This window comes from Periplaneta americana, chromosome 3 (assembly GCF_040183065.1).
Source record: "Periplaneta americana isolate PAMFEO1 chromosome 3, P.americana_PAMFEO1_priV1, whole genome shotgun sequence".
NCBI lineage: Eukaryota > Metazoa > Arthropoda > Insecta > Blattodea > Blattidae > Periplaneta > Periplaneta americana.
This window is the reverse complement of record NC_091119.1, coordinates 138,074,257-138,316,687: the sequence shown is the minus strand read 5'-3', so window position 1 is coordinate 138,316,687 and position 242,431 is coordinate 138,074,257. Positions and strand designations below refer to the sequence as shown.

The 242,431-nt window shown below is 35.4% G+C and overlaps 2 protein-coding genes and 1 long non-coding RNA gene across 4 annotated transcripts; all 3 read left to right on the top strand.

The window, feature by feature from the left end:
* The first annotated feature begins 6,761 nt into the window (after positions 1-6,761).
* Positions 6,762-105,192, top strand: LOC138697143 (uncharacterized). Its single transcript, XR_011331538.1, has 3 exons — positions 6,762-6,915; positions 94,249-94,371; positions 104,820-105,192. It is a non-coding gene; the product is annotated as an uncharacterized lncRNA (long non-coding RNA).
* Positions 105,193-111,273: 6,081 nt separating this feature from the next.
* Positions 111,274-215,358, top strand: LOC138696558 (sortilin-related receptor-like). Of its 2 annotated transcripts, XM_069821659.1 has the most exons (32): positions 111,274-111,575; positions 127,763-128,017; positions 133,738-133,893; positions 140,880-141,134; positions 142,221-142,477; positions 143,947-144,157; positions 147,511-147,696; positions 150,262-150,535; positions 155,171-155,363; positions 156,151-156,354; positions 158,325-158,502; positions 160,427-160,662; positions 162,243-162,468; positions 163,872-164,024; positions 166,408-166,606; positions 170,651-170,884; positions 174,610-174,756; positions 175,979-176,112; positions 176,379-176,528; positions 179,865-180,063; positions 185,588-185,800; positions 186,960-187,117; positions 188,361-188,649; positions 192,126-192,340; positions 192,806-193,043; positions 195,193-195,450; positions 195,924-196,183; positions 197,777-198,054; positions 200,310-200,506; positions 202,067-202,267; positions 203,960-203,974; positions 215,162-215,358. In XM_069821659.1, exons 1-32 carry the CDS (start codon positions 111,315-111,317, stop codon positions 215,221-215,223), a joined length of 6,492 nt encoding a protein of 2,163 aa, XP_069677760.1. In that variant the 5' UTR covers positions 111,274-111,314; the 3' UTR covers positions 215,224-215,358. The 2 variants fall into 2 exon arrangements, with proteins under 2 accessions (XP_069677760.1, XP_069677761.1); XM_069821660.1 differs by lacking the exon at positions 203,960-203,974.
* Positions 215,359-218,589: 3,231 nt separating this feature from the next.
* Gnmt (Glycine N-methyltransferase) lies at positions 218,590-235,896 on the top strand. The gene is made up of 7 exons (XM_069821658.1): positions 218,590-219,370; positions 224,294-224,504; positions 226,499-226,626; positions 227,400-227,535; positions 230,211-230,331; positions 231,901-232,049; positions 235,587-235,896. The coding sequence occupies exons 2-7, from the start codon at positions 224,299-224,301 to the stop codon at positions 235,750-235,752; spliced, it is 906 nt and encodes a 301-aa protein (XP_069677759.1). The 5' UTR covers positions 218,590-219,370; positions 224,294-224,298; the 3' UTR covers positions 235,753-235,896.
* The last annotated feature ends 6,535 nt before the right edge of the window (positions 235,897-242,431 follow it).

Below are 242,431 nucleotides of genomic sequence, written 5' to 3'. Positions count from 1 at the left end.
CTACGCAGCGTGGGTTTCGACTGCAGTTTGATAGACGTGCACCTAATCGGAATACCTTGGTATTGTGGGTACGTTAATCATGTCCGATGAAGCACGCTTCCACCTCAGTGGATATGTTAACAAGCAGAATTACCGATATTGGTCTCCCAACAATCCTCAGGATTTGCATGAATGCCCAGTGAAAAGGTGACAGTCTGATGCGGAATTTGTTCGGATGGCATTATTGGGCCTTATTTCTTTGAGGATAAGGAAGCAGCAACAGTTGGTTACTAAACTCCGAGCGTTACATTAACATACTGGAAACGCTTCTTTCGAATTTCGTCCGTGGTCATCGTCAGTGGTGGTTCCAGCAAGATGGAGCAACAACTCACACAGCTAGGATCTCTTAGAAGATTGTCATGCAAACGAAGAGCGACAGCATGTCGCCGAGTTGACCGCCTGGGACTACGACGCACTGCTTCCCGAACCCATTCCACATTTGCAGGTGTACGAGCCGAACGAGGACGTCCTGGTGGCTTGGTAGCCTTTATTCACCCCTCTTTACGCCATTTTGGTATCCACAATACCAAGGCATTGCGAATGGGTGCATCAAACTGAAGTCGAAACCCACTCTGTTTTGATAAACAACTCTACCGCAGCAATGCTGTGTTCATTAAATCAACATTCCATCTCAACTGAACTCCAAAACGTACACAACATAAGGACACTCACTACAGCAGCGACATTCAGCGGGTATGATTTATATTGCATTGCAAAAACCGTCATGCGTTTTTGACGTACTCCGTACATTCAGTAGTTGCCCAAAATAGTTTTTCCATCTGTTCAAAATTGAATGAGAATCTGCAAGCAAGTCATCATTCTCATCTTTGACCACTTTTACCGTTGGCTAATATCCATTCTTAAATTCCTTTATGCCTTTATATAAATCTCTAATATTTTTATTCTTACTGTTTGTTTCTACCTCATTGAGTTTTTCCTTCAAGTAATCTCTCTTTTTTATTCCTAAGTGTACGACTTGCTCCCCGTCTTTCATTGAAATAAATATCTTTATTCACCTCAAGTGGATCCTGTAAGAATTTCAGTAATATCAGAAAAGTTATTATTTAAAATATATTACTCAGATTAAGAATAATATTTCTGGTTTTATTAGCACTTTTTATGTATTACTCGACCAAGGCGAGTGGAGCCGCGGGCGTAATGTGAACTACCGCGGTGCGGTATTACGAACGCAGGAGCAGTAGCGCCACGGCTCCGGGCTGCAGGACTCCACTGGACTTGGTCGAGTAATAAATCATTTCTAAGCCCTATTTCAGAATTAAATGGGAAAGACTATCTTGGGAGAGGGATATCTCCTGGAATCATCTCCACCTGGGCCAGATTTCAGGTCCTTCTATCTTAAATTTTATTAATTAAACACTGATGACATCCGCAAATAATCAAATATATAAGTACAATATAACTTACATGAGAAAATAGATGACAAAAATGGAGAGAGGATCTATCTCGAATGAACAATGGACGAATACCAGTAGTGGTTTAACAGTACTAACCCAAATGTAAAAGAGATGTCGGGCGTCGTAAGAAGTGGTGGAGCTGAATAAATGTGAAGATGGAACAGGCAACAAAGCTTAAATCATGAAGTGAAGAAGAAGATCCATGGTTCGATTCCGGCATGGACAATGGAAGAGATTTATCTTCCGTCCACGGAACTAGATGTTTGTCCCTTGGCATGTGCCATCTGTGTTGTCTCACTTTCAGCGTGACTCATTGTTGTGCTGACCACCGAACAGAGAGGCCCACAATGCGAGAAGGTAAAGTACTAAACGAAGAAAGAAGAAAGATTAATACCTATTATGGTAATTCTTAGTCATTCTCGGTTGGTGTAAGTAAATATGAACCAATTCCATCAATAGTTTAGGAAGCATCGCTGTACGTACACAGAGACAGACAGACGGCATGTCCAAAGCCACGTTCGGTGTCAGGGGTGTTCAAAAAGTCTATACCGTAAAAATCTAGAATTTGATTATTTACTGTTTCCCCAATACTTTCTATATTATGTATGAGAAAGTAAAATATTTTTGTCAGCGCGGTCGCAGTTCGCCCAAGATTTCTTGGAAGATGTGACGTGTCCCAGCACACTTCAGGCCAGACAACAGTCCATCTGCTTCTCCCACATTACGTCACGGCCAGCCTACGTTAAGAAGAGCGGGTCAGAGGTTACCATTAGCAAATACTTTAAGTTAATAAATCAAGGACAAAGCCAGTCTACCAACTACTTTCATGGGTTGCGCTCCTCGTTATGCTGGTAGTGTCTCTCTTGTGCTCTATTGGTATATTATACAGTAAGCATATATAGGGTCATTGTCATCATTACATATAGTGTGTTGGTCGGAATACCAGATGGAAAAAAAAAACCTTTTTAGAGGCCGAGACATAGATGGGAGGATAATATTAAAATGGATTTGAGGGAGGTAGGTTGTTCTGTATGATTGTAAATCTTGGACTCTCACTTTGAAAGAGGAACAGAGGTTTAGGGTGTTCGAAATAAGGTGCTTAAGAAAATATTTAGGGCAAAGAGAGATGAAGTTACAGAGAAATGGAGAAAGTTACACAACGCAGAACTGCACGCATTGTATTCTTCACCTAACACAATTAGGAACATTAAATCCAGACGTTTGAGATTGGCAGAGCATGTACGTAGCACGTATGGGGGAATCTATAGTCCCGTCGCTCTAATTTCCGGCAGTCAATCGCTTTGCAAGTCGGCTACTTAAACGTGTGCGTCTTGTGATTCGCTGAGGAAGACGTTATTCATTTCTTAAGGCTCGATAAATACTTAATATAATCGCCCGCCATTTTGGCTCTTTCGTTGGCGTTCACAGAAAGCACACGAAGACGTTATTTGCCGCTCAATTATTTGCTGAATTACAGTGCGTTTGATTTATTATCATAGGAGCTACAACATGATAATTTTTAACGGTGTGGCAAATAGATTCCTCGTATGGTAGCTCGGCAACGAAAGAACAAAAATGGCGAACGATACTAACTACCTACCTAGACTTTATAGAGCCTTCACTTCCTAAGACGTAAGCAAAGAGGAGGCGTCACGCCGGGAATAACAGCGTCGCGACTATAGAAATGCATATACGTAGAGTGTTAGTTGAAAGACCTTTGGGGAGGCGGAGACGTAGATGGGAGGGTAATATTAAAATTAATTTGAGGGAAGTGGGATATGATGCTAGGAACTGGATTAGTCTTGCTCAGGGGAGAGACCTATGGCGGGCTTATGTGAGAGCCGCAATGAACCTCCGGATTTCTTAAGAGCCGGGTGGTAACCAAACATGAGCTCCAATCGTCCACTGCCTTAGAACAAGAAAATAATACACGAATAATATAAAAAAACAATAATTTATAATTATAAACTTTGTAACTCCCAAACTAAAATAATTTACCCATACATATACAAATAATATACAAAGTATACATTATGATTCTGGCCTCATTATAACAAAAATAACAATGAACATTTTCATTTTATCAAAAGAAATACTCTTTTTATGTCCAGAAAAAAAAATATTTGTACTCTGAAAATATTCGTTCGTCACAAGACGTTACTGGAGCAAATCTGAAATATGATACAGTATATCTTACTATCATCAGGTGAACAACTACTTGTGAATGTAATAGTGTATCTCGTATGTGGGACTTAATATTAAACCCATAATTGTTTTCAAGAAAATATTTCATTTCTATTGTAATAACAGCTAGGAAGTTTGTATCGTAATTCTGATGTTGAACTTGGACTGTAACGCAATTGAATGCTTAGCAGCACGAGACGTCAACATTTAACGAAGAATAATCCGGAAAAAATAAACATGTTACACTCCTGTTTGTATAATTATTTAATAATAGATGAGTTTACTTTTTTGGAATCATGCACAATACGTATTAACATTACGTACATAATACAATAATAACAGAATAGCTCACTTTGTTCAGAACCTAAAGTATTAATATAAATTAACAATATTCTTCATAATATTCACGACTCTACACAGTTCCACAGAATGCCACTATGCGTTGTTTATGTGAACAAAGTGTATATCGTATGTAGCGAGCGGGAGCAGGGCGAGGCGCGGGTGACATCTACTATATACTTCTCGCTGTACTCAATTAAAATCTACTGTTTTGGTACAAACTTCCTACTTATATACATAATAAACCCAGAACCTAAAGTCTGTATCAGTACGGAGACCCGTACTACCCCAAGACTTCATTCCAGCTTTTTTTTTATTGTAAATGTTAGATGACATGACGAGAAATGGAGTGTGTAGATGGATTGAAAGAGTTCAACGGAAGTATCCTGAAAAAAAATCCTATAAAATGTCTGCTTTGTACACTATAAATTCTATCACGACGTAGCCGGGGATCTAACCAGAGCGCGCTAGCGCTAAGCTGTAGGCACGGCTTGAATTTGGTTAATTGTGCGTATGATGTTCAATGAAATTTGATCATTCATGTACTGGGTGTTCATTTCAAAGTGTGTCATGACGTCACTGTTGATGAGTCAGCGATTTGAAGCGAGTTTCAGCTTTTGTGTCAGAGAAGTTGCCTATTAATCAAGGCGTTCAATCTGAACTTGAGAACGTGTACGGTATAACTTGAACGTCGTAACAACAGATGGCGGTCTGTACGGTCTGTGTGCTAGCATAACCTCTTTCGAACTGTGTTTTGCGCGGCCAAGTCGTACGCAGGGTATTTGTTATCATCGGTTGCGCACGGCAACATTCCACAATACAAATCAAATGCTTCGTGTCCATGTTGACCGTCGAAGTTAATGTCAACAAATATGTAAGTAATCGTCTTAACCCTCTCCCCATATCCCGACAGTAAGAAAAAACTCACCTCAGTAAATGTTTCAAAACAGTTCACATTCCTGCCACTACCGGCGTTACCGTACGTATCGGTAAGTACTCTTCTGAATGAACGCCGTACTCGCTAGGCAACTCCTCTGGCAGATAAGTAATACATCTCTGCGGAAGTGTAGGAAGATTGAATTTTCTAGGCTCATCGACTAGCCACGTGACGGCATACAGCGAGCCGTGACACACTTTCAACTGAACACCCAGTATTACTTGTGATACGAATTCATTTCATATTGTGTACAGGTCCGCGCGTTGTCACCCCTGCAGTGGCTGAATGGTCAGACCTCCGGCATGTCACGCAGGCGGCCCGGGTTCGAGTCCCGGTCAGGTCTGGGATTTTTCGTTGAAAAGTCCATAGTGACACTTGTGGCGGACAAGGTTGCAGTTGGGGGTTTTTCTCGAGGTTCTCCCGTTTTCCCTATATTAGACATCTACATTATTCTGTCACAATTTCTCCATTTCATTACCATTCCATAGCATTCCCCGATCGCCGGCTGGCGACGTACGGAGGGGGTGGCCTAGGAACAAGGGGGTTGCCTGCTCGAAACCTTGGTACTCAGCGAACCTTAGTGTAGTCAGCCGGTGTGGATTTGGGAATGTGCCTAGCTTGAAGGTCAGCGCAATAGATCGTAACAGGACGCAGTGCTGGGCCATAGTGCCCGCCTCCCGTAAATTCCACTCCATTCCAAACACTTAGGCTAAATGAACATTGATTAGATTAAGATTAACTTTCAACTACATCTTGTGCAATGTAATTGGAATTTAAAAATTACAAGACATTCAATTATAAAATATGTCAAAAGTTGTAAAAAATAAAGAAAAGAGTATAATTATTATTGGGGATATTTTCATTTGGGAAAGAGTATAGAATATTTGGACCTCTAGAAGTGTATCGTATAATCAGAGGCAGGTAGGCTATTTATGGAGATTAAATTCATCATTTGTGTTTTTTTAATATTGGTGTCGACGGAGATTGTTGGAGATTGATTTGTACTCCTGGCGGAGATTAATGGAAATTTTGGAAAATACGACTGTTTTGGAATTGTATTAACTCAGTATGAATATTACTTTCCAAATAATTAACATTAAAGTTTCGTTGGATTCTGGTAAAGGTGCGATATGGCCAAAAGACAAAATATTTTGTTCGATTAAACATGCATTTAACACATATTCATTAAAAACGAAAAAACTTGCAGTCCTCAAATTAACACTTTCAAATTATATTAGTGAAATGTTGAATTCTCCGTATTTTGAGTTCACTAACGTAATCAGAACACCTGGAATACCATGTAATGTAGCCTACTCGGATATATAACAAATTAAAGTGAAACAAATCTGAAAAAAAAAAAAAAAAAAACTCAGAATATGAAATTCGCTATAAAACGACGCAATAGTAATAATTCGCGAATGTGTTCATATTTCGCTATTAGAATTCTATTTTGCGATTTTTTTATCTACATATTATCAATCAGAATCATTTAATTCGTAAAGATTAGTAAAAATGTATTGTTTATCTATTATGTCGTGATTTTCGCAATCTCCATAAATACCTCGCCCTGCGTATAATACTCTTAAAAAGACGATATCTGGTAACCCTATATATTTATAGTAGTTAAAAAGTGGACTTTTACAGGACATTTTATGCCATGATATTCGATATCTTGATAGTCGATATTTTATCAATGTTTCTAAGCAATATGAATTTGCGTCAAGAAAACGCGACTTTCAGGTTTCACGACGGGAAAAATAATGGTATTCACCAAGATATCAAATTTTGCTAAGAGAACGCACCCCTAGATGCAGGCCAGCTACGTCTGATTTAGTCAGTGTGTGTACCCAGTGCAGACCGCGTGTCGACTACCAAAAGAGGCAGTGCGTGTATTGTTTGTGGAAACTTTTAAATTAGTAGGCTCTATGAAGTTTCTAAGAAGATGTGACTTCTTGGCTGAAGAAGCGTATAAGAAGCAGCATGCAGTCTACTTAAAATGAGGTAACAAATAACTTAATACATAATCGCATGTCATTAGGCTAATATACAGTACAACAAGAAAACTGTACATAGACTATGCTGGAGATTTCTACAGTTTCTAAAAGTGAAAACGAAGTTATAGGTCAGTTGTTAGATAAAATGAAATATTGTTTAAATACGAGCAATGTTGTTTTCTTAATGAAGGCGAAACCATAATATTTTTATGTGTTCTCAAAATTAGCAACTTTTATGATGTGCAAGCTCAGCTCTCGGAGATAAACGTTTCGGATTCTCTCAAGTTTTTCAATTAACTCCCCACCATTCATATTATGTACTTTATTTTCATGAGGTATTAAATGATATGAATGAAAGTACAGTGGAAGCTCTTAAGTTCGACAGAAATAAAGTTCGACATCCTATAGTTCGACTGCTTACGTAGGAGAATTAGACACGCCCCTATACAGGCACTAAGAAATGGGTTTGCCATTTGAATGGGAATTGATTCTGTCTTGTAGTGATACTTTTGTTAAAGGAAAACAGAATATTTTATTGATTAGGATATCCATATTGATTACTGATTTTAAATTAATGAACTCTTATTTTTCCATTTGAGAATTGTGCAGTTTGTGAGACGGAAACTGTCGAAACCCACTGTGGTACTAGAAGCGCATAAACAAGTCTCGGGGCGGGCAAGAAAAGCAAGTACAGTACTGTATTCGTTGATGGATAACCAATAAGAATTTATATTCATTTCATTTGCCACACCCACTACCCTTAGTGGACAGAAATTTCAATTTTGTTCTGTGGAACTTAGGAGAGTCCACTGTATCTGTTTTTTCCGTGGCTGATGATAAAACCAATGAATAACTACAAGTTTAAATTAAATTATAGTTGTGATTGAAAACAAAAACACACATATAGTAGAATGCCAATGCTTGTATATCTTTAATGACTTTTCTTTTCTGAACATAGTATCACTAGCAGGTAATCACTGCTATTTTTAAGCCTTTATATATATTAAATTTCAAATATGTGCATACAACATGACCTAAAATTGGTTATATAACATTTATAGACTCAACTAAAGTGTGGTTATCATATTATAAGATTAATTTTTAATTTTTATTATGTTATTTATTGTAAGATAAAATGACTTAGAACCACTCTAGTATTCACATATAATTTTATAATGTTTTTGTACATGTTCAATTTTATAGTATGCACAAATGTTCTCACTGTACATCATATGTGTTCAGTGTGCCATTTATTGTGTTCTTCACATGAAGATGACTTTTTAAATAAGTCGAAAATATTTGTGGAAATAAAATTTTGTAATGCAATAAGACAGAAAATTAATTCTGTATTAATATAGATTGGTAAGTTGTAGACTGAAACTACACAAGCATACTTTAATATAAATTTCAACTTATCTGAAATTAACTCTCAAAATGACTTTCAAATTTACAAGTTTAAAGTTTTGGATAACCTTTACACTGTAGTCTATGTACAGCATACAGTAGCTGGAATAAGAGTGGAGGTCGTCCGAGGGTTCGTTTTGCTTGAGTACAGGTACTGCTGCTCGAGTTTGCCCAAGATGTAATAATAATAATAATAATAATAATAATAAAAGACTTCGTGGAATTGCCACGAGAATCGCAAGGTTTACTGCGTACGCTGTATAGACTGCATGAGAAGGGGGCGTGCAACGGATGGAGTATGCCTCTGATGTAAACACTGAGCAGTATACTGCGGTTACAATAAAACCTGTATCCTACATTCCAGAAATATAATGAATGATCATTGAAGTAGGAAACATCTAAACATGTAAATACACTATTATTTTATAGTGAGATATATTAATTCTTAAATGTAAAATACATCATCCTTGAATATTGCATTGCAGTTAAGAGTTACGTACATTTTGAGCGACTGCAAAGTGAACCTCCTCCGAGGTCACTTAAACAGTTTTTATATTGGGAAAATGTACGTTCATCAACACACGATGTAATAGGTGCATATTTTACAAAAAATGGTTTGTTCTTTAACACTAAAATACTTTGTACCAAACTCCTCTATAAACACACGCAATTATGAAGTATTATATCGCGGCATGTGTGATGTTAAGCTTTGACTATTCCAACCACAGTAAAGCAAAAACAAGTGCTTACATAGGTATACATTAGCTGTAGATGCTCCATCTATTTTGGCCAGTCACAACTCTTAACATGAACTGCTCCTACTACGAGACCGGGAGGTCACTCGCCTCCTCTATACTACCGTACATCTGCAACCTGATTGCATGCTGCATGTGGCAATTCAACGAAGTCTAATAATAATAATAATAATAATAATAATAATAATAATAATAATAATAATATTAATAATAATAATAATAATAATAATAATCTTTATTGTCCTGAGTGAAAAACTTCACTAAAGACATTGTGAGTGTTACAATCTTACAATATATTTCATGGATATACAAAACATAAAATTGAATTGTTAAAATAATACAAATATTTATCGAATTATATAATATAAAGTTAAAAGTACTATATTTACTGGGTGAAAGACAGTATCAAGTACAATTGTCATATGTTAACAATGTCGTTTCCGATACTGAATGTGTCCACACCTGTGGACTAACGGTCAGCGCGTCTGGCCGCGAAACCAGGTGGCCCGGGTTCGAATCCCGGTCGGGGCAAGTTACCTGGTTGAGGGTTTTTCCCTCAACCCAATACGGGCAAATGCTGGGTAACTTTCGGTGCTGGACCCCGGACTCATTTCACCGACATTATCACCTTTATTTCATTCAGACGCTAAATAACCTAGATGTTGATATAGCGTCGTAAAATAACCCATTAAATAAATAAATACTGAATGTACTATACTGTTATAATGTACGAGTCACCACTGAGTAGTAGCAAAGAGGGTTTGAGACATTATAGCAAACGAGGTGACTGTGCTAGGCTGGTTTGCTGCGATTACTGCAGAACGGCTAAAAGTATAAAAATGCCTACCACTGCTCTATTCAATGCTGTTGTATTGTCACTTCTCTTGCGACAGCTTGCATCCAGTGCTCTACCACTCTCGCGGATACAATGTCAAGCAGTGTATAGGCCTCTTCAACATGTAGATATTTATACTTGAGTTCGGAATACCTGGAAATTGATATCCCTGGTTAAAATGGCATTAGATAAGGCATCGACGGAAGTAATAGTAGGCAATTAAATTACAAAATGCATTCACGATAAGCTGCGGAGTAAGACAGGGTGATATTTTATCTACTACTCTTTCTTAATTTAGTATTACATAAAATAACTAGTAAAATAGAAGTTACTGGAACAATTGCATGCAAATCCAGGCAAGTTTATGGGTTTGCTGATGATACGAGGCGCGTCCATAAAGTAACTTTCCCACTCGTCCCACAGCTAGCAAACCATATGTTGCGCGAAGCCACTGCGTGTACAGACCGATTATTTAGTCCTGACAGCTCGTCGACGCGAAACAGGGAAATCAATAGGAGAAGTGGGGAGAGTTCCGGAGTAGAGATAAGGGCGAGCGGTCGGTAAAGGAATGCAGTACAGCTTAATTGTACTGGAAACATACTGCTCTACCGCACGCATGACATCCGATCGCTTCGAAGGCAAGCGAGTGAATAACCCATACACCCCTTGGCGTAACTAAATGGACTCGCCTGACCTAGGCGCACATCTCCGGCGACTGTCAGGACTAAATAATCGTACTGTACGTGATAGAGTAATGTCCTGGCATGGCGCATGCGCTAACGGAACTTCCCGAGTGCTCTCAGTAGCTTCGTTGCATTGGTTGAAGATGGACGCTCCTATTCCAGTTCCCGCCGCGTGTGAAGTGCGATCAATTATAAAGTTTTTGAATGCACAGGGCATAGCGCCAATTGAAATTTATCGTCAGCTGTGCCAGGTCTATGGGCCTAACGTCATGAGCAAGCAGATGTTGCGTTGCTCCACAAGGTCGTCTGTGATGGTGGTTGGCCTCCCATTGTGCTCCTCGTCATGCACATTTTGGCGTCCACGCACAATCGGCTTGCTTATGACGTTAGGCCCATAGACCTGGCACAGCTGACGATAAATTTCAATTGGCGCTATGCTCTGTGCATTCAAAAACTTTATCACTGATCGCACTTCACACACGGCGGGAGCTGGAATAGGAGCGTCCATCTTCAACCACTGAAACGAAGCTACTGAGAGCACTGAGCACTCGGGAAGTTCCGCTAGCGCATGCGCCATACCAGGACATTGCTCTAGCACAGGGCTGGGCAGTAAGAGCGGATTCTACTCTCGCACGGGGAGCCATACGATTTCTCTTCATCCCCTTTCTTCCCCGCCGAACACCGCGCAGCGTTGATTCCGTGACTGATGAATATTAAGCATCCCAGTATAGAGTCTAGATGCGCTCCCGATGCCCAGTCCTGCTCTAGCACGTACACGCAGTCGCTTCGCGCAACATATGGTTTGCTAGCTGTGGGACGAGTGGGAAAGTTACTTTATGGACGCGCCTCGTATTGTGACAGTAGGACGTAGCATCTCCAATTTAAAAGAGATGTATAGGATTTTAGATAATGAAGGAAAACAGATTGGCTTAAAAATAAACGAAGAAAAAATAAAATATATGAGACTGGATAAACAGAGAAATGAAAGACTAGTAAATTTTGAAATGGAGAGTTATAATTTCGAAAGCGTTAAAGAATTCACATACCTTGGGTCGTTTATCAATAATGAAAATAAAATTGAGAATGAAATACATAAAAGAATAATGTAAGGAAATAGAACTTATTTCTCGTTCTCACACATGTTCATATCAAGGATGCTGCCTAAATGAACAAAACTTAGACCTGATTTATGGTCCAGTATACAATAAAAGAGACTGGAGAAAAATAATGAATAAAGAGATTGATCATCTATTGGAAGGCGAGAATATAGTGAGCTTTATTAAATCTATTATGCTGAGATGGTTAGGACATGTAGTGAGAATAGACGAGGGAAGGCTAATGAACGCAAGAATGGAGGGAGAAGGAAGGAGAGGAAGACCGAAGAGGAGGATGGACGACGTATTGCGAGACGTGACAGAGTGAAGTGGAGAGCTGTTGTGAGAGAAGCCAAGAACCACTTTGGACTGTAGTGCTATGATGATGATGAGTAATAATAATAATAATAATAATAATTATTATTATTATTATTATTATTAGTATTATTATTATTATTATTATTATACTACAATGAACTCTCCAAGAGTCGTCATGACGACTGCTACTAACAAGTCTGTTTATTGTACATTTTGTTTTTACAGTATCTTCAAGGTAGGAAGAATCTGTTACGACAATTCTGCGTATGAATGCCCTTCATTCTAATTTCGTCACGTGCGTTTTGACGGCCATCCCCCGGTTTGTTTTCCTTTGGCAAGAGTTCAAAAATTTTCGAGGCCGAAGTTTGGGATTTCCTTGCCTCATTGCCAGGCGAGAAGATTCTTTGTTGAGGCAGACAACCCACACTGAACTCTCTTAACAATTGAATAATTAATTTTCATTCACCTTCTTCGTGGGTGAGCGGACATCACTACAAAGCTGAGAAGCATTCTGTCAGCCGCAGAACAGAACTGTATGGCTCCATTTCAATCAAGGCATGACTATTGTTTTCATAGATTACACTGAACAACAAGAATTTTGCTATGACTTAAAATAATGTGTCCCTTATAGTTTGGGGTGCTCTTAATCCTAAAATGCACCTCTGTTCTTCACACGCAAGGGTTTTTAAAATACTATGATTTCACTCTCCCAGGAAACATCTGGCGCGGGTTGGGGGTTGTAAACCAAAACAAAATCTAATGCATTTTATGCGTTTAGGACTTATTTCCGGTTTCTTATGGTTGTTGGCATGTTCTTTTGTACTGCTAATAAATGAACATATATTGTTATCTTCTATTCAGTAATGTCATACAGTTCATAGTGAAGTCTACGCAATGAACAAACAAGGATGTGATTTTCAGTATTTAAAAGAAAAGTTTACGAGTTTGAGTGAAGGCAAATTAAAAGAGGGCATTTTCATGGGTCCACAAATTCGCAAAGTTATGGCTTACTCTTTGTTTGAGGAAAAACTTTCCGTTAGACTACAGACAAAATGGCATGGCGCGCTTTCAAAGATATTTGCTCAAATTTGCTTAGAAATTCTAGAGCAAACAACTACATCGAACTTGTGGAAACCATGTTAAGTGTATATGAGAAAATGCGGTGTATTATGTCTCTCAAAATACAATTTTTACATTCTCATTTGGATTTCTTTCCTCCTAACCTTGGAGCAGTAAGCGACAAGCATGGGGAAAGATTTCATCAAGAAATATCTGAAATGGAAAGGCGATATAAAGGAAGATCATCATCCAGCATGCTTGCAGACTATTGTTGGTTCCTTGTAAAAGACAGTCCGGGTCTAGTTATAAACGGAAGAAATCCAGAAAACCCTTTTAAATAGTAAGTTCAAATTCCAAGTTTTTCTTCTCATTACACACATTAAATATTTTTATTGTTGTTGCGTTTTTTTTGGGGGGGGTTTGAACTACGTAACATTAGTTTTGCATCCAGTACACATTTTTCCAGTGTTATGAGGCATTTTCAATTCCTAATCTATTGTAATTTTATCAGTAGCTGTGAAAATAAAAAAAAATAAGTTTTTTTCATAAAAAATTTTTTCACTTTCCCCGGAAAATGATACGTGATGGGACAATTTGGATTTTCAATTCAGATTTAGGGCACACATATTAGTAATATTCACCTATTTTTATTTCGGAGCAAGCCAAAAAGTAAAAATTTGTTGTTAAGTGATTATTATTAGGCCATACCAAAGTGCAAGAAGATTCGATCGGACCAAAGGAAAACTAGACCTACTTCGATAGGCGAGCATTTTATGAAAGAGGAGTTAAACACACTAGTCTTCACGTTGCTTATGTTAACTGGATTTGAATTAAATAGATTGATATCCTCGAGTTCACTTGGACTGAAGGAATTTCGCCAACGATTCATGCATTGCTGGTTACTCAGCTGAAAGAATGTGACCTTGACTGTGGGTGTTGATTGTTATAAACATCACTCAGATAAGGATTATTACTCATGCATTAGTAGGAGTATTCGTATGAAAATTAAGCGACACTTTATTATTTTAATTAACTAACTACTAATAATTTAAATTTAAATTATGAAAACTCATTATGAATGTGCTGGATTTACTTTCGTGTATGTTAACATATATGTATACCCTCATGCACATAAATGGCCGGGAAATGTAAACAGATCACTTGCGCTCCCAGCCTACTGTTTGAGACAGAACACACCCGCGGTTATGCTCATAAGTAAACAATAAAGACCTAGTGGCGGACAGTAGGAAAGGGATTAGTCTGCGTATTACCTCTTCAAAGACTAACTCCTTTCTTACTGTCCGCCACTGGGTCTGCCGTGTTTATAATCCGGATCAGCTTTACCTTAAGGGTGAAATCTAACCATTTCCCCCCTATTACTACATATTATTATAGTGATTTTCTAGATGTCAGGTTGAATTTTCTTTTACCAACCTCGTTTCGAATTTCGAGGGTACTGAAAAATACAACTGGCAGTTATTTTCTAACTGTTATGTTGGCAGCAATAATTTTGGTTTTCAATAAAGGAAACTGATGAAATGGAAGTATAAGTAAGCTTGTGAAATTTGAACGTAATTAATAATGAATCAGTAATATAGGTATTAACAGGGGCGGCTTTCGAAGAGGAGCTGCAGAGCTGCAGCACCCCCAGACATGTGTGGCTCTTGTCTTTTTTAAAAAATTCGCTCTCAATGACATGCACGCAATCGTTAGTGAAGTCACTTCCTCCCCTGGTGCTGCCAGAGCGAAACCAGAGACAAGGACTATAGGGTGAAGCCACTTCCTCCCCTGGAGCTGCCAGTCTCGTCTCGGATGCTTTGCGCGTTAGTTTTACCCCTCCTCCCTGCTGCCCCTTGCCGCGAATCCAGAGTTTCCAGGCGCTGCAAAATTTGCAGCAGTTTGTCAGTAGCGCGCAGTTTTAAATACATTTTCTTTAATGTTGTGAGTATAACAAGTGCAACAATGTTTAATTCTGTACAATATTTACAGTCTATTCAGTTCAGTACCTTAACAATTCAGGAGAAATGTGAAATTAAGTGCCCATCAGTTGAATCTCATAATGGAAAGAGCCGCTAAACAAAATACAAAGACTCGCATATTTTTTGCTAATTTATCCAGTATCCCTGCTTTCTTCTCTCGATCTCCACACAGTCTGTATTAGATTAATGTGTTTTAAAGACAATTCCATCAGCTGGGGTAACAAGATGGATTTAAAATAAGAACAGTAAATGTTGTTCATGAGAAGAAGGAGGCATTGCTACTGTTGTCACGCCAGGAGAAGGCGGCTGAAGTACTTAGACGGGGCGGAGGGGAAACAGTCGCGCATGCGCACCGCGCTGTTCACTGCAATATTCCTGTTTCACAAACATCTACTGCACGTGTCTATGAGTCTTTGCGACTTTGTGAAAATAATAGTGGGATTTTTACTGTAGTGTTTATTAGTTTGAGCAAGACAATTGTTTTCAGTGTACCACAAATCTTGTATTGCTTTAGTTATCCTTTGCTTTTCGTGTTAATAGTGTTGATAATAATATAGTTAATAGAATGTATGTTATTGTATACTGTTATTTAGTTTTATAACAGTTTTTTGTTTATTGTAAATATGTCGACAAAGAGGAAACAAGGATTGACAATCTATAGCGAAGAAAGGAATATTATTAGAAGTGCAAAATAATTCTGTGATGAAGAAAAAGAACAACAGTGCCTTTGCATTCCTCTTACGAAACCTACAGCAAAGGTAGGAAAGTACTCTAATCTATCCACAAGAACAATACAGCGTATAAGGAATGAAATGAAAGACTGCACAGAAGAAAGTGCGTTGTCGACACCTGAGGGAGAAAAAAATGTAAACGTCTAGAGTACCGAAACGCAAATGTAGATGACTTCGACGGGAGATTGACAAAAAAGATATAATTGAGAATTTTTATTTGAAAAAGAAAGAGGGCCATCGGCGTAGCTGAGGAGGTAGCGCGTTTGCCTGCTGATCTGCAGTTGTGCTCGGGAGTGAGTTCGATTCCCGTTTGCGTTGGCTACCTGGTTTTGTTTTTTCCGAGGTTTTCCCAAGCGGTAGGCGAATGTCAGGTAATCTATGACGAATCCTTGGTTTCATTTCGCCAAATACCATCTCGCCATCATCAATTCAATCGACACTGAAGAAGCTAGTAGTTATTACAGTGTCGTTAAATGACAAGTAAAAAAATAGTACCAAGCTGCAACAAACGTCTACCCTTTTACAAGAGAAAATTGATTTGAAATGAAAGACAGCATTAAGACGAATGCTGAAGAAAAAGGATTTCAGGTGGAAGAAGTGTGCAGCAAAAAAAAAAAAAAAAAAAAAAATTAGGAAAACACTGTAAATTAGAATACGCGAAGATATCTACAGCAAATAAGAAAGCTTAGGAAAGTGGAAAAACCGATTTTGTATCTGGACGAAATGCGGATAGATAGGCCTACCAATTTAACGTTTCCCAAGTGCTGGCAGGATAAAAATGTTACGGGAGTTTTGACTACCATAAATGTGTCCAGAACACTCATTGTTGTCCTTCAGGATGGGGGCGGTGGGGCTAATGTCTTTGTTGAGAGATTCGAATTAATATATACGGCTGGAACATAAACAGACGATATCATGGACAGAGCATACTCCAGAAATTTTGAAAACTGTGATAATGATAGTCATAGCGACAGCACCGAAGATGCGGAATCTTTTATGTCTGACTCCGTTCCCGTGTAGCCAAGTAAGTGGACGAAGTTTTCAGGTCAGAGCGTAGCGTAAAGTTCCCCCGTCCCGCCTATCTACTCCCCGCGCCAACTCGTAGCGCGAAGACAGTAGAATGTTTTCAAATCATAATGGACTCTGAAACATCTAACATCACAATAAATGAGGCAAGCGCCCTTGTGCATACTCTTGGATATCCTGAATTCAATTTCTGGCTGTTATTTTTTTCATTTATTGATGTACCGGTATAGTGTGTGTGTGTGTGTGTGTGTGTGTGTGTGTGTGTGTGTGTATATATATATATATATATATATATATATATATATATATATATTATACAACCCACTACAACATCGCCAGTTAGATATTCCTAAGGTTCAAATCTGCATATAAAAAATTAAATTATGGTTTATTTAACGACACTCGCAACAGCAGGGGTTATATCAGCGTCGCCGGTGTGCCGGAATTTTTCCGCAGGATTCTTTTAAATGCCAGTAAATCTCTCTCATTTAAACACAACTTACAAGATAAGGCGCATGGAACTAATCTTTAAATAAAGTAAGTTGCTTGGTTTAGTTTTGTATGCAGCCCCCCTTAATTCAATACCCACGAGCCGCCACTGGGTATTAATATTAATATCAATGCAAGGCATGTAGCACGTATGGGCGAATCCAGAAATGCACATAGAGTGTTAGTTGGGAGACCGGAGGGAAAAAGACCTTTAGGGAGGCCGAGACGTAGATGGGAGGATAATATTAAAATGGATTTGAGGGAGATGGGGTGTGATGATAGAGAACTGGATTAATCTTGCACAGGGTATGGACCGATGGCGGGCTTATGTGAGGGCGGCAATGAACCTTCGGTTTCCTTAAAAGCCATTTGTAAGTAAGTAAGTATAATATAATTCAGTTGTGTTGCATTGTGATTTCAATATTCAACACAGATAAATGTAATTAAGTAAGATATAACTTATAGATCTACTTGGTATGAAACATGCACGTGGCTAATGGACAGATTTCTATTAAAATGTCCAAGAGAGGTAGCGTCTTAGGAGTATGTATGTATTTTAACTTAAAATGCGTACGTACAATTTTTAAGTAGGATATACATTTCAAAGTGGTATTCTGTTTTTGGAATTCGTCCTAATCATTTCACGTGATCAAACAAAATACATTTTTAGGCTAGTCTGGTGAATAGCAAACTGTTTAGTCAAAGCAATGAATTTCATGTCAGACAAAACACATTTTAGTATTAGATCATACTAATCTACTAATTACCAACATAATGTGCGAGAGATCCAGGAGAGAAATATAGGCTACTCTTTCACAAATTATTGAACTATTTAGAAAACACCTCCCAACATAAAGATGAGATGTGGTAAATAAGCAAGTCATTGTTATTGTTAATATAATAATACGCCTAAAGTATACACCAAAACAAACAGTACTGAAATTGTCGCTCATTTGCTGTCCACGTTTCCCTAGCAACGAAGTATTTATTCATTATATAAAATAGTTTGACATATTGCGAAAACAGTGTTGTGTTGATTTCTGCAATTAATGGTTCTCACAACAGACGAGAAGGTGTCTATTGTCGAGCATTATTTCAGGTCATACGGAGTACTGAAATTACAAACCTAAGTTAGACTACTATGAAAATCAACGTAAGTCATTATAACATGCAAGGCGACATAAAACTGATTCCATACAATGGAACTTCTCGAAGATAGCTAACATTGTTGTGTTATTTGGTACAAAATTGTTAAATCGCTCCTAGTACTGCTCTTTAACATGGTTCAAGCTCGGCCCATTCTGACGCCTCACTCCGTATGACCGGAATTAATGCTCGGCGATAAACACCTTCTTCTCTGCTGTGAGAATCATAATTGTAGAAATCAACACAACGCTGAATTCACAGTATGTCAAACTACTGTATACAATAAATAAATACTTCGTTGCTAGGGAAACGTGGACAGCAGATGAGCCATAATTTCAGTACTGTTTGTTTTGGAGCATACCGTAATAATAATAATAATAATAATAATAATAATAATAATAATAATAATAATAGACAAATTTCTCAATTCCGATGGGAAATATGTTGAAAAACAGCTCAACAATTGCTGTATTTGTTTCAATAAATATTTCTATAAAATTGTGTTTCATTTCTGTATACGGCCCCAGGCAAACTTACTTTCTGGATGGCCCTCATAATTGCGCTCGAGTGGCCAACATTTGTACAAGCACTTGTTTTGACATTATTAACATAGTGAAAGAAAAAAAAATTAACTTTTTATCTGCCTCCATGTGAATGTTTGCTTGTTAGCATTTACAGTGTGTGGCATCCGCTGCACGCAAACTTGCGACACTGTACGTAGGTGTGTGTTATGTACTGCCTCATAGTCGTAACAGATGTACATATCAGCCATAACCCCAGAGGTTACGCATAATATTCTGGACAGATTGTGAGCTTGTAAGATTACGATTCGCCACGGACGTAGCTCAGGAGGTAGCGCGTTTGTCTGCTGATTCGGAGTTGCGTTCGGGCGTGGGTTCGATTCCAGCTTGGGCTGATTACCTGGTTGGGGTTTTCCGAGGTTTTCCAAAACTGTAAGGCGAATGTTAGGTAAACTATGGCGAATCCTCGGTCTCATCTCGCCAAATACCATCTCACTATCACTAATACCATCGACGCTAAATAACCCAGTAATTGATACAGTGTCATTAAATAACCAAATAAAGAATATTCAGGTTGAAATAAACAACACTTTCTTGGTACAAGACCTTCTTTGAGCAGAATGCAGTAACCTGCGCTTTTTTAAATAGCACCATGTCTAGCTTTATCTTGACAGCCTCATCTTGTGTAAAAACTGTGTTCCCTAAGGGAATCTACTGTGTTGAATCTTTCGTACACTACTTTTAAAACAAAACAAAAACACAACACAAACACAAGAACACAAGAAATACATCACACTAACATACGAAAACAAAAACACACACAAAATCGCATCCTCATTCAGAAAACAGAAATACAACATAGCATACAGAACAGAAAAAATAGTACAAAGACATCTCAACACACAAACAACACAAACAAATAAATACAACCACACAGGCGTATACAAACTCACATGCAATAGTTGCGACAGTTTCTACATTGGACAGACAGGCAGATCATTCCAAACTCGATACAAAGAACACATTAAAGCAATAACCAGAGGACACAATACATCTACATGTGCCGAACACATAACTAATGCTAACCACACATACAATAACATAAATACACACATGCAAATCCTACACATACAACCCAAAAACCAAAAACTCAACACACTAGAACAATATGAAATATATAGACACACTAAAACACACCCTGATCAAATTATCAACACACAGATCAATTTCAGAACACACACACTATTTGACACCACATTTCAACACTTTTCAACAATCGAACGCACCCACAAAACAGGCAGCGAAGTTTGAGATGACGCCGAGATCTAGTAGGCTCTGAGGATGGTGTGAAGAAGCACCAAAATTGCTGCAAGCCGAACATGCTTACACAATTAACACGAGTAAGATCGCCATTTAATCAATTATTTATTTGGAAATATTTTGCAAAAGGAGTCACAAACGAACGCACTCACACAAACTGCACAAAAAATACAACGAAATCACGCATTTGACACTTGAACTGCGGCGCGCCAACAGGGAATAAGTTAATAACAGAGATAAGGCTGGTCAGTAGGGAGTGTTAGTCAAGTAGGTAGGGATATTTGGGAATCATTTTGCTGTGCAATAGTTCAGTGTCCTCAATTCTGGGGCAAAAGTAGGGAGCGGTTGTTTTTATTTTTCCACAGCTATCCTTCATATACAAGGAATTTCTAGTCATCGAGTATAGTTAATAAAAAATGTTGTGTGCTGGCAACAAAACAATCAAAATATACAAAATTGGGGGCTTATGCAACAGAATCCTGAAAATATGCCATAATATATACACAATGGTTTATTATATGCAGGAACGCCTCAAATATACAAAAATATGCACTATTAACATTCCATATTTGTCATCACAGACATCCCAAAGTTCTATAAAAATGTTATTGCGCGACTTTCGACTGGCAACTGAAAAATATGCATTTGAGTATGAACCTTGGTCCTAGTTGTTACTTTCATAGTACCTTAAAACATTTCCATAGTTACTACTTTGATGGTATCTTAAAAAAAAAATTCCATGCATTTTATATTTTCAGTATTGCAAGATATTTCCATATTCATTATTTTTACAATATTGTAAAAGATTTCCTTAGTTTTCATTTTTCTAGTATCGCAGAACGTCTAAATGGTTTTTATTTTTCCAGTATCTGAATATATTTTCATGGTTATTAATTGATAGTATATTAAAACATTTACATGGATTTTATTTTTGTAGTATTGCAAGACATTTCCATGGTAATTGCTTTTATAGTATCGTAAAACATTGTCATGGTTTTTATTTATCTAGTATCCCAAGACATTTCCATGGTTATTGCTTTGGTAGTACAGTATCTTAAAACATTTCCATGGTTTTTATATTTTTGTTATGACAAAATATTTCCATGGGTATTTTTTTATAATATCGTAAAACATATCCATGATTTTTATTTATCTAGTATCGCAAGACATTTCTATGGTTATTGCTTTGGTAGTATACCAGAACATTTCCATGGTTTTTACATTTTGTTATGACAAGACCTTTCCATGGTTATGACATTTTATATCATAAAACATTTCCACGGTTTTTACTTGTCTAGTATCGTAAGACATTTCCATGGTTATTGCTTTGGTTATATCTTAAAACATATCCATGGTTTTCACATTTCTGTTAACAAGACATTTCCATGGTTATTACTTTCATAGAATCGTAAAACATTTCCAAAGTTTTCATTATTCTAGTATAGGTGGTTTTCATTTTTATAGAATCGCAAGACATTTCCTTGATTATTAATTTTAGGCCTACAGTACCTTAAAACATTTCCATGGTTTTTATTTTTCTAATACAGCAAGACGTCTGCATGTTCATTACTTTTATAGTATCGTAAAATATTTCAATGGTTATTATTATTTTTCTCATATTGTAAGACATTTCCATAGTTATTACTTTTATAATAACGTAAAACATTTCCATTGTTTTTATTTATCTAGTATCGCTAGACATGTCCATGGTTATCGTTTTGGTAGTATCTTGAAACATTTCCATGGTTTTCATATTTCTGTTATGACAATACATTTCCATGGTTATTACTTTTTATAATATCTTAAACAATTTCCATTATTTTTATTTATCTAGTATCGCAAGATTCGTGATGCACTTGAGGAGCTACGATAGGTAGCGAAAATTCGGTTTCGCAAACCAGCTATAACAGCTGGGGCGGGGGATCATCTTACTAACCACACGATACCTCCATTCTGGTTGGATGATCGTCCACCACTGCTTCGGCATGTGGACGTGGGGCAGCAGCCGGCTGGTCGGTCTTGGCCCTTCATGTGCTGTAGCGCCACGAATTTACTTTTTAGTATCGCAAGATATCTCCATGGTTTGATGATGGTTTGCCAGTAGCTGGATATTTTTTTGATTTAACTCAAACCTTCTTCTGCAAAAACTAAGGTTTTATGATTTTAGTTATAATAGTATCAAACTTCTTTCTTCATATGTGATAAATAGACACCAAAGTGCGTTTGTAAATGGTTATTTATTAAAATTTAAATTATTGAAGCATGGTGTTCCTCAGGGTTCGGTACTAGGTCCTGTGTTATTCTTCATATACTGTATATTAATGACATGCCTGCCTGTATTCGGGATGAACTTTTACGAAACTCTTGAAACGTATAACAAGAAAATATGAGTAACCTTCATTACACATTTTTAGTGTAAATTATCATATTGTCCAGTTACAGTTTTATTATTATGTAAACTTATGACAATTGATCGTGCGAGTGAAATTAAGTCGATTCCTTTATCACCCGATCGGTTTAATTACACAATCTTATATCAGTTCTGGGTGACTTGGATGACTGTAACTGGTACGCAAGTCCTCAGATTTTGTCATTCAATCACAACCTCTCTTCAGACCTATATAAATATTGACAAGCGTACAGCTGGAGCAGCACCATCGCGTCTCGTCGCCTTCACGTGGTGAATGCCAGTCTGCCACGAGTCCACGTGCAGCTTATTAGTCTTGAAGTGTCGTCCCGCTGCGCTGGTTGAACAGGCCTGTGTGAAGCGAAGAGCTGAGTCTTAAAGGAGAACGCAAATAGCTGACATGAGGTTCAGATAAAATAAGAAACTAATGCATTACAAAGTCTATTTCTCTGGCTCAAGCAGAAGCGTTTCCAACTGTAAATCCAGAGGTCGTAAGTTTGATTCCTTGCAAGAGAAGCAGAGATTATATCCTGCAATAGGAATATTTAGGGTTACCATGAGAAGAAATTCTATAGGAGTACATGGAATCTAAAATAAGAGGACATTGCTGAAAAAAGGACATTTTAAAAATTGGTATGAACAAAATTAAGTAAAGATAAAAACAATGGCTCACCTTAGTTTTCTCACTAGTTGCTGGATCAGTATTACATCTGTACCCTACTTATCGGTGGAACACACTTTGTGCACAAGAGCCTGGAGAGACAAACATATCTTGTAACAAATAACTATGGAACTGTTCACAGGACATGGCCTTGAAATTATATTTCACTATGATGATACCTCTGACTGTCTCCGTTAGCATGCGATTTCGTTCTTTTGTCAATTGAGCAGATATTAGGGAAAGTATTCTCTCAACACTTCCATTGTGACTTGGGATAAATAAATAGAATTGACATATTTTAGAGAGTTCGGAGAAAGTTTCAGTGCTCGCAGAACTATTGGAATTGAAGAATTTGCACCATTGTTTATCTAAACTTAAATCTTTGTCCAAATTAACTTGATTGGCATATCTTTGTACACTGCTGAATGAAGTTGATAAAATAGCTTACAATCATGAATAGTGACGTTTTTAGAGTGTAATAATTCAATGCATGTCAATAGGTCGTCATATTTTGTGTTTTTTATGTGTTCCAGCTTCAACCATTGAAAGGAGTTAAATTCTTTCAAAGGTTTCACCATTTATTTAGATATTCTATGCATAATATCGCACCTTATTCAATATTCATATTAATTCTAGTTGAAATGCGAAATGCCGGATATTTCAAATTAAAAAAGAAATGTCTGCCGGACAGGATAAAATGATTAAAAAAGAGGATATGTCCTCCTTTTGCCGGACGGATGTTACCCTAGGAATATTAGTCTAGACTTCGATGTTGAGGCACATAAACTCTGAAGTTCTGTGCACACAGGATAAAGCAGCTGGCGAGGTAGTCCTCTCCCATCATACACACACCGCATGAGTTAGAGATTTCGCAGTATAAGTCGAACAATACGTTATTAAATAAACTTTTATCTGAAGGACAACTTAAATACTGCTTTATGTTGTCCAAAATGCAATGTATTATCGTTTCTCAGGTGTAGAAACGTAACATTTTCATATGGAGTTTTAGAGAACAATACTGTATTATTATTATTATTATTATTATTATTATTATTATTATTATTATTATTATCACATTACGAAGAAAGAAAAAAATACATTTAAAATGAAAATAACCCCTATATTTTAGGCTATTTAATAAGGATTATATTGTATTCAGTAAGAAGTCAAAATCAAAGTTTTGTAGGTTAACTTGATAATAAAATACAGTAAACTGAAAATCAAATTAATTTTAATAAAGTATCGCCAAATCACATGATATTTACTCATATTTAAAATAGATCAGTCAAATATAATATATTAATTAACACTAATTTCAATTACGTAGTGTAAATATCTCTTTAATTTTTGAGTTCACACTTATTTCTTAATAATTTATAGTCTGTATAAACTTATTTCAAATTTCAAAATCATGTTATAAATTTTTAGTCCACAATTAAGGCGGGAATTTTTTTTTCCAGTAGGTGTGATGCATTTTTCCTCTTATTGTAAGGTTTTACTTTATTTTATTATGGAACAAAGTTAACAATGTAGGCCTATATTTAAATATTTGTTTCAAATGTATGTCGATATCGACATCGCAATGACTTCACGTCGTCCCAAATGTTCCAGCTTCAGTACTGGTAGTTACGAAACCTTCTACGTCAACCTGTAGACCTACAGCACAGTGGATAGAAGACGGAAAAAGTAAACAAGTACAGCTCATGCATTTTATCAAGACACTCGCGATGTACAGTACGGGAACAACGTTTCTGTCGAGGGGGTAGGAGTAGAAGGGAAGTTCGGGCGTGTGTCTACCGAGTTCAAGGCAAAAACTAACCCATTCCCCTATAATTCGTAAGTAGACTCATCCGATGTCGTGCGCAGCTCTGTAGGAAGTCTGGAGGGGAGTGTCTGGACATAATGCATGAGCTGTACTAGTCTGTTCCCCCCACCTTCACCTCCGCTATCGTTAACCTGTATCGCCCCTACTGGGACCTCAACTTAAGTCTAAATATTACATTCCGTACCAGTATTGCCAATCAGCGTATTCCGAATCTCACCGGACCGGTGGACAACACTGACATCATGCTGCAGCGGAATAGGAACAAAACTGCTGGAAGGATCGGTGGCTGTCATGGCGACTGTGTAAGTGGTTATCTGTGCTAAGCTAGCAAAATTTTGCGAAATTTCCATACTGCCATCTCGTTCAAAGAAAAGAGATCATAAACAACTTATTTCTTGAACCGGTAGTAATAACTTGTCCGTTGACATGTTCGCTCATAAGCCATTAACATATTGTTTTTACGTTGTGCTCATTACAAACAATACAGCAGAAATAAAGCAGAACACACCGCCATGACACAACAGTGCACGATGTCATTCGTCTGCTAATTCCCGCCCTATACAAGAACCAATCAGATTCACTGATGGCGGCTGATGCAGACTGCCACCACCTCTGCAAGCTGATGGCACCGGTGCGACACCGGTGGAGCATCAATGACGTCATCGGTGGAATTCGGAACACCGTGATGCCATCGGATTGCTCACCGGTGAGATTCGGAATACGCTCAACTGGACGGAAATTCCGTCAAAACTGACGGAATTTCAGCGTAGCGGACGGGAAAAGAATGGCTTTGGCGGTAGACGGATTTTCTGGCGGAATTTACGATTTACATCGTCTTTTGACTTTTTTATCTGCTGTCATTTTAATTGTTTAATTTTTGGGGGATTTTACTTTTTCTTTGAACAGACCTGCCTGTGCCGGACCATGTCAAAGAATCCCCTGTTTCAGATTTCCTCGTAATCAAGTCAAAGATTGACGAATTATTATTTTAATCAAGATTGGTCAGTAAATTGTGTTAAAATTTGCTTTTTATTTCTATTTTGTATATATTGAATGGATCTTTGTGTTTTGACGGATTCTGACTGATCTCCAGGTATTAGACTGACGGGAATATAATTTAGATGTTGGCAACACTGTTCTGTACATCTTTTGTCTTCAGTTGTCTTTAACAGTGGTCTTACGTCATGCTGACAACATGGCGAGGAATTCCCGTTGCTTGTGAATGTAATTCAGCAAATGTTTGCAGCGAGTCAAAACAAGTAACGTCATGCAATGTTCGAACATGAGATACGAGAGACGAAACCAAGATACTACAAACTTTTCCTCATCAATGATTTGCATACTTAATGCATAGTCTACTGTGTTATTCATTCGCCAATTGAAATTAAATGATGTAGACCACCGATATCTTCTTTTTCTATTGCATGCTGTGCTTCAATTTCGTTCCAGCAACAGCACGTGTTCAAACTTTACCTCTCCTGCTACCCGTCTCTTACCTGCAGTCTTATGCTAGACGTGATAGAGAAGTACAAATTTAGTTCAGTGCATCACTCACCTCATGATAAAAGTAAAGAGCATTGAAGTCATCACAATATCAATAACTTTAAATAAAAGTTTGTTTACCCAACAAAATTAATTTTTCAGGAATTTGGCGTATCAAATCTAGAACAAATTTATAAACAAAAATTGCTGATTTACTTCCATAAAAACCACAATAAATTTAAATTTGATCCTCATGAATACCAGACGAGACAAAACTACAGTTTCTTTCTAAATACTCCCAAATGCCACACAACTGCTGGATTAAAACACAGCAGAAATTTTGGACCCAAAATATATAATACATTAATTAGAGCTTACCCTGAGCTAAGTACACTTAACACACACAGATTTAAGAAACAAATCAGATTAATTATTTAATTGTTTAAGCTAATTGAGTTAAAAATTGATACTCTAATATTCATGTACTTTCGTATTTTCTATTTGTATATAGACCCTATTATTACATGCTGTATGTATTTTACCATTTATTAATGTGATTGTGCTCAATGAACTCTCTTAATTGTGTGATATGTTTTGTATAACTGATGTGAACTGCGCCCGACCACGAGCTTCTGCTCTTTCGGGGTGCAATGCCTAATGTAGCTCAAGTGTATAGTATTATTATTATTATTATTATTATTATTATTATTATTATTATTATTATAGAAATAATATCATGTTAGGCAGTACGTATAGTTGTAAACAGTTACTTCATTCATGAAACTTAACAAAAGGAATCGACTGACCGATAATGATTTATATCGACCTGGGTAGCATAGTTGGTATAGCGCTGATCTTCTGTGCTTGAGGTTGCGGGTTCGATCCCGGCTCAGGCCGATGGCATTTAACCCCTTACCGCATTCTGGGACAGATATGACACATACCGGTTTCATATTCATATAATTTATAATATAAGCATATAATATTTCAAACTGCATACTGGGACAGATATGGGACACGGTCAAGAATTGGATTTGACTATATGTGACATCAGTTGAGAAAAAAAGAACTACTTAAGTTATTTGAATATTAAACCGGTGTGTGCAAGACTGTCCCATGCGGTAAGGGGTTAAGTGTGCTTAAATGCTACAGACTAATGTCAGTAGATATACTGGCTTGTAAAAGAACTCCTGCGGGACAAAATTCCAGCACATCGGCGACGCTGATGTAACTCGGCAGTTTGCGAGCGTCGTTGATAAACCATAATTAAAAAGAAAATAATAATTTATGTTCAGTTTTAAGGATTGCAACTGCTAACGTAATATTACCTGATGTAGAAAATGTTACATCTAAAAATAAACGTCAAACGTCTGCAGCAGGCCCTTCAAATGAGAAAAATGAACTCTTGTAATTTAAGATGTGTTTTAACAAATTTACAAAAATAAATACGGACGGCAGGATAGACCTTCAAAATACGGACATATCCTGGTAAATACGGACATCTGGTAATCCAAAATCCTAGTCGCCTGGACAGGCAGCGGCGTGTTGCAGCAGGAATTGCATGCATTACCACACGCGCACTTGCAGTGCTGTGTGGAGGGGCGCTCACAATTGCTTCTCCCACGTCCCTACTTCCCACCCAATAAAGCGTGCTGTGCTGGATGAGCAATGCTCCGTCTGGCCTCCATATGACAAGTACTCAGAACTCGAGCTGCGCGTCAACTTGCTGTCTTTGTTGTTGGACGTAAATGTTTATTGTGGTCAGAATCTGCTGTCTCTTAGAAATTTCAGGATTTTCAAAGAAGTAAGCGCTTTCAGCTTCCCTTACATGCTGTCATGTACAGTAATGGCAAAAAAAAAAAAAACCGGACCGACCCTTGTAGCTGATTTCAGAGCCTTGTTCACTCCAGAGCACGATAGACTAGTAACTAAGACTTTTGTGGTTCGAATCCTGCCTGGGAAGGAAACTTTTTTTTGTTCCTTATTTAAATTTGTATGTATGTATGTATGTATGTATGTATGTATGTATGTATGTATGTATGTATTTATTTATTTATTTATTTATTTACACTGCAAGTGGGCAAGCACCCGGTGGCAGTGGTATACACAAATTTATTCCCAATACTTTTCGATTGCTGGTAAAATTCATGTTCTGGGAATAATAAGTTAATTAAGTAGTAAAATATTGCTGCAATCGAAAAGTATTGGGAATAAATTTGAATAACGAACAAAAAAAAGTTTCCTTACCAGGCAGGATTCCAACCACGAAAGTCTTGGTCACCAGTCTATCGTGCTCTGAGTGAACAAGGCTCTGAAATAAGCTACAAGGGTCGGTCCGGTTTTTTTTGCCACTACTGTACATTATGCTATTTTTCCATTGTTATTACGAGTATACGAAATATAAGTATTAGGCTTTTGCACTAAAAAAACGAGATTTTTACGGAAATGTTCGTTTTTAGCATTCCTGATACCGAAACATTGACTTTGGACATGTACTTTTTCTTTCTAGAGCTGTTGCTCGTAATAACTGACCGAATTTTGTTCATATTTAGTAACTATGGGTGCTATTCATAGACATTTCGCTAGTACGCGCTAAAAGCGTGCTAAATTAGCCCCGGCTATCGACTGGTTACTTGTACAGGATTCATATCATATCATATCGCTAACACTGGTTTATGAATACGAAAAACGTTAGTTCGCTGATCATCCACGGGAAGCCCGCGCTAAGAGTGTCTCTGAATATGGCCCTATGAATTTATTTTAGTAGGTTATTTTACGACGTTTTATCAACATCTTAGGTTATTTAGTGTCTGAATGAGATGGTGATAATGCCGATGAAATGAGTCCGGGGTCCAGCACCGAAAGTTATCCAGCATTTGCTCATATTGGATTGAGGGGAAAACCCTGGAAAAACCTCAACCAGGTAACTTGCCCCAACCGGGAATCGAACCCGGGTCACCTGGTTTCGCGGCCAGACGCGCTAACCGTTACTCCACAGGTGTAGACGTAACTATGAATCATCAAATATAATTTTTAGTGAAATATGAGTCCATAATTATTTGAAATTCAATATACATACTGCGGTGCACTTGCAAGAAACGTTTAATGATTTCCTTCTTGATATTTTACTTAGGCCTATCTAGAACAGGGGTGACAAAGTGCGGTCCTCCGATATGTTCAATCTGACCCGAGGAAGAAGTAACTTTTAAATTGATTGTTTAAAAATATAACTACTGTCAGTGACGTAGTTCATCTGCCCAGGAAGGATTGCGGAGTTAAGGTAGTAGTTTCGCATTAGTAGTGGATGAAGTGGATGGAGAGAAATAAATACAATGTAGCATGCATTATAAAAACATTGATTTACCAATTCCGCTCCACGTTACTACGGCGTACACTACACAGGAAAGTTATATTCCTACGTCTTAACTTTGAATATATATTTACAGCAGCAATTCTATTAAGCAAACGTTCACCTTCGTCTTCCAAGTACAAATGAAGAGAGATAAATGTTTTTTGGAGAAAATAGAAAGAGGATTAAGCAGAGGGTATTCACACCAAAAATACCGTTAGCTAGCCGCTTGCACCAAAGTTAGCCTCACACCCCTCTAAACAACACCCCTAACTTCCCCAATGTTCAGGGCAGATGAGCTGTGTCATCGACAGTACCTATATGCGAATATTAGAAAGAAATTGTCAAGAGGCAAAGTTAGCGGTAAATTAAGGACAATTATGTCCTCTGTGGTGGTTGAGTGGTCAGACCTTCACTTGTCACGCAGGCGGTCCGGGTTCGAGTCCTTGTCAAACCTGGGATTTTTCATTGAAAAATTTATAGTGACACTTGTGGCGGACAAGGTCGCAATTGGGATTTTTCTCGAGGTTCTCCCGTTTCCTATATTAGGCATCTAGGCCAACATCATTCCGTCAACATTTCTCCATTCCGTTATCATTCCATAACATCCCCCGAACGCGGGCTGGCGACGCAAGAAGAGGGCTGGCCTAGGGACGAGAGAGAGTTGCCTGCTCGAAACCTGGGTACGCAACGAACTTTAGTGTAGTCAACCAGTATGGGTTTGGGAATCGCCTAGCTTGAGATTTAGTGCAATAGATCTTAAAAGGTTGCAATGCTGGGTCGTAGTGCCCCGCTCCCGAAATTCCATTCCATTTCAAGGACAAATTTCACTCTTTGTTTGAAAAGAATAACACTGTGAAATGGTTGACCCTGGCTTTATCCTTGCAGTATTGCTTGTATTGCAATGCTACTCGCAGGTCGGTGGTTGAGTTCCGTTATGGTTTCACCTTGACACCCCTCCACTTGAACCATTCCATCACAGTGAAATAATTACACTATGTGATTGGTATTTGAATGATGGCATTATGAAGTCACCCACTTCTCTGTTGTTACATACCGCTTCTCTATTGCCAAACCTAAATCACGTGTAAGATATAACAGCATTTCACACTCATATAGCGACATCTCTTTGACTTCCTATAGGCCGCATACATGGGCAGAATTTTCGGTTACGTGAGGCACTCGATTTGAAATAGTTTGTTTACTAGGAGAGGAGACTGCAGAGTAGGATGGGAAATATAAACTGCTGTGACCTGCGTCACCTTATCATAATTGCTAAGGCGGTCAGTGGCGAATTTTTAGGAAAGCGCTTGGTTAACATGAGAGACTCGAAAACTTTTATTCAATTTGGCAAATTAATTCGGCAGCTTTAATCATAAACCTCTTTACTGTTTCTCCATAGCTCAATTGATTTAAATCACAGGCGAGAAATGCGTAACTAGCCAATAATATTCCATCACGTTGTCTACGTTTATTTTCTTGAATATTCTGGCGTTTCTCAAGATTACTTAATAGATTTGCACGTTCTCGACCTAAAATAATTTCAGAAAATCATATTTCGTTTTCTATGCACATTTGATATTTTTTTTATAAATTTCTTTTGGAAATAATATGTACAAACAACATTTAATTCCTCGTACCTCTTAATGCAGCGTGTTTAAGGTATAATGTTGTATTTAGTATACTTATGCAAATGTTAAGATCATAAATTTTCTTCGGAATAGTACGAAAAATAACATTTAATTTGTCTTACCTTCTAATTCAGCATGTTCTTTATGACATAAGGAGTAATGTTGTTATATATTAAATTTATTAATGCCTAATAGGATTTTCGAGCATAACATACATCGTATTCTAAACAGCAAAAAAAAAAAACTCTTCCTCCCATTTCTCATGAAATAATCGTTTTCTAACGCGTACACACTGCTTTGATAATGCCATTATGCCACCACTGATATTGCTTATGAAACTGATATAGAACCTGCCCACGCCTAGGAGCTACGTGAGGGAGCGATAAGCTCTGTGAAGGTCAGTGAGGCGCAAATTCTCAAGTGAGGCACGATGCCCATCTCTGCTATAGGGTATAGGCAATCCACCATCACTGGACTAGCGCCTTTTATATGACAACAGACTTGCTATTGTAGGGCTACGTTTAGTAGCTACTTCCGAGAGCGGAGAAGTGGGGCTAGGGGAAGCTAACCTCGCGCGCGACCTATGCATGCGATATGCCGACCTGAGATAACATTCCGTATCATCCGTTCAAAAACATTACCGCTCCATAGTCTGTACAGATCTTTTATTATCTAAATCTCTGCCTCTGTGCAACGTCACAGTTTGTGTTTAGAGGGAAGAGAGCAATAGCAAAATGTTGGAATGTCTTGCAATATCTTCATTTTCATTTCTTTTTTTAATCTTTTGATGGCTATTATCAGTTATTTTCTAGCTATTGATTTAATAGTAATAATAATAATAATAATAATAATAATAATAATAATAATAATAATAATAATAATAATATAGAGAAACCAATTGAATATTACGTGCTAGTGTAGTAATGAAGTGAGTTATTAAACTCCAAGAACTGAAATCAGCCTTTAATCATCGTCATGAAGAGAAAGGTGACCTAAATAAATGTAAGCAAGCCAGCTATCTAGTGACGAACGAAATAGCTCGTTCCAACGAAGGAGAGTTTTATAATTTGTCCAATGAAAGTTGTTAATTAATTATGAAAAACTTCGCATTTCTCGACTGAATATCCAGAATAGAATTCAGGAAATTTTTGATTGTGTTCATTGAGGAATATTGAAAAGAAAAAACAAGAAAATTTGTAAATATTTTTTATTGGTTCTTGATGACAGTAGTAACATTACTGATACAGCAAAGCTTGCTATTTTTATTCGCGGGGTTGATGAAGAAATCAATGTTAGTGCACGAACCACCACTGGTTGTATACTGTATTTTATTTCATGGAGTGCAGTTTCATAGAAAGAACTTTGCCGACAGACCTTCTACTGCCCCCTACTAATTGGTTGTCACAAATACATGTCTTTCTTAGTGTGACGGAAATCTTGTCTTCTCCTGTCAGTAACCAATCACAACCAAAGGAGCCACCGAACTGCACTCCTTGAAATAAAATAGAGTATAGTTCTCATGCCATGTACCTCTCCCCACTCTCCTTACTACTTAGACTGTCTCTCGCGTGTAATCACTGCCGTTCGAGTTTTGGTCACCGCGGCCCTACGACCCTAACTGGCATGAGCCAATAGCACGCTTAAATGCCATCGATCTGGGCCGGAATCGAACCCGCAACTTCGAGCACAGAAGACCAGCACTCTACCAACTGCGCCACCCAGGCCGACTTGTTCTTCCTTATCTCGCCCTTCTTTCTCTGTGATGTAGGCCAGGCTCGGAGATATGTTGCGTCCACTGTACGGAACTCGTTGGTCGCTAGGTTAACAAGGCGCAAGGTCAACGTCCAAGTCAATATAAGATAAACGCGAGAATAGAATCTTACTTCTTGTTTTCAAAGTACAGAGGCATAGCGTGATTCATAAGACAGACATAAAAAAAAAGTGGGATGATGCTGAGAAAAAATTTATAGCTCTTAAACATGAACAGACGTACTATCGACTGGCTTCCTACTTCAACAGCTGACTGAGGATGACGAACTGCTCAGTCTGTGCTATTTTCATCGGGGAATGCCGTGTTTGTTGACGTCATTCAACCCTTTCTTATAATGCGATGTATGGAATAAACGCATCACCACCTGCGAACGGATAGGCACAGCTGTAGTTCAGAAATCTGAGAGCTTCATAGTACTTAATAGGAAGGCTAGGATCTCTATGTGACAAAAATCACCGTGGATATTCGTGTAGCTATTTGCAGTTGTTTCCCCAATATAATTATACAGGGTGAATCAAAAGTCTGGAACCATATAAATATCTTCCATATGCTTGATTTTCGATTACTATAGGTGTTACTAGTATTTGTAAGACAAATGCTCTACAGCAGCAGTGGCGAAAATGAGATCGTGCGCCGAGGCACTGTGTAACCTGCAACGTGCATAGCATCTGGGGAGGGAGGCGGTCACCCGAAGGGGAAGTGAAGCAACTTAGTAACGGATTTTCGTTTTCCTTACGTCAAGCACTTAAATATAATTTTATACAGTACAAGGCTACAAACTAATGTTTAATACGTGTAACGAAGAAAGAAATTAATAAGAAAACGTAGGACACATTATCACAACCTAAAATTAACTGTCTTCAGAATGTCTCTGCGACAGAGTTTCAAAATCAGGAATTATGTCACTTACTTCCAGTCGTAGTTGATCACGGAGGTATTTGTCTGTCAGTCGTGGTCTAAATTTGGTTTTTACTATTTTCATTGTTGAAAATAATTTTTCACAAACGTAAGTTGTAGCGAAGATGGCTTCAATAGAGCAAGCGAAAGAACGAAGCTTCGGATATTTATTTTTTGGCAAAGATTTGAAAAGTTCAATATTTGTCAAGTCCTTACATCTAGCTTTCATTTAACATCACATTGTAAATCTATGAGTTTAAATTGAAGATCTAACCGCATTATTCGTACAGCTGCTGAAAAAGGATCGATGCACAGAGATAATAATAATAATAATAATAATAATAATAATAATAATAATAATAGTAATCACACTTAACCTTTTAATGTTTCATCAGTGACATGTAGTATAATGCCGTTTTACGGTATACAACCGTTTTCCTCGTAATATTTGTGAACAAATCATACACTTAATATTCTCATCATATTGGCAGCAAAAAAATGCATCCTCCCGTCCTACTTGAAACTTTCGTTTTTGTAGAGGTACATGTTTTCTAGAGAGACATTGCGACGATACACCACTCGCAGAGAGACATATACAATTGGAACGGAGTTTGACTGCAATGAGTGAGAGGCTGGGGGTTGTGGGCGGTAGGAAGCAAGAGAAATGCATAGCTATCATTGCGAGCCACAATGTACTCGCGAGTTACATTTTCGCTACGGCTGCTCTACAGTGACAAATTCGATTCTAGCCCTCAGCTATCTCAAAAGCTGCCATTTTGGATGCAACTTTGAAATTTTAAATGGAAAGGGGCATGTAGGTACTCAAAATCATATGAAATTTTGTGAGAAAAAACAATGGTGCAATCTGTTTTGAGATATCTCTAATCTTTTTCAAGTTATTTAAAGGTAACTGTTATAATAACACAAACATTAGTTACTGCATCTACAGATATTTTATAACGTGGTACGGTACTAAGGAGGCTTTGGAAAAGTTATTTTTATGCAATTCTAGTACTTAACTTTTCCTGCTTTACTGTTTGATTAACTGTGGTTAGCCCTCTTTATAGTCCTCTTGATCTGTAGGTAACATTCTTTTGGATTGTGAATATCAATTTGTTCCTTCATACTAGTAACTATATACAAAAAATCTCCGCATTATCTTGTGCGTAGCTGTTCTGGACAATTATCTATTTTTAGTAATTAACTAGAACGTTACAATTAAATAAACATTTTAACTTGGGGACTTGAATTCTTTCTAACTATAAATTGATAATACGAAAGTGGACTAACTATTATGTAGCACGGAGTGAAGCAAATGTGTTTCTTCCTATAAATTCGTCACAAACATAATCTAATCTAACTTTTCAGCACATCAGCACTATCTTTATATGACACCTGACTCTCGGTAGGAGAGGTGAATAAAGTGCACACCAACAATGCATCTTTACTTATTGAAATTTTACTTCTTGTAATTTACTGATTTCAATAAACAACCATCACATAACATGTTCTTGTTTAGTCAACTGTCCGAAGACAAGTTTGTACCTCATAAATGACACCAGTAAGGTGTCACTCATGAGGTAACTAAGCCAGGAAAGAATGGAAAAAGAAATGATGCTATTCTAGCATTAGCATATAAAAAACTGTTATAGATTTACAATACCGTATGCAATGTTATGATGTAGTAGACATGAGTACTAGATATGACGTAATATATTCATGGTTGCTAAGTAATCGCTTTTAAGATAATGTTATTTTGAAACTTTTTCTTACGGGTACGCTGTTCAGTATAAAATGGTGTTATGAAGGCGGTGATGACGTCATGGAATACTAGTCGCTAGGTAACCTTTTCTGGCACCAGTGCCAGAATTAGGCCAAATTGTGCACGATTTGTAGCGTCATAATCGCGTTTCAATGCTAGGATTGCATAAACTGTATTGTAGCTCGGAAAATTACTATTTCTCACTAAATTTTCTGGCTCTCCTCTAATAAATTTCTAGAGAGCAGGGAGTACCACTGCTGTCTAGAGGCCACGTCGCATTGCCTGGTAACAGCTGTAGCAATAGAAATTGCTGGTAAGTGGTGTGTAAATATGCTTGCTAAGCTACCCGTTATCTATTTGGCTTGATAAGCGGTCTTATTGTGTTCAGATCAATGAACCACCAGCCGCATGCTTGCTTGTTTGTTCCGTGCCTTGAGGGAGAGAATGTGAAAAGAAACATTTCTATGCAACTTTATTTCTGTCTCATATCCGTAACTACTCGTGCAGTGTATTCGATGAAGTCAGGTCATATTTCCGGTGGTAGAGGAATTTACCTCCGGGAAATATTAATCCCTCTTCCGAAGTTAATTGTAATGGATTAATATCACGCATATAAAGAAAAGAAAAAGAAATACATTTATTGCCAGTAATAGTAATCTTTAGTAAAAGAGAGTAAAATTAGATTTTATCCCCAAGTGGAAATTTTAGCGCTCGAGGTGAAGTCGAGGGTGAAAATACCCACGATCGTATAAAATCTGTCTACTCTCGTGTGCTATACAATAATTTATCCATTACTGCTATCTAAATTTAATTTCGAATTGTAGGCCTTTTCTTTGTAATGTTTTTGTAAAGAAGTTGTAAATCAGCGGTGCCCACACGAGACCTGTGAGTGAATTTCCCCGTAGTTTCACCCCTCCCACCGCATTAGCCAACTGTAGTGACCGGAAGAGCAGTAGAGATGAGCTTAAACGATATTTTCAAGTATCTGTGACAACTGTGACTGTGACAATTAAATATCTGTGACTTTTATCGGTGATTTTGTCACACCGATATTTTATATAGATACGTAAGCACAATATGCATTAATTACACCGATATTTTGTCACACCGATACAAATTAGCAGGAAATGTTGAAGAGCAGTGAAATATGAATACGATTTCTCTATACACACCACTCATCAGTGATTTATATGGGAAAATCCAACAAAGAAATTATATACATGTACCATTAACAAATAAATACTTAGCCTATCTAACCTGAACAGTAACATATCAAAAGTTAACCTCATGTACCAAGAGGTTATTATTATTATTATTATTATTATTATTATTATTATTATTATTATTATTATTATTATTATAGATATTGAACCAGTTGATCATTTTTAAATGTAGTTGGGTATGGAGAAATTGAGGTTATGTGATTATCCCAATCGTTTTAAAAATTGATCCTTTTTATTGTATATAATATAATGGATAAATTATTTTAAGTCGTGCATTAAAATTATAATATTGAGCCATAGAATAAAAATTAATGAAACATAAGTACAGTGAAACTTGTGTAATTCGAATGTTTTTAATTCGAATTATTCTTTATTTCGAAGTTTTCCTTTGTCCCCTTGAATTTCCTATGGAAACAGTGCATAAATATCGTCTTTTATTCGAACATAATTTTGTTTAATTCGAAGAAAAAAAATCCAGAATGGACATGAGTTTTACAGTGAACTGTGGCAAAGGCGGAACGAGCAAGTACTGTAACAAATTGATCTGACCATAGGGGTTGGAGGCTGGAACCGGGAATGCATTGTATCTCCTTTTCGGAGAAAGTGGTCCCAGTGCGGGTTGACAACCCTTGGAGTGTCATTCACCTCGAAAGTACAGTTACCGTACTCAGTTAAAACGGTCACTGTGCATTGCTTTTCACAAACTCCGAAACCCCGATCTTTCACTTCCGAGAGCTAAGAAGATTCATTGAGGGACACCAAAATGTGCATGGTTCTCTGTTTGATGCATTAAATAAACTGGAGGACTTTACAGTAACCCAGCAAATCAATAAAAAGAAACAGACTAAAATCACATCCTACTTAACAAAGGCCTAGTAAGGTATGTTTTTTTTTAACTACTGTATGTGTTATGCATAAATGTTTACTAATTACTGTACCGTACTGTATTTATGTAATAGGCCTATCATTATACAGCACTATATTTTCTTGTATTATAATACCCTGTTGTCTTGAAATGTCAAGTAATACATAGTACATACAGTACACCTGTAGTTTGCCTTCTGCAGTACCATTTTTTAATTCGAATTTTTTCTTATGCCCTTCAGATTCGAATTACACAAGTTTCACTGTATTAGGAAAATATTGGAAAATAATTACAAAACAAGACAGTTGTTCAGACAGGATTTTACACAAGATAAAGTACTGGTAACCAATGGTGTTATTATTTAAATCGTGTAATAACTACATCATTTATAATAAGATGGAGAAACTACCGCCCGTTTGCTGTTATTGTATCATGCGCACGCGCAAACCTACGACGTAGAGGAGAAAATATCAGTCACACAGCACTGAATACGGAGCAGATTTCGATAGCGATATTTTGTCACAGATATTTCGCGTCATCAGTCATAGGTTTATCTGTGACAAAAAAAAATACCTGTGACAAAATATCGGTTTGTGAAATATCGGCCATCTCTAAAGAGCAGTAACGGACGAAAATGATGACAATGTCGCCTTTAGCATCAAGACGTAACATGTTGAATACTTCTGTATTCTAGATTGCGCCTGTATTAAGCGTCTTAATTGCAATAAACATTTATCATGTGTCTCCCGTAATAACGTTCAAGGCATTTCAATAAATACCACCTTAATGACTATGATAAACATATCTCTCATGTAGGCTACGTAAACAGCAACGCAAAACTTTAAATTGTTAGTGTATGCGTTATGAGTTAATCACATTTTAATTTAATTTAATCATTTCCAAGTCTGATCTAACCATCCTTGGTTCTCCTGTTTTCTTGGAAGGAGTGGAAACTATTGCTGAACAGAAATTATTGGCTTTGAAAACTCTATTTGATCGTCTATTGTCTCTTAATCGTCATATATCATATTTTCTTCTTAAAAACTGTTCAGTATTCCTAAAGTCGCCTATTTCATGAGGACAACTCCATCGTGGCTATTTTCATTATTCCTCCAACAATCAGACGATATGATGCGAAAATGTTTAGAAACAATTCTCAATACTACACTTGAGAACAGAAGTTGGACACAAGCTTGTCTTCCTATCAGACTTGGAGGTCTCGGTAAGTTATTAGAAAACTCAGTGACATCTGTACACCGGCATTCTTGGCTTCTGCATATGGAGTTTTCGATATCATCCAATCTATTTTTCCTTTATTCAGTGATGAGGTCGAAATCTGCTATTTGCCGGAGGCTTTGGATAGGTGGAATGATATATCCAGGAACTCTAATCCGCCAGCTCATCCAGACGTCCAGAATTGTTGGGATGATATAATTATTAGGCACATTCTAGAGTCTCTTGTAACATCTTGTACATCAGAAACAGACCAAGCTCGACGTTTGGCTCTACCAGAAAAAGAAGCGGGTTCCTGGCTACAAGCTCTATTAAGACTGCAGTCGCTCTACGTCTTGGATGCAAAATCTGCCTACCACATAAATGTGTATGTGGGGAAATTGTCGACACTTACGGTCATCATGCTCTGAGCTGTGTCAAGAGTAAGGCACGTTTTTTTTTAGACATTCAACAATTAACGACATAATCAAGAGAGCATTAACATCTTCTGGTACCCCTGCTATTTCAGAACCCACTGGGATTAGTCGCACGGATGGAAAGCGCCCTGATGGATTAACCTTGGTCCCGTGGAGCAGAGGAAAATCGCTAATGTGGGATACGACATGCGTGGATACCTTAGCTCCATCGCACTTGCCGTCAGCTTCTAAAATCGCAAGCTCTGCAGCAGAATCTGCCGTACGCAGTAAACGTCATAAATAAGTACATCTAGTAGATAATTACATCTTCATCGTCTTTGCCAGGGCTGGGCACATTACGTGATTCTGAGACATGAGCACTGTTTACTTTGAAGAGCAATTCTCCCGAGCGGTGTGACGCTTGCATACTGTACGTCACTCGCTGTCAGTGCAGTGGTTGACTCTGCAGTAGGATGGCGAACTTTGAAATTGCATCCGCCTGAGAAGCTGTATGTCAGACGAAAACCTAAATTATATCTTGAGACTGAACATGGCTAATTCATTTGTTCGAAACATTGAACGGCTTCTGCAAATGAAATGACCTCATAAGTCTCGGAAAATAAGTACGTAGATATTTTGGTTATTGAGTTTGAAAAAGTTTTGTTTCAATAGCAAGTATTTATTGATTTCAGATTATAGAAGTACGATTTTGTTGCAAAAGTTTATTAATACAAAAAAAGTGTAAGAGAATGGTTATTATTAATTTTGATCTTGTGTTTCTGATTTTAATCCTTTATTGTATATGTTTATATTATTAATATCATTATGTAATTGTTAAAGTATTGTGCATATAGATTGTGTAAATAAGCCTAATGATTTGTGTGTGTGCGTGTGTATATGTATGTAGAGTGAAGTTTATTTCATTAAATTAATAAGAGTGTTATAAAGTCTGTACTGTACAATGGATTGATGTAATATCCTTATAAACTATTATGTACTGACAGACTGAATGACTAGAACAACCGTGGCTCTTGTTATATTAATGCAGGGAAGGTAGCTGTAATGCGAGTCCGCCACTACGTGAGCGTTCTGCTCTGGCTTGGAATTGAAGTGCCTTTCGGAGCGAGAGCAGCTCTGGCCGGCTACACGGAGCCGCTCTCATGCCCGGCGCTGGTCTTTGCTGTCGAAACAATAGGCTCCTGGTGTAAAGAAGCAAAAGACCTAGTTTCCGAAATTGGTAAAAGTTTGATGACTATTACTGGAGATCCTCACTGCACCAATTATCTAGGGCAACGAATAGGCATAGCCATCCAACGTGGAAACGCATTTTGGGAACCTTTCCAGACGCCACTTCCCTGGATGAAATTTTTTTATTTGAATATCTGATGTGATTGCAGTTTTCTTTTCCTAACATATTTGTATTATAAAAAATCAGGAGTCACAATTAAATTTTGTATTTGCACACATTTAAACTGAAATTGTAATGTAATAGAAGCCGAATGCTAAATCTGTCATTTCGTGAATCTTGGCTGAAATGAATAACTTACTATTATGATATGATCTATGGTAACTGCACTATTACTTCTAATAAAGAAATAAAACATTATCCTTTAAAAAATTATAATAGTTGCATTATTATTCGCGATTGTTTATTTCCAGGCGAAGCCAGAACCCAGAAACTTAAAGATTTGTAACCACAAGTTATTATGGTTCTAATATTGAGAATGTTGTCAAACTTTATTTTAGAATTGCGGAACTTACTGGAATAAATATGAAGCCATTTAGTAAAAGATAATTTATCAGAGACTGCTTCATAATAGCAGCTGAGAAAGAATCAATTAAAAAAATTTTAGTGAATTTTGTTCATAAATATCCATTAGCCTTTCTCCATTATCATTTAGATTATCTTCTCCAAACGATATATAATAATAATAATAATAATAATAATAATAATAATAATAATAATAATAATAATAATAATAATAATATAACAATAATCATAATAATAGTACAGTGTTCAAAGAAATTGTTACATATTATTTTATAGCAAACTTACGAAGAAATATGCAAATTGCTTTGTGCTAAAAGAAATGCATATTTCTTTATAAGTTTGCAATAATCTAATATGCAGCAATATTTTAAGCAAACACAAAATATATATCGCATATTTCACAAGTTTTCAATAAAATAATATGAACAATTTCTTTGAGCACTCTAGTTAGCCTTGGTTTTTCTGAACGGACGCATGCGACGTGCGAGTTGAGAGGCCCGTCTCACACAAATTCGGACTACACGAGAGATAGTGAGTGGTTTCTATAACTGCGAGATGCGAGGTCTGTGCACCTCGCAACTAAAGAAACCACTCACTATCTCTCGTGTAGTCCGGATTTGTACGACAGGAGCCTCGCATCTCGCATGCGTCGGTTCAGAAAAACCAAGGCTTCATTGTTTGTAATGTTTGTTCACTTGCACCTTTCCCTGTCAAGGTTTCAGTATTTATCTGACCTACATACTAGACCGACATTCAGTAGGTTCCCGTTATACATAAACATCATGAAGCCGGATGGCATTGAATAGTACATCATGCTGACAGCATGTGAAAGTCTGAATTTTGTCGTGAGGGCGAAACAAATGCTGAATTTTGTCTTGTTTTGTTGCCTTCTACAGAGACCACCGAATTTTGATGAAATCTGACAGTGAAGAGAGATGGCACAATGTGTATCCTGGTTTATCGAGATACGATCAGATACACAGGTGCAACGTCACGTCCGGACCCAGTAGTTACGTACGGTCAACAATCCGGGAATGGCACCGAAAATTTATAGAGACTGGAAGTGTGCTGCGACAAAAGGCAGTGGGCGACGAAACGCGAGTGTGGAGAACATTGAACGTGTGCAAAGTGCATTTGTCTGGAGCCCTAGAAGTCCATTCGCAGTGCTGCCAGGAAACTGAACTTGCCGCATTCGACTGTCCAAAAATTACTTCACAAGAATCTGAGACTGTTTGGGTACAAAGTTGAGCTAGTGCAAACTCTTCAGCCAGATGATCGTTCACGCTGCACAGAATTTACTGTCGACATGTTAGCTAGAATTGACGTCGAGGAAGGATTTCTTTGGTCAAATGCACATTGCACACGTACAATGTCCTCCACACTTGTGTTTCACTGTCCTTTTGCCGCAGCACACTCCCAATCTCTATAAATTTTCGGTGCCACTCTCAGATTGTTGGCTCGGATGGCGGCTCTGTTCCATATTGGGTCCGGATGTGACGTTGCACCTGTGTATCTGGTCGTGTCTCGATAACACAGGATACACATTAGGCCTATGCCATCTCTTGAGGTGTCTACATCTCCTTCACATCACTGTCAGATTTCAGATTTCACCAACATTCACACCTGCAACCAAAAAACGCATTTCAACAATCCAACGAAATTCCCATTAAAACTTTGACAGTTTCTGACTAACATGCAGAAAATGGCATCCAGATATCGTGTCTCAATAATTTATTTACATCTGAATTTGTAAAAGTTTCATGTGGAGACCCTGTATTATTCACCGAGTTTTACGTCTTTGACACGTAAATATTTTTTTCATGCAGTGGGGGGGGGTACTTGACTTCGTGTCACTCAAGTGTCCCTCTCTAAGAGCGACGTACGGAAACTGTAGATCGTTCTGCCGCTGTTGAGTTGCCTTCTGTGTACGAAAGGAGGCGAACTACATAGCACGATGATAATGATTAATGAGTAATGGTGGAACGCCTAATATAATTTCAAGACTAGTTTAAATTTTAAAAATTTTCAGATTTCACTTAGCTAATCCTAAACTTATAGTGGTCCTACTGTGCATGTACAGTAGTGGCAAAAAAACCGGACTGACTCTTGTAGCTGATATAAAAGAATCCTGTACTGTGCATTGTGTCAAACTGTGGTAATTTCAATATGGATAGTGAAGCCAGAGGTATGTACTGCTATTTAATGAAAAATACGCAGTTATCTTTGCAGAATAGAGGTAGAAATGTAATATTGATGCCAGATGAGAATAAAACCCTCAAAGTTTTTTCGTCTGTAATTTGAGGCACTGAAGCAAATAAAAGACGGTAAGAATCGAACAAATGCAATAAATTTCATTGTTACAATTAATTATACAAGATGGATGTGTTTTGTGACTAGCAAAATTTGAATCTGTGACTCTGAATTCAGCTACAAGGGTCGGTCCGGATTTTTTTGCCACTACTGTACATTGGTTTTAAAGAAATTTCGTGTTGTTGCGTAACGTTGCAGTATAATATTGTAAAACTGTTAGAGCAGTACGTGGTATTTACTGTAACAACTTTCTTCAGACAACCTACAGTACGGTATAGGTAAAAAAATTTAACGGAATAAAAAAATGTCAGGCATTTTAAATTTTGTGGGCAGAACTTAGTAAACATTAACAACCTTCTTGCCTTGTACCCCGCACTAATAGACTTGTTACAGGAGTAGATTACTATATCAGTTATCAATAAAAATGTTTGCAATGTTAAATATTTGTACTGCTTAGCATAGTTTAACTATTAATTTTTCACTTACTCAGCGCTGAAACGTAAAAAAGACAATCTCCAGATCAAATCTAATGAACAACTGGCAATTTAAAACATGAAAATTTTTAAATAATTGTTGATAGGGTCTAAAATCCTCTGTCTGCTCATGACCTTATCAGTGACAAACAGGACAAATTGGTGCAAAGAGCAGGACAAAGCAGGACACAATGGATACCTTATATTGTAACATTTTTTTAGTTTGAAACGGTCAAATGGAGATGCAAAATTGACATTAGTCGTTATTTTATGTAGGCTTATATTAAATAATTATTTATACAAGAGAACGAAAAACATGGCTATTGAAAGAAAAATAAAGAATGTAAACATGCGAATTCGAAATGAGACAGTAGAATAAGTGGACAGCTTCAAATACTTGGGATGTACTATAAGCAGTAACATAAGATGCTGCCAGGAGGTCAAAAAGAGGGTAGCAATGGCAAAGGAAGCTTTTAATAGAAAAAGGAGCATCTTGTGCAGACCTCTAGAGAAAGAACAAAGGAAGAGACTAGTGAAGTGCTTTGTGAAGGGTGACATTGCATGGGGCAGAAATAGACATTACGACGAAGTGAAGAAAAACGACTAGAAGCATTTGAAATGTGATTATGAAGAGGAATGGAGCGTGTGAAATGGACAGACAGAATAAGGAATGAAGCTGTGCTAGAAAGAGTGGGTGAAGAAAGAATAATGCTAAAAACTGATCAGGAAGAGAAGAAGAAATTGGCTGGGTCACTGGCTAAGAAGAAATAGTCTACTGAAGGATACACCGGAAGGAATTATGAAGAAGAGTTCAGTGCAGAAGAAGATATCAGATGATAGACAACATTATATGTGGAGACTAAGAGGAATGCAGAAAGTGGGGAAGATTGGAGATGCTGGGTTTACATTTGTTTTTGGGCAGAAAGCTATGAATGAATGAATACCTGTACAATAAAAAAAATCAATAAAAATAGTTAACACAAAAATCAATACATTTATAGTGCAGTACCGTTAGTGTCCGCGCTGTAATGCCCAGTACATATTTTTGCTGGCAGGTGTCTAGAAAGATTGTGAGGTTTCCAATATATTCCGAAGAAAATGTTGTATGTTTGCAGTTTCACTCATGGTGATTTTCAGTTAAAAATTTGAAATTGTGGTTGATATCAACTCTGGTACTAAAGGGTTAACCGAATGGCATGAAATTAAAAGCACTTGATCCACTTTTTAAAAACAGTCTTAACGTTTGGAATTACTTCTAAGTTGCTAACTCGTTAAAATATTTGTAAATTGTCAAGGTATTAGGTTGTATTCTATATTTATAGTCTGTAGTTATTTTTTTGGATGACATATAATTCGATTCAGAAATATGTTTTGAAATTTAGTTATTGAATATAAGATCATTAGTACTTTTTCATATAAAAATGCGGACATTTGAAAATCTTTCAAAAATAAATACGACCCTTCAAAATACGAACATGTCCTGCTAAATAAGGACGTGTGATAACCCTATTCATAGCGATAAGAAGGCTGAGAAGTAGGCTAACTGTTGGAGAAAGTTTCGAGCTAAATATAACGTTCGGAATAAGGGAGAAAGCAATAGTGATTTAATCAGAAAAGTTGCAGCTTGAACTTCTTTAATTACTTATGTTGAGTATAAGAATTCACGAAGTTTCTAAAATTGGTTTCACCTTCGTTTTCAGATGGAGAAAACATGACTTCTAGTTGATTTAGCGGTTTATAACGAATAGGATATCCCCTCTAACATTTTCTTCACCTCTTGACGAAAGTAGTATAAACCTTAGAAAGGTCGTGAATTCCTGTATTTATCATGATCAATTGAAGTCCAAGCAACACCTGTTCAGAATATATACTAATTAAAGAAATGAAAAAACTGATTTCGAGTCCGAAATAATATTTAACTGCATTTCCAAGATTTGTGTGGAATAGGAGGCGGCACAATGGTTGGCAGTAAACCACAGGAGCCATCCCTCCCAGCCTTAATTTGTGTCGTAACTGGTGCGAAGTGAACCGTAAATTGATGAGTGTAAACAACAAAGGTTATAAGAACCACTTTTGTCATTATTAACTAGCTGTCAAAACAGGCCGTATGTGTGAAGCCCGATAAACTACAAAAGTCATACGATGAAATTAGAAGTGGAGGTAGGCTCTATTTAATGCTGTAACAGTCGACACCAGTAGTAGGCCATACGATTTGGATTGAGAAAAACGTCTCTCCTGAAAAATGTTGCGCTGTGAACCTACAACCTTTGTTGTTTACACTGTTCAATTATAAAAGTGACAAATTTGTAACACCAGAAAACAATTATGAAATGAAACAAATACGTGGGAAGAAGACCTACCACCCAACTGCTGGTCTCACGTCCACGTACTCAGCAGACGTGAACGATCATACAACGAATATAGTGGTAACGTGGGTCAACACGAAGCATATTAACCCTCTTAGTGCCGACCTCTTTGCGCAGTATTATGCGAAAATGCCAAGTAAATTTACACAGTCTGATCCATTTGGGTATGAATAACATTAATTTAATATTATGACGCTATTGTGATAGTAGGAAAAATTTCTTGCTGGTTATATTATGATTAAAAGATGGGAGTTTCCATATATGGCAATCAACAATGCATAATCTGAAAGGACAAATGAAAATCGTAGATGATTAAAATGGTTACTTCAAATCAACAGCGGGCACAATGTGTTCTTTGGTATGCTAAATTTAAGAGTGTTAAAAAGAGTTCAAAGGGAATTTCTACGTGAGTATGGTGTGCATAATGTACCTAAATACGATTCCATAATGTTGTGGTATCAAACATTAGTAGAAACAGGTTCTGTGTTAAAAACATGCAGGAGATCGCAGGCGAAACCCAGTACGAGAAGCAGCTTGGCTTGGCCACCAAACTCCCCAGATCTAACTCCTCCTCACTTCTTCGTGTAAGGTTTTGTTAAAGACATAGTCTAGTCGCAGAAACCCAGGAACATTGATGATCTGAGAGTAAAAATTACTCAAGCTTTTCAGTAAATCACCTCTCTTATGTTACAACGGACATGGGCTGAATTGCACAAAGTTTCAACAAATAAAGTTCAGTAGTAAATGATTTACGGTGTTTTTATTTTATCCATACCCAAACGGATCATCCTGTATATCACGATTAGATCGTGACCAGCACTTATATCAAAATTATACAATCACGATGTAATCGTGAATGGCACTCAAAGGGTTAATGTGAAAAGAAAAGTGACTCGAAATTATAAAAGGGTAAAGAATAACCAAATTGATCAATTAATAAAATAATTATACCTATTTTGCAAACATTGAACCTATATCAGGATTTAAAAGAAGTTAACATTTTCTGTAAGACGCCAAATAAAAGATAATAATCATCACCATTGCCGATTTCAAGAATTAGGCTCAACAGACCTGTTCCGTCTCCTTAATCTGCTCTCTTCACCTCTTTTATGGGCGTTCTTGCCTTCGTCGTCCTGCAGGTGCAGAATTTTCTGCTGTTTTAGCTATCCTATAACTGACATAGGCTGTAAATGTCCAATCCATTTGTCTCTATTCTGTAATTTTATCTATAATACTCTGGACATTCAATTCATTTATCTCTATATTTGACTCACGGTCAAGCAGTGAATATCCGGCTACATATAGGTATCTGAGGAATTACATTTCAATCGTTTCTATACAATGTGTATTTAAAACTATAGTAGGCCCTACATATGGAATTAACATTTCTATAAGAAATTCACGTATAAAAATTGAAAGTGGAATTTCATGTAGCCAACTAAAATTATCTTTGATAACATTAATCTATCCTCTGATTGAGGTTCTGAATGATATGTACATCTTTATCAGACAGTATATCTCGCTTAACGATACGTTTCAGAGGAAGAACAATATTGTTTGTATGCATCTGAAGTCTGACTAGTCTAATATGTAGCTAGTCGGCCATGTATGCAATGGAGTGGGAAAGGAACTGTCCATCCTACCCCATTATCTCCTGGCTTAGTTGCCTCATAAGTGGTGCCTTCTTGGTGTTGCTTGTGAGGTTCAGACCTGTCTTCGGACAGTTAACTAAACAACAACATTAATTTTGAAACAATGGATTATTATCAGGACCCGGATTTTGATGACCTAAAAATATCTAAAAAAAAATCTATAAAATGACATAAAAATCAATAAAATTGTCTAAAAGAGACTTAAAAATTTTTGTCTTCATTTTAGGGTATGGAAATACGGCACAGTTCTTAAGGCTGGTCCACAATAAACCGGTAACGGAAACGACAACGAGAACGGAAATATTGTTAAATACATTTATTTAACATTATTTCCGCTCTCGTTCACGTTGTCGTTTCCGTTCCCGGTTTATTGTGAACCAGCCTTTACTAATGTTAGGACTGAAATTAAAAACTAATGATGAAGGATATAAATATAAATAATATTAATTTAAACTCGCGAATTTGTATGTTCTGGGAAAGTGCACGTATAAAAAAATATTACCTTATTCAGAATAATTATTGCAGTAGGTAACTACCAGCATGCGCAGGTTCTCGAAACTTAGAGAACGCCTCTTGTTGGAAAGCACATTTTTGTCCTGTGAGAAACTTCTTTCCATATCCGCTGATACAACTGGAGCATTCTTGAAATGCGCTAAGCTAAATCACTGGCAGTGAAATCTTCTTCAATGCTGGAAATATCAAATGCTTCACAAAAGGCTCTGTAAAAATTTGACGATTTATTTTCCTTCATGGATACACTTTGTTGCAGTAAAAGTTGCGTGGATTTCTTCTTACTTGCGAGTTGCACTGCCCGTATATGCTTATCGCGTCCCACATGTTGTAGAACAGTGAATTTTCTTTCGGCTGATACCTTTGTTTCGCACAATTTACGAAATATTACTTCACCTTCCGTAGAGAAAACATCATCTCCAAATTCAGATACAATTTGTCACAAATGACAAGATTTAGATAGCTTTATTTTAGGCATGGCTGAATGAAACTGAAAACTGAACACCAAACATTCCTCTCTGAAAATCTGTAATTAATTAAATCTGTGACAGTGAAAATAGTGAATCAAACGCTTGCCGTGACAGAAAGTAGCAAGTACTTTCAACATGTATGTACATTGTCGAGCGGCATGTTGTTTTTTTACAACAGGCGGGTTGGATATAGGAGAATTGGTTGCAGCGACCACAGTAAATATAGCCAAGACACAGACTCTCAACATGTACTGTACATTGTCGAGCCACTGAACAAACTTCCATTTATTTCGTTATATTAAAAATAAATTTTAAATAATGTAATAATGTAAATTAATTTAATATTTTACAAAAAAAAAAAAAAGGAAGGTAGAGGAGGACTAGAAAAGGAAGTAAAATGCGAAAACAATGACCAAGAATGCCTTACAACTTGAAAAAAGACCCAAATCTTAAAAAATATAAAATATGGCGAAAAAATGCACAATAGAATTACTTTTTTTTAAAACCAAAGGTTCCTGTTCAGGATTTTAATACTTCAGAGCAATGCATACTGCATGAAGAAAAAAGATGACTTGTAATCAAAATTCAGGCCCTGATTATTATACTACAGAGGAAAAGATTTTATTTATTGAACTGTATGGAACAATATGAAATTACAATAATAACATTATGATATAATTATTTTTGAATCACCTAATCAAACTGATAATGTGTTGTAAAAGGATCATGTATGATAATTTGGCAATAATCAGTAGATAGCCTTCTTTTCTACTAATTTATTACAAATGGTAGGTACATGAAACGCTAATATTTTTGGCCGAGTACATGGATTTCTTTTGACAATGTTAATTATCTATGTACAGTTGTGTTATTGTTAGTGTTCAGTTTTCACTTTCATATAGACTAGTAGTAGCGGTACTGCTATCACTTCATAAAGTTTTATTAATATGTATGTATGTATGTATGTATGTATGTATGTATGTATGTATGTATGTATGTATGTATGTATGTATGTATGTATGTATGTATGTATCCAATGCAAACCCACTTCACTTTACGTGATTCGGATTCCGCATATTGCGGATAGATGGCAGGACTGTGACCCAGTTTTCTAATTGTACACCACTTCGGTGGGCCACACTCTCTTTCCTTATTTTGTGTTACAGCCTACGCTGTATTGTTTCTACAAAACGTCTAAATCTGTTAAATTTGAAATAGAGGTCTTGTGATTTATTATTACATTACATTATAGCCCAGATATGTTGAGGTCAGCAACTTGTTGTATAATCTTATTAATTATTATCTTTTACAATGTTTACATTTTAACAATTGGTTTTATTACTTGAAATGTCATTACTACTTTCTGTTGATATTTTTCATATTGAGTTCCTTGGCAACAAGATTCAGCTAAAGAACTGCCAGCTGAATTTCATCTTCCAATCTCCCGATTATGAATAGTAGTAGTAGTAGTAGTAGTAGTAGTAGTAGTAGTAGTAGTAGTAGTAGTAGTAGTAGTAGTAGTAGTAGTAGTAGTAGTAGTAGTAGTAGTCGAGAAATGCATATATAGTGTGTTAGTTGGGAGGCAGGAGGGAAAAATACCTTTGGGGAGGCCGAGACGTAGATGGGAGGATAATATTAAAATTGATTTGAGGGAGGTGGGATATGATGATAGGGACTGGATTAATCTTGCTCTGGACAGGGACCTGTGGCGGGCTTATGTGAGGGCTGCAATGAACCTCCGGGTTCCTTAAAAGCCATAAGTAAATAATAATAATAATAATAATAATAATATTAATAATAATATTAATAATAATGCCTTTCTCTATAAATCAAAGTGCATCGACTCTATTTGAAGTTACAATGTATAACAGTGTTTCATGGAGGAGAAAGTAGTCACGGAAATAAAGACAGAATTCTATTTCTGCATCAATTGTTTCAGTATTCCACTGTAGTCTGGTACATATTCTGGGACTTTCACAGACGTGTGTCAAGTCAGAAGCGAGATATTGTTGGTGCTGGACCGGAAATACGTCATCCGCACACACACTCGTGACTGTGACGGTCTCCTCGAGTCGCTTTGTGTTTGAGGTGACATTCGATACACGCCGAGCATTCCACCGCCGTTATCAGTCATGTGATTCGTATACAATTCTGCGGTAAAGCGCCCTGATAAGCATGGCGTTAGTCACTCCATGCAGTGCTGATACGAAACCGTCGTTCGTAATACGATTAATTTTAGCAGTACAATATCATTATGTTGATTTTGTAGTGAAGCAGCTTGCAAGCCCACGATGATAAAGTTTTTGACGTGTTACAAAAAAAAAATGAAGCACAGAAAGATTTATTTGCAAAGCTGATATGAGCTCACCTACTGTAAATGATTAGAGTGCAATATAGCAGAAACATCCATTACACTATTCAAATTGTACATAATAAATAAGTAAATAATAATAATAATAATAATAATAATAATAATAATAATAATAATAATAATAATAACAAAAATGTAAGTTCATTGCCGCCCTCACATAAGCCCGCCATCGGTCCCTATTCTGAGCAAGATTAATCCAATCCCTAGCATCATATTCCACCTCCCTCAAATACATTTTAATATTATCCTCCCACTACGTCTCGGCCTCCCCAAAGGTCTTTTTTTCCTCAGGTCTCCCAAATCACACTCTATGCGCAGTTCTGGATTCAACCGTAAGTGCTACATGTCCTGCCCATCTCAAACGTCTGGATTTAATGTTCCTAATTATATCAGGTGAAGAATGCAATGCGTACAGTTCTGCGTTGTGTAACATTCTCCATTTTCCTGTATTATTTTCCTAACCACCTTATTCTAGAACATCGGGAGGAGGGTGTATCGATTCGCTATGACTCAGTAGCAGGAAGCGGGGCTAGTCTCAACCGCGATATAATACCCCGCGCTATGTTGGTGTTCTCTGAATGCACTGCATTGTTGAATGTTACTTTAATCATACATGTATGTGTATGTTACATACTAATTTTGTGTAAAATTGCTCATACCGAGAGTACATGGAGGTCATTGGTGCCATCAATTGTTTTCTGCCATGATTATAATTACACGTTCCCTGAAATTCTCTGAGTCGTTCTTTCTAATGGCACCGGTATCAATTTAATAATACGCAAAGTTACAAAATTGTAACAGTTAATAATCACGAAATGTTTCAGGAAAACATACTTAGACTTCCTTAAGCTAATGTGTCATTGTTATTGAAAGTTTCAGATTGTTTTTATCAACTAGGGTTATTAATCCTAGCAGAGGTATAGTCCATTTTATGATATGACCGCTTTTGTTGTCCCCTATTAAATAGATTAATACAGTCAACATATGTTTAATAAAAACATTTCACCTTTCGTTGTTATGTATTAATTATAAATTATATATATTTAATAACAGTCTTCATTCCGTCTCAGGCGCATAGCTTTGATGCCTTATCAGTTTATCATTTGTCAGAGTCAAAAGGTCGGGCTTTCTCTGATAGCACGCGGAGAAGGTACACTGTGAACCAAAATTAGCTAGAGACTGAGAAGGAGTTTATCGTGTTTCTTTTTTGAGATTAAGGGATAATAATAAAATTCTGAAGTATATCCCCAGAGAACACAGATTTATATAATGTGAAGGAAAAGAAAAGAGCAATTGATGGGCTCCCTGCAAAAGGGAGTGGCTTCACTTTTTGGCCAAATTAATGTTTTGCTTGTTTCATACGTTAAAAATACGCGTGATCTTTTAGTGCTAGAACGGTGTGATCCCGAGAATTTGGTAGGAAGTCAGAGCTGAGCTCCCAATCGTTTCGTTGCAAAAAGGAGCTAGCGTTTGGAGCCATATACGGAGTGAACTGTAAGTAGTGTCATTAATTTCAAGGGGGTATTCTTTGAGATATTTCAAACAAAAAAGTTCAATAAAATTGTTCTCGTTTTTATTTCCTTTTCGAGATAAAAATTGTTTTGTATGAAATATTTCATAGCGTTCTGGAAAAGCCATTGATTTTAACTCCCAAATGTATAGTCAATTTAAGAGAGCTAGTATTATGATAATAAATTATTGAAAGAATTTTAGTGTTGTCCTTTAAATGTGCAGAAATTTAAGCCGAACAAATGTAACTTTCCCTTCTGCAAAGAAATTTTACAATGTTACATTTTGTTCGGATCAAATTTCTACACATTTAAAGGACAAAACTAAAATACTTTCAATAATTTATTATCATAATACTACTCGCACTTAAATTGACTGAGCATATTGGGAATTACATCAATGGCTTTTCCAAATCACGCTATATAATGTTTCATATAAAATAATTCTTATCTGGAAAAGGAAGCAAAATCGAGCAAAATTGTGTGAAAAGTTTTTGTTTGAAAAGTCTCAGAGTAACCCCTGAAATTAATGACATTGCTTAAGTTCACTCTGTACATATATATCTGCTATGTCTTGTGTTTTAGTTTATGATATTCGCAACAATATACAGTATGTGCGTTCAGTGCAAAATGTGGCTATATCCAATTTTATTGCAAAAAAGGGAGTCGCTCCATTATTTGTTTATATTTTACCTCCTAAATTGCTGATTGTAATAATTGAGTGATAAAATGAAACTCCTAAGTACCTACGACATACTCCGAAAAAGGAAATTAACTTAGTTAAAATTTGAATTTTTATAATATTTTTGTTGTTTTCCACAACTTTGAAAAAATGGAGCTACTTCCTTTTTGCAGGGAGCCCTTCAATTCCTCTAGGAACTAGTGTTATAATAGCCTGCAGATGATTTAGGAAGAACAGTAAATATTTTAGGGGTGGTAGTATGGATTACTCTGAGTAAAAAAAAAGCCGTATAAATATGTGTCCAATATACATTCAATGAGTGTGGAGATACAACTGTTTTAATGTTACACATAACAGGCTTATAAGTGGCAAGAAGGAAAGTTAAATGACTTAATAATTACATTTATTGCTTGTTTACACGTTATCAGTACATTTCAAAGTAATGGTTTAAAAATTCCACCACCGACTTGAATACACTTTTCCACTCTTTTGACAACAGCTGGTGTCGCTCTTCTGAGATCATGAGGCCAGCAATATTAATAATGCGAGTGACCAATAAATTCGTCCCTTGTGTTTTTTTGTACAATTTGCCTTTTATCCACTCCCAAAGACAATAATGGACAGGAATAAGGTCTGGGAATCTTGATGGCCAATGCATGTGACAACCGCGACCGAGCCATCGTTCAGGGAATGTGAGATTTAGATGATGTGTCACCTGACGGTTAAAATGTACAGGGGCTCCGTCATGCTAGAAGAACATGTCCATCCTTGTAACCAAGGGAACTACAAACGGCGTTTCTCTTCTACAGAACAGTGCTGCCCTCAGATGATCTCAGAAGAATGACACATATTTTTCCAGGACCTCCTATATAGAATATAGAAGGTCCTGATTTTTCCTTTGTACATAGTCATTTGTTTTTTTTTTTAAATACCATTTGTAAGTCTTGTTATGCGTAATATTCAAACAGCTGTATCTTCACGTCCATATAGGCCTACTTGAGCTTACATGGATTTCAATCTTGAAACGTGTCTGAACTGCATTTTTATATAATTTGTGTAAAAAATAATGAAGGTGTCACTGAAAGTTTAAAGAACGATTTCCAGAAGATTTACGAATAACTAACTCACAAATAAACCTCGGTGTATTTGTTTCTTGTCGGTAAATGACGAGCCGCCACTGTAAGATTGCATTCAATAAATATCATTATTCAATTTTCTTTTTATTCTTCTACCGAACGAAATAGAAAGTATAAATTGGGAGGTCGAATCAATTTACTCACCCAAGCTTCACATGTAGATAATATATGGACACCGTTTAATACGCAATAGGCCTCTCACAAATGCCGGAATGAACTCCAATAGGACATCACGAGCTGTTTCTTTGGAAGTTCAGTAGCATGAGCGTGAATCTTGTTTTTTAATGTGCGTGTCTTACAGGACCTCAAACAGCTATAAGCGACCGAATTAATTAAAGTAAATGAATAAAGTAAAAAAATTATAACAAAAATAATAGTGGCCTAGTTCATTCATTTTTTCCTATTTTTCTTTCTTTCTTTCTTTCTTTCTTTCTTTCTTTCTTTCTTTCTTTCTTTCTTTCTTTCTTTCTTTCTTTCTTTCTTTCACTTCCCCGTTATGCGGACTTACAGGCCACTCCGGTGTAGGCTCGAGCATTGGATTTGACCAATATTAGACATATTCACATCACGAAACACTGGCTACAAAGAAGTAAAGAAGGAAAGAAGGAAGTAAAGAAGAAGGGAAATAAAGAAAGAGAGGAGTAAAGAAGGAAAGAAAGTAAAGACGGAAAGAAAGAAATAAAGAAGGGAAGAAAGAAGTGAAGAAGAAAAGGAAGTAAAGAAGCAAAGAGGAAAGAAGGAAGAAAGAATGAAGAAGAAAGGAAGGAAAGAAGGACGTGAAGAAGGAAGTAAATGAGGAGAAAAGGAATTAAAAGAGGAAAGGAAGTAAAGAAAAAAAGGATTAAGAAGGCGAGAAGGAAGTAAAGATGTAAAGAAACAAAGAAATAATGAAATAAAGGAAGAAGGAAAGAAAGAAATGATGAAGGAAGGAAGTAACTTAACAAGTAAGAAAATCTTGAAGTCATTAACAGTAGCAAGCTAATACCACAGTCTAGTATATACAGTCACGAAGCTCAACACGTAGTAAATATGCATCCATAGACAGTTGCTAACCACTAGGATCGCTACTATCGCCTCATTACAGACAATGCGAAATAGTACCGGCGCAGTCTATTGTTCCTAGCACCCTCACAACTCAAGCTTCGTGACTGTATATACTAGACTGTGCTAATACTGCTATGGCAGAAACAAGGTCGAAATTCTTCGCTACTTTATTCACATATGGACTGACCAGACGGCAGCAGAGGTGACGCGACCAAAGCGTAATTTACACCGGTGCGGTAGTCTACACTGCCGTCAAAACAATCTGTAACTACGGTCTCCACAAATGAAAAATAAAAAATACCAACTTGGCAGGAAAAAGTACTAGATCTGAGAGGAAAGTACTAGATTAATTTTTCTCCCAATTTTACGAATGCTTCTTCCCTTATTTTGTCTATTATGTAACATTTGAATTTACAGAGTTTCTCTTTCCTCTTATCCAAAATTTCTTTCTTTTTTAGTTGGTTATTTAACGACGTTGTATAAACTACTAGGATAATTAGCGTCGATGAGATTGGTGACAGCGGGATGGTATTTGGTAAGATGAGCCCGAGAATTCGCCATAGATTACCTGACATTCGCCTTATGGTTGGGGAAAACCTCGGTAAAACCCAACCAGGTAATCAGCCCAAGCGAGAATCGAATCCGCGTTGGAGCGCAATTGCTTTACATATACCGGCGCATTATAAAATATAAAACATTAAAAATAGTACCTTTACACAACTTCAGAATTAAGAGTATTTAAACTTTCTAACCGACTGTTTTAGCCATCTACTCTGTATTATTCAGATATCGACACAGGTTCACAACTACAAAATAATAAAATAAAAATGTGGTAGGCCTAAGCACTAAACAGCAACTTATTTATAACTGAATCTTAAATTTATATCTTCACAGATTTTAATAGTTCATTCTTTGTAATTCAATTCACTATCCATATTTTTTAATTTGGTTTATTTTACAACGCTTTATCACCTGCTGTGGTTATCTAGCATCTGAGTTAAATGAAGGTGATAAGGCAAGCGAAATGAATCCAGGGTCCAGCGTCAAATGTTCCCCAGCATTTGCTCTTGATGGGTTGAATGAAAACTCCGGAAAAAAACCTAAACCAGTAACTTGTTCCAACCAGGATTTGAATCCGAGTCCGCTCTTTTCACGGTCAGACGCGCTAACCGTTACTCCACAGTGGTGAACTCCATAATTTCCACAAGTTTTGAGAGGCTAATAGTGATAAAAGACAAAAAGACAATGAAACCAGCCGTCAGTTATGTACAAGACGCAATAATTGCGCCACTAGGCGTGGAAATTAGTCACTGAACAGTCACGCGTCTGGTCTCACGTGATTGTTGGGATTCCCGAGCAGTGTTGCCAACTTCAGCGACAAGTCGCTAGATCTAGCGGTTTTGAGGGGGTATCTAGCGACAAAAATTACGAAATAGCGACCAACGACTTTTCTGGAGTTTTTATTCATCATTTGACGAGAAATTTAGTGATTTTTACATTTTGTCATTTTTTACAGTTTTTAATAAGGTGGATTTGGAAACATTTTTAGTTTGATAATATTTTGACATTTTAAATATTATTACGGAGAAAATGTTTTCTTCGTACAATTTCAAAAGTTCATAAGAACAATCCTGCACAACATATCATATCTTGGGTAATTCCCTGCATTATCTTTCCTTTGGCGAATTCTTGGTGCTGTTAAATGGTATAGTATAAATTTTTGAGTTGAGATGTACCAGTAGCTAGAAATATTCTGCCGAGATAACTCTAATAATTTTATAATATGTTCGCTATGATCGTACAGCTCATGCATTTTGTCAAGACGCTCGCGATGCGCAGTAGGGGAACAACGTTTCTGTGGAGAGGGGTAGGAGTAGAAGGGAAGGTCGGACGTGTGTCTACCGATTTCAAGGCAAAGGCTAACCTATTCCCCTACAATTCGTAAATAAGCTCATCCGATCTCGTGTGCATCTCTGTAGGAAGAGTGGGGGAGTGTCTGGACATAATGCATGAGCTGTACTTCCTCTTTTCTATTCGTATGCTGCGGTAGAACGTCTGTTCAGCTAATCTAACTTAGTGAAACCAAAACTACGCAACAGAATTCATATCAAAATAACTATACCTCACGTCAGGAACACCTTTAGGATTTCGGGAAAAACGAGTTACAAATACCAAATTTCCTGAAAGTGTTCTGCGGAAGACTGGAAATACTGATGCGTATATACGTTCCATTTCCGGTATATATGAATCCTCGTCTTTCACGTCAGCAATTACAATAGAAAGGAGAGGATATGAATGATTTATATCTGTAAAAGTTACGATACATTTTTGCTGTTATTAATCTTACTCGTTTCTTTGGATAGAACCCACGCTTTTCTTTTTTAATGGAATTGAATTTAGCGACATTTGACATCTTAGAATAACTCTTCTCGGGTTCTCAGCCAGGTGAGTTGGAGATCTGCTTCCAAGCTTTCGATGGCTAGCTTCCCTGAAGAAGATGGCAGAGCTAGCCATCGAAAGCTTGGAAGCAAATCTCCAACTCACCAGGCCGAGAACCCGAGAAGAGTTATTCTACATCAAACGCTGGGAAAGTCTCAAGTCTCATTTGACATCTTATTTGGCGACTTTGAGGTGACAATAATTGTTGCCAACACTGTTCCCGAGGCAGCGTACATTATATGATCTCTGGTCAGTGGTCACATGAAAACATTCTCCCAGGCATATACAAAGGCATCTGAAGGCAAAATATTTAGCAGCATTGTAAAAATAAGTAAAACAGAAGAAGGTACTAGATTTTGTTGTTAATTTTTTTTAGTACGCTAGTACTTAATAAGTACTAGAGGTGGAGACCCTGTCAGTAACAGGGAATGGAGTGCGTGGTCCATAGTTAAATCGTTATTTTGTAAAACCAATGCATCAACGGTCAGTGGACTGACAGTAAGAACCCAGAGGGATATCGCTACATGAATGTTGTAGAATGTTTTCTTCTGCTCTTTGCGTACAGATGTTGCATTATATCTCTGCCGGTGAGTGACCGTTGGATTTCAAGGGGCTAATCGTGATCGTGGGCATCGAAGTACTGAAAAGCAAATGAAAATATATCTGGTCACCTTCATTCAAATGCTCTGGTCACTGCTTGCCTGTGTGTAAGGTGAGAGTTTAGATATCCTTTTTCACACAGATCAGTATAACATTTTGGTATCTCTCTTCCCCCACATCGCAAATTGTGACGCTGCATAGGGGCAGAGATACAGTAAAAGATATGTACCGTGATTAGGTTTAAATTCTTTTCGATATCTAGACATTTCATTCCACGAAAACAAGTCTTCGCGGTACCGGCTGGTGATTGCTTTGTTCTTAAAAAGTGCAATGAAAGGACTGTTAAGACGGAGACAACAGAGTAAACATCACGTAATAAGATACGTCGTACACTTCGCAACTCAGCGTGACGATTGGCACAGTAAACCTGACGGTTAAACACGTGCTGCTATATAAACCATGATATATACGTGCGTGCGTCTTTAATGGGGTTATCCCTTCCACAACGGCGACACTATTCTTAATCATCTTTGCAGTGACACTACTTTTGATTACCCAATGTTTCCTATTCTTTTTACTTCCTAGTACAAAAAAAATCATTTGTTAAATTACCGCGCTTTATATAGGTGTCAAACTGAATTCGCGCGTTTTTCCCTCGAATTCAATTTATCAAGTGACGTTCATAATCTTGAAATTGTTTCAAGTGTCCTTTCAAGTCTTGTAAAGAGTAGAAAAGGATTCAACTTCACTTGAAGCTTGAATTCAAGCTACTTCTTGACTTCAAGTCAACTTGAAACACAGTTCACATTTTTCAATTTCGCCAAATCAAGTCACTTGATCCAAGCTACTTTAAAAGTGTGAACGAGGTTACATAAAGAAAGAAATGAATGTGTGACAGGTGACAACAAAATTTCTCATTTTACGACTTGCTGTAGGTATTTCCTAACACTTCAGTTCCTATATCATGTTGTGAATTATATTACTGCTTATAATTTATTTGCTTGAACTAAAGGGTTCCCTGCAAAAAGGAGGTAACTCCACTTTCATAAAGTTGTGGAAAACAACAAAAACATTCTAAAAAATTTTAATTTTAACTGAGCTTCTTCGTTTTTTCAGAGTATGTCCATGTACTTAGGAATGTAATTTTATCATTTACTCATTTATTATAATCAGCAATTTAGAGGGTTAAAATATAAACATATACTTCCTTTTTGCACTGAACATACATAATATACTGTATATTGTGCGAATATTCATAAACTACAACAAAAGGCATAGCAGATATATATATATATACCCAGAATGAACCGTAAATAATATAATTAATTTCAGGGGATTGCTCTTTGAGGCATTTAAAACAAAGAGGTATAATACAATTTTGGTCGTGTTTGCTTCCTTTTGGAGATAAAAACTGTTTTATGGGAATCATTTCATAGCGTGTTTCGGGACAGACATTGATTTAATTTTCAGTATACTAAATAAATTTGAGAGAGCAGTGTATTATAATAATAAATTATTGAAAGAATTTTAGTTTTTTTTCTTTAAATGTGAAGAAACTTGATGCGAATAAATGTAACATTGTAAAATTTCTATGTAGAACGAAAAGTTACATTTATTCGGCTCAAATTTCCGCTCATTTAAGGGAAAAAACTAAAATTCTATCTATATTTTATTGTCATAATACACTGCTCTCTTAAACTGACTGAACAGTTTGGGAATTAAATCAATGGCTTTCCCAGAAAACGCTATGAAATATTTCATGTAAAATAATTTTTATCTCGAAAAGTAAGTAAAAACGAGAACAATTTTATTGAACTTTTTTGTTTGAAATATATCAAAGAATGACCCCCCCCCTGAAATTGACACTACTTATGCGATTTATGCTGTATATAGCTCCAGGAGCTGCCTCCTTTTTCCGCTGAAACGATTGGGAGCTCAGCTCCAATTCCACTGTAACTTACTACCAAATATTTGGAATCACACCGTTCTTGCATATACAGCTCATGTCAACTCATTCTATTATCACTCAGTCTTAATGTGAGAAATTAAATTTAAAAATCGTTAGAATAGACTTCGATTTCATTGTCATTTTGTGTCTTTTGATTTCAATTAATATACAAAATGCGTCGAATAGTTTAGGAATAGTATATTATGAAACAAGTTTATAATGTTTTCTGATTTTGACGAATGCAATAACAGTATAACATTATAAATGTGTTTCATACTTTTTTGTACGACAGCATTATAAAACAAATTAATAAAGAAATAACATCATACTTGTAATAATGGGTAGTTTTATATCATGGTAAATGAAGAAAGAGGTTTCTATGACAACAATGATATATAAATAGTCTATTATAACATTGGCAAATCGTTTCACAATGTCAACTTTATGGCAAAAGTTATGTTGTCATAAACTCATAGCAGAAGTCATGACGTTTTAGTTGGCATGATAATATTTTACGGTATTAGTACAGTAATATGGCATGTATTACTCTTGATTTTCACTAACAATAAAAACTGTTTATAATGCTGGAGTACAAAAAAATCGCAATGTACATAGAGATAGACAGAAACAATATCCTGGTGCCAACAAATGGATTTGTAAACACGAAGGACTCTCCAACAGCGAATGGCGCGATGGCATTAAAATGGTTGGAAATGTTGCTGCAGTACGTGCTGTGCCGGGAAGATCTCAGGACAACCGTTGTAGGCATTGCCACAACGAGGTTGAAACTCTTGCACACGTCCTGGGATCCTGTCCGCACGGCGAAGCTCTGCGAAAAGCTAGACACCACCAAGTACGATCAATTATAGCCACTGCCCTTAAAGATGCCGATTACAACACCTTTGAAGAAGTACATGGTCTCTCCGTCACTGGCAGTACACGGCGCATATATATAATAGCTTTCAAGGAATATACAAGATCTGGATACATATTGATCCCACTGTGCGTTTCGAAACGGATGAGGAACAGCCAGCAGAAGTGGATAATGAAAAAAAGAATATCTATAATCCTACAATTCCCTATTACCTCAAAAAATACCAGCTAAAAGAGCTTGGAGTAATCGGACTTCTGGTTGGAGCAAGAGGTACCGCTACTCTCTTCATGAAAGATGTGTTTAAGAGGCTTGGAATACCTACATCTATTATTCCGATTGTAACCTTAGCTGCATTGAAAGGATCAATTGCTCTCCTGAAGAATAACCTATATTGCCGATATCACCTCTATGCCGACGACCTACAACTTTACATACATTCCAGACCCAATACGATCAATGAATCGATTGACAAGTTAAATTGTGACCTAGCCACTGTCTCCACTTGGGCGGCCAATTTCGGACTCGCACTTAATCCAAGTAAGACTCAAGCCATAATTATTGGACATAAGCGTTTAGTTAACTCCCTTAATAACAGTAATCTTTCAGTTGTTACCCTTAACAACACGCTAATCCCTTATTCATCTGTCGTAAAAAATCTTGGCTTCTTTTTTGATAATAATCTAAGTTGGAATTTTCAAGTTAAAGAAACGATAAAAAAAATCTGTTCCTCCTTTCACTCTTTGAGTCGCTTGAGAAACTTCTTGCCCCAGCAACTAAAACTTACCCTAGTACAAACCCTAGTAATGCCGCACTTCGATTATTGTGACGTTTTGTTAAGTGATCTAAGTTCTGAACTGTCAGTCAAGTTACAGCGAGCTCAGAATATGTGCATCAGATACGTGTGCAACATCCGACGATATGATCACATATCACCGTCCTTCGCAAGTCTCTCGTGGCTCCGACTTAAAGAACGCAGAACTTTACACTCTTTGTCTTTACTCTTTCGAATTCTGCACACCTCAACACCAAATTACCTTTCGTCTCGTTTCTCTTATCTATACTCTAACCACGACGTAAATACCAGATCACTTATCTGTGGCACGCTAAATATACCTCTTCATAGAACATTTTGTTATTCCTCATCTTTTACAATATCCACCTCGCGTCAATGGAATTCCTTGTCACAAAGTATTAGGGGCTGCAAGACAAGAAACACCTTTAAGAACAGCTTAAAAGATAACCTTATTAGCATTTCACTCCAATCATACTGATTTAAAATATTACAGACTACACTGTTGCTTTTTTTATTTAGACATCATCCTGATTGTGCTGCATTTTCAAAATTGTCTCATAATAATCTCTTTCTATTATCTAATATAATTTGAAATATATTAACATTCTATGTATTTTAGTTTAATTCTGCTACACAGTTTATTTCAGTGTTTAATTAATAGTTCATAGTATTTTGTTGTTTAATTCGTAAATAACTCTTGTATATATGTAACTCTCATCTAAATCAAATTGTTGAATTCTTTGTAAGTTCATGCATATGTATATACACTTTTTGCTGGTTGTGTGGAAGAGAAGGCCTTACGGCCTTAACTCTGCCAGCTAAAATAAATCATTATTATTATTATTATTATTATTATTATTATTATTATTATTATTATTATTATTCGAAATCAAACTAAGTTCAGTAGCATTCTTTACTTTTTTGTAACACTTACCTTTCTAAAAATAGGTATATTTCCACTAATCTCAAAAAAATTATTTGCAGCTATGTACTTGTAGGAATTTCATTGTTAAAACAAAATCAATGATTTTTCATGAACTTGTAAAAATTTCTATGGTTAAGTACTCTTTGTCCCTTGTTGCAGCTCACGAATGGTGAGAAGATAAATTTATTTATATTTACCCAAAACTACATCTGCATTCTCAGGGATCTGAAAACATACACGTATTTCTACGAGCATATCGAAATCGATTTTTCTAAAGGCTCGGTCAAACAACTCGGACTGTCCGCGCGGACGGGAGGATCGCAGTCCGCCACGGACTGAGGAAGTCAGAACACGGACAGTGCAGGACGAACCAGTGTGGAAAGAATTGTTGCCAAGTGCAGTACTCATCGTATTTTCTCGATTTGTTTCTAAATTTGTTTGAAATTGTACTTTTACATTCGTTTTCTCTCCTGGATTAATTATCATGTCCAGCAGCTCCTCAGATGAAGAAGAATTGCTTCTTCTGTTCGCTTTGAGCCGTTCATCAAAGCGGAAAAGGAAAAGGAAGTGGGTGCATGAAATAAATGAAAAAGAGGGAAACTAGGCGAATTTCACAGACTGTGTAATGAACTGAATTCATTTGAAGACCGTTTTTACGACTATTTTGGAATGCCTAAACAACAGTTTGAGGAATTACATAGCCTTATAGACCCAAAAATATTGAAAATGACAACAAACTGGAGGAGACCGATTGGAACGAAGGAAAGACTAGCGGTCTGCTTGAGGTGAATAAAAGATATTCGTTTGTATTTTAAACTGTATTTATTACTAATCAACTGAAAAATAAGTATGAATATAGAAAAGAAAACACGACTCAGAAAACAGTATTATTTCGTAGACAAAATTACTATTGAGAAGTACTGTTATTTCCCTCTTGCGGTTTATTTACGAGCTGCAGTACGTTTTCGTACAAATCTTTTGCAGAAGAAACAATAGTGGCAAAAAACCTAATGACATCGGAGATGTGGTAGCTACCTCCAGGTCAGTATAATTAATTTCATTGGAAGGATTATGTATATAATTAGGATTATCTGACCACGATGAGTTGGTTGAAAAAAAAAGGAGACGACGGAGGTGGAGTCTGGATACCGCGTATCATATAAATGAGCATATTTCCGCACAAATTCAATTAATTTTTCCGTTTCATAGGCTATTTTCTACGAGATGTCCGCGCGAACTCTGTGGAAAAACACAACTGCCTATCAGTCCGCCGCGCCGCGAACCAGACTAGACCGCGGCGTTGGGCCGCGCGCTGTTTGACTAGGATGATGCATTCTAACGTACGACAGAGCTCGCGGCGGACGGTCCGCCAAGTCCTCGCGGACAGTCCGCGTTCTGTTTGACCGGGCCTTTAGTTTCGCAGAGTCCAATCTGATAGAAGCTCGTAATCTTGCCCGTGTCCTTGACATACCTGTTCTAAGACAACTGTACATGATACCGTCACCCGAAACCAGTGGTCACATACTTACTTACTTACCTACTGGCTTTTAAGGGTACCTATATGTACGTGAACGACCACAAATATTATCAAAAAATGCAGGCTCTAAATTTCTAAAATGTTCTAAGAAAGTGAACTCACAATTTGTTAAAAATTACAAGGTATCACAACAAGACTTATTAGAACTTAAATACCTGATAAAAGTATAAAAAAGGTTACTAATAATAATTTTTAGAATTCACTTTTTACTTTAAATTAAATTTTTCAAAATTTGAAAATTTTCATCATATTATTTCATAACTTCACAACCATTAGAGATAGGATTCTGAAATTTTGTACACAGATTTAACATGCATTTATGCAAAATGTAGACTACAATAATGCCCATTTCCTTAAAAATAGAAAAATTAGGTCACAAAACATTATGTAAATTTTAATATATTTTATATAGCACAAATAAGAAATTAATTGTAGTAAAATAAACAACTCTACATGTCTGAGAGTAGTCTACTTTTCAGAAGTAGGGGAGAGTCGGGTAGTATCGGACATCGGGTAGTATCGGACAGTGCGTTTCTTTCATCTACCACCATATGGTAGTACCTGAATGACATGGTTACGTTTCTCTATGCGACATCACAGAAACGTAACCGTGTCAATCAGGTACTATCATCGTGTGGTAGATGAAAGAAACTCACTGTCCGATATTACCCGATATCCGATACTACCCGACTCTCTCCTAAGTGTTAGTTACATGCAGGAAAAATATTAAACATGTCAGAGACCATAACAATGTTATGCTTACCAAATGATGTAACTGCAGAATTTTTTTGTTTTTTGTTTTCATACTTTGATAAAACTGGTTTGAAAAATATTATTATTAACCTTTTTTTATACTTTTATCAGATATTTAAGTTGTAATAAGTCTTGCTGTGGTACCTTGTAATTTTTGTCCAATTGTGAGTTCATTTTCTTATAAAATTTTATAAATTTAGAGCCTGCATTTTCTGATAATATTTGTGGTCGTTCACGTACATATAACCTTAAGGAACCCGGAGGTTCATTGCCGCCCTCACATAAGCCCGCCATTGGTCCCTATCCTGAGCAAGTTTAATCCATTCTCTATCATCATATCCCACCTCCCTCAAATCCATTTTAATATTATCCTCTCACCTACGTCTCGGTCTCCCTAAAGGTCTTTTTCCCTCCGGCCTCCCAACTAACACTCTATATGCATTTCTGGATTCGCCCATACGTGCTACATGCCCTGCCCATCTCAAACGTCTGGATTTAATGTTCCTAATTATGTCAGGTGAAGAATACAATGCGTGCAGTTCTGTGTTGTGTAACTTTCTCCATTCTCCTGTAACTTCATCCCTCTTAGCTCCAAATATTTTCCTAAGCACCTTATTCTCAAACACCCTTAACCTATGTTCCTCTGTCAAAGTGAGAGTCCAAGTTTCACAACCATAAAGAACAACAGGTAATATAACTGTTTTATAAATTCTAACTTTCAAATTTTTTGACAGCAGAATGGATGATAAAAGTTTCTCAACCGAATAATAACTTGCATTTCCCATATTTATTCTGTGTTTAATTTCCTCCCGAGTATAATTTATATTTGTTACTGTTGCTCCCAGATATTTGAACTTCTCCACCTCTTCAAAAGAGAAATTTCCAATTTTTATATTTCCATTTCGTACAATATTCTCGTCACGAGACATAATCATATACTTTGTCTTTTCGGGATTTACTTCCAAACCTATCTCTTTACTTGCTTCCAGTAAAATTTCCGTGTTTTCCCTAATCGTTTGTGGATTTTCTCCTAACATATTCACGTCATCCGCATAGATAAGCAGCTGATGTAACCCGTTAAATTCCAAACCCTCTCTGTTATCCTGGACTTTCCTACAGGCATACTCTAGAGCAAAGTTAAAAAGTAAAGGTGATAGTGCATCTCCTTGCTTTAGCCCACAGTGAATTGGAAACGCATCTGACAGAAACTGACCTATACGAACTCTGCTATACGTTTCACTGAGACACATTTTAATTAATCGAACTAGTTTCTTGGGAATACCATGGTCACATGATTTTTTAAAATTGGTTATTGCTGCATCAACTCCGACGTTTCGTAAAATCGATGGTGATGGGATTGGTGATAGTGAAATGGCATTTGGTGACATGAGTTCGTGAATTTGCTATGAAATTACCTGATGTTTGCCTTATAGTTGAGAATTCTCGGAAAAATCACAGCTAGGTAACAACCCAAGAGGGATTCGAACTCCTGCCCGGAAGGTGCTTCGGATCAGTAGGCAAACCCTCTACGAATTTACTTAGACGCAGAAACACTTTTTAAAAAACTTCTGTAGAAAAGAAAAACCGAATTAGAAAACTGACTGTAAGTAATAGACCTATTATACTCGTACCTAGTGTATGCGAATTTTTTGCATAATGTAATTGAATTATTTCAGGTAATAACAATTCACTGTTACTTGTTGGCAATTCTTCGTGAAACTATCACATGTCTGGATTGAAGGAGGGAAATTTTAGCGCTTGTTGGCAATTTTTTGTGAGATGGGCCTATGCAAGATAGATAATGCTGTTGTTGTTTCTGCTGTAGTGTGTATGCTGTGGTCATTTAGAATAGACAATAATAGATGCTTCACAAGCGTTTAGCGAATTCATTAGAATGATTATATTTTATTACGTCATCTGGTAGCTGAAACAGCTGAGTTTGTGAGTAGTAGTCTTGGAGATGCTATGTGGAAATAGCTTGACCGGTTATAAAAAAGTAATGCGGAAAAATACTAAATTCTGATGTTGTAGATGGCGTCAGTTTTGAATAGACAATAGTATAGGGCCTATTCAAAGTTGCTTCCAGGTGGGAGGTCGGAATGTGCAGGAAGAGGAAGTATATTGACAGTAGCAGCTTGCAATGGTCCATTCGCTGTAAATGAAATGAAAACCTAACAATAAGTGTTCTTTCGCAATTGTGCTTGATTGATAGATTGCTGTATGAATAGGCATAAGGATGCATTCTGCATAAAGACTAGCACGAAAGGATATTTACTAGAGATGAAAAACGATCGAGAAAGCAAGACTAACAGCGCCCGCAAAGCCGAAAACCCGCACGACAATGTTGTATGCGTCGCGTCGTTGACGTAAAGACTGCTTGTGAGCGTTTCAAGACTTCGAGATTGATCACTCCCGAAGTCCCAAACGTCAAGCCAGCCTTGAATCGCTGCAGTTGGTTATACCTGACTGAACTTTTATCTACTTTGGCAACTGTTATATATGTATAAACAATCAAGTAGCCTATTTGTAACATCATCTCTATCTTTCAGTGTATAATAATCCGTTCCCCAGTTTTTATTTAATTACTAAGCCCTTATTAAAAGGCTAGGAATTTTCTTTTCATATGTTTGAGATCCAGTGTGCAATCTCAAGTATAAAGATATTAACGCTATAATTCCTATGTTTCTTAGAAATGAAAATTTATTTGAGAATTGTTTTTTTCTATTTATATAACCGTAGGTAATATCATACAATAGAATCAGATAATTTTGATAAATAGGATACTTTTCTGTTTTGTTTTTTTTTGTCTCATTTAAACATTTATAGTGTTATTTATTTCAATGATGTATGTTATTCAAAGTTACGAAATCTTTCCACGCCGACCAAATGCTATTTCGAGAATGATAAGCGAGACTCGAAGCGCACGAGAATGACGAGCCGAGACTCAAAAGACAAATGCAACGAACACAGCGAGCGAGAGCGGTAGTTAGTTTTGTTCATATCTAATATTCAAGTTACAAATTCAAAGGCCTCTCAGTTCTGTAATCACATGGAAAGCATCTCTCCAACAACATTAAATATCAATAATAAGCTAAAATGAACTAATAATCCGCATGTAAATTCTGTTAGAGATTATGAGGCAATCCGAAATCACTGTCTGCAAAATCTTGATATTGAAAAGAGGAGAGGTTCTATCAGCCAATTCTTGGATTGCGAAACGCAATAGACTGTCTTGCTCGGGACGGAAGGACATGATTAAAATGACGGCAATGGTCATTTTTGTATGTACACATTCGTGGCGCTCTACGTTTACAAGCCACTGCAAGCATTGCAGCTAGTATGAAACTTCATCTCATGTGTTGGGCAAATGTCCCCAGGGAGAATCACTACGTATAAAATGCCATGATGACATCAGGACCATTAGGTCTATAGCTAAGGCGCTTAGACAAAAAATCTCGAAGTTTATGAAAAAGTCCATTGCATAGCGGTTGGCGGTAGTAATCGTAGAACAGATATTATTACAATAAGTAGGAAAAAAAAGGGTAGAGCCGATATCATTGACCCTACGATTCATTTTGAGAAAACTACTTCTCAACCATTTGTTGTGGATAAAAAAGGATGTATTCACTCCAACAGTTTCTTCTTTTTCTTTTTCTTCTTCTTCTTCTTCTTCTTCTTCACGCGTTAGACATTATTGTCTGTAGCAATCTACATATCTTGTTCATGCCACCATTTTTTGGGTCTTCCTATATTTCTTTTCCCTATCGGTTTATAATTCTTAAAATGAAATGGTAGTCTGTCTATGTTCATTCTTTTTTACATGGTTTATCCACTTGGTTTTATACTCTTTAGTTTTATCGTTCAGATTATATATATCTAATTCCTTTCTTATATCTTCACTTCTTTTATGGTCTATTTTCTTATAGCCAGCAACTGCTCTTAGAAATCTCATTTCATTTGCTTCAAGTTTGCTTTTATTTTTCTCTGTCATGATCCAAGTTTCGCTCCCGTACAATAGTTTTGGCACTGACATTACTTTATAAAACTTTAATATTGTGTCTTTTCTTGCTTTATTTTTCAAACACCTTTTTAAAGTGCCATTAAGATGATTAAATACTTCCATTTCTTTAATTTGATCAGACTCTTTTTGGTACTGTATGATATATTGCATCCTAAGTATTTAAATTCTGTAACTTGTTCCACAATATTATCTTCAATTACAATTTTTGATCGGATGCTCTCTTTTCCCTTGAAAGCCATCACTTTAGTTTTACTTAGGGATACTGTTATGTTATATTCTTCCAACAGTTCCTTTCTTTCAAAATAGGCCTATATATAATATTAATAACATTAGGCTACTGTCACAGATTATTTATAGCTTCAAGAGAGATTAAATCATTAACTTTCGTTACATGTGTGAAAGATACAAACTTCCTAAAGAAGAAGCTACAGAATGAAATCATGACATCAGTTATAAAATTTTCCGTTTCAGTACTTAGAAACCACTTAAATAGTGTTCATAATGTTTAAATATCATAAATATTAGTGGGGTTTTAATACAAAGATGTCATTTTCCCTTAAATTCATTGTTTATGTAAGGACTCGTTCTCTTCTTTGTATAGCGGAAAAAAATGGTAAACTATTCTGTCTCTTCTGACAAACACAAGCATCTATATCAGATTCTAAATAAAATAATACGAAAAATATTGGTTTAGAAGTTGCCTGAAATACGTTTTAGCTTTTAATTTAAATATTTATGAAGAGTGGCGGGGCAGAAGGTTGAAGAGAGGGTAATTCTGGGTGTACACTAGGCCCCTAATACCCACATCCCAGCGAAGTCTTAATACTGAATTAATTCATCCATTTTTAGTAAGAAATACAAGTTGTAGAGAATCTGTTGTGCGTCATTGCTCTAATCATGATGAAAGGAAATTGACTCAAGACATGACACTCTTCCTTCCCGCATCTACTGTAATTACTTATAAACGCATAATAATATTATGTCAGGCGACAATGTGATTCATTTGAGGCGGAATCTGGTGACAAAAGCCGAACATTTCCTGTTCTAATTGAAAAGGAAACCGACCTCTTCATGATGCAATACACTACAGCTGGAAATGCGACAGCTGCTGTCCTTGGTTTTGAATTCATGTTTATACATGTACACCGGTTACATCGCATTATGCAACCAGTGTTCTTGCAAACTGTATTAAGAACAGCGTATTACTGAAATAATTGAAGGGTCCGTTTCAGCATTATAATAAGCCATAAACAAAGGTTTCCGTATTTGAAAATTAGTGACTGAAAACAAAACAGTGAATATCAACTACTATTATATTATAAAAATCAGTCTTCGTCCTGCTGGTGACATTCGAATTCGCTGCATTGGCAATATTGGAGGTGACATCGAGTGAACACAATATTCTTAAAACAATTTATACTACGAAGCAAACCGTTACCAGATCAAACTTTCTTCAATTTCACTTCTTTGATAAGATCATGATTATGAAAAATGTTCTGAATTCCAAATTCATTCATTTAGTGTTTTGTTTAAGGGTAGATCTTTCACTGCAAACCCAGCTTTCTCCAATCTTTCCTATTTTCTGCCTTCCTCTTTGTCTTCTCATATGATCCATATATCTTAATGTCGTCTATCATCTGATATCTTCTTCTGCCCCGAACTCTTCTCCCGTTCACAATTCCTTCCAGTGCATCCTTCAGAAGGCAATCTCTTCTCAGCCAGTGACCCAAACAATTCCTTTTCCTCTTTCTGATCAGTCTCAGGATCGTTCTTTCTTCACCCACTCTTTCCAGCACAGCTTCAGCTCTTATTCTGTCCACTTCACACGTTTCATTCTTCTCCAAATCCACATTTCAAATGCTTCTATTTGCTTCTCTTCACTTCGTCGTAATGTCCACATTTCTGCCCCATACAATGCCACACCCCATACAATACAAAGCACTTCACTAGTCTCTTCCTTAGTTCTTTTTCCAGAGGTCCGCAGAAGATGCTCCTTTTTCTATTAAAACCTTCCTTTGTCATTGCTATCCTCCTTTTGACTTCCTGGTAAGAGCTTTTGTTACTACTTACAGTACACCTCAAGTATTTGAAGCTGTCCACTTGCTCTACTGCCTCATTTAGAATTAGTAAGTTTACCTTCTTTATTTTTCTTCCTATAACCATGCTCTTCGGCTTACTTGCATTTATCTTCATCCCATAGTTCACAGCTGTCATTTAGCTCCTGTAGCATAACACTTAGTATAATCTCCTCTTCTGCTAACAAAATTCCAAATAAGATAGTGAAATGAAGGAAATTCTTAAATCAAAACATTCTGGGTGTATCTGTTCAGAAGTGTTGATGAAAAGCTCCCAAATTTAAAAAAATGATAGAGTTCATTATGTCTATCCCTGGTACAAATGCAAAAGTTGAAAGATTGTTCTCTCTCGTGAACTCACTGTAGACGGGAGAAAAACAAGTTGCATACAAAGAGAGTAAAATCAATGCTTATTGTGAAATCATTTGTCAGAAAGGATTGTGTTGCATTTCGCGACTTAATGCTTTAAAACAAGCAATTTTTACAAGAAATGCAACCTTTTGAAAAGTATTGTACCAGTGACTATGATTTATAACAGTATTTTCTCAGGTGAACTTATTTTGTAAGAAGTACTTCAATAATTCGTTTTGTTCAGTTTATTCTTTAAGTAATTTATTTCCTATAGTAGTAGGTATTTAATTTGATTTAGTTGTTTTGATTTAATATGTTCAGAGACAACTTGGACAAGCGTGATGGATAATATACACCAAAGCTCCATTTTCAAAATCAGTGTAGTGTGTCCAGTATTTCTTTCTGATTTTTCTGGGAACCCTAACCGTACATACGTCGAAATCTAAATTTCAGAGTTCCTTCCTACATATATAGTAAAAATAGTAAATGCAGTGACATATCGAAGGAGTTTATGGGTTAGGTGTCCCTAGAAGCAAAGAAAAAAAAGTTGTTACCTTTATCACAGGTAAATGACCCTTCAAACATTATGATAATTATGATTACACGTGTCATGGTAAAGCTTGAGCGTTGGGTGACTTCAGTGGACGTTAGAAAGTACGAACGGACGTTCGTATACGACCAACTACAAACAATAAAATCCGTACATTGTTTCGTTTATTTACTTATTTATTTATTTATTTATTTATTTATTTATTTATTTATTTATTTATTTATTTATTTATTTATTTATTTACTTATTTATATACAAACTGCACCCATTCAGGAAGCCCTTACGGACTTAGTAGATCCTAAAAAAATATATAGCCTACACATGTAAACATAGCAATGAATAATAAAAAAGGAAACAAAGAAAAGGGCATGACAAATTACAATTGTTATTAATGTGGCACCATGTGATTAATTAGGATTTGACAGAATTTTTCCAACACTGTTATCACAATGTCATCCCTCCGAGATGCAGGCAGAGCAAATTGCCGTCGAAATTCTTCGAAAAAAGCTGGTATAATCCCTCGAGCACCTATGAGCAAGTCGAATACCTCAATGTGAATTAAGGCATGTTTCAGCTTGAAATAGTTGACTGTAGGCTCATAGATGACTTCTGCTCATGGTGGACCTCGGCTGACTGATGACATCCTATTTAAAAACGTATCGTGGGGTCCACAATGATGCCCTGTTTAGTGTGAGCATTGTACGCTAAAATATCGACTCGTCTCGTTGACTCATTTTCAGCTACACAGGAGATTTCTTCTTCTACTATCCAGCCCTTATTTCTTAATACAGCAGCAATTTTGGATCTTATAAGATGATGTCTACAGTTCTTCAAGAGCAATCCCTGTTCACAGAATCCCAAGACGTGTGCTAAAGTTTCGATCTCCGAGCAGCCATGCCTGCACCGGGTACCGTCAAGAGATCTGCTGGGGAAAGGAACGAACAGCAGGCTAGATATCGATTCACTAGTCGAGAGTCCTTTCTGTTAGCAATTCAACTGTTGGCGGCTGTTATTCACTGTACATCTCAACATCTTTTCCCCGTCCTGAAAGGGTCTTCCGTAATTCATATTCACGACATCGCAATTCTTTTGAAAATTTTTAATTGTATCTTTAGTAAAGTCTTCGGGAAAAGAAAGGCAGAGGGAATTACACTTTAACTTTTTATTAGCATACAGCACGCTATTTGGAATATCAGTCGGGAGGAAAAGCATTTCTTTAACAGAGGTTCGAAGGATCTTATCAACGTCATCTAAAAAACTTCGAGATAATTTATGTAAAGGAGCCATTTGCAGGGGATTTATAACCTTGGGCCAGATATATGTTGATTAACATTATTAAGTTTTTGGTCAGGCTACAACATAGGTGTCGATACTAAAAGTTAAAGATCCTGACAAAAGGATTCTTCGGAATTAAACTGTAGTTCATCATTGAAAGTTATTCCTAAATATTTTGTCTTCTAGTCCAATGGCCTTAATATATGAGTCTTAGTGAAGAAATAAATCTTTTTCAAGTAGCTTTCCTCCATGAATATTAATTAACACCGAGTTCTGAACATTGATCTGTAAGTCAATATTTTGAAGGAAAGATGCAACCATCGTAACTAGAACTTGTGTTGCGTTCATGGATTTACTAACGACAACTAGGTCATCTGCAAAGGCTGATATAGTAAGACTGTCTAAATCTGAATTAATTTGGAAACCATATTGGACAATGACATGTTTTTCTGTCAGTTTCTTAATAATGAAATCAATGGATAAATTAAAAAGGAGAGGGGAAAATGGGGATCCTTGAAAACCCCCTCTTTTGAGTTTGATACGATCAGACTTTGAACCTGAAGAATGGATGATAGTGAAGTTTTCTTTGGTTAATGTTTTTATTAATTCACGAAGGCAAGTCGGTAAAGGCTGCGTGTTAAGTGTTTGTTCTAGATGTTCAAAACCCTCGTTATCAAATGTCTGAGTTATATCCAACATGACGATATTAAGATATTTCTTATCTTGCTTAGCTTGTCGTAAACAACCGTCAACTAACGAAATATTGATGTATGTACCTGGTTGTCTGACGAAACGCCTTTGGTTCTCATTCAAAAGGACGAATTGTCTCATTTGTACATCAATAACTCTCTCAATTAACCGTCTAACAACAGAACATAATTGTACAAATCGGTCTTCAGTTGGAAGGGTTACATCGCTCTCCTTTCCCTTATAAATTAAAATAGTTCTAGCATCTCTCATTCCATCAGGCACGATATTCCAGTTCACCATAATTTTCAAAATTCTACTAATAACTGAAGCACAATCTATTAATTTCAAAGTCCGAATTAATACTCGATCTGGCCCAGCAGCTGAATTCGTTTTCATTCCATTTAATGCCCGTTGAATATCTTCAACTGACATTTGAAACATCTGGTCAAGATCATCTTGCTATAGGTCGTATTATAATTGTCCAGTATAGCATTATTCGAAGTACCCCATTTTTTTCCATATCTTCCTTTAAAGTTTCTATAGGTACTCGTATTTTACAAGAATCAACTCTCTTATTATTCAAAATTGATTAGGACTCTGATAAAATTCGCAAAGAAAAGTATAAATAATTTTCATATAATTTAATTTCTCCAAAACATAGATTTTGGGAAAAATACTAGCCAGCTTATTTCATTTTATCTATTACTGTTACGCAAAAAAGTGACAGGGGATTCATAGGATCCCTGTAAATGTATTAAACGTTTATGTTGTCAGTTGGTTGTTATTGTAATATTTAGTCTTCTAAGTAATTAGTTCTATTGATAAGGATTGTGAATATTATGGTAAGTCTATCCTTCCAATAAACATCATGTCAATACAAGAATCTGATCCTTTGCTAAACAAGTGGCGTCGAATTCATTGCCGTTGCTAAGCGAATGACGTCAGATGTTAAAAGTTCTCGTAACGATTTATCAATTTGGTCCTAGAGCATAAACATTTAAGGCTAAAAAATGGAATCTATCTAGAATTGGTCACCATTTTCTGTTTTTAATTTTTAATGGACAGCTTTTATGTTTATGAAAATTATTATGTTTCATGCATATCTTATCCGGATCAATTGACTCGTAGGCACTGAATTTGAACAGAACCTTGCATTAGTTCAGAACTATTCTCTGTAAAGACAAAGACGAACGGCCACAGACAGACGGCATGTTCAAGACAACTTTTTTCAGTATCAGGGGTGATGGAAACCTGTTTTTTTTGCATCATAATAATTTTTATAATCAGAAAAGAAAACATTAACGCATACGCGACAGCTGTTGTCCTTGATATTGAACCCATACTGGTAACACAGTATTACGCAACAACTCGACTGTTCTACAGAATGTATAACTTCTTTGTGTGTGTGTAGAGTGAACTGTGAGTCATGTCATTAATTTTAGGGTGTTAATCTTTGAGATGTCTCAAAATAGAACATTTGAAACAATTTTGTTTATTTTTGCTCACGTTTTGAAAAAAAAAAGTTATAGATGAACCGTTCAGTAACGTATTATAGAAAAATTGACTAAATTCCCAGTATCCTCAGTGAATATAAGGGAGCAGTGAATTCTGATAAATGATTGAACGACTTTTAGTTTTGTAAATTGTAGCGGAGAGACAGCCGAAAGTTTTCTTCGTAAATACGTCGCTGATAGAATTGCTGTTAAGTAAACGTCAGCAGCGACAACGCCTTTTAATTTCGATATCACGCACAACAGAAGAAAAAAAAACACTGCACTCGCTCGCGCCGTGCGCGCCTCGTCTGTTCTGACGCTCGACTTTAAGATGTGCCCTATACTCTCTATAACATTAAGAATTGCTTTCAGGTACACAATCGATTCGTCTCGATATCTTCTATTATCCTGATACCCTTTAATCGATTTATTCCTGGCTTTTTGAGCGACAATCCTCGACATTTTGTAGTTCTGGCGTCAAATTTCACTTTTATATGCGCACAACCATTTACTTTACACTTTACACAACCAGTCGCTTGTTTTAAATGGTACTGTAAAGCAATCTACATATTAGGCCTTAAATAATTATTCATTAGATTTCAAGTGAACCTCGATCATCTAAATAAGTCCACTCAATCTGGAGTTACAGGAGATATTCAAACAAAATGGCGCTGCAATCGACGCCATTTTGTTGTCCTGCAATGACATTGTATTGTATTGTATTTATTAACATTCCATGGTATTCATACATGCTTACAGCTAGAATATGGAACAAGTCAAAAAACTTAATACTATTATAAAATCTTAATTTATAGTCACAGTCTAGATGAAATATATATAGACGAGATTTACAATATAGTCTACTAGTACAACACAAAGTTTTAGTATCAATTTCGTGAAGTGTTATTGAATGTCATGAATTCACCTACAGAATAGAAGGCGTGAGAAATTAGGTACTTCTTTAATTTGGCCTTAAATAATTTTATGTTTTGAGTTTCATTTTTTACATCGATAGGGAGGCTATTAAAAAATTTTACTGCCATATAACGCACTCCTTTTTGATAGCACGATAGACTTGCCGATGGAGTATGAAAGTAATTTTTTGACGTGTATTTATGCTATGAACTGTTGAATTAGTTACAAAGTTTTCACGATTACATACGAGGAAGATTATTAATGAAAAGATTTACTGACAAGCCATGGGCATTATTTGTAGTTTTTTGAAAATAGTCCTACACGATTCCCTAGATTTGGCGCCTACTATTATTCTAATTACTCTTTTTTGTAATAGAAATACATTGTATATTGTTACTATCTGTGGAATTTCCCCAGAATATTATTCCAAAACTCATTACCGAGTGGAAGTATGCAAAGTATATATCATCAGCGGATGTGATTTTTATGTAATCTCGTGCATAGATTGTTAGCCTATGTTATCTCGTGCATAATTATGTCCTTTACACGATGATATATATCACTTAGCTCTAGATTGTATAGGCTAGTTTCTTTGATATAAGTGTGGCGAAAAGTGTCGCGTGTCGTTTTCATACTGCCATCCATATCTCGAACCGAAAGAATAGACGTAAGCCTACTCACGTCAAAATAGATCGAATGACAAAAATGCTCAGTACATGCCCTTATATGTGCAAAATAAATTAAAATATACGTTTATGGCAATAAACGTCAATATAGCCTATGCAAAATATGTAGCATCTACTGGAATTTATTTCAAATTGTAAGGTTTGATTGGTAAGTGTATACGCTTTTTTTTAGATATAAAAAAATGTTATGTTTAATTTAACGACGCTCGCAACTACCGAGGTTGTATCAGCGTCGCCGGTGTGGCGAAATTTTGTCCCGCAGGAGTTTTTTTTTTACATGCCAGTAAATCTAATGACGTGAGCTTGAAGCATTTAAGCACACTTAAATACCGTCGACCTGGCCCGGAATCGAATCCGCAACCTCGGGCATAGAAGGCGCTAACCAAGCCGATTTTTAGATATATGTCCATTCAATAAAAATATGCAAAATTGTATGAATTTTCGCAGCCTAATAATTAATCACCACCAACCATGGCTTAAGTATGTAACTGCAATTCCAACGATCACAAGTTGAATTCCTAGCAGGGAAGTGGAGATAACATAATCCGAAACCAGAAAGAATGAAAGCATGAGGATTATGAGTCAAGCAATCACAACGTCTGCTATGTTGATGTGTAATCAGAGCTGCTTGCTCTGGAATGCATGTCTAATTGTAAGTTTTATACTGTTCACGCTAAAAATAATTTAATGGACAACTTAACAGTAAGCGCTGAAGTATTCTTGTGTGAAAATTTGCCATTCAGAACTGCTACTGTGATTATCATTTCTAAATTCTCGAACTCCGACTTTATAGTAAGCGATAGTGTTATTATTATTATTATTATTATTATTATTATTATTATTATTATTATTATTATTATTATTCGACGTTATAGCTCAGTGGATAACGCATGCACTTCCCAACCAAGCAGTCCCTGCTTCGATTCTCAGCATGGGAACTGATTTATCTCCATTTCGTGGGACTGATTGTTTGTCCTGTGACGTCTCCGCGGTGAACCTGCATCATGCTGACCACACAGTCACGCAGCATTCTTCAATCTTTACTATTTTCTGCCTTCCTCTTAGTCTCCGCATATGATCCATGTATCTTAATGTTGTATATCACCTGATATTTTCTTCTGCCCCGAACTTTTCTTCCATTCACCATTCCTTCCAGTGTATCTTTCAGTATGGCAGTTTCTTCCTGGCTAGTGACCCAGCCAATTTCTTTTTCTCTTCCTGATCAATTTCTGCATTATTATCTCTTCATCCACCCTTTCTAGCACAGCTTCATTTCTTATTCTGTCTGTCCTTCACACGCTCTAATCTTCTCCATATTCACATTTAAAATGCTTCTAGTCGTTTCTCGTCACTTTCTCGTAATGTCCATGTTTCTGCCTCATACAATGCCATACTTCACACAAAGCACTTCACTAGTCTCTTCCTTAGTTCTTTCTCCAGAGGTCCGCAGAAGATGCTCCTTTTTCTATTATAAGCTTCCTTTGAATTGCTATCCTTCTTTTGACTTCCTTGCAGCAGCTCATATTACTGCTTACAGTATACCCCAAATATTTGAAGCTGTCCATTTGTTCTATTGTCTCATTTCAAATTCGCACATTTACCTTCTTTATTTTTCTTTTGTATTCTTCTTCCTACTATCACCCCTCCCATATTCTGAAAACAGTTCTCCACTAAATCCCCAAAATAGATTTTGACCAAGATAGGTGATAAGGAGCATCCTTACTCCTCTCACTTTTCAACTTTCCTCTAGCATTTCTTCTCCTATTTTTTTTTTATCTTTGGCTCGTTTCGTATAGAAATTACTGAATAGCCTCCTCTCTTTCTAATTCACACTCACTTTCTACAGAATCCCCTTAAGTTTATCCTAGTCTATTCTGTCAAAAGCCTTTTCCAGGTCCACAAATACTACATACAAATCTTTATTTTTCTGTAGGTATCTTTTGGCAAATGTTATTAAGCAGTCCAACTGCATCTCTCGTGTCTTTTCGCTTCCTAAAACCAAATTGCTCTTCTTGCAACTCTCTTTCCATCTTAAATTATAAACGTCGATCCAGTATTCGCAGGAGAATTTTCGCCCAGTGTGATATTAGGCTGATAGTCTTGAAATCATTACATTTGTTGGTATTATTTTTCTTCGGGTTTGGCAACAACACTGTCTCCGTCAATTTTTCAGGTCATTTCAGTTGAAAAATCGATTTACGTAGACTGACAGACAGACGGCACCGAAAACCACTTTCCAGTTTTATCAGTCATGCTGAAAACTTGTATTTCCACGAAAATCTCGGATTAGTATTTCGCAGCATCATGCTATAACCATCGTCTTACTCTTAATGGACCTACATGTCGTATAATGAGAAAATGAAATGGCGTTACATGCTAACAATTGAAAGAGGTAAGTGCGACTGAAATTCTTAAAGCGAACCTGTCTCTATTCTGAGAAAATCTAAGGCTGCTATTACACTATCAAAGTCTTTTGACAAAGAATATGATAAAATATTTTATCAAAGATCTTTGATAAAAGATAGGATTAGGGGTATATTACACTACATAAAATCTTTTATAAAATATTATATCGAAGATAACCTAAAAGCTCACTTAACACTTGTTCCACAACTGTTAACACGTGTTACGAGGATTTGTTGATAGTAATATTTTCGCTTTAAGTTTACGATTTATTGATACTTATATTTACGCGTGAAGATTATTTTATTTTATTAGGTTATTTTACGACTCTTTATCAACATATTAGGTTATTTAGCGTCTGAATGAGATGGCGATAATGCCGATGAAATGAATCCAGGGTCCAGCACCGAAAATTACCCAACATTTGCTCATATTGGGTTGAGGGAAAAAACCTCAACCAAGTAACTTGCTCCGACCGGGAATCGATCCCGGGCCACCTGATTTCGCGGCCAGACGCGCTAACCGCTATTCCATGAATGAAGAACAGTATTATGCTTGTTTAGCTACAATTAGTTCAATTATTACATAATCATTTTACTGAGAAAGAAACAGAAACAGAAACAGAAACAGAAACGCCTGGTGGGTTAAACCTAGATTGCAAAACATGATAAAAGAGGTATACATCATAACTTATTGAAAGAGCTACAATGCAAGGACTTGAAAAGTTATATAAATTATTATAAAATATTATTATATTGTACAAATTATTTATTTACAACATTTCACAATCCGATATCAGAATTTTTATGGTAGCAACGGTCCAGTTATATTTGCGTTCCGCCATGTTTCAAGGTATAGCAATCTTTCATCAAAGACAAGATACACTTATATTTTATAAAATATCTTTTATCAAAGAAACTTTTATAAAAGAAAACCCATCACACTATCATATATTTTATAAAAGATCTTTGTCAAAGAACTTTGATAGTGTAATAGCCTAACAGCACTCGTCTGTCTGCCGAGTTACAAGCCGCCGCTGGTCGCAGATGGACAAACCCACGACACGTTAAGAGCAGCAAGCTCCTTTCCACATACATTTGAGATGGACCGATGGACGCTTAAGACGAGCCTGTCAACAGCTGACAGGATCACGTGACTCGGCGAACTGAGGCGTTTCCTAGTAACAGCAGCTCTACGACTCATTTCCTTCCTACCTTTCTCAATTCTCAGACAATCCCCGCGCACGCTTACGCAGTATTTTGTGGTAAAGAGAGTGAGACTACGAGTGGTTCTTTTCCTGCACTCACATATTACGTCATTTCATTAATTTGTTTGATGATCATTATCAGTTAAACTTCCTTTAACAAAAGAGATATTTTGGAATCTCCTTCTCTATAATAATTTATACTCTATATCTGCAAGCTGTTGGTCATTTCAGCTTTCAATGGTTTTTATTTTAATATTATGTAAGCAAATAAATTAGTTAATATGAAGCAAATAAATAAGTAAAATGATACAGAGGGTTTTTGAAATCCCTTGGATTGCGTGAAATGTCTGTTCTTGGTATGTAATTTTTTTTAGATAGATTTAAGAATTAAATAAATACTGACACATGTAGGATGAGTACACTTGATCAAAATATAAGTGGCCGGTCTCTTGAGTAGCGAAAATTATCCAAATCCCTTCAGGTGAGCGCGCAGTTCACTACCGTAAACTTCCGTGCGCCGCTTTAGTTAACTCCATAATACAAGGCGCTGATTTGGGCTACCTCCACAGCATGCTTCGAATCTCCGTAGTGAATTTTTTGTTTTGTCCTTTCTTTTATTTTTACAACTCCTTTTAGTGCAATATAATCAAATAATTTTGCTTATGTTAATTCATGTTACTTACAGATAATTACAAAATTGGTGAAAATTTGTGGTTATAATTCCAGGAAATCAGGATATATTTTGTCATCAGAATTATGTTTTTTTTCTTGTTACCATTACTACGTTTAGGTCCTGATGATAACGGATTTAGATTAGTATAATAATCATATTCATTGTAGCACAATTTGCAAATTAATTATTGTCAATTATATAACCGTCAACATATTATTTACTGAATGTTCCTTAGGCAATAGAGTGTAAAGCAGCAGGGATTGATAAAATAATTAGCAAAGCATTTTAATGCTTGGCGTGGAGCAGTGGTTAAGCTACTTAATTTCTATGCAAACAGTTCGAGTTTGAATCTCCGTAGTGAATTTTTTGTTTTGTCCATTTTTTTATTTTTTTACAACTCCTTTTAGTGTAATATAATCAAATAATTTTGTTTATGTTAATTCATGTTACTTACAGATAATTACAAAATTTGTGAAAATTTGTGGTTATAATTCCAGGAAATCAGGATATATTTTGTCATCTGAATTATGGTTTTTCTTCTTGTTTACAATTACTACGTTTAGACCCTGATGATCACAGATTTAGATTAGTATAATAATCATATTCCCTGTAGCACAACTTGCAAAGTAATTATTGCCAATTATTTAACCGTCAACATATTTACTGAATGTTACTTAGGCAATAGAGTGCAAAGCAGCAGAGATTAATAAAATAATGAACACAGCATTTTAATATGAAAGCCCCTAATTGTCGTCTTTAGTGTTACTTCCATCTAGCGTCAAAAGTTTCTATTAACAAGAAAAAAAAATAATAAAGCGAAAAGTATTCTAAGGATAAAAAAAATGACGAAAACCTGTTATATTTTCACTGATGCATTTAAAAGGCAACAAAAAAAAAAAAGTTTAGTAACTCCACGAAGATTTGAACTTTCAACCTCAAGAATTCTTAGTTGTCTCTCTACATCGCTTTGCAAACTACGCTAAGAGTTTTACTGCATTCAGAATGGCATTGCAACGAGCAATGGTCGTACTCCACTTGAGAACCTCTTATACAGTATATAGTGTTTGTGTTACAGTATTCACTGTTTAAACACTCTGAACGATCTGTTTTAAATCTCGTATAAGAATTATTTTCTCGGAAGATTTTAGTGATTAATAGTTGTGTTCCCCATTATAACTACTAGAAGAATATACGCAATCTTTTGAACAGAGGCTGGCTGTCCCGAGCGCTCACGGAAATACTCGATTCGAACTTCGTCTCTCAGACGCCGGCCACTTTCATTTCGACCAAGTGTACACAATGAATCACAATGAAAAAAGGGGAAATGGGAAGAGAAACAATTTTATTAAAAGTTACGCTTGCAACTTATTTTTATCACGTTTATCGTAACTGCGATATTTTCATGCCTCTAGTTAAAAGTAAATAAATAAGAAAATGTCTCGCGCCATAAGGTCGAGTAGCGAAATCCGATTCCGCGAATCATCTCTAACGACGGGGGGGGGGGGGGGGATCGTAGTGCTATAGCTATTTTTTTCTAAAGATGGGGCATGACATTAGCGCTGCGATCGAAAAAAGAACTGAGACTGTTCCTATGATAAATTTAACAACGGCTGAGTTGCCATTAAATGAATATTTTAAGGTCAACCAACTTATTTCAGCTGGTAGCTCGCATCAGCTAATCTCGTAGTCGTCCATATTGACAACCCAGTGCTGTAGTTTGAAGCTCGGTCGCTGTCATGTCCCATCTTCCTAAAAACAGGTATAACAATACTGTGGCGGCAGGCTGGAATACTCTGGCCGCGTCGGGGAGTTTCGCGCGCGTCTGGAAGAGAAGGAGGCGCACGGAAGCGGAACTCAAGCTTCAGTAGACGCTGTGGCGCGGAGCAAAGGGGAAAGAAGGCTACGGGACGCGCGGAGGAGAGAGGAGGGGAAACGTCTGGAAACAGATTGTGGGCACCAGAGGTTTCGCGACGCAGAACATTCTAGACGATGGTGGTAAATAAATAACACCGGGAGTTGCGGAAGTCAGTTAGTGGCAGCGTCCAGGCGAGTGCGGCGTATCCGGAAGTCTTGGGTTCGAAGTGCAGTGAACTGTATCTGGAAGTCTTGGGTTCGAAGTAAAGTGAACTGCATCTGGAAGTCTTGGGTTAGAAGTGCAGTGAACTGTATCTGGAAGTCTTGGGTTCGAAGTAAAGTGAACTGCGTCTGGAAGTCTTGGGTTAGAAGTGCAGTGAACTGTATCTGGAAGGCTTGGGTTCGACGTACAGTGAACTTTAGTGAGTGAGCTAGAAGAACTGGCCAAGGCGAACGAACTGTGAATTGAGAACTGACAGTTTTGTTCTGTGAATAGTGTTTTGTGAACATTAGTTGAAATTAAGAGTACATTGTTGTTCTTCTCAATAATGCACGTGCATTGTCATTGTCGTTCGGTGGAGTGCAATAACGACTACTGTGTTGCTATGTTGAGTGAAATACCCATTGTTGACGGGTGTGTGATTAAAGTTAGAAATAAAAGTCACATTATTGTTGAATAAAAGTTACCATACGATATCCCCGTACTGATTAGCTGATCGTTCACCCCTTCTGAGGTGTGTGGAGGTGAGGCCAACGGTCAGCTGGTCGGTCTTGATCTTCTAAATCAGCGGTCATCAGCACAGTGCACCCTCGGGTAACGTCTCTTACCCGTAGGTCTCTTACAGCACCAGCGTGCATCCGTGGCTGCTGGCCGGGTACCTCTCCTTTCTGCACAAGGGTGCATATTTCGTTGCATCGCTTACCCGTTACCCATTTCAACGAATGCTGACGACCACTGCTCTATATCGTTCAATAACTTCGTGCCAAGAAAAAAGCCCTTCTGTAACAGATCGAAATTTACATGTAATATCCTTAAATCTTTTAAAATTCCCTTTTATGAGGTTCAGAAGATTGTGATGGAAATTCTGAAGGGCTCTCTTCAAATTCTACACTATCATTTATATGTTAACACATACATTTTTGTTTTAATATACAAAACGAATAATTATTTTACTCATTTCTTTTTTCTTTATTTTTGATGTATGGAATTTCGGTGCCCAGTGGTCAACCTCACTTGAGGACGGATGATTTTCAATCAATCTTAGTAGTTGCTCTTTGGTCCGCAATAGAAAGAGTTGCAGGTTTTGATTAGTTTCTAGAGCTTTCTTATAAACAGAACATGTAACAATTCCAAGTTTTAACTCTTAAATCCACTGCCACGATACATACTTTTCATGGTTTTTGGAAACACGTGCCTTGCTGACTTGTTTTACATGAAGATTCTGCAGAAGTTTCAGATATTTTAACCGCCTGGTCGCAGTTACTACTGTTTCCTTTCTCCTTTCCATATTTTTTTCCCCCATTTTCAAAACTTTATCACGACCGTATCCATTCTGTATTACTAGTAAATAACCCAATATCCTTTCCTTATTTGCACGCACTACGTGTCATTATTTGAAACTGGTAAACGTGTACTTATGTAGTATACAACGGCTGACTGAAGCCGATTCAACTATTGTCAGTGAATAAGACTTCAAATTTCGTGGGATTCTAAATCGGCTCATTGATTTCGTTAATGAATAATAGCTCTGTGTAGAATGATGAAGTCAGCGTTACAAATGAGACATGCAGTGTAAAACAATCAACAGTATTCGTGCAGTCTAAGACAGTAATATTAAGTAATATGATATGATATGATATTTATTTGTCAGTCAACTTTACAATTCACAGTTATGGTGGACCTTCACATTTCTGTTTTTCGATCCACCATAACTTTAATAAATACAACTCTTTTCTATTAATGTATTCTTTGCCGAGTATTTCTTGATTATTTTCTAATGTTCTGTTATCACTGAATTGCTATATGTCCTTCCCTCTCTATCCTCTTCTATTCTCTTCCTTCTACCTAGACTGTCTCCCTTCCACTTCTCGCTCACCTATTAAATATTGCATATTCCTTCCTTAATAATTTGCATTATTTATTTATTTTCTTCTCTACCCTCAAATCCTACCTACTCTTAATCATTATTTTCCAGCTATTTTTTCCTACATTACTTGCTGACTTTTCCGTTTACTCTATTTTACAACACTTACATCACTTTTTTCCATCCTCTGTTTATTTACGTATTGATCCCTTTCTCTTCGCTTCACTCCTAAATTTCCTATTTTATTACCTCTTTCCATACATTTATTTCTTGAGTACTCCTACAGTTATAGTACCCCACTACGACAAATAAATTAATGAATAAACTTATACGAATTAGACACCCTTTATTTAAGATTGCCAACAATGCCTTAATTGATTTACCAACACCATCCAGATACTACTCCCAACCTATAACATTGAAAAACATGAAATATCTAATTCACTTAATTACACTTGTAATTTCTCTCTCATTCCACTTCACATTTGTTCAGATTTTTTTTTTCACTTTAATTCTCTTGTATTCATTGTTTGATAGTCTCTTATTACACTCTTACACTATCTTCTTACACTTAACACTTTCTTCTCTGTTCCTTTTCTTACACTTTTGCCACCCCTAACTTTCCTGCACTCTTCTTCTTCGCTAATAACCTCTCCAAAGCCCTATCTATTCTGTCCTCACAATATATTAAGTAATAGTAATAATATATAATTCAAATCGATATCGATTTCGACCGGCAGCGGATTTTCGGTCCCTTCACAGCGACAAGACGTCATGTAGGCTATCTTGTCATACAGAGAGAGCGTAGCAACAGTTTGAATGATTTTAGCTGACTCTTTATGTATGGCTTTACCGCGTCCGTTCATTAACACACAACGTTAATTTTCATAATCATTATAATATTTCGAGACACAGACTTTCAAGGACGTCACATGATAACAACTGGTCTACACTTTAACTAATCCCAGCAAAAAACTTCTTTCCACTCATATGTGAAGAATAGAATACTGAATAGCCTCTTCTTCAAATAAAGTGTTGCAACAGCGCTTGGTTTCTTCTAAGGCCCGTAACACACTTGAAGAATTTTCGCTAGCGAGAAATGTGTTGCGAGAAAGAGGCGAAGAGCCTTCCTCCACACACTTGGCGAGTTCTCGCTATCACAGATCACACTTCGCTATGATCATCTATGTACTGCCTTCATGCAGAAAGCATTTTTCTGATTATAGTAATCACTCGTTGGGGGAAATATTATAGATTATGTACACCGTGTTCCGCTTATAAGTATAATAAAAGAAATAGTTATAATTTCATAACAATGCATGCAAATGGGTTAAGATTGGTACCATTGTAAAGAGGAAATTGGGAAGTTTTAATCCATTGTTGTTACTTATTTTTAGAAGACTCACGCATGCGCAGATCATTAAATAAGAGAATTCGTATCGTATCTTTAGTCAGTCAGCATGTGGACGCCACAGCAGAAAGCCTTTTGTGTGCTGTCATTAGCAGAACATAGATCCATAATTCGTGTACAGCGCTTGTTTCGCCGTCAGTACAATCTTAGACCGAGGGAAGCTGTACCGACGTACGTCTCAATAATGAAATGGGATAGGCAGCTCAGAGAAACAGGAAGTTTGTTGTCTAATGCAGGTAAACATTCCAAGCGTAAAGTGTCTGACGAAAATGTCGAACGCATTCGCGAGGCATTTCAGAGAAGCCCGCGGAAATCCATTCGACAGGCTAGTGTGCAGTTGAACATCCCACCAACAACAGTGCATACAGTGCTCCATAAAAGATTGCGTTTGCGAGCGTACAAGCTGCAACTTCATCAGATGATTACGCCGAATGATAAACTGGAACGAAAACGCTTTGCAGAAACAATGTTGGATAAAGTGGACGATGACGACACATTTCTAACTCGAGTCTGTTTCTCAGATGAGGCAACTTTCCACGTCAGTGGAAAAGTAAACCGACACAATTGTCGCATCTGGGGGTCGGAAAATCCAAGTGTCGTAATTGAACACCAACGGGATTCCCCTAAATGGAATGTTTGGTGTGGGATCATGCGTGACAGAATCATTGGTCCCTATTTCTTTGCTGAAAAGACAGTCACTGCAAACACGTACCTGGATATGTTGCAACTGTATGCTGTGCCACAACTCCCAGATGAAGCAATTTTCCAGCAAGATGGGGCTCCACCACACTTTGCCAACATGGTTCGCACATTCTTAGACGAACAATTCCCTGCAAGATGGATCGGAAGAGGATCACCGTACATCACATGGCCTGCCAGATCACCAGATCTAACACCACCTGATTTTTTCCTGTGGGGGTTTGTTAAGGACCAGGTCTACAGGACGCCAGTACGTGATTTGGCAGACTTACAAGAAAGAATTTATGCTGCTGTCAACAATGTTACACCACAGATGCTTCATAACACTTGGGTCGAGGTTGAATACCGGTTGGATATTTCCCGTGCCACCAATGGAAGCCATGTTGAGGTTTATGGAACATAAGGTAACAAAAATTCCCAGTTTTCATTCTTTGTAGCAGTTGGTTTCAACTATATACTTGTATTAATTCAGAAGTTATAGCTATTTCTTTTGTTATACTTATAAGCGGAACACCGTGTATTTACGTAGGATTGCCGTACTTAAATATATAACCTGCAAGTATATTGTCGTACTTTACAAATTACGTACGAACGCTATGTTGAATCTGAGTATTCAGATGATGAGGAAATGGAGTTACATGAACATATTTTGTTAATGAAAAGAAAAAGTAGGCATAAAATTAAAGCCAGAAATATCTGGAAATCACATTGTACCTTACGAAAATAAGGGCGAGTTTTGGACACTGGTTTCGATTTGAATGATGATACGTTTAGGCGTTATTTCAGGTTGAATGGACCACAGTTTTTTGCCATTCATGATATGATAGAGGATTCTTTGCTAAGTTCTGATTAAAATTATGTAAACTGTTAAGACATATAGATACATTATTTCAAATGTTCAATTAATACTATTAAATCTCATTAAAATAAAATATAACCCTATTTATTTTCAGATAATCTGATATTTGTCTCCAGATTTCTTCTTTAAGTTTCGTGTTTCTATATTTTTCATCCCGTGTATCATATAAATAGGCCTCCGGGTGACATCGTACAAGTTCGATAAGTTTCTGACTGCAATTATCAGCCATCTTTCCTCATTTTCAAATAAAAGAATACAATTCATCGCCACCTGTGGTATCTTTTCCTACATTCAATCGTCATAAAGAGTATAAAATGTCAAACATCTTTGATAAATGTGTCAAGAAAATTCACTGAGCTACCGATTCCAGCGAGAAACTCGCGTGAGGTTTTTACCTCGAATGAGAATCTATTCCAGTGTGTGGACGTCCATTTGAATCCATGTTATCAATTTTTTAATTTTCTCGTAACACATTTCTCGCTAGCGAAATCTATTCAAGTGTGTTACGGGCCTAACTGTCGTGTGCGCCGATACGCTTCACTGGGTCCAGCTTGTTTAGATACTACCCCCTTCCCAATGGCTAAAACATCTGTGAACGAATAGTACACCGACGTTCAAAGATAACTGACCTCACTAATCGATTGTGTTCGATAACTTGTTCGTGGAAGTGTCGCTTCTTTAGTTATTACTTCTATGAATAGATGGCGAAGGTAACAGTCAGTATACCTGCATTACAAAATTCGAAATTTCATCCCCCTCTAACGATTGTGAAAAAATATTAGATTTAGCGGGAAACCATTGATAATGTCAGTTATGAGAATAATTTATACTTAATCTACATTAACATTCTCCCAAATACATTTTTACCCGTCCCAATAATAGGGTCACCAATTGAGAACTAGCGGAACTATTTCAAAGTTTGTCAATTTGTCAATTCTGAATTTTTCCGTGGTTAGAAAGTTCGCTTACAGCTTACACGATCAAGAAATTGGAGGTCTATCTTTGAACGTCAGTGTACATTGTGGGGTTCAAAGAGAAGAAAGAAGAAGATTGCGTTCTAAAATATTGTTCGAGGAAGTGGAAACATTTCTTACTGCAGATAAGTTGAAGTAAGCGTTGTGCAATCAATACAACCCTTGTACCTGCACACAGATTATCAAATGCAATACCTTATCACATATGGTTGTTTATTTTCATGTTAGCCGTAAGTACTATACTGTAACATTAGTAGGGTAAACAGATACTGATATCTTACCGATACTTTACTTCTGCTCAAAGTTCATGAAAATGTCAGTTACGACAAAATGGGGATTCACAATTAGCATCTTGTGACATTATCGTGCTTTACTGTACAAACCTGTTCTATATTGTTGGAAAAGCTATTCTTCAGAATAAAACTTTTTAAAAGTAGGCCTATTTTAATGATAAAAATAAATTCTTCGCAGTTCTTGGCCGATTTCTAGGAATTTGTATTCCTACTGCAAGAATTCTGTCACACATATGTAGAAAACAAGATATATTTATTTTCCGAGATAATTTGTTTTGGCAAAGAACTGCTAAATTATTAGTACCAATACTTACTTACTTACTTTACTGGCTTTCAAGGAACCCGAAGGTTCATTGCCGCCCTCACATAGCCCGCCATTGGTCCCTATCCTGAGCAAGATTAATCCAGTCTCTATCATCATATCCCACCTCCCTCAAATCCATTTTAATATTATCTTCCCATCTACGTTTCGGCCTCCCCAAAGGTCTTTTTCCCTCCGGCCTCCCAACTAACACTCTATATGCATTTCTGGATTCGCCCATACATACTACATGCCCTGCCCATCTCAAACATCTGGATTTAATGTTCCTAATTATGTCAGGTGAAGAATACAATGCGTGCAGCTCTGGGTTGTGTAACTTTCTCCATTCTCCTGTAACTTCATCCCTCTTAGTCCCAAATATTTTCCTAAGAACCTTATTCTCAAACACCCTTAATCTCTGTTCCTCTCTCAAAGTGAGAGTCCAAGTTTCACAACCATACAGAACAACCGGTAATATAACTGTTTTATAAATTCTGACTTCAGATTTTTTGACAGCAGACTAGATGACAAAAGCTTCTCAACCGAATAATAACAGGCATTTCCCATATTTATTCTGTGTTCAATTTCCTCCCAAGTGTCATTTATATTTGTTACTGTTACTCAAAGATATTTGAATTTTTCCAACTCTTCGAAGGATAAATCTCCAATTTTTATAGTTCCATTTCGTACAATATTCTGATCACGAGATATATTCATATACTTAGTCTTTTCGGGATTTACTTCCAACCCTATCGCTTTACTTGCTTCAAGTAGAATTTCCGCGTTTTCCCTAATCGTTTGTGGATTTTCTCCCAACATATTCACATCATCCGCATAGACAAGAAGCTGATGTAACCCGTTCAATTCCAAACCCTGTCTGTTATCCTGAACTTTACTAATGGCATATTCTAGAGCGAAGTTAAAAAGTAAAGGTGATAGTGCATCTCCCTGCTTTAGCCCGCAGTGAATTGGAAAAGCATCAGATAGAAACTGGCCTATACGGACTCTGCTGTAAGTTTCACACACATTTTAATTAATCGAACTAGTTTGTTGGGAATACCAAATTCAATAACAATATTATATAAAACTTCTCTCTTAACCGAGTCATATGCCTTTTTGAAATCTATGAATAACTGATGTACTGTACCCTTATACTCCCATTTTTTTTCTCCAGTATCTGTCGAATACAAAAAATCTGACCAATAGTCGATCTATTACGCTTATAACCACACTGATAATTCCCAATAATTTCATCTACATATGGAGTTAATCTTCTCAGAAGGATATTCGACAAAATTTTGTACGACGTCAACAAAAGTGGTATTCGTCGAAAATTACTACAGTTAGTCTTTCCCCTTATTAAAAATAGGTAAAATTATGGACTCCTTCCATTGTTCTGGTACAATTTCCTTTTCCCAAATTGCAAGTGCAAGTTTATAAATTTCGCTAGATAATGCGCTTCCACCCTCTGTATTAATTCTGCTGGAATTTGATCAATACCTGGAGACTTGTACTTTTTCAAATTTTCTATCGCAATTTTGACTTCAGAAAGTGTGGGTTCCGGTAATTATTAGCAGCAGTGTAGTGAAATATTACTTGGTAAATTTATTTAATTTCGTTATTTGTTTATTACATTTGCGCGAATAGTTGATAGGCTACAAAGCCCACGACTCACTTCTTTCCCAATCCTGTAACTCTTTATTGTTGTTTATTCAACTATCCATAGACAGGTCTGAACCTCACAAGGCACCACTTATGAGGCAACTAAGCCAGGAGATATTAGGGTATATAATTCCATTTTTGTTCTCCCCTATCTTCTACAACAGGCTGCCATAGTCCGGGAAGTACCGTACCTATATCCGAGGATGGATTTCGGTGTACATAGCATTTTTGTCACAAAATCTTCTGCTACATCCGAATGATGTCTGGTGTTCGACATGTTCAGACTGGACAGTTTATTCAAGCTGGTGTACAGTTTTATTTTTCGGAAAGCAGTTCGGTATAGTTTGTGGTGTGATTTTGTGACCTGGCTGATGCAATCCACATAATTACATCCAGCACGTTGATGCTTTCGGACATGTTGCTTGCTATTGAGCATCATTCTTCTTTGACAAACGAAGCCTATATATTATATAGGCTTTATATATTATAAACCTTAAAACTTTCGATTATGCCTTGATCTAAAGGCTAGCAAGCAGATGCAGTGTTTGAGGGCAGAAAAATCACTTTCACATTTTCGAGTCAAACATTAGGACAGGGCTGGGCACATTACGTGATTCTGAGAAATGAGCGCTGTGTGCTTTAAAGAGGGAGTCTTGCGAACGCTGTGACGTATGCATACTGTACGTCATTCAGTGTCGGTGCAGTGGTGACTCTGCAGTATGATGGCGAACTTTGAAGACGGAGCTTCCGCTCATACACTAAGCGGCCCGCTACCCCCAATGCTTTTAATGTATCATGGGAGAAGGAGTTCTTTTTCGTAGAGAGCAGCGGATTAGCAAAGTGTTTAATTTGTCATAAAACACTCCAACTTATTAAGAAGTTCAATATCCAACGACATTATTCTCTACAACATGGTACTGAATATGACAAATATGTTGGTAATGAACGCCATAAATTAATACAACAACGTAAAGAAAATGTTTCTTAGGTACATTACATTAGAGCATCTATTTGATATTTATATTGCATTATAAGTTATTATACATTTAGTAATATATAATTTTAAATTATACAAGTATTATGATATATCATAGTATATAGTATATTACAGTTCATGATATATCATATATCATGTCATGTCATATCATATATTATATTATATTATATTATATTATATTATATTATATTATATTATATTATATTATATTATATTATATTATGTATTAACAGGATGACAATAATGCACTTAGTGAATCGGCTATGAGAATTAGCTACAAAATTTGCCACGAAATTGCAAAGGAATTGAAAACATTCAACGAAGGTAAATTCATCAAGCGATGTTTAATTATATTGGCAGATGAACTCTGTCCACAGCAAGTAGGGTAAGTGGAAGCCATACGCCTGTCTCGTAAAACGTGGTGAGAGATTGCAGTATGTACGCATGGGTTATGTAAATAAGCCTAATGATTTGTGTGTGTGCATAGAGCGAAGTTTATTCCATTAAATTAATAAGAGTGTTATGAAGTCTGTACTGTACAATGGATTTATGTAATATCCTTATAACTGTTATGTACTGACAGACTGAATGAATAGAACAGCCGTGGCTCTTGTTATATTAATGCAGGAAAGGTAGCTGCAATGTGTGTCCGCCACTGCGTGAGCGTTCTGCTCTGGCTTACCTTGCAGAGCGAGAGCAGCTCTGGCTGGCAAAATGGAGCCGCTCTCATGCCCGGTCCTGCATTAGGATGACATTTACTGACTATTTTAGCACGTCTCGTGTTCCCTATTGAGAAATTTTGAAGTAGAAAATATGTTTATATAACTGTCCGTGTTCTTTACAGATAATGTCCGCTATTGAGAAGCTGTTTACCATAACAGCTCATGCTGCGCATGTAATTCTGCCAGGGAATTTCGTAGTGTCCGTTATTGAAAAGCGTCCGTTGTTGAGAGGTGTACTTCTGCAGGTACTGGATTTATACCTCTTACTTGTTTTGTAACCTATTAGTTCTGTGTTACTGTAAGTGATGATCTTGTGTTATGTTTATAACCATAGTAGGTAGGAAGTTCGTACCAAAGTCCAAAATAGTATATTTCAGTCACCCCGCGCCTCGATTTGTTCTCGCTCGCTACAGACGATAGGCCCTACGCAGTTCACATAAACAACGCATAGTATCATTCTGTGGAGCTGTGTACAGTTGTGAATAGTTTGAAGAATATTGTTAATTTATATTAATAGTTTATATTTTGAAAAAGTGAGCTATTCTGTTATTATTGTATTATTTACGTAATGTTAATATTATTCATGATTCCAAAAAAGTAAATTAATCTATTCATAAATAAATATTCAAACAGGAGTGTGTAACACGTCTATTTTTTCCCGGATTATTCTTGTTAAATGTTGGCTGAAAGACAAGTTTAGTTGCCAACCGTCAATAGTCTACTTGTTTGTTTTGCTGGTCTGTTGACGTCTCGTGCTGCTGTACTACTATGCATTCAGTTGCGTTACAGCCCAAGTTCGTTCAACATCGGAATTACGATACGAACTTCCTACCTGTCATTGCAATAGAAATGAAAAATTTTCTTGAAAACAATTATTGTGGCTTTAATATTATGTGCCACATACGAGATACACTATTAGATTCACAAAGTTGTTGTTCATCTGATTATAATAATAAATACTGTATCATATTTCAGATTTGCTCCAGTAACATCTTGTGTCATAGAACGAATATTTTCAGAGTACAAATATTGTTTTTTTTCTCAACATAAAAGGAGTATTTATTTTGATAAAATGGAAATGTTTATTGTTATTTGTTACAATGAGGCTAGAATCATAATTGTATGTTATTTTTTATGTATGGGTAAATTATTTTAGATTGGGAATTACGAAGTTTATAATTTCAAATTATTGTTTTTTTTTATTATTCGTTTATTATTTTCTTGTTCTAAGGCCGTGGACGAATGAAGCACAAGTTTGGTTACCTCCCAGCTGTACATGGTTCATTGACATTAAGGGCTGCGCTACTACTTTTCATCCGATAGAGATGTAGTCCAAGCTCTCACAACTTAACAGTTTCGGTACCAACTTCCTAGCTCTGCTTATCACATGACGAGGGATTTGTTTACTGGTTGGTATTGATTCAAACCCTTATAAATGGATGTATCAATGATGAGGATGGTGATGGTGATGTTTGGATTTACGGAAACCGAATATAGGCCTAATGGAAAACTTATGGAAAAAAGGAAATACTGATTTGTTTGTTTGTTTGTTTGTTTGTTTGTATGTATGTTTATCTGCCTATCTCTCATTCTGTTAGTTTCTTTTTTTTTTCCCTGCCTCCACTCTGTTATAAATTAGACTACAAAAAATAATTGTAAGAAAGTAGTTATTCTTAGGGAGGAAATATCAGCAACGTCACTATAAATTAAATGTAACTGTTAAATTGTATCTGAACGTCTGCATTTATCGCGATGTCACTGACTGCGTACAATTTATGGTTGCTACTCACGATCGATGTACAAAGTCGGGGTTAGTGTAACTGTGTCACCCACTGATAGTGAGTCTGTTCCGTGTATTCATTTAGCAAATACAAGCCGTATTGCCACTGAAGACGTACAGGAGGCCTATATAGAATGTAGCAAAAAAAAAAAAAATGGGCAAAACTTCCTGGATTCCTCATACATGTAGAAGAAAAATTCGTTATGTAAACATGGATCCGGAAGTGCTTGGTTTCTGAGTTGGCTTGTATGATCATTCTGCACTCCAGTACGTTTGATGCATTCTGTTTACATTTCTTTAGATAAACTGTTCAAAAGTCCACCTCTTGTCTGAATACAGGCCGCAGTTCGTCGTCTCATCGAGACCCGAACATGCTCCCACATTCCTAGATAGTTCTTATTGTCTGACACCCTTGCAGAATCCACTGACGGATCCACAAAAGTCAAATACACTAACGACTTTCAGTACCTCAACAGAAAGAAGTGCAATGGGTTGAAATCTGGTGAGCGGGGAGGCCAAGCATGTTCGGATCTCGATGAAACACGAACCGCGGCTTGTATTCAAGCAGGATGACGATATTATGCACAATTTATCTAAGGAAATGTAAACAGAATGCATTGTAATAATTCCAACAAACGTATTGGAGTGCGCTGTGATCAAGCCCTACTCAGAAACCAAGCATTTCCGGACCCATGTTGATACCGGTATAATCATTTTTTTCTTCTCTAACGTATGAGTAATCCATACATGTGTCAGTGAAGTTTTATAGTTTATAGTGGTAATGCAAAGTATTTGAACAGTGAACTGTTTTTGAAGTGTTAGTGAAATCAGGATAGTGTCAGTGAAATGTTTCATAGTTCCAGTGCAGTGAGTGAATTGATAGCGAAATGAGTGTAGTGCTAAAAGGTACTTATGCAAGTATGAACATATATCATATATAGCCTACTCGTGGGTTTAAGTTCGAACTTATGGTTAAGATATAAATTAGATTTACTTTAATTAATTATGTTATATTAAGTGATTGTGCTTCATTTAATTTAGGATGCTCCTTGTTAATATTATTATATATTGCTATTATTATTTTATTATTAATATTATGAATTGTAATTTATTATTAATGTAATTATTGAGTGTAATTAGTTACCACTGCCATAGAGTATTTACTCATTTGCAGTGTGAATAAAAAAATACGCACGCACGCACGAAGTTTTGCCCTTGTTTTCACTGCACTCTGTAGGCCTATGCGTAGGCCTACAGATATGAAAGACGGGAAAGTGCTTCATGTCATGGCTTTAATATTTCAACGTTTCATCTTAACTAGAGCTAAATGAACAGCTAAAAGTTTTCACGTATAATAATTAATGTTTGTTTGTTCCTTTATTTATTTATTTCTTCGTTATGTTTTATCCCCTCCTTTTATACAGTATTACAGTCCAATGTTGTACAGCGGAAGGTACACTGCACAGAGTGGAAGTAATGTAACTGTGCAGATTTTAACAGCTTGTTCCTTGGATGGAGTACAACAAAAGATTCTAATTCAGTATTAGTCCCAAATGAATACTTTTCTTAGAAGAAAATTATCCCCTAAATGTTAACACTGGTTTACTCGATAATTACTATCCGTACAATTACGATTTTTTACTCTTATCATTGGAGAAACTGATAAGGAATTACTTAGCCTCGTGAACTTTTTTAAACAAAATGAACGGTTCGCTTGCAAATGAAATAAAAAAGATTAATACCATCGTTATTGCTTGCCATTAGGAAGTCTAGCAACTGTGCTTATGTGACTAAAGCACGGAATGCTGCCATTGAGACATCAGCTCTTGTTGTATTCGTGGGTTAACCGGAGTTAAACTTCATAGATTTTCAGCCTAGTTTTTTTTTAATTATTCATACATTTAATTACAAAACGCGTAATAGATTTTTTTATTTATTTTAATGTATTCTATTGCTCCTCCATGTATTGAGGGTCCCTATCATCAAGGCATGGCGCGTCCTCAGGTTGCGGATAGAGGAGACGGCCTCCAAATATGGAGGGTAGCTGCGAATATATTGAATAAGCAGTCGTGGACAGCCGATAAGGGATAGTCCTCTAGCTTGGGGGTTGGGCGAAGGACTAACAACCCTTCACCGTAAAAACAGCTTGTTACGAATCCAAAATAAAAATAGTTGAGAAGCTTTTGTCATCTAGTCTGCTGTCAAAAAATTGAAAGTTAGGATTTATAAAAGTTATATTACCAGTTGTTCTGTATGGTTGTGCAACTTGAACTCTCACTTTGAGAGAGGAACAGAGATTAAGGGTGTTTGAGAATAAGGTTCTTAGGAAAATATTTGGGGCTAAGAGGGATGAAGTTACAGGAGAATGGAGAAAGTTACACAACGCAGAACTGCACGCATTGTATTCTTTACCTGACATAATTAGGAACATTAAATCCAGACGTTTGAGATGGACAGGGCATGTAACGCGTATGGGCGAATCCAGAAATGCATATAGAGTGTTAGTTGGGAGACCGAAGGGAAAAAGATCTTTGGGGAAGCCGAGACGTAGATGGGAGAATAATATTAAAATGGATTTAAGGGAGGTGGGATGTGATGATAGAGAATGAATTAATCTTGCATAGGATAGGGATCAATGGCGGGCTTATGTGAGGGCGGCAATGAACCTGCAGGTTCCTTAAAAGCCATTTGTAAGTAAGTAAGTAAGTATTCTATTGCTCCCTTCGATGTGCTCAATTATATGATTTTCGTTCTGTATATCTGTGGACTAGCAATTGAAGGCACACATTGCATGCCTCCCTGGTCGTGAGGACAACACAACACGGAGCTACAGCTGAGAGAAAAATAGAATACACATGACAAGGGATAAACAGCCAGTCCTGTGGGTGGAAGAAATCTTTTCCAGTGTATTATGTGTGACATTAAAACAAAATGTAATAATAAAAAAAAAATTGTCATTAAACGACACTATATCAGGTGCGAGATTTCTAGCATCATTGGAATTGCAGATAGGGAGGTGGTATTTGGGAAGGTGATTCCGAGGATTCATCATGGGATTGTTTGATACTTTTCTTACATTTTGGGAAAACCTCGAAAAAAATTCAACCAGGTAATCAGCACAAGCGGAGTTCGAACCTATGCTCCTGCGTAGTCTTAGAGCAGTAGGCATACACTCTAAAGCCCAAGTTACGCAAATCATATTAGAAACTAAAATAATGTTAAAATGAAGTAATAGGCCTATAAACTAGCTGGAAAAGAAAATAAAACGAAAGAAAAATAAAATGAAATACTCCATTGAATGAAATGAAAAGAAAAAAAAAGGAAATAGCAGTGCAGAAATGAAAAGTTGGGAAAGAAATGCAGGGGAAAGAAGAGAGGAATAAGTAGAATAAAATTAATGTTTCGGTCTAAGAAATTGGCCTTGTAAGTCGCTTTTTGAAATCTTCGGATTCTATTGATGAATAAGTAAATATTATCTGTTATCTTCGGTTTCGATTATCTTAACTTCTCGTAACAGAAGATAGTGACACTAAACTTGAATGTGTCATAATGTGAGAGAGTTTAAAGAAATTATCATTGATCAAGTTTTCCTGAAAGCAATTTCTGATAGTCTCATAGATATTGACTACTATTGTTTACTCGAAACTAGAATTTAAAAAGCCATGTATATTCGTGGGGACGGATGTTGATGAAAAGTCATCTTCTTATTTTTCACATTAGGACGATGCCTGTTAATTTAGAAATCCTTTCTTTGTTAATATCAATGTAAAAGAGTAACTTCTTATACAGCATTTTTTGACGTTTTTGAACTAATAGGTCATTTTTATATTTTTTTCGGCATTTTTTGGTCATTTTTAATGCTTTGAAGAATTTTTAGATCATTTGGAATGCATTTTACTTTCTTCTTTGCCGATAGCTCTATTAAATCATTTTCTAAGCAAATAGGTCAGTAGTAATTACCTACTGAATAAGTGAATAACAGTGAAGTTTGAGTTTTATAGTTTGGAACAGACTCTAAAGTCCATCCCTCATTCCACTAAAGGCTTCACTTCACACAACGGAAGTAATACAAAATGGTTGACAGCAGCTTAGTTGAAGTGAGGACTTTGACCGCTACTGTTCTTTTGTCGGTACGAGGGTGTCTTTAGAATTTATTTTTGGACGGAGGGAAACTTTCACCGTGTCCTGGACAGGACTTTATGTCCTCCAACATGGTTCGGAAGGGATGTCTACTGTAGTAGAGAGTATTTTTAACACAAAGATTGCAAGAATGCACGCTGCGCCCACAATTTGTTTTGTCATTCACACTCCCTGATCTGGAAGATCTGGTAACAAAAGTGAAGCGCGGAAGGAGGAGGAGACGGAGAATGAAGGCACTGAGATGGACCACCCCTGATTGAAACACATTGTAAACCCTCATTAAAATCTATAGTTTTCCCTTAAAAACCTTCATTTTGTTGCATATTCTTTTCCTTTATCTTAGCCAAATTCCAGGAAGTTGCCTCCTCTGTCCGAGATTTGCAGGGCAGTCATTGAAACAAGGTGACTAATTTTTAAGAAGTTGTGGTGCGAGTACTTTGAATAATATTTAAATGTCATTTTCTTTTAATTTTATGTCATTTTTCCATTAGTTTAAGGGCATTTTAATTATCATTTTAAGTAGATTTTTAGGTCATCAACATCCGTCCCTCTAGTTATGACATGAAACTAAGGAAATTCGTCCGTGTAGGTACTTCGTTTCCCACGAATTACAAAATTTCAGGATAATTTATTATGTTTATATTGCCATAATGTTCATGCATAAATTTTCGAAACTTATACATTTATAAATATGTAAGGTACGTTTACCACTCTTAAGAATTTCAGAAACCTATGTCAAGCTAGATAGAATTTTTAGTTGAACTTACCTTGGGTTCTAATACATTCGTTTGTGTTCACAAAAGGAAGTAATTTCCTCTAGTAACTGAATTTATTTTTACTATACCTACAAAATTTCAGAATCCTTCATTGTTTATAACCACATTCAGGTCTCATCTTTACATATCCGTCATTTTGCAATGGGCTAATATTATCCTACTTTGTACCGTACATAGGGTAGGCAAACGTAGGCCTATGTAAAAATGTGTAGGCCTATGTATGTAATGTACATAAGCTTAATGTATGTTGTAATGTATGAGTATGCACACACGCACGCACACACACATACCCCGAGCACACACGTCAAGAATTAAGGATATTAAATTCGTTCGTCTGTATGCATAAAGTGAGTATACAATGTTAATTGTTTGCACGTAGGCGTGTAAATAAAATGATTATCCTATGTAATGCAAAGAATGCTATCTTCTGTTATGTAATCGGTAAGGTTACAAGAAAAATAAAGGAATTGTAAATCAGATGACCTTAAGGTCTGAGTATTTAACCTTTCCTTGTGTAATTAGCGAAAATTACTGTAATTAGTATTAATTATAAGAGGGAGAGTCAAAAAGTAACCTTAATATATAAATAACAAATCAGACTCTCATAGTAGATAGTAGTACTACACATAATTATACAGTATGTAATATCTGTATAACAGGAACACTTTCATTATACGTAGTGGGGACTATGTTGAAAAGTGATGAAGTGTTTGTAGTCTTATTGTATATATTCAATTAATAAAACAATTATTAAGGTTACTTTTTGACTCTCCCTCGTAGTAATGAGGAAATGCTCTGTGCAAAGTCTTATGCACCTTAACATCGATGTTGGATGGGTTTGTGAAGTACGTATTTTATTGTAAGAGAAGTCATTAATACACACATATTAAATAATTTTCTTCAGTACGACTTCGACTAATTCGGCATAACTTGGTTTTCAGGTTAATTTCGCTGAAGAGCAACGATTCTTATTACAAGTTTGTTACACAAGTAATACACGCTAGGTGTACGCCCAGATCACAGATATAACAGATTGATCATCCCTATGTTAAAATCGGTAGCACTTTGAAGAGAACAACCGTCAGGATCGCCACCCGTCCGCCATAAACGAACACGAGATGGCAGTGCAGTCGCTAATGCAATTCAAATGGGAATTATGACGTGACTTCTTATGTAATACTAAATGGCAGCATAGCAAACCTGACAAAAGTTGTTACCGTCAAAGCCTATAAGGCCGAGCAATCTGGGTATGTATGATCTAGGGTGTACGTCAGTTGCAGGGAGGTCATTGAACTCATAGTTACGCTCCCTTCGTACGTCAAGGGACGTGACGTCTTATCGCTGTGTAGGGACCGAAAATCCGCTGTCTGATCATCAGTATTATCGTAATTCTTCGAAAATGTAAGGCCATTCATGGTTGTCATCTTTTAAACGTTACATCTATTATCTGGCAGTATATCTCACTTGACGATATGTGTCAGAGGAACAACAAATGTTTGTATGCATCTGAAGTCTGACTAGTGTAATATGTAGCTAGTCGGCAATGGGGGGGAAGGAACTGGCCACTCTACCCCATTATCTCCTGGCCTGGTTGCCTCATAAGTGATGCCTTCTTGGTATGACTTGAGGTTCAGACCTGTCTTCGGACAGTTGACTAAACAACAGTGACACTTGTGGAGGACAAGGTTGCAGTTGGGGGTTTTCTCGGAGTTATCGCGTTTCCCCATATGAGGTATCTACATCATTCCGTCATTTCTCCATTTCTTTATCATTTCATAGCATTTTCCGAACGCCGGCTGGCGATGCACGGAGGGGCTGGCCTAGGGACAAGTGGGGTTGCCTGCTCGAAAGCTGGGTACGCAGCGAACCTTAGTGTAGTCAGGTTTGAAACAGTGGTGTAGCCAGACTAATTATTTTGGGTGGACCAGATATGCAGGGTTTAGAAAGTGCCTGAACTATTTCCTGACAATGCCGCTGCCGTCAACTCCCTTGAAACTCATTCTCAGAAGTCTTATTTAATAACATGCAAAATTATGATTAACAATCATGCAAAACATACCTAAACAAACACTTCATAAGGTGAACTGGAGCCGTCGAGATTTCCTAGCAACGAATCTGTCGATCACTGATGATGGGTCCTTCAACAAATCCCAACTTTTCTCCTTCTCAATGGATAGAATTGCTAGATTACAAAGCCTTGTGCTTGACATGATTGTCGAATTTTTCTTCGTTTCAGAGCTTTGAAAAGTTTTATTTCGTTACCTTACTGAAGGACGAACATTACTAATATCCATTTTTGGAGATTGAGGTGCTTCCGATAATGAATGTGCAGGAGCAAGAATACCGTATAAACATATCAAATAGAATAAGTTGTCAAATTTTTCTAGCTGATGTAACAATTCAGTAGCCTCCACAGCTTCCTTCTTTTTATCGCTGCCAGACAATTTTTTAGGCCCAACCCAACACAGTTAAATTGGCTCTTGAAGACTTCTTACCTTAATGCTGGCCTACCCGCTGCCTACGCCACTGGTTTGGAAATACGCCTAGCTTGAGGGTTAGCACAGTAGATCTTGAAAGGTTGCTGTGCAGTCGTCGTGCCCACATCCCGAAATTCTATTTCAACATTATTCAGTCTTCAAAATGAATTAAATACCTAAAAACAATTTTGGAAGTTCAAGAGCTCAAAATGAGCTCGCTATGCCTGTTCACAGATCCTACAAGGCTTCATTATGGACTTTCTTATCCGTTCAGAACATGCATCTGAATGTGGATTTCGTTAAGCAACTTTATTCAACACATTGCTGGAGAATTTTGAAGTTTTCAGTTGGAGTAAATAACGAATTTGATACGTTCCCGCAAATAAAAATAATGTACATTAATATCCGGAGGTTCTGCAGACCAAACAGTATGTTTTTCATGACCAATTCATTTATTTGTGATCCGGTTGTCCAAAAAATCTTAATAATTGGACTAATGCTGCATAATGCGGAGAACCATTTTAACTGAATCATATGCAACGAATTTATCAACTCGTTAAACTTTTCTCTTAAAAAGTACAAATGAATTCTCCTACCCATCTTCCCATCAAAACAACAAGCGTGAATAAGTTACGGTCAGTTATTATTAATCCCCATAATTAGTATTGAATTGTTGTTTGAACTCGGTCTATGCTGAGGCGTTGCAGATTTAAGAAGTCAATTTTGATCACTTCTCTTCACTGAAAGAGTTTTCTTCCATGAATACAAAAGCAGCTTAATTAGAAATTAAAGAGATTTGAGAGAGAAGTTATTTATTATGTATTTATTTATTTACTTATTTCATATTCAGGCACGTAATAATTTGCCATTCGCCTTCCTGCTTTCCGATGCAGCACACATTAATCCTATTTACACAATGAAGATGTGATGTTTTCGTCCAGTCATGCCAAAAACACATTCCGTTGATGTCAAGATGAAAAGCCGATGTAAGTGGGCAGCCAGACAGTCGTGATCCACAGCCATCCAGAATATTGGCACAGTACTCCTTCTTGATTAACCTGATACAAATGACTTTTTTTAAATACACGCTTCCAAATTTTTTATTCACTCGCAGGCTCTAAAATACTGCAAAAAGATTACTATCTAAAATTTTGAGTTAATGAGCTTAATGCCATGATATGTGAGTGGAGGACTTGCAATCAGTTGAATGGCTATATCCTTCTTCGCAGAAAGTCCGCTTTTCATTTCCAAACAATCCTCAATAAGATGGCATCATCGAACACCTATTCTCTTGTTTTTGGTGTGAAGAGTTTTAATTTGCTCTTGAATCTACTTCACCTGGTTTATCTTAGGTTCATGCATTTTGGCTTTTGCTTCATTCGCAGCTCTGGACTCTCAAAAGATAACGGGTTTGTGAACACAGTTAAGGAAATTGCTAACTGTTTAAGTGCAATTCTTATGCTCTTTATCATCTACTCTGTTCAAAATCTACATCGAGTTTAATGAAACACTATTTTCAGAACATGGAGGCCGGCCGTCCACTGGAACCGAACTCGACCGACTAACAACTCGTCCGTCTACAGTCGAACACGTCCGAATGATCCAACAACAAGAGAAGGCATTGGAGCGCTTCCATTACACCCGCCCTATTCAGCCGATTGCAGCCGAAGACGGCCGACTGATGGTTCGATCCCATTGAGATGGGATTTTCCGGTCTCAGTCGGAGGAACAGTGCAACACGTGGTGACAATCCTCTGTCGGAACAACACATGGACTCCGTACAGCGTTATTTTTTAAGCTTTCCTGAACATGAGTCGACCATGTGATGATAGGCTCTGCCTACGTATCATTAAGTACCTTTGTCTTTTTATTCTTTTTCATTAAACAAGTAAAAATTTTAAAGCTTAACAAGTTATTATGCAAGTACTACCTTACCTTACGGTCACTACCAAACGAAACGTTCCTCAGGTGATACAACTTCTCTGAAATTTGATCATTTTGAGATTGATGGACGAATGACATTTAAAATATTTTGAAATGTATCAACACTCACCCGATAGTAATCGAAAAACTTGCCACTATCCTCTTGAAGTTTATTGTGTAGATTATAAAACTCACCCAGGCGACACCTTTCCCAAAGTATCGGATGTACTCAATATTTTCGTCGTTTCGCCTCCTTCTCCTTATAAGGGAGGCATTATCCAATAATAGTAACATGTCCTTCACATCCATTTTAATAATAATAATAATAATAATAATAATAATAATAATAATAATAATATATTATTATATTATATTATATTATATATAATATATAATATATTATTATTATTATTATTATTATTATTATTATTATTATTATTATTATTATTATTATTATTAGCATGTAGCACTAGGACATACTACTGTACAAATGGTAACTGACAGCCAAAGCTTCGGCTCCAATGGACGGCCCTTCTGCCCCGTCGTCCGGTAGACAACCGCATACGGCCTAACAAATACTCGGCCGTTCATGGTTCTAGTGGACGGCTAGGTTAAAGTACAGAGGATTGAATAAAGTACAGACCCCCCCCCCCCAAAAAAAAAAAAAACTGAGCATGCGCAGTGTGTTGTAACTGGAACTTGGGAAAAGTCAGATGGTCTAAAATTTATTTCTGGGTCTGTATATAAGATTTACTGATGGCATGGCGTTGTTAGCAGAAGAGGAGACGATACTAATGGATATCCTACTGGAGCTAAATGACAGCTGTGAGGAGTATAGGATGAAGATAAAATGCAAACAAGACAAAGACCTGGTTATCAGAAGAAAAGTAAAGAAGGTGAACGTGCGAAATCGAAATGAGGCGGTAGAACATGCGAAGAGCTTCATATTCTTGGGATGTACTATAACTGTGCGTTCTTTTTAAAGCAACACGTAAAGCGCTGCAGCAAGACCGTTCTTTCATTACATTTGCTGCAACCGTGCAGCAAATCAAAATACCCCTTTACGAGTTTCCGTGCGTTTTTTTTAAGCAAGACGTAAAGCGCTGCAGCAAGACCGTACTTTCATTACATTTGCTGCAACCGTGCAGCAAATCAAAACACCCCTTTACGAGTTTCGGTGCGTTTTTTTTTTTAAGCAAGACGTAAAGCGCTGCAGCAAGACCGTTCTTTCATTACATTTGCTGCAACCGTGCAGCAAATCAAAACACCCCTTTACGAGTTTCGGTGCGTTTTTTTTTAAGCAAGACGTAAAGCGCTGCAGCAAGACCGTTCTTTCATTACATTTGCTGCAACCGTGCAGCAAATCAAAACACCCCTTTACGAGTTTCCGTGCGTTTTTTTTTTTTTTTAGCAAGACGTAAAGCGCTGCAGCAAGACCGTTCTTTCATTACATTTGCTGCAACCGTGCAGCAAATCAAAACACCCCTTTACGAGTTTCCGGCGTTTTTTTTAAGCAAGACGTAATGCTCTGCATCAAGACCGTTCTTTCATTATATTTGCTGCAACCGTGCAGCAAATCAAAACACCCCTTTACGAGTTTCCGTGCGTTTTTTTTTAAGCAAGACGTAAAGCGCTGCATCAAGACCGTTCTTTCATTACATTTGCTGCAACCCTGCAGCAAATCAAAACACCCCTTTACGAGTTTCCGTGCGTTTTTTTTTTTAAGCAAGACGTAAAGCGCTGCAGCAAGACCGTTCTTTCATTACATTTGCTGCAACCGTGCAGCAAATCAAAACACCCCTTTACGAGTTTCCGTGCGTTTTTTTTAAGCAAGACGTAAAGCGCTGCAGCAAGACCGTTCTTTCATTACATTTGCTGCAACCGTGCAGCAAATCAAAACACCCCTTTACGAGTTTCCGTGCGTTTTTTTAAGCAAGACGTAAAGCGCTGCAGCAAGACCGTTCTTTCATTACATTTGCTGCAACCGTGCAGCAAATCAAAACACCCCTTTACGAGTTTCCGTGCGTTTTTTTTAAGCAAGACGTAAAGCGCTGCATCAAGACCGTTCTTTCATTACATTTGCTGCAACCGTGCAGCAAATCAAAACACCCCTTTACGAGTTTCCGTGCGTTTTTTTTAAGCAAGACGTAAAGCGCTGCATCAAGACCGTTCTTTCATTACACTTGCTGCAACCGTGCAGCAAATCAAAACACCCCTTTACGAGTTTCCGTGCGTTTTTTTTAAGCAAGACGTAAAGCGCTGCAGCAAGACCGTTCTTTCATTACATTTGCTGCCACCGTGCAGCAAATCAAAACACCCCTTTACGAGTTTCCGTGCTTTTTTTTTTTAAGCAAGACGTAAAGCGCTGCAGCAAGACCATTCTTTCATTACATTTGCAGCAACCGTGCAGCAAATCAAAACACCCCTTTACGAGTTTCCGTGCTTTTTTTTAAGCAAGACGTAAAGCGCTGCAGCAAGACCGTTCTTTCATTACATTTGCTGCAACCGTGCAGCAAATCAAAACACCCCTTTACGAGTTTCCGTGCTTTTTTTTAAGCAAGACGTAAAGCGCTGCAGCAAGACCGTTCTTTCATTACATTTGCTGCCACCGTGCAGCAAATCAAAACACCCCTTTACGAGTTTCCGTGCTTTTTTTTTTTAAGCAAGACGTAAAGCGCTGCAGCAAGACCGTTCTTTCATTACATTTGCAGCAACCGTGCAGCAAATCAAAACACCCCTTTACGAGTTTCCGTGCTTTTTTTTAAGCAAGACGTAAAGCGCTGCAGCAAGACCGTTCTTTCATTACATTTGCTGCAACCGTGCAGCAAATCAAAACACCCCTTTACGAGTTTCCGTGCGTTTTTTTTAAGCAAGACGTAAAGCGCTGCATCAAGACCGTTCTTTTATTACATTTGCTTCACCGTCGCTGCAGCTCTGTAGCAAGCGTGCAGCAAATCAAAACTTCGCTTTACGAGTTTGCTGCACGATCCATCATGGCGGAATGTGTGTTTTGGTCTTTTGCAACGTTTATTATTGTCAAAATCGTCTAGTAATAATAATTCCATGTCATTATCATGGAAGTCGAAATTATTTAACATGTTTGGTTCTTTTAGGGTTAAATTTATTACGGCAGAAATAGAAGCCAATATTAATTGTCCACCATTTTGCAGTCATTTGACCTACTTGGGTTTTCTTTCGACCCTCATTTTGCTGCAGCAAAGGCATGAATCGCTTTACTGACGGGCTTTAAAAAAACGCACGGTAACTGTGCGTTCTTTTTAAAGCAACACGTAAAGCGCTGCAGCAAGACCGTTCTTTTATTACATTTGCTTCACCGTCGCTGCAGCAACCGTGCAGCAAATCAAAACACCCCTTTACGAGTTTCCGTGCGTTTTTTTTTTAAGCAAGACGTAAAGCGCTGCAGCAAGACCATTCTTTCATTACATTTGCTTCACCGTCGCTGCAGCTCTGTAGCAAGCGTGCAGCAAATCAAAACTTCGCTTTACGGGTTTGCTGCACGATCCATCATGGCGGAATGTGTGTTTTGGTCTTTTGCAACGTTTATTATTGTCAAAATCGTCTAGTAATAATAATTCCATGTCATTATCATCGAAGTCGAAATTATTTAACATGTTTGGTTCTTTTAGGGTTAAATTTATTACGGCAGAAATAGAAGCCAATATAAATTGTCCACCATTTTGCAGTCATTTGACCTACTTACGTTTTTTTCGACCCTCATTTTGCTGCAGCAAAGGCATGAAGCGCTTTATTGAAGCGCTTAAAAAAACGCACGGTTTGCTGCACGATATATCATGGCGGAATGCGTGTTTTGGGCTTTTGCAACGTTACTGTTAAAATCGTCTAGTAATAATAATTCCATGTCATTATCATGGAAGTCGAAACTATTTAACATGTTCGGTTCTTTTAAGGTTAAATTTATTACTGCAGTAATAGAATCCAATATTAATTGTCCGCCATTTTGCAGTCAGCTGACCTAATTGCGTTTTTTACTCTCATTTTGCTGCAGCAAAGGCCTGAAGCGCTTAAAAAAACGCACGGTAAGCAATAAACATGAACTGTTGTGAGGAAGTCAAAAGGAGAATAGCAATTATTGTAAATGGAGCTTTTACTAGAAATTTGGAAAAATAACTAAGGAAGAGACTAGTGAAGTGCTTTGTGTGGAGTGTGGCAGTGTATGGGACAGAAACATGGGCATTGCAATGTAGCTTAGATAAGAAAAGAAAAACTACTGGAAACGTTAGAAATGTGAATATGGAGAAAAATAGAGCATGCGAAATGGACAAAGTAAGAAATGAAGCCGTGCTAGAAAGAGTGGGTGAAGAAGGAATAATGCTGATACTGATCAGGAAGAGAAAAAGAAATTGGCTGGAACACTTGCAAAGAAGAAACTGCCTACTGAAGGATGCATTGGAAAGAATGATGAACGGAAGAAAAGTTCGGGGCAGAAGAATATATCAGATAAAAGACAACATTAAGATACGTGGATCATTATACAACGACTGTAAGAGGAAGGCGAAAAATAGGGAAGATTGGAGAATGCTGGGTTTGCAATTGGGCAGAATACTTTGAATGAATGTACGTATGTCGGATTTTCTCTAAGTCTCTAAGAGATACAGATAATTCTGTCAATTTTTTCTTTGGTCCAGAGCAAAAATTCAAGAAATGTTTTATTTTCATGACAATGAAATAAATTGCCTTAGACCAAATACTTTAGAAGCACTTTCGGTTTTCTATTACCGGTATTTGGTCCAGGGAGCATGGATTCTTTGTTACTTTGAAATTAAAAAAAAAAAAAGAAGAAAAAAAGAAGAATAAAGAAAAAAACTTGTCATAGAAATTCTCTAGAAAAAATGAAGCAAAGGAACAGTCTACAAATTCCACAATTTGGGACATCTGGCCGAAATCTACGGCTGACCACTAGGATCCAGAATACAAAGCAAAGGTTAAATGAAAAATACAATATGATTGCGGAGAGAATACCGAACAATGATAAATTTAAAAATAAAGTACAGTTTGAGTTCGGAGAAACATGAGATGAAAATACATTGAAAAGTAATGAAATGAAGTGAAAAAAAAATTACGTACTATTATACAAGTGATTGTGTAAAATGGATAATGAATCTCTCAATACCATTAGACAAATTTTGTTAATGTCCTCATTAGAAAATTTAAGAGAAAGGAGAATGGTTTTGGTTAACTTAAATGAAGTTCCCCTAGCGCCAAAAAGAAGTCCTTTCACTTCCCATGTATTAATATTAATTTTGTATCTCTCACTGAAGTGAGGAATACATGGGTTGTAAATAGACTTCTTTTCGTTGTTTACATCATTTTTTGTATTATTTAAAGAAAACCGACTAACAACAAGGACATGTCTCCTGTTAATTTACCAGACTACAGAGTACAATTCTAAACTAACTGAAATTTAACTTGAGACTGTAAACAAATACAATGTACTCATATTTTGTGGATGCTCTGTCTGCAAAGTGTGGTGCATGTGGGAGGTTTCTGTAAGTTTTGTAAGAATTGTATTTCTCAATTCATTGTTAAGTCTGTAGATGTACAGTAGATGCTGACAATAATGTTGGAAATATAAAAATTGTGTAGGGTATATGATAAAAAGATGAACGATTAACTGGACAAAATCAGAATCGTAGAAATGGAAGGCAAAAAATTAAATTAGTAAATTGAAGGATATGATATGAATGACAACAATAATTTTTAAGACTAAGGGGAGATTTGACACATGAATGAAATCGAGGAATATCAAGTCTAGAAATAGAAGGTTCTCTGCAGATGATTCTCCTAACCAACAAACTTTGTAGTGATATTTTTTGTTACGATCTGTAAAGGAATATTCTGACAGCGATTCTGGAAATAGCTAAACAAAATTAATATTGATTCATTGTCTTCATTGTACGTATACAAGAATGCTTTTGAGCACAGATTATGTACCCGTGGAAGTCATATGTTTTGTGCGCATGTGCAATGTATACGGAGCGAAGTTGCTGATCATTGCCACTGCCAGCACCGTATAATCTGTGGTCTGCTGCCAGTTCAGCTAGTCAAGCAACATGGCTGTTGCTGGAAGGTTCGAAGTGTTGTTTTTGTTACTGTTTATGATACTTGTTACAACAATAGTTCCTCATACAAATGGACATACAACAAGAACTCTTCATGTGACACCGTCTAAGGGAAAGACACATATTTTCGAAGCATCGGAAGGTAGTGATATTGTGAATGGTGTAACCGGTGAATCGAGTTCAGATGGTGCCCTGTCAAGCCACAATATACACAAGAGATCTACAGTAGCAGAAAGCAACATTACGACGAGTGTGAGTTGCAAAGTTTTATTCTTCACATGTTTGTAATTTTGGAGTGTATTTTATGCCGTTACTTATGTTCCAGTATTCCCGAGTGTTCTGTGGTGCAATACTGCGCACTTCTTTTTTTTGTTTTTGTGGTGGAACAGTTTCTTACGGGAATACGACAAAAATCGAATTAATAACTCTCCATTAAGTGTTTAGTATATTAGTAATTGATTTTCGTTTTATTATGCTTATCTGTCAGTCTCTGTTCTGACAACGCTGTTATTGTGATTTCACGTGATCATGCGTAACGTTCGACGTTGCCACTTCATGAAAGACCTACTAATCCATGGAACATCTGTTCTGGTGGGAAGTGTAAATGAATACAAATCGTATGTTGTAAGAAGTAATATTTTGAAGCCTTCTCTTCTTGTTACTTGCAAATTTTTACTAATCAGGCATAACCATGAATAACTATTGCTGATTGATTCAATTGATACGATTTTAAATGAACACTATAACCCTTTTTTAGGGGCGCCTAGCAGGGGTTGTATCAAATGACTTCGGGCCTGACTTCGCCTTCATGACATTTATGCATTGCAAACTTCTATCACTTTAAAAACAAAGTGGTGTAGATTTTATCAAATCACTAGGCCTAATTGGAGAACAGGAGGTTTATCGTAGTGATCTGAACGTTTTAATTGTGCATCATTAAAACAATATTTTTTGGTCTATTTACAGTATTTATATTGAAGTAAAACTGCATATGAGCAAGTGGTGTCTGACATGGGGTTTGTGTGACATTAGGTGGAAAATGTTGCTTTGGAATAAGATAGTTTATATTATGAGAGGTGATATAAGCTACAGTGCTTAACTTTACAGAGTTATACGTTAGATTTAGAAAGTGATAAATGAATTTTGTGCATTTTCAGAAGATTTACGATTTTTTTTTGTGGAATTCCGAATTTGTTACGAATACTTTCAAATACTGGCCAGCGAGGAAGATAATTACAAAAATGTTAGTGTCCTGTATTTTTATAGGGGAAGTACTTAAGCAAAATAAGATGAATTAAATGTGAGACATTTAATATAGTAAGCATGTTTTTTGGCAAAATTTAGGAGCCTATTTTTCCCCCACAATATTAGGATTTTAAGGGGAGTGTGATTTGAAAAATTTGGGGCAAGTGTTTAATTAAATACCGGTATTGCTGTTAATTTAAATATCCAAATAGTAACATAAATCTTTTATTTTTAAATTTACATTGAAAAAAATACTGTTTAGATAGTTTATTATGTTCAGATTGTTTAATTTCCTCATGTATTTCCAGCTGACTTTTTATCTGACTAGGCTAGCCTATATAAAATATGTTTCAGAAGAACAAATGTTATCATTTTTAACCTGTTTTACGTAATATTTCATTATTAATTTCTTTTCTTTAAATATAGTGGTAAGAAGTTAATTATTTATAATTGCATTACTATATTAAGGTACAAATGTATTTACGTACATACTTGGCTTTTGGTCGGGTCATATGCACCGCAAACAAAAGAAAAATTAAGTGTCGACACTAATTTCACATCAAATTAAGGGTGGAAAGCTGCTGTGAAAGTAAGAACCGGCAGAGAGGTGCTTGCTGTCAGGCTGAATCGCTTCGTCGAGGTGGAAGGAAAAGGCAGCACATACATAAACACATTTGTATGTAAATGTGGTAACGCAATTGTAAAGAATTACTTATTTATATCAAAAGGAATATCAGTGTCTTTGTCAGATGTTATGGTTTCCTATAGGAAAAAGTTTATACCCAAAAAATTACAATATGACAATGACGGGTTTCAGAATAAAATTACGAATAGGTAGATAGAATTTGATAATAATATAGCTCAGGAGAGCGTTACTTAACGCAGTGATTACAATGTGCCTGTCCCAGAAGCAGATTAGGCCTAATACATTGAATGTAAGTATTTTCTGAAGGGTTTGGTGGATTCTTTTTTTTTTTTTTTTAATTGATGCAATCTTTCTGGCTGCAATGTGGCCCTGAGGCCACCCAGTCTATAGAAATGAGTGCCAAGGAGTTTTATTTGGGATCACCGATACGTCATAAGTAAAAAGCACGAATTACCTTCTTAAGTTCGGCATTTCTAGTCGGCCTAGATTTTTTTAATCGGTGTTGGGCGTTAACTCTTTAAACTTGAACTGTGTAAAATTTCATTAACCATAATTATCTTCACTGTGTTCTTCTGTCATTTTGATTTTTTAAATTTTTGAATATTTTTCTCACACAACCTTGGCTCAATCTTGTAAACATCAGTATGCGCAAGTTGTTTATTAAGTAGTGAGGGTACTGAAATTTATTTAATTTTGTTGGATTTAAAATATTTTATAGATTCCATTTTTACTTCAAATATTTTATTAAATTGACCCGTGGGAAGTTACTTAGAATAATAAACTCGTGGGGAGATATGCTGAGAAGCACAGGTTTTCAATAATTTGCGGTATTTAGACATTTATTAGATCGAAATTATTAACGAAAGGATAGTGAAGTGTCTTAGACGTGAATGATACGGAGGTAGAAAGAGAGAGATACTGTTAATAGACACATCGTGCGTTATGTGTGTAGATTCTAGAACTTTCTAACTGCACATGGCCTAGCCCTAGATGATACAGACTGAACGAAAAATGCGGTAGATATGTTTATTCCTTTCTTTTAAAACACCGGTAACCATCAGTACTGTATTATGGGAAAGACAATGTGTGCAATTAAATATCTATAAAGGAGAAAAATGAAGACGACTGATAAGTAGTTGTGTGTTATGACCAGACATCGGATTCTAGGGCAAATGCCTATTTTGTTTCTTTAGGAGAAAAGTAAAAATAATTATTAATATTTGTGTTTCATGGAAATTGAAAGGTATTCAAAGAGTTTTATAGTGCCCTAAAATGCCCTAAAACGGTTATTAGAGCCTAATTTGTTAATATTCGCCTAAAAATGCCTAACTCACTGTAAAGTTTCGCATTTTACTCTTACTTTTTATAATTTATACATGCATTCACTGCGAAATTTAAGGCATTTAAAAAGTGGAAAGTTAGCTTCACACCGGCCATGAAACCATTGATAAAGGAAACAAAATGTTTTGAATCTCACGACACTCGCAATAGATTTCACCGAATTTAACATGTTTGGAGGCATAAATGCTGACAAAGAACCAACCTTAGTTTTGAAGCAGGCAACAATCACAACATGTGCTGTTACCGATTCAGAGATATACTATACTATAAAAATGACTGTTTTCGGTCTGAAACCGATTAGCTGTACTGCCCTTCAGAGTGTCATAAAATCACAATTTTTGGAGAAAGAGTGTTTTTGAAATATTTATGAAAAGTCGTAAAACTGCGAATTAGTAGGGTAAACCGTTACAAAAAAATTTAAAAGAATGACCCTCCTAGTGTTAACACTACCAGGAAATGCAACAATAAGTGGAACTTTGTATTTTTGTCCAATTTAATCTCATTCCCTCACCTTATTTGTGTTGAGAAGTTTTGAGCGGTAGGACGTTTTCCTGTGAAGTTTAACGCGATAATGCCGAAAAATATAAGTGCAAAATCTACATTGATCCGGCAATGGCTAACAGAATATTCAGAATTCACTTATGATGGAAAAATAATATTCTGCAAGATTTGTAGCAAACAGGTATGTAACAATAGTTGAAATATATAAATTCTATTAATTTTAACGAGTAGGCCTATAATATTTATACATTGACTGAGCTATCCTGAGGTATAATTCTTTTTAAGACCACTACACTTTAACCTTTTAAATTCCGATAGTTAAAGTATTTGCAGGTCATTAAAATTTTGATTGTTCGAACCCACTAACTTTGTGATAGAAATACGGCAATACAACAATTAGGATTTTATTTTAATTCAGTTTACTTTACATTTTTAGATTTCGCAAGAAAAGAAGTGCCACCTAAAGCAGCATGTGCAAGGAGCGGCTCATAAGGCTAAAGCTCAGCAGAAAAATCAACTGCAACAAACTTTACTAACACAGCCTACTTCATCCAATCTCAGCAGCAATTTCTATACTGATTTAACCAGAGCGTTTGTTGCTGCTAACATTCCCTGGAATGCAATTGAAAATCCGGTTTTAAGACAGTTTTTACAATAATACTGCAAACAAAATATCCCATCTGAGTCGACCCTAAGAAAAAATTACTTAGACAGAATATACAATGAAACTTTAGCTTCCATTCGGGAGGATATAGGTGATTCTTACATATGGGTCTCTATGGATGAAACCTCAGATCCTATGAATAGGTATATAGCAAATATGGTAGTAGGAAAACTTAGTCCTGATGGACCTTCGATTCCACACCTCGTATGTGTTAAGGAACTTTCGAAAGTGAATAGCCAAGCCATTGCTTATTTTGTAAATAATTGCCTACAGTCTTTATACTCAGGTAATATAGACGATTCTAAAGTTCTGTTGTTTTGTACTGATGCTGCCTCATACATGGTTGCTGCAGCTCCACTTCTTAAAACATTTTATCGTAACCTCACGCATGTAACCTGTCTAGCACATGGCCTTCACAGGGTTTCTGAAACAATCCGGAATGAATTTCCTCTTGTCAATTCGTTTATTTCTAACACAAAAAAAAAATGTTTTTGTAAAGCCCCATCCAGGATTTCAATATTCAGAGAGAACTTTCCAGATATCCCACTCCCACCTCAGCCGGTTGTTACACGATGGGGAACCTGGATTCAGTCAGTGGTGTATTATTCTAAGTATTTTAAAGAAGTGGTCACAGTTATTGATAAATTCCCTGAAACTGATAGTGCAGCGTGTGTGAAAGCAGTGAAAGATTGTCTGAATGACTCACGAGTGAAAAACGATATTGCCTACATAACATCAAACTTTTCTTTCATACCTGCAAGCATTGAACAATTAGAACGTGAAAAACAATCTCTTTGTAGCCAAATAGCAATAGTAAAGGAAGCTCAAGTGAACATACATTCTGCTTTGGGCGAAACTGGGAAAAAAGTTAAAAATAAGTGGGACAACGTATTAAATAAGAATGTAGGATTTTCATTGTTGGAAAAAGTATCAAGAGTGATATCGGGGGAAAGTGTAAATGTTCCAGTAAGTATTGATGTTTCTATTGTACCTAATTTAAAATTTGCGCCTCTCACATCAGTTTCGGTTGAAAGAAGTTTTTCTGCTTTCAAAATGATTCTCAGTGACAAAAGGCAAAGGTTAACTGTGGAGAATTTAGAAAAAATTCTGGTGGTGTACTGTGCAGATAATTATAATAAAGTCTGAGCATGGAACTGAATTTCAATAACTTAAAATGAGTAATCTTGATATCAATAATCATTATTTCATTAGTTTCAGTACATTAAATTTGTGCAGCTCTGTTTATAAATATAATATAGTATTCTTTTTTAATGTTTAAACATACTTTTTTGTGCGTATTTTAGTGTATAACTAAAAATTTCAGTGAAAGAAATAAGGATGATACCTTGATGTGCCTAAAATGCCTATTTTCATTAAAATAGAGCCTAATTTTACAAATTTTGAGCTTATTTTAGGCGCCTAAAACTGCAATTTTTAGTGCCTAAAAATCCGATGTCTGGTTATGACTGATGAGTAGTTGTGTGTTAGACAAGCCTTAACGACAAGTTTCTGAAACTGTGGTGGGTATTCAATACTTTTGTATCGTATAAAGAAAACGAATTTTAATTTGTGAAATTTATGTTTACATGTAGTTAACTTATGTGATAAAGATACCATAGCTACTATGCTTTCATACAAAATGTCAACGCTGTTGAACAATAAGGTACAAAATTTGCGTTTTCCATAGGCCTAAGCTCTAATGAGTATCGGTATCGTACTAATATGAATTTTTAAAAAAGTGACAGGGTATTGGAGGAAATTCACATGATTACGAGTAAGGTCTGTACACGGGAATTAGGGCAATGGAAAAATAGATACAATTTGCTGTAAGATTTAAGAGTACTTATCTAATGAACGGTATATATGAAATGAGCTAAGAATAGCAGTAAATTCAAACAATGTAATATTAAGAATATTTTTACTTGATTATTTAACGACGCTGTACGACTACTAGGTTTATTTAGCGTCGATGAGATTGGTGATAGCGAAATCGTATTTGGCGAGGATTCGCCGTAGATTACCTGACATTCGCCTTACGGTTGGGGAAAACCTCTGTGAAAAAACCAATTAGGTAATCAGCCTTAGAGAGAATCGAACTCATGCCCGAGCGCAACTTTGGATCGGCAGGCAAGCGCCTCAGCCGACTGAGCTACGCCGTTGGCTCAGGATATGTAAATAACTATTTTTGAGCCATGGACAATTTTATTAGCAATTAACTGGTATTCTGTATAGGCAACAGTATAAACTCATACATGAGAATATCGCGTAAAAGTTAATCTTATTCATTCATCTGTATGTGAGTAATGCCAAGTTAGTTTGTTATTTTTTATAGTTACGCAAGGATTGTGTACTCCTCTGTTTCGCGTCCATGCCATAGCTCAACCTAATAACAATTAAAAATATATACTTAAGTTATATTGCAATCCTCTCATGGATTATAATGAATTCTTCCAAGTAGGTTATGCATATAATATGGCTGTTTCTGCAGCAGTTTCCAACCTTCATAGGCATGCGCACATCGACTTTACTTTTCGTGCAGGGGCCTGTTTCTCAAAAATACTAGTTTAGCAGTTCACCAGTTACTAGTTACCAGAGTATATTTCACCAGCTCTAGTATATTGTGTTTCTCAAACTAATTTACCAGTCTAGTAACTTGTGACAATTTTTCACTAGTCACATGATTTCTTTCACTAGTCAGCTGATTGAGTTCATTTGTTTATAGTCATTGGTAGGTATTGTTATTTGAGGTTAGAGGCTAAGTTGTTTGTGTTTTGGTTCTTACTTCTCTCTTCTCTTGAAATTCCATCAATTGAAAGCAAATTAACTATACTCAATATGATTAATGAATCAAAGAATATATCATTCGGTGCTTTTGCAAGCATAATAACAAAAAATGATAAAGTAAACGAATGGACAAAAAATTTTGTAATGTGTTAGGCTATGGAACTGATACCCCAGAACAAAGATTATGCATACGTTAGGGACACTTACTGACCCAACATTAAGAAAGCAACTTTGATAAGTACCAATTCAAGTTCACAGTATCATAATATGAACACATTATGTAGCTAGTGGGTCTACTGCCGACATGAATGTCGCTTATGACTTGAAAAATTCGCTAATTTTTTTTCAGTTTTACGTTTGATTATTCATAAATTAGTGTAGTTTTATATTTAATTTGTAGGCTAAAGTTGACAATGTCAGAAGAACTGGCAGTGGAGGAGGAAAGCCAGCAAAAATTACTGCAGTTGATGAATTGGTATTAGATTATTAGGAAAAAAATTCTGCAAGTGTTGCTGGTCTAGGGCAGATGGCATTGGAAAATAATCAACATCCCGATTTGTAGAGCAATTTGTATTTGAAGCTTTGCTGATAGTGCATGACTTCTATTTGTTTGTCTTCTTATGGCAGGTCCCAGTATATTTAACAACTCTCCAAGCTTTTCAGCACTTTAAACTGTTCATTATATTTAAACAATGATCCCATAAAAGAATAATAATTGTTCCTTCTCGATATAGTTTTAGCTCTTCTCACAACAACTTCTTCACTACTTCAATCGCAATCACTAAACCACATATTAAAAAAAATAACTACAATATTTTGTTTTGATTATCTGAGAAAGATTGCCACTGGTAACTGATAATATAGAAATCACCAGTCTTTAGAGTCTTGTAGGAATATTCCTGTTGAATACTAGTATAATCAACTAGATTAGCATTTTGAGAAACAGAATCATTTATGAACTGGTGAAATCGACTAATATTATTAGTCTGTGAACTGGTAACTACTACTTTACTCTTGTAGTTTCTAGAAACACAGACTAGTAAAATGAACTAATATTACTACTGTACAGACTAGTATTACTAGTCCATGAGTTTTGAGAAACGGGCCCCAGAGATAACTTCAAACACTTGATTACTTCCTTGCTGGTTGAAGTCTGGCGTTCTTGTAGCATATCAGTCACCAAATCATTTCCTGGGGCCTGTTTCTCAAAAATACTAGTTTAGTAGTTCACCAGTTACTAGTTACCAGAGTATAATTCACCACCTCTAGTAGATTCTGTTTCTCAAACTATTTTACCAGTCTAGTAACTTGTGACAATTTTTCACTAGTCACATGATCTGTTTCACTAGTCAGCTGATTGAGTTCTTTTGTTTATAGTCATTGGTAGATATTGTGATTTGAGGTTAGAAAGCTAAGTTGTTTGTTTTGGTTTTGATTTCTCTTTTCGGTTGAAATTCCATCAATTAAAAGCAAATTAACTATACTCAATATGATTAATAAATCAAAGGATACACTATTCGGTGCTTTTTAAAGCACATTAACAAAAAATGATGAAGTAAGCGAAATGACAAGAAATTTTGTAATGTGTGAGGCTAGGGAACGGATGCCTGAGAACAAAGATTATGCATACGTTAGGGACACTTACTGGCCCAACATTAAAAAAGCAACTTCGATAAGTACCAATTCAAATTCACTAGTGGATCTACTTCCGACATGAATGTCACATATGACTTGATGAAAAATTCGCTTTTTTTTTTTTTAGTTTTAAATTTGATATATTCATAATTATTATTGTCGTTCTATATTTAATTTGTAGGCTAAAGCTAACAATATCAGAAGAACTGGCAGTGGAGGAGGAGAGTCAGCAAAAATTACTGATTTAAAAATTATTGACTTAAAAATTACTGCAGTTGATGAATTGGTATTAGATTATTAGTAAAGAATTCTGCAAGTTTTGCTGGTCTAGGACAGAAAGACCTGATGGCATTGGAAAATAATCAACATCCCGATTTGTAGAACAATTTGTATTTGAAGCTTTGCTGATAATGTATGACTTCTATTTGTTTGTCTTGTTATGACAGGTCCTACTACATTTAACAACTTTTCAAGCTTTTCAGCACTTTACCTAAACTTTTCATTATATTTAAACAATGCTCCTTTAAAGGAATAATATTTGTTCTTTCTCTATATAGTTTTAGCTCTTCTCATAACAACTTCATCACTTCAATCAGAATCACGAAACCACATAACCGCAATATTTTGTTTTATTATCTGAGAAAGGTTGTCACTGGTAACTGATAATATAGGAATCACCAGTCTTTAGAGTCTTGTAGCAATATTCCTGTTGAATACTAGTATAATCAACTAGATTAGCATTTTGAGAAACAGGATCACTTATGAACTGGTGAAATCGACCAATATTACTAGTCTGTGAACTGGTAACTACTACTTTACCCTTGTAGTTTCTAGAAACACAGACTTGTAAAATGAACTAATATTACTACTGTACAGACTAGTATTACTAGTCCATGAGGTTTGAGAAACAGGCCCCTGACGGTCAAGAAAATGTGCGAATCGAGCACAAACCAATCTCAAATCGGATTGACGCAAGCGCATTAAGATAGTTGTGCTTTACTTTTATCCACTGAACTGGCACACACGTACTTTTTCCATTAATATTTTGGTTCCTATCAATATTTGGTTATTAAAATATACTGTGAAATTGAATTACATCTTCAATGTACGAAATTAGTCAATTATTTTACAGTACACGAGCGTTCGTGTAGGGTTGGTTTGAAATTACTTTCAAGCTGATCATTGCTATCCTGTGCAATAGTTGAGGTTGGAACAATTTTCAAACTATCACAACTCGCTGCAGAAACAAACTTAATGCGAACTAATTTAGTATAGATATGGCTTCGTTTCCATTGTTGAGTTTATCGGATATGATGTAAGCATTTTTGGAAATCAAAGTCGAATTTCCGTTCCACAAAATCGTTTCATTTTTCCTATTAATGTAGGTCGAATACCGATATGGAAGATTTTTTAGGGGCAATGACTCATCAAGTCATTATTGTATTAATTTATTGTTTAATAATGATAGTTCAGTGAGACTAGTGAAGTGCTTTGTATGGAGTGTGGCATTGTATGGGACAGAAACATATTACGACGAAGTGAAAAGAAGCGAATAGATGCATTTGAAATTTGGATATGGAGAAGAATGGGTATGAATGAAAATGAATGATAGTCCGCCACAACTTTAAAAAATATATATTAATTTGAGTTATGTGCGTGCAGTCTTTTGAGACGCTTTCTTTTATCATTATTAAGTCGAGTTTAATAATAATAATAATAATAATAATAATAATAATAATAATAATAATAATAATAATAGCAAATAAATAAATGAAAGTACTTTATTTATCCAGAAAGCCACCGTGTAAAATTTTTCAGAGAAATTGCACACTCGTGTTTTACATTGTCCTCGTCTTCCTTTGGGAAATGTATGACATTTCCTCTTATTCTGTTCCTTCAACCTTGAAGCATTATATACACGGCATCCTATGATTATTATTGGATTGTTTTATTAGCCGCGCTTAACGTTTCCATGCAAAATGTTACTCATATTTTGACAAGTGATTGTGTTTACTGTTCGTCTGAAAGAACCTCGCTAAAATAATGGTCCTGTCAGTTTTATTTTCTACACAGTTTTAAATGAAAAGTATTTGTTTAGCCACAGGAATTGGCTTACCTACTTGTTAGATTTGCTCTGATTCGCTCACACATGATACATATTTGAAGATATAGTTATAACTAAGCGTTTTCCGTATGTTTATCTTGTATCGTGTTTTCATATCCGTAATGTTAATTCTGTCGTCTTTCGTAATCTAACGGTTATTGTGGTGTAGCCTTTGGATAAGAGGTTCGCGAGTTCAAACCCGGCAAGAAGATGTACAGTACAACGTCTTCAAGCTATGGGTCCCATGTTGCCTAATTTTCACACTACCACGCAGTAGGCTACTAATCAGTATCGCAGGTGTCGTGATTTCACGCCTAGGCCAGAAACAAGCATCAAGAAGAAAGTACGGTATAATCACAGTCTAGTATATACAGTCACGAAATTCAAAATACGTAGGGAATATACATCCATAGATAGTTGCTAACCACTAGGATCGCTACAATCGCCTCATCATAGACAATGGGAAATAGTACAGGCACAGTCTATTGTTCCTAGTACCCTCAACAACTCAAGCTTCGTGACTGTATATACTAGACTGTGATATAATGCTTATTTTGAGACACTTCAGACAGGGTCGGATTTAGGTATAGTGCCGCACCTAGGCAGTGCTAAAATTTGCCCCCCCCCACTCCCACAAACAGTTTATGAGCAACTATTATACAGATCATGTTTAATTTAAATTAGTTTTAATTGAAATGTTACAATTCAGAAAACAATAAATTATTGGAAACAAAATACATGCATTCATATTTTACCTGTGAATTATAAAGATTTCCTTCGCACTTCACATGGAAAGCGTTGATGATGTCATCAAAGTCGATCTGACGAAGCACATCAGACTCGTTGCAAAGAAACATATTCAAACTTATTCATTGTTGAAAAAAAGAAATGATTTGTGAAAGGCAGGCTGTGGTTTACTTTTAAGCATTTTAATTTGTTTGGTGGTATAATTATTACGAGTATTCCTTACTTCGATAGGAAGTATAAAGTAAAGTTTATTAAAAATAAACTCTGGTATTCATAGACATTTTGCAGCACGCGCTACGAGCGTACTAAGCTAGCCCCGGCTATCCACTGGTTACTAGTACAAAATTCAAATCATATCCTATCGCTAACACTGGTTTATGAATACGAAAAACGCTGATAATCCACCGAAAGCCCGCGCTAAAAATGTCTATGAATACGGCCCCAACTCTTTGCGAAATAAGCTTTTCATATCGAATTGTATAGTGCGCATGTTGGAAAGTAATTAAATAGTATTGTTGCCGATATATTATTGGAAATGTAATTGAGAATTTATTATGGTCACTATTCATAGCAATAAATAATAAACACACATCCAATTTGATTTTCAACAGTGCATCTAGTTTATACAAGCAGTTAAATTTAAGCATTTTCATAGTATAATAACGTAATACCGACATTACATTCTGTATAAATATGCAGCTGCACGCTTTCCTTTTACTCTCACCATGACCGCGACAATGCGATAACAAAACAATATCCGCCTTCCATAAGGTGTTCAAAAACAAATTTCAGAAAAGATGAAACCCATAGAAGGCAGTGCTGTATCTTTGCGCCAGTGTAAAATTGCAAATTAATTATCTTATGGGGACCTGGTCCTGAAGTGAGACCAAAATTGTATCAGGAATGAACCAATAAAAAAAACTTAGTGATTTTTTTAATCTTACAATTTATGTAATTTTAAACATTGAAATGTGGGAGTCGCCCTAGGTGGTGCAGTCGGTATAGCGCTGGCCTTCTGTGCCCGGGGTTGCGGGTTCGATGGCATTTAAGTGTGCTTAAATCTGACAGGCACATGTCACTAGATTTAGTGGCGTGTAAAAGAACTCCTGCGGGACAAAATTCCGGCACACCGGCGACGCTGATATAACCTCGGCAGTTGAGAGCGTCGTTAAATAAAATATAATTTAATTTGAAACTTGGGAAAAAATTGACACAAAATGAGTAAATTTTTACATTTTTTTTTATCAGAGAGATTCTCCATGAAATGAAAACAATTAGTAAGTCCTATACACATATTAGTAATTTGAATGTTCAAAATCAAAATTTGTGGCTGTTGGAGCATTTGTAATCCATTATTCTTAAAAAGATACTAAATCTCAATAACATGGGTATAAGCTGTAATCTATTAATATATTAATACCATTACATGTGTCTGGTAAAATAAAAAATGTAGGTTAAAATTTGTAGGATATTCATATTTAAGATCGAAGTGCCAAAATTTTGTAGGATTTTCATATTTTAGGACAGAATTCCCTTAAGCTACACCATACACTTTGTTCTGTTTTTTTTTTTTATAAATCATCAATCATTTATTAAGTGTTTTCTGCAAACCCAGCATTATCCAATCTTTCCTATTTCTGCCGTTCTCTTAGTCTTCGCATAAACTTATGACACATATATCTTAATGTCGTCTATCATCTGATATCTTCTTCTGCCCCGAACTCTTCTCCCATTCACTATTCTTTCCAGTGTATTCCTCATTAGGCAGTTTCTTCTCAAGCAACCAATTCCTTTTTCTCTTCCTGATCTGTTTCAGCATCATTCTTCCTTCACCCATGTCGGCCTGGGTGACGCAGTCGGTAGTGCTGGCCTTCTGTGTCCGAGGTTGTGGGTTCGATCCCGGCCGAAGTCGATGACATTTTAAGCGTGCTTAGATGCGACTTGCTTATATCAGTAGATTTACAGGCATGTAAAAGAACTCCTGTGGGACAAAATTTCGACACACCGGCGATGCTGATATAACCTCGGCAGTTGCGAGCGTCGTTAAATAAAACCTGATTTAAAAATTTTCTTCTCTTAGTCTTTCCAACACAGCTTAATTTCTTATTCTGTCTGTCATCAAATGCCACACTCCACACAAAGGACTTCACTAGTGTCTTCCTCAGTTATAAATCTTAACGTGTATTATTTTCTGTCAATTTTATTTCTAACATTGTTTATTAATTCATAAGGAAATATATTTTAAGAAAAATTTCATGCCTTCCTGACACAGTGAAAATGCAAAAAAATAGCAAAAATTATTGAATATATATCTAAAAATGCAGGTAATGGCTAAATTGAATATTTTGTAGGCTATCAAATGACCTTTCAAAATACTGTAGCTAGATTTAGCAATAAATTGGTAACTAACTAAATTGGCAATGACATTTATGATCAAATGAAATAGGGAATTCTTTTTTTTTTTTTAGATAAAGTTTCATTATTAAAACAAATTTAACATCTCTAAAAAAGAACTATCAGGTGAGACATCATCAACTTTATAAGTTTTAAACTCGCCTTTTTCTTTACTATTTTTTTTTGTCTCCATACTTTTAATATAAAAATATACCAAAGTTGCTAGAATATTCTTTTTTCTCCTCTATCGTATCTTCAGTTCTTCGTTTTTCATATTCCTTCCATTTCGTGCTTTTTCATTCCGCCTGCTCTTATCAATACCAATACCACAAACATTACCGTTATCACCTTCTCCTTCTTCATCTCCTTGTTCTTTTCGTTGTGCTGCCCCATATTCATGTAGTGCTACGTCCATGGACCCGAAACAATTTTGTGCCCCTAACCAACGAACTTGTGCCAATCTTAGACATTAGCGAACTGTACGATATTACGATACAGATTGAGAAGTGCTTTGTACAAAATCGAGAAAAAGTTTGGGGGGGGGGGAAACAGCAGAGCAGAGCACTTCACAAACTTGTATTGTACAACATTTTCTGCACGATCATATTTTTAAAATTGCAAGTACAATATATTTTGAATTGAAAATTTAGAGCAGTATTATTCAGAAGCCTTCTCAAAACTGCACTGTAATGGCAGCTAAGTAACAATAAGTGGACTGTAATGGGATTATTTCAGTATAGTTCTATGTTATGAAGAATGGATTCTCTAGCAACAGGTTTCTGGGAATCTAACTTTCAAGATCTAACAACATGATCGTGCAAAAAAGAAAATAACGCGTAACAACAATTTAACATACTACTATCTAAAGCAGACATTTGCGAAGTAGGAAAATATCTAAAATTAAGTTTCAATTCTATTTTTTTTTTTTTCAAAATTTTCCCACCCTTACGAATTTGCCGTCCTGTGACCCATTTAAATGATGAGGAGAAGTAAATGACAGGAGATCGAGGACTGTGACAAGGTTAGTACAGATGTTGCTATTGTCTTCTCATATCTGGGCACAGTTTGTGCCGCTAACGAAATTAATACGTGAAAATAGTATTTTGGGTGCACATACATGTAATAGTGGTGGAAATGTAGCTCTTTTGAGTTCACTACTTCTTCTCTTGTTTATTTTATTTTATGACCCGTAGTCAGTTCCTCTTTTCTCATCAATGTTTGTTCCCCACTCAGAATAAAATGTCTGAATTGAACTGACTTCATAGTCCAGGATGATAGATATGCAGTAGATTTCTTTTACAATCTGCACCATTGATATGAATGTGAATTGTAAAGAAATTACTTAAGGCTTTTAGAAAACTCAAAAGTTCATTGCCACCCTCACATAAGCTGCCTTCGGTCCTTATCCTGAGCAAGATTAATTCAATCTCTACTATCATATCCCACCTCGTCTACACCTGTGGAGTAACGGTTAGCGCGTCTAGCCGCGAAACCAGGTGGCCTGGGTTCAATTCCCGGTCGGGACAAGTTACCTGGTTGAGGTTTTTTCCGGGGTTTTCCTTCAACCCAATATGAGCAAATGCTGGGTAACTTTCGGTGTTGGACCCCGGAGTCATTTCACCGGCATTCATCTCATTCAGACGCTAAATAACCTAAGCTGTTGATAAAGCGTCGTAAAATAACCTACTATCCCACCTTTCTCAAATCCATGTCAGTATTATCCTCCCATCTATGTCTCGGTGTCCACAAAGATCTTTTTTCCTCCGGCCTCCCAATTAACACTTTATATGCATTTCTGGATTTGCCCATACATGCTACATGCCCTGCCCATCTCAAACGTCTGATTTAATGTTCCTAATTATGTCCTAATGCATGCAGTTTTGCGTTGTGTAACTTTCTCCATTCTTCTGTAACTTCATCCCTCTTAGCCCCAAATATTTTCTGAGCTCCTTATTCTCAAACACTTTTAACCTCTGTTCTCCTCTCAGAGTGAGAGTCCAAGTTTCACAACCATACAGAACCAGTAACATAACTGTTTTATAAATTGTAACCAGCTTTTTTGAGAGCAGACTGGATGATAAAAACTGCTAAACTCCCCTCCCCAAGTGTAATTTATATTTGTTACTGTTGCTTCAAGATATTTGAATTTTTCCACCTCTTCAAAAGATAATTTTCCAACGTTTATATTTTGTACAATGTTCAGCGGGGATATTGGAAAATGCTGCGAGAGAATCACAGCAGTGCTTTCTTTGTGCGTGATATATTTAAACTGTTTTTAATTGTAGGGATTTGAATTCCATTCTTCCGCATAGAAAACTGAATGCATTTGTTGTTCACGAACATAAGACTCATGAATATTGTTGTTGTTTTTTTTTCAGGTATTTCACCTGAATGACAGCCATCAGCAGTTGATGGTCCATTGGGCAGGTGAAGGGTCAGATGTCATCCTATGCCTAGCCCGGGACTCTCCTAGAGGTGGCGTGATTGCGCCTAGCCGCCCATCAGCAGTTTATATTTCATATGACTATGGGAACACGTTCATCAACAAAACCGATGACTTCAAGCTAGAAGGAAAAGCTATTCCATATGCTTTCTTAGATAAATTCTTTATCCATCCCAAGTACAATTCACATGTAAGTAGAATAGAAGTTATTATTTTTTTAGTGATACTAACAGATAATTTTAAATTATACAAATGAGTTATAAGTGCAAATTTTTATATCGTGGGAAAACTTAAAAAAAAAAGAAGTGCATCTTCTGAGAGTTTTCGTTGTCGTTCATTATGCAATGTGTCAAGAGAATGAATATGGAATTGAAGATAATGTTGCGAAATAAAATGAAAAAATAATAATATTAGTATTAATATTAGTATTAGTATTTATTTATTTAACCTGGTAGAGATAAGTCTGTCAGGCCATCTCTGCCCCTCTACCAGGAGATTCCAACTATAATATGAAGAATAAAATTACAATTAATATTAAATTTACAATTGCAATAAAAATTAAAGTACAATAAGATTACCTGATTAATGGAAGCTAGACATATTATCATAGAAGTTAAGAACAAAGAATATTTTTGTATTTACTGAATTACAAATTAAACCTAGAATAACAAAATTCTATAGTGATGAAATTACCGGATATTGAAATATTTTGTGATAGATTAAGAGAACTATTTACAATATGGGTGTTAATACTGGAAAATATAACAGAGACTGTAGACAGTTATACAATCCGTCAATATTATTGTTGGATGGCGAAAATGATGCATCTAAGCAGTTTTTTTTTTAGATGTTACCTGCATGCAACCCTGTATTTAAATAGTGCTACACCCATGGGCCTGAAAAAATGTTGCGCTTCCCACCAAAGCATATCTTAGATATTCGGCATTCAGACTGGAAAGAAGAAAAAATTGGCATGTAACAAAAATGTAACATATGCTACTATGCAGGCATTTGTGAAGTAGAAAAAAATTGCAACCAAAACATATTGAAGGACGGCAACTTTGAAGTCAGAGTAGGAATATTGTCTTTAACCGAGTATCAAGCTGGTTGCAGTATGTCGAAAATTCAGGATAGAAACACTAAACACATACTGATCACCACAAACAATATAACTCAATAGTAGCAACAAAATTAATCATTGAGACAATAAGGAATCTCAGTGGGTGAATGGTTTCCTTCTTTGAGAATATGATTAATGTGTTAACTAAGTTCATTTTCACAGTTAGATCATTTCCTATAGCTAGTATAACCAGATGACTTAAACACTCCTGAGTCTGACAGGCTCGGTTTTTTCTCAAAATTTTGCCACCCCTAGAAATTTGCCATCCTGGGTCGAGCCTATGTGTAAATACGGACTTGGCTGCATAGTTTTTATTTTAATTTTGTTAAAAGACAGTAATGGTAAAATTTATTCATGAGTAACCATAATAACTAGAGCTATGAAAAGGGAGCAGTTAAAGCTAGTGATGGTACCGAGTATAGCTGCGGTGGGTGGAATGGGGTGAATTTCTCCTACAACTTGACGTAAACAGTGGTACAGTCTGCTTACATCAAGTTGTAGGGGAAATTCACCCCATTCCACCTGTCGCAGCTATACTCAGTACCATCATTCATTCATTCATTCATTCATTTATTTTATTCCATAGATCTTACATGAGCAATGAAGCTTTAAGATGTGGAACATGTCAACATTTTACAATATTACAATTACAATTTTTACAAATTTTTATAGTTTTACAATTTAGTAATTTTATACAATTTTTACAATTTTGTACAATTTTTTTTTTTCATTTTTTTTTTTACATTTTGGCGAGATGTAGTGAGATGAGATGAGGTCCGAGGATTCGCCAAAATATTACCCGGCATTTGCCTTTTCGGTGGGGGAAACCTCGGAAAAACCCAACCAGGTAATCAAATCAAAGGGGGTAATCAAATCAAAGGGGTTGATGCCAAGGACTCGCCATAGACCATCCGGCTTCAGTCCCACGGCTGGGGAAAACCTCCGAAGAAACCAAAGTCCAAAGGGGGATCCAACCCAAGCCCGAACGCAGCTCCGGATCAGCAGCCCAGCGAGTCTGCCGACTGAGCTACATCGATGGCTCTACTAAAAGTATACAATACATAGCCAATCAGATTATTAAATTTACAAACGCAAACGATCATTCATAAGTTGAGCTATATTATAATACAAAACAATTTAATTAAATTTAAGGCATAAACAATTCAACCAGTTGTGATATACAGAAATTGATAATACATATCATGCAAACTACTTCAAATTACAAACACAAACAATTTATCAGTAGAGCTATATAGATTACTATTCAATTTAAAGCATATACAATTCATCGGCCAAAACTATACAATTATATACAATACAAAGTAGCATACTTTCATTAAGCTATACAAATTTGTGCAATTAATATCAAGTAGATTAATTCAATTTATAATCATAAACAATTCATCAGTTGAGCTATACATATTACCATTCAATTTACAGTAGGTCTATATACAATTCATCAGTAGAGCTACACAGACTAGTAATCATTTTAAGAACATATACAATTCATCAGCCAAACTATACAAACATATACAATCAAATTAGTTCAATTTGCAAACTTATTTTCGTTAAGCTATACAATTCATATGAAGTAGATTTATTCAATTTATAAGCTTAAACAATTAATCAGTTGACCTATACAGTATACTATTCAATTTACAGTACATACAATTCATCAGTTATGCTAAACAAAAAATACAATACATAGCAAACAGATTAAGTCAATATAAAAACATATTTTAGTTGAGCTATATAAAATTGTACATGTCATTTAAGTAGAATAATTCAATTCACAAGCATAAACAATTCATCAATTGTGTAGAAGGTATGAGTATGTAGAAATTTGGTTAATCCTTTTCTGAACCTTTTCTCGTTGTTCTTCAAATCTTTAAGATAATTAGGCAGTGCATTGAAGACTGTTATACATGAAGAGCGAACTCCTTTTTTAAAACAGCTTAGACTAACAGAGGGTAGATGAAGATCTGATTTATGTCTTGTATTAAAATGATGAATGTCTTGATTAGTACTGAATTTATCTTGGTTCTTAATATACAGCATCATTAGGGAAAGAATGTATTCACAAGGTAAGTCAAGATTTCTAAGTTTCGGAAAATATTTTTACATGAGGTCCTTTTATGCACACCGGCCATTATTCTTATAGCTTTCTTTTGTAAAACAAAAACGTGTTTAGCTTCAGACGAGTTACCCCAGAATATTAATCCATATTTCATTACAGAGTGAAAATATGCAAAGTATGACATTTTAAGTAAGTTTATATCACCAATAGTAGATAAGGATCTTAATGCATAACAGGCAGAGCTCAATTTACGAGTAATACATTCTATATGCGTTTTCCAGTTCAAGTGATTGTCCAATTCTAAACCAAAAAACTTTGTGCTTATAGATTCTTTGAGATGAGATCCATTTAATCGAATACTGTAGGAAACCTGAGCATTATTGTGTACTAAATTTGACTGCACTGGTTTTATCAACATTAAGTGCTAGTTTATTTGCATGGAACCATTCATTCATTAGATTCAGCACTGTATTAGAAGTGTTTATAAAATGATCGTATTGTTTGCTTGAAATAATTACACTTGTATCATCTGCAAATAAAATTACATGGGATGAATTGTTTATGGTCAAGGCTAAATCATTAATATAAACTAGACACAACAATGGACCTAAAATTGACCCCTGCGGAACACCATGTTTAATATTTCTAAATTCTGAATAAGTAACTTTATGACTATTTGGTACATTTATTTCTACTTTTTGTTTTCTATTTGATAAGTACGATGTAAACCAACCCAACATCTCATCTTTAATACCATAAAACTTCAATTTTTTTACTAATATACTATGGTCTACACAATCAAATGCTTTAGCCAAGTCACAAAAAATCCCACCTACATGTAGTTTCGAATTTAATGAATTTAGTATTTCATCCACCAAACTAAAAGCAGCATTCTCTGTCGATTTTTGTTTTCTAAATCCAAACTGTTCTAAAACTAATATATTGTTGGACTCCAGGTAATGATATAATCTATTATACATAACTTTCTCAAACACTTTTGAAAATGTTGTTAATAATGATATGGGTCTGTAATTAGCAATAGTACATTTATCTCCCTTTTTGTATATTGGTTTTACTATTGAATATTTGAGTCTTTCTGGAAAAATACCACATTGCATTGACAAATTGCATAGATAGCTTAACGGAGGGGATAATATTTCAGAACAAGCTTTCAGAACTTTACTTTACTAGCTTTAACTGCTCACTTTTCATAGCTTTAATAATAACATTAATTTTTTTATGCTCGACCATGCCGAAATGTAGTAATTATACACCTGGTAGCAGCCCTTTAATGGACCTCATTAAAGTACACCTATTCATTAAAGTTCAGGTGTTCCACCAATCAGAAAACACCATTGTAGCAATATGAAAGCGCAAGTATTGATTATTCTTGGATATGCAATCGAAAGACAACTAGCGAAATGTCACGGAGGCTGGAAATCCAATACTGTCACAGAAGGTTATGTTCTGTTACTATAATAATTAGCGTTAATTGTAAATAATATTCAAATAAATTCAATTTGTCATCTCGTTTTTCAATGTCTAAATCAATTTCAAGGTTATATCAAGATTAATGTTTATTTTACTCTCTAGATTATATCAAGGTCAATGACATTTGTTTCTCGGAAAAAATCCATACTTTCGCGTCTGCGCACATCTCACAATTTACGAGATATTGCACAAGGTCAGGTCCACTCCTCAGTCAGATAAGAATAACATGAATACTTATGAATAATTTCAAGTTAGAAATATGGTCGAGCATAAAAAGTTGTATGAAACTTGCCTATAATGGTAATTAAGACGCTCGTATGAAAATTATGAAACTCGCTTGCACTCGTTTCATAAACATATCGCGTCTTAATTACTACCATTATAGGCTCGTTGCATAATGTACAAATGTTAGATTTTTATTGAACCTGTTAATAAACTTTCTACTTTGCCAAATATGTCAGTTTCCTTACCTTTAAATTAAATAAAGTCTTCTGCAGTGAATGAAGAAGACTGTATTTTTGATCTGTAGTGTCTAGAATTAGCTGTGTACGGTGCCTAAATTTTGAATGTAAAGTTAACTTAAGCCGGGTTCCCACATTGTGTTTTTCCTTGCTGGCCAGCAAGCTTGATGCTGTGATGGTATGCTGCTGGTTCCCATGTTTGTTGGATACTGTTCATATATAGCTGGCTCTTTTCACAGTTGAGATTGTAAAATCATATGCTCTTTCATCTGTTGCCAACACTTATGATGATGATAATGATGATGATGAAGAAGAAACTAAAACCATAAGTGGAAAACAACTGAAGTTCTACATTAACAGTAGTAAATTCTGTACGTAATAAAGTAATTAAACCAGAAGTGTAAAGCAGCTAAAGCCCAATATTTAACTGCTGTATTCTTAGAAACAGATTTAGTTGGAAAACAACATACTTGATAACATTGTCCCAGCATACAAGCCATCACGAAAAAAGCAAGAAACCTTATCTCGAAATCCAGCATGGTAGTTTAGCAAAGCAGCCAGCAATGGACATGCTTCCAGCATGCTAGCATGCAGAACTGCCATGAGCGCTCCCAACATGCAATCCATCATAGAAAAATGCACGTGGGAATCCGACTTTACTCTCCTCTGACAATAATTAAATAATATTTACCTAATTGATTTTGTCTATAAATTCATAAACTTTTGTATTCAAATGATTAAGAAATTGAATTTTTTTTCAGTTCGTGTTTACAGATCCACAAAATCAAGTGATTTTTGTAACTAGAAATTATGGCAAAAATATTACAAAGATCGAGGTTGGATTCTCCCCAACAGAGGTCACTTTCCATGAAGATGAATCCATGACCTTCCTTGTGTACGAGAAACAGACAAAACGGGTAAGTTTTGATTTACTTTCTGTGAGAATTCCATACGAAATTCACATCACGTTGTGTTATATTTATTTGTAAATTCATGTAATAAATTATTATATTAGTTTCTTTGATTTGAGGGTCAGGTGGTTAAGTCTAACATCAGTGCAGAATGTTTCTTCTGATTGGGATGGAATAATAGTGCTCTCATTTTACGAGGAAACTAGATTACAGCAGAACCCTGGCTTACACTTTCTTGTGTTGTGCTTGCACCAGCAGGAAGTGTGTTCCGTTACTAGTGGCAAATAAAGACATTTAGCAACTACAGAATAAAATAAATCCACGAATTTAAATTATTAAAAAAAAAATACATTTTGAGAAGAATTGTAAAGAAAACACGAAGAGATAGAGTAAGAAATGAAAGGATAAGAGAAGATTTAAGAATACAATCAATCCAAAAGACAATAGAAGATAAACACGTTAAAAGGATGGATGTAGATAGGAAAGTACGCCAGTTCATGGAAGCTAGACCCATAGGAAGAAATCCAGTAGGAAGACCAAGGGCAGCATGGGAAGAAGAAATAAAATGAATAGCATCTAAGAGAGGAAAGACATGGAACCAGTTAAATAGACTGAGAAGATAGAGTGCAATATAGTAGATGGATCCGAGGAAATCCCCTAACACTACGATAGTGGTATACTAGGGAAGTTGAAGAAGATTAAAAATACATGTATACAGATTTATTATTCACCGTTTATTTCAGATACTGTTGAAAATGACCTCCTTCCGCAGTAAAACATGCCTCACATCATTTAAATAAATTATGTGCCACTCTCTGTAATTCTGCTTCGGTAATAGACTGTATTGCACATGTTATTTCGACCTTCAGTTCTTCTATAGTATGGGGATTATTTCGGTAAACTTTGCCCTTTAGATGTCCCTAAGATAATAATCACAGTAAGTTAAGTCGACTGATCTAGGGGGCCATAAACCTGTATTAATTATCTGGTCATTAAAAAGTGGATGTAAAGTGTCTATAGAATTATGAGCAGTATGCGTTGTGACACCATCCTGTTGAAAATATCTATAATCCTTTCCTTCCTGTATCAGTTCATTAAGAAATGGAAACTCAACATTGTTCTCACATAAACATCTAAATTCACGTGGTCTTCGAAAAATACAGGCCCAATTATCTGCTGCACGCTTAATGCACACCATACCCCTATTTTAATGGGGTGCAGTGGCATTTCGTGTAAAATAATACGGGTTCTCAGTATACCACATTTGCAAATTTTGAGAATTTACATGTCCACAAAGATGGAACAATGTCTCGTCAGACATAAACATGAACTGTGGATCCAAATTTTCACGAAACCATTATTACAGAACTTTATTCTTGCACAGAAATCTGTCTGATGAATTTCCTGCACAAACCTTTATTTATGTGGTCGAAATTTCAGCAGTCTGGTCACTTTGCAGGCCGACCCCCTCGATATGTTCGTTTCCTGCACTAGATGATTAAGTGATTTTCTGGGACTTCTAACTGCACCCGAATATCCCCAAGTTTATCTTCAGTGTCTTTTCCTCTTCCTCTGATTCTTTCTTCTTTGTTATTTCTGCAAAGCGTACTTAATTAAATCAACAATGACAACGTGCTGTAACTTTCTTTCCTAATATTCCTTTGTGAGTGAGAAAATTTAGACTTTCAAGGAATGCTCACCAAGTGATAATTGATAATGGATTTTCACAACAATTTTTCCCTGCTACATTCCATTTTAAATAAGAAACCTCCCTATGAATTTCTACATCTGGAAAGGGCCTAGTTTTCTAGATATGATTTTTTAAAAAATCTTCAATCCAGAGCTATAATAGCTGCTTGAGATTGAAAGATCTGAAATAGAAGGCACAATAGTTTGAAGGAAGGAAGAGGACAGCTACACCCACTGGCACAAAGAGCGAAACACTTCAATTTGCTTAATTTTTTATATAAAATCTAAGTTAATGCTGTTGGTAACCATATCTACGGAAAATATTTTGGTTACCCACAGTAATTTACCAACTTTTTATCTACGTTTCGTTTAATTAACAACAATTTAGTTGTTTTCTACTTGCAAACATGCAGCCAATTGTATGAATATCAAGTGTTACGTTTTTGTGCTGATCAGTGTACAAATATCTGTGATATCGTCAGTTACAAGACATAAATTACACCAAAATCAAGCAGAAACTAAAGGACAAATTTGAAGACGAACTAAACCGTGTACTGGAAACATTCTTATGTAGAGCATCAAAATAAAAGCCATGAACATAATCGCTACTTGCATTCATATCTGTTCATTTGGAAGCATTAATGGTCACATACGGATGTAGAAAAAGCTAAGTCGTATGACTATGCATAGGTTCTGATACACTAGTGCTTGTTACACTGACATGGGTTATATATTACAACAGTTGAAAATAAAGTAGTTCCATGAGATTCAACCAGTACTCTAGACAAGGAAAGCTTCTTCGAATATGTGGCAACAAAATCAAGGACACCTCCATTCTGAAACTACAGAATTCGCATGCGTCATACAAGACATGAGTCATTCTAAACAAACTATGGAATATACTTCTTAAAAGAATCAATGGACGTTTTATGCAGAGGACGCATCAATAACTCTAACTGAATGTTGTACACTTAGCTTAATAATATAGTAAACATTTTTCTATAAACAGCTTGCAAGGAATTAAGAATTTACTAATGAAGAGATCAGTTAACTTAGTGCATTTCAAATGAAGTAGACATTTTGTTGCAGAACAAAAATAGTACTACAGTATTTCTAATTGTATGCCTTCAAGCCATAACATTCGGTCAATAAAAGCTACAAAAATCAATCAACACATTAAAGTCAACAGTGAGATATTTTTATGCTTCACAATGATTTCAAGCAAAAGAGTCATCCCAAAGTCCAAAATTTCGGCTCTAAAACTGTTGGATTTAAAACATTTTATTTAAATTTTTATAAGGCTTGAATAATATTTAGCTGTTACATTGTTAGAGAATTTGTCCATAATAAGAATTTCACTTTCTAACTAATGTAATTGATATGGTGAATACGGTACTATTTTGTAAGTACTAGCTACATATTACACTAATCAGACTTCAGATGGATACAAACAATAATTATTGTTCTTCCTCTGACACACATCGTCAAGTAATATGTACTGCCTGATAATTCCTTATAATTAACTGCATTTATTGCAAAGAACAGGATGCAATGAGGATCGAACCTATGTTCTCAGATACAATGTGATCCAAACCCACAGTATTTTCTCTTGATAAGCTAACTCAGCTACTTTTGTATCATATTTATCGGTATTTTTGTTATATCACTACAAATTATTCCTTCAGATTACTGGAAAATATTTTCGTTTGATTTAACCTTTGTGTTACCTGTTCAGTAAACCGTAAGTAATAAGCGTAACTGGTTCGTATATCAGATTGTCGTTATCAGCAGTTTGTCACGTGACTGTTGTTAATACTTGTCATGTCGTTTTTCTGGTCACAACTTGAATAACTTTTTCAAGGGCAAAAATTTAGTAAATGTGTTGTTACATGCTATGTTGCAGTCGCATCACTAAATAATTATTTTACAGTTTCGCATGATTTGTATTTTATTAATTATTTCATGTCGTAATGCATCGAAAAAGAGCAGAAATTATAATTGTAAATTTCTAATGACTTGACTTGCCTTTACGGTATTTGCAGTACTTGGACTGAATAATATATTCTTAGGGTGAGAAGTTTTTACGAAGTTATAAAACAAAAATTAACTAGAAATTCTCCCCCCAATCTCCCACAAACATGCTATAGGATTTATTGACATTTATTCACAACAGAATGAGAAATCTACTGAAATTCTTACTGGTACATATACTGTGATTGTAATTTGGAATACAAACTGAATTGAAATGTAAGTTTTAAATGCGGTCATTGAAACCAGTTGCCACGTTACAAGAGATATAGATTGGATTTTCTTCATTGCTGGTAATAAAAGAGAGAAAAAAGAAAGAAAATCACACCATTTCGAAGAGTGACTATCTCCGTCTTCAGGTAATAAAGAGTAGGGTGAGAAAGGGTTCCTAATCCAATATTGTGATTATTTTTTCATCACCAACAATAAGAAAGTCCGAGCTACAGCTCTTTTAAATGATTCACTTTTGCTTTCTCTTTCAGTCAGATCATTTTCCACCTTATGTACCACTGTAATTCCAGAGTTTTCAAACTCATTACATCACAAAGAATAAAAACATTTTCCTTTTTGACACTTTAAACTATATTTTCTTTTGTCACGTTTAGAGAAATTATAAGTAATTGTGTTTTATATAACCTATGTCTTTTTATCATTGTGACTTAACCATAGTTTAATCATTATATATACCTTAGTAAAAAAAGAAGATAGACTTCCAGAAACAGTCTTACACAATAAGAAAGAAGTATCAACGTTGTACTGTTGGTACTTGTAATAAAATTATTGTTGATATTCAGCTTGCGAAACTAACTATATTACATTACGTCTTTGAAATAAATAAACCTAAAAAAATGCCAAAACATATAGAGAATGGTACAGGGGTATGTAATTTGTATTATATGTAAAAGTATTTAATCATCAATTTTAAAATAATATCAAAGATAGGTACATAATTTATACAGATTTATTCTTGCTAAATCAGTAGATAGAAAGAATAGAAAATGTTGTGTTGTTAACTAATGGTGAGTTTTTGGCAGTAAAAGCCATTAATTCTCTTGCTTTCCAATATTTCTCACATACAGTGAGTTTAGAGAAAAGGGTTGGACATCGTTGAAGATGGAATAGAATATGTAAATACATTTAAAAAACCCACGTAACTTACCAGTGTAGTCGAGAATACAGTAATGCCATTGTAAAATAGTTACTTATACTGAGAATACTTTCTTATAATGTTGCCACCAAAATTTACTAGTTTTATATGTAAAAGTTAATGTTCCTTTGGTAATATTTTATTTTGTGATATCGGAATAGTAAATAACTGATATTTTTTCATTGCTGGTGATGAATATAAGAATAAGAGTTAACAACGTTGTTTCAAAGGTTGGCTATTCTATACTAGCAAGCTATACTTCTTGTGAATAATTCACTACTACTTTCTCCCTCATTTAGAACGGTACTGTCACACATGTATGTTGCCTGATTAAGTTTGAGCTAAATATGTTGATTGCAAATTTATGCTAACTTTATACAATTCTGACCACTGTTGTTTAGTAATTTGTCCGAAGACAGGTCTGAACCTCTCAAGTTATACCAATAAGACACCACTTATGAGACAACTAGGCCAGGAGATAATGAGGTAGGGTGGCCAGTTCTTTTCGCCCCTCCATTGCATACATTACTGATTAGCTACATATTACACTAATCATACTTCAGATGTAGCATATACAAACAATTGTTCTTCCTCTGACACATATCGTCAAGTGACTGATAATAGATGTACATATCCAGGGTGCGAATTAAGATTTCTGATGAGGGGATGGGGATAGAATCCTAGATAGAAGATACATACATAAAATTATTATTATCCTCATTCGATACAGCTCAATGCTTGTTCGCACTGAGTTGCTTATCTTACATCTTGATGATGATGATGATGATGATGATGATGATGATGATGATGATGATGATAATAATAATAATAATAATAATAATAATAATAATAATAATAATAATAATTTTCATGAGCAGGCTTAAGATAAGATATGTAATTCCTAAGTTATTGATTGTTGTCAGCTTTCCGGTGATGATAATACATCAATATTATTTTCTTTGCTTACTTTATACTTTATAAAGTACATATACTCGTATGAAAAGAATTATATTTTGTGAGGGGGTTAGAAGTTATCCCTGGCAGGGATGTTAATATGAATTTATGAGGAGGAATAACTTTCCAACAGGGGGAAAAAATCCCCCCCCCCCCCCCGTTAATTCGCACCCTGTACATATCAGCCAGAACCTCAATCAGCCCATGCTGAAGAAATGTTTCATCTGAGTAACAGACATACAATTGATGTGTGTGTTTGTTGCATTGTCAAGTTTTACCTAACCATATCAATTTCAGATTTATGCTAGTATCATAAATTTCTGGCTATTGATACTGAAGAAAAATTTGATTCTGATATTTATAGTTAATAAGAGTGTCATGAAACTTGGTTTTATTTGTACTGAAGTTTGATGTACACCCTTTGACACGGAAATTGATCACTGTTCAGAGACTAAATCCCATCTCGAAATAGTTTGGAAATCAACATGTACACCATGTTTACACGCGTGTGTTTTACATAGAGAGATTCGAAGCCTGTCTTTGAAACGAGAAAAAAGAACTATATCACTAAGCCTTAAAGAGTGCATAGGGAATATGTCATTTCGTGATATACACATATGTCGCTGCTATGACTTGACTTCATCCTTTGATCTTGATGCTTGATATTTCCCCATGTGAATTTTTCGGACCATTTTCCATGCCGAAGGTTGTACATCAATGTCATATGTGAAATATATCGTGTTAAAAGAACTGTGTTGTTAGAAAAGATATCAGGAGTCAGCAGAAAATAGCAGACAATTTAGATAAATATTTATTATTTGAATTGTTTAATAAGTTTTAACTTGAACCTCAGAGATGAAGAGTAAGTTTAAATATATTAAAACTGTATAAATTTGGTTCGAATATTTGTTGCACTGGTGATTTAGATAACAGATAACGACACAAAAGGTGTGCTGAACAGGGGTCATTGACCAGCTCTGTCTACTGAATTGTGCAATGTAGGCTATAGACCTCTAAAAAAAGTCAGTTTTCCTGCCAGTCTCTGTTGTTATTTTATCTATTTTTTTTTTTCTTTCAGAATTGCATGGTAGTATTGCCATTGTCTGATGGAAGATAATTATATCTTAATTGTGGATATACTTGGGTAATTCATTATGTGATTTTTATGTGATAGCTCTGGCTGACACGAGACTATGGCCGAACTTTCAGCGTAGTACAAGAGTATGTGAAAGCATTCTTCTGGTCCAACTCTGGCAGTGATGGAAGTCCAAGGATCTTGTACATTGAACGCGAGGAGCCCACTGGAAAATCAACTGTCTTGGCTTCTTCTTCCTTGTATGAGGGACGAAATTTCACAGTTCTTATTCGCGAAGTTGAAGATTTCCAAGTTCGAGATGACTTTATGTTTGCTACAAAGAGAGTTGATGGGGTGAGCATTAATACTTATATGTATTGTCATCGTCGTCACCGCCACCGCCACCACCACCAGTTACATTCATGACCTTTGTATTCAAAGGGAATTGCCTGAATCTGACATATGAAATGCACTTTTGGTGAGATGACTGCTAGTAAATTGGGAATGTTAAGCCCTGCTCCCACTTAGCAGAATCAAACTGAAAAGTCTGCTGCCGCTCACATCAAGTGGAATCGAACCAAGTACTTTTGTGTTTTGTCATACAAAAGAGAATAATTCTACACAATATTTATTAATTTTTCTTCGTTCATATTAGATTATGATTTTTGTATGCGTAATATTTCAGCAATAACTTGCAATAGTAAACAAATTAAGCCGCCAAGAATGGATGTAGTTCATTTGTTTTTCACGAAGGCTTCACGAGAACTTAGATCATACCCAAAACAAGAAATTCTATTCCAGCAGTGGAATAAATATTCTAGCTCATGAATTCTGTTCTGTTTGATTCGATGCACTGCCTTCTGCTATCTTCCATTTAAATACATTGTGAAGAGAAATTCTGTTCGATTCGATTCCGCTAAGTGCTTCTGCGTTGATGGATGTCCAAATCACTTTAGATCTAATGTGCTACTATTAGAGCCCAAATTCTCTGTGCCATGTGTAATTCATAGCTACTTATTTTATAAATTTTCATTTTAGTGGTAGATTATCATCATTATCTTCATAACATCCTTTTATTTTAATCTGTATACTATAAAGTGAAGATGATGATGTTTCGAGGAAATATTTCTCTTAAAATTCTGCCAATCTCGGTAGAATTCATTCCAGGAGAGTTACCAGAGCAGTCAAAAATATAATTTTAGTATGTTACCGATTTTGCTGTATGATGAGAAATTTCCATGTCATTTAACAGTTGAACACTTTGTATGCTTTTCCTGAAAATCCGTTTTTAATTTGAAATATTGGCCTAAGTTTGAGGGCATTAATATATTGTCACTGATAAAGTGACTATAATAGCATTAACAGAGACCTTTGTTTTTTGGTGGATTGTCCAATAGAAATTGACTTACATGTGTTGATTAAGATGAACTTTGTTGACAGCATCCCTTGGACTTATACATTTCGTATAAGCGAGGAAGCTTCATGCGAGCCCAGTTTCAAACAGAATTGGACCGACGAGCATATCACGTGGCAGATGTGAGTGATGGCCAAGTAATGGTGGTTGTGAGTCACACAGATATGCTTGCTAACCTCTATGTGTCCCAGTTCATGGATTCTTCAAGCATTCAGTTCATCCTGTCTCTGGAACGAATCTTCTGCTATTTCCCTAACTCTTCTTGGTATGACACGTGGCTCAAGTAAGTTTTACAGTAATATACTGTTTATTTGATAACTATTTAACATTGTAACAGTTACAGCTTCAAACGCGATTGAAGGCAATAATAATTTAGGAGTAATAGAAGTACATTGTAAAAGTTTTTTTGAAAGAAAATTCTAGAATCCTTTGGCATGTTAATACTTTTTCCTAGGAAGAAAAAGAGAAGATAACAGACTAAACAACATGTCCCCCATATGAAATTAGTCTTTAATTTCATACTTATTTGCCTATGGTCGAGTGATTATTTCCAACTTAGAAAACTATGTACCAGTGGTGGTTCGTGGTGTAATGTATAAGTTGTTGCAGCAAATTTACTTGTGAAGTATTATTCTTCACTTCTGTGCAGTGAGCCCCTGGTAAGCACAGATTCAGTTTGCAGTGTAAGCAATAATCAGCTTGTCCATCTTCCACTAAAACGTGATGAAGAATAATTTTATTACAGTATAACCCCATTAATATGCTCGTCAAGGAACTGCGTTATATACGAGACAGTGCTGTAGTCGGGAAATGATTTATGATGTGGGGAAAACAATTTAGACACCACTTCATAGGAAAACATATTATATTTTGCATTAGTTACAGTGTGAAATGCAAATAAGAGCTAATTTCATGTGAAAAAATCTTTGATTGTTGTTTGCCATGTGTTTGTACTGATGCTGCTTTTATGCAAGTCAGGTAACTACAAATAACTTCACTTGATATATTGCTAGGAGCAACACTAATGTATTTTTCACTTATAGACAGAGATTTCCGCTTTTGGACTATCAGCTTACTGCACACTCCACAGAATTCAAAAGATGACTAAATTTTACAGAAAGGACAGGAATGTATTGACAGGGAAACTTTTGAATGTTGAAGTCCTTTTATATAAAGGAAAGTACCGGTAAATACAACTTCCAACAGTGCTGACCAGGGGTTTTTTTCAGGTAGAGGGTGAAATTGATTTTTTGCACTCGTGACCCTCGGTACAGTCACAGCAACATATTTCTTCACCGTACTTTTAAAACATTACAAGTTTTGCAATCTATAGAGAATTTTTTACTCATTTTCGATCCGAAAAAAGTGCTACAAGCAGGATTTTGAAGCTTTACACAAGAGGGTAAAATTATGCAGAATTATATATGAAATGTCCAGAAACTGTATAAAAAGAGCGTAATGAATAGGATAGCATTATAAGCAGGAGCATATTAACGAGGTTTTACTGTACTTTCGTTGAATAAAACAATTAAGGTACAATATTAACCACCATTTCCCCTTTGTATTGGATGCAAGTAAATACACACAATGGTGTAATCATAGTATTATATTATGTAGGCCTTCATTTTGAATCGATTTTCCTCCCCTCCCACTATTAAGGGAGAATGGATATATAATAAGAATAAAATTATAATATAAAAATATTGTAGAGATTTAATTTCCCAATATATTTATTTTGTACTTCATTTTCAGCGACGTAGTGGACGAATCATTTGCTGATCTCACCAAGGTTCAAGGATTGCGTGGAATTTATATTGCATCTCAGATACAGTTGCCAACAGGAGCAAGTCACGTTGGCCCTCAGTACTTCAAAACTCTCATTACATTTGACCGAGGTGGAGAATGGAGGCCCCTAGAAGCCCCCTTATTTGATGATGAAGGCCAGCGCATTACATGTCGAAAGGTAAACTTGTTTACTTATGGTGTGTGAGTTATTTTCACTCTTTATCTTCAGTATTTACTATTTTCTGAACGAAAATCTTTGCAGATAAATACTGTTTGTACATTGTTTCTGAAGGATTTATTATTTTATAACAGTATTAGAAAATGTACATACATACATGACATCTAAGAACACATTTGATTAAGCTATTAATTGTTAAATTACAGTGTAAATCAGTATACTATACTTACAAGATGTAGTTGTTGACTCAGTGTTTCTTTGACCTCTGAATTTCTTGGATAATTTAATTGGTAACAGAATAAGTAACTTAAGTATGATTTGAGACTTGTTAAACTTGTGTGAGATTTTGAGTTTTTTATAGTATGGAGTGTCCCATAAGTCAGTTGACATTAGCAGGTATGTTGTTAATGAATGAGTGGTTACTATTAAAAAGCTCCTGTAGAATTGGTTCAGTGAACAGGTGTATAAATGACTAGAAAGTTAGATAGTCGTGTTTTTTTGTACTTCAGAATTGATGGAAACCATGACGCAGTTACAGTGATGCTGTTGAGTTATTTGTGGAATATTTTCCAAACACCGTAACTTCATCTTGGCAGTGTATTCGCAAGTTGAATAAAAGATTTTTGAACAAACTGGATTGGTAGCAAATCTTCCTTGTTCGGGTAGGCTTGTATGTGCTACTACACAATCGTTTATACAGTCATCTACAAAATCAACATGAAAGCTCCCTGTAAGTATGATATCCTGCAACAAGCTTACAAAGGATGCAGAAAAAGTTCAAATTGAGGCCATATAGGCTTACTTTACTTCAACTTTACTTCAAGGCCCAAATGAAAATAAACCTGATAGGCGTATAGAAATCTGTTAGTAGTAAATAATTCGACATGAAGGTGATGCCAATTTTTTTTATAAAACCATTCTGTAGACTGACAAAGTAACTTATAAGTTAAATGGAAAACAGCAGGCACAACTGTGTCTACTGCGATTTTTAAAATCCACATTTGATGATGCAAACAAAACTTTTGCTGGTGGACTTTTTTTTGCTGAACTGTTAACTCTGGAAGAAGTTACTTTGAAATACTGATGAAGTGATGCTAGAACTGGAAAAGTTAATATATGGCAACAAGATGGTGCACCCTCTCACTATGTACTGATTTTGAGGACCTTTTTGAATGAAATATTTGACGAATGGATTGGTAGATGTACCATTAAATGGCCTCCTCATTCGCCAGTTCCTGCCCCAATAGACTTTTCATTATGGGGAATGCTAAAAGGTAGGGCTCCTTCAGTAAAAATTAGTGATGTGGAACTTCAGAGAAATCTATTAAATCTGAACTGGAAAATCTACACTTTCTGAACATTTGTTGTTGTTGTTGTTTTCTAATGCCAGGCATTTGACAATAAAGTCATTTGACCTCTTGCACTCCAATATTTTTTAAAGATATTATCATGGCCAGCCACTGAAGCACATATTTTGAGGTGTTCCGAATCCATTTCTTGGTTAGAGTTGCACAATGGGCAGTTAGGGGACTGATTTATTCCAATTCTATGCAGGTGTTTGGCCAAACAGTCATGGCCTGTTGCCAATCTAAATGCAGCTACAGACGATTTTCGTGGTAAATCGGGAATTAACTGTGGATTATGATGCAGAGAGTTCCATTTTTTCCCTTGAGATTGTGTTATCAAATTTTGTTTGTTGAAGTCTAAGTATGTAGATTTAATAAATCTTTTCACATTTCATATCTTCTGAACATTTGTGATATGATTTATGTTTCTGTATTGAATAGATGCCATCTTTGCATTATAAAGGAAGGAGAGCACTTCGAGGATGTAATGTAGGTTAGTAAGTAATATGTTACTACAGCGCTTTTGTAATGAATGTTCCTTGTACGGTTTTACATTTGTATGATAAATGAAACCTGTTTACAATAATAGCTTAATGAATTTTTGTCAACTGATTTATGGGGTCGCTCTGTATTATAGATTCAGAAACATTTCGGAGCTACATACTGGCTCCGTCATAAGGTAAGACAAGGTAAAGAGAAACCCATCTGTTGGATTTGTTACCAAGGAGGATCCTGAAGAATAGCTCTTGGTAATGGATCATGACAAATAGGTTCGCCTTACCTTGTTTTTCCTGGTGAGGGAGTTGACATGTAACTCTAAAATGTTGGAGGTTTCTGCATTTATGACCCAGTGTGAAAACTAAAAAATTTCGTACCGTAGTTTAATTATTAATTATTATCTATTTTTATGTGCTAAGAGTACGTGAGTTTTATGTGTACAGAGCTTTAAATCTGTTGGAAAGTGGAACTTTGAATCATTTTATTAAATAATTAGAAATACTGAAAGATTTTAGTATTACCTGCGTACAGTAATTAATATCGTTTATTTTGGGATACCGTAATGGATTAATAATAATAAAATTGTGCTTAAATATGATTATTACAGTGTCTAAAAAGCTGTGAAAGTCTGAACTATTTTATTGGTTTGAAAATATTTTATAGCATTATAAGGTTCACTGAAAATTTATTGCCTTGCAGAATAATGGAGTTAACACAAACTTGCGAATGGAATCTTTAAATCACAAGAGATAATATATCCAGGAAACTAATTTTATGAAAATAATGCAGAATCCTTTAGTATGTGTTGTAGTTTGTTTGGTTACTAATCGTGAATTTTTAAAAATGGTTCAGTAAGATAACTTTCATATTTCTTGGTAATGTAAGTACTGCTGTCTTAAGCAGTAACTTTATAAACAAGAGGGAACAGGCAGATAAGAGCAGAAATTTAAATACAAGTTTATTCCATTTCGAGTCTTGCGTACACTACTTTTAACACTTGAATATAATTAATTGATTAACTAGTGGACTTACTCGTGTTAATTATGTTATGTGCGTGAAGCACTGAAACAGCTGTAAGCCGCACAAATCTTACATAATTAATACGAGTAAGTCCACTAGTTAATCAATTAATTACAAGTTTATTGTTAATTAAATAAAGTGTATAAATTATACCGAAGTATGTTTTGGAACAGATTTTATAGACTAAAATTGTTTTAGTTTACTGGAGTGTAACCACTTTTTCATGCATGCGTGCATAGGTGTTTGAGTGGTTTTTTTCTCCTTTTCTTCTACAGTCTCTCCCACTTTTTTCCTTTTCTTCCTGTATCTTTCTTTTTTCTTGTCTGTAGATTTATATGTTAAGGTTAATGAAGTGAAGAACGAAAATTGTATACGAATTAGTTTAAAAGGATCATTCTTTCACATTTACATTGATTTTTGTAATTATTACTGTAAGATGGATGTTCACTGACCTGTCACAGAGGTTAATCGAGTTTGTAATTATTACAGGAAGATGAATGTTCACTGCACCTGTCACAGAGGTTCTCCCAGCTCTACCCAGTAACGCGTTCTGTTCCCATCCTCACCAGCAAATCTGCCCCGGGTATTATTATTGCTATGGGCACTGTTGGAACATCACTGAAAGGTCATCCTGGGGTGTATCTTAGTCGTGATGCTGGTCTCACATGGCGGCAGGTGGGTGTTTATTTACAGAAATGTGCAGATCGAGAAACAAAATTTGGGCCACCTGAATTTTCCAAGTTCCAATTATAACATACTGGGCCTGCTCAGTGCTTACTGCTTGTTTCTGGGTCTGTGTGTGAAACAAGATGTATTTTATTAATTTGAGTACTTTCAAGGCTTAAAAACAAGATTTTAGCTTGTGAAGAAATGGTCAAGATTCTACTATTATCCATTCAGTTCAAGAAAGAAATCTTACATAAAATTCAGTTTGTAACATCACTGCACGCTGAAGGGGTGTAGGCAATTGGTTCATGGTATCTTGTCTACTTATAGCGACTTACCTCAATTGCTTTCCATGCACTCTTATCTTAATAATGCAAGTGTTCTGAGTATCATAGGTTGTTAGAGAAATGCAGTGTTCTTAAGCAAAGTATCTTACATTAAGTTAACTCTCACAAGCTATCACAAGGGTAACATGTGAGGAAAGTATTGAAAATAATCAAAATAATAGTTTTTTCTCCATTCTTTATAGCTTTGCCACTTTAATTTTTTTATTACAACACTGCCATAACATCACAAAAAACTGTGGGATGGACTGTGTTACTTTATGGATGTGCATTCCATCTGAATGGAATTCTAGAGGCAGCCGTTGAATGTATTTGTTACTGAGCGGGTTATGAATTATATAATGTTTGGTAACTATATTTGAAATTACAATGTAATTACTTATATAACAGAACTTTAATTTGAAAATAGAAAATAAAGTGTAGAATATAAACTATAGAGGTGTACTGTGATAGACGGCCAATGATTAGAAATTACAACACTTGCATTTGTTGGTAGGTTTCACTCTTGAGTTGGTATGGATAATGCTGTATAATTTGAAACATTTGACAGAGTCAATTTTCATATTACATTAGCATATAGTGTTATTTGGATGTCTATATATTGCTCATAAAATTTTTATGCAAAAAATAAGTAAAAAGAGCTAAATTTTAACAATTTAAAATGAAAAAACGAAATTTAAAAGCAAGTTCTGTTATAATAACTATATATGGAATGTGTTGCTAGCATAGGTTTTGAGTTCTTCGTGGTTAAGAACAAGCTCTTTATGATGGGCTCTTATTAGTATCCAATTTGTTCCATTTTATTATTATTATTATTATTATTATTATTATTATTATTATTATTATTATTATTATTATTATTATTTTATTGTACCACCATGTTGGCTTAGTGCTAGAGCATTGAGCCTAGGTGCCTGGGTTCAAATTCCGCTCTAACCTGAATTTATAACTTGTCTTGAGCAAGCCCGTACTCCAGAAAATACAGGAGTTTTCTCTGGATACTCCAGTTCCCCTGTCACATCCTAAAAATTCTCCACCATAATCATTCATTACGAGTGTATTGTGGACCCACTGCCTGCCATGCACTCTAGATAGTCTCTGACGAACTAAGTGGTCTACACTTCTCAGCATTAGTGACCTTTATGAACCTCTGCTTAAAGAGTTAGGGCAAATAACGACAAGTTAAGGGCCCTTCCGGGTGAGGGGAAAAGTCAGAATTCCTAGGAAATCCATATTGTTTAGAGTATGCCTGCAATAACAGCAATAGCAATATACTGACAGAGAAAACAAATTTATGACATGCATATATACCTACCGTAATTATTAAGAATATTTTGGGGTGGAGCTAGGTAAGCACATTCTCAATAAAAAAATACTTCGTGTAATTGTATTACAATGAGCCTGATACCGTAAAATTTGTGTGAATGGCATTGAATTAAATTAATTCAGGATGTAAATTCTTGAAGTACAAAGTATATAAAATGTTTCTGTTGCCTTAATATATCGTCATTCTGAAGGCCTTTTGGGGTCTGCAATGTGATAGCTTTGCTCTGCTTTTTGTGACAGCAATAAATGTCATCTGTATGGATTTATGTTTGTAATCGAAACCTGTAATTGTGTCCGACATAGATAAAATGAGTTGTACGTATTTTCAGATCTAGATAACTTGAACATTTTGGAAACAACACCACCTATACCCCCTTGAATTCATGTTAACTGGTAGATCCAGTGTCAGTTATGATTGATTGCACATCAAGTTCCATGGCACTTGAAACCTCAGAAGGTTTTGACCTCATCCCAAATTCTCTTAAAGGCTCTGTAGCTATTTTTAGACATAATTTGTATAGCCAGTTATAAATGTTTTATTTCAAGCTATTTTTAACTTTTTGTTACATGATGCTTTATAGTTTTGTAATTATTAATTAATTCTTGGTGAGCATTTAAGTCATGTTAAGGTATTCATTTGATTAATTTACCTTTTTACTCTTTTCGTTCATTATTCTTTGTCTTTATGACAAATTCTCTTTGTAGAAGAAGAAAAATAAAATAAAATTCACCTGAATATGGAGATCCATTTGTATTTTATTCTTTCATCTGATTTGATTTCAGAAGAGTAGAAAATTCGATAATTCTTGTACAGTTGCAGTTTTTTTTATAAGAAAGGTTGTATGAAATAGAATCTGGAATTTCTATCAAGTAAATTTATGAAAAATTAAATATTTTCATGCAGGTACTACGAGACTATTACTTCTTCAATGCTGGAGACCATGGCGGAGTTTTGGTGGCAGTGAAGTACTTCAAATCACAAGGAGAAACTCGGGAATTGTTATATTCGACAGATGAAGGAGAGAATTGGAACAAGCACAACTTCCACGCTGATGACCTGCGAATTTATGGTTTAATGACAGAGCCTGGAGAGAATACAACTGTGTTCACAATGTTCGGCTCTGCAAAGGGTCTCCATCAATGGCTCATTGTAAAGGTTGACCTCAGCAAGGCTTTTGGTGAGTTTTAATGCTGCGCCTCCAAGAATCATCCTCATCTTGTTTTTGATCATCTTTCAACATTTGAACCCTTTTGGGATTACCGTGTATTTATTTGTATATAATGCCCCCCCCTTTCTTTTCTTTTTTTTTTCGATTGTAATGCCGAAGAAACTGAGGAGGGTCTTGCATGCTTATATATAAGATTTTGTTAGTGGTTCGAAACATTAAATAATCGATAAACATAGAAAATCGTAGAAAATGTAGTTCAGTTAATTTATTATTACAGTTAAAAATTAAAACTATGGACCATTACATACACATTTTCCGTGATGTAAATCTATTGCATTCTGGTTTAAGGAAACTGTGTTTTACATTGTAATTTGATGTTTAAGGTTGCATTTAAAATAAATTAAAAATAACATTAAGATATTTCACTCTTTTTTTATTAAATGAGATGCATTCAAAATAAATTGCATTTATTGTTGTTACGGAGTAACAATAACATTTTGTTTATGGTATACGGATCTAATATGCAAGGCAATATTTTATTATTATAATCAGGGAACGGATTTATATGGACTAAAAATATATGAAATATGTAAATATATATGTAGTTATTTTTACCAAAATATGGAATTAAATATGGATTTTTACCAAAATATGGAATTAAATATGGACTTAAAATTATAAAAAAATGACTATGTACGTTAAATATTGGTACATTTTAATCAAACTAAACAAAAAATATAATGGACGTACCTTATCTTCCAATGTAGTTTCAACAAAACACAATTTTTATTGTCTGTTACCATAACAATAGGTTACAAACATTTCTTTCAAGTGCTGAAAAGTGAATCTTCTTCTATTGTCTCTGAGGATAGATTTATACTGACTAAAAGAGCGTTCGACGTCACAAGAAGTAACTGGTACATAATTCAATTTCACAATGTCTGCTGGGGATAAGTCCAAGTTAATCTTCACTGTTGATTCACCACTCATCACAGCAACAACCTTTTGTAGTTCTTCATATCCAGGGTTTTTTGAAAGTACAGTGTCCACCTTAGCTCTTACTGCATCTGCAACTTTACCTCTACCACGATTCAGTTGTTCCACAGTACTATTTATAATTTCAAAACTTTCAGATAGTGAAAGGTGCCTATTTTGGAGACTTTTGAGCGTTTTTATGATGCATGAAAATGTATGCTGAATGTGAGCTAAGTCATTCTTCACACTTATGTCACAGGTAACTGTTTTCGCAGTATCAATTGAGACTGCATCTTCAGAGTCCAATGCAAGGAGAACATTGTTAATAGAGTCTATATGTTCGGCATAATATTCAACTGCTTCTAGCCATGTACCCCATCTAGTTAAAATTGGCTTTGGTGGCAATGGAATTTCAGGGTACATTTCTTTCAACACGTTAACTCTACTGGGAGCTTTGAGAAATACTTTTTTCACTGATGAAATCAACAAATCTACTTTAGGGAAATTGTCTCTGACCACTTCTGCCACACGATGAAATGCATGCGCCACACAAGTAAAATGAGTCAATTTAGGATATACAACAGATAATGCTTGTCCAGCTTTGACCATATAAGGGGCAGCATCGCTAATAAAGAATAACACATTATCGTACATAATACCCTTTGGCCACAGGATACCCATAGCTTCGTTGAACAGTTTAACTATAGTTTTGTTATTGCACTTTTCTAGAACATCACAATGTAAAAGAATTCGTTCAGAATATTGTTCACTTAACAAACCGATAACTACATTACCAACAAGTCTACCTTCTTTGTCGGGAGTCTCATCAATGGAAACCCAAATTGAACTATCTTTAATTTCATCTCTTATCTTCTGTATTGTCTCATCGTAGATGGATGGAGCATACGTCTTCCTAAGTGTTGACTCATCCGGGATTGTATGTTGAGTATATTTTTCAAGGAATTCCCTGAAGACCTTATTCTTTAGTTTGTAGAGAGGAATATCAGCAGAGATGAGAGAACGGCACAGGTCGATGTTAAACTCAGATCTTACATTCGATGTTGTTGGTTGTGTTAAAAACAATTGTCTCTGCTTGGAATTTAGTTGTTTGTTGGCCTGATGTTTACTAGTTGTAATGTGTTGTTGCACCAGGAACTTTTGTGTAGATGATACTGCACACTGACACAAATTACAAAATAATATTTTATTGTCAGTTGATAAACCATCTTCTTTAAATTCTGAAATGTAACTTGTTAGTTTTGATTTTAAATTGACTGAATGACGTACTTTTGGCATATTTACCGTCTTTATAGTATGATTTACAAAACTGAACCTATGTGTACTCTGACTGGCATTTAACTGTTGAGCTGCACAACTGAAGTCTGTTAAAAATTTTAAATTAAATTAATACAGTTTTGTAACTTACTTTCCCATTGTTCGATAGGACTGCTAATTTTCAAATAACTCTGATGTTAAAGGGATTACTGAACATGTGTTTAAATCTCTATTGTTGAAATGTATTTTTAAAAGTTAATGGAATTTTGTTTTGTTTTATTGTTAAACCTAATATAATATGGACTGTTTTATATGAAATATGGAAAATATATGGAAATTAACGAAAATATGTACTAAACTCTAAAATATGGAAAAATATGGAAAATAAAAGTAGGATTTTTCAACCCTACACATTGTGAAACATAAAGATAATGCAAAATATAAATTATATTAGCTTTATAAGTAAATATGTATTTACATATAAATCCTTTCCCTGATTATAATATTAGGGTATGGTTTTATAAATGATGTCTATTTGCAAATAGATACGATAATATCCCAGATTAAGTTATACAGTATTTTTTTTTTTTTTTTTTTTTTAACTTACGTATGAAATTATTCAAAAGTCGAAACATTTTGGAAATCACTGAAACTTTTTAAAAAATGAGGCATACATAAATTTTAAAACTCATTTGCGATAATGTTTTCCATTTTTATAATTTTGATTGCTATGAATTTTATTTCGAAATGTACCAAATGAAAGCTATTTCAGCTGTTGTGTGGATTGTAGCATTTCTTTCTTTTTCGCATATTTATTCCTCAAAATAATAGTTTTGTGGGGCACTGTAGCATCGCACTGTTTTCTTCAAGCCAGAAGGTAGCATTTTCGATTGCCAATGGGTTCATGGATTTTCTTAATTCCACTATGTAATCCTTATGGCTACACTGAGATCCTGAGATTCACTCTGCCTGTAAGACAAATTAGTACCAGGGGCATTTTCTTTGAGGCTGAAGGCAGCAAGCATGTAGGATTGACATTCCTGCTGCTGCTATTGCCAGTTGTCTGCAAAGATGGGAGACTTAGCCTACCACTAGCCTGTGGGCCTGAATAGCCTGTAATAGGAATAACTTTTTTTTTTCTTTTTTAATAATTTTGTCTCTGCAGACTCGAATTGTTCTTACTTACCATTAATTATGATCAATGCTTTGAAAAGTTAGAGACATTTTGCAAGATTTTTTTCTCAGTTGTGTACAAAAATCTGGAAAAGAGGCTATTAATAGTAATATTTAATTAATTAATTATGATTTATTTAACGACGCTCGCAACTGCTGAGGTTATATCACCATCGCAGGTGTGCTGGAATTTCGGAATTTTGTCCTGCAGGAGTTCTTTTACGAAATATGAAAGGCCTGAAATCCCATAAGAGCAACGGCCTCCTACAGCAGTGTAGGGTGAGCTGAAGGTCTACTACAATTGGGGAGCCAGTCTAAGAGAGCTTACACTATACATTTACAAACTAAACACATAAACAAATTATACCAACTAAACACGAAAAACTATACAGACTAAACACATAAATTATGCAAACTAAACATCCACAAAAAACTATGCAAATCAAACACACAAATTATAATCTGAACACACAACTATCCACACTAAACACACAAAAAATTCACAAACTGAACACATATACAGTCTTAACTCACACACAAACTAAACACACAAAAACCTATACAAATTGCACACATAAATTATACAATCTAAACACACAAACTATCTAAACTAAACACACAAAAACCATACAATTGAACACAAAAATTATACTAACTAAATACATGAACTATACCAACTATACACGGACTCAAACTATCCAAACTAATGCACACAAAAATAACTATATAAATAATATACAACTATACACAGGAGTTCTTTTACATGCCAGTAAATCTACTGACATGAGCCTGTCAAATTTAAGCACACTAAATGCCCTTGACTTGGGCCGGGATCAAAATAGTAATAAAATATGGTGGTTCTTTACATAAACTTTATTTTTTCTTTTACAATTCCTGGTGGTTTCAGTTGTGCCCTGCCTGTTTAAATAAATGGCTTTCTGTTGAAACAGTGATGACTCATCTTCTGGCTTGTTTTTTGTTGCTATTATCTGCCCACATCTCGCCCATCATCATCTGTCAAGTCTCAATGTCAGCTGGGCCCTAAAATGTCTGTAATTATAAAATAATGTAACGTTTTTAATGTAATGCATATTATAAAAATACTAGGATGGAAAGTTATGTTCTCTCCTCCTTTTTTTAAGGCATGGAATTTGAACTATGTGTGTCATTCTGCTATTTGGTGAATTTTAAGACCAATACGGAACACATGTTTTGTCTTAGGCTACAATTGTACGAATGAGGACTACAAATTCTGGTCACCCAGCAGTGGCAGTGATTCTCACATGCCATGTGTACTTGGTCGCAAGGAGACATATCAGCGACGCATTCCACATTCAAACTGTTTTAATGGACGAGATTACGACCGACCAATCAAAATGGAAGTCTGTGAATGTAACATCGAAGATTACGATTGGTAAGTTAGTTACACTGTCGACTTTTCAGATAAAAGCATTTTATGTTCTCTCTCTCTCGCTCTCACTCACTCACTCACTCACTCACTCACTCACTCACTCACTCACTCTGATGTGATCTGGAGTGAATTTCCATTTTGTATCTTTTTGGTTTCAAATAAAGGTTCGTTTATACATCTTGATTACACAACTTTTAACATTATATCACTTTGGAATATGTAGTTTATTGCTTTCGCGTGTTAAATACTAGGTTACGGTACCTTGTTGACTAGTTTTAGCCTGTGTGGGCCATCTTCAGATATAAATTACTACCTTCAGAAGATAGCCCACAAGCTGAAACTAGTCAACAAGGTACTGTGCCTAGTATTTAACACGCGAAAGCAATAAACTACATATTCCAAAGGTTTGTTATATTTCGTGTGCATCATTCCTGGATAAATTCACCTGCAGACATTGAATATGAATCAGTTCTGTCCAACAGTTGAGGAGGAATCAGTGTATATAAATAGACAAAATGTCTGAAACCACTTCATTACCAGGGATACTGAAAATGTCTCTTTCTTTGAACATCTTGAAAACGATATTTTACAGCATCACATAACGAGAAAGTAAAAATTAACTAAATTGGTCAGAAGTAGCCTTTCGACCAATAGAAATGAAATTAAGGGTTAGTAACATGATATTATTGTAATAAATAGTTACTGGCTAATGGTACAAATTGTGAACTTGTTGTATGTATTAGTTTACTTGTGGCATAATAGGGAATGCATTTTACTTTTCATTTTGCAGCACTGAAGGATTTATAAGGAGTATGTCTACAGGACAGTGTATCCATAATAAGACTATTGGTCAAGATCCGTATAAACCTCCTGAAAACTGCCCAGAAGGTTCCACATATGAACGCACAAAAGGCTACGTAAAAATTGCTGGTGATGTGTGCATTGTTGGTAATGATGATAATTTCAAGCCTGACATAATACCATGTCGTGTGGGGTATGTAACATTACTTAGTTTTGTTGATTAAACTTACTTTTAATTAGATGACTAAATATCTCGGAACATTTGTTACATTTATTTTTTCTTGTTGCTCCAATGAAGGAGTAAGTGGATCTGAACTAGGAAGCATACATGCCTATTTATGAGAAATATTTGGTTGGAGATACATATCTTGGCATTCAGAGATACGCCAGTTATGTCCTAATGTCATTGGAATCTATTATTATGGATTCCAAGTCTGTCTTGCCCCTATAAGAATCAGCAATCAAAGCTAATTATTCTATATTTTATACTAATTCCTATAGAGTTTTTAGTTACATTAAGAGGATGTGTCGAGTTAATTTTATCACTCTCTTTAGAAGAGTGATCTATATTAAGGATATGTGTTACTGAGTCAATCTGATTCTTTGTTACTTATCATATAATTACTGGGCGAATGTATAGTAGAGAAACCGCAGTGAGATGATCTGTCAGAAATATTGTTTGCAGACTCTTCTTATGCAGATGACATGTATAAGCTATTAATGTAAAATGTTGCTAAATATAAGCAGTTAAAATATCACTTATTCATCAAAATTAAGAAAGGAGTAGCTGAAAATGTTTTTTCCAAACATTTGATGCACATGTTTAAGAAGTGACATGTCACTTGCTGCAGTTTCCGTTGAAAAATCGATTTTTTTTTCTCTCAGATATTATTTTTCAGTTCTTTTAGGTATATGAATTATTTTTGTACACATCGTTTTTTTTAAAGTTCCTAACAAATTAAAATCACAAAGGGCTTAGGTCTGGGGATTGAGGAGGCTGCACCTTTCTTTTGAAAATTCCATTCTGGAAGACTGTATGAAATTCGTGCACAAGGTAGTTGGCTATATGTTGTGTAGCAGAAGTCTGTTGGAGAGAGAGAGCGTGGTTTTGTCGTTTTCTCTGACTTTTCTCTCTGGGGAACTCTAAAAGACAGTGTACAGCAGTAATTCACATATCTTGGAAGAACTGAAAATAGCACCCAGGAAAACATTGCCTCCACTTCTTGATGGTAACTACAGCAAGTAGTGCATCACTTTTTAAACAGGTGCGACAAATGTTTGGAGCAAGAAGGCAGATAGTTTCAGAATCTTTTTTCTTAATTTGAATGAATAAATGATATTTGAACTGTTTATGTTATTTAGTATTATTTAACATTAGTTTGTGATGCGTGGAATTACTGATGGCAATTTGTCCGCGTAAGCGGAGGCAAGCAGTAAGGCCATCACTTGGGCGCCTGCTTTGCAGTTTCTCTACAATCTCTTTACCTATTTTATTATGCCTACTCATTTTTTTCCCTCCTTGGAGTCCCGCGAAAGTCATTGTATTTTTAAGGAAAATTAATTTTATAATTTCAAAATTTCGGTGTTATTGTCAATTTGGCAGTGTTATATTAAAATTATATGTATGGAAGATTATAATTCTGTGTTATGGCATTAAACACACTAAAAGAATGTTATATGCAGAATTTTTAGTATCAGCTTTCAGTTTTTACAGTTTATATTACATGGTATAGCACATGAGAGTAAACAGATTTTTATTGCCCTTGTGAAAATTATAACCCTCGGCTTCGCCTTGGGTGCTAAACTTCTACTCTCGCATACAATCTAATTTTACTCTGTTATACTATAAATTACTATTTCCTACTATGTTTTTATTTGAGATTCTAGAATTGAAAATTGGTTTGTTTTAGCCCTTGAAATCTGTGTGTACAATAACTACAATATCTTTCTTCAGATAAACTTGTGTACTTCAAGAGAGTGCTTCTAATTAAATAAAACCCAATGTTATGTTCATTTCAATTCTGAAATACGTAAGATAATTTTGTCTTTAGTAGAATCTAAGCCTACATTTTTTAGTTTCAAAGAATAGAACAGCAAGGCGTTTTATAATTGTATTAATGGTATAATGCAGTTTGTAATACAGTAATTATCTTTCACTTTCAGTGAGATACCAGCTTTTCTTCTTGTGGCTCAGCGTGATAAGATAGCTCGAATAAGTCTCGATACTGACAACATGTTTGAGACACTGCCTATTTTTGGACTCAAGAATGTCATTGCAATTGATTTTGACATGCGCAACAACTGTGTGTATTGGGCTGACATAATTAACGATACAATTGGAGTAAGTAACTTGGAGTTTGCTTGGAGAGTAATAATGATGCATATTCATTTTAATTTTTCGCCTCAGAGACTGTAACTTACTGTATGCTGATATATTATCTATATGAATTATCAGTTTTTGAGTTCATTAAACATGGCGTTTTGCTACATATTTTAATGGTATAGTTTTGCATTCTTACTTTTAATATGTCAAGTCTATATGACATATTAAGAAGTAGTACTTTTTTTTATTATGTTTCATATTGATTTTAATTTTTTTATCATCGAAGCAATAACGAAATCTTTACATCGAAACTGGAAGATAAATGAAATAATGTGATCTGTTACACATACAAAATTTAGAAAAAATAAATTTCTTCCAATGGATTTGACATTGTAGCATAACTGGCAATTAACAACTACTTGTCAAAAAGGTACTAATATGTTGCAAAAAACAACACTGTAATATTATTTGAAGCAGTAAAATTAAAAACTAAAAAAAACAATGGAAGCAAAATTAGAAAAACACTTCAGAACCGAAAGTGAAGATAAGCAGTGGAGTGAAATTTTGAATAAACACTTAATCCAGATTTTCCAGGTTAGCATGATTGACCTTAATCTGTCCCCACACAGGATATGACTGTTTGGCAACTCACATCCTCAGAATATCACCCTATCATTTTGCAGTGCTCTGTCGAAATCTGCAAATAATAAAGACCATCTTTTCATTGTCAAGCTATCACGAAGATTGATGCTGATGAAGATTCTCAGAACAGTACTAATCCCACTGTATTTGGCCAATTCACGTTGCCTTATCTTGGATTTACTTCTATATTGGCAATAATATTGACAGCATTTTTTATTTTACTTATAGTCTATTACAATGAGGGGGGATGTCCTCTAAGAAAACACCTATTCAGGTTGTTTCAGAAATGATGGTAAAATATTTAGGGTTGAGAAGTAAAAACGAAAAGAAGCAAAAAAATTCCAGTAAGCATCCCATTTCCTTCTGAGATGATATCTAAACGACGATTTCGTGAACTGTAGATAGGTAGAGGAGGACCTGCATCTAGATCACTGGAGTTAAATCCTTCGGATTTTTTTGTATGGGGTTTTGCAAAAGACCTAGTTTACACAACAGACATCACCAACCTGAAGAATTGCAGCATCAGATTGCAGATGCCTTTCAACAAATGAAGAATGATCCAGGATTGCTCTAGCGCATTCTTGGGTCTTCAAAATTTTAAATTATGTTTTCTTTAGCGACGATCGCAACTGCCGAGGTTATATCAGCGTCACCGGTTTCATCATTCACTTTTGATTTCACCTTCAAGCGATTCTTGTTCTTTACACTTCCATTGTTATGCAGCCATGTTCAGAGTCGTTTGAATTTCATATGAGACATTTGCATCCCTTATCTTTCATAGAACACTACCACTGCAATTCGATAATTTCTCCTGCATTCACCTAGCACTAACATCATATTTACTTCCACATCATAAACTGCCCTATTTCTGAAACTAGAAGAGCCACACTAAACAATCAACATGGCCAGTCACATATTTTGAGAGTTGAGATAGCTTTGAAACCATAATACTGATATAAATGGAACTGAATTTTTTTAGAAAAGATTTACTATGTGTTTAGATGCTAATTTAAGGTTATTTTGAGCAATTAATAAAATTATGTAAAGTTATGGCATGGTTTATTATTATTTATCTGTATCAGATATATCTCGTTTGAAACACCCTATACCATTTCAGAATTTCAGTATAGAAAAAAAAATGTTTTAAACAAAAGTTGCTTAATCTATTTAGGACAATCAAAATATCTAAAAGTTATATCATCGTTCCATTTAAAATTTTGAAATTACTCCCCCGGAACCTATAACGCAAGGAAGATTGTTTAATGTTATTTGATCTACAAATTGACATTTTTTTTTACAGAGACAATGTTTGGATGGAACTGCAGAACCAGAAATCCTTGTTGAAAGTCAGCTTTCTTCGATTGAAGGAATGGCCCTTGATTGGGTGTCTAATGTGTTGTACTTTGTTGATGGTTTCCGATCCAAAATCGAAATAATTCGTACTGATATCCATTATGAAGGCCGCATGCGAAAAACTATCCTGGGACCTGACCATCTGAAAAAGCCTCGAGGAATCGCTGTCCATCCAATGAGAGGGTAAGTTATGAAATAAGAAATTGCATATTTTGAACAAGTCTCTTTGACTGCTTGTTGTTTTGTTGTTTAAATTCAAATTGTATTTAAGCATAACATTTATGAACCTAAAGTGTCGAAGTACTGTGATTCAAGGAGTTATTGTTTAATCAGCTGTCCGAAGATAGGTTGGAACCTCATAAGTGACACCAATAAGGCATCACTAGTGAGACAATTACGCTAGGAGATAATAGGGTAGGGTTGCCAGTTCCTTTCTTCTGTCAAAGATTATAGAATTTAAATTACGTGGATTAGTGTTGAGCAAACTGCAGCTATTAATGTTTTGTTGTTGCTTGCTGAAATATGACTTCGTAACTAAAATTGAAATATGGCCATGAGATTTTCAGGTAACATAATGTTGAATAAATGTTGTAGAATTAGTTTTTTTTCCTCTCCTCCCCTCCTTTCCAGTGCAGAATATCGAATTTTCTTTAGGTACATTTAAATTACGTGATAAAAATCCAGTAAAAAGTTATCCACATTTACCAAACAATAGGAATTAACCATGCAAAATTATCGAATCACATTAATAATGTTACTGTTCAATTTTAATTTATTGATACTATGTTGTAATGAAGTTTAAAACTTTTTTTTAATGCATGACTCACTGACATTCAAAATAAAGAGTCTGTAGACTTTTGTTTCAATTCTTGTCTGTAATTCATCTTTCAATTTTCTCTTTGGCATCCCTAATCATTTTTTTCCAGCTCTACACTTCCTATGGCTTTTGTTTCTTTGACGTTACCATTTCTCATATAATAATGTAGTCAGTGTAGACAAAGGAGTGATGTAAAATTTTGCAATGTCACTTTTATATCTTTTTTTGTGTTAATTTCTCTAGTTATCTGGGAATTTTTAGTTTAGGGTTGCTTCTTAGCCATTGTAAAGAGTGTTTTTCTTATGTAGAAACCTTAGTTTTTTTTTTATGTAACAACCTTACCTTTTATAAGCATAAATATACACTGCCCATGGAACTTTACATTACTGTAAAAGAAAAAGCAGAAGTACACTGGCTGTGGAATAGCAGTGAACAAATTCGAAACTCGAATAAATCGCACCAGATAAAGCTGATGCTATTTGTGTAGTAAATTTCATTGTTACGAAACATTGAAACAATTACAGTATATATGATTTCGAATTAAAGAGTTCGAAACCTACATTTTTCTTCAAAATACAAATTAAGAAAATTATATTTGAAATTACACACACTTCAAAACATATAAAAATCTAAATTTGGAACGGGAATAATGCATAGTTGGAATTGTTTTAATTTGAATTAAGTTTAAAATGAATGGTCATTAATGTATTTCTTTGTCATCATATGAACATTTATTTTGTACCTTCTTTAAAATGCAATAAGCAGAAATTTTCAAAATGTTCGAAATACCGTAGTTTCTTCTGCAACACAATTAAAAATATGTAAAAATTATACTGCTGAACTTTAATATTTTTACAGAGTTTGTTTCACGTATTTTTGATATGGCCATTGAATATATGAAAAAAAAAAAAAAAAATTGGTAATTTGGTCTCTCTGCTATGCATAGGTACATGTTTTGGACTGACTGGGCACCTGGTGATCCTAGTGTAAACAGAGCAGAATTGGATGGAACAAATATCAAGCGCCTCTTCACAAAACCCATTGTTGAATGGCCAAATGGTATAACTATTGACCACATTGCAGAAAGAATATTCTGGGTTGATGCACGTGAAGACTACATTGCTTCTGCAGATCTTGATGGACGCAGATTTAAGAAGATCATTTCAAACGATGTGAGTATAGTTTTATCATCATATCACTTAGAAAATAAAGTTTAAGTATTATACTGGGTGGGCCTGCTAAAAGAATGGCACTAATAGGTGAAGAATATTATAATAATATAATATTCATGTTATTGCGATAACCACCAGTGTTCGCATTTCTGTGACATGAAGCAAATGCTGTAATCACCTTACTAATATATTATTGCGATATACTGAAGTACATATGATATTTCCGTGCAGGAATTCTGAGTTATCATATGATGAAGGATCGGTGGAGTGGATCCCGGCCACTTAGTCACTTGTAATAAGTGCACCTCTGCACTTTAGTGTGTTGGACATTTTGCCACTGTCGCACATCTGTGACACAGTGCATGAGGGTTGGCCACTAAAGGGAAAACTAAGAGGTGGAACTTAAACTGAGAGGATTCAATCTGGCATCGGAAGTGGAATCCGGTGTGGCTTAGTGGATAGAGCGTCAGCACATAGAGCTGAAAACCCGGGTTCGAATCCCAGTGCCGGAGAGTATTTTTCTCCGCTCCACCGATCCTTCATCACCTTACTAACAGTTCATAAAGAAAGTCTTTTGTATATTGTTTTTGCACAATGTATTCTAACATGGTGCTTTGAAGTTTAATTTACCACAGAAAAGAGACTGAATCAATGGTAGGGGTAAAGTTTGTTTGTCTTCCGTCATCTAATGCATTGGATGGATATTGAAAACTAAGAGCGAGTTTTTGCAAAAAGAAAATATGTCTAAGAAGATCGGTGAAAGGAAAGTTGAAGGAAAGAATTTATAATGGATAAAATTCACAACTTTCACGAGGTGCAGTAATGCTTTCTACATGAAGTTACTGCTTACTGTATGTACCCACATGATAGACGCACTTCTTTTTTCGATTTTTTATAACAAAAAACAAGGGTGTGTCCTTTATACGTAATGATATATGGGCCATGACTAATTTATATATCGATTGCGTCGCACTTAAGATGATAGATAGTTAGCAGCAGTTGTATAAACAGATGATAACTTGTAACAATGAATACAGCAACAATAAGACAAGACACTATTGTTATTATTAACACTAGTCTTACCTCATTCACTTTCAGTTTCATCATTATTGCTGGTGTTCCCAAAATACTGTGTTGTTAATTGGAGAGTACGTATATTTTGCGTGCATAAAAAAAATAATCACAATTGTAGTGGTACCATGCATTGTTGTTCAAAAACTTGAATTTAAACATAAGCAGTGCAACCGATGTTACGACTTTTGATGTTATTAAAATGATCTTTGTTTGAAATGAAATGCATCTATTATGTGGGGAATTTTTTTTTTTTTTTAATTTTTGCGCGAGAAATTGGGGTGCGTCCATTATGCGAGGGCGAATAAGGATTTTATTTCATATCTTTTCAGGAGCGTGTATCACATCCATTTGCTGTGGCAGTATTTAAGGACAATCTTTACTGGGACGATTGGAAACAAAATGCAATGTTTTCTGCGGACAAAGATCACGGTTTGGGAATTGAGAGACTACAGAATGGTCTGCAAGGACTTATGGATCTGAAGGTATGTTTACATCTATGTAGAACTTTTACATTATCTCAAGGAAGGAGAATGCTAAAATTAATTAATTTTGTTGTATACTGGGAGGATCTTTCAACATAATTGCCAGAGATTTAGGTGGTATTAATGCATTGTCTTGTTGGCTTAGGAGATTTAAGTACCAATACGGAATTCTGAAATAACAGTGCACAGCGAAATGTTAAGTGTGGAGGGGGGGGGGGATCAAGAGGGTACTGTCTTCGCGCTACGAGTTGGCGCGGAGAGTAGATAGGCGGCACGGGGGAATTTTACGCTACATTCTGACCTGAAAACATCGGTCCGCTTACTTGGCTACAAGGGAACGGAGTCAGACATGAAAGATTCCGTATCTTCGGTGTTGTCGCTATGACTATCATCACATTTTTCAAAATTGCTGGAGTATGATCTGTCCATGACAATCGTCTGTTTATGTTCCAGCCGTGTATATTAATTCGAATCTCTCAACAAAGCCATTAGCCCCACCGCCCCCATCCTGATGGACAACAATGAGGGTTCTGGACACATTTATGGTAGTCAAAACTCCCGTAACATTTTTATCGTGCCAGCACTTGGGAAACGTTAAATTGGTAGACCTGTCTATCCGCATTTCGTCCAGATACAAAATCGGTTTTTCCACTTTCCTAAGCTTTCTTATTTGCCGTAGATATCTTCATGTATTCTAATTTACAGTGTTTTCCTATTTTTTTTTCCTGCACACTTCTTCCACCTGAAATCCTTTTTCTTCAATATTCGTCTTAATGTTGTCTTTTATTTCACATCAGTTTTCTCTTGTAAAAGGGTAGAAGTTTTTTGCAGCTTGGTACTATTTTTTTTACTTGTTATTTAACGACACTGTAATAGCTACTAGCTTCTTCAGTGTCGATTGAATTGATGATGGCGAGATGGTATTTGGCGAAATGAAACCAAGGATTCGCCATAGATTATCTGACATTCGCTTGGGAAAACCTCGGAAAAAACCCAACCAGGTAGTCAGCGCAAGCGGGAATCGAACTCACCCCCGAGCGCAACTGCAGATCAGCAGGCATACGCGCTACCTCCTGAGCTATGCCGGTGGCCCTCTTTCTTTTTCAAATAAAAATTCTCAATTATATCTTTTTTGTCAATCTCCCGTCGAAGTCATCTCCATTTGCGTTTCGCTAGTCTGGACGTTTCCGTTTTTTTTTTCTCCCTCAGGTGTCGACAACGCACTTTCTTCTGTGCAGTCTTTCATTTCATTCCTTATACGCTGTATTGTTCTTGTGGATAGATTAGAGCACTTTTCTACCTTTGCTGTAGTTTTCGTAAGAGGAATGCAAAGGCACTGTTGTTCTTTTTCTTCATCGCAGAATTATTTTGTACTTCTAATAATATTCCTTTCTTCGCTATAGATTGCCAATCCTTGTTTCCTCTTTGTCGACATATTTACAATAAACAAAAAACTGCTATAAACCTAAATAACAGTATACAATAACATAAATTCTATTAACTATATTATTATTAACACGAAAAGCAAAGGATAACTAAAGCAATACAAAGATTTGTGGTATACTGAAAACAATTGTCTTGTTGAAACTAATAAAACACTACAATAAAAACCGCACTATTATTTTCACAAAGTCGCAAAGACTCATAGACACGTGTAGTAGATGTTTGTGAAACAGGAATATTGCAATGAACAGCTCGCTGCGCATGCGCGACTGTTTCCCCTCCGCCCCGTCTAAGTACTTCAGCCGCCTTCTCCTGGCGTGACAACAGTAGGAATTGAATCTGTTGGTATTTCAAAACTTCATTAAAAATGAAAGTCTTGAACTTTGCCAAATTTGTAGTGTTGACGAGTCAAGATTATTTTGGAAGTGCATGCCAGCAGAAACCCTTTCCTTTCAAACTGGTCTAGCGACAAAAAGATTAAGAAATTAAGTGTTGTGCAAATACTTCTGGTACACACAAACTTGAACTTAGTTGTATGGAAATGTTTAGGAACTATAATGAACAATAAGTATGTGTTAGCTTCTTGACATACTTTTAGTTATGGCTGTTATATACTAAAATTGCGTTCTTAATTTGAAATTAGAGATGATGTATTGCTGTCGATTTGTACTACAAATGCGATTGAATTCTATATGTGCTATTTAGTCTGCATAATATTAGGGCCTACTCATGATGGGTGACATTATAGAACTCTTTGCCATAAATTTTTTAATTAGGGCTAATTTTATAGATATTTAATTAATTTAAATCCTAAGTATTTTTGCGTAATTTGGCATTCTTTTGAAGATTCCCCCCCCCCCCTTGAAGTTGTAATTTTGACGTTTCACTGTTTCTTACAACACAGTGTACTACGTAAGTTAAAATTTTCTAATCTTTGCAGGTATTTGCCCATGGTGTCCAAGAAGGAACAAATGCTTGTGGTAACATGTCAAAGGTTGAGTGTTCTCACATCTGTCTCGGAAAGCCTAGTAACCAACACGTTTGTCTGTGCCCTGATGGCATGGAAACTGGCAAGGAGCCTGGAAAGTGCCTGTGTCCTGGTGGTAAACCTGTTAATGCTAATGGAACTTGCCCCAAAGGTGAGACACAAATTACATATTAACATTTAGAATTTTGTCATTTTATATTAAGTGAAGCCACTTAAACTGAAAAGACTGGAGAGTAGACAGAGACATAGTGGAAAGGAGTAGAAAGGAATAGAGTGTAAGAGAGAGTTAAGACTTTGATTCTCATGAAGTTGGCTGTACTTTTAGGTATTACTGTACTGTGTGTTAGGTTTGATTTTCTAGGTTTTATATTTTATAGGTTTCATTTTCTAGGTTTTATATTTTATATGTAGTTTTAGCTTCTAGAATTTGTTTTATTTTAGGATTCAGGTTGTAACTTGTTTAGCTTAGCTTTTTTCATTTTTGAGGTCTATTACATAGTCTGTCATTGATCATCATATCTGTGGGTACAGCAAAGTGACAGTACGATATTACCCACATTTTTTTACCATTATATGGAATATAGATGTCTTCTGTAAGCTGCCTTTAACTTAGGGTACAATCATTACACGTCACTTTTTATAGCTTTGTTTTGTGTTAACACTTTTGATTACGGATTTTCTTGTTACTCTGGGTAAGAGTATTATTTACCATACTTTATGTTGTATTTAGTGGTCTAATGGTTACCATGCTAGCCATTGGATCAGAGGTTCGTGATTTTAAACCGAGCCCTGTACCAGTACTCTCTTATTAGACCTTCCCTCCCCCTATTTCAAGGGAAAAATGTAAACAAATACGAGGCGTGTTTTTAAAGGTACTGAAATTAAAAAAAAAGAAAAAAAAAACAAAATAACAGAACATTATTTTGCAAATACTTACACTTTACACTACTTCTGCAATAGTCACTGCTGTTATTGAGGCACTTGTCATAATGGGAAACCAGTTTTTGTATGTTTTCGTCAAAGAATGATGCCGCCTGTGATGAAAGCCAAGTCTGCATCACCAAGGAAATGATTTCCACCAAGAAATTTCTGCAGATGAAACAGGTGAAAATCGCTTGGTGCCAAATCAGGTCTGTAGGAAGGTTGGTCGAATTCTTCCCAATCAAATGATGTGACGAGATCTCGAGTTTGTTTGGGTGTGTGTGACTGTGCATTATCATGAATCAAAAGGATTCCACGTGAAAGCATTCCATGCCTTTTGTTCTGTATTGCATGACTGAGATTTCGTAATGTCACATAATAGACGTTTTTGTTGACTATCGCATTCCTGGGCAAGAATTCAACAAGCAAAACACCTTGTCTGTCCCAGAAAACCGTGCACGTGATCTTGCGAGTGGATATTATCTGTTTGAATTTCTTCTTCACTGGAGATGGTGTGTGCTTCCACTCCATGGATTGTTGCTTTGATTCAGGAGTGATGTGACACACCCATGTCTCATCACCTGTAATGATATGTGTTAGTGAATAATTGTCTTTCTCAGCATATCGCGTGAGAAAAGTCAGTGCAGAGGTGGATCACTTGTTCTTGTGCTCATCAGAAAGATTTTTTGGCACCCATCTTGAGCACAATTTCCGAAATCCTAACCGTTCTGTCACAATGTTGTAGAGGACTGATTTTGAGATTTTTGGAAAATGGAAAGAAAGCAGCAATATTGTGAAACGTCTGTCCTCGCGAAGGTTTGCTTCCACAGCTTGCACCAAATCATCCATGACCACAGATGCTCATCATGCACGTTTTCACGACCTTCTTACTGTCTAACTCACTTCCTCACCATTCCATCACTCATTATTGTTTCCCTATAAACCTCTACCAGTGTAACATTTCTCGCATTCACAAAACGAATCACTGATTGAACTTCACAGTCGGCAGGTCGTTCGATTGTTTTGAACATTTCGAAATGCTCTCACAATAAGGAAACACAAAATGACTGCCACTCACAACTGCGTCCTAAAGGATGGAAGAAGTCATTGCACATGCTCAAAATCACTACAGCAGTGCTGCTGTATAAAAATTTAAAAACTGTGCTTACTTTAAAAATATGCCATGTATATATCTGCATACAGTAGCGTGCAAATTAATCCGAACAACGTAATTACTTATGCAAAAACACTCAAACGGGATAAAAAAAGGATCTAAGACATACCTCAGTAATCTATGTGGCCTCCCTTGTTCCTAATAACAGCTCTGAGACGATTTGGCATGGATTCCACTAATTTCCCACAAATATTCTTCATTTCTTCATCGCGAAACCATACACCAATGAGAGCAGAAATCATCTTCTCCTTTGTAGAACAATCCATTTTTTTGCATTCTTCTTTTGCAAATTGACCACAAGTTCTCAATGGGGTTGATGTCAGGTGAGTTGCCTGGCCAGGGGAGTACCTGAATATTCTTCTTGTTGAAGAAATCTGTAGTTTTTCGAGACGTATGGCATGGTGCCAGGTCTTGTTGGAACACACCTCTGCCATCCGGAAGTGATTTTTGCAGCTGGGGTACGATTCTGGTTTGCAATGAGTGAATATATTTGTCAAAATTCATCATTCCCTTGATAGGTATTAATGCTCCAGGCCCTTCATGTGTAAAACAACCCCAAAACATTACTTTAGGAGGGTATTTGGGTGCTTGTTGGAGATGAGCTGCTGTTACTTTTTTGGATCCTTTCCGTACGTAAGAAACACGGTGGCCGTGGACCTTGAAATGAGACTCATCGGAAAAAAGTACATTCTTCCAGTCATTCACTGTCCAGTGTTGATGTAATTTTGCCCACATTAAGCGTTTTTTGCACATAACAGGGGTTAGCAGTTGCTTCTTAATAGGCTTACGAGCCCTTCGTCCAGCTTCCAAAAGCCTACACCGCACTGTTGTGACGTGAATATTCGCCCCAGTGGTAGCCATTAACTCGCGGGTTAAGTCGACAGCAGTTAGTCTAGGATTTAATTTACTTTTCCTGACAATTAAACGATCATCTGCAGGTGAAGTCTTTCTTTTCCGGCCACAGTTTCCTTTTTTCTGGGGTGTGATGGATCCAGTCTCCCTGTATTGTTTTATGATCGAATTAACAGTAGCCAAACCGATGTGACATTCTGCAGCAATTTGCCTCTGTGCCATAGAAGAATGCTCTGCTAATGTTATAATTTTAGACCGTTTTCGTGGAGTTGTATCCATTTGTGAAGACGACAGAATGTACACAGGATTGCAGTATTAAGTCTTCAACACAACTGAAATGCTTATAAGTACAAAACGACAGGCAACATGTCACATATTATAAGAAAAATAATGACAGACCTTCAACAATGGAATTACACGTACTACAGATGTCAATTAAAGCGGTATGAGCAGCTGTGAGGCCAACAATGACAGAAAATGTAAAAATATGTCATGTTCGGATTAATTTGCACGCTACTGTATAAGTTTTTTCGACCTCTCCGTCATAATTATGTAGAATACAAGGCTCTTAGTTCTGAATAGCTCCCTATGACTTTTGCACAGTAGTATACATTATCAATCACAAATGCTCATGGAAAGATTGCAATGTAAAACCTGTTTTTGAAACCATTCTCTTTCATCCTCTTTACTTCTTCTATTGTCCCTGCACTGACAGAGAGGAACAATATCTATCTTTGTCTGTTTATCCTCAAACTACCTACTGTATTCTCAGTCTCGTTAGTACTTCCATTGTCATAGCACAGACAGAGAAATAAATTCTCTTTTTTTCTACTGATGGTATTAGTTTTCGTGTACCATACTTCCGAAGTCACTCATTCAGAAAAAGAGATCAGTGAAAATGTATTGACGTTTTTAAATTAATTTCCATATTTAGGCCTACTGTAATCTAACTTCAGAAATTTTATTTCTTTACTAATTTTTTATATATGCGCATATAAAACTCACCCCTACAATTTTTTTGCATAAAAAGGGGGGGGATCTATTATGTGAATAAATACGGTACTTACATGTGTGGTGAAATTATTAGGTATGTGATTGTGAGTGTTCACATCTCATTTTACCTTCCTGCAATTGAAAATGATTAATGGTTAGCTCTCAAGGATTATGCTCTACACATGGAGAAGAAAGATCAGAGAACTCTATGAGTACATCATGAAATATGTTTCATATTTGTCTTTACCATTTCAGCTGACAGTTCCTGCTCAGCAGAATACTTCACCTGTAAGAATGCCATATGTGTTCCTAAGTTGTGGGTTTGTGATGGGGAAAATGACTGTGGAGATAGTTCAGATGAATCCAACTGTGGACATACATCTTGTCAGCCTAACATGTTTGCATGCAAGGATGGGAAATGCATACCACCATACTGGCGTTGTGACTTTGATCGCGATTGCTTTGATGGCAGTGATGAAGAAGGATGCGGTAAGTTTACTTTATTTTTATATTACAGTTTGAGTGTTTGACAGCTGTCTTCATTACAATTCTCATTCTTCATGATGTTCTATCTTTCCAGTTTGCGCTAGTCAGACCTTCATTTTATATTGCATCAGTCATGTAAGCACTTCCCCTGCCTTTGAACTGTCCTGTGTTCTGTCGTCATTATGGTATTCAATTTAGGATTTTGTGAGAACATTTATTTATGATGATGGATGAGTGGAACGGAGAAAAATTTTCTCTGGCACCGGGATTTGAACCCGGGTTTTCAGCTTTACGTGCTGATGCTCTATCCACTAAGCCACACCAGATTCCCATCCTGATGTCGGATCGAATCCTCTCAGTTTAAGTTCCACCTCTTGGGTTCCCTCTAGTGGGCTTACTCCGTCGGATCCCGGCCACTTAGTCACCTCTGCACATGTATGGACATTTTGCCACTGTCATACATCTATGATGCAGTGCATGAGGGTAGGCCACTAGAGGGAACCCAAGAAGTGGAACTTAAACTGAGAGGATTCGATCCAACATTGGGATGGGAATCCAGTGTGGCTTAGTGGATAGAGCGTCAGTACATAGAGCTGAAAACCTGGGTTCAAATCCCAGTACTGAAGAGAATTTTTCTCTGTTCCACTCATTCATCATATATGATGATGCAGGATTTCTGCACGGAAATATTATATGTACTTCGGTACATCATAATAGTATAACATTTATTTAGTTCTGTCCTTACCATATTAACTGTATTTTCTACTAATTTATGAGTATTTTAATTGGCATGGTTTTGTTGTGAATGAGAGGGAAAATAATGGTGGATTATTCAGAAAAGGTGGAGATTAGATTTCTCCCATTGCTGGTAATAAATATAGAAATTGACAACATTTCGAAGGTTTGTTCTACCTTTGTGTTCAGGTGAATTAACAAAAAATTACTGTGAGAAAGGTATCTTATGCATTGGGGTTGCTGCAACTAAATCCTCTTGAGTGGCAAACAGCTCCCAGCAAATACAGATGAAGTTACAAGTATTATATGGGTAGAGTCCCGTAAAACTGGTTTATTATTTAAAAATTATATTTATGAAACTTTATAATCCTGGCTTAAAATATTAAACACGATAGGAGAAATATATGAAGCATTTTCAGTATCAGTTTCTAGTTTTTGCAATTTATATAGATTGTAATATATGATTACATTAATTAGTTGACAAAATGGAGGAACGAAATATGCCATCAAAAAAACGAAATAGACTGAAATTATGAAAATATTACTTGAAAATAATTTGTTAAAATTTTGTGAATAAAACAAATAAGCTTAATGCATTTAAAAACTTGAGTTGTGTGGTTTTTTTTTTGCATTATTACTCAAAGAATTTGCGTTATTTCGCTATTCAAAAGTGCGTTTTTTGGGGTTATAGAAAAAAATATAAAGAAATGGCGCAAAGAAAAATATTTGCGTTACTGTGTCTTGTGAATTTCACATATTTCTACCTATTGGGGTTCCAAGACTGAAATTCCACAGTAAAATTCTGCTTAACCGAATTTTGTTTAACTGAAGCCCCACTTAACAGAAACAGTGGATTATGGTATTTTTTGGACCATAACACGTACTTTTTTCTTAAAAAAATATTTTTTTTTTAATATAACTGCATCATATGTTCCGAAGGTATGTCAATGCCTGCCAGTGAAACAGCTACTGTCTTGTTCTCACCACACAGTAAGGCTATAAATAAGGGTGAATGTACTTTAAGGAATGCAATAGATATACGAATCAGCTTTTCACATCCTGAGTTCACTTGTTTTGTGTTCAGTAGTGGCCAAAGGTGTACGTTGGTCCCATCAGGTGGAAGTTATTCTTGTTTATATACCCTTTGTTCCATTTACCCCCTACCCTAAGAATTGTGGAACAACTTATGGCTGAATGAGAGGTGACAATTGAGTCTGCATGTATTCATTCTATTATGCTGTAGATTGTAATCATTTGTTATGCATTTGTGTTAAATTATTTTATCAAGTGAGTTTATTATATCAACAAAACTTACTTGGAATGAAGTATATTTACAGTGACATCAAAAACTTTTTCCTTACATTTTTATTGTATCTTGTTTTTTGACTACCATGCAGGCTTTGCTTAATGATAAGTTTTAGTTGTCATGGTAATATTTAACACTGCATGGTACAATCAGGACATAGTTAAAAATGCAAGGTAAAAATTTTTGATGTCACTTTATTATAAAGTGCATGCTTTTGCTTTACACTGTTACACTATTAATACTGTAACATCTTCCTTTCACTAACGAAAGCAGTACCCATGGGTTATAAAAGAAAAGAATATGTTATCCAAAACAATGCTGTCCCCTTTATTTCGGCAAATGGGGTTCTACTGGCAAGAATAAAGGGAACAAAGAAGAAAAATACAACAATATTCAGTAGGATGACACTGTATACTTTCTTAAAAGGGCTCTTCTGACTTTGTTAAACATCTAATTTTTCTTTTAAATTTGAGTTTTGAAACTGTTCAAAAATGCTAAATATATCCCTTTCTCAAGGCAGCTTGAACTAGTAGAAAGACATTTTTTGTTTTACAAGAACACCTACTTTTATAAAACAGTAACATTTTGAAACCTGGATATCGTGTTTACAATTTGGACAGTAATGTCTTACTGGCAGTAGGGTGAGACAGTATATTGCGTATATCTGTTCTGTTTTATTCTCCTTTTTGTTTTGTTTATTCATATACTCCTGTCTAACCTCCATATGATATTGGTCTTTTGGTATTTATTACCCTAAATCATATATACCCAGATTGCTCAGCTTTATAGGCTTTGACGTAACAACTTTTTTCAGGTTTACTATGCTGCCATCTAGTTGTTACATAAGGAGTCACGTCATAATTCCCATTTGAATTGCATTAGCGACTGTACTGCTGTCTCGTGTTGTTTACGGTGGACGGATGGCGATCCTGGCAGTTGTTCTCTTCAAAGTGCTGCCGATTTTAACATAGGGATGAGCTATCTGTTACATATGTGATCTAGGATATTACTCAGCTGTCTGGCTAGTAGTTGGTTATTCAGGTAGATTAAACTATGTGTAAAGACACCATCAAGTAGGATACCATACCCATCTCACTCCACCTTGTTTTATTCACTTTGAGACTAAAGTAGAGCCAACCTTCGAAAAGTCGTGAATTTCTATATTCAACATCAGCAATCAGAGAGTTCAATCACAGTCTAATATGTACAGTCACGAAGCTTGAGTTGTTGAGGGTGATAGGAACAATAGACTGTGCAAGTACTATTTCACATTGTCTGTGATGAGGCGATAGTAGGGATCCTAGTGGTTAGCAACTATCTATGGATGCATATTTACTACGTATTGAACTTCGTGATTGTTATATACTAGACTGTAGTTCAATCTTCTAGGTACTCTTCTGCATAAATGGATTATCACTTTCTTCAGTCATAGATGTCTAGATACTACTGAATTAGTTGGAAGTCATTTCTAGTACATTCTTGATTTATTTTCCATGTCTGAGTAATTGTATTGATTCTGTGGTCGTGGTAAAATGACAAATCACATTTGATGATACATTTGCAATATTATTGTGTTTAGTAATATATTTTGCAGTGGCTAAAAAGTTTGAACGTAGCAAGTATAAACTTGTTTCGAAACTAATATTTCAGTAATGTAAAATGAATTTCTGTAATATTTCTCTTGTAGCTTATCAGAATTGCACAGCTGAACAGTTCCGTTGTAATAATGGACGATGTATATCAAAACGTTGGACTTGTGATGGTGAGGATGATTGCAGAGATAGATCTGATGAAGTTAATTGTTCAAATCCAACACCTTCAGCTACATGTAAAGGTTAGTGTATGACATGATAATAGACTATCACTGCAATATAATGTGATACGGTATATGATATGTTACATAATACAGGATCATCAAGAACTGCCATAGCATTTGGAAAGTTCTGTGTGAATCATCACTGCAAGGACCCACCCATTTTAAATCTTAGAGGCCTGAATGTGCAAATCTATTAAGAAACACCATAATATTCAAGGGAATAAATTTAATGTAGACAACATGATGGAATATTTTTTTACTAATTACGCAGTTTCTTCAGAACACACCTGTGATCAAAAACAGTTCAATGATAGAGAAACAATAAAGAGGTGTATGACTAATGCTGTCAAATTAATGTGTCCAAGTGAAATAAAAAAAATTGAGTATAATGTTCCTAACGATCCACCACTGACCGCCATAGCTATTACGATAAGAGAATTCAAGACAGAGTTTAAATTTCCCTTTCTAATTTGTCCTCCTAATAAACAAAATATTGCATATTCTGTGCAATGACTAATGCTGTCAAATTAATGTGTCCAAGTGAAAAAAAAAAAATTGAGTATAATGTTCCTAACAATCCACCACTGACCGCCATAGCTATTACGATAAGAGAATTCAGGACAGAGCTTAAATTTCCCTTTCTAATTTGTCCTCCTAATAAACAAAATATTGCATATTCTGTGCCTCACGTAATGGAAAATTATGCCCATGGCTGCTGGAGATGGACTGACCAATTCCTAATGTAGTTGCAGAATGGGAAATATACTGGTAATTGAAGAAGAAGCAGCATATAATTATTCTTAATATTGTGAGCAACATGGTAATTTTTTTCTCCCGTGGCAGGTACACTAACTAGCATCATTCACTCAAGTGACTCCTCTAGGAGTAATGTGACAAAGCTGTAGTTATTTTTGCTACTGCTTTATTGTTGCCTTCAGTGCACGTGGAAGGCAAACTACATAGCACTGTATGATGTTTAATGAAGCAAAGGTGGAATGCTGATAGGGGAAACTGGAGTAACCTGCAAACACTACCAATCAACCACTGTCTTCGTCCACTACAAATTCCACTTGGACTTGCTGGGATTCGAATCTGCGTTAACAGTGTGGAAAGCAGATGCGCTTCTGAAAATATGAATTTCAAACAAAAGAATTATATAAAAAATTGTGTTTTTGTTGTATATAATATCTTTTAACTGGCCAGAAGTTGTGTTACGTTAACTATTGTTATGACTTTGCAGCAGGAGATTTCCAGTGTAAAGCAGACAAACAGTGTATTCCAAATTCATGGCGCTGTGATAATGAGCGAGACTGTTCAGATGGATCTGATGAGGCGAACTGTACAAGCAAAACATGTGAAACGTGGCAATTCCAGGTGAGAACTTCTAGTGAGAGATTAAAATTTCAATTTTTTACTTAGTGGGCATACAAAATAATATCTACTTGGCTAGTGGCATCGAACAATTTCGATGATAATCAAATTCAATGTATTAAATAGTGAATGACTGTTAGCAGAAATCAAGATAGTTAAAGATGTTGATAATTCACTGTATTACATATTTTCAGAGTTGTTACAACGGCATATTTATTTGGTAGAATAATTGTAATAAATCTTAATAATGTTGTCATTTTTTATTTCAGTGCAAGAACAACCGCTGCATATACAGTTCATGGAGATGTGATGGAGATAATGACTGCCAGGATCTACCTGATTCTCAAGGATCAGACGAGGAAGACTGTCCTCACACCATACGACCACCACCATCAACTCAAGTACCAATTTTGCCAACTGTGAGTAGCAAATTAATTTTTTTCGTAACATTGTTAAGATTAGTACAAAATGATACAGGAGGAGGGCTGAAGATATGGAGAAGAGAAACAAGGAGAAATTATTTTAATACATAGTGATCCTAAATTAAATTTCTATTGCTAGAAATGTAATTAATTGGCAGCATTCTTCCCCCCCCCCCCACAGGAGTAGAAATTCTTTGTGTCTTTTATTCTCGTATTTAATTATAACCTGAGTTCGTACTCGAGTCAATATATACAGTAAAAAAAAGGTCGGGCTAATCTGATACAAACTTTAAAACTGTGATTATGGAAGTACATTTTATGCTCTTTAAGGAGTAATATTGAACAAAATAATACAAAAAATCATTATTAGCCACTAAATGCATTGAAAAAAAAAAAGACAGTTTTGTATGTTGAAAAACTTTGACATGCTGCTCAATTACTTTTGTTATTGCTCTTAAATGAATAAAGATCGAATCATTTTTAAATTATCCTTTTACTCAGAATACTGGGTGTTCAGTTCAAAGTGTGTCATGGCTCGCTGTATGCCGTCATATGGCTAGTCGATGAGCCTAGAGAATTCAGTCTTCCTACATTTCCGCAGAGGTGTATTACCTATGTGTCAGAGAAGTTGGATTGCAAGTACGGCATTCATTCTGAAGAGTACTTACTGACATGTATGGTAACGCCGGTAGTGACAGGAATGTGAACTGTTTGGAAACCTGTACTGAAGTGGGTTTTTTTCTTACTGTCAGGATATGGGGAGAGGGTTAAGACGATTTCTTACGTATTTGACATTAAGTTCGACGGTCAACATGGACACGGAGCATTTGATTTGTATTGTGGAATGTTGCCGTATGCAACCGATGATAACAAATACCCTGTGTACGACTTTGCCGCGCAAAACACAGTTCGAAAGAGGTTATGGTAGCACACAGACCATACAGGCGCCATCTGTTGCTACGACGTTCAAGTTATACCGTACACGTTCTCAAGTTCAGATTGAATGCCTTGATTAATAGGCAACTTCTCTGACATAAAAGCTGAAACTCTCTTCAAATCGCTGACTCACAACAGTGATGTCATGACACACTTTGAAATGAACACCCAGTAGTGTTGGCTTCATTTTTCTTTAAAGAAAGTTGTGAATGAGAAAGGCTATTATGATACATTTTTTAGAGCTATTATGATAGTATTACCTTTACTATTAAAGAAATTGACCAAATTGATCAATTATCTAACTTAAAATAACGCATCATTTCTTGAGGGATATTTCATATCTCAGATCTTGAAGGAAGTTTGAATTGACGTACAGTGCTGTATAAGTAAAAAAAATACACATAAAACTTTACTTTTACGTATTTACCCAACATTTTAGCTTAATAGTCATTCTTCTTACTGCTAAAATGCAACACAACTTTGGAAAATACATTCATCATTATTTAAAAGGTATTTTAAGAGTATTTAGCAATACAAACTGTAGGCCTATAATAATTTTCTCAGTCTATTTCCTTGCACAAAAAAATGCTTGGGACACAAGCAATTTTTTTGCATTGGCAGCAAGGCATTGAAGTTTCAGTAAATTGTTACATTTTATGGGAAAAAGAAGTCATTACAAAACTTGCTAAAACTTAAACAATTTTAATGCATTTTGAACCAAACTTTTACAGATGATACATTAAGCATCTGTGTGTATTACAATAACCTTACTTCATTGCTCTGTATAATATGGCCAGATTTATAGCATTATCAGAATAACCCTATATGGGTATCACAGTAACCCACACAGAAGGCTATTATGATACATTGGTTTTCAGTTTTATCCATTATTACAAATAAAAAATAATTTTAACTCCAAATCCTTGATATATGTCTAAAGTAGCACATGATATAATTTTTTCAAAATTGTATATGCTTTAATAGAAAAATTACAGCAAAAGATTGATTTTTTTGTATCATAATAGCTCTACTTGACCCTAAAAATTCTTTTATACGTTTCGAACTCTCATGTTTTTCACACTTATTCGTTTTTTTTTTTTTTTTTTTTTAAGTATGGTACTTGCACAGTATAAATTCTTCTCTATGTAAGATCAGAAAAATGTAACATAGAACTTACACTTGGTCGAAATGAAAGTGGCCGGCGTCTGAGAGACTAAGTTCGAATTGGGTATTTCTGTGAGTGCTCAGGACAGCCAGGCTTTGTTCAAAAGATTGCGTATATTCTTCTAGTAGTTATAATGCGGAACACAACTATTAATCACTAAAATCTTCCAAGAGAATAATTAATATACGAGATTTAAAACAGACAGATCGTTCAGAGTGTTTAAACAGTGAGTATTGTAACACAAACACTATATACTGTATAAGAGGTTCTCAAGTGGAGTATGACCATTCTCGTTACAATGCTATTCTGACTGCAGTAAAACTCTTAGCATAGTTAGTAGTGCATTAGCTAAGAGTTCGTGAGGTTGCAAGTTCAAATCTTCGTGGAGTTACTGAACTTTTTTGTTGTCTTTTAAATGCATCAGTGAAAATATAACAGGTTTTCGTCATTTTTTTTATCCTTAGAATACTTTTCGCTTTATTATTTTTTTCGTATTAATAGAAGCTTTTGATGCTAGATGGAAGTAACACTAAAGACGACAATTAGGGGCTTTCGTATTAATTATTTTATTAATCCCTACTGCTTTGCACTCTATTGCCTAAGGAACATTCAGTAAATATATATTGATTGTTCAATAATTGGCAATAATTAATTTACAAGTTGTGCTGCAGGGAATATGATTATTATACTAATCTAAATCTGTGATCGTCAGGGCCTAAATGTAGTAATTGTAAACAAGAAGAAAAACCATAATTCTGATGACAAAATGTATCCTGATTTCCTGGAATTATAACTACAAATTTTCACAAAGTTTGTAATTATCTCTAAGTAACATGAATTAACATAAGCAAAATTATTTCATTATATTACACTAAAAGGAGTTGTAAGAAATAAAAGAAAAGACAAAAAAAAAAAAATTCTCTATGGAGATCCGAAGTATGCTGTGGAGATACCCCAAATCAGCGCCTTGTATTATGGAGTTAACTAAAGTGGTGCATGGAGGGTTACAGTAGTGAACTGTGCGCTCACCCAAAGGGACTTGGAAAATTTTCACTGCTCAAGAGACCGGCCACTTTGATTTTGACCAAGTGTACATATTAAAGTTGGATGTTTGGAATAGACTGTGCTTGAAATGAACTTCATTGAGAGTTATCTTACCTCTTCTCATTCCCCTCAACTGGACAATTTTGTAAATTGAAATGTTTTAACATACCACTTATATTTTGTCATAGAATACTTGCAATTCCTGGATGTTCCTCTGTACAAACAAGAAGTGTGTGCCTTACTGGTGGAAGTGTGATGGAGTCAATGACTGTGGTGACTTCTCAGATGAGATGGGCTGTGGAATTGACATTGGACCTACTGGTTCTACTACCACTGTATCTACTGTTCCTCAGACTTGCCGAGAGAACCAGTTCCGTTGCTACAATGGTCAGTTCCTTTAACAAAGTTACACAAGTTCTAAAATTTGAATTCCATTGACGACGGTTTATTTTTAACACATTTTATCAGGAATGCACTTCTGAAAATAAAGGTCACTTGATATAGCTGAATGCAGGAGTTAATATAATTTTTTTTCTTCAGTTTCTGTGTAGGTAACTTTAAAGTATATTATTCTAAGGTATAACATATAGGACTTTCATTATGGAACACACACTGGTTCGAGTCCTCATGAGGAAGAAATTTTCTCATGAAATTTCTACCAGTGTATAGGACTGGCGAGCTACAGAGGTAGCAAAATCTGATTACAGAAACCAGCTAAAATGGCTGGTGGAGTCATCATGCTAACCATACAATACTTCCGTTCTGCTGAGGCATGTTGACGTGAGGCCAGCAGATAGTTGGTTGGCCTTGGTTCTTCATGGGCTGTCGCACCAATTATTTAATATTTAATTTTAATTTATGTTATTATTAATATATACTCCTATAAAGTATCACGTATTTTATTACGGTACTGAGTATATTTATGAAGAATAATATAAGTACAGTATATTTTTTGCTATTTCAATAAAAATTAAGTGAAATATAAATTGAAGAAATGATTGAAGGAATGGATGTATGATAGGAAGAACAAAATTAATGAAGGAGCGAATAAATGGATAAAAATATCAAAGGAAAGAAGGTAGTTTAGGTATAAGTTTTTCTGTTATTCGGTTTTAAGTTTGAGGTTTTGAGTTTTGAGGTTGGTTGGTTGTTTGGCATGATTTAATTAGTTGGTTAGTTTGGTTTAGTTGGTTGATTTCGTTGATTTATGAGTTGAGTTAGGTTGGACTTGGTCTGATCTAGTTGGGTTGCATTGAGTTAATTTGATTTGGTTTAGTTTGTTCGTTTGATTATGTTGGTTGAGTTAGGTTTGGTTTGGTTAGGTTATTTAAGTTGGCTGAGTTTGGTTAAGTTGGTTGAGTTTGGTTAGATTGGGTCGGATTTGGTTTAAGTTGGTTTTGCTCCATTTGGTTAGGTTGGTTGTGTTTGGTTATGGTGATCGAGTTTAGTTAGGCTGGGACTATGATCAACATTCATTTGTGTTATGTTTCATTACGGTGAAGTTAATTGAAGTTTGACAAAATTTGTATTTAATACAAGCTCTGTGTATTTGTTTAAGCTGGGATTACGGTTAATGTTCGTTTGCATTATTTTACGTTGCTTTCTTCTTACGTTGAACTGCTACTGGACGTTCAGAGGTTGTGTATTATGATCGACGTTCATGACAACTATAACACTTTGCCGGCCTTAATGAGTACTGAAATGCACATGCCAACAGTCAGCTGTTTATGATAAGATAAACATTGAATTTTATGGGAACTTTGTTTGAGACAACATAAATAAAATACCGGTATTACAAAAATATGTTATGACAGAATAATATAGAATGACGATAATGCTGCTGCATTCCTTGATTCATCTGCCTTTGCTCAATTTCAATCCAAAACTCTGGTTTGTCGCAATTCTTTTCACAGTATTTGAGATCGTAAACTTTATCATTAATTTTCAATTTATCCTTATTCGTGATTGCAAAATGTCTTTGCATCTTGCTGTTTTAGATATGGTAACATTAGTTTTCTTCTTCTTACTTCATAACTAAGATAATTTTCAAAGCGCAATTTTTTTCCTGTCGCATTTTTCATTCTGTTCATAAACATTTCTTTCGTCCTTAAATTCATCATCATCATCATCATCATCATCATCATCATCATCATCATCATCATCATCATCATCATCATCCTCGTCCTCGTCGTCGTCGTCGTCGTCGTCGTCGTCGCCGCCGCCACGCTTTAGGTCTCTCGACCTGTTGCGAACTTCATACATATGGCTTATTCTTGGTCTTGCCATCGTTTTCTTGGTCTACCAATACTATGGAAGCTCTTAGGTTGATACCCGAAGATTAATTTAGGCAGTCTTTCATCACTCATTCGTTCTACATGGGATCTCCAATTCTGTCTATATTCCACAATTTTGTTGTTTAAGTTGTAGATATTCAGTGATTGCCTGATTTCTTCGTTTCGTATTCTGTCCCTCCTTGTTACACCCATCACTGAGCAAAGGAACCGCATTTCTGAAGCTTGAATTCTACTTTTATCTCTATTGGTGAGGACCCACGATTCTGCTCCATATAAACCCGCTGGTACTGCCATTGTCTTATAAAACTTCAACAGTGTTTCCTTCCTTGCCTTGTTTTTTAAAGTTCTAGTTATTGTACCATACATTCGGTTGAATATTTCCGTTTTTTGCTTGACATCCGCTTCTTCAAAAGGCGATAGTGTGTAACCAAGGAATTTGAACTGGTTTACTTGTTCAATCAATTTATTATTAATAACAAACTTACAGCGGATTTGCATTGGACCTTGGAATGCCATAGATTCTGTTTTATCAGTTGAAATTTCAAAGTTATACACCTCTATTATTTTCTGCAATTCAAACAGAGCTCGTTGGAGTGTATTTTCAGAATTTGAGACAATTACTTGATCATCAGCAAACATAAGTGTAAGGACAAAGTTATCACTGTTTATGTCATTGTCAAAACCCAACTGTAATAATTTTCTCTTCCATACTCTAATGGCGTCGTCAATATACAAATTAAACAATATAGGTGACATACAACAGCCCTGTCGGACACCCATGTTGATATATTCGGATTTAATGTCTCCAGAGTTTATCTTAATGCTTATTTGGGTCCCTTTATAGAGGTTTTGTAATATTTTTATGAGGTGCTTAGGTATTCCCCTTCTGTCCATAATTTCCCAAAGCTTACTCCTCAGCACTCGATCAAAAGCCTTGACATAATCTAAGAATACAATGTAGGTGATCTGATTCCATTCTCTCCTCTTCTCAATAATTTGTTTCATGAAATTTAATTACAATTGGCCGAAATTTTCCCTTGCCTACTCTATAAGCTGTTTCTATGTAGCCATCTACGTCCACTTCGAAAAGTTCCCAACACACTCTCCAGACTGTATTGTAAGTTTTTTCTCCATACTCTCTTCCGTCCTCATTTAGTCAGAAAATTATTAAATTCTTCTTCCTCTGGCTATCTTCTAAATCTCCAATTTTCTTTTCCAACTGTTTATTTAACTGTTGTAGCCCTTCGATTCTTTTGTTGTTGTTCTCCATGTTACTTATGGTTTTTAAGGGACCTGGAGATTCATTGTTGCCCTCACATAAATCCAGCATCAGTCCTTATCATGAGCAAGATTAATCCAGTCTCCCTCAAGTCCATTTTAGTATTATCCTCCATTCTATATCTCGGCCTCCCCCAAAGGTCTTTTTCCTTCTGGCCTCCAACTAACACACTATATGGATTCCTGGATTCGTCCATATGTTGTTTGTCTTAAAATTTGTTATTGTCTGAATGAAATCCTGTAACTGTGGTTTTAGTTCCTGGTTTATTTTTATGAATCCTAGTTTAATTTCTCTTTAATTTCCCCACTCTTCACACTCATTGGTCCTGGATTCACTTCAATTCATCCCATTATTAATATCATCACTATGACTGCTCCAATCACCCATTTTAATTCTTTTTCTCACTGCTTTCCCGTCCTATCTCTTCTTTTGCTGAACCTTCCAATTCTTGATCTATACACATAAATTCACACTCACTTTACTTTCGTCTACTGATCCTCCTGTTGCTTCGACAACTCTGTATTACTAGCTTAGAGCATCACACTCTCTATGCTGATCACTGCAATTCAGAGTGCGTTTCAGTATGTCTATTCCTCTTGGCTTCTAGTTGCTGACTCCAGCTATGTTTATATGTTAGCTTGGGTCTTTCGGTATGCTTTTGCACTGGAGGAGATGATCCCTATTCATTCAAGATTCTGGCTTCTTACAGATTATACATAGATAGTTTTAGGTATTGATTCTATAAAGTTGGGCTACAAGGCAGTCATGAACAGTGGCTATTGGAAACGAGGCAAATGCTTTGGAAAATTTGAGAGATAGGCTAGTTCTTATAGTCTAGCAATATCTTCTAGTATTCGTTATTAAATATTTATTAACATTCTTGTGTCATTTTGGTAGTGTTTCATATTTAATATTTGATTTGGATGTGTGGAATGAAATGTTTTCCATGCTATGTTTTATGTTGGTCCCATTCTTCACCAAAATGTCAGCTTCATCAGTTCCCTCAGTTCCACAATGGATTGAGATCCATTGAAAGGTTATCCCTTTTTTATGTTTCATAGTAATAAAAGAATATAGGTCATTTTCTATCTGATGCTTTTCCAATTCACTGCGGGCTAAAGCAGGGAGATGCACTATCACCTTTACTTTTTAACTGCGCTTTAGAATATGCCATTAGGAAAGTTCAGGATAACAGGCAAGGTTTGGAATTGTACGGGTTACATCAGCTTCTTGTCTATGCGGATGACGTGAATATGTTAGGAGAAAATACACAAACGATTAGGGAAAACACGGAAATTTTACTTGAAGCAAGTAAAGCAATCGGTTTGGAAGTAAATCTCGAAAAGACAAAGTATATGATTATGTCTCCTGACCAGAATATTGTACGAAATGGAAATATAAAAATTGGAGATTTATCCTTCGAAGAGGTGGAAAAATTCAAATACCTTGGAGCAACAGAAACAAATATAAATGACACTCGGGAGGAAATTAAATGCAGAATAAATATGGGAAATGCGTGTTATTATTCGGTTGAGAAGCTCTTATCATCCAGTCTGCTGTCCAAAAATCTGAAAGTTAGAATTTATAAAACAGTTATATTACTGGTTCTTCTGTATGGTTGTGAAACTTGGACTCTCACTCTGAGAGAGGAACATAGGTTAAGGGTGTTTGAGAATAAGGTTCTTAGGAAAATATATGGGGCTAAGCGGGATGAAGTTACAGGAGAATGGAGAAAGTTACACAACGCAGAACTGCACGCATTGTATTCTTCACCTGACATAATTAGGAATATTAAATCCAGACGTTTGAGATGGGCAGGCCATGTAGCACGTATGGGCGAATCCAGAAATGCATATAGAGTGTTAGTTGGGAGACCGGAGGGAAAAAGACCTCTAGGGAGGCTGAGACGTAGATGAGAGGATAATATTAAAATTGATTTGAGGGAGGTGGGATATGATGATAGAGACTGGATTAATCTTGCACAGGATAGGGACCGATGGCGGGCTTATGTGAGGGTGGCAATGAACCTTCGGGTTCCTTGAAAGCCATTTTTAAGTAAGTAAGTAGTAATAAAAGAAAAGAAGAATGAAGAAAAAGAGGAGAAAAAAGACTGAAAACATGTGGGGCAAATGAAGGAGGAAAGAGATAGTATGAGGGTAAAAAAAATGGACAAGTGGCTTTTTTTAGTGAAACAAGTAAACAAATGGACAGAGATTGAAAATGTGAATAAACAAATAAATACATATTCTCATATATGTTTTGTGCTATTTTATTTTGAAGGTGGTGTATTTACATAGTATTTAAAGTGAGGTGCTATTTTAAACACTTATATTCGCAGGAAAGTGCATACTTTCATCCTGGGTGTGTGATGGAACAAAGGATTGCAAAGAGGGAGAGGACGAGGATCATTGTAAGATACCCAGATCATGTGAAAATGGTCAGTTCATGTGTCGAAACGATGGCTCTTGTGTGCCCATGAGTCAAGTTTGTGATGGAATTCCTCAGTGTCCAGACCATTCAGATGAAGAATTAGCATGTCATCCAGCTCCAAGTGAGTGAATACATTAACACCATACCATTCCTTACTATCATACTACATTATATTTTATTCCATGGCACTCACCATACTACCCTACACACTACAGGACACCTCAATGTATTGCACTACATCTCACAACACCATATAATGTCTCATACCGCACAAAATTCCTTACACCACACCACACCACACACGACAGGAGACAATGCAAAACAACAACACGCCTATGCAGAGGGCTTGGGTTCGATTCCCGGTTGGGTTGAATTTTCTGGTTGAAGTTTTTCAGGGTTTTTCCTCAACCATAAGGCAAATGCCAGGAAATTCAGGCCACAACATCCCAGAATATCACTGGCCTCATTCATAACCGAAATCGTATTCATAACAAATCAGTAATACATATACAGTCGCCATCTAGTTCACAACAATAGAACCAGTTTCAACAATAGTACACAGGCCTTAGGATTTCAACTAAAAGATTAAGTCGCGATATAACCAAAGATGTTAAAGCGAGTATAAATAACAGTGAGAGAAAAAAAAAACACAACACATTACAACATGACACGATGCAAAATAACACAACATAACACAATACGAAACAACATGACACAGTATGGCACAATGCAAAACAACACATGGCATGGCATGACAATGCAAAACAACACAACTCAGCATGACACAATGCAAAACAACACGACATGGCATGACAATGCAAAACAACACAACTCAGCATGACACAATGAAAAACAACACAGCATGACATAGTGTAAAACAACACAACACAGCATGGCATGATGCAAAACAACACAACTAGGCATGACACGATGAAAAAAAACAACATGACTCTGCATGATACAATGCAAAACACAACATGGAATGACACGATGTAAAAGAACACAACACCATGTGGCATGACATATGCAAAACAATACATCACGTGACACGATGAAAGCAATGCAATGAAACATAATGCATGCATTTGGCGGTTTCATAAGATAAAATTTCCATTATAAATAAGATGGTTGTAAAAGTAGAAATACTGGTGTTACAAACAAATAAATGCAGTCTTTTTAAAAGACATAAAGCACTTAATTCTGTAATGATCTGTTGAAGGACTTATGAAGTAGAAAGGGATTGTACAGTGTGTTTTGAAATGGTATTGTTTTAATTTTAGTTCCAACGGGTTCGCCCTCAAGTAGTTGTCCTGCAGGACAGTTCCAGTGCGATGGAAGCAAGTGCATTCCATTGGCAAGTGTGTGTGATAAACGTCAAGACTGCTATGATGGCACTGACGAAAGTGAATGTGACAATACCACCAGAAGGGTTTATCAGGTATGAAAGAATTATTCCGTTTGACTTTATGTAGGAGATATTATTGCAGGATAGGATAGAAGCTTATTTTTATAGAAAAAGTGTGACCAATGTAATAAACATTTCTCCATTCTTGATTACACTCTTCTAACACTTATATGATCATGATGAACTATTAAGTTATTTAAATTAAATAACAAGTTCACTGTGTTAATATTTAAATTGCTGTGTTATTTTACCTGATTGTTTAATTCGATGTTATATACATCATCATCATCATCATCATCATCATCATCATCGTCGTCTTCTGAATTGGTCAGCAAATACACAGGATGATGGATATAACATCGAAACTTGTCAATGAGGTAAAATAACACCATAATTTAAATATTAACGCGGTGAAGTTATTATTTATTTGATTTAAATAACTTATTAATTCATGAGTAAACTGTTTCTATGTAATTCTTGAAATAATTTACTCATTACTCATTTATTTTATTTTCGTCAATGAAGGCACACTACACACTGTTATTTGTGAATAAAAGAAATAATGACTGTAACATCACTGTATATTTATCAAGTCCTAAATTTTGTCAAAGATAATTCACAAATGTTGACGCATAGGAATGATGCTCACCTATACAACACCAGAATCCGTGACCTTTTTGATATACCTAAGTGTAGGCTAACCAAAACAATGAATAATTATTTTATTATGTCTTTAAAACTTGCAAATAAATTTCCGACACATGTTTTCAATTGAAGAGTCCACTGCAAGAATGATGGATGTCATTTGGAATGCATTTTGCAGGAGAAGCAATTGAAAGTTTGAAATGCTTAGCGCTCAAAGCTTAACTGTGATTTTCCGATCATTACTGGACAATGACTATCAGTGTTAATGCCATATAACTCTGTATGTACATTCTATATGTCTTAAGCTATGCATTGACAGTCTTGGTTCATTTTCGACAAGAAAGCAACATCCATCATTCTTGCAGTGGACTCTTCAATTTAGAAAGGAAGTCTTTTAAAAGACTATTCTCTGGTTGGTTGATCAATAAACCCTTTTATGATATCAATGAATTTTTAATGTTAATGCTGTTGAGTGTTTCTGATACAATTTTATTGGTTTTTATGTTGCTGTTGTTTATTTTATACAGTATGCATTATTTAACTTTGTCAATTGCACAAATATGTGTTCACTGACTGTATGATACTCAATATACTTATCTTAGTGCTTAATATACGTTTTGAATGTTTACAGGTGACTCAAATGGGAGTAGATGATCATGGATCAAATTCATCTACATTGCATCTATACTGGTGGATTTGGGTCCATAACACGTCTACTCCTCTGGAGTTTATGCCTTCATATGCAGAAGTATCCAATCATAAGAGTGTCAACTGGAAGAATACCACTTGGACTGATCACTATGATTATCTCTTCACTAACCTGAAGCCATACACTATGTACAACGTAACTGTGTACGTGCGGACAAAGGGTCAAGAATATCCTCCTGCAAAATACGTGACTGCAATAACTGGTGAAGGAGGTAAGCAAATTTAAAAGAAAGGTACATTTCGATGTTTTCTTGGAGCTTGATGCATAGATTTCAACTGATACCCTAGATCATATATGTCACAGATATGTCGAGGTTATAGGCTTTGAGGTTAACAGCTTTTGTCAGGTTTACTATGCTGCCATCTAGTTGTTACATAAGGAGTCACATCATAATATCGATTTGAATTGCATTAGCGACTGTGCTGCCATCTCGTGTTCGTTTACGGCGGACGGGTGGCGATCCTGGCGGTTTTTCTCTTCAAAGTGCTGCCGATTTTAACGTAGCAAGGAGTTATCTGTTATATATATGATCTAGGCTGATACAGAAGTTGAAAGAGGTGGCATATTCAGGTATCATAAAATTGCTTCTATGGACATGCATGAATCAGGCGTGTAGCATTCATGGATGTGGTGGAAGCATTTCTTCCCCTTCTGTTTTAAAAGAAATATTTTTTTTTATTTGTATACAGAAACAACTTTATTATTTGTTGTTTCTTATATTTCATTTTCTGTTTATACCATGTTTTGACTTGGGATGAATTTGAACTCTTGCATCGATGTGAGATGTTTGCTTCCTATACCTGCTTGTGACCGTGGATTGCTGGAAAAAAAAGGGAAACAGATAGGGAAGCATAATGCTTTATCTCAGGGTATCATGCTTAAAGCCTTAATAAAGTTACAATACCGCACCCTCTTGCTAACCCTCTCTCTCAAACAACGTTCCTCAGTTGACTGTAATAAAATTATGGAAATTTTTGCTGGTCAGTTTGTTGTCCTTAATGTATTGAAGTGTCTGTGAGCGTGATAACAGCGAATGTTAAATGAAAAGTGTTTTCTGTGTCGGAAAAATTGGAAATCTTACGAAAGTACGACGTTAAAAAATTGCAACTCAATCGCTGCAGTTGCGATGTCGGGAGGATACAAGCACAGGAGAGTGAAGTGTGGTAAACATGAGGACTTGGAGACCACGCACATGGCAAACAGCTGTAAATGACTTTTTTCGAAAGAATTAAGTACAATACATACAGTATTGTAAATGTCTTTGACGTACAGTACAGTAATTACATAATTGAGTAATACTGTATTACCTTTCATGAATCATGTATTTCAATAAAGAAAAATGCTAATAGATACTGTATGTTTTGTTGTTTAGTCAACTGTCCGAAGACAGGTCTGAACCTCATAAGTGATACCAAGAAGGCACCATTTATGAGGCAACTAGGCATAAGTCAAAATTAGCATACCCACCTTATATGAGGTCCCGGTTAATACGCGGTTTACACGTGGTCCCGTGAACAGCATCTTATCGGGGTTTTATTGTATAAGATATGACATTAATAGTAAATATAATAAATATAATTATGTATGCATGTATTTATTTACACTGCAAGTGGGCAAACACCTGGTGGCAATGGTAACTTAGTTACACACAATAAAACAATTAATATAGTAATAATAATAATAATAATAATAATATAAATAATAGTAGAAATGGTGTATATCGGATTTATAAAATAAAACCATCTGCCCTTCAGTAAGGGTGACCACATGGATCCAGAAAACAAATACATATATAAAAGTTTACAGTGAAACAATGAAAATACATACAATAAATTTAAAAAGAAAATTAAAGTGAAGGTGAAATGATATTACATGAAGTAGAGATGAAATTGCAAAATTCGAATTGAATGCTTCAGAATTTCTCTAAAAATTTTCTCAACATTGTAAGATGTGAATCCCTTTGATTTTAAAAGGTTATAGGTGTATTTGGAGATTGGTACTGCAAACTCCAAAAAGAAGCCTGTACTGACCAATGATTATCCATGATGTTATACTGCTTGCTAAAATGAGGAATGCAAAGTTCATAGATCAGAATCTTTTCAGCATCAGTAAGTTTTCGCTGTTGTGCATCTCTTTCAAACCTGATAGTTAGGTCTAGTATTGTTCCTGTGTTGTTTTTTCTATCAGTGACAACAATATCTGCTCGTCTTGTTGAATCATATTCCGAGATACAATGCACTTCTTCATGGATTTTCTAATCCTTGTTGGCTTAGGATATCAGCAAGCATTGTCCTTACCTTGTGATGGCAGTTGTTCTGCATAACTCAGTCTTTCAGCAGAAACCCAACACATGTCCTAATGTTTGTCTCTTCACAGCCTGGGTGGTGGAATGGGCTGTGTTGAATGCTCTACCTGGGACTGACTATACTGCAGAAAGGTTGCATGACATCTTCACCGCATTAATATATATTCAGATGATAAGCCTTTTTTTTATTGAATATCCAGGAATTTGTCTTAGGACATTCCACATAAAAACTGACTCCTTTGTCCTTATGTGGCAGTTAACTCCATGAAAATTTTCTTAGGATTTCTCTCAGTTGCTGTCCTTTTTTTAAGTTCGGAAATTCATTTTCAGAGATATTAATTAAGATTAGTTGAAGCAAATACAAAGTGGTTTTCGTGAATCTCTCTGTCCTCGCCAATAGCGCCAGAGTTATGCAAACAGTTTTATTTTTATTTATGAGTAGACTTCGGATATTTAAACTCTAAATAAGTACGTGTTGGCACCTAAAGTAGATTTTAAAATATGTTGTTGTTGTTGTCTAGTGCCTTGCATCTGGCATTGTAGCCATTAGCAGTCGTGCTTTCCAATACTTTTGAACTGTAGTTTCTTCTGATCTGAATGCTTCACAGGTCTTCAAGTGATCTTCATTCATTTCTGCTGGATCGTTACACAGGACACATATTGGTGAAGCTGAGGTACCTATTCTGTAGAGATGACTTGCTAGACAGTCATGATTTGTCAATAGTCTGAAGGCTGCAACTGCTGTTTTCCTTGGTCTCTGGGGGATTATATCTGGGTTGGAAAGTAGTGTAATCCATTTTTTGTCTTTAGCATTTGATTCTATTTCTTGTAGGTATGAATGAGAAAATTTTGTAGCGTTTTATTGAGGAATATGAGAAATTAAATTTAGACTTTTGTTTTATTGTTGTGCCTTTCTTTGCAAGTGGTGGCTTTCATGTAACTGTTTTCTTAACGGGCACCAGTTTTTACAATGTGGCAGTTACATCACCCAACTTAAACCCCCATTATGCAAGGGGGACCGCACCTGTTGTTGGTCAACGGGTCCTTTGGACCTAGCCGGGAGGACTAAATAGATGTTATTTAGATCCACCGACCTTTCCCTCATGTGCCGCTGAGGGACGCTGTTGTGCTGTGATAGGCCAGCACATATGTAAATGGCATTTCCTCCATTTTAGATGAAACAGTTATACCGCTGTGATTCGGTCCCCAGATCCTCATCTGTTAAAAGCAGGGTGTACCATGGGCAGGTTGAGGTTGGGAATTGGGTAGGAGAGGCTATAGGAGGCGCATCACTACCCCTTACACCCCGATTTTAAAATATTAAAGTAATTAATTTTTCGATAATTATTTAAATGCATGTATGTTGATTTTTATATTTCCAGTGCCATCACCACCTTGGAATGTGACAGTCAAACAGTTGGATGCTTTACAAGTTCTTGTAAGCTGGCAACCTCCTAGAACACCAAATGGAAACATAGTCAATTACCAAGTGTTTATGACACCACCACTTCCCCCTATGCAAAAAACACAGAATGGTTCAAAAACTAGTTTCATCATGGATGGTAACTTTGACCCTGATGAAACTTACTCTTTCTGGGTAAGTATAAGTTACACACTTGTTGACTATAGTATTGTTTTACAAGAGAATATTTCATGCCCTGCGTTATCTATTGGTATCTTTATAATGAATTACCCCTGGTGTGAATTTAATTCGTTATTTTTATGATGCTTCCACAAGCAAAAATTCAATCTGATTTGTTGTATTTCCTAATATATTTTTTCTTTTACTTAAAAATAACTTGCGAAGTAAATTTGTTAAGTTCACACCAGTTTCGAAAATAAAGTGTACATTTTTTTACTAAAAAAGGAAAAAAAAAGAAAAAAAAGAAAGAAAGGAACTTATGACATGGGGCCAAAGATATATTGTTGATTGATATTTAACATAGTTAATTTCGATGAAAGAATAATGGAACAGAATATCTGCATGGAAAAACATCATATGTACTTCGGTACATTAAAATAATATATAGTCAATTTCGACAAAAATGTAAATTGTTTGTAGGTAAAGGCAAGGAACAAAGCATCTGAGAGTGGAAGTTCAGAAGTAGCAACTTTGTCATTTGATGGTGATGCCATCATTGAACCAATTCAAGGATTGGTTGTGGAACATATCAGCAACCGAAGTGTCTCTCTCACTTGGAAGAGTGTGAAGAAGGCAGATGGTTACCATGTAAGTGTCAGATGCAGGCCCCCATATCCCAACCTGGAAACAAACACCACCAAGACAAACACTATTACAGGTAAGGCTTTAGGTATCTAATACTGTATGCAACTAATGTTCCAGTATATATTTCAAATGTTAAAACACTTTTGGTTAAAATATAAAGATTGCTTTCCAATCAGGATATTTACATGAAAGAATAGTATAGAACATGGAAGTTTATGTACCTACAAGGTGGAGCATTTTCAGTAAAGTGTTTTTAAAGTGTAGTAAAACTTTTAAAAAGGAATCAAATAATATGTACTTAAACAACTTAATAACTTATTTATGCTCTTGAAGCCATATCCTTCAGGTGACTTCTACTTGGATTTGCTGAAATCGCTTCTGAAAACTTGTCATGTCACAAACCCAACTCCTGACCAATGTGTTTAATTTTACGCTGAATCTCGTTTTTTCTGCTCTCGAATACAATTTCATGTCGAATCTTGTTCTTCAGCTGTCGAATACAATTGCTAACTGCAAAATTTGCAAAATTGAGATTTTGGTGGATTCGTTAACATAAAGCAGGCCTCTACACAATGTTAAAGTTATCTTAGTAAAATTGAATTATTTCTCTTCATTATAGTGTGTCAAAGTGTGATGGTTGCACCTATAATCTACTTGTCTCCATCCAGTTTTTTTGGTGTCTCCTGTAAAATTTAGTTTTTTCAGTCAGCAAGTTTTGCAAAAACGGTCCTCAATTTCATGCTGAATCTTGTTCTTCAGCTCTCAAATACAATTTCATGTTGAATCCTGTTCTTCAGCTCTCGAATACAATTTCATGCCGAATCTTGTTCTTCAGTTCTCGAATATCAGTAATCTATGGGAGGACACTATGTCGTCACATAGGCCCACTTTTGCAGACTTTGCAGAGGTTCTTTCCCAGATGCATCATTTTCTAATCTGGTGATATTCCATGGCTACCACATTCTCCTAATTTGACAGCTTCAGATTTTTTCTTGTGTGAGTATTTGAAACAATATCCAAAAGTATAAATAAACTATTAAAACTATTACATTGTTTAAGTAGGTATTTGATTCACACCATAAAGTTTTATCACGCTTTAAAAGTAATTTGATGAAAATGCTCCACCTTGTATTACCGGTATGATTTCCTGTTAATCCAAAACCATTTAAATGATAATCTCTCATTGCCTTCAGCAGTTTATTTTAAAGAGATGTATGGTTTTGTGTGCATGCATGCATGCGTTCGTGTGTCGCTTTTGAGAATACCTACTGTGCATTTGTGAATACTGTTTTAGCAAAATTAAAAGTGGTACAGCTAAAATTCACTTGAAAACAAACACTATTTCTGCAATTTTGCTGAGCATTTTATAACAATGTTTCGTTGAATGTATACTCTTACTACTTAATAGCTACTATACATCACCTTGCCATTCTCAATTATTAAGATACTGCACATTCATAATAACGTCTCTGTTATTTATAGTTTGCTGTACTGTTACAAGATTGTCATGACCCACTTTTCTTGCCTAGTCTGCTACTTGTTAAGAGCAGCCATTCAATCGTTTACTTTTGTGAACTGAAGGTAGCAGTGCTGCCATCCAAGTTATGTTCATCAACTAGACCAGTGGTGTTCCATTTTTTTTTTTTTTGTTAGCGTAACCTCAAAATAAATTTCTTTTTCCCCATCGTACCCTCAAACTGCATTGAAATTATATAAGAATTAACAAGTGTCAACATTTTTTCATACACCATAGATTGAATGCCACTGAACTAGACAACCTAGACACTTTGCACATTTGAACCTTGTAGTTTCCATTAGCCGATACTAGAGCAGTAGAATATGGATGGCTGTGTAACCACTTCCTTTTCAACCTTTTCTGTCAACTTCTTATTACTACCTCCTCTTCTTCCTCTAACAAGAATGGTGTAATTCTCAATTCACTATTACGAAAATTAACGAGCATTTTTCCGTCCGTCTGACATATCACGACTTTCAAAGCAAAATGGAAAAACTTCTGAGTCAACGCCATTGGCCAAAACACGGCCAGAACATAGATAAGTGCTGGACAAGTGTGATTTCTAGATGAACTGGGCGAAATACGGCTGAATGATGGCTGGGCTCCGGCCCTGACATGGCCCAGTAATGTGTGTCCTGACCTTAAAGCTGCGACTTTAGTGCTACTTATTTGTGAATGTTTAGAATGCCTTCTGTTCTCTTTCCAGTGAGAAACCTTGCTCCTGGCACAAGATACTTCATAGAAGTGGCAGCATACAAGAAATCATTCACTGGCCAACCATCAACCATTTCTGTATTCACAGTAGGAAAGCCACTGCCACAGATCACAGGATTGGTGGCAAATATATCCAAATCTCATGGTACAACAGTTACCCTTCATTGGGATCCTCCAAAGGACGATCCATACAAAGAGAAATGGGAATATGGTGTCTACTATGCACTGAATATGTCAGATCTAGTTTCAGGTACGTGATCAATACAAATTTCTCTGGAATTATAAGATTCAGGTTATTATCATTTGTAAACATATTGGAAATTCTGCATGCCTCTATCTCATTTGGACATGTTCTGATATTCAGACATGCTTATGTTAATGAAATTGTGTATATATAAATGATAGAGTCATTCTTGGGCCCAGCTGCTATCATGCAGGTCCGTGGGTTCAAACCTGGCCAAGGACACTGGATTTTGAAATGCGATAAAATTCTTATTGTGGCTTCTTCTAGGAAGGAAGTAAAGTCCATGTTGTAGATTTACAGCACATAAAAGAATACTGTCTCTGATAGAGGGCACAACATAAAATAATATTAATTTCAATTTTACGTTATATAATGATATTAGTCTGAACAATGTGAAAAGCACCTTTGAATAATTCTGATTTGTTCAAGTATTTTGTTTTGTATTGATAATTTGAAATTGGTGATTTTTTTCTGTTTAGGACCAAAAATGAAAACGTTTGACACAAACGCCACTTTGACTAAATTGGAAGCATGTGAATCCTACATCTTTGCTGTGGGTCTTGTGGGTCCACTTGGTGTTGGTCCATTTTCTGCCAATCCACCCTCATTGGTAACAAAATTCAACGTGAATGCAGCACCAAAGAATCTGACTGTCTCTCAAGATCCTCACAATGAGACACTAATGTTCGTGTGGTGGCGATCATCTTGCCCTGCTATGAGCGACAAGATTGGTTACATGGTATGATTACTGTAATATTTCGTCCTGTTTGTATTTATCGTCGTTTTTGTGTTTATATGTAACTTTATCTGCCTAAAAACTGGTAGAAAGTGAATTTCAGATTCTGCGGATAAGAGAGGTTTACTGTATTACTTGAATCACATTACTCATACACCATTCTGCATGCCTTATCATATCACAAATAACTTTATGACTTAATTCTTATGTTCTGTTAACAGCTTTTAGTGTTATAAACCTGTTTTGAAGGAACTTATTTGTTCTGTGATGGCTGAATTTTCTGAATTTCGTAACATAAGTCTGACTGACTATTTGTTAGGTGCATTATGTTACACTAAACTTTTTACTTTTAACTTGGAAGGTCAGGCAGATCTGTTCGAATACAGTAAAACCTCGATAAGACACGCCCGCTTATTATGCTATCCCGTGTAATATACTTTTTTTTTTGTCCAGTCCCTGCACATTTCATATATAACGCTTTTATAAAATACCCCGTTTGTTGTGCTCAAGTCCCGCATAATACGCTGTTTTTGTGGAATATTTTCGATGTAATTTTCAGCAATGTACTGTAACAGCAATGACACATCTTGGTCATTGAACTCACTGGTGCCATTAACCTGAAAAGTATTGGTATTCGACCCTTTACCTGCGCATTTAAATCTTCATACTTCATACCTTAATATACTCACCCTCTTGTTATGCTCTCTTATTCGACTCCTTATCTGTGTGGTTAAAGCCTACGTACAATTACAATACCTCACCCTCTTGCTAACCTCTCTCTCAAACAACATTCCTCACTCGGCCGTAATAAAATTCTGGAAATTTTTGCTGGGCAGTTTGTTGCCCTTTTGTGTATTGAAGTGTGTGTGAATGTGATTACAATGAGTGTTAAACGAAAAGCCCTTTCTGTGTGGGAAAAATTGGAAATCTTACGAAAGTACGATGAGAACAATACTCTTACTCAGAAACAACTCTCTGATGCATTAGAAATCCCATCATTGACATTAAGAATGATAATAAAAAATCGCGACTCAATCACTACAGCTGCGACGTCGGGAGGATGTAATCGTAGAAACTGAAGTGTGGTAAACATGAGGACTTGGAGAACACGCACACAGCAAACAACTATAAATGGCTTTTTTTTTTTTTCGAAAGAATTAAGTACAGTACATATTGTAAATGTTTTTGACGTACAGTACAGTAAATTACATAATGGAGTAATACTGTATTACCTTTCATGAATCATGTATTTCAATAAAGAAAAATGCTAATAGATACTGTATAGAAGTCAAAATTAGTATACCCGCCTAATATGCGGTCCTGGTTAATACGTGTTTTATACCTGGTCCCTTGAACAGCATCTTATCGGGGTTTTACTGTATATCGAAAATTATCAACTGATTACTTTGGTTATGACAATTTTCGCATCATTATAGTCAGTCACTTAATGACTTGACAATAGTATGCTGCAGTTACTGAGCTTCATACATTCATGTATGCACGAAAGAACTATGAAATATGTGTGGTTTTACTTGTAAATAAAATATGGTAAGAAGGTATTCATAGTGCGTTTTCTGGTTTCTGTCTGTGTTGCAGATCACTGTTACGGAGGTACAATTGAACTTCACTACGTCAGTTACCTTGCTACCCACAGACAATACTGAATTGTCGCACTCATTTGCTGTTCATTATGGAGGCCATTACAGGGTGACAGTGCAGACAGACAGTGATAATGCCAGTCCTACGAAACCTGTTGAGTATTTAGCTCCTCCAATCCAGCCACCTCATCAAATTCAGGTCCTTCCGGAACGCAATGGCAGTTATATCGTATACTGGAAGGAAAGAGGGCTGCCTACCGCTATTTCTAATATGTCGTAAGTTCTTTTATTATTAACGAGTTTCTGCGACAAACACTGAATAATTGTTGTACTATATAACTGTTTAATTCAATTACAAATAATTTGGTATTGAAATAATAGATACAGAGAGAACCAAACAAGAATTTATGGGATTTTAGCGTGTCACGGGATACCACGGTTACCGGGATCTGGAAGGTGCATCGGCCGCATTAATTTCAGTCACCCCGCAGAAGGATTGTGGAAACATAAATTAAAGAATTGAAGATAAATTAAATTAAATTTTCTCGGCAACATAAGACACAAATAAGCAAGTTGAAGATAAATTCCCTTTCTCAGTCTTACATGAATATCATAGGAACTGCTGAAAGTGATGCCCGTTTTGATCCAAGTACTCCTGGCATCTCCGAAGAAAGTTTTGTGAAATTCATTGCAACTCTTATTGTGTAATTTAATTATCACTTTCTGGATTTCGTTCTGCATGTCCTCAAGTGTTCGTGGATTTCTTCTAGATACTTTTTGTTTTAAATTTCTCCACAATAAAAATCGAAGGCCTTACAGCATCAGGAAAATGTATGCGAAATTTTCGTAAACACCTATCGTAAGACTTCTTCTTTAATATATAAGTTTCGACAATAAACATTCTCTGCTCAGTTGTGTACATAACCATGATTCTAACCCTAACCCTCTTCACACTATAACAAGACAACAACTTACTTCAAAAGCTTCTTGCCAACAACCCTACGTGAAGGACTAACAATATGTGGCCAATGACCTGCTACTTACCATTAGCCATTCAGCAAACCTGCCATAAAGTCTTGTTTGGTTCTCTCTGTATAAAAGATTTGAACAGGTGTTAATAGTTAGCGTTATAGAGATGTTTATAAAATGGTATTATTGTGACTTTATTGTTTCATAGTCGAATTGGAGAATCTGCAGAAGTAAATTTAATGTTATAAAATGTAGATAAGGTACATAGGGTGGAGAATGATCTCCTTCTGTAATTAGTTTAGAATTAACTTATAAGTTATATCATGTCAGTAATTAGAAAACATCATCACTATAGATAAAAATAAGTACACTGGTCCCCTGTTTCAGGGGATGGTTTGTGACTTGCATTGTAAGACAACCACGCTATAACTGATGCCTACAAATGTTCTCCATGTCATTGATTCTCGGTCTAAGTGTACTCCAAATATATGTATATACTACCATGAGTAGTGTATCAGTATAGTACCATGATAGGGATATCATAAAACAGTGAATAAAATACATCAAAGTCGGTAAATAAAATTGCTGAAGTTCGCGAAATAAAGTCGCTGTTTAAATATGTAAATGGCGAAAAAAAGTCGTTACAGTACTTAAATTTCGTAAAAATCGTGGAAAAAGTACGTATTTAAACATGTAAATCATGAAGAAAAAATTTGAATTTAGACAAGGAAATCACTTTTAAAAAATTGGTAATAAAACACTCATTTCCTTGTAGGTTTTTCCGGTATTAATGGGGCTGGTTATACACTATATGAAGAAAGTGTCAAGTGCATATCAGAAAAATTAGGCCCATGTTCATTTGCACACTATGACAGGCCTCTTGGCTGCCGAATTATCGAAATGCATTTTTCTTTCGATGCTTACTCTTGCTGAAAATTTTGTGACTATCTTTTACACATTTCTTCTTACTGTGTTGGTGTGTAAAGAATGTAAGCATTGCGCATGCACAACACACAAATTTTCATTTTTCACAGCTGAGCAGACATGCTTTCCAAATGATAAAACATAAAAGACAAACTCATTTTCTACTTATTTTGAATGTTTCATTGTCGAAAATAATAATGGAATTTCGTGACCAATGAATGTACCATTCAGTGATATTCGTAAAAAAAATCGCATTTAATGCAAAAAATTTCCAAATTCGCAAAAATGGAATAAAACGAGCAAAATTCGCGATCGTAAAACAGCAAGTCTCGTTCATACCTATAAAAATTTCAATTCTCTGACTTAATTAGTAGAAATCGGTGAAAAAAAATCATTCGCGAAAATTAGGTGTCATTCTATTTCAGTGTGGTAGAGTTCCAGAAATGTTTTAATTAAATATATCTGAAATAATTTGCAAACAACCATCACCATAACCGAATTCTTAAAAATAAAAGAGCAACAAGCAGAATTGCATCTCATTTTTTACGTAAATTGAAATTAGATTGAAAGGAAAGTGTTCAGTTAGGTATGGATCACGAACAAAATTCATAGTCTGGTTTTAATGGTGCCTGTTGCAGGTACAGATACATTGTGCTAGTGTCCCAAGGACATGAATTGAATGTAAGCACAGCTTCTCAATACAATACTTCAAGCCCTCCATTCATACTGGATAATGTGCAAGAAGGCACCATCTATTCCTTTGCTGTAATGCTAGAAACAAGCGATGGCTATCGCTCAAGCATATCGGAAGTCAGCTCTGTTGAGATGCCATTGGGTGAGTAAACATCATGTATGATTACAAAGAACAACCTTTTTTCAAATGGAAATTTGTTTTAATATAAAAATTTAATATTCATTTTTATTTCTTCCTGATAGTACACATTAGTGTCAGTTCCAGGGATTTGTACATACGGGCTATTTCATATGAAATCGATCAGTAAAAAACCTCGAATTTTTTTATACTCTAATTTTTTCTCTACTTATACAAGGTGCTGAGGAGAGTGCATTTGCAAAAATATACTGTCGAAAGTCAAACGGTTTTCGTATTATTGAGCGACAAATTTAGCGTATTTTATAAAAACATGCCTATTTTAGCGCTCAGAACTCTGGAACCATTTACTGCAGAACGTTGAACGGGAGCTTATTTTGAAGCTGACATTTGGTAGGTTATGTTAAGAAGTAATCCTTATTTTTATTGTACACAGAGCGACAGATAATCTGATTTTACTTACTTTTAGGCTTTTTGCTCATTTGTAAAATTGTAAAAAAAAATTGAGAAAAAACCGTGCATTATTAAGAAGAATTCGGCATTGTTTGCTTAGTGGTACAGCAATAAGTTTCGAGGGTATTAAATAAATAATTTTCACATGCCTAGACTTGAACGGTGCAGTACCGCATGCACTGGCCGAGAGCTGAAGATAAGCGAGCGTTGGGCGTCATTTTACTCCAGTGTTTATGAAAACCTGTGATAAAGCTAGCACAGCCATGCGCTGTTAGACGAAACATCACGTGTTTTGTCTTCTGGCCTTGCTTGTCTCAGCTAGCTCCCGTGTCACAGTCAGCTGGTTAGTTCACGCGCGTACTATTTATTTTCTTTATTTGATATTTTCAATACTTTCTTATCAACATACCATCAGTAAAAAAATGTGTTTATTTGTACTTTCAATGCGGAATCTAACTATATATTTTTAAAATATTTTTTCGGTGGCAAAGCCATCTTAATGAGGAAAAATCTAAATTTCTCCATTTCCATAAAAAGTAAGAAAATTTGTTTATATGTGAATATAAACTTTAATTTCTCAGCATCAAAATAAACCATGATTTTGATCATTGGGTGAAAGGGTTTCGGAGCTACAACAGTTTAAAGTTGCTAATTTTATGAAAATACGATAAATTTAAATATTTTAAATTTAAACACTATGAAGTTCTGATGCCTCAAACTTTGCACAAAACATTGTATCACAGTTCTTTACGTACAAAAAAAGTTTCATTGTATTTAGAAATTGTAAGGTCAATTTTCTCTATATTTCGGTCGATTTGAGATGGAATAGCTCATACTAACTTAATTGCAGCCCATAATCATTAAATTTTATGGATAACTCTTATTATAATTTTTTTTTTATAAAACCTAAAGACAAAATATTGGACAGTCAAGTCAGTTTCATTTGGAGGTTATGTTCAACAAAATTTTTGTTATACATCTTTCCTAGACATCACAATAACAAAAGTTGACAACAAACTCACATTCAAAATCTACAGAAAACCCACCACTACCACAGACACTAGACTCTGTTTACCTTCGTGTGATTGCTGATTATAATATTTTATTTTGCAGGCTCCTGGAAGGCCGTATTGAACACACGAAACATCGTGAGTGTAGTTGTGCCTGTTGTCCTGGTTGTGCTGGCACTATGTGGTGCTTTGGCCTTCTTTGTGCTAAGGCATCGCCGTCTGCAGCGTAGTTTTGTGTCCTTTGCCAACAGTCATTATGATACCCGGTCTGGTGCAGCTACTTTCTCTGGTGGAGACGGGCTGGGTAAGTTCATTTCTGTCTTCTCTGTGTTACAACAAAGCATTTGAGGCATATGTCTTGCTAAAGTAACTTGTGGTTATCCTTTGATCTTTATTCTGTAATTGTATGAATTCTGTAGTAGTATAAATATGTAAAGGGTATGAAAACAAACATGGGCCGAAACTAGTATGTTAAGTAATTTGCTTAATACAGAAAAGCCCATTTCTGATTTGAGACTGACTACAGCTCATATCAATGCTATAAGTTATTGGCACTTACCATATTATATATTTTTTTTCTGTAAATAAGTTTTCACTAGAAAGTCTTCTGCTTAATACTTTACTGAACCATTCAGCTAAAATGATAGGATTTTCATGAATGCTACTGCTTTCCTGACAGGTTGACTCAGCTGATATGGGAGGAGATGATATAAGAGCCAATAACGCATTGCATTGTCAGGTGTTATAATCACTTTCTAATTATAAATGGACTCGATGTATATTGATACCAGGGAAAATTAAGCAGTCTTTTAACATATTGAGTCATACTGGCCTAGTGAGTAATTTATCTTGCCATCTAACAGGGAAGTGTCTTTTGATAACTTGTCATAATTGTGAAGAGTGGTTGTACAGAGCTGTTATTATCATATGTCCCAGAAAAGAGCGGCCAGTCGGCCAGCCGTGCCCTGAATGGTTTCTGCCGCGCACTAACCATTTATCTCACGCAATCAAGCTCCCAGTCGCCATATGGCATTCAGTGTGTTTAGAAGTCGTGTAATGAAAATCTCGATTCTTCAAGTGTACAACGTTAGTGTTTAAAGTTTAGTGATTATTATGTATTTAGGTAATGCCTAGCAACAAATTCTCATTGTGTGAACGTGTGTGTATATGTACAATACGTACATAAAAGGCAGAAGGCCGTGTGCGAAAACAAGACGAAAATTTCGAATAAAGTTTCCAAACAGACCTGTGTCTTCTGCCAAAACAATTAGACGACTAGCTAAAAGATTTAAAGAAATAGGCTCAGTGAAGAATCGAAAACCAAGCAGAAAACGTAGTGTTCTTATGCGGAACGATTGTCAGTTTATTTCCAACAAGATTCTGCCACTGCTCATACAGCTGCCGTGTCAATGAGGGAATTTAGGCGTATTTTCGGTACGAGACTAATCAGTAATAATTTGAGGCCTCCACGAAGCCCAGATGAAACATCCTGTGACTTTTATTTATGGGGAACACTAAAAGGTAGGGTTTATAGGAAAAATCCTCATTCTATAGATGAACTAAAAGACTATATGCAAGAAGAAATCCAAGCTATCAATGATGTGGAACCTCAGAGTGTTGTTCATTCCTTTATCAGAAGATGTCAGTTGTGTGTGGTGGCAAACGGGGGCCATTTTCAGCAACGACTGTGAGCATGGTAAGTTCAAATTATTGAACATTTATTGATAGTACTGTTATATATTGGAGAAGTGCTGGAGAAATGGTTATGCGCTCAGTGGAAACCATGCAGGGCATGGCCAACTGGCCTGCCGCTCTTTTCTGGGACGTATGATAATAGCTCTGTACAATAGTTGGCATTCAGTTATCTTGTTGTTTTTAATTGAGGACTTTCAAAGTAGTTATTCTATTATATTAAATTGAATGAAAATAAACCATACTTAATCTTGTGCTGATGTTTAAGAAGTAAAACATTTTCGTTTTTTCTTTCGTCTTTCAGTTGGAGATTTTTTGGGTAAGCTAAAGCCGTATGGTAATATTTTTCCGTTTTTTTAAATGGGTCTGTGTTAACTAGGTGCTTGCAGGGATTGTAGGAACTGGTGTTATGGCTTTTGGGAACTCCTTGAATGAATATTGGTGGCTCTAAGTAGGTACATACGTATATAAACTCTTTAACTTAATAACCCTGTATAAAATTACATATAGACGTAACTATTTACAATTTGTTAAGTTTGTTCAAGTTAAGAAGGTGTAGGAAAGAAAGAGAATGGAATTTGTATCCCCATTTAGAGAGAATTAGCATGAAATTATGATAATTAATTTATAATATACAGCCGCATGATTCCTTCTCCCAATCACAGTTTGCATTGAAACTCGACATTTTTCCATCCGTGGAGGTATACTTAACCTGTCTTTCATTATTGTAGATTTGCGTAGTGAGAAATTACTTGCATAAGGTATGGCTATAAAGTCTGTGGAATTAAATACCATATGTTATTATTAAATTATTTATCATATATTTTTTAAATAAAATATCATATATTAATTTTAAAATTTTCATAGAACTTTATGTGTATAATATGGTGTTAGTTTCATGTCTGACACCATAGCTCAGTAAATAGTGCATACACTTCCCAATCAAGGGGTCCATAGTTTGATTCCTGGCGTTTGTGAAGATTTGTCTCTATTCTATGGAACTTGGTGTTTGTCTCTTGTCTTGTACTTGTCGTGTGACATCTCTGTGGTGGCTTTGCATGGTGCTGACCACATGGTTACGGATATCTACAATGTGAGATTCTACTGTTGGTTCAGAGAAAGGCCGAAACATCTAGATGATATTATAGCACCCCAAAAAATAATAGTTTTATCTGACTAGAATTCAAGCCTCAGAGATGAAAATCCTGCGAGGTATTGTACAGAAGACATGAAGAGACAGGATACGAAACTATATAATCAGGGAAACTCTGAAGGTTGAAAAATTAACAACACAATTAGAAAATAAGAGATTACAATGGTGTGGGCACCTTGAAAGAATGGAAAGGGAACGGCTACCAAAGAAAGTATTAAATTTAAAAATGAAAGGAAGACGACCAATGGGAAGACCACGAGAAAGATGGATAGATAAAATTCAGAAGAACTTACAAGAACGGGAATATAAGTGGGATGAAATAAACAGGAAAAAAGCTTGGGAAGACAGAGACGAATGGAGGCATATTTGGAACCAACCTTCCAAAAGGAGAAACTATAAGAGGATGATGATGATGATGATGATGATGATGAGTAATGACTAGAAAGTGATTATCAGTTACTACAAATTAAAGCCCGTACTGCATTATAGAAATAAAAATCTATTAAATTGTAATGGATAAGTTATCAGTTATTACTGATCAAATTAGTACTACAGTGTAGAAGTAAGACACATGAAATTTCCCTCATTGGTAGGTATTGTTCATATTACAATCTTATGCCCAGGGGCAGATATTTATGGAGATTAATTTTATCATTTGTTTTTTTTTAAATATTGGTGTTGACGGAGATTGTTGGAGATTGATTTGTACTCTTTGCGGAGATTAATGGAAAGTTTGGAAAATACAATTATTTTTGAATTAGAGTATTAACTCGGTATGAATATTACTTTCCAAATAACATTAAAGGTTCGCTGGATTCTGGTAAAAGTGCAGTATAGGCAATAGACAATATTTGTTGAATTGAGACTATTTAACACACATTCATTAAAAACGAAAAAAACTTGCAGCCCTCAAATTAACACTTTCAAATGATTAGTGAAACGTTGAATTCTCCTTTTTTTGAGTTCACTAATTCAGAATACCTGGAATAGGTCTACCATGTGAAAAAAAAATCCGTAAAAAGAACTCGGAATATGAAATTCGCTATAAAACGACGCAATCGTAATAATTAACGAATGTGTTCATATTTCGCTTTAGAACTCTATTTCGCGATTTGTCGCGATCGTTTTATCCCCATATTATTAATCAGAATCACGTAATTTGTAAAGATTAATAAAAATCTATTGTATATCTATTATGTCGTGATTTTCGCGATCTCCGTAAATACTGGCTCTGCTTATGCCCCTAGAAGGATGTCATGCTATAATGGCATAAAGTGAAAAAGAATGGACTCCTAATCATCATCAGTTGTGTATCTTTACCTCCCTACTTGGTACATTTCCCTTTATTCCATACCTTACCTCACAGGAGACCACTGTTGTAGCTCAGACAATAGTGTGTTTGCCTACTGATATAAGGTTGCGCTCTGGCGTGCATTCGAATGCTGCTTGGGCTCATTGTCTAGTTGAATTATTTCCGAAATTTTACCAAACTGTAAGGTGAATGTCAGGTAATCTGATGGCGAATCCTCTGACTTTTCTCTCCAGATACCATCTCACTATCACCAATTCGATTGACACTAGATAACCTCGCAGTTGTTACAACGTGTTTAAATTACTGATTAAAAAGTCCCACAAGAGCTTCAGAACAGAGACATGAATTCTACTTACTATTTTTGGTCATTGATCTAACAGTCTCCCCTCTTCCTTTCACAACTATCAACTGTATAGATCACTTTTGCCATCTTACATGAAAATTTGAATACATAATCTTGTTGCAGTGAAGTATATTGAACCTCTTTGGGAAATATGTTTCTATAGCATTAAATCAATGTTAAATTTTGTGTAAGCTCTGGAAGTATTGTTTATAAAGTATTCTGTTTGAGTATATAGCATATATGCAATGAGATAGATATAAGAATGGAAGATAAAAGAAATTATTAGTCGAAAATGCGCCGAATGTATAGAAAATTGCGACTGTTGCTTTTACTTGGAATTAGAGACCGGTATTTTCAGGTACTCTGTAGCCTAATATATATTTTAACATGTAATTAAGAATAAACGCAAATACTCTATTCCCATTATTCATTCCTTTTTAAGACATACAAACTTATAAAACTATTAAATGCTCTTGCATTAAGTACGTGGGGATATAAAGCTACAATGAAATCGTTCTATGACATTTATAGCCACACCTCATAAACATTTCTTGCTCTTAATATAGATACATGTTTGTTTATACTTCCATGGATTTCTGTAAGGCGTTTAAGGAGAATATTCATGATATTTTATGTAATTATTTTAACATTTCTTACTCCAATTAAAAATGTGCATGATATTATTGTGAAGATACTAAATGGCATCTGGTCTCGGGTGTTGGGAGTGTTTATGAACATGTGTGATTTATAAAAATGTGTATCCTATTTTTTTCTCATTCTAAGTCGAAACTCTTATTCTAGGAATTCTTGTGAATTTTTTATTGCTTGGTATTTATAATCGGATCATTTTTAAAGATCATTTAAATTTTAGTTACAGAATTTGCCAAAATATGTGGTATTCCAGCAACATGTCTTTTAGTTTTATGGATATGGCAAAAATTGATCAATATATCGCATATTGAACATTTATTTTTTTGTATTAGATATTAATTAGTCATTCATTCATAGTGTTCTGCCCAAGGGCAGATATTTTAATGCAAACCCAGCATTCTGCTTTCTTCTCAGTCTCCATATATCATCCATATATCTTAATATCGTCTATTATTTGATATCTTCTTCTGCCCCGAACTCTTCTCCCATTCAGCATTCCTTCCAGTGCATCCTTCGATAGGCAGTTTCTTCTCAGCCAGTGACCCAGCCAATTCCTTCTCCTTTTCCTGATCAGTTTCAGCATTATTCTTTCTTCACCCACTCTTTCCAACACAGCTTCACATGCTCCACTCTTCTCCATATCTACATTTCAAATGCTTCTAGTCGCTTCTCTTCACTTCGTCGTAATGTCCATGCTATTAGTTATTATTATACCATTATCATTAGCCATACCGAACAGACATGTTACTGTATATATGTAGTTCCCCTCAGTAACTCAAGAGTAGTATTATTCAAGACTGTAGGTGCCAAATTCCTTCTACAGTAAAGTAAATGTTAAAAGGACAACTTTTTAAACAAATGATCATTCTACAATATTTAATTTCAGTGTAAATTAAAAAAGGAACAAGTTTTCTAGTATAGATGCTCATTGAATGAACACTATTTCTTTATGTTGTGTGTGTTTTATTCCTTTACATGGTCTCCTCCATGCAAATATTTCTGAAAGATTATATTTTAGAAATAAATGTACGTAATTGGAAATGTACGTCTTTTGAGTTAACTAGTATTAAATTATCATTTTTTTTAGGTAATAAGGAACATTCTTTGTGCATTTTTTAAATTTTTGAAACTCATTCCAATTGTGTATCTCGAGTGTTTATTGAAGTTATTTAAAGTGCTAGTGAAGATTAGAGATTTGTCAGTTGCCAGCATATTCTACAATGAATTCAGATGTGGAATCAGTAAGATATTTTAGGCGAATTTTTTATAGTTGCACCAATCTGATGAAATTTTTCTTGTTTGATTTTTTGTCTAATAGAGTGAAACAGGTGTTTGAGAATAAGGTGCTTAGGAAAATATTTGGGGCTAAGAGGGATGAAGTTACAGGAGAATGGAGAAAGTTACACAGTGCAGAACTGCATGCATTGTATTCTTCACCTGACATAATTAGGAACATTAAATCCAGACGTCTGAGATGGGCAGGACATGTAGTATGTTTGGGCGAATCCAGAAATGCATATACAGACGTGGACAAATTATTAGCAAAATTGAAGATTTTTTAAATATATTTTTACAAAATATGATTCTTCAGTTTAGACTACAGTTGAAATTTTTGCGTTTTTCCAAATTACTAGCAAAATTGAAGATTTGTATTGTATATTTTTAGAAAATTTAACTCTTCAATTTGGACTACATTCGATATTTTTGCGTATTTACAAATTATTAGCAAAACTGAAGATTTTTATTATATATTTTTACAAAATTCGATTCTTCAATTTGGAATATAGTTGAAATTTTGGATATTTCCAAATTATTAGCAAAACTGAAGGTTTTTATTTTATAGTTTTACAAAATTTGACTCTTCAATTTAGACTGTAGTTGACATTTTTGCTAATTTACAAATTATTAGCAAAATTGAAGATTTTTATTATATATTTTTACAAAATTTAACTCTTCAATTTGAACTACAGTTAACATTTTTGCATATTTCTGTCTACTGTAATGATAGAAATATGCAAAATTTTCAACTGTACGGTAGTAGAAATTGAAAAGTCAAATTTTGTAAACAGAATTATAAAAATCGTCAATTTTGTTAATAATTTGTCCACATATGTAGAGTGTTAGTTGAGAGACCGGAGGGAAAAAGACCTTTGGGGAGGCCAGGCCGTAGATGAGAGGATAATATTAAGATGGATTTGTGTACGGGGATTATGATAGTATGAACTGGATTAATCTTGCTCTGGATAGGGACCGATGGCAGGCTTAAGTGAGGCTGGCAATAAACCTCCGGGTTCCTTAAAAGCCATTTGTAAGTAGAAGTAAGTATAGACTAACTTTCTCTGAAATGTGTTTACTATTATGTATTGAAAATGTCCGCTATTATTCGGTTGAGAAGCTTTTGTCATCTAGTCTGCTTTCAAAAAAACTGAAAGTTAGAATTTATAAAACAGTTATATTACTGGTTGTTATGTATGGTTGTGAAACTTGGACTCTCACTTTGAGAGAGGAACAGAGGTTAAGAGTGTTCGAGAATAAGGCTTAGAAAAATATTTGGAGGTAAGAGGGATGAAGTTACAGGAGAATGGAGAAAGTTACTTAATGCAGAACTGCATGCATTGTATTCATCACCTAACATAATTAGGAATATTAAATCCAGACGTTTGAAATGGGCAGGGCATCGTGTATGGGTGAATCCAGAAATGCTTGTAGAGTGTCAGTTGGAAGATCTGAGGGAAAAAGACTTTTGGGGAGGCCGAGACGTAGATGGGAGGATGATGATAATATTAAAATGGATTTGAGGGAGGTGAGATATGATGCTAGGGACTGGATTAATCTTGCTCAGGATAGGGACTGATGGCGAGTTTATGTGATGGCGTCAATGAATCTCTGAGTTCTCTAAAAGCCATTTATAAGTAAGTATGGTCTCTCTATGTTGAATACTTAATGCTTTATTTTATGAATAATAATTTCCTTACATTTTCTAGAGAGCCTGTTTGATGATGATGATGATGATGATGATGATGATGATTTTTAATTTTAGTTATTATTTAATAAATAATGACCAATAGTTTATTTCTGAATTGGTATCATAAGTACATACTATTAACAACAAGAGACAGTAGGCCTGAATTTGAATATAAACAGCAACATGACACAGTATAAGTTTTGAAATTCGTAAACTGCAGTGTAACTTCTTGTTCCACAAGATGGAGTCTTAATATGCTGGGTATAAAAGATGAAGACAAATATTGAATCTTCAGTAATACTTTAAGTAACCTTACAATAGTCTGGCGTATCTTTGTCAAAATCACTTGTTAATGGGAAAGCATTAAATAAATATGGCTAGTTGGTTGCTGAAGTTGACCATGTACCTACTTCGTGTTGAGTCTACCTTAAAAGTTGTTTTTTGGGCAATCATGTATGTTTTAATTGGAGGTATGAAAATGTCTAAATTTGTTTGGCAAAAGATTTCCCCGTTTATTGCTTGCATAATTGTAAATGTTGCGTATTTGTGGGTGAACTTGATCTCTCATTATTGAGTGTTTTTTTGGGGTTAATCTTGCTCATTTTTAGTCAGAATTAAACAAAAGAAGAAGAAAAAATAATATAATAAAATTAAGTATGGAATAAATACTAGTAGAAAACTTCCATAACCTCTTATTGTTGAATGTTTTTGGGGGGGGGGGGGATTGCTTTGTTCGTTTTTACTCGAAATAAAAGAAAATAAATACATACGTAATACCAAAACGAATTAACAATGAGTGTAGGTTTCGATAGTTTCATGTTGATAAATAAGATTATTCTTTCATGAAGACCTCAGGTTCTGGGCAGGGTGCGAATTAAGATTTCTGATGAAGGGGGGGATAGAATCCTAGATAGAGAATATCACACATAAAATTATTATTATCCTCATTCGGTATAGCTCAACGCTTGGTCTTACTGAGTTGCTTGTCTTGCATCTTGATCATAATAATTATATCCATGAGCAGCTTAAGAGATAAGCTATGTAATTCCTAAGTTATTGATTGTTGTCAGCTTGCCAGTGATGATAATACATGAATATTATTTTCATTGCTTACTTTATAAAGTAATTTCCTCAAAATTCTCAGTCAATTTTTATCAGCATTTATAGAATACATACATATACTGGCTTGTTTTTACTGTTTCATGTTACATAGGCCTATTAAGAGAATGGAGAACTATACGAAAAAGTCGAAGAACGGAATATAGGTGGGAAAGTTAATTAATAAAGTAACATATAAAAAAAACAGTTAGAAGCAATAATTGTGAGTGTGTATCTTTGACACAAATCAACTAATTGATGTGTTAGTCTAACCTCTGTGGAACTGCACTAATTTTTGTAAGAATCACATTGTGTGTTTATGCACAGTGTTCAGTGAGGAGGGATTATTATGTACCATTTGTTTACACGCAGTGTAAATGGATGTTTGAGAGTTATGCACATACATACTTGCACGCTTTCTAATTAAAAGCACTACCGGTAGTTAAAAGTCTCCATTTTATTAATAAAATTGTATGTTGACAATCTGTGAAGTAATTTGTGTTCTGATTTTTCGGTACATAATTACAGGAAATATAGCAAAATGTTGAGTTGTTATGAAATTAATCAATTAATTAATTAATCATCCAACAAAAGCATTGTCTCTCTCTGTTAATTAAAAAAAGAGTTGATTTTATTATATGAAGTTAGGCTAGATTTGATTATTCTTTGTATGAAAATATATTAGGTTAGGTTCAGTTACTAGGTGTTTATAAAAGGATAAGTTGTATGGCAACTCGAGGGAAGTGCATATTAAATTAACACAGTTCCAAAAAAACTTAATGACTGCTAGAATAAACAGAATGAACAAAACTTTGCTACTATATACAAAGTGAACCGTAAGTAATGTCATTAATTTCAGGGGGTTATTCTTTGAGATATTTCAAACAAAAAGTTTAATAAAATTTTGCTCGTTTTTGCTTTCTTTTCGAGATAAAAATTATTTTATAGGAAACATTCCATATCGTATTTTGGGAAAGCCATTGATTTAATTCCCAATATGTTCAGTCAATTTAAAAGAGTAGTGTATTATGATAATAAATGAATGAAAGAATTTTAGTTTTGTCCTTTAAATGTGCAGAAATTTGATCTGTTGTATGTCTTGTTTCTTACCTGTGCAGTTTGTACACCCTATAATCACTACCGGTACTTCAAATTTAGTAGTAAGTTATGTAAATCTGCCAGTTTAAATTTTATGTAATTTTACCAATTGAATGGAATACTGTATGTGAGGAAAAGGCGAAGGAATGTATTGTTGCTTTGGGTGATGTTTGGTCTGGAGCAGATACAGTTTGGCATGCTGCGTGGTGTATACTTCTTAACAGTAGGTATCATTCGTTAACACCATTACAAAAGAAGAACTGCAAGTATTCGGGAACTGAAAGCTGTCATCACTTTCGAGAATGACTACATCAAAGACATGACGTGTTTCACCCAGATCCCGAAGAAATTGCATTTTGTCTTGCGATTACTCGGTTACTAAACAAACATCAGTGACTTTCATACAGAGTAAAGTATTGTCTTGAAGGCTTTAAAGAATAAAGAGACGGAATCATAACATTAGACTCCAACATAAAATGGAGGTGAGTGTAACATACATCATTCCTGTCAGGAAAAGGAATGCCATGTGGATCCGAATTTCAAGCGCAGGATGTAACAAGGAGAAGGGTTTCTTGTTGTCTTTGAAATCTAATCTGCAACCTACAGCTACGATCTTAATACTGACTAACTTTGATTTAATTAACCTGCTTGTGGAGAAAGATATTGAGCCATACATTCTCTTAACATCATTACCATATCATATAGATGAATCCATGTCCCTTATACATTGCAGTTCTTACAGATGTAGTTGTTCATGTAGCTCCAGCATGCAATAGCGTTTCATTCTTTCGCAGAGAGAGAGAGAGAGAGAGAGAGAGAGAAAGCCCCAGGTATACATTGTTCACACACGGGAAAAAAAAAACAGCTGGCTCACAAGCAGGAGGTTATAGGTTCGACCCCCAGTCACCGCAACATGTTGTATTGCTAGAATAGAAGATACAAAAGTCTCTAGAACACTGAACACTTGCTGAAGCAAGGACGCAATGATAACTATCTTCATCTTCCCTCTGACTTGAGGTGACCATTGTACAAGACGAATGTTCTGTGCTTCATTTGTTTGGAATAGAAATTACCAGAAATAACTGATGATGATAATAATAATAATAATTTATTTTTGCTGACAGAGTTAAGACCATAAGGCCTTCCCTTCCACTCAACCAGCATAATACCGAGAATAAAAATTAAAATAATAATAATATGAATAAGAGTCAGATCAATTCCAGTTATTTGAGTGGAAATTGCATTAGAAGGAAACGTTTTTCAAGTAAATGCAAATTAAACTAGATATAATTGAAGAATGTTGTCCCAAAACTCGCTCAGTCCCTTGACTATTTTTGTGATTTAATCATATGGCCTGTAGGTATATGATTATGTTTGAGACCTCTATCATTATATTTTAAGCTTGTTTTCTTCCATAACAATGCCAATCCTTGTCTAAAAGTTTGTATATTGTGCATGTCACTTGAAAACTCGTTTAATCGATAGACTGGTGGATAAAAAAACTAACATTCATTTCATAAGAATGTTGATCACACTTTTCAATTACCTGTCGTATAATGTCCATAATATAATTTGCAAACTAACCACAAACAACAAGTAATACATAAATTAATAAAATACGGTACAGTACAAAAGTATCCAGTATTCAGACAACTCAATCATCTTTCTTTCCTCTCCTCTTCAATGGTGATTACAACATGTATGAAAAAGAAAACTTAATACATAAGCAATAGCCCTCTTTGAGGATATGTTTTATGATAGTTAATATTGATACTAGGTACACGGTATGCGCTCCACATGACATCATAATATCATTGTCACTCTTTACTATATCCTTCAGCCTGGCATTATATAAAAAAAATTCACCTGCGGTGGGATTCGATGTTGTCTGCAACCCAATGACTAGGGACAAGAGGTACATCCAGTGTAGGCTATAAATATATTTATATATTTTTTTATTTCTGAATGTTTATTACTGAAATTATAAGATGTAAATATGAAGTATTTAGGTATCAATTTCAGTGAATTTTAATTTTAGGCCAAAGTGATATTTATTGTTCACTTTTGTGACTTATTTTCGCACTTTTTTTTATTATAGTTTACTGCGCTTTAAATGATGTAAGGAAGATGTATTTTAGTGCATAGTTGTCTAGATAGACATTTCTTATTTTTAGACTGGTGAAATTCTGATGTTCAGAGTTTTAAATGTGCCTTAAGATGAAAGTTAGCAGCGTGTGTTAAAATTTCCAAATATATCCTCCTTTCTTTAAAAATTAATTTCTACAATAAAATGCATAGTAATTACTAAATGGTAAAAGCATTTAGAAAACTGTCAATATGTACTTCACAATTTTAATGATTTTCTAATAAAGAAAGAATTCATTGCAGTCTGTTTTAAAATAATTCTCCCATCATTTTCTTTTTTATTTCTCACGTTTTATTGCAGAGTTACAGTTCTGTTAAACATTGGAAGTTTAATTCATATATCTGGACATAACAAAACACAAGCGGTTTTCTAAACGAAACCTTAGAATAAGTTCGTAGGTGTTCATTTTTTAAATATTTGGCATCTAATTACTTGCTTATTGCTGAAAATATAAGTAATAAGCTCTTTGTTTGAAAGGGATTTTAAAAATATCTGCTGCCATAAAGGAATATCAAACAGTACTTGGTGTTAAAGGAACTTACGTAAAGTTAATGTTTTTAAACAATTTCATAACCTTAAGCTATCTAGTTTTTTTAAAAAAGCTTTAAACAGTACATTTAGGATAAATAGTATTACGACTTCTTTGTGTTCAGTACATAACCATATAATTATGAGATTGCACTTTCTAGTATTTCATTTTAAATACTGAGCTATTTGCAGTAAATGTTTCTTTCTTACAGATGAAGAAGATTCACCTGTCATTCGCGGTTTTTCAGATGATGAGCCACTTGTCATAGCTTGAATGAAATTCCTTCATCCATCAGGTAATCCAATGTCAAATCTCTGTGATAATGTAATTCATAACACTGTTCTAATGGCTTGGACCATGCTTACAAATTTGGCAGAAGAGCAGTGCACTGTTGGTTGTTTGAACATTTTCATGCTGCACCGATGATAGTTTCCACACATGACTACCACCGAGGTGCACTTGTGCTTTGGAATCTCTTGATTGGAATGTTGTCAGCATTCTGTGTTAAATGGTGCTACAAAATTCCAGAACAAGTATTATTTACTGCAGAACACAATACACACAAAGTAAAATATTATTGGTGTTTGGATCCTATCTGTATTATTAATATTAAATGTATATCTTATAAAAATTTACATTATAACCTTCAGGTGTAATTATTTTTAATATTTTTATTTGATGTAGATTTAGTGAATTAGTAGTGCATGTGTGGAAAATTTTGTATTGTTTTAGCAACTGTTTTTACTCTGAGTTTAGGAAATATTTTGTATTATTCTTCCTCAATTCTTAAAGTTCCAATGTTTTTAGTGTGTAGTATAATTATTTGATTTTTGTCCCAAGTTGTTCGAGTGCGTTTGCACTTTAATGTGTGAATTTGTATTATACTGACTGGCCATTTTAAGTAAGACTTCATATTGAGAGTGCATTTTATCAAATGGGTTTTAGTGGACCTGATATGTGATAAGGTAATTGTTAATTAAAGATGTAAAGATAAAGATTACAGAATTTAAGTAACAAATTTTCTGTCAGAATAGTATTTTATCGATAATGTTAAAATGTAAATGAATGGACACAATAAGGAAAACAGGAAGGTTCAAGTTCGTTGAAAGCTTTCTAAAGCAGCAAGGTTGTGAATTTTTTTTTTTCTTAGAGTAACTAAATGAGGAAAAGATTATTATTAGCACCAAAGTGACACTATATTTACTAACAGATTAACTTGTCTGTGTTACCTACATCCAGCCAAAGATTTCTCAAACCTTGCTTATGTTCTCCTGTTGTGCCAGATAAATTGTTTTTAATTGTATTGCTTAGATACCCTAAATGTAAATATGTCAATATTCTGTCTATATTACTTACATTGTGAATATAGTAAATATAATAAAAGAATTGATGTTTTTATTTCATGTCCTCTTATGGGAGAATCCACATCCTTCCATTATCCATGAATTCCTTGAATAATTTAGGATCATGTTATTGCAAGGATGTAACTGTCCTCTTGTATCATACTCCCATTTGTGTTCTTTTTATGCATTTTCATCACTAGTACAGAATCTTGCAGTGCACAGTGCAGTATCGCAGTTCTTTACATTGCGGTATTGTTATGTTTTATCATGTAAGCTTCTTGTTCGTGGCTTGATTAAGTAAGCATCTCCAATTTAAGTGTTGAGTATTCGATAACTGGTAGAACCCGTGGAATTTATGCCGAAAGGATGGTAGGAGATTCGTAGAATACTTATAATTCCGTGGAACGTTTAAGTCAGTAGTCGTCAGCACTCGCTGAAATGTGCAAAGGGTACGCGGTTCTGTCCCGTGTGCACTGTCGTGCAACAGGGAGAGATAGAGAGCATACGGCGTGCACTGCATTTTCCGTGGGTAAGAGAGACTAGTCCCAGCGTGCTCTGTGCTGACGACCCCTGGTTTAAGTGGTTGGTGGTTTCAAATAATCATGTCACTGCTTGATGAGAAACATCTTAGCATAACCATGACTAAATGTTCTAGTTTTCTTTTAACTGTATGTTCTAACTTGCTAACCAGAAATTTTTTTTTTTCATTTCATTTATTATATTCCATAGATCTTAAATTAGCAATGAAGCTTTAAGATGTGGTACAAGTCAAAATTTTACAAGATTACAATTACAATTTTTACAAATTTTTACAATTTTTACAATTTTTTTACAATATTTTGGCGAGATGTAATGAGATGAGGTGAGGCCCGAGGATTCGCCAAAAAAATTGCCTGGCATTTGCCTTATGGATGGGGGAAAACCTCCGAAAAAAGACCCAACCAGGTAGTCAGACCAGAGGAAGTGAAATGAAGTGAGGCCGGGAACTCGCCATAGACCATCTGGAATCAGTCCCACGGCTGGAGAAAACCTCAGAAGAAACCAAATGTTTGTCAAGTTTTATTCACTTTCGAATATGGCGGTAATTTATTTATTTCTTGTTGATAGTGTCACATTTTTCTTTTATTCTTTCTCTTATTTACGAATATAAATTGTTACTTTTTTAATATCTAATCCCATAAAGTAAAAGTAAAACTGTAACATGTTTACATCAGTTACCATTTGATATATACATATGCAATATTTACATAAAAGTGTGATTTTGAGTCTTTTTCTTAAACATTAAAACACTAATTCTGCAGACATCAAGTAAAAAATAAGATATTTACAATGTTCTACTTAGGAGTTACATTTATTGAAAATTGGTTTATTTGATAATTGAGGGCTCTCAACCAGAGTGGACCAAGTCCACCAGTGGTCAGTTTGTAGATTAATACAATCTCGGATGAAGAAAACTTAGGTTTATTCATTGCCATAACAAACCAAGTCCATAACTCATTTGTTACTCCACAGAGCGCAGCATTTCTTATGGAAGGTGAAGGTTGCTAAGCATGAGCTAGGAACTTTAAGACTCAATTTCTAAACATTATTCCAGAAGGACTTGGTCCACTCTGGTTGTGAACCCCTCAGTTATTGCAAGTAATAATAATTGTTCAAGTTCCATCTATTAGAAGTGTGTCTTCCCATTTGTTACATTTGCATCTGATCTGACTCGCGGTATTACTGCAATTTGTCAAAGTTTGTCGATTTAATGAATCTTGAGAAAGCATGTATGTTTTGCTATGAGGTTACTGTAGGTGGTTGACCAATTCCTCCGCTAGATATAATCACAGTCTAGTATATACAGTCACGAAGCTTGAGTTGTGAGGGTGCTAGGAATAATAGACTGTGCCGGTACTATTTCGCATTGTCTGTAATGAGGCGATATTAGCGATCCTAGTGGTTAGCAACTGTCTATGGATGCATATTTACTACGTATTGAGCTTCGTGACTATATACTAGACTGTGATATTATCTGATCCTTTAGAATTTTCTGTTCTCTTTCTAGTATTTTGCATTTGTGGTTGAGATGGTGTGTAGTTTGCTCTCCTCGACTGCAGGGGCACAATGGATCATTTGTTAGTTTAAACCTATGGAGGTAAGCTTTTGTTTTCTCGTGCCCTGTGATAACTGCTGTGAACTCTGGTGATGTGAGGATTTTGAGTTTTAATCGTTGTTCTATTGGTGTATGTGCGTGCGTGCTGGTAGCGTGCATGCTTATTGCTCATTTTTTTTAGCAGGAGGAAAGATGAACAGATCTTATGATTTCCGAAAAATTTATAGAGAGAAGTTTAAGTTATAACCTAAACTATAAGTTATGCATATTTTGAAATGAAAATATTTGTAGACTAGTTTACAGACTTTTATAATATTCGCTTAGGACAGTTGCTGTAACTATGTGACATGTGTGGTATTCTCCAAGTTATATTTAAAACCTGGCTATCTTTAGGTCAGAGGAATTGAACCGAGAAAAGAAGAGTAAATGTCACGCCCTTTCAGCTGTATACTTTAAGTTTTTTATTCTTGAGTGCATTCAACGAATTACTATTTCTCCTGTTGTCAACAGAAAAGCGTAAACTTATCTATTGTAAAATATGTCTGTTTGCGAATAAAAAAACAATGTTGCAATTACATTCAAGACCTTGAACCTAACATTGTGTTTTCATATTGACCTGCTCTTATGGTGCAATTTGTCGTGATGAAAGCAGTTCTGAAACAGTTAATTATATATTGCTAAGGAAAATATTATAAAATCTAGAGCACTTGTATTTTTCAGGTTTTGCAGTATTTCATCTTTTTCGAATGCGTTATTTCTGATTTTATTTTTAAGTTATTTTCAGTTGTTGATGTGATTAATACTTGGGTAGGTAATAGCAGAAAATCTACTCTCTAATCATTAAGAAGAAATATTACTGGTCCCGTGAAGATTACATCATCAGATAATGATGTGACACATTTCAACCAAGATATATTAATTGCAAAATGGTTTCTACTTCAGAGAAGATCGACGCCACTCACTGGAGCTGTATTACGAGAGGGTATGTATGAGAACAAAGTATGAGCTCTTTGAATATTAATATTTAATGTTTATTTCGCACTTTGAACTTTTATAATTTATAACATTACTTTCGAAGTCATTATTTTCCTCTGACATTTTTTATTACTCATTGTTTAGTACTGGTAGTCTTAAATTGTACAATATTCTTTATAATTTATGTAAACGTTATAAGCAAAAATAATAGTTTCTGTAAAAGTAGGCCCTAATTAAAATTGTGTCATATATGAAAAGGAGCATATAAAATAGAGAAGATATAAATATGGTGAGTCGTTTACCATACAAGAGATGAATTTTTTGTGGCTTGTTGGCAAATAAAAGATATCCTTATTGACCACAGTCGTAAATAGTTGAATCGGTTATTTCGAAAATGTAACGTGTGACGTTTTCGCGCATGTTACTTTTTTCAACCAGAGTGATCATTATCCTTTCCCATAACATATTATTGTTAAAAATCATAAAATAAGTCACCTGTTCTATCTGTAGAAATGAATAAGAAACTGACTTTTAGTTTGATTAATGTAATAAATGCTACTGAAGTAGATTGTGCAGAACTGTACATATATGTTATGTTTCCGAAATAACCATTCAGTTAAAATAAGAATTGATGTAACCGGGGCATTCCTTTTGCTTTGAAGAAATGTTAATACAGTTTTCCTCCAGTACAAGCAACTCTAGTTCTAATACAGTATTAGCAAAGTGATGTGATGCACTTTAGAATAATTTTGAATGCCGTAAACTGGGGTTACTTTGAACAGAAAATAAACTTTGAACATTTTTTCAGAAAATCATATTTAGGTTTCTACATGCTGCACTTGTTATAGATTGAGGTAAATTATCATAAAATCATTCTCATACCAAATTTACCTCCATCTATAACAAGTGCAGCATGTAGAAACCTAAATAGGATTTTCTGAAAAATGTTCAAAGTATCCTCTGTGTTCAAAGTAACCCCAGTTTACGGTGCATAAGAAATAATAATATTTTAAAATTGCTATAACCACTTAATTATTTCTCATGGTTGTGTATAAAAGTTACGGTTTCATAACATTTTTAATATTGCTGTCATAATGTCTTAACTTCTTTTCGTGGCTTGCAAAGAAAAGGTTTCCCCACACCTGATATAAGTAGGTACTATATATTACAGTTTCGTTTTATATATATATATATATATATATATATATATATATATATATATATATATATATAATATTATTCTGTAACATTAAAATTTATGACATTACATCGGAGAGGAATGACTGATGGCATCACACTTGCTAGAATCTTAAAATAAATTATGTTTACTTCCTTAAATGCTAAATGGAAAGTGAAAGTTTGTCATCCCCTGTTACACAAACATAGCTTTCTCTTTCTGCTTTGAAGGTATGTGGTGATTGCACGAGTGATGCAGATTCTTGAACCATTGTCATAACAAATATTTACATGATACAATAGTAGAAATAGGGCATTTTAACTTTGTTAACAATAATTAATTTACTTAGATGAGATATATTCAATACTACATTATTACAGAAATTATGTTTTCACAAGAAGTGAGTAATTAATTTATTCTGATTAGCTGTTAATTGATAGTTGATGTGTCATTATTTATCATAAATGATTCCAGTTCGTGTGGAACATGAAGTCATGCTGACTGTCTGTCTGTGTTCAGCAATTTATACTGAATTATTAGACTAATTTTGTTCATTTTCAATACCCATGAATCAGTTCATCAGAGAATGTTGCACGTGAAATATAATAATTTATAGTACAAAATTAATGTGCCTTTATTATAAATGAAAATCATACAATGTTGATCCACATCGAGAAACATTAGATGACTTTTTTGGTGATTTTTTTTATTGCATAGAATAAATTGTAAAATGAAAGAAGTTGGTATTAAGAGATTTTTTCTCTTCTAAGAGAAATTAATATTAATATATACATACGCAGTAATCCCTCCATATCTGCAGGGGATATGTTCCGATACCTACCGCAGATAATAGTAAACCCTAGAAAAATTCCCTTGTAGGTTGCTACTGCAACACATGTCAAAGCAGTGAAAAGTAAATATTGGGGTTAATGCCACTGAGGACAGTGTTTGTGATTTATATTACTAGTCTATGAATACAGGTGTGACTAAATTCTAGATTTTCCATAAAAAAACATCAGATTAAGATGCTAGGAATTAAAATATGTAAAAAAAATAATGCTGAGGTTAACCATGGATAATGAATTTAAATACTATTATAGTCACACACATATATAATATAGTGACTATAATAGTAATTTAAATTCATTAATATGTCACATCAACGGACGTTTATACGTCATCCAACATCGTAAGATGAAGCTTAACCATGGATAACTGAGACTGCAGATAAGGGGAATTACTGTAGTTATTTATAAGTTGTGGGCAGATGTTGATGAAAAGTCATCTTATTTTTCCCATTAGGACGATGCGTATTAATATAGAAATTCTTTCTATGTTAATATCAACGTAAAAATTAATTTTTTAGATTACATTTTTTAAACTTTTTGACGTTTTTGAACTAATAGGTCATTTTTTTACATTTGTTTCGGCATTTTTTGATCATTTTTAATATTTTTAAGAACTTTTAGATCATTTTGATTGTATTTTACTTTCTTCTTTACATATAGGCCTGTTAAAACTTTTTCTAAGCAAACAGATCAGTAGTAGGCCCTACTAGTAATTACCTACTGAATAAGTGAATAACAGTGAAGTTTGGGTTTTATAGTTTAGAACAAACTCTAAAGTCCATCCCTCATTTCACTGAAGGCTTCACCTCACACAAGAGAAGTAATAAAAAATGCTTAACAGCTTAGTTTAAGTGAGGGCTTTGACCGCTACTGTTCTTTTGTTGGTGTCAGGGTGTCTTTAGAATTTATGTTCCCTGAACAATAGGATGTTGTGTCTCCAGTATGGTTCGAAAGGGAAGTACTACAGTAGACAGTATTTTTAACACAAAGATTGTAAGAATGCAAGCTGCGCCCACAATTTGTTTTATCATTTACACACCCCATCTGGAAGGTCTGGTAACAAAAGTGAAGAGCAGAAGGAGGAGGAGACGGAGAATGAAGGCACTGACATGGACCATCCCTGATTGAAACACATTGTAAACCCTCATTAAAATCTATAGTTTTCCCTTAAAACTTTCATTCTGTTCCATCCCTTTTCCTTTATTTTAGTCAAGCTCCAGGAAGTTGCTTCCTCTCTCCGACATTTGCAGGGCATTCATTGAAACAAGGTGACTAATTTTTAAGACGCTGTGGTGCGAATACGGTGAATAATATTTAAATGTCATTTTCTTTTAATTTCAAGTCATTATTCCATTATTTTAAGGACAGTTTATTGATCATTTTAAGTATATTTTTAGATCATCAGCATCCACCCCCTAAGTTATTTATAACCAATTTTAATTATGAATTCAGCCTAAGTTTTAGTTCCTATATGCCAAAACGACTGGATATGTAGGCTCATATTTACAAATTTTACTCAAAAGATTGTCAATTTCTAGTCGTAAAACTCTTCATTCTGTGGAAATTCACTAATGTCTAACAAAGCCTTATGAAAATTTTAAAACCTCATCGTAGTATATCGCTACTATTATATATATATGTGTGTATGTCTTTTAAATGCCAGTTTTTGTAAATAGAAAAATAGTGTTAGAAGTGATTACAATATATTAAAGGCTATTTTATGTGATTTTATAAAAAATTGACATCTGAAGTAAAATGTCTTACTTTTGGAATTATAAAGAACATGTTTCTTATTTGTGTACAGAGTAAATTATGTAACTCTCCAAGATATTTTGAATAATAACTCAAGAAAATAAACTCTAAATTGTATTATTACTTTGTATGCATAATGTGAAATGGGGGGGGGGGGTTAAAAAGGGGGCGTCAGCTACTATGACTATTTGCGCCCTTATCTAAAATTCTTCACAAAACAGAAACACAAAACAAAAATCAGAATGCTAAAAAGAACAAAAAAGCGTTGTCATGGTTAAAACAAGGTACACAAATGCAGTTTCAACAAGGTGATGCCTAAAAATCATAAAAGTGAGCAGTTCTCAGATCCTAACTAAATTTAAAAACAAACAAAATAATAAAACAAATGCCACCAGAAACAAATTATCTGGCGCATTTATAAATTACTCGGATGTAAAAGGTCCGAATTGTCGTGTGTTAAAACATATATAAAACAACGAATGTAACCTCCGGATGTAAAGAGTCCAGAGGATAAGTAAAACGGGCCAATAAAAAACTAAATCATATTGTCGAGTCCTGTATTAGATAAAAATTTCAGAACTGCATTTGTACAATTAAAATTATTTCCAAGAGCGTTACGTAGAATCGGCCAAATTCCATATTGTCGACGGACACGGTCATATTTCCTACAATGCAATAAAAAATGTTCCACTGTTAAGTGGAACATGGCATATATCACACTCCGGCTGAGATTCGCCTAATGTCATGATAAAATAACGGTACCATACTGTTGTGAAATGCATAAAACATATTTGAGAAAGTACGTATACCATGATGCCTTTGTAATACTCATTTCTTGTACTACTTTTTAAAGAAACTTACTAATTTCGAGACGTTTTGTGCTCTACCACTGCTTGCCCTCTCTATTTGTTACGAACCAGAATTCTATTCTCGACAGAATCCATGAGCTTTTGGCAGTTCCCTTAAAATATTTAAATTTTCTCTCTCGTTCTTATTTAACTGTTGTCCCTTTATTTCCACATTGACTTATCAGTGACTTAGAATGGCCTCTGTAACCAAAAAAATTATAAATAAAGAATCATCGCTCTTTACTTCCATGTTATGTTGTTAATCATAATCATAGATATATAATTAATTATGCATTGTTTTCAAGTTACAATGGTGGACAGTGTGTTCCGTACACGGTCACTGGGTACTGCAGCAGAAGGTGTGAGAGATCAGTATGCAGATGGAAAGGCAGCACGAGTGTGGGAAGTCTTCATAGGTGACCAGAACTCGAGGACGCAACATTATCGAGAATTCCTTGTGGGTCTTCTGCGTGCCAAGGGCTGTAGAAGAGTGTTGGATGTAGCTTGTGGGACTGGGTGAGTCATTGTCAAGCCATTTCTAAGTATTTTTAGTTAATACTCATTGAGAGATGTTCAAATTCTGTGTTTAAACATTAAGTTTACTTATTTTTAAACTTTAATTGAAAGACGTTTAAGTTAATTTTTAGATAATTTTCTGACTAAATTTTTTAATCAGTTTGAATTGTTTTTTTTTTTTTTTTTGGTCCAATGACTGGGTCCTTAACTTGTCGTTATTCGCCCCAATTCTACGAGCAGGCTCATAGATGTCGCTAATGCCAAGAAGCATACACCACTTAGTTCGTCAAATAGTATCCAGAGAGCACCACAGGCAATGGGTCCGCATTACACTCAGAATGAATGATGATGACTTGTTCCCCTAACTGGAAAACATCCTGTATTGCCTGGACCATGTGCTTGCCCAACATAACTTATAAATTCAGGGTAGAGCAGAATTTGAACTTGGGCCCCCCTGGCTTATAGTCCAGCTCTCTAGCATTGAGCCACTGTGGTGGTTATTTGAGTAGTTTTGTGACAGTTGTATCTGGTGTATCACCACTTACATCACCACTAAAGTAAATTTTTGATATTTAAAAATTTTTTATTTTCTATGTATTTTTCTTGGATATAGCGATGATCACTCCTGAAACTGTGAGAAAGTCAATGGACTGCTTTCGTATAGCCAGGGACATTGTTGGCCGTGCATGGTTCTCATTTTGAACATTTGTTATAATTTTAAACATCCTCTGAAACAGTTATGTTTTACAAGAGAGTATTCATCATTTATGCTGAGTCAAACTTCTATTTGTATGTAAAATTGAATGGAGATTTCAAATATGTTGTTGTTGTTGTTTTCTAATGCCAGGCGTTTGACACTGAAGTCATTTGACCTCTTGCACTCCAATATTTTTTAAAGATATTATTGTCAGCCACTGAAGCACAGATTTTGAGGTGTTCCGAATCCATTTCTTGGTTTGAGTTGCACAATGGGCAGTTAGGGGACTGATATATTCCAATTCTATGCAAGTGTTTGGCCAAACAATCATGGCCTGTTGCCAATCTAAATGAAGCTACAGACGATTTTCGTGGTAAATCGGGAATTAACTGTGGATTATGATGCAGAGAGTTCCATTTTTTCCCCTTGAGATTGTGTTATAAAATTTTGTTTGTTGATTTCAAATATGTAAAATTTAATATAGGGTGCCATTTAAAAAAAGTTTTACTTTTTTGTCACATCCTATACAATGAACCAATACTTTTGTGAGACCACAGCCATAAGTTTTAGTTAGATATCTCCAACAACTTTTGTTTTTGGTATTTTTTCATAAAATGAATACAATAAAGAGTTATTAGCAATATTCCATACTTAATTAACACACTGTATAATCATGATGAACTATTAAGTTACTTAAATTAAATAAATAACAACTTCACTGTGTTAATATTTAAGTTATGATGTTATTTTACCTGTTTGACTAGTTATCTCCTGAATTCTAGTGAGTTCATGATTTAAATATTAACACAGTAAAGTTGTTATTTATTCAACTTAAATGCTTACGAGTACCTAACTTAATAGTTCACTAGCAAAATGAATTATTTGTAGTATGCGTTGTGCAATATATTGCACAGTCTTTTGGAGTAAAGAAAACTATTTTCAGTCACTGAATAAATAATTTATAAATTTTCTGAAAATGAATCTGAATAATTGGCGATCCGAAATATACTATGATGTTCGGATAATTGGAGTTCTGATGTACATTAAACTAAGTCTAAATCTATCAATGGGATCACACTTGTTAATAATATAATAATTTAGCTTCATCATGAATTAAATAAAAAATATTTGAGTACCGGTATGTCAATAAATAATGACTGAGGTAACTAATGAAATATTTTACTCTGTTTTAAAAGAAAATTTATGGTTATAGCAAAATGAAAAACAGGAACTAAAGCCATAAACATTGACTGAATATGGACTTGCCAGATTTGAGTTGTCCTCTATTCTTTTTCAGAATTGACTCTATAATGTTGTTGGAAGAAGGCTTTGAAGTGACTTCCGTTGATGCTTCTGATAAAATGCTAAAATATGCTTTAAAATCCCGATGGAATCGCAGAAAAGAAGAGGCATTTGATAACTGGAGTGAGTAAAAGAAATATATTTTTGATAAATTTGTGAAATTATGACCGTTTTATTTAAATAAATGTGATAAATTCTAATGGATTACTACTGCTGTTACCCTATGTAGCTAAGACAATTTTGTGGGAATTTATATTAAAATCATGATTGGAGAATATGGGTTTGCAGTGAAAAACCTGCCTTTGGCCAGAACACTATGGATGGATAAATGAATGAATGAATGAATGAATGAATGAATGAATGAATGAATGAACGGCTGGCTTAATGTATGCAGTATATTGTTTACATGATAAACTACCGTACTACTAATTTTGCCCTCTTAGAAATTGTATTTTTATCTAGAGTGTGCAGTTGCATTTAATCATGATTAATATGTTATTTTCGTTAATAGTGATAAAGACATCGTATATAAATTGTGGTGTTCTGAGATGACAATTTTGCATGTAACTACACTTTCTTAATTTAAAGAAAAGGTATGAAATTTTGTAGGACAAACTTTCTTCTCATGTCAACAAAAAACTGTAACATGGATAATACCTTCTGTAACTGAAATTATGAGGAATAATAATAAACTTTTTTTTGTAGCTGTTATTTGCCAATTTTGACTGTATGTTATATTTAATAACTAATGTGTATTAAGCTATAGCTTGCCAAGAAATTAGGATTGGAAGAAGCAGTAGATGTTCTTTGATATTCAGGAATAATTTAATGATATGATAGTTCATTATTGACGTAAAGTAATATTTTAAAATTATTTTTGTTTTCTGTTTATTTAGTCATTGAGGAAGCTAATTGGCTGACACTCCCTGATGATATTTCCGATATCTTAGGGGATGGCTTTGATGCTGTTATCTGCCTCGGTAATTCCTTCTCTCACATGCCTGATACTACAGGGGACCGTAGAGATCAAAGGTATTGCGTAGTTACCAGAACTTCTCAATGTAATCGATATTTTAGACAGAGAAATACATAATAATTATACTCTACATCATTAGATAATAGCATTGAACATAACTGATAGTTGTCATAGTGTAGTTTCTTAGGGCTGTATTCATAGACATTTTTAGCGCGGATTTTCGGTGGATTATCAGCGTTTTTCGTATTCATAAACCAGTGTTAGCGATAGGATATGATTTGAATTCTGTACTAGTAACCAGTGGATAGTCGGGGCTAGCTTAGTACGCTTGTAGCGCGTGCTGCGAAATGTCTATGAATAGCACCCTGTGTGTTAAAATTCAGGCGTTCTCTTGAATAACAATGTACGTTACTTTTTTTTTTTTTTTCTGTTTCCAGCATATATTGAATTCGTAATAACATATCTCTCTCCTGACAAAATATTTACTTTCAACAAACACAGCTCCCTCTAGAAATATTTGAATGTTGCACAATGCTGTTAGACAGTGGCGTATACTAGTTAAAGGGTTTGGGCTACCGCTGACCCTATTATTACACAAAATATATCTAACAATTACTTTAATTTTAATTACTATGGTAAAACTAATAATACAAAATTATTACATTATGTTATATTATAAACTTTTTCTTTTGTAATTTCCTTGGGCTACTGCCGGTAGCCCCGGTAGCCCGCAAAATACGCCCCTGCTATTAGATCTAAAATGTTTAATGTTCTGTATTTCAAATTCAACGTTTTGTAGTTATTTTCTTGTTCCAGAAAACGCCTCAATTATACGAGTAGTTTTAACCAAGAAAGCTAGTCTAATAAAACATGGGCTACTATCTTATGTAATGTAATCAAAGGAAATGCATTGCATGAAATACTGGTATGTTGTTCTTTGGTTTGCTGCATTTCTGTAGTCCAGCTCAATACAAATGGATTGTTTGTGGAAAATATCATTCATATTACAAATGTGTTCGTGCACACGCAATCGAGTCACAGGAAAGGAAGGAAGGAAGGTAGTCCTTTCATCATGGGTGATAATGGCAGTAACCACACAAATATTTGAAGTGCTGTTTAGACTTGTTTCAGAACACTTAACTTGTAAAGCAATATGCTCATTTCTTATTGTTGTATTTAGCTAGCCCAACTTCTCCATATCTTGTTACTGTTTATAAGCCTACAGTATTAAAGTTCTAAATTGTTAATTCAATTTTATCGTCATTTTGTTTCTTATTATTTCGCATCTGGGAGGTGTACAAATGAATAATGAATTGCATACCAATCAGTACTTACTAATATTTAATAAAATTGGGTAAGCAAATTACTTCTAGGGCAGAAAATGGCAACTTTGACTATTGGTGAGAGCACTCACACAGACTGGTTATGGAGAAAGTGCAGTGTCGGTGATTTGAGAAGGCACAAACTGTAAAATATAAGCAATTGACGTCATTTACTTACCCAAACTAATGAATGGGATTCTGAAACTCTGCCTTCTTGTCCAAACATTTTTGGCACCTGCTTGACATGTTTGCTACCAAAAACGACCATAGTCAATGAAGGGTGACTTCCATTGCAGACTCTATTCGTAAATGACCATAGTCATTTAGCATAATCATTTCTACCATTTACTACTGGAAAATGGCTGGGCGAGGCTATCTCTATGAAGGCGTGGAAGTGAACATGTTAAGAAATGACACATCATTCTCTGCAATTCCCTTTGAGAAATAGAGGTGATGTTTGCCTGGATGCTATTTTTCAGTGCTAGGCCATGCACAACTTCCACTCCCATGTGGGAATTTCTGTGGATGCCGAAGCCATTCTCTGCTCAATATTGAACCAAATTCTTCATAGCATCTATCGCTCTGCTGTAATGCTTTTTATACGTTTTAGTTCATGGATCTCATCTTCTTTGTGACTACAGTATTTTGTCTGGGAGCATGTAATATTTAAATTGCTATCACTAACAGCGACTGAGTCTTAACAATACAACTATAGTAGAGTCTCGTTAATCCGAACTAATTAGGACCAAGACCTATTTGGATTACAAGATTTTCGGGTTAACCGAAATATTACCTGTAATGCAATGCATGCCATTCGCGAGCGCTGAGAGATGGTGGTGGGGGGTACCCTGTTGCAATTTTTAAAACCACAACCAACAGGTTCACTTCATTACGACAACAGAAAATTACTGATTTTATGAACATGACAGATGTGTAAATTATGTACAGAAAACACTAATTGTTGTAAATACCCTTGAATGTGCTGTTTAAAGTAAAAGAAATTGAGTGAATTTATACATTTTTTATTTTCGCTACTTTGTACTCTTACAATAAATTTTTTTTCTTAAAATAATTTTGTTCGGATTAACCAGATTTTCGGATTAGCGTAGTTCGGATTAACGAGACTCTACTGTAGATAACACTGCTTAAGCACGAATGGCTCATGTTGTTCTGGGTGGCTAAAAAGTCACCATCCATGAACTAAGTCGCATGCAAAGGGATATAATAATAGTCATTGTATCTGGTGGCAGAAGTGTAATGTCAGAAATGTAGAATTTTTAGAAAAGTTCGAGATTTGAAGATACGTAACCGTTGAGGAATAAATACAAAATACCGGTAATATGTTCAAGACTATTAGTTTGGCATGTACCGTCCATTCTGATGCAGTTAGGTTGTTTTGTTTCTTTTAGGATAGCACTGAAGAACTTTGAAAGATGTGTAAAGCCAGGAGGTTTGCTCCTGATAGACCATAGAAATTATGATCGTATACTGGACAGTGGCTACACTCCTTCAAAATGTATATATTATAACGTAAGTAAAATGTTATGATTCCTATGATTATCTCGGATAATACCTCACCCTTTCCCCTTTTTCCATTAGATTAGTTTATTCTTCCACGCTTGCAAACTCTTGCAAGATTGCAGTCTGTTACCTTGCCATTTAAAATTTATATAGAAGTGTAGAGCTTTCGTCAGGAAACAGGTTTCGCTCAGATAATTGCCTACTGTTATAGATCAAATACGACTGCCAAGGAAATATTGTTTACATTTCCCTTGGATCGAGTGTGAAAAAGATTTGAGTTGTGTAGTCAGATAACACAGGCTGAAGAGACTTCAAATGGCATTACTATACAGCTGACTTCCATCATTTCATGTTGTCCAGTTTAGTTGTGGCAGTTCAGTACCGGCTACACATTAGAATAGCGAATCTTATGATAAGTATATTATGAAGAAATTATACGAAAAGTGTCATGCTATATTTTTATGGAAATGTTCTATTGTTCAACAGCCATCTAATTTAATAAACCAGAATTTAGTGAAAGAGGTGAGAGAAACTGGCTCATTTTTAAATAAAAAAGAAGAATAATAAATCGCGTTCTGAAGAAGAACTCTATGACATGGGCTATAGGCTAGATAGAAATGTCTCCCACGAAATCATCAAGAAAGTTAGCTCAGCAGGCAGATCTTTATCTATGTATCCAAGACATCAGCTTGGAAAACGACGAAATTGTTAAAACTAAAGTCTTATAAGAGAACAGTCGTTTATAAATTTAGTGTTCAATTCTATTGATAGATAAGAAATCCAGCATGTGTCTAGAAATATTTTGTTAGAGGGTGGTCGAGAGTTCCAACATTTATTGTTATAAGGTAAGCCAATAAATTACGGTATATCTGTATAAGTCGCGAGATTTGATTTCCGAAAACTGACGTGCTGTTACTTACCCATGTCACTTTACAAATGGCGCTGTACTAGGCGAAACCTGTTTCTAGTCGTATATTCATTAGTTTGGAAAAATTTGAAATAAAGTGTTAATCCATGGCTATAGAAATTAATACCAATGTACTTTTATTTTAAACTTCGCAAAGACCAATTAGTAATAGCATAATAACATTTTAATGTAGAATTCATTTAAATAGATCAACAATAGATGTAACTCGTAAGATCTGAAATTATTATGAAAAATTCAGAATATTTGGCTGTGAATAGTAATAAAAATATTTATGAGAGAAATAATTGAAATTGATGGAATATTGCAAGTGTTTGAAAGTAATAGTTAATGAAGCAGGAGGTTTTGTAAAACATGAAGCAAAACAGAAACTTGAATAAATAAAACAGAGAATCGAATAAAAAATAGTATCTTATTTGCATTAATATGAGTGCACAGAAGTAAAATAAGATTTTTTTTCATGTTGGTATTGACAGTCTAATTTGTTACGTTATTTCATTTGTAATTTTAGCATTATGGCATTGTGATGCTTCTAGTTCCATTCACTCTGGGAACCACGGATTACTCCCATGCAAGATGGAAGAGAGGTTTTTTGTTTGTAGATTTTGTATGTTGCTTTATATCCTTATTAATTAATTCTTGTCTGGTTACAGAGTCAGCATATGACAGATATTATAACTTCTGTTCTGTATGTAAATGGTAAGCCAAGCATTGTCACTATGGACTACAGAATTGACATATGTGCGAGTAATGGCAAACAATTATATACCAGTTACGAGAAAAATGGCGAAGAATCTGTGAGGTATGTTACATATATGGTATGCGCCAAAACAAACAGTACTGAAATTATTGCTCATCTGCTGTCCACATTTCCCTAGCAATGAAGTATTTATTTATTGTATACAGTAGTTTGATATATTGTGAATTCAGTGTTGTGTTAATTTCTACAATTATGCTTCTTACAACAGAGAAGAAGGTGTTTATTATCGAGCATTATTTCTAGTCATATGGAGTGGGGTGTCAGAATGGGCCGAGCTTGTGCCGCGTTAAAGAGCAGTACCAGGAGCGATTTAACATTGCGGCACCAAATAACACAGCAATGTTAGCTGTTGTCGAGAAGTGCCATCGTATGGGATCAGTTTTATGTCGCCTTGCATGTTGTATTGACTTCTCTTGATTTTCAGAGTAATGTGTAATTTCAGTACTGCGTATGACCGGAAATAATGCTCGACAATAAACACCTTCTCCCCTGTTGTGAGAACCATAATTTGCAGAAATCAACACAACACTGAATTCACAATATGTCAAACTATTGTATACAATAAATAAATACACTGTCGCTAAGGAAACGTGGATAGCAGATGAATGATAATTTCAGTATTGTTTGTTTGGCACATAAGCTACTGTACTTTCCGACATTATACCTTTTACGAAACAATCAAAATAACTCTTTTAAATAAAAGCTTGTCAGATTATCCACGGATATATTCTTTTAGACTCCTTAATTTGCAAAGTCACAACATTCGCACTGTTGGTGCTCTCTGCTCTCTCTAACTCCTACACAAATCCAATGTTAGAGGTGTATACTATATACCCAAGCAAAGTGCCTCGTTCTTTGAATAATGAATTAATGTATAAACAAATGCTTATTAATATATCTTGAAAAAAAAATTATTACATGCGAATTCTATTTTATAATGATAGAACATGTTTGACTGCCTGAGAGAGATTGGGAAGTAGTGACAATACAGCAGGAAATGTCAAGTCAAGGTGACGTTGCTATAAAAGAGAAATGTGTTTTGCTAGAAAAGCAACTATAACAACCAAAAATAAAAGTATTATAACAATGAAAACGGCATCTTTTATGCAATTCTTTTGCTCGAAATTCATATATTTTTTTATGCTTATAATGCCAGGAACCCTCCTGTGAGAGAATTTGAATACAGTAGAACTCCGATTATCCATCACCCTATTAACCAATTGGCAGATTGTTTTTCTCTCGCTTTTTTTTTTTTGCTACAAAAACTTATGAAATATTATTGTACATTATATTAGTATTATGTATTTTTTCTAGAGAGTGTTATTACAAGCATTTACACTTACACAGTTTGGTCTACTGTTCTAGTTGCCGTACTGTACAACTTCTATATAAAATGTATTTCATGAGTGTTAAAAGAAAAGTGTTGTGTTAAGTACCGGTATCGAACAAAATGCAAATAATTAAGTGGTTTGGGGAAAGAGAAACTGTGGTCATCTCGCATCAGAATACGAGACTGATGTTACAACTCTGCGCTATTTAATAAAAATAAAATATAAAGTGTATACAGTATGTAAATCTACAATATGAGATCTCTACTATTCCTATCTTTCTGCTGACAGCCATTACAAGGAATTTTCTTACCCCTTAAAAACACGTCGTTGACAACCAATCTTGAATTATTGAACTTCTGATTCACTGCCAAGCGTGTTAAACACAAGACCACGAAGGAAATTACGATAGTTAAAGTATTATTCACTTAATTTACGAAAATATTTTATGGTACAGATGATCCGATTTTCTCGATTAACCGTTCAGTCAACCCCTTCATTACCACGGATAATGAGGTTCTACTGTACATTATACTGTTTCTGTCAGCTGATTCCTTCTTAAGGCCCGCTCCCACTTAGAGGAATCAAATCGAACAGAATTTATCTTCACAATGTATTTAAATAGAAAATAGCAGAAAGCAGCATGTCGAATTGGAGCGAATCGAATTGAATCCATGAGCTAGAATTTGTATTTCACTGCCAGAACAGAACTTCTTGTTTCGGGTATGATCGTAAATTCTCCTGCAGCCTTCGTGAAAAAACAAATGAGCAGTATATATTTTGATAGGGTAATTTAGCTGAAAGTTATTGCTGAAATAGAACGTATACAAAAAATTACATTTTAATAATATGAACAAAGAAAAAATAAATCTTTTTCAGAATTATCCGCTATTGTATGACAAAACACAAAATGCCGTCGTAATAATTATTCCCGTGATAATGCTTGAAGCAAAATAGTAAATTACCAGTAACGGAAACATTAGGTAAAAGTTAAAATCTAAGCAGCGCTAAAGATCGAAATTTTACTTCACCTCTCAGAATATAGTGAAATAAAGTGAAAATTCTTCATGAATCCAGTATTTTCCTTTCTTGTTTTGGATATTTATTTCTTCTCTTTCTGCCTCTTCACATAACTGTGCTAAAGCCATTATGTGATCCATTTTAATCTGTACATCTTCAGTTCGATTCGATTCCACTAGATGTAAGCACTGGCAGACGTTTAGTTTCAATTCAGTTTGGTTCGATTTTGCTAATTGGGAGTGGGCCTTTACTTTCACAACTTCTAGTCGCCTCTCTTCTGTTGGTTGAATTTTATTAATGGTTGATGTTTTTTTTCTTTTTTTTTTTTAGTAGGTTATTTTACGATGCCTGATCAACATCTTAGGTTATTTAGTGTCTGAATGAGATGAAGGTGATAATGCTGGTGAAATGAGTCTGGGGTCCAGCACCGAAAGTTACCCAGCATTTGCTTATTTGAGTTAAGGGAAAACCCCGAAAAAAACCTCAACCAGGTAACTTGCCCTGACCAGGAATCGAACCCAGGCCACCTGGTTTCGCGGCCAGACACGCTAACTATTACTCCACAGGTGTGGATTGATTGCCTTTCTCTTTTCCTTAACGATGAAATGAGTGAGACCTCGCGGTAATGCTTCATGCCAAGCCTCGCAGTTACCGACAGTGGTCCTGCTCCCACACTGGAGTTTTAAGACACGCAGTAACAACAAGGAGTGTCACCCTCAACAATGACACTCTTCCATTTCCTCATAGCAATTGGATTGTAAAACTCAGAAAATTGTATGATCTTGCGAATAAATCAGCATGTAGCTGCTGCATAAGTTTGTCAATAAAGTTATTACTCTGAAAGAAACTTTTTGGAGACATGAAGTCAGTATTTGCTTCGGAACTGTATCTTAGGTAATGAAAGAAATTTAAGAAGAAAGTCACTACAGTTCTTTTTTGTGCGGTTTAGATTTAAGAGCCATGTTGTTTTTGGAGTATAGTTATTAGTCTTTCACAAACTTGACTAATAATCAAAAGCTATATAGTGTCCCCGTCCCTACAAGAAATTGGAAGATAGTTTTCCTACTGTAAAGTGTTCTCAACGTGTATGAAGTTTTGCTCTGTGAAGTCGATATCTGTGCGAGAAAATGAGTAATTTTAGTTAAAGCTAGTTAAATATTTGTAAAAGAAATGACTGGAAGATAAAGTGTTTGACAATGTGTATATGAATTTGTTCTTTCTTGTGTTACAGTCAGTTCAGATTGTCATACTATCCCCATAGGCTGGAAATTTTCAAAGAAATGCTGCAGGAATCATTTGGTCCTAAGTGCACACACACAATATATGGGGATTTTAAACTGCTGCAGCAAATTGATAATCCAGATTTCTACATTCACGTTATGGAGAAGCTGAAATGAATATCTGTGCTATAGGATGAAATATGGCATCCAACTTTTGCCTCACATCTTTTGTTTTGATATAAATCCTCATTTAATGACTCTAAAAAATATGAAAACTTATATCATAAAGTTATTACTTAATAAATATTTTGTTTTATATGATCTTATTCTTATTGACTTTGTTGCTATCATTCTTCTGTATGATACCTCTTATCTACCTCCTTTCTATAATAGTCATGATCGTAATTACTGTAATAAACATTCAGATCATTATATGTCCTCTATGTTCTTAACATGGCCACCACCACCACCACCACCACCACCCCCCACTGCCGCCGCTGCCGCTGCCGCCACCACTGCCGCCACTACCACCACCACCACCACCACCACCCCCCCCCACTGCCGCTGCCTCCACCACCGCCGCCACCACCACCACCACCAACCACGAACCACCTATTGGTGTTACATTTTTGTGAAACCTATTGAGTGTTACATTTATCTCATTGCAATATTTATTATATTATTTCTGTCCTTACATTATGACAAAATCTATAGGTATGCAAGAAAAAGGAAACACAATTCAGTGCCCACAAAACTGAACAAAAAATAAAATGAACAGGACAAGAATGAACATTAATGCATCAAGTAGGAGTACAATAACTATACAATGGAACCCACTGTTTACAAAAACATTATTTACAGTCACCCTCTAAGAGATATACAAACTATCAACATGGCGAAAGGATGTCCATTCTTTGTCAGTCTCTGAATCTACTCTGGCGCAAAAATAATATAATGCGTCATTTGTGCATGAACAAGGGATAGACATAGAGGGACAGGCAGTATAAACAATTCTCAAAAGCTTATTAATTTTGGAGCTCGAGGTTAAAATGATGAAAACATACATTTACTTGTGTTATTTTTTTAAAATAGGTAGTATACTTCAAAATAATATGTAAAACATTTAACATACATCGAAATATGTCACTTAAAACATCAGAATAAGGAACTTTTTAGTGTAATTCCCGAACATTTTTGTTTTTCTCTTAGCTACATGTAGGCCTATAGAATGTATAATTACTTGTAGGTACATAAAATCCGAGCTCTAGTCATCACCTTTGCCATGTCGTCACATTCATCATCTTCCTCTCCCCTTAATCTTCTCTCTCCTTCTCTTTCTCCCCTTTACCGCCACTGCCACTGCCACCGCCCCCACCCCCGCCGCTGCCGCCGCCACCATCTCTTTTCTTTTGCCTCTCTTTTTTCTCAACATTACTACTAGCACCACCACTGCCCCCCGCCGCCACTGTTGCCACTGCCACCACCGAAATCACAGCCACCTCTACAATCGTCAGTTTTCTTGTTATTGTTGTTATCTGCATCTTACTCCTCTTTCTTCTTTCTTCTTTACCACTTCTCTCTATGATCCTCCTAGTTATAATTACTACTACTACCACTACCATCACAATTTATCATCATTTTTTCAACAACAGTACCGTAGTTGTATTAGGACAATCGAGAGTATTACAAAATAACTAATGGGGATTTTACCATAGGTCATGGTGTTAAAAGCCAAATGTCAATGCTCTAGCTATTTGGCCGAGTCCCGTAATTAAAGAATGGGTAGGGACGAAGTTAGAATCCCTGGTGTGTGGTTAATGTTTTGAAATGGAGTTTATCTTGGGATAGGAGATCAAAGCAATTCTGAATAAAGACATGCAATAGTTGATGCCGCTTCTATACTTATTCCTGGTGCTGTATTCTGAGCTGCCAGAAACGAGTTAGCACAAACTCAGATTGGATTAGGAGAGTAATTAGGATTGGTAAATTATTAATCCTGTCTATTTCAGCAGCGGGTGCAGTCGCTAGACTAGGAGGTAAGTGATCACCTATTTAATCCAGTGGTTAACACTAGCCTCCTGACATGTGTCATAAGAATGGATGGCACACTGTGCTGATGTCTGTTCCATTCCCTTTGTTTCATAACATAACAATGCCGATGGCCCCTTCCGTTGCCTTGGGTCATAATAATTTCTTTTTTATACACTTAGTATTTTCTTGCTCTGCAGATTCAATAATAAAGCTTGATTTTGGGTGATTAAGGTGCTCCTGGGTAACAGACAAGAGGGTCTTGTGTTGCTATAATAGTTAAATGATCAGCAATAAAAGATCAATATATATACATATGATTCCTCTAAATGTAAAAAGAAAAACATAAAATTTACTAATTCCACCCGAGTTTCTACTGCTTGTAGGGACACGAAAGCATTGAGAGAAAAATATTGTCAATATTTTTGTAATGAAAAACATCTTCAATGGAAAAGAAATTACTAGATAGGCCTATGTTTAAATGTAAAATGAGTCGACTGGTGGTTATAATGATGAAATTATTTTAATGTTAGTAATGTAATCCAGAATATACAACATAACCACTTGTGACTCTTAATTCATTATTTCAAGTTTATAAAATTCTCTGAGAAAAGTAACATAACTGGCTAATACGAATAAATATAAATGGGCTTTAGCCAGCAACATTTTATTTCGAGTCTTCGATTTTTTATGTGAATACATCTTTAAAATAAGACCAACATGTGGCATACCAGAACAGAAATGGTGATGTAACGTTTGCAGGGTGATCCATTGCAATACTGTAACTTTGTGACTAATAACACAATTGAAATAAATGTGATCTCTTTCTATCGGGTAAATGACTATGATGTGAGCATGACCTTGAGTTGGAGCCGTGCATATATCTGCGGCAACTGGAGAATATATCGAGGCAGTATATCTCGCAACAATGATGTGCTAGCACGCTGATTTTGGTGTCAAACGAAAGCTCTCTTGTAGATTTCTTGATTTAATATAATGAAAAATTTTTTTTTCCAAGTTCAATCTATAAGATTTATCTATTTTGCAAATGTTTATTTGCTACACCAGGGAACGGATTTATATGGACTAAAAATATATGAAATATGTAAATATATATGTAGTTATTTTTACCAAAATATGGAATTAAATATGGATTTTTACCAAAATATGGAATTAAATATGGACTTAAAATTATAAAAAAATGACTATGTACGTTAAATATTGGTACATTTTAATCAAACTAAACAAAAAATATAATGGACGTACCTTATCTTCCAATGTAGTTTCAACAAAACACAATTTTTATTGTCTGTTACCATAACAATAGGTTACAAACATTTCTTTCAAGTGCTGAAAAGTGAATCTTCTTCTATTGTCTCTGAGGATAGATTTATACTGACTAAAAGAGCGTTCGACGTCACAAGAAGTAACTGGTACATAATTCAATTTCACAATGTCTGCTGGGGATAAGTCCAAGTTAATCTTCACTGTTGATTCACCACTCATCACAGCAACAACCTTTTGTAGTTCTTCATATCCAGGGTTTTTTGAAAGTACAGTGTCCACCTTAGCTCTTACTGCATCTGCAACTTTACCTCTACCACGATTCAGTTGTTCCACAGTACTATTTATAATTTCAAAACTTTCAGATAGTGAAAGGTGCCTATTTTGGAGACTTTTGAGCGTTTTTATGATGCATGAAAATGTATGCTGAATGTGAGCTAAGTCATTCTTCACACTTATGTCACAGGTAACTGTTTTCGCAGTATCAATTGAGACTGCATCTTCAGAGTCCAATGCAAGGAGAACATTGTTAATAGAGTCTATATGTTCGGCATAATATTCAACTGCTTCTAGCCATGTACCCCATCTAGTTAAAATTGGCTTTGGTGGCAATGGAATTTCAGGGTACATTTCTTTCAACACGTTAACTCTACTGGGAGCTTTGAGAAATACTTTTTTCACTGATGAAATCAACAAATCTACTTTAGGGAAATTGTCTCTGACCACTTCTGCCACACGATGAAATGCATGCGCCACACAAGTAAAATGAGTCAATTTAGGATATACAACAGATAATGCTTGTCCAGCTTTGACCATATAAGGGGCAGCATCGCTAATAAAGAATAACACATTATCGTACATAATACCCTTTGGCCACAGGATACCCATAGCTTCGTTGAACAGTTTAACTATAGTTTTGTTATTGCACTTTTCTAGAACATCACAATGTAAAAGAATTCGTTCAGAATATTGTTCACTTAACAAACCGATAACTACATTACCAACAAGTCTACCTTCTTTGTCGGGAGTCTCATCAATGGAAACCCAAATTGAACTATCTTTAATTTCATCTCTTATCTTCTGTATTGTCTCATCGTAGATGGATGGAGCATACGTCTTCCTAAGTGTTGACTCATCCGGGATTGTATGTTGAGTATATTTTTCAAGGAATTCCCTGAAGACCTTATTCTTTAGTTTGTAGAGAGGAATATCAGCAGAGATGAGAGAACGGCACAGGTCGATGTTAAACTCAGATCTTACATTCGATGTTGTTGGTTGTGTTAAAAACAATTGTCTCTGCTTGGAATTTAGTTGTTTGTTGGCCTGATGTTTACTAGTTGTAATGTGTTGTTGCACCAGGAACTTTTGTGTAGATGATACTGCACACTGACACAAATTACAAAATAATATTTTATTGTCAGTTGATAAACCATCTTCTTTAAATTCTGAAATGTAACTTGTTAGTTTTGATTTTAAATTGACTGAATGACGTACTTTTGGCATATTTACCGTCTTTATAGTATGATTTACAAAACTGAACCTATGTGTACTCTGACTGGCATTTAACTGTTGAGCTGCACAACTGAAGTCTGTTAAAAATTTTAAATTAAATTAATACAGTTTTGTAACTTACTTTCCCATTGTTGATAGGACTGCTAATTTTCAAATAACTCTGATGTTAAAGGGATTACTGAACATGTGTTTAAATCTCTATTGTTGAAATGTATTTTTAAAAGTTAATGGAATTTTGTTTTGTTTTATTGTTAAACCTAATATAATATGGACTGTTTTATATGAAATATGGAAAATATATGGAAATTAACGAAAATATGTACTAAACTCTAAAATATGGAAAAATATGGAAAATAAAAGTAGGATTTTTCAACCCTACACATTGTGAAACATAAAGATAATGCAAAATATAAATTATATTAGCTTTATAAGTAAATATGTATTTACATATAAATCCTTTCCCTGGCTACAACATTGTATATAGAATATTAACGTTTTCGCCTTTTTGGCATCATCAGATATTGTTAAGAAACACGTAATCTAAACCTTGTAATATGCATGACAAATAGATTTTCATGAGTTTTATGTAGTATGTCTTATAAGTAAAAAGGTTTATGTAGAAAAAGATTTTTAGGAAATATAAATTTGGAAGGTCGATATGATTGCAGATACATATAACTCATGTTACAAAACACATATGAAATGATTAAAATGACAAGCATATTATATTATATCTTGCATTAAATTATTAACAAAATACGAATGTCAGCAATAATGAATATTGGTGGAAAGGACTTAATTGTTGAATTTTATAATTAATTATAAATAGAATGGTGATGTAATATCAATATATTTAAAAGACAATTTATAAAATCAATAATAAAATTAATAATAAATAGTGATAAAATTTGATAAAATCTTATGTGTCGTATATTGCCATGCTGTTACAATTGATCCTTAGTAGTTGTTCAGCAATACATTTGGCTGTTCTTCATTCATCAATCTTGATGCCTCAGCTTACGTGTGGGTGTTCTACTTGGTGGTTTAATGCTTACAATGTTGTAGCAAATAAACATTTGCAAAATAGATAAATCTTATAGATTGAACTTGAAAAAAATTTTCATTATATTATATTAGATTTATCTGAAGACAAAATGAATTGTAAAATTCTTGATTTAAGCCAGAAGTATTCATGTATAATCCACGACCGTGTTCTGACACAGCCACACTCCGATTTTTTTCAGTCGTTTCTGAAATTACTTTGAAGAGTGTTTTCTTTATCTTGACATATGTTGAAGCATCTGGTTTGTTTTCAATACATTGTTCAACTTTTTAGATGCGAAACTGCTTTTAATCTTTGTTCAAGTATTTTTTGCTCCTTATATCCAATAATTTAGACAACTCTTCACAGATTGAAATATAACATTTCTTGAAACTTCATGGACGTGTTCACTTCTGAAGAATCCGTTTTCTGTCTGAATGATATATAGCATAGAATAGCCTCTCATTATCAGTAGGATCTATTGCCATTAATATCGCAAATACTGGCAGTCTATATCGAATTTTGTCCTCAGTCATCAGTATGAATTTCTCATACTGCCAATTCTTCAGTATGGCCAATATAGATTAATATAATTATTACTGTCATTATTCAATACTATCACTTCAGTATTACTCACTGATCGTATGAGGCTAGTTTCACATTGTGAAATTTTAAGTTTAATTCTTTTTCAAATAGCATATTATTATACCATTTAGATCAGTGGTTGTCAGCACTCGCTGAAATGGTTAATGGGTAAGCAGTGCATCATAATAATATGCCCCATCGTGCAGCAGGAAGAGGGAGAGAGCATACCCGCCAGCAGCCACGGATGCACCATAGTACAGTCTCTTATCCGCGGGTACGAGACCCTAGCCCAAGGGTGCACTGTGCTGATGACAGCTGATTTAGATGATGACGACTTTTATACTCAAAGGCGAATACGTTGCAACTTTCACCCAAGATTCTCCATCTAGGTTGTCGAAGCTGTAG

Bases quoted from the DNA above. Each gene is read 5' to 3' on its own strand.
- LOC138696558 (XM_069821659.1), top strand. From the start codon at position 111,315: ATGGCTGTTGCTGGAAGGTTCGAAGTGTTGTTTTTGTTACTGTTTATG. The intron at 150,536-155,170 runs GTGAGTTTTAAT...GTTTTGTCTTAG, and splicing joins TGACCTCAGCAAGGCTTTTG to GCTACAATTGTACGAATGAG. The intron at 160,663-162,242 runs GTAAGTTATGAA...TGCTATGCATAG, and splicing joins GCTGTCCATCCAATGAGAGG to GTACATGTTTTGGACTGACT.
- Gnmt (XM_069821658.1), top strand. From the start codon at position 224,299: ATGGTGGACAGTGTGTTCCGTACACGGTCACTGGGTACTGCAGCAGAA. The intron at 224,505-226,498 runs GTGAGTCATTGT...ATTCTTTTTCAG, and splicing joins GATGTAGCTTGTGGGACTGG to AATTGACTCTATAATGTTGT. The intron at 230,332-231,900 runs GTAAGTAAAATG...GTCTGGTTACAG, and splicing joins CAAAATGTATATATTATAAC to AGTCAGCATATGACAGATAT.